Source organism: Anolis sagrei, chromosome 8 (assembly GCF_037176765.1).
Source record: "Anolis sagrei isolate rAnoSag1 chromosome 8, rAnoSag1.mat, whole genome shotgun sequence".
NCBI lineage: Eukaryota > Metazoa > Chordata > Lepidosauria > Squamata > Dactyloidae > Anolis > Anolis sagrei.
This window is the reverse complement of record NC_090028.1, coordinates 7,568,003-7,856,360: the sequence shown is the minus strand read 5'-3', so window position 1 is coordinate 7,856,360 and position 288,358 is coordinate 7,568,003. Positions and strand designations below refer to the sequence as shown.

At 42.1% G+C, this 288,358-nt stretch overlaps 6 protein-coding genes and 1 pseudogene across 7 annotated transcripts; 2 read left to right on the top strand and 5 right to left on the bottom strand.

Annotated features, from left to right (window-relative positions):
* Positions 1 to 10,295: 10,295 nt before the first annotated feature.
* HSF4 (heat shock transcription factor 4) lies at positions 10,296 to 59,563 on the bottom strand. Its single transcript, XM_067470882.1, has 12 exons — positions 59,441 to 59,563; positions 50,647 to 50,755; positions 44,665 to 44,792; positions 42,236 to 42,360; positions 36,786 to 36,861; positions 33,111 to 33,196; positions 27,279 to 27,378; positions 26,782 to 26,909; positions 23,602 to 23,707; positions 20,267 to 20,332; positions 17,243 to 17,352; positions 10,296 to 10,657 (listed from the first exon to the last, which is right to left on the bottom strand). Exons 1-11 carry the CDS (start codon positions 59,561 to 59,563, stop codon positions 17,293 to 17,295), a joined length of 1,107 nt encoding a protein of 368 aa, XP_067326983.1. The 3' UTR covers positions 10,296 to 10,657; positions 17,243 to 17,292.
* A 7,283-nt stretch (positions 59,564 to 66,846) lies between these two features.
* LOC137097580 (F-box/LRR-repeat protein 8-like) lies at positions 66,847 to 69,213 on the bottom strand. The gene is made up of 2 exons (XM_067471167.1): positions 69,146 to 69,213; positions 66,847 to 67,819 (listed from the first exon to the last, which is right to left on the bottom strand). The coding sequence occupies exons 1-2, from the start codon at positions 69,211 to 69,213 to the stop codon at positions 66,847 to 66,849; spliced, it is 1,041 nt and encodes a 346-aa protein (XP_067327268.1).
* A 631-nt stretch (positions 69,214 to 69,844) lies between these two features.
* On the bottom strand, positions 69,845 to 77,273 carry LOC132783139 (F-box/LRR-repeat protein 8-like; annotated as a pseudogene).
* A 10,118-nt stretch (positions 77,274 to 87,391) lies between these two features.
* LOC132783140 (F-box/LRR-repeat protein 8-like) lies at positions 87,392 to 101,310 on the bottom strand. 2 transcript variants are annotated; one of them, XM_067471014.1, is made up of 4 exons: positions 101,258 to 101,310; positions 93,657 to 93,800; positions 90,502 to 90,706; positions 87,392 to 88,416 (listed from the first exon to the last, which is right to left on the bottom strand). In XM_067471014.1, the coding sequence occupies exons 3-4, from the start codon at positions 90,657 to 90,659 to the stop codon at positions 87,438 to 87,440; spliced, it is 1,137 nt and encodes a 378-aa protein (XP_067327115.1). In that variant the 5' UTR covers positions 90,660 to 90,706; positions 93,657 to 93,800; positions 101,258 to 101,310; the 3' UTR covers positions 87,392 to 87,437. The 2 variants fall into 2 exon arrangements, with proteins under 2 accessions (XP_067327115.1, XP_067327114.1); XM_067471013.1 differs by lacking the exon at positions 101,258 to 101,310 and adding an exon at positions 99,050 to 99,158.
* TRADD (TNFRSF1A associated via death domain) lies at positions 99,261 to 129,296 on the top strand. Its single transcript, XM_067471015.1, has 5 exons — positions 99,261 to 99,325; positions 104,052 to 104,204; positions 106,677 to 106,957; positions 112,196 to 112,448; positions 122,324 to 129,296. The coding sequence occupies exons 2-5, from the start codon at positions 104,063 to 104,065 to the stop codon at positions 122,629 to 122,631; spliced, it is 984 nt and encodes a 327-aa protein (XP_067327116.1). The 5' UTR covers positions 99,261 to 99,325; positions 104,052 to 104,062; the 3' UTR covers positions 122,632 to 129,296.
* A 7,276-nt stretch (positions 129,297 to 136,572) lies between these two features.
* B3GNT9 (UDP-GlcNAc:betaGal beta-1,3-N-acetylglucosaminyltransferase 9) lies at positions 136,573 to 155,882 on the top strand. The gene is made up of 2 exons (XM_067471012.1): positions 136,573 to 136,953; positions 153,836 to 155,882. Exon 2 carries the CDS (start codon positions 153,903 to 153,905, stop codon positions 155,139 to 155,141), a length of 1,239 nt encoding a protein of 412 aa, XP_067327113.1. The 5' UTR covers positions 136,573 to 136,953; positions 153,836 to 153,902; the 3' UTR covers positions 155,142 to 155,882.
* Positions 155,883 to 173,821: 17,939 nt separating this feature from the next.
* Positions 173,822 to 284,779, bottom strand: PHAF1 (phagosome assembly factor 1). The gene is made up of 17 exons (XM_067471011.1): positions 284,571 to 284,779; positions 272,695 to 272,822; positions 249,620 to 249,702; positions 237,178 to 237,261; positions 226,670 to 226,713; positions 224,323 to 224,402; positions 217,563 to 217,657; positions 212,118 to 212,215; positions 209,401 to 209,513; positions 207,156 to 207,289; positions 199,678 to 199,761; positions 196,920 to 197,002; positions 193,167 to 193,210; positions 187,467 to 187,510; positions 185,028 to 185,086; positions 183,259 to 183,331; positions 173,822 to 178,837 (listed from the first exon to the last, which is right to left on the bottom strand). The coding sequence occupies exons 1-17, from the start codon at positions 284,609 to 284,611 to the stop codon at positions 178,748 to 178,750; spliced, it is 1,377 nt and encodes a 458-aa protein (XP_067327112.1). The 5' UTR covers positions 284,612 to 284,779; the 3' UTR covers positions 173,822 to 178,747.
* Positions 284,780 to 288,358: the final 3,579 nt, after the last annotated feature.

Genomic DNA, 288,358 nt, shown 5'->3' with positions numbered 1-288,358 from the left:
ACTGAAAATGTATTTTCTGATGCTCCTGATGCTAATGAAAATGTTGATTCTGAGGTCAGTGTAGAAGAAACTCCTGCAGGCTTGGAAGGCTTGGAAAGTGAAGCTACACATTCTCATGAGAATGTTTCAGAGCCAAGCAGTGATAGCTCCCAGAGCAGCTAACATCTGGGATCCTTAATGAGGATAGAAGAGGACAGATTTGGCAAAACAGGGGTGAATCGCAGAGTCTGCGAAGGTCAACCAGATTAAAAGAAAAAGAAACAAGGGCTTCAAAGCCTGGAGGCGTGTCACGTAACAGTTTCCTCGGCTTTAAGTGCCTCCCACCGGGTTGACTCTTTAGATCAGGCATCCTTTTAGATTGAGGCATTACCTTGGCAGATCTCCCATTTCCCGTGGCCTTCATCCCAAGAGGCTTCTAGTGCTCCAAGTACGGTTAGTGGCTTGCTAACAGGTTCCAGGATTTTACAGTGTTGCTTTTGGTTTTTGATCTAGTTCATGGATATTTGTGTGTTGGGGTTCAGCCTGATCCTGATCTGTGTGAACCGGATTCTCTGATAGTTTTTCCAACTGAGCAAGCTCTCCCTGACCCTGACAGTGTGGAATCTGTTGTTGATGCTGAGGTCAGCGGCGATTAAAATGAAACTCAACAGCTGGAGGAAAATGTTTTGGAAGTTAGCCGTGATATCACTAGCCGTGATATCTCTCCACCTGGAGTTTTTAATGAGGACCGAAGAGAGCAGATAGTTAGAGACAGAAATATTTCCCAGTTTCTACGAAGGTCACATCGTTTACAGGAGAGACAGGCCCAGGCTTCAAAGTCAAGGGGCGTTTCAAAGAATAGCTTCTTTGGTTTAAGAGGCCTCCTGCCGGGTGCCTCTTTAGATCAAGCAACGTTTGGGACTGTGGCTGTGCCTTGGCAGAATTGGCAGAATCCCAGAGGCTTAGTTATCAAGTTCATGGTTAGTAAAAGGCTAACAGATTCCTGGTTCTTGTTTTGTGGCTTTTGCAATTTTGCTCAAGTTCAGAGATTCTACTGACTGCTGTGTTTTTCTGTGGCTTTTTGACTTTGCATTTACCTTTCTTTTGTAACCAATTTTTCATCAATAAACAAGGATTGCTTTTCCTACAGTCCAGTGTGGTGGATTTAATCTTATGGTCTCGTTTCTTGAACTGGGATGCAACATTTTGTAACAATTTTTCATCAATAAAAAGGGATTGTTTTTCCCCACAGTCAAGTGTGGTGGATTGTTGTCTTAGGGTCTCGTTTCCTGCTCTGGGTTGCAACACTAGCCAGTTGCAGGTGCAAATTGACTCAGAGAAGAGGACAGTTCTCAGCCTGATAATGAGCAGGAAGGCAAACTGGAGAACACTAATGAACAGACTGACCTTGACGAAACGGGAACCCTAGATCGTGCTGACCGTTTGGAATTCAGAGTTCGAAGGAGTATGAGAATGGCTAACAAGAAGGAGGCCAGAGGCCAAAGAAATGCCTTCATGTTTTGCAAAGGGTATTAAGGAGTGTGTTTGGGACCAAACTTTGTCAAAGCAGCAAATCAAAGAAGGGAAAAAAAATCAGGATTTTCCAAGGAAGAACTGAGTGAGGACAAGGAGACCTCTTTAATCCGCATACCTTGTAAAATGTGACAAAATGTACAACAACATAGTGCAAAAAATGGCAGGCTCAGCACTTAAAACGTCAAGTATCAATGCCTAAAAACAGCCAGGATATACAATCATAAATGCTTTGAGGTAAGCTTCCTCTTGGATTTCCACCTTTCAAAGAAAAGCTACAGCAATAAGGATAAATCTGTTACTAAAAAAGCACAAAAATTTCGAAAGCTGGTAATTTCTATCATCAACATAAACTGCGTGCATCTGTGCACCGTATCCGACAGACCCTGAAAATGTGTAAAATACTAATTTCTCAAAAATTAAAAATTACAGACTGCGATTCAATCAGGAGTGAGAGTCGCAACAAAACATACATTCTTTTTTTTACTGCTTTCAGCCTTATCATGTTATCCCTTTCTATAATAATAATAATAATAATAATAATAATAATAATATTGGATGGATAGTGTCTCTATTCCAGGCATGGGCAAACTTTCAAACTTAGGGGCCGCATGCTTGCACTCCCTGCTAGGAGGACTGGCTGCCCGGGGATGGAAGGAAGGAAGGTAAGGAAGAAGGAAAGAGAAAAGGAAGGAAAAACAAAAGGGAAGGGAAGGGAGGGAGGAGGGAGGAAGGAAGGAAGGGGAAAGAGGGAGAGAGGGAAGGAGAGAGGGAAGGAAGGGATGAAAGGAAGGGAAGGAAAAAGAGAAGGGAGGAAGAGAAGGATGGAAGGAAGGGAAGGAGGAGGGAGGGAGGGAGGGAAGGAAGAATGAAAGGGTGGAAGGAATGGAGAGAGGGAAATGGAGGGAGAGAAGGGAGGGAAGAAAAAGATGGAAGGAAAGACAAAAGGGGAGGGAGGGAGGAAGGGGAAAGAGGGAGAGAGGGAAGGCGCGAGTGAAGGAAAGGATGGAAGGAAGGGAAGGAAAAAAGAGAAGGGAGGAAGAGAAGGATGGAAGGAAGGGAAGGAGGAGGTAGGGAGGGAAGGAAGAATGAAAGGGTGGAAGGAATGGGGGGAGGAAAAAGGAGGGAGAGAAGGGAGGGAGGAAAAAGAAGGAAGGAAAGACAAAAGGGTAGGGAGGGAGGGAGGAAGGAAGGAAGGGGAAAGAGGGAGAGAGGGAGAGAGGGAAGGAGCGAGTGAAGGAAAGGATGGAAGGAAGTGAAAGGATGGAAGGAAGAGAAGGGAGTAAGAAAGGAAGAGAAGGATGGATAGAAGGTAGGGAGGGAGGGAAGGAAGGGAAGGAAAAAGAGAAGGGAGGAAGAGAAGGATGGAAGGAAGAGAAGGAGGAGGGAGGGAGGGAAGAATGAAAGGGTGGAAGGAATGGAGGGAGGGAAAAAGAGGAAGAGAAGGGAGGGAGGAAAAAGAAGGAAGGAAAGACAAAAGGGGAGGGAGGAAGGAAGGGGAAAGAGGGAGAGAGGGAAGGCGCGAGTGAAGGAAAGGATGGAAGGAAGGGAAGGAAAAAGAGAAGGGAGGAAGCGAAGGATGGAAGGAAGGGAAGGAGGAGGGAGGGAGGGAAGGAAGAATGAAAGGGTGGAAGGAATGGGGGGAGGAAAAAGGAGGGAGAGAAGGGGAGGGAGGAAAAAGAAGGAAGGAAAGACAAAAGGGTAGGAAGGGAGGGAGGAAGGAAGGAAGGGGAAAGAGGGAGAGAGGGAGAGAGGGAAGGAGCGAGTGAAGGAAAGGATGGAAGGAAGTGAAAGGATGGAAGGAAGAGAAGGGAGTAAGAAAGGAAGAGAAGGATGGATAGAAGGTAGGGAGGGAGGGAAGTAAGGGAAGGAAAAAGAGAAGGGAGGAAGAGAAGGATGGAAGGAAGAGAAGGAGGAGGGAGGGAGGGAAGAATGAAAGGGTGGAAGGAATGGAGGGAGGGAAAATGAGGAAGAGAAGGGAGGGAGGAAAAAGAAGGAAGGAAAGACAAAAGGGGAGGGAGGAAGGAAGGGGAAAGAGGGAGAGAGGGAAGGCGCGAGTGAAGGAAAGGATGGAAGGAAGGGAAGGAAAAAGAGAAGGGAGGAAGAGAAGGATGGAAGGAAGGGAAGGAGGAGGTAGGGAGGGAAGGAAGAATGAAAGGGTGGAAGGAATGGGGGGAGGAAAAAGGAGGGAGAGAAGGGAGGGAGGAAAAAGAAGGAAGGAAAGACAAAAGGGTAGGAAGGGAGGGAGGAAGGAAGGAAGGGGAAAGAGGGAGAGAGGGAGAGAGGGAAGGAGCGAGTGAAGGAAAGGATGGAAGGAAGTGAAAGGATGGAAGGAAGAGAAGGGAGTAAGAAAGGAAGAGAAGGATGGATAGAAGGTAGGGAGGGAGGGAAGGAAGGGAAGGAAAAAGAGAAGGGAGGAAGAGAAGGATGGAAGGAAGAGAAGGAGGAGGGAGGGAGGGAAGAATGAAAGGGTGGAAGGAATGGAGGGAGGGAAAAAGAGGAAGAGAAGGGAGGGAGGAAAAAGAAGGAAGGAAAGACAAAAGGGAAGGGAGGGAGGAAGGGGAAAGAGGGAAGGAGCGAGTGAAGGAAAGGATGAAAGGAAGGGAAGGAAAAAGAGAAGGGAGGAAGAAAGGAAGAGAAGGATGGATGGAAGGGAGGGAGGGAAGGAAAAATGAAAGGGTGGAAGGAATGAAGGGAAGGAGAAAGAGGGAAGGGGGAGGGAAGGAAGGGAGGAAAAAGAAGGAAGGAAAGACAAAAGGGGGGTGAGGGAGGGAGGGAGGAAGGATAGGATGGTGAGAGAGGAGGGCCTGAGAAAAGAGCCCAAGGGGCTGCATTCGGCCCCCGCGCCTGGGTTTGCCCATCCCTGCTCTATACACAAAAAGGAAATACCTAACTATCTAAAGAACAATCCTCTACTTTCCTAAAGTATCCCTGATTATTAATACTGTGTCCAATAGAGCATACTCGGAAGTAAGCGGGTACAGGACCTCACGAATTATTGCACACCTCACTCTATTTTGCTAGATGAGAGATCTGTTCCGGAGAACGACTCAGAAGAAACACACAAGTCAATCAGAGAAGCGTTAAATTCTACCCATCCTCTTACACACATCTTCTCCCACTATGAGTTACGCTTAAAAGAAGTCCATGATTTCCTAAAGAGTGTGAGAGCTGGTGGTTGGGTCCTGACTTGGCCAGTTTAGCAAGGTCAACATTTTGCAAGGCAATCCCGCTGTCCTCTGCAATGTTTCCCAAATACTGAAGGGATCCCATAAAATTATTCTCACCCAGCTGTCTCTGAATTGCCTCTTCCCTTCTTTTTTCAAGCCACACACAATTTGAAATGCCTTGGAGTGGTACACACAAACCTCAAGAGCGCCTACCCCACATCCGTCTCGGTCGGAGCATGTCATGGAAAGGCGCATTCCCTGAGCTAACATAACCCCGCTTCTGGGACAGAGGATTTGCTTTCTAAAAGAATGTATAAATGTTCGTTCTTTTGCACTGACGGGTCTATGGACTGTAATAAATTGTTGTTGTTGTTGTTGCTGTTGTTAGTTTCCCTTTTAAAAGTATGTTCCCTGTGCCGATCCAATGAGGTGCATTCTTCCACTAAAACCTCAAACTGGGCATCTCCATCTCTGTCCCCTAAATTACTCCAAATGACATTCCAAGCAGAGGAGGAAGAAGAAGAAAAGAAAGAGGAGGAAGAGGAAAAAGAAGGGAAAAAGATGATGAAGAAGGGGGAGGAGGAAGTGAAGAAGCACAAGAGGAGGAGGAAGAAGAAGAAGAGAAAGGAGGAGGAGGAGGAAGACGAGAAAGAGGAAGACAAGGAAGAAGAGGAGGAGGAAGTAGTAGTAGTAGTAAAGAAGGAGGAGGAAGAGGAAAAAGAAGGGGAAACGATGATGAAGTAGGAGGAGGAGGAAGTGAAGAAGCACAAGAGGAGGAGGAGGAAGAAGAGAAAGGAGGAGGAGGAGGAAGAGAAAGAGTAAGACAAGGAAGAAGAAAAGGAGGAGGAGGAGGAGGAGGAAGTCATAAAGAAAGAGGGGGAGGAAGAGGAAAAAGAAGGGGAAAAGACAATGAAGAAGGGGAAGCGAAGAAGCACAAGAGAAGGAGAAAGAAGAAGAAGAGGAAGAAGAGAAAGGAGAAAGAGGAGGAAGAAGAGGATTATAAGGAAGAAGGAGAGGAGGAAGAGGAAGGACAATGAAGTGAAAAAGAGCAAGAGGAGGAGGAGGAGGAGGAAGAGGAAGAAGAGGAGTAAGAAGAAGAGAAATGAGAAGAGGAAGAAGAGGAGGAGGAAGAAAAGGAAGAGGAGGAGGAAGAAGAAGAGGAAGAAGAGGAGTGATAAAAAGAGGAAGGATAAGAGGAAGAAGAGAAGGAGGAAGAAAAGGAATAGGAGGAAGAGGAAAAAGGAGGAAATGGAGAAGAGGAAGAAGAGGATGAGAAAGAAGAGAAAGCGGAAGGAAAAGAGGAAGAATAAGAGGAAAAGACTTTAACTTTGAATATGTTTTAATGGTTTTCAACTGGGAATTTTTAACACTGTTTATATTTAATCCTGTGAAGAAGAGCAAGAGGAGGTGGAGGAAGAGGAAGAAGAGGAGTAAGAAGAAGAGGAAGGAGAAGAGGAAGAAGGGGAGGAAGAAAAGGAAGAGGAAGAAGAGGAAAAAGGAGGAAATGAAGACGAGGAGGAGGAGAAAGAAGAAGAGAAGGAAGGAGGGAAAGGAAGAAGAGGAGGTAGAGAAAGATGAAGAAGAGGAAGAAGAGGAAGAGAAAGAGGAAGGAAAAGAGTAAGTATAGGAGGAAAAGACTTTAACTTTGAATATGTTTTAATGGTAACACTGTTTATATTTAATCCTGTTTTAATGTTTGCATATCTCTATATTTTAAATTATATGCCGATTCTTTTATGTTAAGCTGTTTTGAGCCTCCTTTGGTTTACATAAAGCGGGGTATAAATAAATATAATAATAATAATAATAATAATAATAATAATAATGGGTTGTTGCAGGTTTTTTCGGGCAATATGGCCATGGTCTAGAGGCACCATGGCCATACAGCCCAAAAAAAAGTACAACAACCCAGTGATTCCGGCCATGAAAGCCTTCGACAATAATAATAATAATAATAATAATAATTATTATTATTATTATTATTATTATTATTAAAAAAGAAGGAAGAGGAAGATGAGAAAGAAGAAGAGGAGGAGAAAGAAGACAAAGAAGAGGAGAAGGAGGAGTTAAAGTTGACTTGCCAAGAATCCTTACTCAAACCACAAAGCCACCTTGACTTATTCTTTGTTATGTACCAATTCTTGTGCTTTCCGGTCTCCATACTAAACAAGGAACCTACTATTCGAAGGGAGAGAAGTATTTTGAGTAGTGGAGGGGAGAAGGAGAAGAGCATGGATCCCGGAATGGGATTTAGCCTCCTAACTGGTCTTCGTGGGGAAACTAACTGGCCAAATTGGACCACCAAGACTCTACGTAGTTGAACTACCTCCAGAATTAATCACAAATGTCTACAAAGCACTAAAGAAAATGAAGACTGTCATTGACCTCCTGCAAGAGTCATACAGCCCGCTTGCAGTCTATCCTAAGCACACTTATTTGGGAGTAAGCTCCACCGAACACGCACACGGAAGGCACTTCAACATACAAATTGTGCTTGTCGGACTCTTCCTATTTAAGGGTGTTTCGATGAGGATGGAAGGGAGGAGTGCTTCTCTCTCTCTCTCCAAGTGTGAGGGTTGAATGAAAAGTAATGCCTCCACCTTCATAACTCCTCAACAGATGGTATGCGGAAGGTACTGGCTTGTTCAGTAGACTATCCTCCACAGTTCCATTTTGACAGGAAGCCTTAGCATTGAATGGTTGTGCTGTTATGCACAGCAGTCACATCAACACAATTACTTCGCATTGAATGATTGTGCTGTTATGCACAGCAGTCACATCAACACAATTACTTAGCATTGAATGGTTGTGCTGTTTTGCACAGCAGTCACATCAACACAATTACTTAGCATTGAATGGTTGTGCTGTTATGCACAGCAGTCACATCAACACAATTACTTCGCATTGAATGGTTGTGCTGTTATGCACAGCAGTCACATCAACACAATTACTTCGCATTGAATGGTTGTGCTGTTATGCACAGCAGTCACATCAACACAATTACTTAGCATTGAATGGTTGTGCTGTTTTGCACAGCAGTCACATCAACACAATTACTTAGCATTGAATGGTTGTGCTGTTATGCACAGCAGTCACATCAACACAATTACTTCGCATTGAATGGTTGTGCTGTTATGCACAGCAGTCACATCAACACAATTACTTAGCATTGAATGGTTGTGCTGTTATGCACAGCAGTCACATCAACACAATTACTTCGCATTGAATGGTTGTGCTGTTATGCACAGCAGTCACATCAACACAATTACTTCGCATTGAATGGTTGTGCTGTTATGCACAGCAGTCACATCAACACAATTACTTAGCATTGAATGGTTGTGCTGTTTTGCACAGCAGTCACATCAACACAATTACTTAGCATTGAATGGTTGTGCTGTTATGCACAGCAGTCACATCAACACAATTACTTCGCATTGAATGGTTGTGCTGTTATGCACAGCAGTCACATCAACACAATTACTTCGCATTGAATGGTTGTGCTGTTATGCACAGCAGTCACATCAACACAATTACTTAGCATTGAATGGTTGTGCTGTTATGCACAGCAGTCACATCAACACAATTACTTAGCATTGAATGGTTGTGCTGTTATGCACAGCAGCCACATCAACACAATTACTTAGCATTGAATGGTTGTGCTGTTATGCACAGCAGTCACATCAACACAATTACTTAGCATTGAATGGTTGTGCTGTTATGCACAGCAGTCACATCAACACAATTACTTAGCATTGAATGGTTGTGCTGTTATGCACAGCAGCCACATCAACACAATTACTTAGCATTGAATGGTTATGCTGTTATGCACAGCAGTCACATCAACTTGTGCACCAGCTGCGCCCGTACCTTGGGAAGTCTGATCTGGCCACAGTGGTCCACGCTCTTGTTACATCCTGAATAGACTACTGCAATGCACTCTACGTGGGGTTGCCCTTGAAGACTGTTCGGAAACTTCAACTGGTCCAGCGAGCGGCACCCAGATTGCTCACTGGATTGCTCACCCCCCTGTTGTGTCAGCTCCACTGGCTGCCAGTTCAGTTCCGAGCACAATTCAAGGTGCTGGTCTTCGCTGAGCCTAGAACCCCAGGTTTCAGCGGTGGCCGGGAGAGCTTTTGCACAATTAAAACTTGTGCACCAACTGCGCCCGTACCTTGGGAAGTCTGATCTGGCCACAGTGGTCCACGCTCTTGTTACATCCCGAATAGACTACTGCAATGCACTCTACGTGGGGTTGCCCTTGAAGACGGTTCGGAAACTTCAACTGGTTCAGCGAGCGGCTGCCAGGCTGCTCACTGGAGCGACACCACCCCTCTGCTATGTCAGCTCCACTGGCTGCCAGTGCAGTTCCGGGCCCAATTCAAGGTGCTGGTTTTGACCTACAAAACCCTGTACGGTTCCGGTCCAGTGTATCTGTCCAAACGTATCTCCCTCTACGTCCCACCCCGGAATTTGAGATCATCTGAGGGGGCCCTGCTCTCGACTCCACCGCTATCACAAGTGAGGTTGGTGGGGACGAGGAGCAGGGCCTTCTCAGTGGTGGCCCCTCACCTGTGGAACTCATTCCCGGGGGAAATTAGGGCATCAACATCCCTCCTCTCCTTCAGGAGGAAGGTAAAGACGTGGCTTTGGGACCACACCTTTGGGCAATCTGACTCCTAGATAAGGGTAACCAGACGAATGGGACTAACAGGACTGACAACTGTGGAATTGGAAATTGAACTATGAGCTAGCGAACGTTGACCGTCAATGAGGAGAAACGGGTTTGTATTGATTTTATTGGTTTTATTGGTTTTATGGTAGTAATGTAAGAAATGTTGTTTAATTGTTAATTTATGTTATTTTGTTTTACTATTGTTTGTGATGCGGGCATCGAATTGTGCCTTGTTCTTGTAAGCCGCCCTGAGTCCCCTTCGGGGTGAGAAGGGCGGGGTAGAAGCAACCGAAATAAATAAATAAATAAATACTATGAACAACTTGCATTCTCTGATGAATCTCCTTTGGGGTGACACCTTCTGCTGTCAAGAATCCAATGACTGCACATTGCTTAAGTCGCATTGACCGACCGTCTGCGCAGGGTCCCATACTTCGCAGTTTAACAACACAACCGTTCAATGCTAAGGCTTCCCGCCAAAATGGAACTGTAGAGAAGAGTCTACTGAACAAGGCAGTACCTGCTACATACCAGTACTGCCATCTGTCGAGGAGTTATGAAGGTGGAGGCATTACTTCTCACTTTAACAACACAACTGTTCAATGCTAAGGCTTCCCACCAAAATGGAACTGTAGAGGAGAGTCTACTGAACAAGCCAGTACCTGCCACATACCAGTACTGTCATGTGTTGAGGAGTTACGAAGGTAGAGGCATTACTTCTCACTCTAACAACACAACTGTTCAATGCTAAGGCTTCCCGCCAAAATGGAACTGTAGAGGAGAGTCTACTGAACAAGCCAGTACCTGTTGCATACCAGTATTGCCATCTGTTGAGGAGTTACGAAGGTGGAGGCATTACTTTTCATTCAACCCTCGAATCTTCAAGGAGGCAACATTCACCACAAGCTGCCAGCTTATGAGGAGGAGCCCCCTCTCCACCTCCAAAACAGCCCTGTGTTTCGCATTATCCGCGTCCCAGGTCTGCAAGGAGAGGTGAGGGCAAAACAGTTGTGTAGCAACAACAACAATACATTCACAATCTGGAAAAGTTTCAAATGCAGCAACTGACTCCACTTCTTCATCTTTAGAGAGGTAAATGTACCCACAGGAGGAAAGGAAAGGCACACATAATCTCACCAAGCTAAGCCAAAGTTCAAATACTCTTCACAGGCAGAGAGGAATACGAGGGGATTTGGGGGTATTTTTCGTTCCCCAAAAGCGACAAGAAAGAATCGAAGTGAACCAGATACATTCATAGGGTTCCTCCACAAAGGGTTGGGTGGTTGACGCATGACGCTTCCTCCTAGGGAGACAAAGAAAGTGGGGAAAGTTTCTCTCAACACAACAACTAGGTAGAGATATCCCTGGGTGCTAGGCTTGGGCGATCAAGAAAAAAATTGGTTCTAAACTCGTTTCGTTTCTAGGGTGCGCTAGCGTTTCGAAATTCTGAGGACTTCCAAAATTTAAGATTTCAAAATTTCGAAATTTCCGAAATTTCCTAAATTTCGTAAATTACGAATCGATTCGTTGATGGCGGACGCGATTGCGCAATATGCTAAAAAAAACCTCCAAATGGGACAGGGGGAACTTCTGAAGCTTCCCTCTCCCTCTGTTGTTGACTGTTGGTGTGATAAAACAAACAACTATATTATATTATATTACATTATATTATATTATATTACATTACATTATATTATATTATATTATATTATTATATTGTTCTATATTATATTATAATATTATTATATTATATTATTGTATATTATATTATATTATATTATATTATATTATATTATATATTATTATAATATTATATATTATTATAATAATATAATATAATATATATAATATAATATAATAATTTATTATATTATATATATAATATAATATAATATAATAATTTATTATATTATATTATAATATATTATATTATTATATTATATTGTTCTATATTATATTATTTATTTATTTATTTGGTACACTTGTATACCGCTAATATCTCAGCCTATATGGCGACTCATTGCGGTTTACAATATATTTAAAACAACAGTATTCCGATTTTAAAATATAGAATAAAATATAAAATACATACATATACATACACAGTATTGGGCCACCAATACAGACCGGTACATCTCATAATTAAAATCATAATCCAATTCGTTGTCTGTGATTGCTAGTCCATGATCAAAACCTCATCACATCGGATTAGCCGAAAACTTGCTCAAACATCCAAGTTTTCAGTTTTTTCCGAAATACCATCAGCGAGGTGGCTGATCTTATTTCAATAGATAATTCAATATAATATAATATACCAGTAATATATATAATATAATATAAAAATTTATTATATTATATTATATTATATTATATTATATTATATTATATTATATATATTATATTATATTATTATATTATATATTATTATAATAGTATAATATAATATATATAATATAATATAATAATTTATTATATTATATTATATATATTATATTATTATAATATTATATATTATTATAATAATATAATATACCAGTAATATATATAATATAATATAATAATTTATTATATTATATTATATATATTATATTATTATAATAATATTATTATATTATATTATTGTATATTATATTATTATTATATATTATATTATATATTATATATTATTATATTATAATATATTATATATATTATATTATATTATAATATACAATTATAATATAATATAATAATAATATAGTAATATAATATATAATAATATAATATGATATAATATACAATACAATGCACCAGACATACGAAAATAATTACGAAATAATTACGAAAATTGGAAAAAATTGTTTCGATTCTTAATTACTCCTCACACTATTCCTGCATGGCTCGATATTGGATCGTAAGCTAATTTAAATACGAATCAATAACGAATAACGAAATTAACGAACTGGATCGCCCAAGCGTACTGGGTGCATCTACTCAATAGAATTAACACAGTTTGGTACCACTTCAACTGCCATGGCTCAATGCTATGGAATAATGGGAGTTGTAGTTGAATGAGGCTGTTGTAGTTCAGCCTGTGATTGCATCTGTTGTTCATGATGGGGGTGAGGATTTGCCTGGGCCTGAGTTATGCTCAGACAAGAGGCCCGAGGTGTCTCATGAAGATTCACAAGGTCACATTCCTGGGAGAGGCCCTCAACAGTCTTTCTCTGAGAAACTGTCTTCTGAAGATGAATTGTCAGGTGCGGAATTTAATGAGAGTGAAGATAGAAGGCAAGACTTTTGTAAACAAGAGACATTAGGCTTGGGCGGTTTCGTTCGTTAATTTCGTAATTCGTTATTAATTCGTATTTAAATTAGCTTACGATCCAATATTGAGCCATGCAGGAATTGTGTGAGGAGTAATAAAGATTCGAAACAATTTTTTCAATTTATTTCGTAATTATTTCATAATTATTTCGTAATTATTTTCGCATGTCTGGTGCAAGTTTTATAGTTGTTGTTTGTTTTATCACACCAACAGTCAACAACAGAGGGAGAGGGAAGCTTCGCAAGTTTCTCCTGTCCCATTTGGAGGTTTTTTTAGCATATTGCGCAATCGCGTCCGCCATTAACGAATCAATTCGTAATTTTACGAAATTTCGTAAATTTCGAAATTTTTTAAAGGAAAATTTCGGAATTATTAAAAAAAAAACGAAATGCAAGGGCCCCCTAAAAACAAAATGAGTTTAGAACCAAATTTTTCCGTGGTTACCCAAGCCTAAGAGACATAGTTTTCAGGCACATCGAAAGTTAATTTGTTTGCAAGGAAAGAGAGATAATAAACCCTTATCTGGTTGTAAAGGCGAGAGAAATGCTTTCCTTTCGGTTCCGGGGTCAGGAAAAGCTTTATTGTTTCAATTCAATGTTTGATGTTTGTCTTATGTCTGTTATAACAGGCTGTGTTTTTTATTTAATTTTAGGTTCTTGTGGGTTTTTTCGGGCTATAAAGCCATGTTCTAGAGGCATTTCTCCTGACGTTTCGCCTGCATCTATGGCAAGCTTCCTCAGAGGTTGTGAGGTCTGTTGGAAGTAGGAAAAATGGGTTTATATATCTGTGGAATGGCTGGGGTGGGGCAAGGAGCTCTTCCCTGCTGCAGTTAGGTGTGAATGTTTGGCTGATCACCTTCATTAGCATTTGAAGGCCTGCCTGAGCCTGGGAAAATCTGTTGGTGGGAGGTGTTAATCTGTGCCTGGTTTTTTCCTCTCTGTTGTTTAGCTGTTATAATTTTAGCAACTATAATTTAATTTTAGTTGTTAAGTCATATTTCATGTTTATATGTTGTGTTGTTTGAATTTTGTTAGTATGGATGTGTTGTTGTATTCGGGCATTGAATGTTTGCCTTTTATGTTTGGAATCTTCCCTGAGTCCCTTTGGGAAAATAGAGCAGAATATAAATAAAGGTGGTATTACTATTATTATTATTATTATTATTATTATTATTATAGAATTGCCTCAGTCTTGCCAATGTTGGAATTTCATGACGGTCTTGCTTTCAAGTGTTCTTAGTTTCATGTACCAAGTTTTGCCAGGCTCCTGATCTGTGTACAGTGCTCCCTTGATACTTCGCAGTTCACTTATTGTGGACTCTATGTTTCACGGATTTCAAAAAAATATTAATTTAAAATATACCGTATATACTCGAGTATAAGCCGACTCGAATATATGCCGAGGCACCTAATTTTACCACAAAAAACTGGGGAAATTGATTGACTCGAGTATAAGCCAAGGGTGGGAAATGCAGCAGCTATTGGTAAATTTCAAAATAAAAATAGATTTAAAATAAAATTACATTAATTGAGGCATCAAGAGGTTAAATGTTTTTGAATATTTAAGATAAGACTGCCCAACTCTGATTAAATCAATCCGAGCTTCTTCAATGTAAATGTGCTTGTGTATCCTTCCAATAAAAATGAATAGATTAAAATAATAAAGGTAATAATAATAATAAAGTAATATAATGCATATGTACTATTAACAATAATAATAAATAGAGTAAAATAATAAATGCAATAATAACAATAATAAAGTAAAATTATAAATTTAATAATAATAATGCATTTATTATGTATTTATAACAGAGTAAAATAATAAATATATTGTCGAAGGCTTTCATGGCTGGAATCACTAGGTTCTTGTGGGTTTTTTCAGGCTATAGGGCCATGTTCTAGAGGCATTTCTCCTGATGTTTCACCTGCATCTATGGCAAGCATCCTCAGAGGTGGTGAGGTCTGTTGGAATTAGGACAATGGCTTTATATATCTGTGGAATGGCTGGGGTAGGGCAAAGAGCTCTTCTCTGCTGGAGATAGGTGTGAATGTTTCAACTGACCACCTTCATTAGCATTTGAAGGCCTGGCTGAGCCTGGGAAAATCCCCTGTTGAGAGGTGTTAAGATGTGCCTGGTTGTTTCCTCTCTGCTGTTTTGCTGTTGTAATTTTAGAGTTTTTTTAATACTGGTAGCCAGATTTTGTTCATTTTCATGGTTTCCTCCTTTCTGTTGAAATTGTCCACATGCTTGTGGATTTCACTGGCTTCTCTGTGTAGTCTGACATGGTGGTTGTTGGTGTGGTCCAGCATTTTTGTGTTCTCCAATAATATGCTGTGTCCAGGCTGGTTCATCAGGTGCTCTGCTATGGCTGACTTCTCTGGCTGAAGGAGTCTGCAGTGCCTTTCATGTCCCTTGATTCGTGTTTGGGCAATGCCATGTTTGGTGCAGCTGTGGACAAGTCTACATAGGGACCACCAAACGCAGCGTTGCCCAAACACAAATCAAGGAACATGAAAGGCACTGCAGACTCCTTCAACCAGAGAAGTCAGCCATAGCAGAGCACCTGATAAACCAGCCTGGACACAGCATATTATTTGAGAACACAGAAATGCTGGACCACTCTCACAACCACCATGTCAGACTACACAGAGAAGGCAGTGAAATCCACAAGCATGTGGACAATTTCAACAGAAAGGAAGAAACCATGAAAATGAACAAAATCTGGCTACCAGTATTAAAAAAAACTCTAAAATTACAACAGCAAAACAGCAGAGAGGAAACAACCAGGCACATCTTAACACCTCTCAACAAAAGATTTTCCCAGGCTCAGCCAGGCCTTCAAATGCTAATGAAGGTGATCAGCTGAAACATTCACACCAAGCTCCAGCAAAGAAGAGCTCTTTGCCCCACCCTGGTCATTTCACAGATACATAAACCCATTGTCCTAATTCCAACAGACCTCACTACCTCTGAGGATGCTTGCCATAGATGCAGGCGAAACGTCAGGAGAAATGCCTCTAGAACATGGCCCTATAGCCCGAAAAAACCCACAAGAACCTAAAATAATAAATAACCTTGACTCAAGTATAAGCCGAGAGGGACTTATTCAGCCTTAAAAAAGGTCTGAAAAACTAGGCTTATACTCGAGTATATACAGTATATCATGGTATTTTCGCTGTTTTGTGGGGTTTTGCCACCGCCGCTCTCCAAGGCGCTTTCCTTCCTCAGTCCTCCCTCCCTTCCTCCAGCCTTGAAGGGCCTTTCCTTCCTTTCCTTCACTTTATTTTAAGTTTATAAAGACTTAAAACAGTGTATAACTACTAAAATAATGTATAAATATTAAAATAAATAGAGCATCCCTACATCGCGGTTTTTCACTTATTGGAACGGTAACCCCCGCAATAAGTGAGGGAACACGGTATTGGATTTTCATGTTGCCTTGCTCTATGGATTTTGTATCTTTGATTCTCACGTGTTACCTTGAAGTTTTTGGATTATTCTTTATCTTGGGGCTATACTGTTTTTAACATTTGTATTGCTTTGCCTATATCTATTCTTCAATAAACTGCTTGCTGATTTTACCAAGCTGGTGTGGTGTTTAAGGTGTTGTGGCTCAGTCTGAGTCGAAGACTGAACTGTCTGGGCCTTATGCTGGGCCTTCTGAGCCTGACTTTCTGCAGGATGACAAGGAGGCTGATGGGTTACAGATTTCTGTACATGTTCCAGACGGGGCTGATAGTGTGTCTTCTGAGGAAGAAACAGCAAGCCTGTTCCCCGGAGAAAGGAATGTGCCTTTAGATAAAGATAGTGAAACTCCACAACTGCAGATGGAGACTCCTTTTGGTTCCCAGGGTGATCAGGCCCAGCTGGGCCAAGATAATGAGTTGTCTAGCCTTGAAGATAATAGTGAATTAATGAGTAGACAGGATCGTTTCCAATTAAGAGTTCGCAGAAGCACACGCCTTGCTAGCAAGCGTGAAGCCAAAGGTCAACGCAATGTTTTCATGTCAGGGAAACTTCTTTAATGATGAAGCCAACAGGCATTTCCTGTCAGTCCAATGTTGCATTTTCCCTTTTAACTTCTGTGAAATTACCTTGGCTTTTGCGGAACGCTTCTGGCTTCTTTGAGACTTGGATTTTGACCCTGATTTTACCTGTCTATCATGGACTCTTGTTTGACCATTGCTAAGGGATTATGCTTCATGTTATTTGCCTTTGGATCTTGGGAACTTTGCCTTTGCATTAAAGAGTCTGTTTTGCCTATTGGACTTTTGCATCTTTATTTCTCTGTTTTGATTTTGCTTTTTCTCAATAAACTACAAAACCTTGGTGTGTGGTGGTGTCTTGAGCAAGGTGAAAACTACCCTGAGTTGTGACCTTGGAGGCGTCTATGGTCAGAGGTGTTCCTGCTCTGGAGTACAACAGAGGCTTTTGGCCTTCTCTATCAAAACACTTGAGTCCTCTGTTGACTTCCATTAGAGCTTCGCCCTTCCCAGTTGTCTCAGTCACAAGCAAACTGCTGTATCCTTTCCCAACTTGTCTGTTCTTACCCACCAATAAAAAGATAGTTATGGGCATTACCTGGGCCAAAAAAAGCATTCAACTGAGGATTCGACACTCCGAAGAACATCTCATTTGCACTCTTCTCCCGATCCGCAATGCGCTTCTGCGTCTTGATGCAAAAACACAAACTGCAACACACATAATGTAAAAGCATATTAATGGAGGGAGAAAGAGTCAGAAAATTGGTTGAGAAACAACATAATCTCTGTTGTCTTATCAACAGTCTTGCAAAAGTAGATCGGTTATGGTTCACATCAAATGCAGGCTGAAACAGCTCAAGGGTGCATCTGCATTGTAGAATTGCTTTCCCCTTGACATTAAGTCTAGTTGTGTTCGACTCTGGGGGTTGGAGTTCATCTCCATTTCTAAGCCGAAGAGCCAGCGTCGTCCATAGACACCTCCAAGGTCATGTGGCTGGCATGACTGCATGGAGCACCGTTACCTTCCCGCAGAAGCGGTACCTATCAATCTACTCACATTTGCATGTTTTTGAACTGCTGGGTTAGCAGAAGCTGGGGCTAACAGCAGGAGCTCACCCCCTCCTCTGATTCGAACTAAACGGTTCTGGCCCAACTTACCCGTCCAAACCCATCTCCTCCTATGAACCAGCTAGGGTGTTAAGATCGTCTGGGGAGGCCCTGCTCTTGGTCCCACCTGCGTCACTAGTATGTTTGGCGGGGACGAGAGACAGGGCCTTCTCAGTGGTGGCCCCTCGTCTGTGGAACGCTCTTCCTACAGATATTAGATCGGCCCCCTCCCTGTTGACATTTCGGAGGAAAGTGAAGACCTGGTTGTTCGAGCAGGCATTTGAATAGGCAGCGTAACGAACATAAGAATATGAAAAAATTAGATGATGAGACTGGATCTTGATTTTAACTATGAGATGCTAATGAGATGTTTTATTGACTTATATTGACTGTTTATTATGCTATTGTTTTAATTGTTTTTTAACTGTTTTATGATGTTTTTGAGCATTGAATTTTGCTATTGTTAATCACTTTGAGTCACCCCAGGGCTGAGAAGAGCGGTGTGCAAAAGTCATTGTTATTATGTTTGTGTTTAACTGTTAGAGTATGTATTTGTGTTTGTAACAGTAGCTAAAACTGGAGTCATCTGGTTTGAATCCACAGTGAGCGTTGCCAAGGAGACGAGGCTGGCTAGCTCATGAGAGGGAGAAGTGGGCGGAGCCAAGCAGGAAATTTTAGGTGCGTTTTTTAAAAAAGAGGAGAGGGAGGCTTGGAAAGGCCTGAGAGAGAGACTCGTGTGTGAGCGGCTGGTGTTTTTTCAGTCTAGGAGGGCTGAAGAAAGAAACCTGGCCAGATTCTTTAGTCAAAGAATCTTGATCATCAAGTTTGATCATCAAGTTTGATCATCAAGTTTGCAGATGACACCAAATTGGGAGGGATAGCCAATAGTCCAGAGGACAGGAGCAGAATTCAAAACGATCTTGACAGATTAGAGAGATGGGCCAAAACTAACAAAATGAAGTTCATCAGTGACAAATGCAAGATACTCCACTTTGGCAGAAAAAATGAAATGCAAAGATACAGAATGGGGGACAATGCCTGGCTCGAGAGCAGTACGTGTGAAAAAGATCTTGGAGTCCTCGTGGACAACAAGTTAAACATGAGCCAACAATGTGATGTGGCGGCAAAAAAAGCCAATGGGATTTTGGCCTGTATCAATAGGAGCATAGTGTCTAGATCTAAGGAAGTAATGCTACCCCTCTATTCTGCTTTGGTTAGACCACATCTGGAATATTGTGTCCAATTCTGGGCACCACAATTCAAGAGAGATATTGACAAGCTGGAATGTGTCCAGAGGAGGGCGACTAAAATGATCAAGGGTCTGGAGAACAAGCCCTATGAGGAGCGGCTTAGGGAACTGGGCATGTTTAGCCTGAAGAAGAGAAGGCTGAGAGGAGATATGATAGCCATGTATAAATATGTGAGAGGAAGCCACAGGGAGGAGGGAGCAAGCTTGTTTTCTGTTTCCTTGGAGACTAGGACGCGGAACAATGGCTTCAAACTACAAGAGAGGAGATTCCATCTGAACATGAGGAAGAACTTCCTGACTGTGAGAGCCGTTCAGCAGTGGAACTCTCTGCCCCGGAGTGTGGTGGAGGCTCCTTCTTTGGAAGCTTTTAAGCAGAGGCTGGATGGCCATCTGTCAGGGGTGATTTGAATGCAATATTCCTGCTTCTTGGCAGGGGGTTGGACTGGATGGCCCATGAGGTCTCTTCCAACTCTTTGATTCTATGATTCTATGATTCTAAAGGAAGCCTAGTTAAGATCCCTAGTTAAGGAAGGACTAGAGATCAGAGATTTGATCGGGGGAAGATCAAATTGAAAGGCTATTTATAGTAGTGAAACATTGTTCACTAGAGAGCTTCACCTCCGTGAAAGTTAGCCACAAGCTGTGTTATCTGGAAGAGTGGACTGTATTATAAACCATGTGATATTCAAAGTTCCATAAGTTGTTTAACAGCCTGCAGCCATAAGCTTTGTACACAATAAACTTGTTATCTTTTGTTGAAGACCGTCTCATCTCAACTAATCTGCGTCTGTAGAGTCAGATCTCATCGGTGGTACCTCAAATACCTCACGTTGGTGGCAGTTACCTTAATTTACTAATAATAATTGGCCTCCTCCATAATATACTCTTCTACACAATTGAGGCCTGAGGTAAATTCCCTCCATAACATCCACATCTGTACAATTGCGGGCAGCGGTGGGATTAAAAAGTGCTTGAGGTAAAATACCTCCATTATTAGGGGCAACCTCAGCAACACACAAGCACCTCCTCGCAATGGGTTATAGCGGTGGGGATCTTCAAAGATAAAATCCCTATACCCTGTCCATCGTTGTATTCACATCTTCCCAAGGGGTATACAAATATAGTAAATAAATAAATAAATAAACTGCCCACCTTTTGTTCAGCAAGTTCAGCAGCTCAGCGCTGCACCACCAGGGGCCCCAGAATTGCTAATAGCAGGATGAATAATAATAATAATAGTAATAATAAAATAATAATAAACATTACCGAGGATAAGTTAGCCTCCATGTCATTCATACTCCATTCACTTGCAGATATAGTAGGGCTGAAGACCTGGATGGAGAAATAAGGCACGCTTTCTTACAAAATGTATAGCAATTAAAGGTCAACACAGAGGGATTTGTCTCCTACTCCACAAAAGCGTAAATGTTGTGGCTGAGATGTTCTCTGATGATGAGGATGATGGGATTCAGATTCCTGACTCTTTTTCTGTGCCTCAGATCTCTGGGCCTGCTTCTAGGTCTTTTTCTGAGGCCACAGACAGTGCAGAGTCAGACAGTGCAGAGTCCACACAGCGGTTCTCAGGAGAAAAGAATTTTAATGAAGGAGATAGCGAACAGGTGGGGAGGCATTTGCCTCCTTCCCACTCTGATAAGTACAAAAAGCCTTGACAGTGACCTGACCCGGCAAGCTCGTCTTGATTTGCGGGTCAGGCGGAGTTCTCGCCTGGCCGGCAGACAAGAAGCCAGCTCGAGGAAAGGTCATCGCAATGCTTTCATGTTGGTGAGAGCATAATGTTTTCATGTTAGAAAGGTATTTAGGCTTCTTGCAAACTAGGAGAAAGAGTCAGTTCAACGTAGCTTATTAGCCTGAAAGCTTCATGGAATAACCTAGCTGGAAAGCAGTGCACTTGGGATTTCTTACCACGTGATTCTTGGGGCAATTGTTTCATTGCTTGTACCTTGGACTCTGGTTTGAACTTTGCCTATAGGATTGTGCTTCTTGTTTTTACCTGAAGATCTTTGGGACTATATTCTGCATTTAACCTAAATCTTTAGAACTTTGCAATGCTTATTCTTTATTTTAACTTGGATTTTTTTCCTCAATAAACTATAAAACTACAGCTCTTGTGTGGTGGTGTTTGAAAGCAAGGTGAAGCTTACTCTGAGTTGCAACAGTAAATACCGTATATACTCGAGTATAAGCCGACCCGAATATAAACCGAGGCACTTAATTTTACCGCAAAAACCGGGAAAACGTATTGACTCGAGTATAAGCCGAGGGTGGGAAATGCAGCAGCTAATGATAAATTTCAAAATAAAAATAGATAAAAAAATAAAATTACATTAATTGAGGCATCAGAAGGTTAAATGTTTTTGAATATTTACACTGCAATTTAAGATATGACTGTCCAACTCTGATTCTAAGCTTCTTCATGTGCTTATGTATCCTTCCAATAATAATAAAGAGAGTAATAATAATAATAATAATAATAATAATAGAGTAAAATAATGGAAAAGTAATAATAATAGTAATAATGGAATAAAATAATAGATGTAATAATAGCAATAATAATAAAGTAAATAACAATGTAATAATAATAGAGTAAAATGATAGATGTAATAATAATAATAGAGTAAAATAATAGATGTAATAATAACAATAATAAAGTCAATTAATAATATTGTAATAATAATAGAGTAAAATGATAGATGTAATAATAATAATAATAAATAGAGTAAAATAATAGATGTAATAGTAACAACAATAAAGTAAAATAACAATGTAATAATAATAGAGTAAAATGATAGATGTAATAATAATAATAAATAGAGTAAAATAATAATAACAACCATCTACGAACCCACGCGCTCGCTCCGGTCATCTGGGGAGGCCCTGCTCGTGATCCCACCCACATCGCAAGCGCGCTTGGTGGGGACACGGGACAGGGCCTTCTCTGTGGCGCCCCCCCGACTTTGGAACACCTTCCAAAAGATCTCCGACAGGCCCCCACTCTAGCCGTTTTCAGAAGGAATTTAAAAACTTGGCTGTTCCGTTGTGCCTTCTCAGACTAGGAATCCCCACCCCAAGTCCTAGTAGCACCTTAGCATAACTAATTGTCGCTGCACACCGCACTTTTAATCCTACGTGCCTCCTGCCATTTCAGCACTTTTAACCCTTGTACCCCAGTGCGCCGGCCGAACCAGTTTTTAATAATGTCTTGATGTACTGCCATTGTCGTTATTTTGCTTATTGTTTTGATTTGCTTTGCTATTGTTGTGTTATGTTTTCTATTGTATTGTGTTTTGAGGCTTCGGCCTGTGTAAACCGCATCGAGTCCTTCGGGAGATGCTAGCGGGGTACAAATAAAGTTAATAATAATAATAATAATAAAGTAAAATAACAATGTAATTATAGAGAAAAATGATAGATGTAATAGTAATAATAGCAATAATAAATAGAATAAAAGAATAGATGTAATAATAACAATAATAAAGTAAAATAACAATGTAATAATAATAGAGTAAAATGATAGAAGTAATAATAATAATAGAATAAAATAATAAATGTAATAATAACAACAATAATAAAGTAAAATAATAATGTAATAATAATAATAAATAGAGTAAATAATAGATGTAATAATAACAACAATAATAAAGTAAAATACCAATGTAATAATAGAGTAAAATGATAGATATAATGATAATAATAATAGAATAAATAATACATGTAGTAATAACAATAATAAAATAAAATACCAATATAATAATAATAGATTAAAATGATAGATGTAATAATAATAATAATACATAGAGTAAAATATTAGATGTAATAACAACAATAATAAAGTAAAATAAAAATGTAATAATAATAGAGTAAAATGATACATGTAATAATAATAATAATAATAATAAAAGAGTAAAATGCTAGATGTAATAATAACAACAATAATAAAGTAACATAATGTAATAATAATAGAGTAAAATGATACATGTAATAATAATAATAAATAGAGTAAAATAATAACAACAAAGTAAAATAACAATGTAATAAAAGAATAAAAAGATAGATGTAATAATAATAATAATAATAATAAATAGAGTAAAATAATAGATGTAATAGTAACAACAATAAGAAAGTAAAATAACAATGTAATAATAATAGAGTAAAATGATAGATGTAATAATAATAATAAATAGAGTAAAATAAAAGATGTAATAATAACAACAATAATAAAGTAAAATACCAATTTAATAAAAGAGTAAAATGATAGATGTAATAATAATAATAATTAGAGTAAAATAATACATGTAATAAAAATAATAATAACAGAGTGAAATAATAAATAACCCTGACTCGAGTATAAGCCGAGAGGAACATTTTCAGCCTATAAAAGGGCCTGAAAAACTAGGCTTATATAGTATATACAGCAGTTCTATAAACAGGATTCTGAACCAATATGGTTTTGCTTATCCATATGGAAAAAAAACCCATTTAAACTAATCATTTAAATACCTTCAATTGGTTTCAAAAGGCAATGGAAGCATTTACTGTCTATACACAAACCTGGGCCAACTTATCCCCCAAACCAGACTTACGTCCAAAGTGCTGGGATTGTCCAGGTTGTACGGCTGGTTCCTGAGCAGGATCTGGAGGCCTTCCAGGTTCAAATCGGCGCCGTCCAAAGAGTTAGACATGTCTGCTCTGTGAAGACATCACGGGATGGAGATCCCTCAATATACACCATCGCAGCAATTCTAGGGTTTGACACGGCATTTCATACATAGAGTTGGAAGAGACCTCGTGGGCCATCCAGTCCAACTTCCTGCCAAGAAGCAGGACAAGCACTCCCAACAGATAGTCATCCAGCCTCTGTTTCAAAGACTCCAAAGAAGGAGCCTCCACCACACTTCAGGGCAGAGAGTTCCACTGCTGAACAGCTCTCACAGTCAGGAAGTTCTTCCTCATGTTCAGAGGGAATCTCCTTTCTTGTAGTTTGAAGCCATTGCTCCCTTGCGCCCTAGTCTCCAGGGAAGCAGAAAACAAGCTTGCTCCCTCCTCCCTATGACTTCCTCTCACATACTTATACATGGCTATCATGTCTCCTCTCAAGTTTTCTCTTCTGCATTCTAAACATGCCCAGCTCTTTAAGCCGCTCCTCATAGGGCTTGTTCTCCAGACCCGTGATCATTTTAGTCACCCTCCTCTGGATACTTTCCAGCATGTCAATATCTCTCTTCAATTGTGGTGCCCAGAATCGGACACAGTATTCCAGATGTGGTCTGACCACGGCGAAATAGAAAGGCAGCATGACTTCCCTGGATCTAGACACTATTTAGCAAAGCCTAGAGAAGACAATGATGCTGGGGAAAGTGGAAGGCAGAAGGAAGAGGGGCCGACCAAGGGCAAGATGGATGGATGGCATCCTTGAAGTGACTGGACTGACCTTGAAGGAGCTGGGGGTGGTGACGGCCAACAGGGAGCTCTGGCATGGGCTGGTCCATGAGGTCACGAAGAGTCAGAGACGACTGAACGAATAAACAACAACAGACACTATTTATTTATTTACTTATTTATTTAGTAGCTGTACCCGCCACACGTTGCTGTGGCCAACCTTCCCTCTCTCTTTCTCTCCTCCTTTCTTTCTCTCCTTCCTTTCCTCCCTCTTTCCTTTCCTCCCTCTTTCCTTCCTTCCCCTTTTTCCTTTCATTTTCTCTTTCCTTCCTTCTGTTCCTCTTCCCTTCCTTCCCTTTTCTTCCCCTTCCTCTTTCTCCCCTTTCTTCCTTCTCTACTTATTCTTGGACTGCAACTCCCAGCAGTCCAATAATAATAATAATAATAATAATAATAATAATACTTTATTTGTACCCCGCTACCATCTCCTCGAGGGACTCGGTGCGGCTTACATGAGGCCGAGCACAAACACAACAATACATGCAATAAACAATAATACAAGCAATTAAAATAAAAAAAAATAAAAAAAAATGGTCCTCCTAATCAATCTATTTATATTCTGCCCTCCTCACCCCGCAGGGGACTCAGGGCAGATTACAATGTACATATACATGGCAAACATTCAATGCCATAGACACACAACATATATAGACAGAGACACAGAGGCTATTTAACATTCCAGCTTTTCATGAGGGTATTCTGGCCACTAGGGGAGCTGTCACTTCACCATCCATTTGTGACACTTCCTCATTCTTTGCAGGCTTGCTGCCAGACCCGTAACGAGGGGGGGGGGGGTTTACTCATGAATTTTAACTGGTTAACCCAATCCCTATGCTAAGTCTATGAGATGCAAAAAATCAAGAGTCCCTCCAGAACTGCAAGCACTATCTCAAGCAAATATTAGCAATTTATTCACACTGTCATTACTTGCAGCAATAGCCGATGTAGTTGTTCTGGTACAGCTGTACCAGGAGCTCCAACTGTATTTGCTTTGTATTAAATGTTTGCTTGCAGTCCTAGGTTTCAGGGACTCTGCAGATAGGTGGCTTCTTTGGTTGCAGTCATAGGGCAAGTCACCTGTCCATCATTGTTAAGTTTTGGTCCCGCCCCTTGCTCAGGGCAATTGGGAAGGGAAGGGAGCCATTTTTAGTTAGTCTCAGCAAGGTAAGCTTACGTATAGGATGTGTGCAAGCTTCCCCTGTACAAAAGCTTCAACCCTTAAGACCTTCTGGGGGAGAAAGGTCTTAAGAGTCTCCAAAGAATTTCCAGGAAAACAGCCCTAAAGACCAAAGAACTCCAGCTGGAGAACATCTACTGCCTTGCTGGGAGGTCCACTCGATGTTCGAGACGCAGTTCGACCCGGTAGCGGAGCCCACATCAGTAAGGGTTAGATTACAGTCAGCCTGGGAGAAGTTAAAACGGGGATTTTCCTTTAAAGAAGAAGTTATTGAAGACAGTTGCCTGTCCTTCGTGGGCAAGATTAGGAATTCACCAGTTGCCTAAAAGCTTGGAATCATTTGCTTAACTTTACTGAAAACAAGAGAAGTTTCTGTTTGATTGTTCTTTAATAAAAGACTTTGTTGTACTTCTCAAGCCATCTAAAGACTGTTTGTGGTGGAAACCTCTGAGAACTTCTCTTTGGGCCCCCTGGCTTCCCGCTGGGCAAAGGTTGCACATCCTGTTCTAAAGACAATTATTTACAGGCCCAGCGCGCGACAGAACAGTAGTGAAGCAACCAAGTTGGGGGGGGGGGGATGTTGAATGCTCTCATTAAGGAGGCCAGACTTGGTGGAGGTGGTTGACAAGGGCAGAGCTGCAGGCTATTGAAGGCTGCTCTGCCCCCTGTTGTGCTCTTGGCTTCAGCGTGAGCTAGGAGGCAGGTTTCAACCCCCCCTGCGAAATTTTCAACTCCCCCCCCCCCCCCCGAAAATTTCAACCCCTCCTGAAATTTTTTTCTGGCTATGGCCCTGCTTGCTGCAGATTTGTATGGCATCATTAATTAGTTAAATTAGCCTCTCTGCGTAGGCAGTACCTAAATTTCCTACTTGACAGATGCAACTGTCTTTCGGGCTGCAAAGGTCGACAGCAAGCTACACAAATTGGTCGGAAACTCACTCCGATCCGGGCTGGCTTCAAATTCATGACCTTTCAGTCAGTAGTGATCTTAATGCAGCTGACTCCAAGCCAGCTGTGCCACAGTCCCGGTGCTATACTTCTATTGATGCAGGCCAAAATCCCATTGGCTTTTTTTGCCGCCGAATCACATTCTTGACCAATGATTCTGGCCATGAAAGCCTTCGACAATGCATTGTTGGATTGCTCACCTTTCTTCATCCGAAGGAGGTTGCATTACTGCGGCATTCGCTTGCGATGCTTCCGTAACGTCTGAGATGATGGGTCCTCCAGCGACAGAAGGGCTGTTGTTCAAGCAGGAAGCGGGTTCTGCAGATGGCTGGAGGAAGGCATGGCAGGAAAGATGGATAGTATTAGATAGTATTATTATTACTATTATTGATTATTATTATTGATTATTACTATTGATTATTACTATTATTGATTATTATTATTATTGATGATTATTACTATTATTTATTATTTATTATTATTACTATTATTGATTATTGATTATTACTATTATTGATGATTGTTATTGGTTATTGCTATTATTGATTATTATATTAATGGACCTATTTTTAGGTTCTCAGGTGTCCTCTGCTGTTATTCTATGGGCATCTTCTGGTTGGAGTTGCCCAATTTTCTGCAAGCTTTCAGAGCGCACTAGAATAAATAAATAAGATAGTCGTCTCAAACTCAAACTTACGGATTGAATAAAATAGGAGTCATGGAGAGGATCCAGAGACAAGTGCTTCCTGAACTTAGTCATTGGTGGAGCGGAGTTCCCGTCATCCAGCATGAGAGGTCTGTGGAGAGGAGGAACATAGGACATTAACACCAGAATCTAGAGTTGGAGGAGACCCCAAAGGCTATCTGTGATGATGTGTATTTTTATTCCTATGGTTATGTGTTGTTTAAACAGTAGTTAATAAATGGTAAGTATGTAGAATTATATTTTGTTAGAGATGATGGCTGGCTTGGCCTGAGTTGCCACAGCAATGGGGGTGGAGCCAACTGTCACCTAGCTCCATGCCTGTTTGAAATAGGCAGTCTGTGACCATTAGAGCTGCAGGAAGGACTGATTTCTCTAATGGGAGAATCAGGGAAGAGTCTGTAAGCCGGTGAGCTACAGAGAACACTGAAATCTCTGGGTAGGAGATTCAGGGAACTAATTTGTGACCAAAAGGGTTACAGGAAAGGGGTCCGGGTCGGTAGTGATAAAGCTACAGGGGATTATTGATTCTGGGTTAAGAATCAAAGTTTGGCTGGGAGCCAATTCTGTTAAATAAGCCTTTTAGCTTATTTGTTTTATTAGGACAGTTGTCCAGGAAAGATACATCTGCTTACAGAAACCTCTTAAAGTCTGTACCTAAAGTTACTCATGAAACCTTACTAATGTAACCTATCAAGATTTGTGCCTCTAGAGAAGTAACAATTGAATCTGTTATACTCCTGTTAAATACATTTGTTACTGTTTTCCTCAAGCCTTGCCTGATACAGTTTCTTCTAAGACAAACAGCCTGCATAAGAAGTAAGACCAAACCAGGGACATTAAACGCTACGCTATCAAATAAATAAATCCTTCTGTAATTAATAGTCCCTTTATAAACCAACTCTTAAGCTGATATTGATCATTGCCCGGCTTTCCTCACAAATTTGGTGGCAGTAATTTTACGCTCCTTTACACCATCCAATCCATTCTACCATATAGGGAGACCCAGTCCAAGCCCTCCATTGGCTATAATTGGACATTTTGGGTTGAGAACCTTCTCCAGAACCTTGTCCATCCTTCTACAGCAGGGATGAGCCAACTGCATCCGTCCAGATGTTGCCAGATTACCAAAGTCCATCATTCTCCCATCATTGCCTTTGCTGGCTAGGACTGATGGGCATTATCATCCACCAAATTCTGGAAGGCCATATTCTTTTAACCCCCCCATTCTCAATACTTCTAGTAAGAAGCACTAATCCTTCCAGGGAGCGGGGTGAGCTCCTGTCTGTCAGCCCCAGCTCCCATTCGGGGACATGAGAGAAGCCTCCCACAGGATGGCAAAACACCCAGGTGTCTTGTATTGATCTATTGTTGTTGTATTCGGGCATTGAATGTTTGCCTTTTATGTTTGGAATCCACCCTGAGTCCCTTCAGGGAGATACAGCGGAATATAAATATTAAGGATGGATCCTTCCGCTAAGAAGCAATGATACTTCGAATATGGATTGATTCTTCCAATAAGAAGTATTGGTATTTCCAATAAGGATTGCTCCTTTCAATAAGAAGTGTTGATCCTTCCAAATAGAAGTAATGATCTTTCCAAAAAGAAATATTGATCCTTCCAATAAGAAGTACCAATATTTCCAATAAGAAATATTGTTATTTCCAATGAGGATTGATCCTTCCAATAAGTGTTTGCGAGGAGGTGATCAGAGTGGAGAGAAAGCACACGTGCTGTCGTGTGACAGGAGAGTAGAGGGAGATTTATTGTTTATTTCTCTGAATTCTGCCACCAACTGGTATAGTGGAGGCCAATTGTTATATGCAATCTATGGTAACTGCCACCAACGTGAGATATGAGGTATTACTGTGAGATATGGAAATACAGACGCAGAATGGATGGAGATGAGACTGTCTTCAACAAAAGATAACTGGTTTATTGAGTACAAAGTGTGTGGTTGCAAGATTGTAACTTATTTTATAGAACTTTGAATAATACTTGGTTAGTTAAACATTTCACTCTTCCAGGTTACACAGTATCTTACTGAGGTGAAGCTCTTATTACTAAACAATGTTTCAGTACAGGAATATCTTCCCTATTTGATCTTTCCTTGATCAAATAAATTACTAAGCTTATCCTTTAGCCTTTCCCTTGACTAAAGAAAACTGGTTATGTTTCTCCTTTCAGCCTCCTTAGACTGAGAAACCTCCAGTAGCTATTCAGGCTTCCCAAAAGCCACAGTTCTTTGCTTCACACTTCACTCTCCCACTCTACTCTTCACTTCCTCTCTTTTACTCCTCTCAGATACAAAATCAACTCCCAACTGACTCTCAAACTGTCTGTTTTCAAAACTCTCTCCACTTGGCTCCTCCCACTTCTCCTTCTGCCAGCTTGCCTTGGTCTCCATGGTAACGCTGACTGAGGATCTCTGAAATAGGCTGCTCCAGTGTTACTGTAGCTAACCCAAACACACACACATATACCGTATATATACAGTTTAAAACATGCAAAGTATTAATAACTTCTGCACAGTGTTGATCCTTCCAATAAGAAGCAATGATACTTCCAATGAGGATTGATCCTTCCAATAAGAAGTGTTGATCTTTCCAGTAAGAAGTATTGAAATTTCCAATAAGAATCGATCCTGCCAATAAGCAGTATCGATCCTTCCATTAGGAGGTATTGATATTTTCAATAAGATTTTTTCCGTCCAATAAGAAGTATTGATCCTTCCAATAAGATGTCCTAAGGATCCTTCCAATAAGAAGTATCAATCTTTTCAAAGAACTTCTAATAAAAAGTATTGATACTTCCAATAAGCACTGATACTTCCAATAAGTATTGGTACTTTCCAATAATAGGTATTGATACTTTCAACAAGAAGTATTGGTACCTCTAATAGAAGCACTGATCCTTCCAATGACAAGTATAGATTTTTCTAATAGAAAGTATTGATACTTCCAATAAGAAGCACTGATGCTTCCGATAAGGATTGATCCTGCCAATAAGAAGTATCGATCCTTCCATTAGGAGGTACTGATATTTTCAATAAGAATTGTTCCTTCCAATAAGAAGTATTGATCCTTCCAATAAGAAGTATCGATATTTCCAATAAAAAATATTGTTATTTCCAATGAGGATCGATCCTTCCAATAAGAAATGTTGATCTTTCCAATAAGAAGTATTGATATTTCCAATAAGGATTGATCCTTTCTATAAGAAGTATTGATTATTCTAACAAGAAACACTGAAAGTTCCAATAAGGACTGATCCTTTCAATAAGAAGTGTTGATCCTGCCAATAAGAAGTATCGATCCTTCCATTAGGAGGTATTGATATTTTCAATATGACTTTTTCCTTCCAATAAGAAGTATTGATCCTTCCAATAAGAAGTCCCGATACTTCCAATAAGAAATATTGTTATTTCCAATGAGGATCGTTCCTTCCAATAAGAAGCAATGATACTTCCAATGAGGATCAATCTTTCCAATAAGAAGTATTGATATTTCCAATAAGGATTGATCCTTCCAATAAGAAGTATTGATCCTTTCAATAAGATGTCCTAAGGATCCTTCCAATAAGAAGTATCAATCTTTTCAAAGAACTAATACTTATAATAAAAAGTATTGATCCTTCCAATAAGAAGTACCGATATTTCCAATAAGAAATATTGTTACTTCCAATGAGGATCGATCCTTCCAATAAGAAGTATTGATCTTTCCAATAAGGACTGATCCTTCCAATAAGAAGTGTTGTTCTTTCCAATAAGAAATATTGATACTTCCAATGAGGATCGATCCTTCCAATAAGAAGTGTTGATCTTTCCAATAAGAAGTATTGATGCTTCCAATATGGATTGATCCTTCCAATAAGAAGTATTGATCCTTCCAATAAGATGTCCTAAGGATCCTTCCAATAAGAAGTATCAATCTAATTAGAACAATCTTATTACAACTAATACTTCTAATAAAAAGTATTGATACTTCCAATAAGCACTGATACTTCCAGTAAGTATTGGTACTTTCAATAATAGGTATTGATACTTTTAACAAGAAGTATTGGTACCTCTAATAGAAACGCTGATGCTTCCAATAAGAAGCACTGATCCTTCCACTGAAAAGTATAGATAGTTCTAATAAAAAGTATTGATACTTCAAATAAGAAGGACTGATGCTTCCAATGAAAAGTATAAATAGTTCTAATAAAAAGTATTGATACTTCAAATAAGAAGCACTGTGCTGCCGATATTGATGCTTCCACTGAGGCGTATCTGCTTGGTGTGCTCCTTCCTGGCACAATATCCAGTTCTGTTGCCAGAAGGAATATTACTAGGCTTGGGTAACCACGGAAAAATATGTTTCTAAACTCGTTTTGTTTTTAGGGGGCCCTTGCGTTTCGTTTTTTTTTAAGAATTCCGAAATTTTCCTTTTAAAAATTTCAAAATATACGAAATTTCGTAAAATTACGAATCGATTCGTTAATGGCGGACGCGATTGCGCAATATGCTAAAAAAACCTTCAAACGGGACAGGGGGAACTTCTGAAGCTTCCCTCTCCCTCTGTTGTTGACTGTTGGTGTGATAAAACAAACAACAACTATATTATATTATATTATTATAATATTATAATATTATAATATTATAATATTATAATATAATATTGTTGTATATTATATTATATTATATTATTATAATATAATATATTACTTTATATTATAATATTATTATATTATATTATATATATAATATTATAATATAATATATTATATATATTATATTATAATATACAATTATAATATAATATAATAATATAGTAATATAACATATAATATAATAATATAATATAATATACAATACTATAATATAATAGTATTATAATAATATAATATAATATAATATAATATATATATTATATTATTATAATATTATTATATTATATATTATATTATAATTGTATTTTATATTATATTATATTATATTATATTATATTATACTATATTTTATACTAGCTGTACCTGGCAACGCATTCCTGTGGCATAGAGTGAGGGTATGAAAAATAAAGTAATGAGGAATTTTGGGCAAGAAGGATGCCAGGAGAAAGAGGAGGGAGGGGGGAATGTGGGATTTGCCAGCTGGAAGGAAAGAAGGAAGGAAGGAAGGAAGGAAGGAAGGAGAGAAGGAAGGAAGGAAGGTAGCCCAGTGCAGCCCAGAGTGAGGCAAGAAGAAGCATGAGGAAAGAGGAGGGAAGCAGCAGAGCAAAGGGACCGGAAGTGGGGTAAATGCGAGATTGTAAAACTTGCACCAGACATACGAAAATAATTACGAAATAATTACGAAATAATTACGAAATAATTACGAAATAATTACGAAAACTCGAAAAATTGTTTCAATTCTTAATTACTCCTCACACTATTCCTGCATGGCTCAATATTGGATCGTAAGCTAATTTAAATACGAATTAATAACGAATAACTAAATGAATGAACTGGATCGCCCAAGCCTAAATATTATCTGTGTATCCCCCCTCAATAACCATGATGCAGCGTGCCCCCCCATACCCCCTTTTCTCTCCCGACCTCCTTCTTTCGCCCCCTTTCATGCCACTGGAACAAAACGTGCAGCGAGCTGACAGGGTGCTTCTCCAAGGGAGCACCCAGAACGGCCGGAGTCAGCAGCTCTGACTCATCACTTCGTCCCCATTCATTTCCCGGTCTCCATGGAGCCCTCCGGGGTCCGGTGACCCACGCGCCACCCACCAGCGCTGAGCTCGGGCCTTTTCCCAAAGGGAGCTCCTCGCATGCGGCCCAATGGGGACGGGCATACTCACAGCTTTCTCTTTATCCCAGCAGTGGCAGTGGCAGCGGCGGCGTTGCTGGGGCCGGATTGGAGCTGGCCAAACAGAAACTGAATCAGCTGTCAGGGGAGATCAAGGTCAGGCGTTGGTCAGTTGGAAGCAGAGTGATTCAGCACCGGGCACTCAATAGGGGGGCAGGCTCACCCCAAATGCAAGCCCCTTGGGCACCATTTCGTGACATGCAAACAGGCACAAGCACGCCTGTTGTAGTATAGAATCATAGAATCATAGAATCAAAGAGTTGGAAGAGACCTCATGGGCCATCCAGTCCAACCCCATTCTGCCAAGAAGCAGGAATATTGCATTCAAATCACCCCTGACAGATGGCCATCCAGCCTCTGCTTAAAAGCTTCCAAAGAAGGAGCCTCCACCACACTCCGGGGCAGAGAGTTCCACTGCTGAACGGCTCTCACAGTCAGGAAGTTCTTCCTCATGTTCAGATGGAATCTCCTCTCTTGTAGTTTGAAGCCTTTGTTCCATTGCGTCCTAGTCTCCAAGGAAGCAGAAAACAAGCTTGCTCCCTCCTCCCTGTGGCTTCCTCTCACATATTTATACATGGCTATCATATCCCCTCTCAGCCTTCTCTTTTTCAGGCTAAACATGCCCAGCTCCTTAAGCCGCTCCTCATAGGGCTTGTTCTCCAGACCCTTGATCATTTTAGTCGCCCTCCTCTGGACACATTCCAGCTTGTCAATATCTCTCTTGAATTGTGGTGCCCAGAATTGGACACAATATTCCAGATGTGGTCTAACCAAAGTGGAATAGAGGGGTAGCATTACTTCCTTAGATCTAGACACTACCCTCCTATTGATGCAGGCCAAAATCCCATTGGCTTTTTTTGCCGCCACATCACAGTAGAGTTGACTTGTGCTAAATTGGTCATGAGAATATTACTGTATTCTACAATATAATAATATAATATAGCAGGATACTCTACTGCAGTGTTTCTCAACCTGGGGGTCGGGACCCCTGAGGGGGTCGCGAGGGGGTGTCAGAGGGGTCGCCAAAGACCATCAGAAAACACAATATTATCTATTGGGCATTGGGGTTCTGTGTGGGAAGTTTGACCCAATTCTTTCAGTTGTGAGGTCCAGAATGTTCTTTGATTGGAGGTGAACTATAAATCCCAGCAACTGCAACTCCTCAATGTCAAGGTCTATTTTCCCCAAACTACACCAGTGTTCACATTTGGGTATATTGAGTATTTGTGCCAAGTTTGGTTCAGATCCATCATTGTTTGAGTCCACAGTACTTTCTGGATGTGGGTGGACTACAATTCCAAAACCCAAGGTCCATGCTCATCAAATCCTTCCAGTATTTTTTTGTTGGTCATGGGAATTCTGAGTACCAAGTTTGGTTCAATTCCATCATTGGTGGAATTCAGAATGCTCTTTGATTGCAGGTGAACTATAAATCCCAGCAACTGCAACTCCCCAATGTCAAGGTCTATTTTCCCCAAACTACACCAGTGTTCACATTTGGGCATATTGAGTATTTGTGCCAAGTTTGGTTCAGATCCATCATTGTTTGAGTCCACAGTACTTTCTGGATGTGGGTGGACTACAATTCCAAAACCCAAGGTCCATGCTCATCAAACCCTTCCAGTATTTTCTGTTGGTCATGGGAATTCTGAGTACCAAGTTTGGTTCAATTCCACCGTTGGTGGGGTTCAGAATGTTCTTTGATTGTAGGTGAACTATAAATCCCAGCAACTACAACTCCCAAATGTTAAGATTCTATTTTCCCCCAAACTCCACCAGTGTTCACATTTGGGCATATTGAGTATTTGTGCCAAGTTTGATCCCGATCCATCATTGTTTGTTTCCACAATGATCTCTGAATGTAGGTGAACTACAACTCCAAAACCAAAGGACACTGCCCACCAAACCCTTCCACTATTTTCAGTTGGTCGTGGGAGAACTGTGTGCCAAGTTTGGTTCAATTCCATCGTTGGTGGGGTTCAGAATACTCTTTGATTGTACGTGAACTATAAATCCCAGCAACTACAACTCCCAAATGATAAAAATCAATCCAGCCCCCGACCCCACCAGTATTCAAATGTGGACGTATCAGGTATTTGTGCCAAATTTGGTCCGATGAATGAAAATACATTCTGAATATCAGATATTTACATTATATTTTAAACCGAGGCTGGATGGCCATCTGTCGGGGGTGCTTTGAATGCAATATTCCTGCTTCTTGGCAGGGGGTTGGACTGGATGGCCCATGAGGTCTCTTCCAACTCTATGATTCTATAATTCATAACAGTAGCCAAAATTACAGTTACGAACTAGCAACGAAAATAATTTTATGGTTGGGGGTCACCACAAAATGGGGGGCTGTATTAAGGGGTCACGGGATTAAGAAGGTTGAGAAACACTGCTCTACTGGAACCATCATTAAATTGGTCAGTATTATTATACGATGCAATCTACTGTATATAGATAAAAATGTAATGTTCGTTTGTGGGATTCACATAACTCAAAAACCACTGGACGAATTGACGCCAAATTCAGACACAAAACACCTAACAACCCAATGTATGTCCTTCACTCAAAAAAATTGATTTTGTCATTTGGGAGTTGTAGTTGCTGGGATTTATAGTTCACCTACAATCAAAGAATATTCTGAACTCCACCAACGATGGAATTGAACCAAACTTGGCACCAGGAACTCCCTTGACCAACATAAAATACTGGAAGGCTTTGGTGGGCATTGACCTTGCGTTTTGGAGTTGTAGTTCACCTACATCCAGAGAGCACTATTTTGTAGTTGCTGGGATTTATAGTTCACCTACAATCAAAGAGTATTCTGAACCCCACCAATGATAGAATTGAACCAAACTTGGCACACAGTTCTCCCATGACCAACAGAAAATACTGGAAGGGTTTGGTGGGCAGTGTCCTTTGGTTTTGGAGTTGTAGTTCACCTACATCCAGAGAGCACTGGGGACTCAAACAATGAAGGATCTGGACTAAACTCTACATGAATATTCAATATGCCCAAATGTGAACACTGGTGGAGTTTGGGGAAAATAGAATCTTGACATTTGGGAGTTGTAGCTCCTGGGATTTATAGTTCGCCTACAATCACAGAGCATTCTGAACCCCACCAACGATGGAATTGAAACAAACTTGGCACACAGTTCTCCCATGACCAACAGAAAATACTGGAAGGGTTTGGTGGGCAGTGTCCTTTGGTTTTGGAGTTGTAGTTCACCTACATCCAGAGAGTACTGGGGATTCAAACAATGAAGGATCTGGACCAAACTCTACATGAATATTCAATATGCCCAAATGTGAACACTGGTGGAGTTTGGGGAAAATAGAATCTTGACATTTGGGAGTTGTAGTTGCTGGGATTTATAGTTCACCTACAATCACAGAGCATTCTGAACCCCACCAACGATAGAATTGGGCCAAACCTCCCACACAGAACCCCCATATGGGCCACAGCAATGCGTGGCAAGGGACGGCTAGTACAATATAATACTCTATAATAGTATTCCTATGTGGAGGGCAAATCTATAGGGACATGCTGGAACCGAGTCAATAGGGATATACGGGAGCCGTCAGTAACAGAGTCATTCGCGGCAATTAAACCGCATTAAATCAAGAGTGCGGATGGGCATATCCATCCAGGCCTTACCTTATTGATCACTTTCTGGTGCTGCAAATGACTCTGCCGGAGACACACGACTTCTCTCCACAAAACTTCATTCTGCCTGAAACGAATGCAGAAATGCAAGCTGAGTCCCCAATTTCTGGGAGAAAAGCTGAAATTCACTGAGGATGGTGTCATAGAAATTAATTACATATTAATTGATTAACTAACTATTATTTAATTAACTATCAATTAAGTAATTAACTATTAACGAACGATTACTTCATTAACTATTAATTGACTCTTATTTAATTAACTATAAATTAACTAATTGATTAACTATTAATTAACTATTAAGTAATTTAATTATTAATTAACTGGGTTGTTGTAGGTTTTTTCGGGCTGTATGGCCATGTTCTAGGGGCATTGTCTCCTGATGTTTCGCCTGCATCTATGGCAAGCATCCTCAGAGGTAGTGAGGTCTGCTGGAACTAGGAAAATTATATATCTGTGGAATGACCAGGGTGGGACAAAGAACTCTTCTCTGCTGGAGCTAGGTGGGAATGTTTCAACTGACCACCTGGATTAGCATTTGATGGCCTGGCAGTGCCTGGGGCAATCTTTTGTTGAGAGGTGATTAGATGTTCTTGTTTGTTTCCTCTCTGTTGTTTCCTCTGAGGATGCTTGCCATAGATGGAGGCAAAACGTCAGGAGAGAATGCCTCTAGAACATGGCCATATAGCCCGAAAAAACCTACAACGACCCAGTGATTCCGGCCATGAAAGCCTTCAACAATCCACTAAAAGTTGGTAAGACAATATATTAATTAACTGATTATTAATTAATTAACTATTAGTTGGCTCTCAATTCATTATTAATTGATTAATGAATTAACAATTATTTTAATTAACTATTAATTGATTAACTATTAATTAACTATGAACTAACATATTTATTAACCAATTATTAATTATCAATTAATTAACTATCAGTTGACTCTTAATTCATTATCAATTGAGTAATGAATTAACACTTAATTCTGAATTAACTATTGATTTTAATTAATTAGCTATTGATTTTAATTGATTAAATATTTATTTTATTTAATTAATGATTATTTTAATTAACTATTAATTTTAATTAGCTATTAATTTTTATTTAACTATTAATTTTAATTAATTAATTGACTATTATTAATTAATATTAAAATTCAACATTTATTATTATTACTATTCTATCCTGCTTCATCTCTCTAAAAAGAGAACCAAAGCAACTAACACTAAAACCAACACACAACATAATTTAAAACCTAAAATAACCCATATATTTATATATTTATTTATTATTTATTTATTTAGAGCTTTTATAACCCGGTCTTCTCGACCTCCGAAGAGGGACTCAGGCCGGCTAACAGCAGAAAATTCATACACACATAGAATAAACATAATAGCATCATAATACATTAATACAAAAATACATTAAAATACAGATCATAGAATTACATAAGGCCAAGTCGTCAGAGTAAAATCACAAATTCATCACCATCCGCCAATGTGGTCAGCCGTTACTGACTCAATCATCATTCTGCAAATGCTATATTCCAAAGCCAAGATTTTACCAGCTTTCTGAAAGTCAGGAGGGAAGGGGCAGATCTAATCTCCAATGGGAGAGAGTTCCAGAGCCGAGGGGCCACCACCGAGAAGGCCCTGTCCCTCGTCCCCACCAGACGCGATTGTGAAGGAGGTGGGACCGAGAGCAGGGCCCCTCCAGAAGATTTTAACAACCTTGATGGTTCATAGGGGAGAATCCGTTCAAACATTAACATTAAAGTAGGATTAAACGTCAAAACTATTAAAAACCATTAAAAACTTAATTCACAACCTGTCAACTTTTGCAAGACCGAATTAATCCAGCAAAGTGTTGGGAAACCTTGTAGAATGACGCTAGGCAGGCAGACCTCACACTTGTGGGATCGACCTTGTTTTTTTAGTTGATCCCCAGGACTCACAAATCTAAGCTTGGCACAAAAGAAACATACAATAGTACTTAAAATGGCTCTGAACAGAGTGATTGGCAAAACAAAAGAGAGGTCCCAGCCATTATATACAAAGATATTCTTGCTTACATAGTTGTATTCAGTTCACTAGATTGAGGTGTGTGCAAATGTGGAAGGCTGATGGGTGAAGATGGTGCCATAGAAGAACCACAACTGCAACTACTTTGAGGTCATATGCCTTCTGGGGGCGTTGGGCAAGTCTGCAATGATTTTAGGCCAGGAAATGGTATCTATTGGGACTTGGGCATCCACAGATTTTGGTATCCACGGGGGTTCCAGAACCAAACCCTAGCGCAGTGGTTCTCAACCCTCCTAATGCGGTGACCCCTTAATACAGTCCCTCATGTTGTGGTGACCCCCAACCATAATATTGTTTTCATTGCTACTTCATAACAGTCATTTTACTACTGTTATAAATCATAATATAAATATCTGATATGCAGGATGCATTTTCATTCACTGGACCAAACTGGGCACAAATACCCAATACACCCACATGTGAATGCTAGTGGGGTTGGGGGAGAATTGGGAGTTGTAATTTGGGAGTTGTAGTTGCTGGGATTTATAGTTTCCTTATAATCAAAGAGCATTCTGAACTCTACCAGCAATTGATTTGAATCAAACTTGGCTCCCATGACCAATGGAAAATACTGGAAGGGTTTGATGGGCATTGACCTTGAGTTTGGGAGTTGTAGTTCACCTATATCCAGGGAGCACTGTGGACTCATGCAATGGTGGATCTGGACCAAACTTGGCATGAATACTCAATATGCCCAAATGTGGACACTGGTGGAGTCTGGGGAAAATAGATCTTGACATTTGGGAGTAGTAGTTGCTGGAATTTATAGTTCATTACAATCGAAGAACATTCTGAACTCCATCAACGATAGAATTGGCTCAAACTTCCCACATGGAATCCCCATCACCATCAGAAAATACTGTGTTTTCTTATGGTCTTTGGCGACCCCTCTGAAACCCCCTCGTGACCCCCTCAGGGGTCCCGACCCCCAGGTTGAGAAATACTGCTTAGCGGATACCGAGCGACCCTTGGACACATCATTCCAAGGAACAGGATCTTCTGGGCAAAGGGGAAAAGGAAACAAGAAGGAAATTAGCCTTGCGCATTAAGGGAATGGGACAGTCACAATGCTCCTGGCAAAGGAGTCCAGCACTATCTGGTTTCAAATGCCCCGAGACTTTGAATGCGATTTTTCTTCTTCTTGGCAGAATGGGGTTGGACTGGATGGCCCACAAGGTCTCTTCCAGACCCTATATTGGAAGAAACTTATTGGAACTCAATCACATCCTGCACAAGTGTGTATTCCTCATCAAGAACTTAAATAGGGTTAATTCTTCAGAAAACTCTTTCCTGCACTCGCCTCTTTATCACCCTGTCTTTCCTTGTCTCCTCCTATCCCGTTTCTAGTTAGACTGAAGCTGGCATTTTGTTCTTCTCCTGTGAGCATGGAGAGAGACAAGATGTCTGCTTCAGTGAGTGAGATAAGTAGATAGATAGGCCCTCTTTTAACTCAGTTAGATAGATGATTGATTGGCCCAGCTTTCATATCGAAACACATCTCCCTCTATGAACCATTTCAGAGATTGGGAAGGCCCTGCTCTCAGTCCCACTTCTTTCACAGGTGCAGTTGATAGATAGATAGATAAGATAAGGTAAGATAAGATAAGATAGATGGGTAGATAGATAGGCCCAGCTTTCATATCCAAACACATTGCCCTCTATGAATCATCTCAGAGATTAGGAGGCCCTGCTCTCAGTCCCACTTCCTTCACAGGTGCGGTTATCCATCTAGATAGATAGATAGATAGATAGATAGATAGATAGATAGGCCCAGCTTTTGTATCCAAACAGAAGTCCATTTATGAACCATCTCGGAGATTGGGAAGGCCCTGCTCTCAGTTCCACCTCCTTCACAGGTGCAGTTATCTAGATAGATAGATAGATAGATAGATAGATAGATAGGCCCAGCTTTCGTATCCAAACACACCTCCCTATATGAATCATCTCGGAGATTGGGATGACCCTGCTCTCAGTCCTACCTCTTTCTCAGGTGCGGTTATCTAGATAGATAGGCCCAGCTTTCGTATCCAAACACATTGCCCTCTATCAACCATTTCGGAGATTAGGAGGCCCTGCTCTCAGTCCCACCTCCTTCACAGGTGTGGTTATTTAGATAGATAGATAGATAGATAGATAGATAGATAGATAGGCCCAGCTTTCGTATCAAAACACATCTCTCTCTATTAACCATCTTGGAGATTGGGACGGCCCTGCTCTCAGTCCCACCTCTTTCACTGGTGCAGTTATCTAGATAGATAGATAGATAGATAGATAGGCCCAGCTTTCGTATCCAAACACATCTTCCTCTATGAACTATCTCAAAGATGGAGAAGGCCCTGCTCTCAGTTCCACCTCCTTCACAGGTTGGGACGAGACAGGGTCTTCTCAGTGGTGGCCCCTCAGTTGTGGAACTCCCTTCCTAGTGAGATCAGATTGCCCCCCTCACTCGAAAAAAACCTATAGGAAAAATGGAATACTTGAATGTGGGACCATGCGTTTGGATAGTTAATTAGAGCAATATGTGAACATGGAATGGTGCAGTGTTAACTGGAACGGCCTCGAGTACGATATTACGTGATTCTAATAATTTTAGTGTTGATATGTTTTTAGCGGGTGTTTTATTGTATGGATAGTTAGAAAAGGAAAAGTTTTTCCCCTAACATTAAGTCCAGTCGTGTCCAACTCTGGGGGTTGCTGCTCATCTCCATTTCTAAGCTGAAGAGCCGCCGTTGTCCGTAGACACCTCCAAGGTGATGTTGCCAGCATGACTTCATGGTGCGCTGTTACCTTCCCACCACAGCGGTACCTATTGATCTGGGGGGTTGCATGACTGCATGGAGCAGCGTTGCCTTCCCGCCGTTACATTCACATTCGCATGTTTTCGAACTGCTAGGTTGGCAGAAGCTGGGGCTGACAGCGGGAGCTCATGCCGCTCCCCGGATTCAAACCTGCAACCTTTCAGTTAACAAGTTTAGAAGCTCAGTGCACCACCAGGGGCTCCTAATTTGCTGGATATGCATTGCATTTAATGTATGGCATCAAATTGTGCCTTTACGTGCGCCGCTCTGAATTCCCTTTGGTGTTGAGAACGGCGGGATATAAATATGGCAAATAAATAAATAAACTTTCCTATCTAGTTATGTCATTCTTTGAATAATGTGCTTTATAACGTCTAACGTTTGGCTCTGCTCCTGTATTGCTTGGAGCTCAATGGCTCTACTGCTAGCACTAGAAGCTTCTGATCTGCTGAACTGCTGCTGGTGTTGTTGCTGCTTTACGTTTTCTGAAAATTACTCCCCAACAGAAAAGCAGCATAAAAATGAAGGAAATCAATAAAGTTAATGAAAAGTTTCACGTAACTGTTTCATGTCCTGCACTTGGCACTCGACCGTCTCTTGCTGACTCCGGAGCACCTGGATTTCGTACAGCAACCGACTCAGGTCTTCCTGGCGCATCTTGGTTTCTTCGCTTTTCACAACCGAAACCTAGAGAAACAGGAGGAGAAGAAAGGTAAACAGTGGTTTATAGCTCAGTATTCAGGTAAAGGTTAAGGTAAAGGTTTTCCCTTGACATTAAGTCTAGTCGTGTCCAACTCTGGTGGGTGATGCTCATCTCTATTTATAAGCCAAAGAGCTGACGTTGTCCATAGACACCTCCAAGGTTATGTGGCCAGCATGACTTCATGGAGCGCTGTTACCTTCCCACCGGAGCGGTACCTATTGATCTAGTCACATTTGCATGTTTTCGAACTGCTAGGTTGGCAAAAGCTGGAGCTGACAGTGGGAACTCACTCTGCTCCCTGGATTCGAACCTGGAACCTTTCGATCAACAAATTTAGCAGCTCAGTGGTTTAACCTGCTGTGCCACTGGGGGCAATTACTACAATGAAAAAGTAACTAAATTTTGTTACTCTTGTTGTAGTAACGAAATTTATTCACTAACTATACTTTAGAAACACTTTAGAAACAAAACATCAGCATCCCCTAATTTTGTAATGACTTTTGAAATTTTTTTTTAATCAATTGCTAAGTTGAAGAGCCGGCGTTGTCCGTAGATGCCTCCAAGGCCATGTGGCCAGCATGAGTGCAAGTTACTTTCCTACTGGAGTGGTGCCTATTGATCTACTTACATTTGCATGTTTTCAAACTGCTAGGTTGGCAGAAGCTGGGGCTGACAGTGGGAACTCACTCTGCTCCCTGGATTCGAACCCGCAACCTTTCAGTCAACAAATTTAGCACTGCGCCACTGAGGGCAATTATTATAATGAAAAGTAACTAAATTTTGTTACTCTTGTTGTAGTAATGGAATTGATTCACTAACTATACTTTAGAAACACTTTAGAAACAAAAGTCAACACCCTCTAATTTTGTAATGACTTTTGAAAAAAATTTAATCGATTTCTAAGCTGAAGAGCTGGTGTTGTCCATAGTTGCCTCCAAGACCTTGTTGTATTAATGAAAATTTTTCACTAACTATACTTTAGAAACACTTTAGAAACAAAATGTCAGCATCCCCTAATTTTGTAATGACTTTTGAAAAAAAATTTAATCAATTGCTAAGTTGAAGAGCCAGCGTTGTCCATAGATGCCTCCAAGGCCATGTGGCCAGCATGAGTGCATGTTACCTTCCCGCTGGAGTGGTACCTATTGATCTACTCACATTTGCATGTTTTTGAACTGCTAGGTTGGCAGAAGCTGGGGCTGACAGTGGGAGCTCACCCTGCTCCCTGGATTCGAACCTGGAACCTTTCGATCAACAAATTTTGCAGCTCAGTGGTTTAACCCGCTGTGCCACTGGAAGCAATTACTATAATGAAAAAGTAACTAAATTTTGTTACTCTTGTTGTAGTAACGAAATTTATTCACTAACTATACTTTAGAAACACTTTAGAAACAAAACGTCAGCTCCCCCTAATTTTGTAATGACTTTTGGGAAAAAAATTAATCGTTTTCTAAGCTGAAGAGCTGGCGTTGTCCCTAGACACCTTCAAGGCCGTGTGGCCAGCATGAGTGCATGGAGCACCGTTACCTTTTCGCAGAAGTGGTACTTATTGATCTACTCACATTTGCATGTTTTCGAACTGCCAGGTTGGCAGGAACTGGGCCGAACAACAGGAGCTCGCCCCGCTCCCCGGATTCGAACCACCAACCTTTTGGTCAGCAAGTTCAGCAGCTCAGCGGTTTAACCCGCTGCACCACTGGGGGCTCTGTGCACCTATTGATCTACTCACATTTGCATGTTTTCGAACTGCCAGTTTGGCAGAAACTGGGCCGAACAACAGGAACTCACCTCGCTCCCTGGATTTGAACCACCAACCTTTTTGTCAGCAAGTTCAGCAGCTCAGCGGTTTAACTCGCTGCACCACTAGGGGCTCTGTGCACCTATTGATCTACTCACATTTGCATGTTTTCGAACTGCCAGGTTGGCGGAAACTGGGCCGAACAACAGGAGCTCACCCCGCTCCCCGGATTCGAACCACCAACCTTTTGGTCAGCAAGTTCAGCAGCTCAGCGGTTCAACCCGCTGCACCACTGGGGGCTCCGTGCACCTATTGATCTACTCACATTTGCATGTTTTTGAACTGCCAGGTTGGCAGGAACTGGGCCGAACAGCAGGAGCTCACCCCGCTCCCTGGATTCGAACCTGCAACCTTTTGGTCAGCAAGTTTGCCAGCTCAGCGGTTTAACCCGCTGCACCACTGGGGGCTCCATGCACCTATTGATCATGCCTGGGTTTATCTAATCCGCCAACGCTGAAGGCCAATTCATTTCCATTCACCGCAATCCCACCTTCCTCTTGATGTGCTCCAAGAGGTGTTCGTGGCCCTGGAGGAAGTAGAGGTGCTGGAACTCGGTGTCATCCCGTTCCGGTTTGACGAGGCCTCCTTGCTCTATGTTCACCACTTTCCGGAAGCCGTCTAAACATAAGCGACAAAGATAAAACTGAGTATCGCAAGAACTACTGCACCAACTTCCACATTCATTCAGTCCAGTCCGACTCTGGGGGTTGGTGCTCATCTCCATTTCTAAGCCGAAGAGCTGGCGTTGTCCGTAGACACCTCTAAGGTCATGTGGCCGGCATGACCGCATGGAGCGCTGTTATTTTCCTGTCGGAGCGGTAATAATAATAATCTATATAAATAAAAATATAATGTTCGTTTGTGGGATTAACAGAACTCAAAAAGCAGTGGGCCAATTGACACCAAATTTGGACAGTGTACACCTAACAACCCAATATATGTCCTTCACTCAAAAAAAATTGATTTTGTCATTTGGGAGTTGTAGTTGCTGGGATTTATAGTTCAACTACAATCAAAGACCATTCGGAACTCCACCAATGATGGAATTGAACCAAATGTGGCACACAGGACTCCCATCATCAACAGAAAACACTAGAAGGGTTTGGTGGGCATTGACCTTGAGTTTGGGAGTTGTAGTTCACCTACACCCTGAGATCACTGTGGACTCAAACAATGATGGATCTGGACCAAACTCTACACAAATACTCAATATGTCCAAATGTGAACACTGGTGGAGTTTGGGGAAAATAGAATCTTGACATTCTGGAGTTGTGCTTGCTGGGATTTATAGTTCACCTACAATCACAGAGCATTCTGAATCCCACCAACGATGGAATTGAACCAAACTTGGCACACAGAACTCCCTTGACCAACAGAAAATACTGGAAGGCTTTGGTGGTCCTTTGGTTTTGGAGTTGTAGTTCACCTACATCCAGAGAGCACTGTGGACTCAAACAATGATGGATCTGCACCCAACTTGGCATAAATATTCCATATGCCCAAATATGAACACAGATGGAGTTTGAGGGAAATAGACCTTGACATTTGGGAGTTATAGTTACTGGGATTTATAGTTCACCTACAATCAAAGAGCATGCTGAACCCCACCAACGACAGAATTGGGGTGAACTTCCCATACAGAACCCCCAGTCCAACTTCACCAGGGCAAGAAAACGTAATTAAAGCCCTCCTGACAGAGTCATCCCAACATAGATATAGTTAGATATATATGATTCACACACACACACACACAGATAGTCTCATAGATTTGAAAGGGACCCCTAAAGAAGGCCAATTATAAGTTGCATGTTCCAGAGTAGGCAAGCCGGACACTCTCCACATCAACACTGACAAAGAAACAACAAGAAATACTTTTTACCCACAAGCAGAAAGAAATTACATACATTAGAAACCAACACTTTCTCATTACTTTATTTTCCAGATCACCAGACTGGGCCACAGCAACAAGTGGCAGGGGACAGCTAGTAATAATAATAATAATAATCTTTATTTGTTACCCCGCCACCATCTCCCCAATGGGGACTCGGAGCGGCTTACAAGAGGCCAAGCCCAAACGACAATTACAATAAAGAAAACCAAAAACATAAACCGAAAACGCGAACAATAAACAACAACATCATAGTTAAATAAAACACATGAATGCATAACAATATGAAAATAAAAAATATGCACAGGCACTATTGTTAGAGACCCTAAATTGGGTCTTCTTAGGTCCAGATCACGGGAACACGTAAGAAAGGAGACAGCCCCAAAAAAGGATAAAAAAACAAGGTTTATTTTAGTTTCTTCATGAAGAAGACAGACAGCCTGGCGGCATACGCAGATGCTACCCTTCAAGTAACTGCCGCGCCCCCCTGGCTTTTGTACACCGTTATATATTCTCAAGTAAACAAGAACTTTTTTTTGGTCATGGAAAGTATTCTCTTTCTAGCCCCTCTCCCTTGACCTTTTGATGGAAAGTACCTTCTTGTACCTGCAGACTCTGCGCTTAACCACAACCTTTGGCTTAACCACAACACTACTATGTGAGTTTGAACTTTGTATGGCCTCTACATGTCGCATCTTGTCTCTCAAAAACATTTTCTTCCGTGTTGCTCTTTTTCTACAGCGAAAGGGTATATTTCTCTTTTGCTGTTAATTTCATTCAAAGCCCCTTGCTTAGCATTTGCAAATTTCGCTCAAAGACCCTTTCACTATAATAATGGGCGGGCAACATATACTCAAGTAATAGGTCATGGAAAGTACTCTCTTTCCAGCCCCTCTCCCTTGACCTTTTGATGGAAAGTACCTTCCTGTACATGCAGACTCTGTACTTAACCACAACCTTTGAACTTAACCACAACAGAACTTCCGAAAAACCCCTTGCTTAGCATTTGCAAATTTCGCTCAAAGACCTTTTCACTATAATAATGGGCGGGCAACATGTAGTAATCAAGAGGACAAACTGATTAAAACTAATTAAAAAGTCAGGCGAGGTGAAAGAGGAAAGCAGGTAATTTACGGAGGAGGGCTCATTCCAGCGGGAGTTGTGGAAGCAAGCTTTCCCATGGGGGGGGGGGGGGTGTATACTCTAATGACAGAACTTTGAGGCAGAGCAATCATGACAGAACTTTGAGGCAGAGCAATCATTCGGCCTCCTCGGAACGCCAGGAAGACATTCCGGGCCGGCCTGCAGTCTCCCGCGGCCCAGAAAAGGTTAGTTTCATGCATTACGATAGCTTCAGCAAAGAAGCTGAATATACCTATTCATCAAAGGCGCAGCGGAACAGCCAGGTTTTAAGGTCCTTTTTGAAGATTTCTAGGGAAGTGGCTTTCCTAATTTCTCCAGGCAGTGAGTTCCAGAGTCGGGGAGCCACAGCCGAAAAGGCTCTCTCCCTTGTAATCACTAGCTTGAGAGACTGGCAGAGGCGAGAGAAGGACCTCCCCGGAGGATCGGAGGGTCCGAGATAGTTCATGATGGGAGATACTGTCATCGAGGGCATCCCATGCCCCTGCCTTCAAGCTGGTCTGACCAGCAGCAGGGAGTTCCACAGTTCCTGGATGCAAAAATTGGGCAAAAATGGATGAAATGTGCCCCAACAGCGAGCTCAACCAGGGACTCTGCACCGCCGTAGGCTCTCTCCTTTCACTTCCCTACCAAGCCCCAACTTTGTAACCAATCCCCAAATAAAGATGAATGAAATTGCAACTTTAAACTCTCTAGCTTGATACTTTGTGTCTCTTCTTGCCTGAAGCTATCCTAATGCATGAAACTAACCTTTTCCGGGCCGTGGGAGGCTGCAGGCCTGCCCGGAATGCCTTCCTGGCGTTCTGGGGAGGCCGAATCTGTGTTCCCCCAAACCGCGGATACTGAAACCCCCCTTTGGGGCCCCAGTATCCGCGAGATGGCGGATTGCCTCCATTTTGGTGGCATATTTTTCCTAGCTTAATTCTAACACTATCTGCTATCTCACTTTCTGCATTTCGGGCTTCTATGCCTGGGGAATAATCATTTAAGTTGTAAGAATATATTTAGGGGTTTGTAGGTAATAACCTGCACCTTGAATTGGAACCGGAATTGAGAGTTGTAGTTTCTGGGATTTATCGTTAATCTACAATCAAAGAGCATTCTGAATTCCACCAACAATGGAATTGAACCAAACTTGGCACATGGAACTCCCACAGAAGTCCAACAGAAAATACTGGAAGGGTCCAGTGGGCCTTGACCTTGAGTTTTGAAGTTCTAGTTCACCTACATCCAGAGAGCACTGTGGACTCCAACGATGATGGATCTGGACCAAACTTGACATGACTACTCAATATGCCCAAATGTGAACACTGGTGGAGTTTAGGGAAAATAGACCTCGACATTTGGAAGTTGTAGTTGCTGGGATTTATAGTTCATCTACAATCAAAGAACATTCTGAACACGACCAACGATAGAATTGGACCAAACTTTCCACACAGAACCTCCATGACCAACAGAAAATACTGGAAGGGTCCGGTGGGCCTTGACCTTGAGTTTTGAAGTTCTAGTTCACCTACATCCAGAGAGCACTGTGGACTCCAACAATGATGGATCTGGACCAAACTTGACATGACTACTCAATATGCCCAAATGTGAACACTGGTGGAGTTTGGGGAAAATAGACCTCGACATTTGGAAGTTGTAGTGGCTGGGATTTATAGTTCATCTACAATCAAAGAACATTCTGAACACGACCAATGATAGAATTGGACCAAACTTTCCACACAGAACCTCCATGACCAACAAAAAATACTGGAAGGGTCCGGTGGGCCTTGACCTTGAGTTTTGAAGTTCTAGTTCACCTACATCTAGAGAGCACTGTGGACTCCAACAATGATGGATCTGGACCAAACTTGGCACGAATACTCAATATGCCCAAATATGAACATTGGGGGAGTTTTGGGAAAATAAACTTGTAGTTGCTGGGATTTATAGTTCACCTACAATCAAAGAGCATTCTGAACCCCACCAACGATAGAATTGGACCAAACTTTCCACACAGAACCTCCATGACCAACGGAAAATACTATGTTTTCTGATGGTCTTTGGCGACCCCTCTGACACCCCCTTGTGACCCCCCCCCCAGGGGTCCCGACCCCCAGGTTGAGAAACACAGCTGTAAGGGATATACACACAAAATGCTTGCTGCATTTACATTGCATAATTTACTGAGACAGCATTGTCTGTTAACATCATGGCAGTAAAAACAAGTTGTATGCAAATGGTATGCAGATAAAGGGTATCCAAAATGTATACTCTTAATAGGATTAATAGCCTTTAAAGATGCACACACACTTAACAGAATTAAAGCTTCTAAGAATAGAGAATTACCACAAAATTACAAGTGAAGTTTGCAATTCTGTGCTTGGATAATTTGAACACATTACATGAAAATATAAATTAAGATATTTGTCAGACTGATGAAATCAATGTATTCTTCAATATAATTTTATTTGTTTCATTTTCAAATAATCGTAATAGTTACTATGAGTTAAATAGTGTGCACATTCTGGGGGAACACTATACGTGGTGTCATTCCCCTCCATGACAGTACAGAGCAGTGTTTCTCAACCTGGGGGTCGGGACCCCCGTGGGGGTTGCGAGGAGGGTGTCAGAAGGGTCACCAAAGACCATCAGAAAACATAGTATTTTCTGTTGGTCATGGGGATTCTGTGTGGAAAGTTTGGTCCAATTCTATCGGTGGGGTTCAGAATGCTATTTCATTGTGGGTGAACTATAAATCCCAACAATTACAACTCCCAAATGGCAAGGTCTATTTTCTCCAAATTCTACCAGTGTCCACATTTGGGCATATTGAGTATTTGTGACAAGTTTGATCCAGATCCATCGTTGCTTGAGTCCACAGTGTTCTCTGGAAGTATGTGAACTACAACTCCAAAAATCACAAGGTCAATGTCCACCACACCTTCCCAGTATTTTCTCTTGGTCATGGAAATTCTGTGTGCCAAGTTTGATTCAATTCCATCATTGGTGGAGTTCAGAAGGCTCTTTGATTTTAGGTGAACTATAAATCCCAGCAACTCCAGCATTACCAAATGACAAAATCAATCATCCCCAACCTCACCAATATTCAAATTTGGGCGTATTGGATATTTGTGCCAAATTTGTTCCAGTGACTGAAAATACATCCTGCATATAATATATTTAGATTACGAATCATAACAGTAGCAAAATTACAGTTGTGAAGTAGCAACAAAAATAACATTATGGTTGGGGGTCACCACAACATGAGGACCTGTACTAAGGAAGGTTGAGAACCACTGGTACAGAGGTTTTGCTTTCGACATTAAGGATTGTTATGACTCCATTATCCCAAACTAGGATGACTAGTCCTCAGGGATGATGGAAGCCATAGTCCAATAGCATCCAGGGGGAATACATGTTCTTTATCTGTACATATATCTCTCTCAAAGAGTCACTTACACATATTGAGCTGCCGGACAAAGCTGGCCATGTTGTTGTGCTTGAAATACTTGGGCAGGACTTCCTTTGCAAACCGACCTTGATCAAAAACATGGAAGCTGGTGCCGTTCTAGAAGGAAAAGGATTGAACAGGATTAAGTCTTTTTTAGCTATACAAAGTCTATCTGAAAAAATTACATTTTGTCCTGCATTTCTAAAGTTTGCACCAAACTATATACTTTAAATTAGTTGGTTGCATGACAGCAGTCACCGGCTAATCCCTCTCCAATGCCAGAAATACAGCCTAATGGTGTAACATTAGAAAATGTTGACTACTTGGTAGCCACTTCTCCACATTGACACTGAAATACAACACCACCTGAGCTCTGCGAGTACAGCATTTTTCCAAATGAAGCAGAGAGTGTTTGAGGACCAAGACATCCGTAGGGATACCAGGGTGCTTGTTTATAAAGCTATTGTCCTCCCAACCCTGCTATACACCTGCGAGATGTGGACTGTCTATAGACATCATACGCAACTCCTTGAACGATTCCATCAGCGTTGCCTCCAAAAAATCCTGCAAATCTCTTGGGAAGACAAGAGGACAAATGTCAGCATGCTGGAAGAAGCAAAGACCACCAGCATTGAAGCGATGGTCCTCCGTCATCAACTCTGAGGATTCTGATACACAGAATGAGATTTTCACTGAGTCTGTGTCTGTTCCTTGGGTTGAACCACAACAGGCCATAGATCACAGAGACAGGCCAGAGACAACTGGCCACATTGTTCGGATGCCTGACCACCGTCTCCCAAAGCAGTTGCTCTACTCCGAACTCAAGAACGGAAAGCAGAATGTTGGTGGGCAGGAAAAGAGATTTAAAGATGGGCTCAAAGCCAAACTTTAAAAACTCTGGCATAGACATTGAGAACTGGAAAGCCCTGGCCCTTGAGCGCTCCAGCTGGAGGTCAGCTGTGACCAGCAGTGCTGTAGAATTTGAAGAGGCACGAATGGAGGGCGAAAGAGAGAAACGTGCCAAGAGGAAGGGGTGTCAACCCAACCCCGACCGGGACCGCCTTCCACCTGGAAGCCAATGCCCTCACTGCGGGAGAAGATGCAGATCAAGAATAGGGCTCCACAGTCACCTACGGACCCACTACCAGGATACTACACTTGGAGGACCATCATCCTCGGATTACGAGGAATCGCCTAAGTAAGTAAGTAGCATGATAAAAAATACAGGTGTATAACTATTCTGAAGCTTCCACCTGTCGCACACTAGGTCAGGAATGCCTTTCCACCAGCATCAAACAGAGTCAAGTAGCTGCTATTGACAAAAGTTTATTTACAAAAGGTAAATACAAAAGCGGAAAAGGGTATTTCCCAAAAAACAGTAGAAAAGGTGCTATAAAATAGCAATAGTTCAGAATACAAAGATCAATAGTCCAAAATGATAATGTCCATGAAAATCCAAGAAATCAAAATACAGGAAATCCAAGAGCAAAGAACATGAAAACCAAAATAACAAGGTACATGAAAATCCAAAGAGTTGAAGCATAGTCAGTAATCCATTGCATAAAAACAAGAACTTAAGCAGGGCAAAAAAAACAAACAAACCCCAAACCCAATATAGAAACATGAACGTGAAGTTATGAACGTGAAGTTATAGCGAAGTTGTCTGCTCTAAAGATCCCACAGAACTGGCAGCTAATTTAAGCTCAAAATTTACCCAGCAAACATGAGATCATCTTTTTTTGCACCTGTATGTCAAGGACTGTTTCACAGATTGACCATGGTAGTCCACGCTCTGGTTACATCCCGTATAGACTACTGCAACGTGCTCTACGTGGGGTTGCCCTTGAAGACTGTCCAGAAGCTTCAAGTATGCCAACGAACAGCAGCCAGATTATTAATAGGAGCGGCGCTCAGGGAGCATACAACTCCTTTGTTGAGCCAGCTCCACTGGGTGCCAGTTTGCTATCGGGCACAATTCAAAGTGCTGGCTTTAGCCTATAAAGTCCTAAACGGTTCTGGCCCAACTTACCTGTTTTGTTGTTTTAAACTGCTTGTATTGTTTATTGTTATTGCTTGTATTGTTGTATTTTGGGCTCGGCCTCATGTAAGCCGCACCGAGTCCCTTGGGGAGATGGTAGCGGGGTATAAATAAAGTGTTATTATTATTATTATTTCCCCTTACGAACCAGCTAGGACTTTAAGATAACCTGGGATATCCCCAACGGAGGCAAAACATAAAAGGGAATTGGGAGAAGGCAATTGGCTAACTTATCACCAAATTTTAAACAAAAAAGAAGATGGAAAATTAGCAATAAAATAAATAGAAGAAATAAAACAATTAGCGGCCAAAACAACGTGGTTGCAATATTACCAAATTCTACAGGGATTCAAAGAGGACGAGAAAAACGGATTTAGCCAGAATAAATGTATTTGGGATTTAATATTAGGTAAAAACAAAAAGCTAATAAAAGTTCTATATCAGCAGCTGCTATGCTGGTATACAGAAGAAGACCAAGTAAAGGAATGTGAAATAAAATGGGCCAAAGACATAAAACATAGCATCTTGATTAAACAATGGGAAGAAATTTGGAATATCAAATTAAAATATACAATTGCGAATGATTTGCGTGAGAACTGGTATAAAATGTTTTACCGGTGGTATTATACACCAGACAAACTGGCAAAATTTAATAAAAATATTTCAAGCACTTGTTGGAAGTGTGGAAAGGAGAAGGGATCCTTCTTCCACACATGGTGGTCTTGCAAAAAAATTAAAAAATATTGGAATAAAATACACCAAGCAACCCAAAAAATATTAAAAATCAATTTTCACCAAACACCAGAAAGATACTTACTAGGCATATCCCCACAGAAATTAAATAAAATTTCTCTTCCTAATAAGTACCGCAGCAAGAATGGTAATGGCAAAGATATGGAAACAAAAAGAAACACCAAACATGGAAGACTGGATTCTGAAATTGTTCGACATCATTCAAATGGAGGGTTTATCCCAAAGACTAAAAGGAATAACCAAAAAGACTGATTGGTCAGGATTCAAAGACTATATATCAAAAAGGGAAGTTCCTTTATTTATAGACTTGTCCAACATCTAAAGAACATAAGCGACTAAAGCAAAGCCGGAAAAAGGACCCGAGAACAACAGCAACAAAAGAACAAAAGGAGAAGGCATTGGCCCTCTTCTATTTTTTTAGGACACTCTCAGAAGACTTTGGGAAGTCGGACCGTGGGGACGAAAGGACTTGGGGGGGGGGGTATGGGACAATCTGACCCCAAACACGGGTGAAGGGAAGGGTTGTTAAATTCTTCCTCTTCTTCTTCCTCTTCTTTTTCTTTCTTTCTTTCTTTCTTTCTTTCTTTATTTTTTTTATTTTTTCTCTCTCTCTGTCTCATCTCACTTCATTCTTCACCCTGTTTCATCTCACTTCATTTTTCTTTCAGTAATTCCACTTAACTCCTTTTTATTGGTGTAAAGTATAAAAATAATAAAAATTATTTAAAAAAAATCACCTGGGGAGGCCCTGCTCTTGATCCCACCAGCGTCACAAATACGTTTGGTGGGGACGAGAAACAGGGCCTTCTCAGTGGTGGCCCCTCAGCTACGGAACGCCCTTCCTAGGGACATTAGATCAGCCCACTCACTTTTAACATTCTGGAAAAAAAGTTAAGACTAAGGCAAGCGTTTGAAAATGCAGTGTAACAAACAGGAATATGGAACGACTGGATGATGAGTTTGGACAACGGTTTTAATGAAGAGAGGCAAATGATTTATGTTTTATTGATCATGTATGGTTTTCTATTATATGTCAATGTTTTAAAATGTTTTATGGCGTTGTTGGCCACTGAATTGTTGCCTCTGAGTCGCCTGCGGGCTGAGAAGGTCGGTATACAAATATAGTAAGTAAATAAATAAATTCTTTCTGACCTTCTCATTAACCTTTTCTTAGCTCTCTCCACCTGAAGATCTAAGCTCTTATCACGAAGTAACTCCCCACCTATTGAAGGCTGGGAATGCCCAAGAAACTGATTCTCAAGAGAAACATCATCTGTTTCTTATTCAGCTGTCGGTCCTGGCCTGTCTCTGTGATCTATGGCCTGTTGTGGTTCAACCCGAGGAACAGACATAGACTCAGTGAAAATCTCATTCTCTGAATCAGAGTTCCCAGAATCCCCAACAGTTCCAGCTTGCCATTGCTGAGCCCTAACACCATCAGATTCAAACATAGTGTTGTGACTCAGCTGGAACCACAGAGTGTCTCTGATGAGGATGATGGGACTCAGGTTCACAATGTCCCTGTTATAGACAGTGAGTTTCCCACAGCAAGGAATGAGATTGTTGATACTGAAAATAGCCAGGTATTTATTTGTCGTGTCAGGGCAACCAGTCAATTGTATTACATTTCTTTTTTTTAAATAAACTTTTTATTGATATTTCTTTTTAAAAAGACATTTACTAACATCTATAGATGGCACTTAACATTTTACAATATGTCCAAAAAGAGAAAGAAAGAGAAAGAAAAGAAAGGAGAAAAAAACCCAAAAAACAAAACAAAACAAAACCCACCCCAGACACCAGAAAGACAAAAACATAACAGCTTTAACAAATGTAGACTTCCAGATCTCCCCAAGCTGAAGAACTTCTCCTTTATTGTTGTTGGTTTTGACATTCTTTATATATATCTATATTTTTCTTTTCTTTAATTTAATTGTTTTCTTTTCTCTTCTCCTTCCTATCTTTTTTCTCCTTTCCTCCTTCTTATCCTCTCAAGTCTCCGTTTTCTTCTTGAATTTACCTCTGAGATTCTCTTAAAGTTCACTAATATAGATCTCCTCATTTTCTTTTTTGATGTAATCTATAAATTTTGTCCAGTCCGTTTTTTGATAATTCTTATCATTTTGTGCCATTCTTTCAGTGAGCCTGTCCATGTTCAAAATATCCATGACTTTCAGATTCCATTGTTCCTTTGTGGGTATCTCTTTCGTTTTCCATACTCTGGCAAGAATAATTCTTGCCGCTGTTGTCATGTAAAAAAGAAGCTTGCCTGTATTTTTCTCCATCTTACTGTCTGTTATTTCTAATAAGAAGGTCTCTGGTTTTAATTCAATTTTTGTCTGTAAAACGATCTCTATTTGTTTCCCTATTTGGCGCCAGTATTCTTTAACTTTTTTGCACTTCCACCACATGTGGATAAAGTTCCCAGTTTTTTCCTCACATTTCCAACATTTTCCTCCTGTTTTTCCTTTGCTGATTTTCGCTAATACTTCTGGTGTTAAGTGCCATCTATAAAATAACTTGTACCAGTTTTCCTTCATTTCTGCTGCGTACGAGTATTTCAGTTTTTTCCGCCATATTCCTTCCCACTCTGCCATGGATATTGATCTCTCTACATCTCTAGCCCACTGCACCATGTTTCTTTTTACCTGTTCTGTTTCCGTATTCCATATTAGTAGTTGTTTGTAAATTCTACTTATCATCTTTGTGTCTACCTTTATCATCTTATCCCAGAATCCATCCTTTGTTTCAAAACCTATTTTTTTGTCTATGTTAAAGTTCTCTCTGATTTGGAAGTAATGGAACCACGAAATCGTTGGATCCAATATCCTTAGTTCTTCCTGTGACTTGAGTGTCACTCCTTGTGTGTTTATTTTTATCCATTGTTTATATACTAACTGTTGGGGTTCAGCCTGATCCTGATCTGTGTGAACAGGATTCTCTGATAGTTTTTCAAACTGAGCAAGCTCTCCCTGACTCTGACAGTGTGGAATCTGTTGTTGATGCAGAGGTCAGTGGGAATGAAAACGAAACCCAACAGTTAGAAGAGAATGTTTTGGAAGTTAGCCATGATATCTCCCCACCTGGGCTTGATAATGAGGTCCGAAGAGAACAGATAGTCAGAGATAGATTTGTTTCCCAGTCTGTACGAAGGTCACAGCGCCTTCAGCAGAAAGAGGCCCAAACAGAAAAGTCAAGGGGCGTTTCTAAGAATAGCTTCTTTGGTTTAAGAGCATCCCTGCCGCGTGCTTCTTTAGGTCAAGCAACGTTTGGGACTGTGGCTGGTCTTGGCAGAATTCCTGTGTTCCATGGCCAGTAATCCCAGAGGCTTCTAGTTTCCAAGTTCATGGTTAGTAAAAGGCTAACAGACTCCTGGTTATTGTTTTGTGGCTTTTGAAGTTTTGCTCAAGTTCAGAGATCCTATTGACTACTGTGTTTTTCTGTGGCTTTTTTACTCTGCATTTACCTTTCTTTTGTAACCAATTTTTCATCAATAAACAAGGATTGCTTTTCCTACAGTCCAGAGTGGTGGATTTAATCTTATGGTCTTGTTTCTTGAACTGGGATGCAACACTAACCATTTATCTCGGGGTAGCTCTTTTAGGTGATTAGCCTCATTGGGTGAGAACCATAACGGTGTTCTTATATATAATCTTTCCTTGTAGCTGTTCCATACTTGGATTAGTCCAGATCTTATCACGTGGCTCTTGAAGTTTCTCTCCTTTTCTGCTCTACCCCTCCAAAGGTATCCATGCCAGACCTGGACTAAATCAAACCCTTCCAGGGTTAGTAATTTCTTCTTCTCCAACGTTGTCCACTCCTTTATCCAATCCAGGGCGGCCGCCTCATAGTAAAGTTGGAAGTTAGGCAAAGCAAGTCCCCCTCTATTTCTGTCGTCTGTTAGGTTTACAAAGCTTATCCTATGTTTTTTTTCCCTGCCATACGAACTTTCCTATCTCCTTATGCCATTTTTTTTATCATCGTTTTTGATTTCACTATTGGCAGGGTTTGGAATAAGAACAGAGCTTCTGGTAGTATACTCATCTTTACGACGGATATTCTCCCAAGCAAGGATAGGTTCAGATGTTCCCACTTCTTCATTTTTGTTTTGATTTCTGTTAGAAATGTAATCCAATGTAATTGTATTACATTTCTAACAGAACAAAACAAACAGACAAAATACAAAATTTGCGAGTTTGGTAGTTGATTAAATGTCCTTTGACCAGTAGCTGGCCACTTGGAGTGCTTCTGGTGTTGCTGCAAGAAGGTCCTCCATTGTGCATGTGGCAGGGCTCAGGGTGCATTGCAGCAGGTGGTCTGTAGTTTGCTCTTCTCCACACTCCCGGCAAAAGTGAACACTGGTGAAGTTTGGAGAAAATAGAATCTTCACATTTGGGAGTTGTAGTTGCTGGGATTTATAGTTCACCTACAATCACAGAGCATTCTGAACCTCACCCATGACAGATTTGGGCCAAATCTTCCACACAGAACCCCCATGTGGGCCACAGCAACGCAGGGCAGGGGACGGCTAGCAGAATAATAGAATCCTAGAGTTGAATGAGACCTCGTAGGCCATCCAATCCAAACCCCAGCCAAGATGCAAGAAAATCGCACTAACAGATGGTCATCCAGACTCTGTTTAAAAACCTCCAAAGAAGGAGCCTCCACCATATTCCGAGGCGGAGAGTTCCACTGCTGAACAGCTCTCAATTAGGAAGTTCTCCTTAATGTTCAGGTGGAATCTCCTTCCCACCTAGTCTCCAGGGTAGCAAATAATAATAATAATAATAATAATAATAATAATAATAATAATAATAATTTATATATATATAAATGCTCTGTGCGTAATGAGTACCTTAAAAACAAAAGAACCAATGAACGAAATCACACCAAATTTGGCAACAAAACGTCTCACAATACAAGGAGTGACCATCACTCAAAAAATTATAATTTTGTCCTTTGGGAGCTGTAGTTGCTGGGATTTATAGTTCACCTACAATCAAAGAGCATTCTGAACTCCATCGACGATGGAACTGAACTTGGCACACAGAACTCCCAAGACCAACAGTAAATAGTGGAAGGGTTTGGTGGGCATTGACCTTGAGCTTGGAAGTTGTAGTTCACCTACATCCAGAGAGCACTGTGGACTGAAACGATGATGGATCTGGACCAAACTTGGCACAAATACTCAATATACCCAAATGTGAACACTGGTGGAGTTTGGGGGAAATAGTCCTTGACATTTTGGGAGTTGTAGTTTTGTAGATTTGTAGTTCACCTACAATCAAAGAGCATCGGGGCAAACTTCCCACAGAACACCCATGACCAACGGAAAATACTTAAGGTCATCCAATCTAACTTCCTTCATCAGGGCATGAGAACGTAATAATAATAATAATAACAATAACAATAACAATAATCTTTATTTATACCCTGCCACCATCTCCCCAAAAGGGACTTGGAGTGGCTTACATGGGGCCAAGCCTGAACAAGAATTACAATATAACAATACAAATTGCAATAAAATAAACAACATAACATTAAGATATAAAACATCAAAGCATATAAAACAATATACACAGAACATAGGAACTAAACATAATGACAGACAAAACAAGCTTGCTCCCTTCTCCCTATGACTTCCTCTCACGTATTTATACATGGCTATCATGTCTCCTCTCAGCCTTCTCTTCTTCAGGGTAAACATGCCCAGCTCTTTAAGCCGCTCCTCATAGGGCTTGTTCTCCAGACTCTTGCTCATTTTAGTTGCCCTCCTCTGGAGACATTCCAGCTTGTCAACATCTCCCATAGACTTAAGTCTATGAAATCTTATGCTGCCAACTTCTTTCTCTCTGTGCGGTGCTACAGATCCCTTTGCTCACAAGGATATGGAACTGTGGTTTCAAGACCTTACAGCCAGCACTGATAGTAGACATATCAATATATACTACACTGAGAACGGTCCAGAGTTACTTTCAATAACTCTTCTGCACCGGTTTGGCTGTACTCACAATACTCCAGCATATGAGATGGTTGGTGTCGGGGTCTTCCACCAGCGTCCACAGTTTGGTGAGGAAAGCGGGGACGTTACTGGCATAGCCGTCCATGGCTAGCGAAGGGGGTGAATCCTGCATCGCGGTGGGATCTTCGGACTACACCAGTGCCATCTCTGTGCCCAGGCAACTCTCTCTCCTTCCCTCTCTCTTTCTGCATATGTCAGAGGGAGCAAGGGCCATTTGGGCTGAGAAAACACCCGCCCACGGGGGTCACATCAGCAGCGGCCGGAGCTGGCTCCCTTCCAAGCTCAGCACAATCGCATGGGCATGGCCAACCGCAGGGAACAATGCCCGCCGAATGAAAGCGCACCGTATTTGGCCGCACAAAAGCCGTGAATAAAGATGCAGCCTCATGCAAAGAGAATACCCTTGCTTGCACAAACACAGAAGGCCGGGAGGTCAGCACATCACGGGAGAGGGCCAAAGGAGCACGGGCAAACTCATCCGTTCTGAACACAGCCTGAAGGAGATGGCTGGCACAAACGATGGCCCTCCAGAAGTTTCGGACTTCAGCTCCCAGAATTCCTGACCAGTCAACAAGCTGGGGGTAAGGGCTTCTGGGAGTCCCAAACACCTGAAACACAAAGGTGCAAAATCCATAAAACAAAGCAACATTAAAATCTAATACACAGATCAGGAGCCTGGAAAAACTTGACACATGAAACTAGGAACACTTGGAAGCAAGACCGTCATGAAATTCCAACATTGACAAGACTGAGGCAAGTCTATCCTGTGTATCAATATAAAGCTTTTCCTGATCCCAGAATCGAAAGGAAAGCATTACTCTTGCCCTACAACCAGATACGGCCTGGGGGCTGGATACGGCCCTCCAAGGTCATTTATCCGTCCCTCACTTAGGGTCAACCAAAGTTAGAAATGATTTGAAAGCACACAACAACAACAACAACAACAACAACAATCCTATCTCATCCGCCCATTCTGAACACAGCCTGAAGGAGATGGCTGGCACAAACTATGACCCTCCAGAAGTTTCGGACTTCAGCTCCCAGAATTCCTGACCAGTCAACAAGCTGGGGGTAAGGGCTTCTGGGAGTCCCAAACACCTGGAACACAAGAGAATCAAAGGTGCAAAATCCATAAAACAAGGCAACATTAAAATCTAATACACAGATCAGGAGCCTGGAAAAACTTGGCACATGAAACTAGGAACACTTGGAAGCAAGACCGTCATGAAATTCCAACATTGACAAGACCGAGGCAAGTCTATCCTGTGTATCAATATAAAGCTTTTCCTGACCCCAGAATCGAAAGGAAAGCATTTCTCTTGCCCTTACAACCAGATAAGGCCCGGGGGCCGGATACGGCCCTCCAAGGACATTTATCCGTCCCTCACTTAGGGTCAACCAAAGTTAGAAATGATTTGAAAGCACACAACAACAACAACAACAACAACAACAACAACAACAACAATCCTATCTCATCCGCCCATTCTGAACACAGCCTAAAGGAGATGGCTGCCACAAACTATGGCCCTCCAGAAGTTTCGGACTTCGGCTCCCAGAATTCCTGACCAGTGGACAAGCTGGGAATAAGGGCTTCTGGGAGTCCCAAACACCTGGAACAGGGGTCCTCAAATTAAGACCCGGGGGCCAGATACGGCCCTCCAAGTTCATTTATCCATCCCTCACTTAGGGTCCACCGAAGTCTGAAACGACTTGAAAGCACACAACAACAACAACAACAATGCTATCTCATCCGCCCGTTCTGAACACAGCCTGAAGGAGATGGCTGGCACAAACTATGGCCCTCCAGAAGTTTCGGACTTCGGCTCCCAGAATTCCTGACCAGTGGACAAGCTGGGGGTAAGGGATTCTGGGAGTCCCAAACACCTGGAACAGGGGTCCTCAAACTAAGGCCCGGGGGCCGGACACGGCCCTCCAAGGTCATTTACCCGGCCCTCACTTAGGGTCAACTGAAGTCTGAAACGACTTGAAAGGACACAAGAACAACAATCCTATCTCATTTGCTCATTCTGAACACAGCCTGAAGGAGATGGCTGGCACAAACTATGGCCCTCCAGAAGTTTTGGACTTCAGCTCCCAGAATTCCTGACCAGTGGACAAGCTAGGAGTAAGGGCTTCTGGGAGTCCCAAACACCTGGAACAGGAGTCCTCAAACTAAGACCCGAGGGCCGGATACGGTCCCCCAAGGTCATTTACCCAGCCCTCATTTAGGGTAAAACCGAAGTCTGAAACAACTTGAAAGCATACAACAACAACAACAACAACAATCCTATCTCATCTGTCCGTTCTGAACACAGCCTGAAGGAGATGGCTGGCACAAACTATGTTGTCTCTCTCTCTCTCTCCCGGACTACTTCTTGCACAAAACTGGGAATGAAGGTGGTTTCCATTGCTCCAAGTCCTTGATGGAGTGCAGAAGTGTGCTTTGCAATTTGGTCGTGGGTCTATGACCCTGGAGAACAGGGTTCAAATCCCAGGATAGACACAGAAACTCACTGAGTGATTACGGCCTAGCTATACCCTCTCAACTTCACAGGGAGGCAGACAGGCCTCCTCAAAATAGATCTTCCTAAGGAAAATTCCATGATAGGTTTGTCTTGGGTTCACCCAAAAAGCTGAAAGCACCTTAAAGACAACACCAAACAACAGTATGGAATGAATGCCCTTGCATTCTCCTGGGAGTTACAGTTTCCCAAGGTCCCTTGCACCCCACTTTAAATGCCATGGCTCCATGCAATGGTGTCCTCCTGGGAGTTATAGTTTCCCAAGGTCCACACCCTTCTCTTGGTGCATTTGCAGTATGGAATGAACGTCCTTGCATTCCGCTTTAAATGCCATGGCTCCATGCAATTGAGTCCTCCTGGGAGTTATAGTTTTCCAAGGTCCACACCCTTCTCTTGGTGCATTTGCAGTATGGAATGAATGCCCTTGCACCCCGCTTTAAATGCCATGACACCATGTGATGGAATCCTCCTAGGAGTTGTAGTTTCCCAAGGTCCACACCCTTCTCTTGGTGCATTTATGGAATGAACGTCCTTGCATTCTGCTTTAAATGCCATGGCTTCATGTGATGGGAGTCCTCCTGGGAGTTATAGTTTCCCAAGGTCCACACCCTTCTCTTGGTGCATTTGCAGTATGGAATGAATGCCCTTGCACCCCACTTTAAATGCCATGGCTATATGTGATGGAGTCCTCCTGGGAGTTATAGTTTCCCAAGGTCCACACCCTTCTCTTGGTGCATTTATGGAACGAATGTCCTTGCATTCTGCTTTAAATGCCATGGCTCCATGTGATGGAGTCCTCCAGTGAGTTATAGTTTCCCAAGGTCCACACCCTTCTCTTGGTGCATTTGCAGTATGGAATGAATGCCCTTACACTCCGCTTTAAATGCCATGGCTCCATGCGATGGGGTCCTCCAGTGAGTTATAGTTTCCCAAGGTCCACACCCTTCTCTTGGTTCATTTGCAGTATGGAATGAATGCCCTTACACTCCGCTTTAAATGCCATGGCTCCATGCAATGGAGTCCTCCTGGGAGTTATAGTTTCCCAAGGTCCACACCCTTCTCTTGGCGCATTTGCAGTATGGAATGAATGCCCTTGCATCCCACTTTAAATGCCATGGCTCCATGCAATAGAGTCCTCCTGGGAGTTATAGTTTCCCAAGGTCCACACCCTTCTCTTGGTTCATTTGCAGTATGGAATGAATGCCCTTGCACCCCGCTTTAAATGCCATGGCTCCATGCAATGGAGTCCTCCTGGGAATTGTAGTTCCCCAAGGTCCACACCCTTTTCTGTGGGGCAGCCAAGAGAGAGAGCATCACTTCTTTTCCCTCCCTCCTGGTTTTCAACAATGAGCACGGAGAGGGATGGTGGGCAGAGCCAAATCTCTGCAGCGTGAAAGAATCGTGAAAGGGAACCGAGACACATTCATCAGTGTGATAGAAGGTAGGGGACACATCTGTTTCATTCAAAAACTGAGTAAGACTGAGCTCTCCTCTGCCACTCACTTCCCTGCCTAATGCGATGAAGTGACTGGTCATGAATGTGGAGTTATAGCGAAGTTGTCTGCTCTAAATATCCCATAGGACCAGCAGCTAATTTATGCTTACCCAACAAACATGAGATCATCCTTTTTGCACCTGTATTTCAAATACTGTTTCACAAATTGGCCATGGTAGTCCACACTCTGGTTACATCCCGTATAGACTACAGCAACACGCTCTACGTGGGGTTGCCCTTGAAGACTGTCCGGAAGCTTCAAGTGGTCCAACGAACAGCAGCCAGATTATTAATGGGAGCGGCGCTCAGAAAGCATGCAACTAGAATCATAGAATCAAAGAGTTGGAAGAGACCTCATGGGCCATCCAGTCCAACCCCCTGCCAAGAAGCAGGAATATTGCATTCAAATCACCCCTGACAGATGGCCATCCAGCCTGTTTAAAAGCTTCCAAAGAAGGAGCCTCCACCACACTCCAGGGCAGAGAGTTCCACTGCTGAACGGCTCTCACAGTCAGGAAGTTCTTCCTCATGTTCAGATGGAATCTCCTCTCTTGTAGTTTGAAGTCATTGTTCTGCGTCTTAGTCTCCAAGGAAGCAGAAAACAAGCTTGCTCCCTCCTCCCTGTGGCTTCCTCTCACATATTTATACATGGCTATCATATCTCCTCTCAGCCTTCTCTTCTTCAGGCTAAACATGCCCAGTTCCCTAAGCCGCTCCTCGTAGGGCTTGTTCTCCAGACCCTTGATCATTTTAGTCGCCCTCCTCTGGACACATTCCAGCTTGTCAATATCTCTCTTGAATTGTGGTGCCCAGAATTGGACACAATATTCCAGGTGTGGTCTAACCAAAGCAGAATAGAGGGGTAGCATTACTTCCTTAGATCTAGACACTATGCTCCTCTTGATGCAGGCCAAAATCCCATTGGCTTTTTTTGCTGCCACATCACATTGTTGGCTCATGTTTAACTTGTTGTCCACGAGGACTCCAAGATCTTTTTCACACGTACTGCTCTCGAGCCAGGCATTGTCCCCCATTCTGTATCTTTGCATTTCATTTTTTTCTGCCAAAGTGGAGTATCTTGCATTTGTCACTGTTGAACTTCATTTTGTTAGTTTTGGCCCATCTCTCTAATCTGTCAAGATCGTTTTGAATCCTGCTCCTGTCCTCCAGAGTCTTGGCTATCCCTCCCAATTTGGTGTCATCTGCAAACTTGATGATCCTGCCTTCTAGCCCTTCATCTAAGTCATTAATAAAGATGTTGAACAGGACCGGGCCCAGGACAGAACCCTGCGGCACTCCACTTGCCACTTCTTTCCAAGATGAAGAGGAAGCATTAGTGAGCACTCTCTGTGTTCGTCCACTTAACCAATTACAGATCCACCTCACCGTAGTTTTGCCTAGCCCACATTGGACTAGTTTCCTTGCCAGAAGGTCATGGGGAACCTTGTCGAAGGCCTTACTGAAATCCAGACACGCTCCATCCACGGCATTCCCCGCATCTACCCAGCTTGTAACTCTATCGAAAAAAGAGATCAGATTAGTCAACTCCTCTGTTGCGGCAGCTCCACTGGCTGCCAGTTTGCTACCGGGCACAATTCAAAGTGCTGGCTTTAGCCTATAAAGCCCTAAACTGTTCTGGCCCAAATTACCTGTCCGAACGCATCTCCCCCTATGAACCACCTAAGGTGTTAAGATAGTCTGGGGAGGCCCTGCTCTCGGTCCCGCCTGTGTCACAAGTACGTTTGGTTGGGACGAGAGACAGGGCCTTCTTGGTGGTGGCCCCTCGGCTGTGGAAGGCCTTTCCTACAGATATTAGATCAGTCCCCTTCCTGTTGAAATTTCAGAGGAAAGTGAAGACCTGGTTGTTCAAGCAAGTATTTGAATAGGCAGTGCAACAAACATAGGAATATGGAACAATTGGATGATAAAACTGGATCTTGATTTTAACTATGAGATGTTTTATTAATTTATATTGACTGTTTATTGTGCTACTGTTTTAATTGCTTTTAACTGTTTTATGATGTTTTTGAGCATTGAATTTTGCTATTGTTAATCACTCTGAGTTGCCCGAGGGCTGAAAAGAGCAGTATACAAATATAGTAAATAAACTGGATAGGAATGCAACTCCTATAAGTATACAAACAACAGATTGCATCTAGTCTGGACTCTCAGCGAAAACACCAGGCCAAGGTGTAAAATGATCCGCATTTATTAAAAGCGAGCCTTTATTGTGAATATTGCCAATAATGCTTGAACGGCTACAGCTATAAAAGGAGTTGGAAAACATTAAAATCTTCTCCGGTATATAAAAAAACCCATTTTAAAACAGAATCTGCATCATCATAGTAGTTACCTGTGCTCCCACCTCCATGTTGCACCAGTGGTTTCAAGCAAAGATTCAAATCAGGAAGCCCTCCGCATGACGGTGGACTACAAGTTCCAGCAGCCTCATCGTGAAGAATACTGGGAGTTGTAGTCCAACATAATCTGGAATGGCCTCCCCGTTTCCTCTCTTGTTTTAGTGATCCCAATGAACACAGTGCTATGCGGTTTTGGAGTTGTATGGCTGTGTTCTAGCAGCATTTCTCCCTGATGTTTTGCTTGCATCTGAGGCTGGCATTTGCAGAAGATCCTCTGAAGATGCCAGCCACAGATGCAGGTGAACTGTCAGGAGAAAAGGTTTCAAGCAAAGATGCAAATTGGGAAGCCCTCCACATAACGGTGGACTACAAGTTCCAGCAGTCCCATGGTGAAGAATGCTGGGAGTTGTAGTCCAACATCATTTGGAATGGCCTCCCCGTTACCTCTCTTGTTTTAGTGATCCCAATGAACACAGTGCTATGTGGTTTCCGAGTTGTATGGCTGTGTTCTAGTAGCATTTCTCCCTGACGTTTTGCTTGCATCTGTGGCTGGAACTTGCAGAAGATCCTCTGAAGATGCCAGCCACAGATGCAGGTGAAACATCAGGAGAAAATGCTGCTAGAACATAGTTGTACAGTCCAGAAACCACGCAGCAGTACAGTGATTCAAGCCTTCGATGATCCCAATGAACGTTGAAAGAAGTGTTGTCCCATTATTCCAAAGACACAATGTATTCTGGCAATTGTGGTACCAGTGGTTTAGAGTAAGGATAAGAATCATGACAGTGGATTGCAACTTCCAGCAGCATCACAGGGAATAACTGCTGGGAGTTGTAGTCCAATGTTGTCTAGATGGAGTTCCCATTCCCAGTCTTGTTTTAGTGATCCCAATGAATGTTTGAAGAAGTGTTTCAAAGATGCAGCTCATTCTAGCAGTCAGTTTTCCATATTTTTTTCTACTCCAAAAGTCATTTTGTTTTGCGTTGGAGGCACATGGCACATCCGCACATTGACCGAATTACAAGTATACTGTTGGAAAAGTGTTGAAGAAGGGTCCCGCGGTCAACAAGGTGTATTTTCTGAGTTTGGGGCAATGCGAGAGGAATGTTTTCTTCACCTCCAAGGAGACCGGGCAGTTACAGTGGACCTCCCTGAGATTGGCGCACCGCTTGGCCAGTTCGATGAGCACCGCGTCGAGATTGCTCGAGGCGGCTGTGGAGAGCTCCAACACCTCCAGCGTCTGACTGTAATGTTGCGCGGCCAGAGTCAAATGATCCACCAGGCAGGAGAAGCCGTTGAAGCGCAGAGCGGCCATGGGGATGAAGGGGTTGAGGATCAGAGCCAGCCTCGTGGGGTGAACCTCGGTCGCAAATTCCAGCCCCACGCGAAAACACGGGTTCCGCTGCAGCATTGCCGGCCACACCTCATTGGGGATGTGGGGTAATATGCTGCTGCAATAAATGTCCAAGTACTTGAAGGGAGGCCTTTTTGGGTCCAGCATAGCCTTAAAGACGGTCACGGATAGGCTCATGTAAGTGACCCCCAAAGTCGAGAGATTGGGGCAAATGCCCAGAATGTCCACAATAGTCTCCGGCCTCACCATGATGAACCCCATGGCATGGTTGTTGATCAGGAAGGTGCGCAAATCCGGGCTGCTGACAGCGATCAGCCCCACCATGACGTTGTCCAGGGCGAAAGGCATTTGCTTCAAGTCGATCACCTGAAGCGTGCCCATGGACATTTGCTGGCAGAACTTGCGGATGCTCTGCAAGATGTCCAATCCCGAGTAGAAGAAGGGGGTGATGCATACGACACGCAAAGCCTGCAACTGGCACTTCATCTGAGCCAACACAACGAAGAGGTCGCAGGTGCTCTTCCGGTTCACCTCCTGGGACTGATCGACCAGGATCTTCAATGACTTGATGTGCTTCATATATGGGAGAGACCTCACCACCATGTCGTGGATCATCTCCAGTGGGTCCTCCTCAAAACTGAAAGAAGATTGGATCGTATAAACATAGAATCACAGGTTTGGAAGAGACCCCCCTCTCCCAAGGGTCCCGAGAGGAAAAATTGAAGAAGCCTTGCTCTGAGGCCATGTTTTTCAACCTTCCTAATACCATGACTCCAGAGGCAGCCCCAGGTAATTTTCAACAGTAAGCAAATAGTATTTTGGCACCCGTCCCCCCCCCCCCCAACCAATCATTGATATATATTTTCTGTTTGTCATGGGAGTTCTGTGTGCCATATTTGGTTCAATTCCACCATTGGTGGAGTTCAGAATGCTCTTTGATTGTAGGTGAACTATACATCCCAGTAACTACACTTGCCGCACTTGCTCCCTTGCCTGGCCCGCTTTGGGTCCGGAGGCGTGCCTGAAGACCCCGGCGTGTGCACCAAAAGTCACCTCTTCTCCTGACTTTCTCCTCAGCCATTGGGGCCAAGAGAGAGAGAGACAGAGGTGGAGATGCCCACCTTTCCTGAAGGTAGGCAGAAAAACAAAGGAGGGAGCGGAGGTGGGAGATACCTCCAGCCGGAGGGGCTCTCTCTCTCTCTCTCTCTCGGTCCCAATGGCTGAAGAGAAAGTCAGGAGAAGAGGCAACTTTTGGTGCGCATGCTGGGGTCTTCAGACACGCCTCCGGACCCGAAGTGGGCCAGGTGCGGCGGCTCCGCCCCTTGGCCCACCCGCGGATTGGGGAGAGGAGAGGTGGCGGGTGGAGGAAATAAAGCCCGACTGCTCATTGGAGGGAAGGAGACTAGAGACAAAACTGAAGTTCTTTGGCCACATCATGAGGAGACAGCAAAGCCTAGAGAAGACAATGATGCTGGGGAAAGTGGAAGGCAAAAGGAAGAGGGGCCGACCAAGGGCAAGATGGGTGGATGGCATCCTTGAAGTGACTGGACTGACCTTGAAGGAGCTGGGGGTGGTGATGGCCGACAGGGAGCTCTGGCGTGGGCTGGTCCATGAGGTCACGAAGAGTCGGAGATGACTGAACGAATGAACAACAACAAACTCTGTTTTGTGATGTTACCTGGGAACTGCTCTGAGTCCCCCTCGGGGAGATGGAGCGGTATATAAATAAAGATTTATTATTATTATTATTATTATTATTATTATTATTATTATTATTCCCATAAAAAACCCCAGGCCAAGGTGTAAAATGATCCGCATTTATTAAAAGCGAGCCTTTATTGTGAATATTGCCAATAATGCTTGAATGGCTACAGCTATAAAAGGAGTTGGAAAACATTAAAATCTTCTCCGGTATATAAAAAAACCCATTTTAAAACAGAATCTGCATCATCATAGTAGTTACCTGTGATCCCACCTCCATGTTGCACCAGTGGTTTCAAGCAAAGATGCGAATTGGGAAGCCCTCCACATGACGGTGGACTACAAGTTCCAGCAGTCCCACAGTGAAGTATGCTGGGAGTTGTAGTCCAACATAATCTGGAAAAGCCTCCCCGTTTCCTCTCTTGTTTTAGTGATCCCAATGAACACAGTGCTATGCGGTTTCCGAGTTGTGTGGCTGTGTTCTAGTAGCATTTCTCCCTGGCGTTTTGCTTGCAGCTGTAGCTGGAACTTGCAGAAGATCCTCTGAAGATGCCAGCCACAGGTGCAGGTGAACTGTCAGGAGAAAATGCTGCTAGAACACAGCCGTACAGTTCAGAAACCACGCAGCACTACAGTGATTCAAGCCTTCGATGATCCCAATGAACGTTGAAAGAAGTGTTGTCCCATTATTCCAAAGACACAATGTATTCTGGCAATTGTGGTACCAGTGGTTTAGAGTAAGGATAAGAATCATGACAGTGGATTGCAACTTCCAGCAGCCTCACAGGGAATCATTGCTGGGAGTTGTAGTCCAATGTTGTCTAGATGGGAGTTCCCATTCCCAGTCTTGTTTTAGTGATCCCAATGAATGTTTGAAGAAGTGTTTCAAAGATGCAGCTCGTTCTCATTTTTCCATTTCCTACTCCAAAGGTCATTTTCTTTTGCGTTGGAGGCACGTGGCACATCCGCACATTGACCAAATCACAGGTATACTGTTGGAAAAGTGTTGAAGAAGGGTCCCGCGGTCAACAAGGTGTATTTTCTGAGTTTGGGGCAATGCGAGAGGAATGTTTTCTTCACCTCCAAGGAGACCGGGCAGTTACAGTGGACCTCCCTGAGATTGGCGCACCGCTTGGCCAGTTCGATGAGCACCGCGTCGAGGTTGCTCGAGGCGGCCGTGGAGAGCTCCAACACCTCCAGCGTCTGGCTGTAATGTTGCGCGGCCAGGGTCAAATGATCCACCAGGCAGGAGAAGCCGTTGAAGCGCAGAGCGGCCATGGGGATGAAGGGGTTGAGGATCAGAGCCAGCTTCGTGGGGTGAACCTCGGTCGTGAATTCCAGCCCCACACGGAAACACGGGTTCCGCTGCAGCATCGCCGGCCACACCTCGTCGAGGATGCGGGGTAACATGCCGTCACAATAAATGTCCAAGTACTTGAAGGGAGGCCTTTTCGGGTTCAGCATAGCCTTAAAGACAGTCATGGACAGGCTGACGTAAGTCACCCCCAAAGTCGAGAGATTGGGGCAAATGCCCAGAACTTCCACAATGGTCTCCGGCCTCACCATGATGAATCCCAGGGCACGGTTATTGATCAGGAAGGTGCGCAAATCCGGGCTGTTGACAGCGATCAGCCCCACCATGAGGCTGTCCAGGGCGAAAGGCATTTGCTTCAAGTCTATCACCTGAAGCTTGCACATGCACATTTGCTGGCAGAACTTGCGGATGCTCTGCAAGATGTCCAATCCTGAGTAGAAGAAGGGGCTGATGCCGGTGCAGACGACACGCAAAGCCTGCAACTGGCACTTCATCTGAGCCAACACATCAAAAAAGTCACAGGTGCTCTTCCGGTTTATCTCCTGGGACTGATCAACCAGGATCTTCAATGACTTGATGTGCTTCAAATATGGGAGAACCCTCACCACCATGTCGTGGATCATCTCCAGCGGGTCCTCCTCAAAACTGAAAGAAGATTGGATTGTATAAACATAGAATCACAAGTTTGGAAGAGACACCCCCCCTCTCCCAAGGGTCCTGAGAGGAAAAATTGAAGAAGCCTTGCTCTAAGGCAGTGTTTTTCAACCTTCCTAATACCGTGACTTAATATATTTATTTATTTGCTTTATTTCTATACCGCATTTTTCAGCCCAAACAGGCGACTCAATGCGGTTTACATGGTACAGGTTACCACAACAATGTCAGTGCAATTAAAAATGCAACAAATACAACAACAAAATCAACAACATCAATCAACAACAATTAACAATCAAAACATAGCGCCTCAGTGAAATCAGATCCGTTCTCATAATCCTTGTGCCATTCCTATGTTCCATTTACCGTCTTCCTATGTTCGGTTGCACTGTTTAACCAAACGCTTGTTCATAAAGCCAAGTCTTGACCTTTCTCTGAAACGTCAGCAACGAAGGTGCCTGTCTGATGTCTACCGGAAGGCATTCCATAGCCGAGGGGCCACCACTGAGAAGGCCCTGTCTCTCGTCCCCGCCAGACGCGTCTGTGACGCAGGCGGGACCGAGAGCAGGGCCTCCCCAGACGATCTTAATGTTCTAGTCAGTTCATAGGTGGAGATGCGTTCGGAGAGCTAAGCGGGGCCAGAACCGTTTAGGGCTTTATAGGCTAAAGCCAGCACCTTGAATTGTGCCCGGTAGCGGATTGGCAGCCAGTGGAGCTGGCTCAACAGAGCAGTAGTATGCTCCCTGAGTGCCGCTCCCGTTAGCAACCTGGCTGCCGAGCGCTGGACCATCTGAAGCTTCCGGGCAGTCTTCAAGGGCAACCCCACGTAGAGCGCGTTGCAGTAATCAATACGGGATGTAACCAAAGCGTGAATATAGTTCCTCAAGTTGTGGTGACCGTTGTTACAGTAAGTCATAGCAGGATAAAGTGCATGTTGTGACGATGTGTAACTTTTGTTCTTGTGGTTGTGTGTTGTTTAAACAGTGGTTGATAAATGGTAAGTATGTAGGATTATATTTTGTTAGAGATGGTGGCTGGTTTGGCTTGAGCTGAGTTGCCATAGCAATGGGAGTGAAGCCAACTGTCACTTCATGGGGCAGCTGTTTGAAATAGGCAGTCTGTAAGCTGGTGAGCTACAGGGAAGACTGATTTCTCTAGTGGGGGAATCAGGGAAGAGTCTGTGACCAAAGAGTTACAGGAGAGGTAGTTGATCCTGTGGTGTGTGGAAAACCAGCAGGAATCTATAGTTAGAGAACTATAGGAAAGACTGATTCTTTAATATTAAGAATCAGGGTTTGGCTGTGAGCCAATATAGTTAGATAAGTCAGGTGACTTATTTATGTTAAATGAACCATCATAAAGCAAGGGTAGCGTGTGCCTGTACTCATCTGTAAAAGAAAGAACCATCTTTTTAAAGAAACTGTTTGAAACCTGTTTAGTGGAAGGAAGAGCCCTTCCCAGAGTTACTCAAGAACCATTATAGATGTAACCTATCAAGATTTGTGCCTCTAGAGCAGTGGTTCTCAACATTCCTAATGCCGTGACCCCTTAATACAGTTCCTCATGTTGTAGTGATCCACAGCCATTAAATTATTTTCATTGCTATTTCATAATTGTAATTTTTCTACTGTTATGAATCGTTATGTAAATATCTGATATGCAAGATGTATTCTCATTCACTTGACCAAATTTGACACAGATACCCAATATGCCCAAATTTGAATACTGGTGGGGTTGGGATGAGAGGACTGATTTTGTCATTTGGGAGTTGTAGTTGCTGGGAGTTCACCTACATTCAAAGAGCATTCTGAACTACACCAACAATGGACTTGAACCAAACTTGGCACACAGAACTCCCATGACCAACAGAAAATACTGGAAGGGTTTGGTGGGCGTTGACCTTGGGTTTTAGAGTTGTAGTTCACCTACATCCAGAGAGCACCGTGGACTCAAACAATGATGGATCTGGATCAAACTTGGCACAAATATTCAATATGCCCAAATGTGAACACTGGTGAAGTTCAGGGAAAATAGACCTTGACATTTGTGAGTTGTAGTTGCTGGGATTTATAGTACACCTACTACCAAAGAACATTCTGAAGCCCACCAACGATGGAATTAGGCCAAACTTCCCACACAGAACTCCTATGACCAACATAAAATACTGTCTGTGATGGTCTTTGGTGACCTCTCTGACACCCCCTCACGACCCCTTCAGGGGTCCCGACCCCCAGGTTGAGAACCACTGCTCTAGAGAAGTAATATTGAATCTGTTATACTGTTAAATACATTTGTTACTGCTTTCCTCAAGCCTTGCCTGATACAGTTTCTCCTAAGTCAAACAGCCTACAAAAGAGGAAAGGTCAAATCAAGAAATAATTAGAGCTACGGTATCAAATAAATAAATCCTTCTATAATTAATAGTCCCTTTATAAACCAACTCTTAAGCTGATATTGATCATTGCCCGGCTTTCCTCACAAATTTGGTGGCAGTAGTTATACGCTCCTTTACACATGTGTTAAAGAAAAACCTTATGATGTTAATTATCTGCAGCTGGTAATGTAGGTCAGCCAGAATGTTTGGTAGGGTATAACTGTATGGATTTTAGAATACAGTTTAGACGAGAAGCAATATGCTGCTCTGAAGGAGATGCAATACATTATAATGCTCTAACCGCGATGCTCTTTGCTATGGTGGAGTAGCTATTTACTCAAGCTATTTACTCATTCAAAACTGAAAGAAGATTGGATCGTATAAACATAGAATCACAGGTTTGGAAGAGACCCCCCTCTACCAAGGATCCTGAGAGGAAAAATTGAAGAAGCCTTCCTCTAAGGCAGTGTTTCTCAACCTTCCTAATGCTGTGACTCCTTAATATAGTTCCTCAAGTTGTGGTGACCCTTGTTACAATAAGTCGTAGCAGGATAAAGTGCATGTGTTAAAGAAAAACCTTATGATGTTAATTATGTGCAGCTGGTAATGTAGGTCAGCCAGAATGTTTGGTAGGGTATAACTGTATGGATTTTAGAATACAGTTTAGAGGAGAAGCAATATGCTGCTCTGAAGGAGATGCAATATGCTATAATACCCTAACGGCGATGCTCTTTGCTATGGTGGAATAGCTATTTACTAAGCTATTTACTCAGCGGGTTCCCCTCAAAACTGAAAGAAGATTGGATCGTATAAACATAGAATCACAAGTTTGGAAGAGACCCCCCTCTCTCAGGGGTCCTGAGTGGAAAAACTGAAGAAGCCTTGCTCTAAGGCGGTGTTTCCCAACCTTCCTAATGCCACGACCCCTTAATACAGTTCCTCAAGTTATGGTGACACTTGTTACAGTAAGTTGTAGTAGGATCAAATGTATGTGTTAAAGAAAAATCTTATGATGTTACCAGTAATTATTATGTGCAGCTGGTAATGTAGGTCAGCAAGCATGTTTGGTGGGCTAGAACTGTATGGATTTTAGAATACAGTAAAAAATAGATATCAATACAATTACATTAATTGAGGCATCAGTAGGTTCAATGTTTTTGAATCTATATATATATAAATGCTCTGTGCATAATGAGTTCTTTAAAAACAAAAGAACCAATGAATGAAATCACACCAAATTTGGCAACAAAATGTCTCACAACACAAGGAGTGACCATCACTCAAAAAATTATGATTTTGTCATTTGGGAGTTGTAGTTCCTAAGATTTATAGTTCAACTACAATCAAATAGCATTCTGAACTCCATCAATGATGGAATTGAACCAAACGTGGCACACAGAACTCCCATGACCAACAGAAAATACTAGAAGGGTTTGGTGGGCATTGATCTTGAGTCTGGGAATTGTAGTTCACCTACATTTATTTATTTATTTATTTATTTACTGTACTTGTATACCGCTGTTTCTCAGCCTAGCTGGCGACTCAACGCGATTTACAACAAAATACCAAATACAATAGTCAACAGTATACAATTTAAAACCATAAAAACATAATGCACAATATTGGTACATCAATAACAATCCAATGCATCTCCTGACTAAAATCGTGATCCAGTTTCGTCGTCCATATTACCATCTAGAGAGCACTGTGGACTCAAACTTGGCACAAGCACTCAATACGCCCAAATATGAACACAGATGGAGTTTGGGGGAAATAGACCTTGACAATTGGGGGTTGTAGTCACTGGGATTCACAGTTCACCTAAAATCAAAGGGAATACTGAACCCCACGAACGACAGAATTGGGGGCAAACTTCCCACACAGAACCCCCACGACCAACAGGGCCTTCTAGCCCTTAGATGAAGGGCTAGAAGGCATGATCATCAAGTTTGCAGACGACACCAAATTGGGAGGGATAGCCAATAGTCCAGAGGACAGGAGCAGAATTCAAAACGATCTTGACAGATTAGAGAGATGAATGGCCAAAACTAACAAAATGAAGTTCAACAGTGACAAATGCAAGATACTCCACTTTGGCAGAAAAAATGAAATGCAAAGATACAGAATGGGGGACAATGCCTGACTCGAGAGCAGTACGTGTGAAAAAGATCTTGGAGTCCTCGTGGACAACAAGTTAAACATGAGCCAACAATGTGATGTGGCGGCAAAAAAAGCCAATGGGATTTTGGCCTGCATCAAGAGGAGCATAGTGTCTAGATCTAGGGAAGTCATGCTCCCCATGCTCTATTCTGCTTTGGTTAGACCACACCTGGAATATTGTGTCCAGTTCTGGGCACCACAATTCAAGAGAGTTATTGACAAGCTGGAATGTGTCCAGAGGAGGGCGACTCAAATGATCAAGGGTCTGGAGAACAAGCCCTATGAGGAGCGGCTTGGGGAACTGGGCATGTTTAGCCTGAAGAAGAGAAGGCTGAGAGGAGATATGATAGCCATGTATAAATATGTGAGAGGAAGCCACAGGGAGGAGGGAGCAAGCTTGTTTTCTGCTTCCTTGGAGACTAGGACGTGGAACAATGGCTTCAAACTACAAGAGAGGAGATTCCATCTGAACATGAGGAAGAACTTCCTGACTGTGAGAGCCGTTCAGCAGTGGAACTCTCTGCCCCGGAGTGTGGTGGAGGCTCCTTCTTTGGAAGCTTTTAAGCAGAGGCTGGATGGCCATTTGTCAGGGGTGATTTGAATGCAATATTCCTGCTTCTTGGCAGGGGGTTGGACTGGATGGCCCATGAGGTCTCTTCCAACTCTTTGATTCTATGATTCTATGAACAGAAAATATTTAAGGCCATCCAATCCAACTCCCTTCACCAGGGCAAGTCAACGTAATCAAAGTCCTCCTGACAAAGAGCCATCCAGCCATAGATATAAGGTTATGTTTTTCTGGGTAATTTCAGTACAGATAGGATCTTCTTACCTGATTTCGGTGAAACGCCAGACGGAAGAGTTGGAAACAGCGTTGGCCCAATCCTGGCATACATAGGAGCTGCAGAACCTCTCTCTCACAGGCAGGAAGGAGAAAATGTAGGAGACGATCTCTGTTGGGAGAAAACTCCAAGGGCTTTCCATGGCCATCTCCTGCTGCTACTGGTTGCCACCTGCAAGCTGTCAACAATCCTCCCTGGATGGAAAGAAAAGTTTTTTAGCCCAGTGTGGACAATACACAGCCATGCAAGAAGCATGAAGATCCCAAAAGTCAAATATCCTCCAAGATAGGCATGAGAAAACTTTGGCTGTCTGTGTTGGGGTTCAGCCTCCGTGCGAACCAGAACCTGAACCTGATTCTCTAATTCAGTGTTTCTCAACCTTCCTAATGCCGCGACCCCTTAATACAGTTCTTCATGTTGTGGTGACCCCCAACCATAGCATTATTTTTGTTGTCACTTCATAACTGTAAACTTGCTACTCTTATGAATCATAATGCAAGTAAATATCTGATACGCAGGAGGCATTTTCATTCACTGGACCAAATTTGGCACAAAAACCCGATATTTGAATACTGGTGGGGTTGGGGGTATGTGATTTTGTCATTTGAGAGTTGTTTTGAGGCATCCCAGGCCCCTGCCTTCAAGCTGGTCTAACCAGCAGCAGGGAGTTCCGCAGTTCCTGGATGCAAAGATTGGGAAAAAATGGATGAAATGTGCCCCAACAGCAAGCTCAACCGGGGACTCTGCACCGCCGTAGGCTCTCTCCTTTCACTTCCCTACCAAACCCCAACTTTGTAACCAATCCCCAAATAAAGATTAATGAAATTGCAACTTTAAACTCTCTAGCTTGATACTTTGTGTCTCTTCTTGCCTGAAGCTATCCTAATGGATGAAACTAACCTTTTCCGGTCCGCGGGAGACTGCAGGCCTGCCCGGAATGCCTACCTGGCATTCTGGGGAGGCCGAATCTGTGTTCCCCCAAACCGCGGATACTGAAACCCCCCTTTGGGGCCCCAGTATCCGCGAGATGGCGGATTGCCTCCATTTTGGTGGCATATTTTTCCTAGCTTAATTCTAACACTATCTGCTATCTCACTTTTTGCATTTCGGGCTTCTATGCCTGGGGAATAATCATTTAAGTTTTAAGAATATATTTAGGGCTTTGTAGGTGATAACCTGCACCTTGAATTGGAACCGGAATTGAGAGTTGTAGTTTCTGGGATTTATAGTTAATCTACAATCAAAGAACATTCTGAATTCCACCAACAATGGAATTGAACCAAACTTGGCACACAGACCTCCCACAGAAGTCCAACAGAAAATACTGGAAGGGTCCGGAGGGCCTTGACCTTGAGTTTTGAAGTTCTAGTTCACCTACATCCAGAGAGCACTGTGGACTCCAACAAAGATGGATCTGGACCAAACTTGGCATGAATATGCCCAAATATGAACATTTGGGGGCTTGGGGGGGGGGTTGGGAAAATAAACTTGTAGTTGCTGGGATTTATAGTTCACCAATGATGGAATTGACCCAAACTTGGCAGACAGTTCTCCCATGACAGATCTGGAGCAAACTTGGCACGAATACTCAACATGCTCAAGTGTGAACACTGGTGGAGTCTGAGGAAAATAGAGCTCGACCTTTCTGAGTTGTATTTGCTGGGATTTATAGTTCACCTACAATCAAAGAGCCTACTGAACCCCACCAACGATAGAATTGGACCAAACTTTCCACACAGAACCTCCATGACCAACAGAAAATACTATGTTTTCTGATGGTCTTTGGCAACCCCTCTGACATCCCCTTGCGATCCCCCCAGGGGTCCCGACCTCCAGGTTGAGAAACACTGCTCTAATTGTATTTCCTGATGCAACTGAACAGGCCTCTGAACATGTATCTATCCCTGATGGTTTTGAAACTGTTGATTATGAGGCCAGTGGCGGGGAAAGTGAAACTAAACTTCCTGATGAGAATGTTTTAGAATCAAGCAGTGGTAGCTCTCCAGAGAGACTCACACCTGGGTTTGTTAATGAGGACGGAAGAGAACAGATTTGGAAAAACAGGAGTGAATCGCAGTTTCTACGAAGGTCAAATAGATAACGGGAGAAGGGAGGCTCTGGCTTCAAAGTCTGGAGGCGTTTCAAGAAATGGTGGTCCACGCTCTGGTTACATCCCGTTTAGACTACTGCAACGCTCTCTACGTGGGGTTGCCCTTGAAGACTGCTCGGAAGCTCCAAATGGTCCAGCGCTTGGCAGCCAGGTTACTAACAGGAGCGGCACTCAGGGAGCACACCACTCCTCTGTTGCGCCAGCTCCACTGGCTGCCAGTTTGCTACCGGGCACAATTCAAAGTGCTGGCGTTAGCCTATAAAGCCCTAAGCGGTTCGGCCCTACTTACCTCTCCAAACGCATCTCCACCTATGAACCGACCAGGACATTAAGATCGTCCGGGGAGGCCATGCTCTCGGTCCCGCCTGCATCGCAGGTGCGCCTGGCGGGGATGAGAGACAGGGCCTTCTCGGTGGTGGCCCCTCGGCTGTGGAATGCCCTACCTGCAGACATCAGACAGGCCCCTTCGCTGTTGGCGTTCCGGAGGAAGGTGAAGACCTGGCTCTTTGAACAAGCGTTTGGCTAATCAGTGCAATGGAATATAGGAACACGGTGCAATCGAACATAGGAATATGGAACAAGGATTACGAGAAGGATTCTGATTTATTGTTGAGGCGCTATGATTACGATAATGATTGTTTTTTGATATGGATTGTTATGTAGAATGAATAATGTGTTTTAATTTGCTTTGATACTGTCTTGTAATAATCTGTATTATGTAAACCGCTTTGAGTTGCCTGAGGGCTGAGAAAAGCGGTATAGAAATAAAGTAAATAATAAATAAATAAATAAATAGCTTATTAAAAAAATCAATTAAAAATTCCTATGCCCATTGCACATAACTTATTTTGCTGAGTGGAAGGGCCCTTCGAGGGGGTTCTTTCTCGCCCTCTTGAGGCAGTAATTCCAGAGAATCGGAAATCTTCCTGTTTCTAGTCTGAACAAAATCTGGCTACCAGTATTTAAAAAACTCCAAAATTATAACTGTAAATAAAGAACAACACTCAAACACAGGGGAACTCCAGACAAGAAAAAATCAGGGCCAGCTAATCACCTCTCAACAAAGGATTCTCCCTAAAAACTGTCAGGCTATGAAATGGCAATCAAGGTGGCCAATTGAAACATTCATACCTACCTACCTCCAACAGACAAGAGTTCTTTCTCCCACCCAATTTTCCTAGTTAAAGGTTTTCCTCTGACAGGAAGTCCAGTCGTGTCTGACTCTGGGGTGTGGTGCTCATCTGCATTTCTATGGCGAAGAGCTGGCGTTGTCCGTAGACACCTTCAAGATCATGTGGCCGGCATGATTGCATGGAGCGCAGGGGCAGCCTCCCTTGGCTGGCTCCCACTGTCCATCGGGCCTGACGGATAGCGTTATCCTGCCAAGGGAGGAGCAGCCCCGTGCAGCTTACTTGCGAGTAAAGCCCCCAGAGTCAGACACGACTGGACTTAATGTCAGGAGAAAATCTTTACCTTACCTACTCATAGGGAGGAGGAGGGAGCAATCATGTTTTCTGCTTCCCTGGAGACTAGGACGCAATGGAACAATGGCTTCAAACTACAAGAGAGGAGATTCCATCTGAACATTAGGAAGAACTTCCTGACTGTGAGAGCCGTTCAGCAGTGGAACTCTCTGCCCCGGAGTGTGGTGGAGGCTCCTTCTTTGGAAGCTTTTAAACAGAGGCTGGATGGCCATCTGTCAGGGGTGCTTTGAATGCAATATTCCTGCTTCTTGGCAGAATGGGGTTGGACTGGATGGCCCATGAGGTCTCTTCCAACTCTTTGATGCTATGATTCTACTAGCAGTCCCCTGCCACATGTTGCAGTGGCCCAGTCTGGTGATCTGGAAAATAAAGTAATCAGGAAGTGTTGGTTTCTACTATATGTAATTCCTTTCTGCTTGTGAGTAAACAGTATTTCTTGTTGTTTTTTTGTCAGTGTTGATGTGGAGAGTGTCTGGTTTGCCTACTCTGGAACACGCAACATATCATTGTCCTTCTTTCAAATCTATGATACTATATCTGTGTGTGTGAGAGAGAATCATATCTATCTATCTATATCTATGGCTGGATGGCTCTCTGTCAGGAGGGCTCTGATTACATTTTCTTGCCCTGGTGAAGAGAGTTGGACTGGATGGCCTTAAGTATTTTCTGTTGGTCATGGGGGTTCTGTGTAGGAAATTTGCCCCAATTCTGTCGTTGGTGGGATTCAAAATGCTCATTGATTGTAGGTGAACTATAAATCCCAGCAACTACAACTCCCAAATGTCAAGGTCTACTTCCCCCAAACTCCATCTGTGTTCATATTTGGGCATATGGATAAATATGAATAAATCAATAGGTACCGCTCTGGTGGGAAGGTAATGGTGCTCCATGCAGTCATGCTGGCCACATGACCTTGGAGGTGTCTATGGACAACGCCGGCTCTTCGGCTTAGAAATGGAGATGAGCACCAACCCCAAGAGTAGGATACAACTGGATTTAATGTCAGGGGAAAACCTTTACCTATGCTTTATATTTTATTTTAATCGGGGGTTTTTTTAACAGATTGTTTTGGTTTGAAATTCTGAGGACATTTTGTCCCATGTATAAGTTATTATTTTATCTAAAAACTAAAACATATATTAACACATAGTTTACTCTATTTTATCTCAAAATTAAAATAATAATTTTATTCTATTTTATATGACCTCAAAACTAAGTATTTTATGATTATTACTCTATTTTATCTCAAACTTAACTATTGTATCATATTTATCTCAACATTAAAATAATAATTTTATTCTATCTTATTTGATCTCAAAACTAAAACTATTTTATGAAATATTTTACTCTATTTTATCTCAAGCTTAACTATTGTATCATATTTATCTCAACGTTGAAATAAGAATACTTTAACAACTGTTCTACCTCAAAATTAAAAAAATATTAATATTTTACCGTTTCATCTCAAAATAAAAATAATAATTCAATGAATTTTTGCTCTATTTTATCTCAAAAATAATATGTTTTGACAAATATTTTGTTAAAATTTGTTTCAACAAATACTTTATCTCAAAATTAAATAATTTTATTGTATTTTGTCTAAAAATTAATATTTTAACAATTATTTTACTTTATTTTATCTCAAAATTAAAATAATTATTCTATTTTATCTCAAAGCTTAAATAATTATAACAAATTTTGACTCTATCACAAAATTAAAGTACTTTCTTTCCGTTTAATCTAAAAACTAAAATAACATTTTAACGAATATTTTGCTCTATTTTATCCAAAAATTAAAATAAGAATATTTTAATGAATAGTTTTTTATTTCAAAATTAAAATCGTATTTTAACAAAAGTTTTACTCTGTTTTATCTCAAAATTAAAACAATAATGTTATTCTATTAGATCTCAAAACTAAAATAAGGTTTTACTATTTTATCCAAAAATTACATTTTATTTCAAAATTAAATATTTTAACAAATATTTTACTCTAATGTATTTTCTCAAAATAACTTACTCTATTTTATCCCAAAATTAAAGTAATATTTTATTGTATTTGATTTTATCTCCAAACCGAAACTATTTTAACAAATTTCTGACTCTATTTTATCTCAAAATTCAAATATTTTCATTTTATTTAATCTAAAAACTAAAATAATATTTATTTTAACCAAAAATTAAAATAAGAATATTTTAATGAATAGCTTAATCTATTTTATTTCCAAATTAAAATCATATTTTAACAAATATTTCAAAATTAAAATCATATTTCAATTAAAATACTTTCATTTTATTTAATCTAAAAACTAAAATAATATTTACTTTATTCAAAAATTAATACCAATGCAAAACTAATAAAAATTTATTATTAAAAAAACTGGAAAAAAACTGCAAAAATTAAAATGAGAATATTTTAATGAATAGCTTAATCTTTTAATATTATTTTAATATTTCAAAATTAAAATAATATTTTAATCAATATTTTACTCTATTTTATCCCAAAATTTTGCATAATATATAACAATTTTATTGCAATACTAAAAGAAAGAATATTTTAACAACTATTTCATTCTATTTTATTATTGCAACATTAACATAATATTTAACAACTGTTTTAATGCAAAAATAAAATAGTAATATTTTAACACAAAACCAACAAAACTGCAAAAAGAATACATTCTCAACCTTTATCATTCCCACCCATAAAAAATAGTCAAATTTTAAATTAATTTTCCAAATTAATTAATTTCCTGCAAAGGTCTTGCTTGAGCACAAACCAGCCTTTTTCTCACCTTTTGCTTTGCAAAGAGCTCCCAATGCGCATGCGCGCCGCCTCGAGGGCACGCGCTCTTTTAAAGCCCCTGGAAAGCAGCACGTGGCGCTCCAACTGCGCCTGCGCGCCGCCGCCGCCTCGCGCCTAAAAGAAGCCTCTCTCTGCAACTGAACTGCGCAGGCGCGGGACTGCACATTTAACCCTTTCCCTCCTGGAGAAAAAGAAAAATCCTTTTCAAATGGGAAAAAGCAATATCTGTTTTTTAGCAAGTGCAAAGAAAATTTGCCCTGACTTGGGGTTGCATCCACACTACCGATTTAAGCATCTTGGCCCCATTTCATCTTGCTATGGTGCAGTGCTATGGGAGTTGTAGTTTTCCAAGGTCTTTAGCTTTCTCTGCTTGACAGCTCCCAGGATCTCAGCTAAAGTGGTGCCAAACTGCATTAATTCTACATTAATGCTCTGCTAATAATATAATATATTGCATATACATATATTTATAATATTATAATGTAATGCAATATACAACCAATAATAATAATATTATAATTATATATTTTTATTTTTATATTACATGTAATATTACTAATAATATTACTAATATTACTAATAATTATTATTATTTATAAAAATCATATAATTATTATGCACAAGATAAGTTATTATAATTATTATGCACAAGATAAATTATTATTATAATTATTATTATTATTTTAATAATAATTAAATTTTAATTATTTTAATTATTTTAATAATAATTTAATTTTTATTAAGGTTTTTGAAATAATACAGCGAAAGAGGGTGAATATTTGTAAGAAGATAGAAGCAGATTGAAAATATAGGTAAAAATAAAAATAGATAGGTATGTGTAGATGTAAGACGGGAAAAGAAAAATTAAAAAAAATTATTATAATTATTATGCACAAAATTGGTACACAGCAAATAAGATCACTCGGCTGGCTTTTGTATTTAATCACACGTCAGACCCTTCCCAAGTGTCTAGGATTATGTGATATAACGGCGAATAATGTGTGTAGATCCAAGTAGGTAATTTTGTCAGCACCAATTGTTGTTAAGTGCATGCCATGGTCTTCAGGCACTGCACCCAGTGTGCCAATCACCACAGGGACCACCTTGACTGGCTTTGTAGTTCAATCTTTAAATCCTCATATTCATTATTATTAATAATAATATTAATAAATACACAACAAAATTTGCAAACAACATCACTCCGCTGGATTTTGTATCTGATCACACGTCAGCCATTTCTCAAGTCATGGAATCATAGAATCAAAGAGTTGGAAGAGACCTCATGGGCCATCCACTCCAACCCCATTTTGCCAAGAAGCAGGAATACTGCATTCAAATCAACCCTGACAGATGGCCATCCAGCCTCTGTTAAAAAGCTTCCAAAGGAGCCTCCACCACACTCCGGGGCAGAGAGTTCCACTGCTGAACGGCTCTCACAGTCAGGAAGTTCTTCCTCGTGTTCAGATTGAAGTGTCTAGGACTGTGTGATGTATCAGCAAATAATGCATGCAGATCCAAGTAGGGTGGCCTTTTGCAGCTGACAGATTATAATTTTGTCAGTGTTGATTGTTTTTAAGTGCAGGCCAAGGTTTTTAGGCACTGCACCCAGTGTGCCAATAATAATATAATTTTACATAGGCATTTTATCTCAATTTGCTTCTGACACAATAATAATAATAATAATTATTATTATTATTATTATTATTATTATTATTATTTATACCTCACTTTATCTCCCCAAGGGGGACTCATACCATTATTTTAGTAAATTTTCGATGCAAAACAATATACTTTTACATAGGCATTTTATCTCAATTCGCTTCTGACACAAGAAATACCCATTTTTTATTATTATTACTATTATTATTATTATTATTATTATTATATTTATACCCAGCTTTATCCTCCCAAAGGGGACTCATAACATTAATTTAGCAAACAATATAATTTTATATAGGCATTTTGTCTCATATTGGCTTCTGACACAATAAATAAATACCTATTATTATTATTATTATTATTATTACTATATTTATACCCAGCTTTATCTCCCCAAAGGGGACTCGTACCATTAATTTAGCAAACTTTCGATGCAAAATAATATAATTTAATATAGGCATTTTATCTCAATTTGCTTCTGATACAATGAATAAATAAACACCTATTATTATTATTATTATTATTATTATGTTTATTATGTTTATTATATTTATTTATACCCCACTTTAACTCCCCAAGGGGGACTCATACCATTAATTTAGCAAACTTTTGATTCAAAATAATATAATTTTACATAGGCATTTTATCTCAATTCCCTTCTGACACAATAAATTAATACCCATTATTATTATTATTTAGACCCCACTTTATCTCCCACAAAAGGGACTCAGACCATTAATTTTGCATACTTTCAATACAAAATAATATAATTTTACATAGGCATTTTATCTCAATTTGCTTCTGACACAATAAATAAATAAATACCCATTATTATTATTGTTATTATTATTATTATTATATTTATACCCAGCTTTATCTCCCCAAAGGGGACTCATACCATTAATTTAGCAAACAATATAAGTTTATATTGGTATTTTATCTCAATTTGCTTCTGACACAATAAATAAATACATATCTACTACTACTACTACTACTACTATTATTATTATTATTATTATTATATTTACACCCCACTTTATCTCCCCAAATGGGACTCATACAATTAATTTAGCAAACTTTCAATACAAAATAATATAATTTTACATAGGCATTTTATCTCAATTTGCTTCTGACACAATAAATAAATACAATACCCATTATTATTATTATTATTATTATTATTATTACTATTATTATATTTACACCCAGCTTTATCTCCCACAAAAGGGACTCATACCATTAATTTAGCAAACTTTCAATGCAAAATAATATAATTTTACATAGGCATTTTATCCCAATTCGCTTCTGACACAATAAATAAATACCCATTATTAATATTATTATTATTATATTTATACCCCACTTTATCTCCCCAAAGGAGACTCATACCATTAATTTAGCAAACAATATAATTTTATATTGGTATTTTATCTCAATTTGCTTCTGACACAATAAATAAATACATATCTATTATTATTATTATTATTATTATTATTATTATTATATTTACACCCCACTTTATCTTCCCAAAGTGGACTCGTACCATTAATTTAGCAAACTTTTGATGCAAAATAACATAATTTTATATAGGAATTTTATCTCAATTTGCTTCTGACACAATAAATAAATAAATATCTATTATTATTATTATTATTATTATTATTATTATTATTATTATTATATTTATACCCAGCTTTATCTCCCCAAAGGGGACTTATACCATTAATTTAGCAAACAATATAATTTTAGTTCTTGTGGGTTTTTTCGGGCTATATGGCCATGTTCTAGAGGCATTTCTCCTGACGTTTCGCCTGCATCTATGGCAAGCATCCTCAGAGGTTGTGAGGTCTGTTGGAAGTAGGAAAAATGGGTTTATATATCTGTGGAATGAGCAGGGCGAGACAAAGGGCTTTTGTAAGTTGGGCTATATGAATTCTAATATGAATTTATATGAATTCTAATCAGTTTCTAGGTGCCCTTACTGCCTATTACAGGGAAAACCAACTGATCCCTAATCCATCTAAAACACAGACATGTGCTTTTCACCTTAAGAGCAGACAAGCATCCCGAGCTCCGAGGATTATTACCTGGGAAGGAATCCCACTGGAGCATTGCAGCGCACCCAAATACCTGGGAGTCACTCTGGACCGTGCTCTTACCTACAAGAAGCACTGCCTGAACATCAAGCAAAAAGTGATGCTAGAAACAATATCATACGAAAGCTGACTGGCACAACCTGGGGATCACAACCAGACACAGTGAAGACATCTGCCCTTGCGCTGTGCTACTCTGCGCTGAGTATGCATGCCCAGTGTGGAACACATCTCACCACACTAAAACAGTGGATGTGGCTCTTAATGAGACATGCTGCATTATCACGGGGTGTCTGCGCCCTACACCACTGGAGAAATTACACTGCTACTTCCCTGACATCCACCGGGAAGTAGCAGCCAATAGTGAAAGGACCAAGGCAGAGACTTCTCCAGCTCATCCCCTGTTTGGGTATCAGCCAGCACGTCAACGACTTAAATCTAGAAATAGTTTTCTAAGATCTACAGAGACACTCGCTGGAACACCACAGCAAGCGAGAGTCCTAAAGTGGCAGGCTCAAACCCATCACCTCAACCAATGGCTGATACCAAATGAGAGCACACAGAGGACTGGGCGACTTGGAAGGTGCTGAACAGATTGCGCTCTGGCACCATTATTATTATTATTATTATTATTATTATTATTATGGTATATTTATTTATACCCCACTTTATCTCCCCAAAGGGGGGACTCATACCATTAATTTAGCAAACTTTCAATGCAAAATAATAGAACTTTACATAGGCATTTTACCTCCATAGGAATAACTTCAGACGAAAATTAGAAATGTGTTTATTCAGGGTTACAACTGATTAAAAGGAATTGTAATAAATTGTATTCAGTGCAAAAATAAAAGGAAGAAGTAACCTTGGGACATCCACTTGTGTTGGACTACAGGCATGGGCAAACTTGGGCCCTCCAGGTGTTTTGGACTCCAACTCCCACAATTCCTAACAGCTGGTAGGCTGTTAGGAATTGTGGGAGTTGGAGTCCAAAACACCTGGAGGGCCCAAGTTTGCCCATGCCTGGTTTAAGCCCAAGAAGCCCATGCGCATAGGCGTTATCGGACTGCCGTTGCTCTCCAAGGACCGCGTTCTTTGGTGATCTTCAGCGTGTAACTCTTCAGTTGAGCGCCGTGCGCAAGGAAGGCGTCCACCACGGCTTGGCCGACCACGCAGTAACAGTGGATCTCCTTCAAGCGAAGGCACTTTTTGGCCAAATCGATCAGCGCGGCGTCGAGATCCTCGGAAGGAGTGGTTCGGAGGACGAAGATCTCCAACGTCCGGTTGTAGTTGCCGGTGACGAAGCGGACCTGGTTCACCATGTAGTTGTAGGTGTTGAGTTGCAACGTGGTGACGGGGATGTTGGGTTTCAGTATCCGCGGGATCTTCCATGCAGGGACCGTGTGGTCGAACTCCAGTTCCACGCGGAGAGCCGGGTGCCGCTCGCTCACCGCCGCCCACAGCTCTTCCGGGATGACCGGGATGTATTTGTCCAGTCGTTCGCAGAAGACGTCCAAGCGCCGAAGGGGAGCTCGGTTTGGCGCGGCCAGTTCTTGGAAAACGTCCTCCGAGAGGCTGGCGTAATAGACGCCCAACGTGGAGAGCCGGGGGCAAAACCGCAAGACTTCGAGCATCGTCTCCGGCTTGACGTTGCACACCAAAGTCCGGTTGTTGAGGAACAAAGTGTGCAAATTGGGGCTACCCGAAGCCACGAGGCGTACCGTGGCGTCGTCCAAGGTGAAGGGCATTTTGCGGAAGTCGAGGCAACGGAGGTCGATCTTGGTGTCGCTCCGGCAGACGTTCCTGATGCTCTGCAATATGTCTTGGCCGGAATAGAAATATGGGTTCTCCCCGCGGCACTCGATGCACAACGCCCGTAGTTTGTGGTTCTGCTGGGCCAACAGGTCCAAAATGCGGGTGACGTTCTTCCGGACGCTCTCCTTGGACTGATTGAACACGATCTTTAAGTGCTTGATGTGGGGCAGGAACTGGTGCAGACTCTTCAAGGTGTCTTCCTCCTCCTCCTCTCCGTCGCAACTGGAAGGGGAATTTGGGAATTCAATTCATTTATTATTATTATTATTATTATTATTATTATCCCAATTTTTCTCTCCATTTGGAGACTCAAAGCATATTCCATTGATGCAAAAAATATAATTTTAATTCCCATTTATTATTACTATTATTAATTAATTAATATCCCACTTTTTCTCTCCATTCGGAGACTCAAAGCATATTCCATTGATGCAAAATAATATAATTTTAATTCCCATTTATTATTATTATTATTAATAATTAATATCCCACTTTTTCTCTCCATTCGGAGACTCAAAGCATATTCCATTGATGCAAAATAATATAATTTTAATTCCCATTTATTATTATTATTATTATTAATTAATATCCCACTTTTTCTCTCCATTCAGAGACTCAAAGCGTATTCCATTGATGCAAAATAATATAATTTTAATTCCCATTTATTATTATTATTATTAATTAATTAATTAATATCCCACTTTTTCTCTCCATTCGGAGACTCAAAGCGTATTCCATTGATGCAAAATAATATAATTTTAATTCCCATTATTATTATTATTATTGTTATTATTATTATTTATTTATACCCCACTTTATCTCCCCAAAGGGGACTAATACCATTAATTTAGCAAACAATATAATTTTATATTGGCATTTTATCTCAATTCGCTTCTGACACAATAAATAAATAAATATGCATTATTATTATTATTATTATTATTATATTTATACCCAGCTTTATCTCCCCAAAGGGGACTCATACCATTAATTTAGCAAACAATGTAATTTTACATGGACATTTTATCTCAATTCGCTTCTAACACAATAAATAAATAAATATCCACTATTATTAATAATAATAATTATTATTATATTTATTTATAACCTTCTTTATCTCCTCAAAGGGGACTCATACCATTAATCTAGCAAACAATATAATTTTATATTGGAATTTTATCTCAATTTGCTTCTGATACAATAAATAAATACCCATTATTACTATTAATAATAATAATAATAATTATTATTATTATTATTTATACCCCCCTTTATCTCCCCAAAGGGGATTCATACCATTAATTTAGCAAAATTTCAATACAAAATAATATAATTCTACATAAGCATGTTATCTCAATTTGCTTCTGACAATATTATTAAATAAAGTATTAAATATGTATTAAATAAATACCTTTTATTATTATTATTATTATATTTATTTATAATTTTACATAGGCATTTTATCTCAATTCGCTTCTGACACAATAAATAAATAAATACCTATTATTATTATTATTATTATTATTATATTTATACCCAGCTTTATCTCCCCAAAGGGGACTCATACCATTAATTTAGGCATTTTATCTCAATTTGCTGACACAATAAATAAATAAATACCCATTATTATTATTATTATTATTATTAATTAATATTAATAATAATAATAATAATAATTATTATATTTATTTACCTCCCCAAAAGGGGAACTTCATACCATTATTTTAGCAAAATTTCAATACAAAATAATATAATTTTACATGGACATTTTATCTCAATTCGCTTCTGACACAATAAATAAATAAATACCTATTATTATTATTATTATTATTATTATATTTATACCTCACTTTATCTCCCCAAAGGGGACTCATACCATTAATTTAGCAAACAATATAATTTTATATAGGCACTTTATCTCAATTCACTTCTGACACAATACATAAATAAATACCCATTATTATTATTATTATTATTATTATTATTATATTTATTTCTACTTTATCTCCCCAAAGGGAGGACTCATACCATTAATTTAGCAAACAAAAAAAAGTATTGGGTAAGTTTTGATTCTTAAGTTTTTGGCACGTGTCGGATGTCATGTCCTAAGTACGAATTTAACAAATCTGATACAACTTATGACAACTAACGGAAAAATTGCACACCCCTAATATTTATTTTTGTTCCTCTCTCATTTCTGTGATTGAGAAACAAAGCACATACCTCAATGTGAAGCATAGAGAAGGTTAGATGTTCCCATTCTAGAGAAGGGAATATTGGGGAGGAAATATGGAATTCTCTCCTTACCTGACTTCCGTAAATCCCCAAACGGAACTGGTGGAAACGGCTGCGGCCCAATGCCGGCACACCTGGAAGGCCGCGTGCCTGTCTTTGAGAGACAGGTAGTAAAATACGTGAGCCAGGATCTCTTCCGGGACGTAATTCCATAAGTCTGGGGCAGACATCCTTTTTTCAGGCACTTCGCTGCAAGCTTGCAGTGCGGTTTTTCTCACTGGAGGGAAGAGGGGAGGAAAAAAATTGGATAATCTGGATTATATGCTTTGAACTGGATTATATGAGTCCACGCTGCCATATAATCCAATTTATTTATTTATAAATCCACTCCAAGAGGTCTCCACTGAAGCTTTATCGTCAATCCCTATTATTATTATTATTATTATTATTATTATTATTGATAAAGTTCTGGAGAGACTTATTTTGCATAGAATTATGGAAAAAACTAGACCCATGTCTGATTCCACAGCGAGCTGGCTTCAGGAAAGGCAAAAGCTGCACATCACAAGTGCTGAACCTGACTCAGCACATAGAAGATGGCTTTGAAAGGCAGCAGATCATAGGAGATGTCTTCACAGACTTGTCAATGGCTTATGATACTGTGAACCACCGCCTCCTCCTGAGAAAAATGTATAATATCACAAAAGGACGACCACCTCACCCGCCTCATAGGAAACCTGCCACAAAACAGGAGCTTTTTGGTTGAGTTCCAGGGCCAGAGAAGAAGATGGCGGAAACAGAAGAACGGCCTGCCTCAGGGGAGCGTGCTTGCTCCATCCATGTTCAACATCTACACAAATGACCAGCCACTGCCAGAAGGGACAGAGAGTTTCATCTATGCTGATGATCGTGCCATCACAGCTCAATCAGGGAGCTTTGAGATGGTTGAACAGAACTCTCTGAAGCTCTAGGTGCTCTAACTGCCTACTACAGGGAAAACCAGCTGATCCCTAATCCGTCTAAACTACAGACATGTGCCTTTCATCTCAGGAACAGACAAGCATCCCAAGCTCTGAGGATCACCTGGGAAGGAATCCCACTGGAGCTTTGCAACACACCCAAATACCTGGGAGCCACTCTGGACCGTGCTCTGACCTACAAGAAGCACTGCCTGAACTTCAAGCAAAAAGTGGGTGCTAGAAACAATGATACGAAAACTGACTAGCACAACCTGGGGATCACAATCAGATACAGTGAAGACATCTGCCCTTGCATGCCCAGTGTGTAACACATCTCACCATGCTAAAACAGTAATGAGACATGCTGCATTATCATGGGGTATCTGCGCCCTACACCACTGGAGAAATTACACTGTTTAGCCGGTATTGCACCACCTGACATCCGCCGGAGAGTAGCAACCAATAGTGAAAGGACCAAGGCAGAGACATCTCCAGCTCATCCCCTGTTTGGGTATCAGCCCGCACATCAACGACTTAAATCCAGACATAGTTTTCTAAGATCTACAGAGACACTCACTGGAACATCTCAGCAAGCGAGAGTCCAAAAGTGGCAGGCTCAAACCCAGAACCTCAACCAATGGCTGATACCAAATGAGAGACTCCCCCCTAGACACAAAGAGGACTGGGCGACTTGGAAGGCGCTGAACAGACTGCGCTCGGGCACCACGAGATGCAGAGACAACCTTCAGAAATGGGGCTACAGGGTGGAATCCTCTGCATGCGAGTGTGGAGAAGAACAAACCACTGACCACCTGCTGCAATGCACCCTGAGCCCCGCCACATGTACAATGGAGGACCTTCTTGCGGCAACACCAGAGGCACTCCAAGTGGCCAGATACTGGTCAAAGGACATTTAATCAACTACCAAACTTACAAAATTTGTATTTTCTCTGTCTGTTTGCTTAGTTCTGTTAGAAATGTAATATAACTGACTGGCTGCCCTGACATGAGAAATAAATAAATTATTATTGATTTATAAATTCACTCCAAGGGGTCTCCACCAAAGCTTTATCGTCAATCCCTATTATTATTATTATTATTATTATTATTGATTTATAAATCCACTCCAAGGGGTCTCCACTGAATCTTTATTGCCAATCCCTAGACAGCCTGGAAAACTCACAGCGACATAATGCTACACTGTCGAAAAGTTGGCATCCCACTTTAAATCCTGTGACTGCCTCTTGCAGAAAGCTGGGATTTGCAGTTTAAGGAGGAGCCTTTCAAATGCTCAGCCAAAGAAGTCATGGGCCTCACTAAACTACAAACCCCAGAATCCTGGAGGAGGCTTTAAAGTGGGATGCCGACTTCGCAAAGTGTCGTATGTCGTTTGACTCCACTGCCTCGGCATTTTGGAATGCTAAGAGTTGCCATCATCTTGCAAGGTCTTCTTCATCCCTCTCTGCCCAAGAATCATAGAATCAAAGAGTTGGAAGAGACCTCCTGGGCCATCCAGTCCAACCCCATTCTGCCAAGAAGCAGGAATATTACATCCAAATCACCCCTGACAGATGGCCATCCAGCCTCTGTTTAAAAGCTTCCAAAGAAGGAGCCTCCACCACACTCCGGGGCAGAGAGTTCCACTGCTGAACGGCTCTCACAGTCAGGAAGTTCTTCCTCATGTTCAGATGGAATCTCCTCTCTTGTAGTTTGAAGCCATTGTTCCACGTCCTAGTCTCCAAGGAAGCAGAAAACAAGCTTGCTCCCTCCTCCTCCCTGTGGCTTCCTCTCACATATTTATACATGGCTGTCATATCCCCTCTCAGCCTTCTCTTCTTCAGGCTAAACATGCCCAGCTCCTTAAGCCGCTCCTCATAGGGCTTGTTCTCCAGACCCTTGATCATTTTAGTCACCCTCCTCTGGACACATTCCAGCTTGTCAATATATCTTTTGAATTGTGGTGCCCAGAATTGGACACAATATTCCAGGTGTGGTCTGACCAAAGCGGAATAGAGCATGGGGAGCATGACTTCCCTAGATCTAGACACTATGCTCCTATTGATGCAGGCCAAAATCCCATTGGCTTTTTTTGCCGCCACCAAATGCTGGTGCTTTGCCAAACTACAGCTCCCGGGATTGCCTAGCATTGAACCTACAAGTTTGGCAGAATGGAAAAACAATCCAAAGTGATGGAAAAGTCACGCCAAACTCATGATGCCAATGTTATTTTTAGCCTCCTCTGTCTGGACATTTCTTTTCCATGCTCACCAGTTGCAGATCCCTCCGGCTGTGGCCGATCTCTCCCAAATCTCTCTCTCTCTCCTCCGGGCTTTCAAACTGGAATGACCAGGAAGAAGGCGGCTTCTTAAACCACGGTTTGCTCTCCGGAAATGGTGAGATCATTTCCCTGCCCTGGAACATGAAAGGAGGGTTGCTTTTTTGAAAAGATGAACCTTAAGTGAAAGGGCAATGGGATAACTGTTCTGTTTGCCTTCTCCCTATTACTCTCGGCCACTCCTCCCATTGTCACCACACACGCACTCGTATAATCCCCAGGAGCCAGAGATACAACATTCTGCTCCAGAAGCAAGAAGGGGCATCTGCACCAGGACTGGGCACACTTTCTCACTTGCAGGGCACATGAGAGCACTCCCTGCTAGGAGGACTGGCTTCCCAATGATGGATGGAAGGAAGGAAGGAGGGGAAGGGGGAAGGAAAGAGAGAAGGATGGGTGTAAGGAAGGAAAGAAGGGAAGGGGGGAGAAAGAAGGAAAGAAAGGGGGAAAGAAAGAGAGAAGGAAGGAAGGAAGGAAAGAAGGAAAGAAGGAAGGGGAGGGGGAAGAAAAGAGAGAAGAGTGGATGGATGGATGGATGGATGGATGGATGGAAGGAAGGAAGGAAGGATGGGGGGAAGGAAAGAGAGAAGGAAGAAAGGATGGAAGGAAGCTAGGAAAGGAAGAGGGAAGGAAAGAGAGAAGGAAGGGAGGGAGGGAAGGGAAGGGAAGGGGGAAGGAAAGAGAGAAGGAAGGAAGGAAGGAAAGAAGGAAAGGAAGGGGAAAGGAAAGAGAGAAGGGTGGATGGATGGATGGAAGGAAGGAAGGAAGGAAGGAAGGAAGGAAGGAAGAAAAGAAGGAAGGACAGATGGATGGAAGGAAAGAATGAAGGAAAGGAAGGGGAAGGAAAGAGAGATGAAGAAAGGAAGGAAGGGGGAAGGAAAGAGAGAAGGAAGGATGGAAGGAAGGAAAGAAGGAAAGGAAGGAAAGAAGGAAAGGAAGGGGAAGGAAAGAGAAGGATGGATGGAAGAAAGGAAGGAAGGAAGGAAAGAAGGAAAGAAGTAAGGGAAGGGGAAGGAAAGAGAGAAGGAAGGAAGGAAGGATGAAAGGAAGAAAGGAAGGGAAGAGGTTAGGAAAAAGAGAAGGAAGGGAAGGGGGAAGGAAAGAGAGAAGAAAGGAAGGAAGGAAGGAAGGAAGGGTGGAAGGGCAGGGGGAAGGAAAGAGAGAAGGAAGGAAGGATGGAAGGGAAGGAAAGAATGAAGGAAAGGAAGGGGGAAGGAAAGAGAGATGAAGAAAGGAAGGAAGGGGGAAGGAAAGCGAGAAGGAAGGATGGAAGGAAGGAAAGAAGGAAAGGAAGGGGGAAGGAAAGAGAAGGATGGATGGAAGAAAGGAAGGAAAGAAGGAAAGAAGTAAGGGAAGGGGAAGGAAAGAGAGAAGGAAGGAAGGAAGGATGAAAGGAAGAAAGGAAGGGAAGAGGTTAGGAAAAAGAGAAGGAAGGGAAGGGGGAAGGAAAGAGAGAAGGAAGGAAGGATGGAAGGGAAGGAAAGAGAGAAGGAAGGAAGGATGGAAGGGAAGAGAGAAGGAAGGAAGGACGAAGGAAAGAGAGAAGGGAGGGAGGAAGGGAGGAAGGGAAGGATGGGAGGAAAGAGGGAAGGAATGATGAAAGGGAAGGAGAAAGGAAAAGAGAAGGAAGGAGGTAAGGAAGGAAGGAAGGAAGGAAGGAAGGAAGGGAAGGATGGAAAGCGGGAGAGAGGGAAGGAGGGAGGAAAGAGGGAAGGAAAGACAAAGGATGGAAGAGAAGAGGAAGGAAAAAGAGAAGGAAGGAAGTGAAGGATAAAGGAAAGAGAGATGGAAAGACAAAAGGGAGGGGAGGGAGAGAGGAAGGAAAGAGGGAAGGATGGAAGGAAAGAAGGGAAAGAGGAAGAAAAAGAGAAGGAAGGAAGAAAAGGAGGAAGAGAAGTATGGAGGGAAGGAAGGGAAGAGTAAAGTATTGTTGTTGTTACTATTGTATTTAATGCTGCTCTGCAACATGTCTTTAGCTGCAGGTGTCTGATGGGTTACGTATTCTTCCAGAAGTCTCACTAGATGCATTGTGTCAATAAGCAAAATTCAGGAAAGAAATCTCAAAAAAGATGCCAATGTGAGCTTTAGCTTTTCTGTTCCAAAGTTCAGCAGTTAAACGGATGTGGCTGCTTTAATTTGTTTGCTCTGAACAGGAGTATTTCCATAAAAGGAGGCAGGTGTCCCCTTGTTGGCATCCTGTCTATGGGAGTGTCACCAACTCAACCTATACCATTTCCCCGTGAATTTAAGGCCCTTTCTATACTGTCCTTATGCCCCAGGATCTGATCCCAGGTTATATGCTTTGAGTCCCCACTGTCATATAATCTGGGATAATCAAAGATACAGAATGGGGGGCGATGCCTGGCTCGAGAGCAGGACGTGTGAAAAAGATCTTGGAGTCCTCGTGGACAACAAGTTAAACATGAGCCAGGAATGTGATGTGGCGGCAAAAAAAGCCAATGGGATTTTGGCCTCCATCAATAGAAGCATAGTGTCTAGATCTAGGGAAGTCATGCTCCCCATGCTCTATTCTGCTTTGGTTAGACCACATCTGGAATATTGTGTCCAATTCTGGGCACCACAATTCAAGAGAGATATTGACAAGCTGGAATGTGTCCAGAGGAGGGCGACTAAAATGATCAAGGGTCTGGAGAACAAGCCCTATGAGGAGCGGCTTAGGGAACTGGGCATGTTTAACCTGAAGAAGAGAAGGCTGAGAGGGGATATGATAGCCATGTATAAATATGTGAGAGGAAGCCACAGAGAGGAGGGAGCAAGCTTGTTTTCTGCTTTCTTGGAGACTAGGATGCAATGGAACAATGGCTTCAAACTACAAGAGAGGAGATTCCATCTGAACACGAGGAAGAACTTCTTGACTGTGAGAGCCATTCAGCAGTGGAACTCTCTGCCCCGGAGTGTGGTGGAGGCTCCTTCTTTGGAAGCTTTTAAGCAGACGCTGGATGGCCATCTGTCAGGGGTGATTTGAGTGCAATGTTCCTGCTTCTTGGCAGAATGGGGTTGGACTGGATGGCCCATGAGGTCTCTTCCAACTCTTTGGTTCTATGATTCTATGTATTATTATTATTATTATTATTATTATATCACCAGAAGAACATGAATGCAATGGCCTTCAAGTTGACTCAATTATTGGCAAGATTCGTTTGGAAGAGGTTTTGCACTGCCTTTCTCTGAGGCTGAGAGAGTGTGACATTGCTAAAGCTCACACAGATAATTTCCATGCTTGAGCAAGGATTTGAACTCCAGTCTTTAGAGTCAAAAGACTGGAGTTCTACACTATAGAATTAAACTGGTTTGACCCCTCTTAAACTGCCATGGCTCCATGCTATGAAATCCTGGGAGTTGGCTGAGAAGGCCTGAGACCTTGCAAAACTACAATTTAAATAACTTCATAGCATTGAGCCATGGCAGTGCAAGTTCTATAATTAATAAAAATAATATTGATAATATTTACAATAATATTAGTAATAATATTAATATTATTAGTTTGATAATGAATATAATTATAACTATAATAATAATAGTTTGATAATGAAGATAATGCTACTACTACTAATAATAATTAATAATATTGATAATATTTACAATATTAGTAATATAAATATTATTAATTTAATAATGAATATAATTATAACTGTAATAATAGTTTGATAATGAAGATAATGCTACTACTACTAATAATAATTAATAATAATATTGATAATATCAACAATAATATTCGTAATAATATTAATATTAATCATAGTTTGATAATGAATATAATTATAACTATAATAATAGTTTGATAATGAAGATAATGCTACTACTACTGTACTACTAATAACAATATTGATAATATCAATATTAGTAATAATATTAATATTAATAATTATAGTTTGATAATGAATGTAATTATAACTATAAAATAATAATAATAGTTTGATAATGAAGATAATGCTGCTACTACTACTAATAAATAATAATGTTAATATTTACAATATTAATAATAATATTAATATTATTAATTTGATAATGAATATATTATAACTATAATAGTTTGATAATGAAGATAATGCTACTACTAATAATAATAATTAATAATAATATTGATAATAAACAATAATATTCATAATAATATTATAATATTAATAATATTATAATATTAATAATTATAGTTTTATAATGAACGTAATTATAACTACAATAATAATAATAGTTTGATAAGGAAGATCATGCTGCTACTACTACTACTAATTAATAATAATATTGTATTGTCGAAGGCTTTCATGGCCGGAATCACTGGGTTGTTGTAGGTTTTTTTTTAGCTATATGGCCAGGTCTAGAGGCATTTTCTCCTGACGTTTTGCCTGCATCTATGGCAAGCATCCTCAGAGGTAGTGAGGTATGTTGGAAGTAGGAAAAAGGGTTTATATATCTGTGGAATGACCAGGGTGAGACAAAGGACTCTTGTCTGCTGGAGCTAGGTGTGAATGTTTCAACTGACCACCTTGATTAGCATATAATCGCCTGACAGTGCCTCGAGCAAACTTTTGTTGAGAGGTGATGAGATGTCCTTGTTTGTTTCCTCTCTGTTGTTGTGCTGTTGTAATTTTTGAGTTGTTTAATACTGGTAGCCAGATTTTGTTCATTTTCATGGTTTCCTCCTTTCTGTTGAAATTGTCCACATGCTTGTGGATTTCAATGGCTTCTCTGTGTAGTCTAGTTTGCTCTAGTCTAGGCACTGTCAGCCCATTATATGCTAATCAAGGTGGTGAGCTGAAACATTCACACCTAGCTCCAGCAGACAAGAGTCCTTTGTCTCACCCTGGTCATTCCACAGATATATAAACCCAATTTTTCCTAGTTCCAACAGACCTCACTACCTCCGAGGATGCTTGCCACAGATGCAGGCGAAACGTCAGGAGAGAATGCCTCTAGACCATGGCCATATAGCCCGAAAAAACCTACAACAACCCAATAATAATATTGATAATATCAACAATAATATTCGTAACGATATTAATAATCATTATAGTTTGTAATTATAACTATACTAATAACTATAATAATTATTATAATAATAGTTTGATTATGATGTTACTACTACTACTATTACTACTACTACTACTACTACTACTAATAATAATAATAATAATAATAATAATTTATCTTTTAGTAGCATTATTTTCCTTATCAATCTGCATGATTTCTACAATGTGGATGTATCTAAAGAATGGGCATTCAATTCATGCTCAGGAATATTAGCTTTCTTCCTGTTTACCTGCCTTCTTTCCAAAAGTAAATGACTTCCAAGCCAATCCCCTCTTACCTGAATCAGCCAGAAACAAACCTAGAATTCTCTCTGTCCCTTTAAGGAAAAACTGTCTCCTGAGCGCCTCCTCTGATTGGCTGCCTAACTTCCATGCGAACTTTGTGCGCCCGCCTTCCCGAACACCCAATAGAAAGCATCCTAGCTGTGATTGACGTGTAATTCGACCATTCCTGAATGACCGGGGGAAAACATGAATGAACTTTCGCTTTCATTGAGAAGGAAGCAAAGGCGGAAGTGCTGGCCTTGGGAAGTCGCAGGAGAAGGCTGGGAAAGGTAAGCTAGGAGATTTCCACGCTTTGGAAAAGTTACTTTCTAAAAAAACAATCCAGAAGTGTCATAAGTTTAGGTTTGAGTCTATCCAATGGAAGTCAATGGGTATCTGGATGGGTCCCCCAAAGGCCATCTAGTCCAACCTTTAGGGGGCATCCAGACTGGGGAATTAACGCAGTTTGATCCCATTTGAACTGCCATGGCTCAGTGCTTTGGAATGATGGGAGTTGTAGTTTCCCAAGGCCTTTAGCTTTCAAACTGAGTTAATTCTCCAGTGTATATATATCTTTAAAAAATATCATATATTGCATATTACATCTATCTATGTCATCTATCTTTTGTGTGTGTGCAACATATAGCTATATATAATATCTATCTGTAATATTATCTATACTATATATATATATATATATATATATGCATGTATGCATGTATGTACAGGATAGATAGACTATATATGTGTGATAGATGCATATATGTAACATGAAATGCTTGTGGATTTCAAAGCCATTGAAATCCACAAGCATGTGGACAATTTCAACAGAAAGGAGGAGACCATGAAAATGAACAAAATCTGGCTACCAGTATTAAAAAACTTATAAAATTATAATAGCAAAACAACAGAGAGGAAACAACCAGGCACAGATTAACACCTCCCAGCAAGAGATTTTCCCAGGCTCAGGCAGGCCTTCAAATGCTAATGAAGGTGATCAGCTAAACATTCACACCTAACTGCAGCAGGGAAGAGCTCCTTGCCCCACCCCAGCCATTCCACAGATATATAAACCCACTGTCCTAGTTCCAACAGACCTCACTACCTCTGAGGATGCTTGTCATAGATGCAGGCGAAACGTCAGGAGAGAATGCCTCTAGAACATGGTCCTATAGCCTGAAAATACCTACAACCTCACTACCTCTGAGGATGCTTGCCATAGATGCAGGCGAAACGTCAGGAGAGAATGCCTCTAGAACATGGTCCTATAGCCTGAAAATACCTACAACCTCACTACCTCTGAGGATGCTTGCCATAGATGCAGGCGAAACGTCAGGAGAGAATGCCTCTAGAACATGGTCCTATAGCCTGAAAATACCTACAACCTCACTACCTCTGAGGATGCTTGCCATAGATGCAGGCGAAACGTCAGGAGAGAATGCCTCTAGAACATGGTCCTATAGCCTGAAAATACCTACAACCTCACTACCTCTGAGGATGCTTGCCATAGATGCAGGCGAAACGTCAGGAGAGAATGCCTCTAGAACATGGTCCTATAGCCCGAAAATACCTACAACCTCACTACCTCTGAGGATGCTTGCCATAGATGCAGGCGAAACGTCAGGAGAGAATGCCTCTAGAACATGGTCCTATAGCCCGAAAATACCTACAACCTCACTACCTCTGAGGATGCTTGCCATAGATGCAGGCAAAACGTCAGGAGAGAATGCCTCTAGAACATGGCCATATAGCCCGAAAAAACCCACAAGAACCTAGTGATTCCAGCCATGAAAGCCTTCGACAATATATAGATAGATAGATAGATAGATAGACAGATATAGATAGATAGACAGATATAGATAGATATAGATTGATAGCTATATATTACATATATATTATTTATCAGTGATATTATCTATATACTATAAAATATGTATAACTATATATTATCTATCTCTGTGATACTATCTGTACTATCTATCTCTCTATATAAGCTATTAATATATTATCTATCTACTATACACACATACACATAATTATATATGGATTTATTTTAATTTTTGCTATCTTTTCACTTTTCAGAATTATAAAATATTAAAGATCTACACCTTTTTGGGGGGAATGCAAAATATCAATTATTATTATTATTATTATTATTCAGCATTATAAACTGTTCAGGCATTAATTAAATAATTACAAGATATCTGGATGTGTATACATACACACTCTTTCAAGCCTTCTGTGGTTTCCCCTCTCCTGTGCACTTTGGCCTACGTTTCCCAGAATGCCTTTTCATTGGCCCGGGCGGCAAGGGCTGTCGGGAATTGTAGGCTAAAGGAGGGCTGTACATTCTTTCCTGCCGTCCGGGCAGAAAACGTTCCTCCTCCACACGTTCCGGGGGGATTTTTCTTCCTAGTCTTAACTCAGGAACTGCTGAGAGCCTTTTTCTTTCTTATCTCGCTTTCATCACGCTTTCCTGACACTTGGGGGTGTTGTTCAGGCTTTTGCAATAAGATACAGAGTTTTCACTGCAAAAATCCTATCTTTACATTGTGATTTATTGTTATTACTAAGTATATCAAGAGACCCAATAATGCAGCAAAAATTCAATATACAATTGGGACCCGAAACATTAAAATAGGATTATTTGAAAATGAAAACATTAAAATAGTATTAAAGCTAGGATTATTTGAAAATGACAAGCTGGAATGTGTCCAGAGAAGAGCGACTAAAATGATCAAGGGTCTGGAGAACAAGCCCTATGAGGAGCGGCTTAAGGAGCTGGGCATGTTTTGCCTGAAGAAGAGAAGGCTGAGAGGAGATATGATAGCCATGTATAAATATGTGAGAGGAAGCCACAGGGAGGAGGGAGCAAGCTTGTTTTCTGCTTCCTTGGAGACTAGGACGCAATGGAACAATGGCTTCAAACTACAAGAGAGGAGATTCCATTTGAACATGACTGTGAGAGGCGTTCAGCAGTGGAACTCTCTGCCCCGGAGTGTGGTTGAGGCTCCTTCTTTGGAAGCTTTGAAACAGAGGCTGGATGGCCATCTGTCAGGGGTGATTTGAATGCAATATTCCTGCTTCTTGGCAGAATCGGGTTGGACTGGATGGCCCATGAGGTCTCTTCCAACTCTTTGATTCTATGATTCTATGAAAACCATTTAAACCACTGTTAACCAGTAATAAATTGTTCACATTTTAATAAACCTCAAAATTTTAACTTTGGATATGTTTTAATGGCTTTTAACTGGGAATTTTTAAATACGGTTTATATTTAATCCTGTTTTAGTGTTTGCAAATTGGTATATTTTACATTGTATGGTGATGCTTTTATGTCAAGCTGCTTCGAGTCTCCTTCGGGAGAGATAAAGTGGGATATAAATACAAATACTACTACTACTACTACTACTACTACTAATAATAATAATAATAATAATAATACATCACACAGTCCGAGACGCTTGGGAAGTGTTCGACTTGTGATACGAAATCCAGCATATATATCTCATTTGCTGTAACATTTGTCATTTGGGAGTTACAGTCGCTGGGATTTATAGTTCACTTGCAATCAAAGAGTTTTTGTGTCAGAATAATAATAATAATAATAATAATAATAATAATAATGTTTTCTTCTCTAGGAATCTTTAGATCCTTCAGCACAATTGTGTGACCAGTGTCCAACTAGAATAGTAATATATATAGGTGTGTGTGTGTATACACACACACACACATACATACATGTGTGTGTGTGTGTGTATATATAGAGAGAGAGTGAGAGTGAGAGTAATATAGGATAGTAATATATCTGTATATCCAATATCCATATATTGTAATGCATGGTGATGTATATATTACTATATATGTATATATGTTTAATGTTTATGAATGTGTATAAGTTGTGGCATTGAATGTTTACTGTTTGTATGTTGTGCTCCACCCTGAGTCCCCTTTGGAATGAGAAGGGCAGAATTTAAATTATATATGTGTGTGTGTGTGTAAAATACACATACATATATATGTACCATATATATATAGTAATGGTACATATATGGTATGTACATATATGGTACATATATGGTATATAGTAATGGTACATATATGGTAAAAACTACCACATATATGGTAGTACATTACATACATAGCACTATAGTATAGTAATATACCTATATATTCACCCTCACACATATGATGTATATATATATGCATATATAGGTGTGTGTATATAGAGTAATATAGTATAGCAATATATACACACACATACATATAAATGTATATACATAGTAATATAGTATAGTAATATACATATATTGCAGTATACATAGTGATGTATATATTACTATATAGGTTTATATATAGGTATATACATATATACACACATACATATATATACACACACACACATATATATATATATATACACACAGTAATATAGTATAGTAATATGTATATGTTATCATAGAATCATAGAATCAAAGAGTTGGAAGAGACCTCATGGGCCATCCAGTCCAACCCCATTCTGCCAAGAAGCAGGAATATTGCATTCAAATCACCCCTGACAGATGGCCATCCAGCCTCTGTTTAAAAGCTTCCAAAGAAGGAGCCTCCACCACACTCCGGGGCAGAGAGTTCCACTGCTCAACGGCTCTCACAGTCAGGAAGTTCTTCCTAATGTTCAGATGGAATATGTTATGTATATATAGTTATGTGTGTATTACCATACATTTATATATATAGGTGTATACACATACATATACGCATGCACGCACACACACAAACATATATCTTCATGACATCCATTAATAATTAAATTTGCAAAACACCAATAGGGAAGGCCAACTATAACTTTCTAAACCATGCCTTTTCACCACTCTTATTTTAAAGTGAAAAGCAGCGTGGTGAAAATAGAGGTTTAGTAGCAGACTTGAATCCAGATTGTGGAAACTACATTTCCGGAAATCTAATTTCTATGCAGGTGGTTTGTTTTTACAATTTACTTTCGTCCTCTTCTTCTAGGAGACGGAACGATGGGGGAGAGCCATGCTACCTGGATGGGAAGCGCTTACCTCTTTGTCCAGTCGACATCGGAAAACATTCTTCTGTCCAAACTCTATGGAAACCCCCAGCGGAAGCCGAATGTGTTCAAGGCACTCAAATTGGCATTGGCAGGTAGGGAAGGTCATTAACATCCATCTGCGTGATCAGCAACGCTTTGGTAATGTTTGTTGTGTCTCAGCGTCTGGATGATTGGGCCGCCTAAGTGAAGTATCTTACATCTGTATTGTCGAAGGCTTTCATGGTTGGAATCACTAGATTCTTGTGGGTTTTTTCGGGCTATAGAGCCATGTTCTAGAGGCATTTCTCCTGACGTTTCGCCTGCATCTATGGCAAGCATCCTCAGAGGTAGTGAGGTCTGTTGGAATTAGGACAATGGGTTTATATATCTGTGGAATGGCTGGGGTGGGGCAAAGAACTCTTGTCTGCTGGAGCTAGGTGTGAATGTTTCAACTGACCACATTGATTAGCATTTAATGGCTTGGAAATGCCTGGGGGGAATCTTTTGTTGAGAGTAATGTGCCTGATTGTTTCCTCTCTGTTGTTTTGCTGTTGCAGTTTTAGAGTTTTTTAATACTGGTAGCCAGATTTTGTTAATTTTCATGGTTTCTTCCTTTCTGTTGAAATTGTCCACATGTTTGTGGATTTCAGTGGCTTCTCTGTGTAGTCTGGCATGGTGGTTGTGAGAGTGGTCCAGCATTTCTGTGTTCTCAAATAATATGCTGTGTCCAGGCTGGTTCATCAGGTGCTCTGCTATGGCTGACTTCTCTGGTTGACGTAGTCTGCAGTGCCTTTCATGTTCCTTGATTTGTGTCTGGGCAATGCTGCTGCGTTTGGTGGTCCCTCTGTAGACTTATCCACAGCTGCATGGTATCCGGTAGACTCCAGCAGAGGTGAGAGAACTGCCATTTATAATGAAATTTTGAGAGTTTTGTTAGAGTTCTGAAATTTTCACCACCAGAACTTTAGTTTTTTAAGTACTTTAGAACCATGGATTGCCCAGGCCTAATATATATATGCAAACACCCATATATACACGTAGGTAAAGGTAAAGGTTTTCCCCTGACATTAAGTCCAGTCATGTCCAACTCTGGGGGTTGGTGCTCATTTCCATATGTGTATATACACATAAACACAAATATATACACACACACACACACAATGCATATACACAGACTGGGCCACAGCTACGCGTGGCGGCGGATGACTAGTAATACTACTACTACTACTACTACCAATAATAATAATAATCAGAAACAACTATAATATAATAATAATATCTATATAAATAAAAATGTTACGTTCGTTTGTGGGATTAACATAACTCAAAAACCACTGGACGAATTGACACCAAATTTGGACAGAAGACACCTATCAGGCCAACGAGTGACAGTCACTCATAAAAACACTGAAAAACACGGTGGAAGAGACTTAAAAAGTCAAAAAATAAGGAATTACATTACAACGCATGTGCATAACCACATATATATATACACACACACACACACACAATGCATATACACAGACTGGGCCACAGCAATGCGTGGCAGGGGATGGCTAGTAATATAATAATAATAATAATAATAATAATAATGAGAAACAACTGGAGAAGCTGACACCGTATGAGGATTTAAAAATCGAACTGCAAAGACTCTGGCCAGTCAAGGTGGTCCCAGTAGTGATCGGCACACTGGGTGCAGTGCCTAAAGACCTTGGCCTGCACTTAAACACAATCGGCGTTGACAAAATTACCAACTGCAAAATTACCAACTCTTTTTGCTCAAAACAGCTAAGTATGGGTTTTATGTAGAAGTAGTCCTGAGCTGTACAACTGCTGAGAGGGTTTGTTTTTGCCTTCCTTTGAAGCTGATCTACACTGCTATGTAATGAGGTTTCATAATGCAGTTTTAACTGCACTGGACTGCATTGTATGAGTCTGTACTGCCATATAATCCAGTTCAATGCAGTTAAAGTATATTATAAAATGGCATAATATGGCGGTATCGATGGGGTTTGAGAGAATGTGCCATGATCAGTATCAGCCAGTGTATTTCATTATTATTATTATTATTATTATTATTATTATTATTACTAGCTTGGGGACCGGCACTGCCCGGGTTATTAGAGAAAGTGGGTAATGGTGGTTCTGTATGCCAAGTTTGGTCATTATTGGTCATTGGATGATGGTTGCATTGTTTTCAGGAAGTGAGTGAAGGTACTTGAAGTCCCATCATCCATGGTCCACCCTCCTCCAAACAGCAGCAGGATATAGAGTGGGTCATGGGGGCTCTGTGTGCCAAGTGCAAAAGGCCACCCTACTGCAAAAGGCCACCCTACTGGGATCGGCACGCATTATTCGCCGATACATCACACAGTCCTAGACACTTGGGAAGGGTCCAATGTGTGATCTAATACAACAGGCAGCAGAGTGATCTTGTAAGTAATAAATACAGTATTTGTCCAGAGGTTTTCAATGATCCCTGCCTTAGATCACATCACTATCTTTTGCTGTTCCATTAATGCGCTCTGCTAGATGCGCTGCTGTGATGCTTTTTCCTCCCAAACTCTTTCCGCTTCTCCCCCCAGATTCTACTGGGAGCTTCAATGGGGTGGACATGCTGAAAGTGTACTGCAGCGACCCCCAGCTGATCGTCCAGCTCAAGTTCTCCGTGAAAGAGAATTGCAGGAGGTTTCTGCAAAGCTACCGGGAAGGCGTCCTCCGGGATGCGCTTCAGAGGCACCTCCAGGTCTTCTTGGCCCTGAACAGCCTGGTCCCCCTCCAGACGGAGCTGAAAGCGGGAGTGGAGAAGCTGGACGCCATGATCCGAGAGGAGGAGCGGTGCCTGGAGTGCATCTTTGGTGAAAAGGTGAGGATGGCGGTGGGATGGGTGAGTCACTCTTGGGTCCATATTGCTGTCTTGTTACAGTAAGAATTACAATCTGATGCTCAGATGGTTCAGGTTCTGCAGCCAGAAGAGCAGAGAATGTATTTACTCTATTTCCTTTCTTTCATTAAGATAATATGTAAGTTTTAGCGTAGCAGTGGTGCCAGAAACAATATCATACGAAAGCTGACTGGCACAACCTGGGGATCACAACCAGATACAGTGAAGACATCTGCCCTTGCGCTGTGCTACTCCGCTGCTGAGTATGCATGCCCAGTGTGGAACACATCTCACCACACTAAAACAGTGGATGTGGCTCTTAATGAGACATGCCGCATTATCATGGGGTGTCTGCGCCCTACACCACTGGAGAAATTACACTGCTTAGCCAGTATTGCACCACCTGACATCCGCCGGGAAGTGGCAGCCAATAGTGAAAGGACCAAGGCAGAGACATCTCCAGCTCATCCCCTGTTTGGGTATCAGCCAGCACGTCAACGACTTAAATCTAGACATAGTTTTATAAGATCTACAGAGACACTTGCTGGAACACCTCAGCAAGCAAGAGTCCAAAAGAAGCAGGCTCAAACCCAGCACCTCAATCCGTGGGTGATACCAGATGAGAGACTCCCCCCTGGGCACAGAGAAGACTGGGCGACTTGGAAAGCGCTGAACAGACTGCGCTCTGGCACCACGAGATGCAGAGCCAATCTTAAGAAATGGGACCACAAAGTGGAATCCTCGACATGCGAGTGTGGAGAAGAGCAAACCACTGACCACCTGCTGCAATGCAACCTGAGCCCTGCCACATGCACAATGGAGGACCTTCTTGCAGCAACACCGGAAACACTCCACGGGGCCAGATACTGGTCAAAGGACATTTAACCAACTACCAAACTCACACGTTTTGTATTTTTCTGTTTGTTTGCTTTGTTCTGTTAGAAATGTAATATAATGGACTGGCTGCTCTGACACGACAAATAAATAAGCATAGCAGTTTTAATGCTGCCGTGTGTTATGTCCACACAATCAGTCTGGGGAAAAATCTGAGTCCAGCTGAATTACAAACAAAATGGCTATCCTTCCGGGAAGGACTCCTTTGGCATCCTACTAGTGACATACGTATTCATAAGTTAAACTACGAATGTGGGGCAATTACTGTATTTACTCAAATCTAACGCTCACCGTTTTTGGACTAAATTTGTCGGGATCCAGACGCCTTTAAAGAGCCCAGACACAGGGATAAACTATAAACAAAGTTTATAAAGGCAAGAAAAAAGGACTCAGGGACACTTGGGGAACGATGCCTGGCTCGAGAGCAGTACGTGTGAAAAAGATCTTGGAGTCCTCGTGGACAAACATGAGCCAACAATGTGATGTGGCGGCAAAAAAGCCAATGGGATTTTGGCCTGCATCAATAGGAGCATAGTGTCTAGATCTAGGGAAGTAATGCTACCCCTCTATTCTGCTGGGACCACACCTGGGATATTGTGTCCAATTCTGGGCACCACAATCCAAGAGAGATATTGACAAGCTGGAATGTGTCCAGAGGAGGGCGACTAAAATGATCAAGGGTATGGAGAACAAGCCCTATGAGGAGCGGCTTAAGGAGCTGGGCATGTTTAGCCTGAAGAAGAGAAGGCTGAGAGGAGATATGATAGCCATGTATAAATACGTGAGAGGAAGTCATAGAGAGGAGGAAGAAACTTGTTTTCTGCTTCCCTGGAGACCAGGACACAGAATAATGGCTTCAAACTACAAGAGAGGAGATTCCATCTGAACATGAGGAAGAACTTCCTGAGTGTGAGAGCTGTTCAGCAGTGGAACTCTATGCCCTGGAGTGTGGTGGAGGCTCCTTCTTTGGAAGCTTTTAAACAGAGGCTGGATGGCCATCTGTCAGGGGTGATTTGAATGCAATATTCCTGCTTCTTGGCAGAATGGGGTTGGACTGGATGGCCCATGAGGTCTCTTCCAACTCTTTGATTCTATGATTCTATGTCCCTGATCAAAACTGAAAGTCTCTAGCAGAGGCGGCCCTAGGTAATTTTCAACGGTAAGCAAACAGTATTTTGCCCCCCCCCCCCCCAACCAATCACAGATATATATTTTCTGTTCGTCGTGGGAGTTCTGTGTGCCATATTTGGTTCCATTCCATCATTGGTGTTCAGAATGCTCTTTGATTGTAGGTGAACTATATATCCCAGTAACTACAACTCGCATATGTCAAGGTCTATTTTCCCCCAAGAGTGCCTCAAGAGCGCCCCTGGGCGAAATCAACTGTACTGCAAAGGCTTACTTTGCGTAATGGTTGAGCCGCCCCTGGTTTCTAGCAAATTGCAAGGTAAAAACTCAATTTAGCAAATAATCCGGATTAAACCGGCATATAATCTGGGATAAACAAAAGTTTGAGCAAAACGCCTCAAAATCACAGAGTTCCAAGAATGCAAACAAACAAGGTGTAGAAAAGCAAAGCCGTCGTCCAAATGCAGTCCAAAGTCTAAATAAGTCCAGTAGAAGATGTTAAAGTCCAAAAAGCAGCGTCGTCATCCAAGCAATCCGAAGTCAAGAAGAGAGGAAGTCAGCACTTACGATATTCGAAGCCAGTCGATACACCGAGAATAAAGCAACCTGTAGTTCCAGGACCCAACAAGAGAAACGGCAGCGACAAACACCCAGGCATGAATCCAACACTTTGCCTACTGCAAAGTTCCAAACGTTCAGTGCCTTCATTTGTCCTACAACTCATCATCCGTTGATGAGCTGCCCTCCGCCGTTTCCTCATCGCTGTCAGCTGTCTCACCCATTACATCCGAGCACCAACACCCATTTCTCCGACTCTTCCACCTCTTGTCAAGACTTAGGTCTCCCCATGATTCCCTGGTATCACCAGACTGCCAATCCCCAGAGAACCCTTCAAAAGTATCACTGGATGTGGGTTTCATGCACACATTCCTGACTTCTTGCACTTGAGTCCAATCCAATGATTCCCCTTCGTCCTCACTACTCCCAGACCCATTACTTCCAGTAAAACCCATAAAATCCTCTTCAGTAGGAGCAATAAGTATGTCACGAATCCGTTTCCTCTGACACTTCTCGTCTGACTCTTGTTCGCGAGTAGTCCTTTTTACACCTCTACTCCCATCTCCCTCCTCCTCCATTTCACTTTCTGAAAAGCCTTTGAAAGAGTCTTCATCTGTAGGTGACATGAATATTTCCCTGATTCTCTTTCCGGTGCGGCTCAGGACTTCATGGCCGCCATGGCAACCATGGGCCTGTCCCAACTAATATCTGGTCCCACCCATAGTGCCGGGCACACATTGGATTTGGTATTTTCTCAAGGATGGGATGGGGGTGACGGGGTGGAGGAGCTGACCATCGCTCCATTGCCATGGACCGATCACCACTTGATCAGGTTTAGACTAACTGCGCCTCCCAACCTCTGCAGGGGTGGTGGACCCATTAGAATGGTCCGCCCCAGGAGACTAATGGAACTAAATGGTTTCCTGATGGCTCTTGGGGACTTTCCCAACTCCTTGGCTAGCGATCCTGTCGATGTCCTGGTCTCTCGCTGGAATAGTGAGTTGACCAGGGCCATTGATACAATCGCTCCGGAACGCCCCCTCTTGAATAGCCGAGCTAAACCAGCCTCTTGGTTTACTAAGGAGCTGGCAGCGATGAAGCGAGAAAAGAGGAGGCTAGAGTGCGTGTGGCGCCGGAACCCCACCAAACCAGCTCAAACACTTCTGAAGACCTTTTTAAGGTCCTACGAGGTGGCAACAGCGCAAAAAACATTTCTAGCAGCCAATATTGCATCTGCGAAAAATCGTCCAGCTGAGCTCTTCCGAGTTGTCAGGGGTCTGTTACACCCGCCAAAAAGCGAGGCCTCAGACAACTCGGTGGCTTGCTGTGAAGCATTTGCTCGATTCTTCGCAGATAAAATTGAGTGGATTCGGTCGGGTTTTGACGTCATGTTAACGGCAGTCTCTGGGGATGTAACGAGAGCATCTGCTTGTCCAGGTTTGTTGGATTCGTTTCAATTGGTTCAGCTTGAGGATGTGGACAGGATCCTTGGAGAGGTGCGATCCACCACATGCATCCTAGACCCCTGCCCATCCTGGCTGGTCAAGGAAGCCAGAGGGGGTTTGGCAGAGTGGGTGAAGGTGGTGGTTAATGCCTCCTTACAGGAAGGAAAATTTCCAGCGAGCTTAAAACAAGCTATTATAAAACCGCTGTTGAAGAAACCATCACTGGATCCCACTCAATTTGACAACTATCGGCCAGTTTCCAATCTCCCCTATTTGGGCAAAGTCATGGAACGTGTGGTGGCAACACAACTCCAGGGGTTTCTGGTAGACACTGATTATCTAGACCCGGCACAGTCTGGTTTTAGGCCGGGACATGGAACTGAGACAGCCTTGGTCGCCTTGGTAGATGATCTGCGCAGGGAGCTGGACAGGGGGACTGTGTCCCTGTTAGTTCTGCTGGACCTCTCAGCGGCCTTCGATACCGTCGATCACGGTATCCTTCTGGGCCGCCTCATGGATATGGGGCTCGGGGGCACTGCTTTGCAGTGGCTCCGATCCTTTCTTGAGGGACAGACCCAGAAGGTGTTATTGGGTGACACCTGTTCGGCCCCACAACTGTTGTTGTGTGGAGTCCCACAGGGTTCAATCTTGTCCCCTATGTTATTTAACATCTACATGAAGCCGCTGAGGGAGATCATTCGGAGTTTCGGAATGAGATGTTATCTCTATGCAGATGATGTCCAGATGTGTCACTCCTTCCCACCTGTCACCAAGCAGGCTGTCCAGACCTTGAACCGGTGCTTGGCCGCTGTGTCGGACTGGATGAGAGCTAACAAATTGAAACAAAATCGTTTTAATTACATTTTGTATATTGTTTTTATATTTTTGTATACTATGTATTATTATGTATAGGCATCGAATTCTGCCTTCTTTGTAAGCCGCCCTGAGTCCCCCTCCGGGGGTTGAGAAGGGCAGGGTAAAAGTACCAGTAATAAATAATAAATAAATAAATAAATAAAATTTGTTGCTCTTCATCCAACACCTGAGCACCTCTCTTCCCTCCTCTGCTACTCCTACTATCAGTTGTAACATTGCCAGTAGACTCAACTGCAACACTCATGCTTTTTTGACTTTTGTCTAAGCTGCTCAGTGCTTTAAAAAATCTCTCTCTCTTTTCCTCTCATTGCTATTTCAGCCGAATCGACTCAGGGATGAAGAAATCGCAGAGTTGGAGGAATCCCTCAAAAATCTGAATTTTTCCCGGGGCGAAAACAGTGAGAAGAGTTGTTCCTCTTTGGATTCTTCACCTCAGTCTCCGAGTTCCTCGCTTCCGTCTTTGAATTCTCTGCCTTCGTCTTTGAAGTCTCCACCTCCATCTTATCATTTTGTAGAGAACTCCAGGCCTCCGCCGCAGAGTGACACGTTTACATTTCAGGGCCAGCAATTTGGTAAGTCTTTCCAAGAAGGAATTGGAAGTTATTCATCTTCACATATCCGATGATCACATTAGAGGCGTGCAAATTTTTGTTTTTAAATCGTTTGTCGTATCTAATTCGTAATATTTGTATATACAAATATACAAACTCAAGAATTGAATCAACTCACCCAATTCTTTTTCGTTTGAATTCTGTAATGCTTGGAAGGCAGTTTCATTTTCAGCGCAAGCAAAGGAAAACAAAGCCAAAAAGGCTGCCGTTCCTCTTTAAATGAAGGGTTTAAAGGGTCTTTAATCCAACCAGTCCATACTTCAAGAAATAAAGCCCGACTGCTCATTCGAGGGAAGAAGAGTAGAGGCCAAGATGAAGTGCTTTGGCCACATCATGAGAAGACAGGAAAGCTTAGAGAAGACAATGAGGGTGGGGAAAAAGGAAGGAAAAAGGAAGAGGGGCCGACCAAGAGCAAGATGTATGGATGGTATCCTTGAAGTGACTGGGTTGACCTTGAAGGAGCTGGGGGTGGTGACGGCCAACAGGGAGCTCTGGCGTGGGATGGTCCAGGAGGTCACCTAGAGAAGACAATGATGCTGGGGAAAATGGAAGGAAAAAGGAAGAGGGGCTGACCAAGGGCAAGATGGGTGGATGGTATCCTTGAAATTGACTGAATTGACCTTGAAGGAGCTGGGGGTGGTGATGGCTGACAGGGAGCTCTGGCGTGGGATGGTCCAGGAGGTCACCTAGAGAAGACAATTATGCTGGAGAAAACAGAAGGAAAAAGGAAGAGGGGACGACCAAGGGCAAGATGGATGGATGGTATCCTTGAAGTGACCGGATTGACCTTCAAGGAGCTGGGGGTGGTGACGGCCGACAGGGAGTATGGCGTGGATTGGTCCATGAGGTCACAAAGAGTCGGAAACAACTGAACGAATGAACAACAAAAAGGCTGCCTCTCGCCACAAAGAGAGGAAAACAATAAGATGAGTGAGCTGGGAAAGATTCTGAGAGAGCACAGCATTCTGGGAAACGTAGTTTGGGAAGATGAGGAGCCCTATGGCAGAGAATCCAAAGGACCCTGCCCTAAACTACATTTCCCAGAATGCTGTGCTTTTTCAGTCTCTTTGTTGAATCTGCAAAGAGGAGGACTGACTGATACTTCAATACTAGTAAGTAAATCTGTGCTGGGCTGGAAAGAAATCCCTCAATTGAAGTTCTGTGGGTTATGTTGTGTTGTGTGTAGATATAGAGCAGTGTTTCTCAACCTTCCTAATGCCGTGACCTCTTAATACAGTTCTTCATATTGTGGTGACCCCCAACCATAAAATTATTTTCGTTGCTACTTCATAACTGTAACTCTGCTACTGTTATGAATCGTAATGTCAGTATCTGATATGCAGGGTGCATATTTGAATACTGGTGGGGTTGGGGTGGGGGAAGTATTTTGTCACCTACAACCAAAGAGCATTCTGAACCCCACCGACGATAGAATTGTGCCAAATTTTCCACATTGGTGGGCACTGACCTTGAGTTTTGGAGTTGTAGTTCACCTACATCCAGAGAGCACTGTGTACTCAAACAATGATATATCTGGACTAAATTTGGCATGCATACTCAATATGCTCAAATGTGAACACTGGTGGAGTTTGGGGAAAAATAGACCTTGAGATTTGGGAGTTGTAGTTGCTGGGATTTATAGTTCACCTACAATCAAAGAGCATTCTGAACTCCACCAACAATGGAATTGAACCAGACTTGGCGCACAGAACTCCCATGACCAACTGAAAATATTGGAAGGGTTTGGTGGACATTGACCTTGAGTTTTGGAGTTGTAGTTCACCTACATCCATAGAGTACTGTGGACTCAAACAATGATGGATCTGGACCAAACTTGGAACAAATACTCAATATGCCCAAATGTGAACACAGATGGAGTTTGGGGGGAAATAGACCTTGGCATTTGGGAGTTATAGTTGCTAGGATGTGTAGAGCCGTTCAGCAGTGGAACTCTCTGCCCCGGAGTGTGGTGGAGGCTCCTTCTTTGGAAGCTTTTAAGCAGAGGCTGGATGGCCATCTGTCAGGGGTGCTTTGAATGCAATATTCCTGCTTCTTGGTAGGGGTTTGGACTGGATGGTCCATGAGGTCTCTGCCAACTCTTTGATTCTATGATTCTATGATTCTAGTTCAGCGTTCTGAACTCCCTCCAATGATTGGGCCAAACTTCCCACACAGAACCCCCATGACCGACAGAAAATACTGTGTTTTCTGATGGTCTTTGGTGACCCCTCTGACACCCGCCTTGTGACACCCTCACAGGGGCCCCCAGGTTGAGAAACATTGTTCTATGAGTTATATTGTGTTGTGTGTTATATATTCTTGTCCCAAGAGCCCCCCCCAATGTAGGAAGGTTTGTTTATTTTCCTATCTCTGTATGAGATGGTGGAGGGGTAAAAAAAAAGATTATTATTATTATTATTATTATTATTATTATTATTATTATTATAGAGAGAGAGATTCAATGAGTTAGCTGTTGTGGCTTTAAAAATGTTTTTGTCAGAACTTTTTTTAAAATCTCAAAAATCATAGAATCAAAGAGTTGGAAGAGACCTCATGGGCCATCCAGTCCAACCCCATTCTGCCAAGAAGCAGGAATATTGCATTCAAATCACCCCTGACAGATGGCCAAACTAGTCTTCAGGGAAGCAGAAAACAAGCTTGCTCCCTCCTCTCTGTGGCTTCCTCTCACATATTTATACATGGCTATCATATCTCCTCTCATCCTTCTCTTCTTCAGGCTAAACATGCCCAGCTCCTTAAGCCGCTCCTCATAGGGCTTGTTCTCCAGGCCCTTGATCTGCTCCCTCCTCCCTGTGGCTTCCTCTCACATATTTATACATGGCTATCATATCTCCTCTCATCCTTCTCTTCTTCAGGCTAAACATGCCCAGCTCCTTAAGCCGCTCCTCATAGGGCTTGTTCTCCAGACCTTTTATCATTTTAGTCGCTCTCCTCTGGACACATTCCAGCTTGTCAATATCTCTCTTGAATTGTGGTGCCCAGAATTGGACACAATATTCCGGGTGTGGTCTAACCAAAGCGGAATAGACCAATAGTTATTATTATTATTATTTTATTTATATTAATAATAATAATAAAACTTTATTTATACCCCGCCACCATCTCCCCAAAGGGACTCAGGGTGGCTTACACAAGGCCAAACCCGTCAAATACAAATACAAAAGTACATCAACAAAGCAAACAAGGAAATAAAACAATGTATATAGCTCTATCTCCCCAAAGAGACTTAGAGCAGGACACAATAGATGTGTGAATCTTTCTGAAACTTGGGGGGAATGATCCCCTTTTATCTTGTATCATTGTATAGAAAATTCAAGATTTGCTCTTGTAGTTTTTTAGAAATATTGTTTGTAATATTTCGAAAATTTCCCAAAAATCCATGCTATGAGTGGAAACGTTCTGAAACTTGACGGACTAACAGTGTTCAATGTGTTCTAGTCATCGCAAGTTTCGTGCCAATAGCTTTAACAATGAGGAAAAGAGGAGCCCTTGGAGTTTCCACATTGACACATTTACTTAACGAAAAGTAACACAAAATTAGTTAACTTGTTATAGTTAGGATACAAACCCTGACCCATTTAGGAAATACTTGAGAAACTATTCCCCCCCCCCACCCCCTAATTTCGTAATGAGTACTGAAACATCTTTTTCATTGATCGCACAGGTCTAGTTCATACCCTTAACTCTGTACTTAAAGAAAATAGATTTGTTTAAGTCACCTCTGGGTGGCACTATATAGACATTTTTGAAACGGAGGACAGCCAGAAAGGCCGATTATTTACTAGCTTCCCGGCAACATAAAAACTCGTTTTAGATTGCCGTATATACTGGAGTATAAGCCAAGTTTTCAGCCCCCTTTTTAGGCTGAAAAAGCCCACCTCGGCTTATACTTGAGTCAAAGTTATTTATTATTTTACTGTGTTTATTATTATTATTATTATTATTACTAGCTGTCCCCTGCCAGGCGTTGCTGTGGCCCAGTCTGGTGATCTGGAAAATAAAGTAATGAGAAAGTGTTGGTTTCTAATATATGTAATTTCTTTATCCCAAACTCAAGGTCAATGCCCACCAAACCCTTCCAGTGTGTTCTGTTGGTCATGGAAGTCCTGCATGTCATGTTTGGTTGAATTCCATCATTGGTGGAGTTCAGAATGCTCTTTGATTGTAGGTGAACTATAAATCCCAGCAAATCCCTAATGTCAAGGTCTATTTCCCTTAAACTCCATTTGTGTTCATATTTGGGCATATGGAATATTTGTGCCAAGTTTGGTCCAGATTCATCATTGTTTGAGTCCACAGTGCTCTCTTAATGTGGGTGAACTATAATTCCCAAACTCAAGGTCAATGTCCACCAAACCTTTCCAGTTTTTTCTGTTGGTCATGGGAGCCCTGTGTGCTAAGTTTGGCCCAATTCCATCATTGGTGGAGTTCAGAATGCTCTTTGATTGTAGGTAAACTATAAATCCCAGCAACGACAATTCCCAAATGACAAAATCAATTTTTTTGAGTGGAGGACATAAATTGGACTGTTAGGTGTTTTGTGTCTAAATTTGGTGTCAATTCCCCCAGTGGTTTTTGAGTTCTGATGGTAGCACAAACTAGCATTGCAATTTTATTTATATAGATTATTATTATTATTATCACATTTCCATTATTTTACTCTATTACTATTACTATTATTATTATTATTATTATTATTACATTTGTTATTATTATTACATTTATTATTTTACTCTATCACTGTTATTATTGCATTTATTATTTTACTCTATTATTACTGTTATTACATTTTCATTATTTTACTCTATTATTACATTTATTATTTTATTTATTATTGCTATTACATCTATTATTTTTCTCTATTATTACTATTGTTCTGTCGCGCACTGGGTCTGAACAAATTGTCTTTATTCTATAGGACGTATACTTTAAACCCAGTGGGAAGCCGGGGTGCCTCAAAGAGAGATTCTTAGGGATTTCCTGAAGTGATGGTCTTTAGAGTCTTTAATGGCACAACAAAGTCTTTATTAAGGAACAAATAACAAATCTTCAAACAACACTTCAAAGCTTTCTTATTCTAGTCTTTAAGAGACTGACACTGACTTGGATTAACTACTTTCTCAGCATGAATCATAGAATCATAGAATCAAAGAGTTGGAAGAGCCCTCCTGGGCCATCGAGTCCAACCCCATTCTGCCAAGAAGCAGGAATATTGCATTCAAATCACCCCTGACAAATGGCCATCCAGCCTCTGTTTAAAACCTTCCAAAGAAGGAGCCTCCACCACACTCCGGGGCAGAGAGTTCCACTGCTGAACGGCTCTCACAGTCAGGAAGTTCTTCCTAATGTTCAGATGGAATCTCCTCTCTTGTAGTTTGAAGCCATTGTTCCCTTGCGTCCTAGTCTCCAGGGAAGCAGAAAACAAGCTTGCTCCCTCCTCCCTGTGGCTTCCTCTCACATATTTATACATGGCTATCATATCTCCTCTCAGCCTTCTCTTCTTCAGGCTAAACATGCCCAGTTCCCTAAGCCGCTCCTCATAGGGCTTGTTCTCCAGACCCTTGATCATTTGAGTCGCCCTCCTCTGGACACATTCCAGCTTGTCAATATCTCTCTTGAATTGTGGTGCCCAGAATTGGACACAATATTCCAGATGTGGTCTAACCAAAGCAGAATAGAGGGGTAGCATTACTTCCTTAGATCTAGACACTATGCTCCTATTGATGCAGGCCAAAATCCCATTGGCTTTTTTTGCCGCCACATCACATTGTTGGCTCATGTTTAACTTGTTGTCCACGAGGACTCCAAGATCTTTTTCACACGTACTGCTCTCAAGCCAGGCATCGTCCCCCATTCTGTATCTTTGCATTTCATTTTTTCTGCCAAAGTGGAGTATCTTGCATTTGTCACTGTTGAACTTCATTTTGTTAGTTTTGGCCATTCATCTCTCTAATATGTCAAGATCGTTTTGAATCCTGCTCCTGTCCTCTGGAGTATTGGCTCTCCCTCCCAATTTGGTGTCGTCTGCAAACTTGATGATCCTGCCTTCTAGCCCTTCATCTAAGTCGTTAATAACGATGTTGAACAGGACCGGGCCCAGGATGGAACCCTGCGGCACTCCACTTGTCACTTCTTTCCAAGATGAAGAGGAAGCATTAGTGAGCACTCTCTGTGTTCGTCCACTTAACCAATTACAGATCCACCTCACCGTAGTTTTGCCTAGCCCACATTGGACTAGTTTCCTTGCCAGAAGGTCATGGGGGACCTTGTCGAACCCTTTATAATCTCTCCCAGGCTGTCTATCATCTGGGCCTCACTGCTCTGAGTCTTACTACCGATCCCAAATGCGTCTGGACATTGAGTAAACCTACCAGCCAAGGCTTGATATTTCAGCTGGAATTCCGTGGTTCTGTAATGCTGTTCTGTGTGGACTTCAGGGCTGTTTTCCCCTCTGGTGCTGTGAGGCTGAGAGGCTGTGAGCTCTCAGCCAGAGCCTTTGGGATCTTTTCCTTCTGTTTCTATTTCCCCGGATGGTCCCCGGATGATCTTGAGGAATGAAGCTTTTCCTATGGGACGAGCTGTCTGTGTCCTATAGACTAGCTTCCTTGTGTGTGACTGACTGAAAATGGCTCCCTTCCCTTCTCAAAACCCAAAAGGGGGCGGAGCTAAGGAACCTAATGATGATGGACAGGTGGCCTGCCCTATAACTGCAAACTTTAACAGGAAGCCACCCTACTGCAAAATCCCGAGCCTTGGGCTGCAAGCAAACACTTAATACTGCCTCTGAAGACTGCCTGGAAGTTGCAGCAAGTACAACGTGTGGCAGCCAGATTAATAACGGGTGCTGGGTACAGGGAGCACACCACTCCGCTGTTACACCAGCTCCACTGGCTGCCAATTAGCTTCCGAGCACAATTCAAAGTGCTGGTGTTGACCTATAAAGCCCTAAACGACTCCGGCCCTGTTTACCTCTCCGAACGTATTCTCCCCTACAAACCATCAAGATTATTAAGATCGTCTGGAGAGGCCCTGCTCTCGGTCCCACCGGCCTCACAAGCGCGGCTGGTGGGGACGAGGAACAGGGCCTTCTCAGTAGTGGCCCCGCGACTCTGGAACTCTCTCCTGCCAGAGGTTAGAACCGCCCCAACAATCCTGACATTCAGGAAACAGGTGAAGTCGTGGTTATGGAGACAGGCTTTCGAAGAATGAGACAATGATCTGGATGGAAGACGGTGTATATTCGATTTTAGTATGACGACTGACCACTGTAGTTTTAAATATATGTGCTTTTCTAATGTTTTATTGTAATGTGTATTTTGATATTTTACCGATTGTATGTGTTTTTGTGGTTGGAAACCGGGCTGAGTCCCTCTTATGAGGTGAGAAGCTCGGTATATAAAGCTTTGAAATAAATAAATAAATAATACAAGGCAAATAAAGTGGGAGCTTCTGGTACGGTTGTACCAGCACAACTATTATTATTACATTTCCATTATTTTACTCTATTATTATTATTACATTTATGATTTTACTTTATTATTATTATTATTATTATTATTATTATTATTATTATTACATTTATCCTTTTACTTGGAATTCAGTAGAAGCTCCTTCCTTGGAAACGTTTTGTTGGTGGTTGTTGGGGTTCAGCCTGGGTGTGAACCTGAACCTGAACCTGCTTCTCTGATTGTATTTCCTGATGCTATTGAAAATGTATCTTCTGATGCTCCTGATGCTAATGAAAATGTTGATTCTGACGTCAGTGTAGAAGAAACTCCTGCAGGCTTGGAAGGCTTGGAAAGTGAAAGTACACAATCTCCTGAGAATGTTTCAGGGTCAAGCGGTGATAGCTCTCCAGAGAGGCTAACACCTGGGATCCTTAATGAGGATAGAAGAGGACAGATTTGGAGAAACAGGAGTGAATCGCAGAGTCGTCGAATGTTGGGGTTCAGCCTGATCCTGATCTGTGTGAACCGGATTCTCTGATAGTTTTTCCAACTGAGCAGGCTCTCCCTGACCCTGACAGTGTGGAATCTGTTGTTGATGCAGAAGTCAGCAGGGATGAAAATGAAACTCAACAGCTGGAAGAAAATGTTTTGGAAGTTAGCAGTGGTATCACTAGCCATGATATCTCTCCACCTGGGGTTTTTAATGAGGACCGAAGAGAACAGATAGTTAGAGACTGTTGGGGTTCAGCCTGAGTTTGAACTTGAACCTGATTCTCTGTTTGTTCCCCCTGATGCTAGTGGAAATGTACCTTTTGATGCCAATGCTCCTGAAATTAGTGAGAAAGAAACTGCTGTAGGTTTGGAAAATGCCAATGTTCCTGAAATTAGTGAGGAAGGAACTTCTGTAGATTTGGAAAATGAAAGTACCAGTGTTCCTTTCAGAGGGAGACCTTGAACTTTCCCTCCCTTCTGCACCTGTTAACTGTAATGACAACAGAAGGGGCCATATTTGGGAAGACAGAAGTAAATCACTCAGTTTGCGTCGATCCTCCCGAATTCAAGAATTAAAAACATTGGCTTCAGAACAGAAGGGCGGTTCACGGAACCAATTCTTGAGTTTTAATTGCAATACGCCGAGCTGATTGTCTCAGTTCAGGCATCGTTTCAGAATTGATGAAGAACCTTGGCAGTTCTCCCGGTTCCCTGGCCATAGTTTGGGAAGATTTCTAGGATATCAAGTACGGTTAGTGGATTGCTAACAGATTCCAGTATTTCCCAGTGAGACTTTTGGTTTTGCTTTGTCCATTTAAATTCATGTTTGCTGATTTTGCTGTGGCTTTTGACTTGCATTTTTCCTTTATTTTGTAACCATTTTTCTTCAATAAAAAAGGATTGTTTTTCACAGCCAAGTGTGGTGGATAGTTATCTTAGGGCCTCGTTCCCTGCTCTGGATTGCAACAGAGACCGAAATGTTTCCCAGTTTCTACGAAGGTCACATCGTTTACAGGAGAGACAGGCCCAGACGTCAAAGTCAAGGGGCGTTTCAAAGAATAGCTTCTTTGGTTTAAGAGGCCTCCTGCCGGGTCCCTCTTTAGATCAAGCAACGTTTGGGACTGTGGCTGTGCCTTGGCAGAATTCCTGTGTTTCATGGCCGGTAATCCCAGAGGCTTAGTTCTCAAATTCATGGTTAGTAAAAGGCTAACAGGTTCCTGGTTCTTGTATTGTGGCTTTTGAAATTTTGCTCAAGTTCAGAGATTCTACTGACTGCTGTGTTTTTCTGTGGCTTTTTGACTTTGCATTTACCTTTCTTTTGTAACCAATGTTTCATCAATAGACAAGGATTGCTTTTCCTACAGTCCAGTGTGGTGGATTTAATCTTATGGTCTCGTTTCTTGAACTGGGATGCAACATCGAAGGTCAAGCAGATTAAAAGAAACAAGAGCTTCAAAGCCTGGAGGCGTGTCACGAAACAGTTTCCTCGGCTTTAAGTGCCTCTCGCCGGGTTGACTCTTTAGATCAGGCATCGTTTTAGACTGAGGCATTACCTTGGCAGATCTCCCGTTTCCCGTGGCCTTCATCCCAAGAGGCTTCTAGTGCTCCAAGTACAGTTAGTGGATTGCTAACAGGTTCCAGGATTTTACAGTGTTGCTTTGGGGTTTTGATCTAGTTCATGGATATTTGTGATTGCTGATTTTTACTGTGGCTTTTTGACTTTGCATTTGCCTCTATTTTGTAACCATTTTTCATCAGTAAAAAGGGATTGTTTTTCCCACAGTCAAGTGTGGTGGATTCTTATCTTAGGGTCTCGTTTCCTGCTCTGGGTTGCAACAGTGGTATTATTCTATTATTCTCTTTCTTTTCCCTTAGTCAACAGAAGAATCACTTCTGGGGACCACCAGAAGTTTGCCAAGCTGGTGTCCAAGAAGTGGAAGCAAGTGGGCCGCTCCTTGCAGGTGGGCTGCCGCGCGCTCCAGGACCCCGCCATCGACAACCTGGCCCTGGAGTACGAGCGGGAGGGTCTCTACGAGCAAGCCTACCAGCTCTTGCGCAGGTTCATCGAGTCGGAGGGCAAACGGGCCACCATCCAGCGACTGGTTGCAGCCTTGGAGGAGAACGGCCTCATCAGCCTGGCGGAGGAGCTCCTGGGGATCCCGCAAGGAGACAACAACTCGTAAAAGTGGGACGGAACGAAGAGATCCCTTATGCGGGACTAGTAGTTGCGCAGCCACGCTGTTGAACTCTTCCGTGACTTTACAGAGAGTAGACCCTGCGATGGTTCCTCATTTGACCCCATGTCGCTACTTCACTGCCAAAATACTCTCAGGAATTGGCCTTCTTCTTCCAACGAGGTGGCTCAAATCACACTCAACAATCTCCTGTTGCAAATCAGATTGTTGTATTTGCTCAAATCTAACGCTCACTTTTTTTGGGACTAAATGGCCTTCCCAAAATTAGGGTGCGCATTAGATTCGTGTGATATAGTCATCTTAGTGCTGAGCCAAAGCAAAAGGGGAAGCTGGTTCAGGAGCTGTACCTGGAGCTCCTATTTTGAGGGATGCCATCTCTAATTTAATGGCCTTGGCTCAATGTTATGCAATACTGGGATTTGTAGAATGGCACCAGCATTCTTTGGCAGAGAGAGCTTGCATGACTCCATACAATTGAGCCAGGGCAGTTAGAATGGATTCATTCTACAGCAGTGTTTCTCAACCTGGGGGTTGGGGGTTTGTGAGGGGGTGTCAGAAGAACACCAAAGACCACCAGAAAACAGTATTTTCTGTTGGTCATGGAGGTTCTGTGTGGGAAGTTTGGCCCAATTCTATCATTCATGGAGTTCAGAATGCTCTTTGATTGTAGGTGAACTATAAATCCCAGCAACTACAGATCCCAAATGTCAAGGTCTATTTTCCCCAAACTCCACTGGTGCTCACATTTGGGCGTATTGAGTATTCGTGCCAAGTTTGGCCCAGATCCATCACTGTTTTGGTTCACAGTGACCTCTGGATGCAGGTGAACTACAACTCCCAAACTCAAGGTCAATGCACACCAAAACCTTCCAATATTTTCTGTTGGTCATGGGGGTTCTGTGTGGAAAATTTGGCCCAATTCTATCATTGGCGGAGTTCAGAATGCTTTTTGATTGTAGGTGAACTATAAATCCCAGCAACTACAACTCCCAAATGTCAAGCTGTATTTTCCCCAAACTCCACCATTGCTCACATTTGGGCATATTGAGTATTCGTGCCAAGTTTGGCCCAGATCCATCGTTGTTTTGGTTCACAGTGCTCTCTGGATGTAGGTGAACTACAACTCCCAAACTCAAGGTCAATTCTCATCAAACCCTTCCAGTATTTTCCATTAGTCATGGGAGTTCTGTGTGCCAAGTTTGGTTCAATCCCATTGTTGGTGGAGTTCAGAATGATCTTTGATTGTAGGTGAACTATAAATCCCAGCAACTACAACTGCCAAATGTCAAGGTCTATTTTCCCCAAACTCCACCAGTGTTCACATTTGGGCATATTGATTATTTGTGCAAAGTTTGGTCCAGATCCATCATTGTTTGGGTTCACAGTACTCTCTGGATGTAGGTGGATGTAGAGCCCCCATGACCCACTCTACATCCTGGTGCAGTTTGGAGGAGGATGGACCACAGATGATGGGACTTGAAGTACCTTCACTGACTTCCCGAGACTGCTGCAACCCTCATCAAATGACTGATCAAGACCGAACTTGACATACAGAGCCCCCATGACCCACTCTACATCTTGGTGCAGTTTGGAGGAGGATGGACCACAGATGATGGGACTTGAAGTACCTTCACTCACTTCCCAAGACCGCTGCGACCCTCATCCAATGACTGATCGAGACCAAACTTGACATACAGAGACCCCATGACCCACTCTACATCCTGGTGCAGTTTGGAGGAGGATGGACCACAGATGATAGGACTTGAACTACCTTCACTCACCCCGAGACTGCTGTGACCCTCATCCAATGACGGATCAAGACCAAACTTGGCATACAGAGACCCCATGACCCGCTCTACATCCTGGTGCAGTTTGGAGGAGGATGGACCACAGATGATGGGACTTTAAGTACCTCCACTCACTTCCTGAGACCGCTGCGACCCTCATCCAATGACTGATCAAGACCAAACTTGGCATACAGAGCCCCCATGACCCACTCTACATCTTGGTGCAGTTTGGAGGAGGATGGACCACCGATGATGTGGACTTGGAAGTACCTCCACTCACTTCCCGAGGCCGCTGCCACCCTCATCCAATGACCGATCAAGACCAAACTTGGCATACAGAGACCCCATGACCCGCTCTACATCCTGGTGCAGTTTGGAGGAGGATGGACCACAGATGATGGGACTTGAAGTACCTCCAGTCACTTCCCAAGACCGCTGCAACCTTCATCCAATGACTGATCAAGACCAAACTTGGCATACAGAGCCCCCATGACCCACTCTACATCTTGGTGCAGTTTGGAGGAGGATGGACCACCGATGATGTGGACTTGGAAGTACCTCCACTCACTTCCCGAGACCGCTGCGACCCTCATCCAATGACTGATCAAGACCAAACTTGGCACACAGAGAGACAGGTCATAGATGAGACTGTCACTGAGTGATCACAATGAAAATGATATAAGTAGATTTAGTCTATGAAAGCTCATGCTGTCAACTTCCTCTCCGTCTCTTAAGGTGCTATAAGGATCTCTTTGTTATGCCAGTGTGTGCTTTCATTGCTGGAAACTCTAGAATTTTTCCAAAACAGAATATAGAATGAAAGCTTAAATGTGTAAAATAAGGAAAACGAAGCCTTAAATCCATGCCAAATGGAGACTTCATTACCCAAAGCACACAGTGATTACCTTTGCATTTGCAGCTGCTTTTCAATTAACCTGCTTTTTTTTTTCAGAACCAGCATTGCTAGGTGATTACTTGCACTTTCCTCCTTGTTGATGCCTTCTTGTGTTAATTGCAATATCAATGAATGTATTTCCATACTTTTGGGAGCCCTACTGAATGTATTTAGTGTAGAAATATGAGATTTTAAAGTAATTATTGGTGCTGGTCTTATCTTTCGAATGCTATGGCCACTTGGTGGGGTTCAGAACGCTCTTTCATTGTAGGTGAACTATAAATCCCAGCAACTACAACTCCCAAAAGTCAAGGTCTATTTTCCCCCAAAATCCACCAGTGTTCACATTTGGGCATATTGAGTATATGTGCCAAGTTTCGTCCAGATCTATCATTGTTTGAGTCCACAGTGCTCAATGGATGTAGGTGAACTACAACTCCAAAACTCAAGGTCATTGCCCACCAAACCCTTCTAATATTTTCTGTAAGTCATGAGGGTTCTGTGTGGAAAATTTGGCCCAATTCTATCGTTGGTGGGATTCAGAAAGATATTTAATAATAGGTGAACTATAAATCCCCGCAACTACAACTCCCAAATGTCAAGGTCTATTTTCCCCCAAACGCCACCAGTGTTCACATTTGGGCATATTGAGTATGCATGCTAAGTTTAGTCCAGATCTATCATTGTTTGAGTCCACAGTACTCTCTGGATGTAGGTGAACTACAACTCCAAAACTCAAGGTCAATGCCCACCAAACCCTTCCAGTATTTTCTGTTGTTCATGGGAGTTCTGTGGGACAAGTCTGGTTCAGTTCCATTGTTCCTGGAGTTCAGAATGCTCTTTGATTGTAGGTGAACTATAACTCCCAGCAACTACAACTCCCAAATGACAAACTCATCCCCTCCCAACCCCACCAGTATTCATTGTTGGTGGCGTTCAGAATTCTCTTTGATTGTAGGTGAACTATACATCCCAGCAATTACAACTCCCAAATGTCAAGTTCTATTTTTCCCCGAACTTCACCAGTGTTCACATTTGGGCATATTGAGTATGCGTGCCAAATTTAGTCCAGATCTATTGTTGTTTGAGTCCACAGTGCTCTATGGATGCAGGTGAACTACAACTCCCAAACTCAAGGTCAATGCCCACCAAACCCTTCCAATATTTTCTGTTGGTCATGAGGGTTCTGTGTGGAAAATTTGACCCAATTTTATCTTTGGTCGGGTTCAGAATGCTCCTTGATTGTAGGTGAACTATAAATCCCAGCAACTACAACTCCCAAATATCAAGGTTTATTTTTTCCCCAACTCCACCAGTGTTCACATTTGGGCATATTGAGTATGCATGCTAAGTTTAGTCCAGATCTATCATTGTTTGAGTCCACAGTACTCTCTGGATATAAGTGAACTACAACTCCAAAACTCAAGGTCAATGCCCACCAAACCCTTCCAGTATTTTCTGTTGTTCATGGGAGTTCTGTGGGACAAGTCTGGTTCAGTTCCATTGTTCCTGGAGTTCAGAATGCTCTTTGATTGTAGGTGAACTATAACTCCCAGCAACTACAACTCCCAAATGACAAACTCATCCCCTCCCAACCCCACCAGTATTCATTGTTGGTGGCGTTCAGAATTCTCTTTGATTGTAGGTGAACTATACATCCCAGCAATTACAACTCCCAAATGTCAAGTTCTATTTTTCCCCGAACTTCACCAGTGTTCACATTTGGGCATATTGAGTATGCGTGCCAAATTTAGTCCAGATCTATTGTTGTTTGAGTCCACAGTGCTCTATGGATGCAGGTGAACTACAACTCCCAAACTCAAGGTCAATGCCCACCAAACCCTTCCAATATTTTCTGTTGGTCATGAGGGTTCTGTGTGGAAAATTTGACCCAATTTTATCTTTGGTCGGGTTCAGAATGCTCCTTGATTGTAGGTGAACTATAAATCCCAGCAACTACAACTCCCAAATATCAAGGTTTATTTTTTCCCCAACTCCACCAGTGTTCACATTTGGGTATATTGAGTATGCGTGCCAAGTTTGGTCCAGATCTATCGTTGTTTGAGTCCACAGTACTCTCTGGATGTAGGTGAACTACAACTCCAAAACTTTGGCCACTTGTGATTACGTCTCTGTTTGCAACTCTTCCTTCTGGATTGGCCTTTCTGGAAAGTCTGATGTTTTCAGCCAAATTTGAGTCCCTTTTGAGGAGATAAAGCAATGTATAAAGGGAAAGCTTTTCCCTGACTAGTCATGTCCGACTGTGAATAGTGGTGTCATCTCCATTTCTAAGCCAAAGAGCCGGTGTTGTCTGTAGACACCTCCAAGGTCATGTGGCCAGCATGGCTGCATGGAGTGCCGTTATCTTTCCGCAGAAGCGGTACCTATTGATCTACTCACATTTGCATGTTTTCAAACTGTTAGGTTGGCAGAAGCTGGGCCTAACAGCAGGAGCTCACCCCACTCCCCAGATTAGAACCACCAACCTTTCGGTCAGCAAGTTCAGCAGCTCAGCACTACCGGGTGCAGTTGTGTCATGGGAAAAATATTGTTTGGTGAACATGTGGGTAGTTACTGTGAATGTCATGATACAAAACCTAAGGCAGTGTTTCTCAACCTGGGGGTCGGGACCCCTGAGGGGGTCGTGAGGAGATGTCAGAGAGGTCACCAAAGACCATCAGACAACACAGTATTTTCTGTTGGTCGTGAGGGTTCTGTATGGGAAGTTTGGCCCAAATCTATTGTTGATGGGGTTCAGAATTTCCTTTGATTGTAGATGAACTATAAATCCCAGCAACTACAACTGCCAAATGTCAAGGTCTATTTCCCCCAAACTCCATCTGTGTTTATATTTAGGCATATGGAATTTTTGTGTCAAGTTTGGTCCAGATCCATCATTGTTTGAGTCCACAGTGCTCTCTGGGTGTAGATGAACTATAGCTCCAAAACTCAAGGTCGATGCCCACCAAACCCTTCCAGTATTTTCTGTTGGTCGTGGGAGTTCTGTGTGCTAAGTCTGATTCAATTCCATTGTTGGTGGAGTTCAGAATACTCTTTGATTGTAGGTGAACTATAAATCCCAGCAACTACAACTCCCAAATGTCATAGTCTATTTTCCCCAAACTCCACCAGTGTTTGCATTTGGGCATATTGGGTATTCATGCCAAGTTTGGTCCAGATCCATCATTGTTTGAAGACACAGTGCTCTCTGGATGTAGGTGAACTACAACTCCAAAACTCAAGGTCAAGTGCCCACCAAGGCCTTCCAGTATTATCTGTTGGTCATGGGAGTTCTTTGTTCCAAGTTTGGTTCCATTCCATTGTTGGTGGAGTTAAGAATGCTCTTTGATTGTAGGTGAACTATAAATCCCAGAAACTACAACTCCCAAATGACAAAATCTATTCCTCCAACCGCCAAGTCTCTCTCTCACGTCCATCTGATAGAAAGTTTGATGGTGGAATGGAAAAGGAAACACTGTCCTGCTCTCTAGGAAAAGGTGGGGTCAAACAATTGAGCAGGAGGAGCAATTCAACTGGTGCAAACAACATTGATTGACAGCTATAAATAACCAATCAATCCAACTATACATTTACAGGGTAAAAAGGCAAAATCAGGCATGATAGAACAGTTCAAATCCTGCAACTTACAGTTCTACATATAGGTGGCGCCACTTGCGCCGTCACACGTCCCCTGGGCAACGTCCTTGCAGACGGCCAATTCTCTCACACCAGAAGTGACTTGCAGTTCCTCAAGTTGCTCCTATATTACTAACTACATTTCTTGTAATGGGCACTAATGTGTACTACCGTAATTTGCATCCTTTTGTACATTGTAACTTTAATCATTAAGACCTAGTGTCTGTACTACTGCAATGATTTCTGGTTTCAACCCTTTGAAAGCTGTTGTTTTTAAACATAGACGAAAATATGGCAAAAATCAAATAAACATGCGCTCCAATGTTGCAAAGGAACACGTTGTTTACTTGCAAGATCTCTCAGGAATGTTCTCAAAGGCCCAAAGGGAAGATTGTGTAGTGAGACGGTTAACATTTAGAACTATCTCAACTAGCAAAAGGAGAAGAGGAAATGCCGTGACTGGACTCATAGGACTTGTTGTTCATTCGTTCAGTCGTCTCCAACTCTTCGTGACCTCATGGACCAGCCCACGCCAGAGCTCCCTGTCGGCCGTCACCACCCCCAGCTCCTTCAAGGTCAGTCCAGTCACTTCAAGGATGCCGTCCATCCATCTTGCCCTTGGTCGGCCCCTCTTCCTTTTACCTTCCACTTTCCCCAGCATAATTGTCTTCTCTAGGCTTTCCTGTCTCCTCATGATGTGGCCAAAGGACTTCAACTTTGTCTCTAGTCCCTCCAGTGAGCAGCCGGGCGGGGCTTTCTTTCCTGGAGGATGGACTGGTTGGATCTTCTCGCATTCCAAGGCACTCTCAGAACTTTCCTCCAACACCACAGCTCAAAAGCATCTCTCTTCCTTCGCTCAGCCTTCCCTAAGGTCCAGCTCTCACATCCGTAGGTGACTACAGGGAATACCATGGCTTTGACTAGGCAATGGATCTTTGTTGCCAGTCTGATGTCTCTACTCTTCACTATTTTATCGAGACTGGACATTGCTCTCCTCCCAAGAAGGAAGCGTCTCCTGATTTCCTGGCCACAGTCTGCGTCTGCAGTCATCTTTGCACCTAGAAATACAAACCCTGTCACGGCCTCCACATTTTCTCCCTCTATTTTCCAGTTGTCAATCATTCTTGTTGCCATAATCTTGGTTTTTTTGACGTTTAGCTGCAACCCGGCTTTTGCGCTTTCTTCTTTCACCTTGATTAGAAGGCTCCTCAGCTCCTCGCTTTCGGCCATCAGGGTGGTGTCATCTGCATATCTGAGGTTGTTAATGTTTCTTCCAGCAATTTTCACCCCAGCCTTGCATTCGTCAAGCCCCGCACATCCTCGCATGATGTGTTCTGTATACAAGTTAAAAAGATTGGGTGAGAGGATGCAGCCTTGCCGTACGCCTTTCCCAATCTGGAACCCGTCTCCTGTTCCGTGGTGAGTTCTGACTGTTGCTCCTTGGTCCTTGTACAGATTCCTCAGGAGAGAGGGAAGGGGGCTTGGGATGCCCATCCCACCAAGAACTTGCCACCATTTATTATGATCCACACAGTCAAAGGCTTTGGAATAGTCAATGAAGCAGAAATAGATGTCTTTCTGAAACTCCCTGCCTTTCTACATTCTCCAGCATCCGGATATTGGCAATCTGGTCTCTCGTTCTTCTGCCTTTTCTAAACCCAGCTTGAACATCTGGCAACTCTCGCTCCATGTCTTGCTGGAGTCTTCCTTGCAGGATCTCGAGCATTCCCTTCCTGGCATGATGAGACATAATGGCCACTGGACGGAAGTTTGAGCAGTCTTTCGCATTTCCCTTTTTTGGTATGGGGACATAAGTTGATTTTTTCCAGTCTGATGGCCATTCTTGTGTTTTCCATATTTGCTGGCATATGGCATACATCACCTTGACAGCATCATCTTTTAAGATTTTAAACAGTTCAGCTGGGATCCCTTCATCTCCTTCACAGGACTAACAATCATTAAAACAACAGTGAGTAAATATATAACGTATGTGTATGTGTATGCATACATATACACACAAACATACACACACAACTATGGTATAGTGGACTGCTGTGAGCTTTTTGGGCTCCTATGGAGATGTTCCAGCAGCATTCCCTCCTGCTGTTTCGCCTGCATCTGTGGCTAATGGCATCTTCAGAGATCCGTTGGAGGCGAGGCAAGTGGAATAATGTCTAGAGTGGGAGGAAGAACCCTTGTCTGTTTAAAGCAAGTGTAAAATGATCAAGGGTCTGGAGAACAAGCCCTATGAGGAGCGGCTTAAGGAGCTGGGCATGTTTAGCCTGAAGAAGAGAAGGCTGAGAGGAGATATGATAGCCATGTATAAATATGTGAGAGGAAGCCACAGGGAGGAGGGAGCAAGCTTGTTTTCTGCTTCCTTGGAGACTAGGATGCGGAACAATAGCTTCAAACTACAAGAGAGGAGATTCCATTTGAACACGAGGAAGAACTTCCTGACTGTGAGAGCCGTTCAGCAGTGGAACTCTCTGTTCCAGAGTGTGGTGGAGGCTCCTTCTTTGGAAGCTTTTAAACAGGGGCTGGATGGCCATCTGTCAGGGGTGATTTGAATGCTTCTTGGCAGGGGTTTGGACTGGATGGCCCATGAGTTCTCTTCCAACTCTTTGATTCTATGATTCTATGAATGTTGCAATTAGAAAGCTTGATTAACATTGAGTAGCCATGAAACTGCAAAGTCAATCAGTGAAGGTATGTGCATAGAGGTGGCCTATGGGCCTGCACTTAAAAACAATCAGCGCTGACAAAAAGACCATCTGTCAGCTGCAAAAAGCCACCCTACTCGGATCTGTACGCATTATTCACCAACACAACATACAGTCCTAGACACTTGGGAATCGTCCAATGTGTGATCAAACAGAAGCCAGCATAGTGATCTCATTTACTGTGTACTAATCTTGTTATGTATCTAATAATAATAATAATAATAATAATAATAATAATAATAATAATAAAAACATGGATGTGGCTCACAAGTGGAACTCTGAAAAAGGAGACGGAGAGCCTGATTCTGGCAGCCCAAGAACAAGCCATTAGAGCAAATGCCATCAAAGCCAGAATGTAAAAGTCAACAAAAGATCCCAAATATAGACTCTGCAAGGAAGCAGATGAAACAATAGATCACATCCTTGTTGCGGGAAATTGCCAATATTCCCTAATCTTACCAACCGGGTCCTTGGCTGAACTGCTTTGGATGAAGCAACGTCCAAATGAGTTAGGGCAAAACGTGGTTTATTCATATTGCGCAATAGGAAGACGGACAAACAGCATAACACACAGTATGCCAGTACAAAATTGTCCGCCCCGACCTGGGACGAACGTCCGACATATATACCCTACTTGTTGACAACTTTCAAAGTTCTCCCTTTCCTTTATTTGGCATAGCATTAAGCAAGCATTTCCTTTAGCATAAACAACCCCCAGAATATCCCACCACAAGATATCCGTTGTAGTAAACAACTCCGAGGTTGTGTCCCATATATGGCGATATTGCATACATCTCCCAGTTACTGGCCGACTACTGGCCGACCACAGCCATTTCCTATGTAAGCTATGTGACACTTGCTTCCCTTGTGAAGGAGGCAGGCTGCATCTTTGAATAGAATATATGTTCTCTGATACCCTGTAATGATAGACCAGTGTTTCTCAACCTGAGGGTCGGGACCCCTGAAGGGGTCGTGAAGGGGTGTCAGAGGGTCGCCAAGGACCATCAGAAAACACAGTATTTTCTGTTGGTCATGGGGATTCCATGTGGGAAGTTTGAGCTAATTCTATCATTGGTGGAGTTCAGAATGTTCTTTGATTGTAATGAACCATAAATCCCAGCAACTACAACTCCCAAATGTCAAGGTCTATTTTCCCCAGTCTCTACCAGTGTTCACATTTGGGCATTTGAAGTATTTGTGCCAAGTTAGGTCCAGATCCATCATTGCATGAGTCCACAGTGCTCTCTGGATATAGGTGAACTACAACTCCCAAACTCAAGGTAAATGCCCGCCAAACCCTTCCAGTGTTTTCCATTTTTTGTGTGTCAAGTTTGGTTCAAATCCATTGTTGGTGGAGTTCGGAATGCTCTTTGATTGTAGATGAACTGTAATTTCCAGCAACTACAACTCCTAAATTACAAAATCAATCCTCCCCCAACCCCAGTAGCATTCACATTTGTGCCCATTTTGGACCAGTGAATGAAAATACATCTGCATATTGGATATTTACATTATGATTGATAACAGTAGTGAAATGACTGCTATGAAGTAGCAATAAAAACAACGTTATGGTTGGGGGTCACCACAATATGAAGGACTGTATGAAATGGTCACGGCATTAGGAAGGTTGAGAACCACTGTGATAGACCAACAAGATGGAGTCGCTTTGGTTCACCATTCCTCTCATCCTCAGCTGCTGCAAGAAGATCGTGCAGACAGACTACAAGCAGAGGCATAACACCGTTGCTCAGACAATTCATTGGAACTTGTGCCTAGACACTTGGGAATCATCCGTCGTGTGATCAAACAAAAGCCAGCATAGTGATCTTGTTTGCTGTGTACTAACCTTGTTATGTATCTAACAACAAACAACAACAACATTGAGGGAAGCCAATAGTAGTAAACTGCTTCAAGTGCAAAAAAGAGTGAATACTGTAAAAACACAATCCAGAGCAGAAGAGAAAACTGGCCAAAGAAGGCTCTCCATGGACAGTTCTTGGCAAAAATTGAGAGCCAAATTGACAAAGAAAAAACATGGCTGTGGCTCACAAACGGAACTCTGAAAAAGGAGACAATGGAGAGTCTGATTCTAGCAGTCCAAGAACAAGCCATTCAAACCAATGCCATCAAAGCCAGAATTGAAAAGTTGACAACAGTTCCCAAGTGTTGACTCTGCAAGGAAGCAGATGAAACAATAGATCCCATCCTCAGCTGCTGCAAGAAGATCGCGTGGATGGACTAAAAGCAGAGGCACGACACCATTGTTCAGATGATCCATTGGAACTTGTGCCACAAACACCATCTGTCTGCGACAAAGAACTGGTGGGATCACAAGCAAGCAAAGTTTATTGATTAGTCCATTGACCGTATCAACATTAAAAACAAAAACTGGTGGGATCACAAGCTGGAAAAAGTTACAGAGAATGAACATGTCAAGCTACTCTGGGACTTCTGAATTCAGACAGACAGAGTTTTGGAGCACAACACTCCTGACCTCACGAACATTGGGGGGGGGGGGGGACAAGTATGGATCATCAATGTTGCAATCCCAGGCGACAGCAGGATTGATTAGAAGCAACTGGAAAAACTTACACAATATGAGGATTTAAAGATCGAACTGCAAAGACTCTGGCACAAGCCAGTCAAGGTGGTCCCAGTGGTGATCGGCACACTGAGTGCAGTGCCTAAAGACCTTGGCCTGCACTTAAACACAATCGGCGCTGACAAAATTACCATCTGCCAGCTGCAGAAGGCCACCTTACTGGGACCTGCACACATTATTCGCCAATACATCAAAGAGTCCTAGACACTTGGGAAGTATTCAATGTGTAACTGAATACAAAATCCAGCAGAGTGATCTTGTTTCCTGTATACTAATCTTGCTGTGTATCAAATAATAATAATAATAATAATAATAATAATAGTGTCAGATGTGGACTCATCTTGTTGTGTTTCAAATAATAATAATAATAATAATAATAATAATAATAATAATGATCGAACTGCAAAGACTCTGGCACAAGCCAGTCAAGGTGGTCCCAGTGGTGATCGGCACACTGGGTGCAGTGCCTAAAGACCTTGGCCTGCACTTAAAAACAATCAGTGTTGACAAAATTACCACCTGTCAGCTGCAAAAGGCCACCCTACTGGGATCTGCCTGCATTGTTTGCCGATACATCACATAGTCCTAGACACTTGGGAAGTGTCCAACTTGTGATCCAATACAACAGCCAACAGAATGATCTTGTCTGCTGTGGACTCATCTTGTTGTGTTTATAATAATAATAATAATAATAATAATAATAATAATATGTCGAAGGGGTGATTTGAATGCAATATTCCTGCTTCTTGGCAGGGGGTTGGACTGGATGGCCCATGAGGTCTCTTCCAACTCTTTGATTCTATGAAGGCTTTCATGGCTGGAATCACTGGGTTGTTGTAGTTTTTTGGGGGCTATATGGCCATATTCTAGAGGCATTCTCTCCTGACGTTTCGCATGCATCTATGGCAAGCATCCTCAGAGGTAGTGAGATCTGTTGGAACTAGGAAAATTGGGTTTACATATCTGTGGAATGACCAGGCTGGGACAAAGAACTCTTGTCTGCTGGAGCTAGGTGTGAATGTTCCAACTGACCACCTTGATTAGCATTTGATGGCCTGGCAGTTGTTTGGTGTGGCTTGTTAGTGCCTGGGGCAATCTTTGGTTGAGAGGTGATCGGATGTCCCAGATTGTTTCCTCTCTATTGTTTTGCTGTTGTAATTTTAGAGTTTTTTAATACTGGTAGCTAGATTTTTTCCCCCCATTTTCATGGTTTCCTCCTTTCTGTTGAAATTGTCCACATGCTTCTGGATTTCAATGGCTTCTCTGTGTAGTGGTTGTTGGAGTGGTCCAGCATTTCTGTGTTCTCAAATAATATGCTGTGTCCAGGCTGGTTCCTCAGGTGCTCTGCTATGGCTGACTTCTCTGGTTGAAGTAGTCTGCAGTGCCTTTCATCAGTTGAAACATCCAGCAGTCAAGAGTTCTTTGTCCCACCCTGGTCATTCCATAGATACATAAACCCAATTTTCCTAGTTCCAATAGACCTCACAACCTCTGAGGATGCTTGCCATAGATGCAGGCGAAATGTCAGGAGAGAATGCCTCCAGAACATAGCCATATAGCCTGAAGAAATCAGCAACAACCTAGTGATTCCGGCCATGAAAGCCTTCGACAATAATAATAATAATAATAATAATAATAATAATAATAATAATGTATTGTCGCAGGCTTTCATGGCTGGAATCACTAGGTTCTTGTGGGTTTTTTCGGGCTATATGGCCATGTTCTAGAGGCATTTTTCCTGACGTTTCGCCTGCATCTATGGCAAGCATCCTCAGAGGATGCTTGCCATAGATGCAGGCGAAACGTCAGGAAAAATGCCTCTAGAACATGGCCATATAGCCCGAAAAAACCCACAAGAACCTAATAATAATAATAATAATAATAATAATAATTATTATTATTATTATTATTTAAAGAAATAGCATGTGTATTCTAGCTCACTTCAAAAGGTATGTTGCAGACACCATATGTGTGTGCGAGAGAGCAGTCATGCCTACGCATGCGTGTGTGTGGCCAATAGGACCCATCATCACCCTGAATAGATTGATGGACTTGCTAATCTATTCTAAGGCGATGATCTTATATTGGTGCTCCTCTTCCAAGGGTTAGAGGCGACTCATTTCCTCTTTTACAAGGAGATAACTTTACAGCTTGCTTTTCATTTCCCCCCAAAGGACGGTGTGGGGCCCTTTCTGGATTGCGCTCAGTGGGCCATTGTGTGCAGGCAACCGCAGCCGCTCTCATGTGCAGCCAAGCCCATTCCTTGTCTTCCCTATTGTGTTTTTTTTCCTGGAGGGCAGCTGGCCAACATCTGTATCAGGAGGGCTCCACAACTCCCCCTCCTCCTTTGGACTGAAACATCTGCTTGGATCATGTGACAGGCACTTGGAGGCAGTCTGTTGCAAGGTCCTTCTTCCAACACACACGAAAAAGAGAGCAAAACTTTGGAGAGATGACACTGGAAAAGGGGAGGGATGTGCCATGTTTGCATGCAACCCTATGACGGCGAAGGGAAGAGAGCCGGCGTGGCTTTGCTGAGCTAGGATTTCCTGGGCTATACGTTGAGAGGCCGAGGCCTGCCAGAACTAACGCGGGCCAGATGTGCCGACTTGGCAGCCTTGCGCCCAAACTTGATTGGAGGGATGCACCGCTGACGTGATTGCATTGGATGTAAGTATATGGAGACTTTATTTCAGGGTTGGGAGGAGAGTGTGCTCTTCAGGTCCCTTTTTGCAAGGAGGTCATCTTCATTCCAGCATTCCTCTTCTAATAGATCAGTGGTTCTCAACCTGGGGGTCGGGACCCCTGTGGGGGTCGCAAGGGGGTGTCAGAGGGGTCGCCAAAGACCCATCAGTGTTGGTCATGGGGGTTCTGTGGGAAGTTTGATCCAATTCTATCGTTGGTGGGGTTCAGAATGCTATTTCATTGTGGGTGAACTATAAATCCCAACAACTACAACTCCCAAATGTCAAGGTCTATTTTCCCCAAACTCCACCAGTGTTCACATTTGGGCATATTGAGTTTTTGTGCCAAGTTTGGTCCAGATCCACCATTGTTTGAGTCCACAGTATTCTCTGGGTGTAGGTGACCTACAACTCCAAAAGCTCAAGGTCAATGTCCACCAGACCCTCCCAGTATTTTCTCTTGGTCATGGTAATTCTGTGTGCCAAGTTTGATTCAATTCAATTGAACTATAAATCCCAGCAACTCCAACATTCCCAAATGACAAAATCAATCATCCCCAACCCCACCAGTATTCAAATTCGGGCATATCGGGTATTTGGGATTTGAAAATACATCCTGCATATCAGATATTTACATGACGATTCATAACAGTAGCAAAATGACAGTTATGAAGTAGCAACAAAAATAATGTTATGGTTGGGGGTCACCACAATATGAGGAACTCTATTAAGGGGTCACAGCATTAGGAAGGTTGAGAAACACTGTAATAGATCTTCTCTTCTTTCATCTTGCCCACTTCTCAATGGACTCACTCTTCCTACTCTCCACCTTTCTTCTAAAATTCTGTATTTATTTATTTGTCGTGTCAGGGCAACCAGTCAATTGTATTACCTTTCTAACAGAACAAAGCAAACAGACAGACAAAATACAAAACTTGCAAGTTTGGTAGTTGATTAAATGTCCTTTGACCGGTATCTGGCCACTTGCAGTGCCTCTGGTGTTGCTTCAAGAAGGTCCTCCCTTGTGCATGTGGCAGGGCTCAGGTTGCATTGCAGCAGGTGGTCTCTGGTTTGCTCTTGTCCACACTCGCATGTCGTGGATTCCACTTTGTGGCCCCATTTCTGAAGGTTGGCTCTGCATCTCGTGGTGCCAGAGCCCAGTCTGTTCAGCGCCTTCCAAGTCACCCAATTTTCTGTGTGCCCAGTGGAGAGTCTCTCATTTGGTATCAGCCATTGATTGAGCCTGCCACTTTTGGACTCTCGCTTGCTGAGATGTTCCAGCGAGTGTCTCTGTAGATCTTAGAAAACTATTTCTAGATTTAAGTCGTTGACGTACCGGCTGATACCCAAACAGGGGATGAGCTGGAGATGTCTCTGCCTTGGTCCTTTCACTATTGGCTGCTACTTCCCGGCGGATGTCAGGTGGTGCGATACAGTGTAATTTCTCCAGTGGTGTAGGGCTCAGACACCCCGTGATAATGCAGCAAGAGTAGCATAGCGCAAAGGCAGATGTCTTCACTGTGTCTGGTTGTGATCCCCAGGTTGTGCCAGTCAGCTTTCGTATGATATTGTTTCCAGTGGGATTCCTTCCCAAGTGCCAGCTAATACCTCTCAACAAAGGATTCCCCTGGAAAGTAATTCTATCTTGGCTTGACAAAACATAGGAATAATGATCTCCGTCTTGGAATAATTCTGAAACTGGTTGAGATTACCATAAATAGGAAAGGGATCTTGAAGCACTTTGTAGGGCTCAGACACCCCGTGATAATGCGGCATGTCTCATTAAGAGCCACATCCACTGTTTTAGTGTGGTGAGATGTGATCCACACTGGGCATGTATACTCAGCAGCAGAGTAGCATAGTGCAAGGGCAGATGTCTTCACTGTGTCTAGTTGTGATCCCCAGGTTGTGCCAGCCTTTTAAGTGCTTGACCATTCGAATCATAAATTCACAGAATTGTATGCTATGCGACCAGAAGCGACTTGCAGCATACAATTCTGTGAATTTATGATTCGAATGGTCAAACACTTAAAAGACATTATCTATGCCCCATCTTCAGGGCAAACAAAGGGAAATTTGGGGTGTTACTAAACTATGTGACAGTCAGCACATGTATGGATTGTCGAAGGCTTTCATGGCCGGAATCACTGGGTTGTTGTGAGTTTTTCGGGCTGTAGAAGCATTCTCTCCTGACGTTTTGCCTGCATCTGTGGCAAGCATCCTCTGAGGAAGCCTGCCATAGATGCAGGCGAAACGTCAAGAGAGAATGCTTCTACAACATTCTTAAGATCTTCTGGTGGGGCCCTGCTCTCAGTCCCGCCACTTTCGCAATCGCGTCTGCCGGGAACGAGAGACAGGGTCTTTTCTGTGGTGGCCCCTCGGCTATGGAACTCTCTCCCAATTGAGATCAGATCTCCTGACATTTCGCCTGCACCTGTGGCAAGCATTCTCTGAGGAAGCCTGCCATAGATGCAGGCGAAACGTCAGGAGAGAATGCTTCTACAACATTCTTAAGATCTTCTGGTGGGGCCCTGCTCTCGGTCCTGCCACTTTTGCAATCGCGTCTGGTGGGAACGAGAGACAGGGCCTTTTCTGTGGTGGCCCCTCAGCTATGGAACTCTCTACCGATTGAGATCAGATCTCCTGACGTTTCGCCTGCATCTGTGGCAAGCATCCTCTAAAGAAGCCTGCCATAGATGCAGGCGAAATGTCAGGAGAGAATGCTTCTACAACATTCTTAAGATCTTCTGGTGGGGCCCTGCTCTCGGTCCCGCCACTTTCGCAATCGCGTCTGGTGGGAACGAGAGACAGGGCCTTTTCTGTGGTGGCCCCTCGGCTATGGAACTCTCTCCCGATTGAGATCAGATCTCCTGATGTTTCGCCTGCATCTGTGGCAAGCATCCTCTAAAGAAGCCTGCCATAGATGCAGGCGAAATGTCAGGAGAGAATGCTTCTACAACATTCTTAAGATCTGGTGGGGCCCTGCTCTCGGTCCCGCCACTTTCGCAATCGCGTCTGGTGGGAACGAGAGACAGGGCCTTTTCTGTGGTGGCCCCTCGGCTATGGAACTCTCTCCCGATTGAGATCAGATCTCCTGATGTTTTGCCTGCATCTGTGGCAAGCATCCTCTAAAGAAGCCTGCCATAGATGCAGGCGAAATGTCAGGAGAGAATGCTTCTACAACATTCTTAAGATCTTCTGGTGGGGCCCTGCTCTCGGTCCAGCCACTTTTGCAATCGCGTCTGGTGGGAACGAGGGCCTTTTCTGTGGTGGCCCCTCGGCTATGGAACTCGCTCCCGATTGAGATCAGATCTGCCCCCTCGCGCCTGTCCTTCAGGAGGCTGGTGAAATCCTAGCTATGGAAGGAAGCATTCCCAGAGTAATGGCTGAACAAAGTTATTGACCACACATACGGACTGAGTTGGACCTGATAATGCGATTTGGCTTATTTGTAATTTGCCCAAATATGAACACAGCTGGAGTTTAAGGGAAATAGACCTTGACATTTGGGATTTGTAGTTGCTGGGATTTATAGTTCACCTACAATCAAAGAGCATTCTGAACTCCACCAATGATGGTATTGAACCAAACACGGCATACAGGACTTCCATGACCAACAGAACACACTGGAAGGGTTTGATGGGCATTGACCTTGAGTTTGGGAGTTGCAGTTCACCTACATCCAGAGAGCACTGTGGACTCAAACAATGATGGATCTGGACCAAACTTGACACAAAAATTCCATATGCCTAAATATGGAGTTTAAGGGAAATAGACCTTGACATTTGGGATTTGTAGTTACTGGGATTTATAGTTCACTACAATTAAAGAGCATTCTGAAACCCACAAATGACAGAAATTGGGCAAACTTCCCACAAAGAACCCCCAAGACCAACAGAAAATACTTAAGGCCATCCAGTCCAACTCCCTTCTCCATGGCAAGAAAACGTAATCAGAGCCCTCCTGACAAAGAGCCATCCAGCCATAAATATAGATAGATAGATATGATTCCCACGCACACACACAGATATAGTATCACAGATTTGAAAGAGACCCTTAAAGAAGGACTATGATATGTTGCATATTCCAGAGAAGGCAAACCAGACAATCTCGACATCAACACGGACAAAGAAACAACAAGAAATGCTGTTTACTCACAAGCAGAAAGGAATTACATAGATTAGAAACCAACACTTTCTCATTACTTTATTTTCCAGATCACCAGACTGGGCTATAGCAACACATGGCAGGGGACAGCTAGTAAACAATAAATAAATAATACAGCCCAAAATACAGCCAGCCCAAAAGACTCACAGAAAACCTATTAATTCTGGCCATGAAAGCCTTCGACAATAGTTACGGCAGGGCCAGCACTGCATACTGAGTAGGTTTGTAGAGGACTATTGGTTATTGCATGCTCAGAAGAGAAGTCCATCCTGCGCAACAACTCAAAGTGCATAAATATGGTGTGAATCAGACTTGCGCCATTATAGTTAACGAAGAGGGTGCCAAGTTTATCGCAGTCCAGCTGGAGTCCAAAAGGAATCGGAGCAATCCCAGCCAAAAGCTGTGCAAGGTCCAAAATATTGCAGCCAACATTTATCTCACTGCAAGGGAGGGAAACCATCACTACAGCTGGGATCCAACGTCAGGATCCATATGGTCGGTCAGGATCTACGTAGCATAAGTCACTGCTTGAATTCTTGTTTCACTTTTGCACAATCATAGAATCATAGAATCATAGAATCAAAGAGTTGGAAGAGACCTCATGGGCCATCCAGTCCAACCCCATTCTGCCAAGAAGCAGGAATATTGCATTCAAATCACCCCTGACAGATGGCCATCCAGCCTCTGCTTAAAAGCTTCCAAAGAAGGAGCCTCCACCACACTCCAGGGCAGAGAGTTCCACTGCTGAACGGCTCTCACAGTCAGGAAGTTCTTCCTCATGTTCAGATGGAATCTCCTCTCTTGTAGTTTGAAGCCATTGTTCTGCATCCTAGTCTCCAAGGAAGCAGAAAACAAGCTTGCTCCCTCCTCCCTGTGGCTTCCTCTCACATATTTATACATGGCTATCATATCTCCTCTCAGCCTTCTCTTCTTCAGGCTAAACATGCCCAGTTCCCTAAGCCGCTCCTCATAGGGCTTGTTCTCTAGACCCTTGATCATTTTAGTCGCCCTCCTCTGGACACATTCCAGCTTGTCAATATCTCTCTTGAATTGTGGTGCCCAGAATTGGACACAATATTCCAGATGTGGTCTAACCAAAGCAGAATAGAGGGGTAGCATTACTTCCTTAGATCTAGACACTAGGCTCCTATTGATGCAGGCCAAAATCCCATTGGCTTTTTTTGCCGCCACATCACATTGTTGGCTCATGTTTAACTTGTTGTCCACGAGGACTCCAAGATCTTTTTCACACGTACTGCTCTCGAGCCAGGCATCGTCCCCCATTCTGTATCTTTGCATTTCATTTTTTTCTGCCAAAGTGGAGTATCTTGCATTTGTCCCCTTTGAACTTCATTTTGTTAGTTTTGGCCCATCTCTCTAATCTGTCAAGATCGTTTTGAATTCTGCTCCTGTCCTCTGGAGTATTGGCTATCCCTCCCACTTCATACAAGTGGGTATGAATGTTGCAGTTGCATGGAAGAGGGATCTTAAACAGAACTTTGTATGGAAAGCTGCACCTAATTAAATCCTCTCTTTTCCACAACTATTAAAGAGGTGGGTTCTTGTAGGTTTTTCGGGCTATACGGCCATGTTCTAGAAGCATTCTCTCCCGACGTTTCACCTGCATCTGTGGCAAGCATCCTCAGAGGTTGTGAGGTCTATAATAATAAATCAGCTTGGCTACTGTAATGTCATGGCCTATTAGTAAGTGATACAGTTGTTCAGAAATTATAAGCTTCCCGTTACTACTTTCTAGGGACAATAAGGGACAAGAGGTTTTTTTTCTCCCACTCTGGACATTCTACACACACACAAACACATATATACATTCCATTTGCTTTACTGCCAACAGAAGCTCTGAAGATGCCATTAGCCACAGATAAAGGCGAAACGTCAGGAGAGAATGCTGCTGGAACATGGCCATACAGGCCGAAAAACTCACAGCAACCCCGGACGTTATTGATTGGTTGTTTCAGGCATATTGATGGCTTTTGTGCCCTGGTGCTTGAATATTTCATGCATGAGGTCAGTCCCCTGCCAGCCTACTCTTGGGAGAACGGAGCCCCCTCGGTCCCCCGTTCTGGCCATGGGAAAAGTGGAAAAAGAAACAGGCTATTCATGCTCCAGCACAAGCCAGGTGTCGGTCCAAAATGGCTTATTTTTACTCCTGGCCCAGCTTTCGGGGAAAGGCAGAGCTTGAAGTTTCCCACTGCCTTCCTTCCTCCCTTCCTTCTCTCTGCATCACCAAGAAGGGTTTTCCTGTGAGAACCCTGCCACGGAGACAGATCTTGCGATGGCACAGCCCTGGCTGGAGGATTTTACAGAGTCTGGCATCTGCCCAAGCTGGACATCGGAAGAGGTTTGCTCGTTTGGCTAAAGGAGGAGGAGGAGGACACCCGGACTTGAGACCGCAAGTGAATCCAGGTCTGTACAGAAGGTTGCAGGGAATCAACTGTGCAAATAACTCCAGACCCTTTCTTCTTCTTCTTCTTCTTCTTCTTCTTCTTCTTCTTCTTCTTCTTCTTCTTCCTCCTCCTCCTTCTCCTCCTCCTCCTCCACCACTTCCTCCACCACCTCCACCACCTCCTCCACCTCCACCTCCTCCGCCACCTCCTCCACCTCCTCCACCACCCCCACTTCCTCCACCACCTCCTCCACCTCCACCTCCTCCACCACCCCCACTTCCTCCACCACCTCCACCTCCTCCACCACCCCCACTTCCTCCACCACCTCCTCCACCTCCACCTCCTCCGCCACCTCCTCCACCTCCTCCACCACCCCCACTTCCTCCACCACCTCCACCTCCTCCTCCACCTCCACCTCCTCCACCACCTCCACCACCTCCTCCACCTCCACCTCCTCCACCACCTCCTCCACCTCCTCCACCACCTCTTCCATCTCCACCTCCTCCACCACCTCCTCCACCTCCTCCTCCACCTCCACCTCTTCCACCACCTCCACCTCCTCCACCTCCCCCACCACCCCCACCTCCTCCACCACCTCCTCCACCTCTTCCATCTCCACCTCCTCCGCCACCTCCTCCTCCACCACCTCCTCCACCTCCAACTCCTCCACCTCCTACACCACCTCCACATCCTCCTCCACCTCCTCCTCCACCTCCACCTCCTCCTCCTCCACCACCTCCACCTCCTCCACCTCCCCCACCACCCCCACCTCCTCCACCTCCCCCACCACCCCCACCTCCTCCACCACCTCCACCACCTCCTCCACCTCTTCCACCTCCACCACCACCTCCTCCTCCTCCTCCTCCTCCTCCTCCTCTTCTTCTTCTTCTTCTTCTTCTTCTTCTTCTTCACTGTAGCTCAGTGGTTCTCAACCTGGGGGTCGCGACCTCTGAAGGGGTCATGAGGGAGTGTCAGAGGGGTCACCCTTCCTCCTGCTCTTCCTCCTCCTCCTCCTCCTCCTCCTCTTCCTCTTCCTCTTCTTCTTCATGTTCACTTTAGCTCAGTGGTTCTCAACCTGGGGGTCAGGACCTCTGGAGGGGTCACGAGGGAGTGTCAGAGGGTGCACTCCTCCTCCTGCTCTTCCTCCTCCTCCTCCTCCTCCTCTTCTTCTTCTTCACTGTAGCTCATAGTAGTTTCTCCTGCATCTGTGGCTGACACCTTCAGAGGTTCTGTTGGCAGAGAGGCAAATGGAGTGTATGGCTATCATTTCCCCTCTCCCACTTTTCTTCTCCAAGCTAAATGTACCCAGTGCTTTAAGCTGCTCTATACTATAGAACCTTTAGGTCTCCCAACCTTTTTTTGACCAGGGACCACTTTGACCAGGGACCTCTTTAACCAGGGACCCCTTTGACCAGGGTCCTCTTTGACCAGGGACCACTTCAACCAGGGACCACTTTGACCAGGGACCACTTGACCAGGGACCACTTTGACCAGGGTGGGAGAAAGAACCCTTGTTTGTTTAAAGTAAGTGTGACTCTTGCAGGTAGCAAGCTTGAATAGCATTGAGTAGCCGTGAAGCTGTGAAGTCAATCAGTGAGGGTATCTGTGTAGAGGAAGTCTGGCCTCTGTTGCCTGGAGACACCCTCTGTTTGGGAGGTGTTAAGGGGCACTTGTTTGCTGTCTGGACATTCCAGAGACAGAATTACACACACACACACACACACACACACAACACTTCTGTGGAAAGCTAATGGCACTCCATACAGTCATGCTGGCCACATGGCCTTGGAGGAGTCTACGGACAATGCCGGCTCTTTGGGCTTAGAAATGGAGATGACCACCAACTCCCAGAGTCGGACATGACTAGACTTAATGTCACACATACATACACACACAGTCCACTTGCTTCACTGCCAAAAGAACCTCTGAAGATGCCAGCCACAGATGCTGGCAAAAAGGTCAGGAGAGAATGCTACTGGAACATGGCCATACAGCCTGAAAAACTCACAGTAACTCATTCAAACTCTTCTTTTGGGTGCTAAGGAGCCACATCCATAACTCTATGTTTATTCTTGTCATGTACCTTCAAGTTGTGCCTGATTTATGGCAAGCCTATTTTCTAGTCAGGAGTCCTACTTCTGAGAACGTGTGCCATTGATTTCCTCAGAGGATGAGAAACTAGCCTTGTCCAAGGTCACCCAATGCATTTCCATGGCCGAGCAGTGCCCTAACTGAACGTTCAAACTATTACATTTCATTGGCTCTACGCCTATATACAGGGTGATAACTTTCTAATGAGTGACGAACATGGCATAGTGGTTTGAGGGTTGGATTATGACTCTGGAGACCAGGTTCAGTTCCCCACTCAGCCATCCACAGAGTGGCCCCGGGCAAGTCACACCCTCTCAGCCATATAAAAATCCATGAGATTCTGTACATTTTGGAATGGGATGAGGTCCAAGGGGTCCAAGGGGTTTCCACAACCCCAACGCTGGTGGGATCTGGTCTAGTGTAGGTCCTCAGGTGGACCTACTGTATGATTTTGAGCCATACAGAATCGTTATGCAAGATTTGGGAGATTTTTCTGTGAACTCACAGATGCTACAGTACTAACAGAGCTGGCAAGTCGTTTTACAAGCGTTGGAGAAAGCAGTGAGAATAAGGAAATGTTGCTGTGTTGTAAGAGCAAAAGGGCAACGGAGTGTGAGCCAAGCTCCACCAAAGAGTCCAAGTTCACTCTTAGCACAGAATAGCCATAAAACTTGCTCTTTCCTTGGATTTGCTGTCCGGCCAAGAGGTAGCATTTCATAGTGACATGTCCAGATTTCATCCTCTCTGAATGAGATAAATAGATTGTCCAGTTGCCTGTAAGCAAACACTGAGCGGGGAACTGTCCTTGCAAGTTGCACAGCCGGACGAGATCCCTTCCAGTTCAGCTTCCGTGCAGGGCAGGGGACAGAGACTGTGCTGGTCTCCATCACGGATCACCTTCGATGCCAGCTTGACCAGGGCGGGTCGGTGCTGCTTGTGTTATTGGATCTCACAGCAGCATTTGACAGAGTTGACCACAATCTTTTGACCCACCGCCTTGCTGCTGTTGGAGTCAGGGGGACAGCTTTAAACTGGCGGTCCTCCTTTCTTCACAACTGTGGACAGCGAATGGAGAGGGGAGGCCTGGTCTCTGAGAGGTCCCCTCTCTCTTGTGGGGTTCCTCAGGGGGCCATTTTCTCCCCTCCGTTGTTCAACATTTATATGCGACCACTTGCTCAGCTGGTTTGAGGTTTTGGGCTTGAGTGTTACCAGTACGCTAATGACACTCAACTTGTGCTGAAGATGGAAGGCCGACCGGACTCTGTCCCCGACTATTTCCATCAGTGCCTCAAGGCCATTACTGGATGGCTGCGCGCCAGCAGGTTGAGGGATCCTATGGCTGGGTCAATCAGACCATGGGGATATCCAGCTGCCTGCCCTGGATGGCAAGGCGCTATGCCCGTCATCATTGGTAAAGAGTCTGGGAGTCCTTTTGGACCCTCTGCTGACAATGGAGGCCCAGGTCTCCGCCGTGAGTAGAACCGCCTTCTTTCACCTGCGGCAGGCTAGACGGCTGGCCCCCTCCCTGTCCAGGGACGACCTAGCTACAGTGATCCAGGCCACGGTCATCTCAAGACTGGACTACTGTAACGCCCTCTACATTGGCCTTCCTCTGTCAGGGATCCGGAAGCTCACGTTGGTGCAAAATGCAGCTGCTCGGCTTCTTGTGGGAATTCTGATGAGAATAACACTAATCTGACTGCAGCTGCATTGGTTACCAATTGAGCACCGGATCACTTTCAAAGTGATGGTACTCACCTTTAAGGCCTTGCATGGTCTGTTTGAGGACCGGGACATCCGTAGGGAGACCACGGTGCTTGTCTATAAAGCTATTGTCCTCCCAACACTGCTATACGCCTGCGAGACGTGGACTGTCTACAGACGTCACATGCAACTCCTGGAACGATTCCATCAGCGCTGCCTCCGGAAAATCCTGCAAATCGTTTGGGAAGACAAGCGGACAAACGTCAGCATGCTGGAAGAAGCAAAGACCACCAGCATTGAAGCGATGGTCCTCCGCCATCAACTCTGCTGGACTGGCCACGTTGTCTGGATGCCTGACCACTGTCTCCCAAAGCAGTTGCTCTACTCCGAACTCAAAAATGGAAAACAGAATATTGGTGGGAAGGAAAAGAGATTTAAAGATGGGCTCAAAGCCAACCTTAAAAACTTTGGCATAGACACTGAGAACTGGGAAGCCCTGGCCTGTGAATGCTGCAGTTGGAGGTCAGCTGTGACCAGCAGTGCTGCAGAATTTGAAAAGGAATGAATGGAGGGCGAAAGAGAGAAACGTGCCAAGAGGAAGGCATGTCAAGCCAACCCCGACCGGGACCGCCTTCCACCTGGAAACCAATGCCTTCACTGCGGGAGACGGTTTTATTTCTCGTGTCAGGGCAGCCAGTCAATTATATTACATTTCTAACAGAACAAAGCAAACAAACAGAGAAAATACAAAATGTGTGAGTTTGGTAGTTGATTAAATGTCCTTTGACCAGTATCTGGCCACTTGGAGTGCCTCTGGTGTTGCTGCAAGAAGCTTCCTCCATTGTGCATGTGGCAGGGCTCAGGTTGCATTGCAGTAGGTGGTCAGTGGTTTGCTCCTCTCCACACTCGCATGTCGAGGATTCCACTTTGTAGCCCCATTTCTTGAGGTTGGCTCTGCATTTCGTGGTGTCAGCACAGTCTGTTCAGAGCCTTCCAAGTTGCCCAGTCTTCTGTGTGCCCAGGGGGGAGTCTCTCATTTGGTATCAGCCATTGGTTGAGGTTCTGGGTTTGAGCCTGCCATTTTTGGACTCTCGCTTGCTGAGGCGTTCCAGCGAGTGTCTCTGTAGATCTTAGAAAACTATGTCTGGATTTAAGTCGTTGACGTGCTGGCTGACGTGCGGGAGACGATGCAGATCAAGAATAGGGCTTCATAGTCACCTACGGATCCACCTTGGAGTATTATCCTACTCGGACAACGAGGGATTGCCTAAGTAAGTAAGCAGTAAGTAAGTAAGTAAGTAATCTTTATTTATAAACCGTCTCCATCCCCCCCAAAGGGGACTCGGGGCGGTTAACATGAGGCGAAGCCCCAAATAATACAACATAATTAGACACAAAATAACAGGAAAATAACATCATAACAAAATATATAAAACAATATAAAACGACATAATAAAATCAAAATGTGATTTCTTTTCCAGTTAGAATATTTCTGAACTTTTAAAAAATCTCTTGCACAATATTCAAGGGCCTTCCCTCCCACAGAGAGGGATTCTGGGCTCTGGCCCAAACATTGGAGGCTCCAGGATTTCGCTGGCTTTTGCGGAGCGGTTGGCAGGCGAAATCTCTCAATCATGGAAAATGTGGGTTCCCATCTCGACGCAGAGTTGAGCCAAGGCCCAAGCCTACGAAGCGAAACTGGGCCAGAATTTGCTGCCAAGGTTGTCATTACCGTATTCTTACCCTCTCGTGTCAGAAAGAAAACCAAATCCGCCCAGAACAAAAGCAGCGCTTCATCGGAGACTCTCCGTCATCTTCAGAGTTCAAGATATAAGGGTTATGTGGAGCTCACTAAGATCTGGGAAGGCAAAAATGGCTCCGGGTCTTCAAAATTTGCTCTTATTTATTTATCACTAACTTGGGGACCCGGCGCTGCCCGGGTTATTTGAGAAAGGAATTGTGAATCAAGGTTGGTCTTTATCAGTTATTTATATGGCTCGCAGTGGTCTCAGGAAGTTAGTGAAGGTACTGCGAATCCCATCATCTGTGGTCCATCCTCCTCCAAATTGCACAAGAATGGAGAGTAGGTCGTGGGGGCTCTGTGTGCCAAGTTTTATTCTTGCTCAATCATTGGATGAGGGTCAAAGGTCTCAGAAAGTGAGTTTAGGTACTGCAAGTCCCATCATCCATAGGCTGTTCTCCCCCAAACCTCACTAGAATGTTGAGTTGGTCAAGGGGGCTCTCTGTGCCAAGTTTGGTCTTTCTTGGTATTTGGATAAGTGTCGCTGTGGTTTCAGGAAGTGAGTGAAGGTACTGGAAGTCCCATCATCCATCATCTGTCCTCCTCCAAACAGCATCGGGATGTAGAGTGGGTCATGGGGGCTCTGTGTGTCAAGTTTGGTCTTGATCGGACATTAGATGAGGGTTGCAGCAGTCCTGGGAAGGGAGTGGAGGTACTTGAAGTCTCATAATCCATGGTCTGTCCTCCTCGAAAGTGCACCAGGATGTAGAGTGGGTCATGGGGACTCTGTGTGCCAAGTTTGGTCTTGATCAGTCATTGGCGAGGGTCGCAGTGGTCTCAGGAAGTGAGTGAAGTGACTGCAAGTTCCATCATCCATTGCCAAATTCTTCCAAACCGCACCAGGATGTAGAGTGGATCATGCGGGCTCTCAGTGTGAATTGTGGTCTTGATCCATCATTGTTGGCAGTTGTAATGGCCTTAGGAAGGGAGTGCAGGTATTGCAAGTCCCATCGTCCATGGTGCATCCTCCTCCAAACTGCACCGGGATGTAGAGTGTGTCATGGTGACTCAGTGTGCCAAGTTTGGTCGTTATTGGTATTTGGATGGGGGTTGCAGTGGTCTCAGTAATTGAACAAAAGTACTGCAAGTCCCATAATCCATGGTCCATCCCTGGCCAAAACACACCAGGGCGTAAAGTGGGTCATGAAAGGTCTATGTGCAAAGTTTGGTCCTGATCAGTCATTGGATGAGGCCAATAGCGGTCTCAGAAAGTGAGTGATGGTACTGCAAGTCCCATCATCCATGGTTCATCCTCCTCCAAACTGCAGTAGGATGTCGAGTGGGTCATGGGGGCTTTGTGTGCCAAGTTTGGTCTGTATTGGTAATTTTCTGACCCTCTGGCCTTTTCCTTTCCTCTCTTTGTCATCTCGGAATTGAGGCTGGCCAATCAGAGACCATATGCAAATTTCCTTCTCATGTCCCCGTTTCTGTCATGAACTCTTTTCTCCACTAGGGGCTCCTATTGAAGCTGGCCAATCAGAGACCATATGCAAATAGCACCACAACGGCAGCCAATCAGAAAGCTGGCACACTTTTGTCCTCCGCATACAAACTTTGACTTTTATTATATGTATAGATAGATAAAAATCAGAAGCAAACTGAGGGTACAGTTGCAAAGTATTTTAAAAATACACAAAGTTTAAGAACTTGGCATTATACTAAATGTCATTTGACCAGAAGGTCACCACTTGGGGTGCCTCTGGTGTTGCTGTAAGGAGGTCCGTTGTGCATGTGGCAGGGCTCAGACTGCATTGTGGTCAGTCGTATTATATTTTTAAGAAAACAAACAAACAAACAAACAGACAGACAGACAGACAAACACACAGTTTGCAAGTTTGGTAGTTGATTAAATGTCCTTTGACCAGTAGCTGGATCCCCTTATCTTTTTCTATCGGAGCCTGGCAGATCACCGAAGGCACTGTTCGGCCTGTCTGTTTTGACTAATGTCCTCTCGCCTATCGATTTGCTCATTAAGTCTCGCAGCTGGGCCAGGCGCCCAGTTGTTTTCAAGCCCCAAATCCTGGGAACTCTCTGGTAGCAATTCAGGGAGTATACTATCATCCCCATACCCTTCAGGGACTTACTTACTTACTTACTTTACTTAGGCGATCCCTCGTTTTCCGAGGATGATTGTCTTCCAGTGTTCTTGTGGATCCGTATGTGGCTGTGGAGCCCTATTCTTGCTCTGCATCTTCTTCCACAGTGAGGGCATTGGTTTCCAAGTGGAAGGCGGTCTCGGTCGGAGTTGGCTTGACGCGCCTTCCTCTTGGTACGCTTCTCCCTTTCACCCTCCATTCGTGCCTCTTCAAATTCTGCAGCACTGCTGGTCACAGCTGACCTCCAGCTGGAGCGCTCAAGGGACAGGGCTTCCCAGTTCTCAGTGTCGATGCCAGAGTTTTTAAGGTTGGCTTTGAGCCCCGTCTTTCAATCTCTTTTCCTGCCCACCAACATTCTGTTTTCCGTTCTTAAGTTCGGAGTAGAGCAACTGCTTTGGGAGACGGTGGTCGGGCATCCGGACAACGTGGCTGGTCCAGCGGAGTTGATGGCGGAGGACCATCGCTTCAATGCTGGTGCTCTTTGCTTCTTCCAGCACGCTGACGTTTGTCCGCCTGTCTTCCCAAGAGATTTGCAGGATTTTCCGGAGGCAGCGCTGATGGAATCGTTCCAGGAGTTGCATGTGACGTCTGTAGACAGTCCACGTCTCACAGGAAGACCTTCGGGGACATTCTCATGGGAAACTACACTTTGCATAGGGGTCTCCTGGTCCTTCTCTGCATCAGTATCATTGATCAAACCATTGCCATCTTGAAATTCATTGGCATCACTTCCCACATCCAAAGAACCCTGATCCTGAAACACAATCACAGGCTGAACTCCAACAAGCTCCTTCTTTTATAGCAGATTTCCTGTGAAGTGGGTGAGGTGGTAGTCCTATGTGATACTATAAAAAAATTTCTCAGGAGAAGGCAATGATTTACAGTGTCATAAGCTACTGACAAGTCTAAGAAAAGTTGCTCTGATTTACTACAGGTGAAATCCTGCTTGGAGGGATTACGCGACCCTCTGTTGAAGATCGTAAACAGCTCCCTTGAGCAAGGAGTTTTTCCAGAGGGTTTAAAAGAGGCGGTGGTCTCTCCCCTGCTCAAGAAACCAGACTTAGATCCTTCGGTTCCCTCCAGTTACCGCCCAGTTTCGAACCTCTCGTTCCTGGGCAAGGTGATTGAGAGGGCAGCAGCAGAGCAGTTGCAGCAATTCCTAGACGACACAGCCGGACTAGATCCCTTCCAGTCCGTCTTCCGTGCGGGGCACGGGACAGAGGCTGTGCTGGTCTCCATCACGGATCACCTTCGATGCCAGCTTGACCAGGGCGGGTCAGCGCTGCTTGTGTTATTGGATCTCACAGCAGCATTTGACACAGTCGACCACAATCTCTTGACCCACAGTCGACCACAATCTCTTGACCCACCGTCTTGCTGTTGCTGGAGTAAATTGGCTGTCCTTCTTTCTTCACAACCGTGGACAGCGAGTGGAGAGGGAGGCCTGGTCTTTGAGAGGTCCCCTCTCTCTCTCTTGTGGGGTTCCTCAGGGGGCCATTCTCTCCCCTCTGTTCTTTAACATCTATATGCGACCACTTGCTCAGCTGGTTCGAGGTTTTGGGCTGGAGTGTTACCAGTACGCTGATGACACTCAGCTGGTGCTGAAGATGGAAGGCCGACCAGACTCTGTACCCGATTGTTTCCATCAGTGCCTCGAGGCCGTGACTGGATGGTTGCGTACCAGCAGGTTGAGGGTGAATCCAGCAAAGATGGAGATCCTATGGCTGGGTCGACCGGGCAGTAGGGACATCCAGCTGCCTACCCTGGATGGCGAGGCACTACGCCCGTCATCTTTGGTCAAGAGTCTGGGAGTCCTTTTGGACCCTCTGCTGACGATGGAAGCCCAGGTCTCCGCCGTGAGCAGAACCGCCTTCTTTCCCCTGCGGCAGGCTAGACAGCTGGCCCCCTCCCTGTCCAGGGACGACCTAGCTATGGTGATCCAGGCCATGGTCATCTCAAGACTGGACTACTGTAACGCCCTCTACATTGGCCTTCCTCTGTCGGTGATCCGAAAGCTCAAGTTGGTACAAAACGCAGCTGCTCAGCTTCTTGCGGGAATTCCGATGAGATGCCACATAACCCCAATCTTACTACAGCTGCATTGGTTACCAATTGAGCACTGGATCACTTTCAAAGTGATGGTACTCACCTTTAAGGCCTTGCATGGTCTGGGGCCAATGTATCTGAGGGACCGCCTCACTCCCTACCAACCCCAGAGATTCCTCCGTTCCGAGGACCAAGATCTATTGGAAGTCCCCAGTGTCAAGACCTTGCGTCTAACAGCAACCAGACGCAGAGCCTTCACAGCAGTGGCACCCTCACTCTGGGATACTCTGCCACCTGAAGTCTGTGCCTTGCGGGACTTACCAGCTTTCCGCAGGGCACGTAAGACATACCTGTTTCGACAGGCTTTTAATGTTTGATAGTGTTGTTTTAAATTGCTTAAATTTTTTTGTTAGATTTTAGCCATTCTTGTAAGCCGCTCCGAGCCCCAGGGGAGTGGTGGCATATAAGTTTAAATAATAAATAAATAAATAAATAAATAAATAAATAAATACAAGTGGTGCCATAAACCGTTCTGACCTCTCTCTTCTTTATTTGCAGATGGAAAGGGCCAGCAGACCATTCTCCTAATACAACATCGAACGTCCCTTGGAAATTTGTGAAAACAATGAGAGTTCAACTGAAGGGTGATGCCATCTGTACACTCTTCCTGGTGGTAGCGCTCTTCACCATCCTCTATTCCCAGCTGGGACACACTTCCCTTCGAGAAGAACAAGTGAAGGTCCCAAAGAGGCCTTCACCATCAACACGTAGGGCCTTCCATGCCCTCCAAAGGAAGCTGGATGCCAGGCCGACAGCATCCGGGCCCAGAATGATTTCGGCCATGAAGCATCTCAAGGTGGCAAGTCAAAACCATGTGGGCACCAGCCCTCCACCTTCAACACCTTCCGCCTTTGATTTCAGGCAATACCTTCGGGACAAAGACAACAGGAAGTTTGATATTCTCATTAACCAACCCAAGAAGTGCAAAAGGAGCCCAGGTGGTCCTTTCTTGCTCATTGCTGTCAAATCCCTGGTGGAGGACTTTGATCGCCGGGAGATTGTCCGGAAAACCTGGGGAAGGGAAGGGTTGGTGAACGGAGCTCAGGTTCAAAGGGTTTTCCTCCTGGCTGTCCCGAGGAATAAGACGACTTTGCCGACTTGGGAGACTCTCGTCCAACAGGAGAGCCAGATGTATCGGGACATCCTCTTGTGGGACTTCCTTGACACCTTCTTCAACTTGACTCTGAAAGAGATCCATTTCCTCAACTGGGCGGACGAGTTCTGTTCCAACACCAAGTTCATCTTCAAGGGTGACGCCGACGTCTTTGTCAACGTAGAGAACATTGTGAACTTCCTCGAGAGCCGCGATCCCGCCGAGGACCTCTTCGTGGGGGACATCATCTACAACGCACAACCGATCCGGACGCACAAAAGCAAATACTTCATCCCAGAGACAATGTACGGGTTGGGCATGTATCCGGTCTACGCTGGAGGTGGAGGGTTCTTGCTCTCCAGCAGTACCATGAGGAAGCTCTCCCAGGCCTGCAGCCAGGTGGAACTCTTCCCCATTGACGACGTCTTCTTGGGCATGTGCCTGCAAAGAATCAACCTGAAGCCTGTCATGCATGAAGGGTTCAAGACCTTTGGGATTACCAAGCCCTCCGCTGCGCCTAACCTGCAGACTTTTGATCCTTGCTTTTACAAAGACCTCATGGTGGTCCATAGCCTGAAGGTGGCAGAAATCTGGCTGATGTGGAATCTACTCCACAATTCGCGGCTCTCTTGCACACAAAGGAAGCAAGTCAAGAAGGCTTTCCGATGGAAAATGAAAACTAAAGAGACTACCCTTGGTTATCCTGCATGAGATTGACATACAAACAGTTACGTTCCACACACAACACAACAGACACCGAATCCTTGCCTTAGGCTCATTGTCCGAGTAGGATAGTCTTCCAAGATCAGTGTTCTGGTGGGTCTGTAGGTAATTGTGGAGCCCTATTCTTAATATGCATCTTCTCCCGCAGTCAGGGGCGGCTCGTCCATTATGCAAAGTAAGCGGTCGCGGTACACTTTTTTTTTTGCCAGGGGCGCAGAGGTGCCTCTGCAAATGCCCCTCGACTGCCACTTGAGGAATCATAGAATCATAGAATCATAGAATCAAAGAGTTGGAAGAGACCTCATGGGCCATCCAGTCCAACCCCCTGCCAAGAAGCAGGAATATTGCATTCAAATCACCCCTGACAGATGGCCATCCAGCCTCTGCTTAAAAGCTTCCAAAGAAGGAGCCTCCACCACACTCCGGGGCAGAGAGTTCCACTGCTGAACGGCTCTCACAGTCAGGAAGTTCTTCCTAATGTTCAGATGGAATCTCCTCTCTTGTAGTTTGAAGCCATTGTTCCATTGCATCCTAGTCTCCAAGGAAGCAGAAAACAAGCTTGCTCCCTCCTCCCTATGGCTTCCTCGGCTCAGAACAGCCCTAGCAGTCCAGTGGGAGCCTCAACTTCCTTGCCTCACTGCTGGGCGATCCTCTTCCCGAAGGGGCCGGGCCCTTGAGCCTCGCCTAGCCCCTCTCATTCTTGCTCCATATCAATGATTGGTTGGGGGGGGGGGGGTGGCACGAAAATACTGTTTGCTTACCATTGAAAATTACCTAGGGCCGCCTCTGCCCACAGTGAGGGCATTGGTTTCCAGACGGAAGGCGGTCTCGGTTGCCTTCCTCTTGGCACGTTTTTCTCTTTCGGCCTCCATTCGTGCCTCTTCAAATAATAATAATATAATAAACTGTATTTATACCTGTTGCATCCCAGTTCAAGAAATGAGACCATGAGATTAAATCCACCACACTGGACTGTAGGAAAAGCAATCCTTGTTTATTGATGAAAAATTGGTTACAAAAGAAAGGTAAATGCAAAGTCAAAAAGCCACAGAAAAACACAGCAGTCAGTAGAATCTCTAAACTTGAGCAAAATTTCAAAAGCCACAATACAAGAACCAGGAACCTGTTAGCCTTTTACTAACCATGACCTTGATAACTAAGCCTCTGGGATTACCGGCCATGGAACACAGGAATTCTGCCAAGGCACAGCCACAGTCCCAAACGTTGCTTGATCTAAAGAGGCACCCGGCAGGAGGCCTCTTAAACCAAAGAAGCTATTCTTTGAAACGCCCCTTGACTTTGACGTCTGGGCCTGTCTCTCCTGTAAACGATGTGACCTTCGTAGAAACTGGGAAACATTTCTGTCTCTAACTATCTGTTCTCTTCGGTCCTCATTAAAAACCCCAGGTGGAGAGATATCACGGCTAACTTCTAAAACATTTTCCTCCAGCTGTTGCGTTTCGTTTTCATCCCCGCTGACCTCAGCATCAACAACAGATTCCACACTGTCAGGGTCAGGGAAAGCTTGCTCAGTTGGAAAAACTATCAGAGAATCCGGTTCACACAGATCAGGATCAGGCTGAACCCCAACAATACCCCGCCACCATCTCCCCGATGGGTACTTGGAGCAGCTTACATGAGGCCAAGCCCAAATAACAATTTGTTATGTGTTCAAATTCTACAGCACTGCTTGTCACAGCTGACCTCCAGCTGGAGCACTCAAGGGCCAGGGCTTCCCAATTCTCAGTGTTTATGCCAAAGTTTTTCAGGTTGGCTTTGAGCCCATCTTTTTCATTTTCCGTTCTTGAGTTCGGAGTAGAGCAACTGCTTTGGGAGACGGTCGCCGGGCATCCAGACAACGTGGCCGGTCCAGCGGAGTTGATGGCGGAGGACTATCGCTTCAATGCTGGTGGTCTTTGCTTCTTCTTCCAGCACGCTGACATTTGTCTGCTTCTCTTCCCAAGAGATTAGTAGGGTTTTCCGGAGGCAACACTGATGGAATCGTTCCAGGAGTTGCATGTGACATCTGTAGACAGTCTATGTTTCGCAGGCGTATAGCAAGGTTGGGAGGACAATAGCTTTGTAAACAAGCACCTTGGTCTCCCTACGGATGTCCCGGTCCTCAAACACTCTCTGCTTCATTCGGAAAAAATCTGCACTATTCCTAGAGCTAGAAGAGGCCACAAGAGCCACCTACTCCAACCTCATCATACAGGCATACATTGCTTACACACTAGCCGACATTGCATTAAAACTTTTTAGTTTTCACGAACCAGTGTCAAGTGATGAATGTAGTTATTGAGTCAGCTCTGAACACTGTGATTAAGTGGATGAGAAATAGGAATGGGCTGAGAACCAGCAATGTTGCCCTATTCAAACAAGAGATGGAGGCATCTCGTAAGGCAGCTCTCCTTCCATGAATGGTTCATAGAATTGGAAGAGACAAGTAACATCTAAGGCTGATTCTACACTGCCGTATAATCCAGATTATCAAAGCAGATGATCCACATTTTCTGCTTTGAACTATATAATCCAGTACAAAGCAGATAATCTGCATGTGGATAATTTCAACAGAAAGGAGGAAACCATGAAAACGAACAAAATCTGGCTACCAGTATTAAAAAACTCTAAAATTACAACAGCAAAACAACAGAGAGGAAGCAGGCAGGGACATCTCTCAACAAAAGATTGCCCCAGGCACTGCCAGGCCATCAAATGCTAATCAAGGTGGTCAGTTGAAACATTCACACTTAGCTCCAACAGACAAGAGTTCTTTGCCCCACTCAGGTCATTCCACAGATATATAAACCCAGTTTCCTAGTTCCAATAGACCTCACTACCTCTGAGGATGCTTGCCATAGATTCAGGTGAAACATCAGGAGAAAATGCCTCTAGAACATGGCCCTATAGGCCGAAAAACCTACAACAACCCAGTGATTACGGCCATGAAAGCCTTCAACAATACAATCTGGATTGTATAGCAGTGCAGATTCAGCCCTAGGCCTCTTCTATACTACCACATAACATCCAGACCATCTGCTTTGTACTGGACTTTATGGCAATGTAGACTCATATAATCCAGTTCAAAGCAGAAAATGTGGATTATCGGCTTTGATAATCTGGATTATATGAATCTACACCACCATATAATCCAGTTCAAATAAAATAATCTGGATTTTATATAGCAGTACAGAATGGGTTGATGGTTAGATCTACACTGACATATAATCCAGATTATCAAAGCAGATGATCCACATTTTCCGCTTTGAACTGGATTATATGAGTCCATACTGCCATGTAAATTAGTACAGATCAGATAATCTGGATTTTATATGGCAGTGCAGAAGGGGCTTATGGCTGGATCTACACTGCCATATAATTCAGATTATGAAAAGCGGATGATCCTCATTTTCTGCTTGGAACTGGATTATAAGTGTCCACACTGCCATATAATCCAGTTCAAAGTAGATAATCCGGATTTTATATGGCAGTGACGAAGAGACCTATGGCTAGATCCACGCTGCCATATAATCCAGATTAACAAAGCAGATGTTCCACATTTTCCATTTTGAACTGGATTATATGTCAGTTTAGACTCATATAATCTAGTTCAAAGCAAAAAATGTGGATTATCTGCTTTGATAATCTGGTTTATATGTCAGATAATATGGATTATATGAATCTACACTGCCATATAATCCAGTTCAAATAAAATAATCTGGATTTTATATGACAGTGCAGAAGGATCCTATGGCTGGATCTACACTGCCATATAATCCAGATTATCAAAACAAATGGTCCACGCTGCTATATAATCCAGTTAAAAGCAGATAATCTGGATTTTATATGGCAGTGCAGAAGGGGTTTACGGCTGGATCTACACTGCCATATAATCCAGATTATGAAAAGCGGATGATCCTCATTTTCTGCTTTGAACTGGATTATATGAGTCCACACTGCCATATAATCCAGTTCAAAGCAGATATGTATTTTATATAGAGGTGTAGAAGGGACCTATTGCTAGTTCTACACTGCCATATAATCCAGATTATCAAAACAGATGGTCCTCATTTTCTGCTTGGAACTGGATTATATGTGTCCACGCTGCCATATAATCCAGTTCAAAGTAGATAATCCGGATTTTATATGGCAGTGACGAAGAGGCCTATGGCTAGATCCACGCTGCCATATAATCCAGATTATCAAAGCAGAGAATCCACTATTTTCTGCTTTGAACTGGTTTATATGAGTCCACACTGCCATATAATCCAGTTCAAAGCAGATAATATGGATTATATAGCAGTGCAGAACCAGCCATAGGCTCCTTCTACATTGCCACATAAAAGCCAGATTGTCTGCTTTGAACTGGATTATATGGCAGTGTAGATTCATATAATCCAGTTCAAAGCAGAAAATGTGGATCACCTGCTTCGATAATCTGGATTACATGGCAGTGTAGATCTAGCCATATAAATTCCAGATTATTTGCTTTGAACTGGATTATATGGCAGTGTGGGCTCATATAATCCATTTCAAAGCAGAAAATATGGATCATCTGCTTGGATAATTCTGGATTATATGGTAGTGTAGATCTAGCCATATAAATTCCAGATTATTTGCTTTGAGCTGGATTATGTGGCAGTGTGGACTCATATAATCCACTTCAAAGCAGAAAATGTGGATCATCTGCTTGGATAATTCTGGATTATATGGTAGTGTAGATACAGTCTTACATACATGTTGCTTATTGTCTCTTCCAATTTCATGAACCATACATGGAAGGAGTGTTGTCCTCCTGAGATGTCTCCAACCAATGTCCTACCAACATCAAAGAGACAGCAAAGGGTGGATTTCAGAGAAAGACAGAAAAAGAAGCAGAGACCAGCAATTGCAATTCCGATCACATAACTTGATTTCTTCCCGACAAGAGAAAAATATGTTTCCAATTAAGAGAGGAATCAGTTCCCAGCAAAATAATGCTGCGCAGGCTGATGGTAAGAGCAAGGGAAAAGGGGTGGAGAATATATAAATACAGAGAGCAGAAAAGGCCTTAGAATCATAGAATCAAAGAGTTGGAAGAGACCTCATGGGCCATCCAATCCAACCCCATTCTGCCAAGAAGCAGGAATATTGCATTCAAATCACCCCTGACAGATGGCCATCCAGCCTCTGCTTAAAAGCTTCCAAAGAAGGAGCCTCCACCACACTCCGGGGCAGAGAGTTCCACTGCTGAATGGCTCTCATAGTCAGGAAGTTCTTCCTCGTGTTCAGATGGAATCTCCTCTCTTGTAGTTTGAAGCCATTGTTCCACTGCGTCCTAGTCTCCAAGGAAGCAGAAAACAAGCTTGCTCCCTCCTCCTCCCTGTGGCTTCCTCTCACATATTTATAAAAGGCTATCATATCCCCTCTCAGCCTTCTCTTCTTCAGGCTAAACATGCCCAGCTCCTTAAGCCGCTCCTCATAGGGCTTGTTCTCCAGACCCTTGATCATTTTAGTCGCCCTCCTCTGGACACATTCCAGCATATCTCTCTTGAATTGTGGTGCTCAGAATTGGACACAATATTCCAGATGTGGTCTAACCTAAGCAGAATAGAGGGGTAGCATTACTTCCTTAGATCTAGACACTATGCTCCTATTGATGCAGGCCAAAATCCCATTGGCTTTTTTTGCCGCCACATCACATTGTTGGCTCATGTTTAACTTGTTGTCCACGAGGACTCCCAGATCTTTTTCACACGTACTGCTCTCGAGCCAGGCATTGTCCCCCATTCTGTATCTTTGCATTTCGTTTTTTCTGCCTAAGTGGAGTGTCTTGCATTTGTCACTGTTGAACTTCATTTTGTTAGTTTTGGCCAATCATCTCTCTAATCTGTCAAGATCGTTTTGAATTCTGCTCCTGTTCTCTGGAGTATTGGCTATCCCTCCCAATTTGGCGTCGTCTGCAAACTTGATGATCCTGCCTTCTAGCCCTTCATCTAAGTCATTAATAAAGATCCTGAACAGGACCGGGCCCAGGACGGAACCCTGCGGCACTCCACTTGTCACTTCTTTCCAAGATGAAGAGGAAGCATTAGTGAGCACTCTCTGTGTTCGTCCACTTAACCAATTACAGATCCACCTCACCGTAGTTTTGCCTAGCCCACATTGGACTAGTTTCCTTGCCAGAAGGTCATGGGGGACCTTGTCGAAGGCCTTCCTGAAATCCAGGTATGCTACATCCACGGCATTCCCCGCATCTACCCAGCTTGTAGCTCTATCGAAGAAAGAGATCAGATGAGTCTGGCATGACTTGTTTTTGATAAAGCCATGTTGACTATTAGCGATGACCGCATTTGTTTCTAAGTGTTTGCAGACCTTCTTAACCTTGCTTTCTACCAACTTAATGGTACAATCTGCTCCCTGTTCCCATTTGGAAAGGGAAAGCAATAGGACACAACACAGTGCTCTGGAGTATTTGTGAAGATGCTTCCATCTTATTGTCGAAGGCTTTCATGGCTGGAATCACTGGGTTGCTGTGTGTTTTCCGGACTGTATGGCCATGTTCCAGAAGCATTCTCTCCTGACATTTCGTTCTTTCTCCCACCCTGGACATTCCACAGAAATATAAGCTCTTCACTCGATTCCTTATCTGCTGTTGCTGCTTCTGACTCCCCTGAATGCCCTTGAGGCCCTGCCCTTTCCGAGCCCTTGCTTCAAACAGACAAGGGTTGGGCTGTTGTAGGTTTTTTCAGGCTATATGGCCATGTTCTAGAGGCATTCTCTCCTGACGTTTCGCCTGCATCTATGGCAAGCATCCTCAGAGGTTGTGAGGTCTGTTGGAACAAGGAAAAAGGGTTTATATATCTGTGGAAAGACCAGGGTGGGACAAAGGACTCTTGTTTGCTGGAGCTAGGTGTGAATGTTTCAACTGACAAGGGTTCTTTCTCCCACCCTGGACATTATTCCAGAGATTTATACACGCTCCACTTGCCTTACCTCCAACAGAGTGTCTCTGTAGATCTTAGAAAACTATTTCTAGATTTAAATCGTTGACGTGCTGGCTCTTAATGTGGCTCTTAATGAGACATGCCGCATTATCACGGGGTGTCATTGGTTGAGGTTCTGGATTTGAGCCTGCCACTTTTGGACTCTCACTTGCTGAGATGTTCCAGTGAGTGTCTCTGTAGATCTTAGAAAACTATTTCTTGATTTAAGTTGTTGACATGCTGGCTGATACCCAAACAGGGGATGAGCTGGAGATGTCTCTGCCTTGGTCCTTTCACTATTGGCTGCTACTTCCCGGCGGATGTCAGGTGGTGCAATACCAGCTAGACAGTGTAATTTCTCCAGTGGTGTAGGGCGCAGACACCCCGTGATAATGCGGCATGTCTCATGAAGAGCCACATCCACTGTTTTAGTGTGGTGAGATGTGTGCCACACTGGGCATGCATACTCAGCAGCAGAGTAGCACAGCGCAAGGGCAGATGTCTTCACTGTATCTCGTTGTGATCCCCAGGTTGTGCCAGTCAGCTTTCGTATGATATTGTTTCTAGCACCCACTTTTTGCTTGATGTTCAGGCAGTGCTTCTTGTAGGTCAGAGCACGGTCCAGAGTGACTCCCAGGTATTTGGGTGCACTGCAATGCTCCAGTGGGATTCCTTCCCAGGTGATCTTCAGAGCTCGGGATGCTTCTCTGTTTTTGAGATGAAAGGCACTTGTCTGTGTTTTAGATGGGTTGGGGATCAGCTGGTTTTCCCTGTAATAGGCAGTAAGAGCACCTAGAGCTTCGGAGAGCTTCTGTTCAACCATCTCAAAGCTCCCTGCTTGAGCAGTAATGGCACGATCATCAGCATAGATGAAGCTCTCTGTCCCTTCGGGCAGTGGCTGGTCATTTGTGTAGATGCTGAACATGGATGAAGCAAGCACGCTCCCCTGAGGCAGGCCGTTCTTCTGTTTCCGCCATCTGCTTCTCTGGCCCTGGAACTCAACAAAAAAGCTCCTGTTTTGTAGCAGGAGGTGGTAGTCCTTTGTGATATTATACATTTTTCTCAAATCTAGACATAGTTTTCTAAGATCTACAGAGACACTTGGTGGAACACCTCAGCAAGCGAGAGTCCAAAAGTGGCAGGCTCAAACCCAGAACCTCAACCAATGGCTGATACCAAATGAGAGACTCCTTCCTGGGCACACAGAAAACTGGGAGACTTGGAAGGCGCTGAACAGACTGCGCTCTGGCACCACGAGATGCAGAGCCAACCTTAAGAAATGGGGCTACAAAGTGGAATCCTTGACATGCGAGTGTGGAGAGGAGCAAACCACAAGCCACCTACTGCAATGCAACCTGAGCCCTGCCATACGATGGAATTGAACCAAACTTGGCACATAGTTCTCCCATGACCAACAGAAATACTGGAAAGGTTTGGTGAGCAGTGTCCTTTGGTTTTGGAGTTGTAGTTCACCTACATCCAGAGATAACCTTCTTGCGGCAACCCCAGAGGCACTCCAAGTGGCCAGATACTGGTCAAAGGACATTTAACCAACTACCAAACTCACAAATTTCGTATTATGTCTGTTTGTTTGCTGTGTTCTGTTAGAAATGTAATATAATTGACTGGCTGCCCTGACACGAAATAAATAAATAAATAAACCTCCAACAGAACCTCTGAAGATGCCATTACCCACAGATGCAGGCAAAACGTCAGGAGGGAATGCTACCGGAACATGGCCAAAGAGCCCGACGAAATTCACAGCAACCCAGCAACAGTCAGTTTACGCATATATGGATTATTTATGAATCAAAGCATTGCTTTCGGATGTAGTGGACAGAAGTTACTTTGAGAACACAGGAGGAGTAATGAGATCTGGAATCATGCCTTTAGGTTACGAATTTAGGGCAAGAAGTCATAACTACGGGTTATATAAGCATCTAAGCCTTCAGGCCTTCCTTATGAGTTAAACTGCACCACTGAACATGCATTCCTCTTGACTAGGCTGTTATTAATATTCACGGAGCACAGAGTAAACATTCAAAACATGCAGGACTCTCTTAGCATAAAAATATCTAAAGAGACCCAGATCTAGCTAACTAAATCTAGCATCGCAATGCAATTAAATCTAGCATCGCAATGCAAAATTTAACACAGGGAAAATAGCAAATGCAAGGGAGGAAATTGAAGCAGGGCTCTGAAGAGGGAAGGGAGACGTGGTTATTTCATTTCAGGTTGAGTTGTAGTAAGGTATGTATGATCCGTGCCGATTGTTGGATGCAGATCCTCAGTACGTCCTGCACTCTGTTGTAACCAAACAGGAAATGCGATGGAACAGACCGACAAAGTCAACATCTATATACATAAACATGTAATGTTCGTTTGTGGGATTAACGTAACTCAAAAACCACTGGACGAACTGACATGAAATTTGGACACTATATCCCAACAGACCAACGAGTGACCATAACTTTTTCCTGTTTTTTTTTGGGGGGGGGGGGGGGTTCCGCTGTCAGCCCTAGCTTCTGCCAACCTAGCAGTTTGAAAACATGCAAATGTGAGTAGATCAATAGATACCGCTCCGGCGGGAAGGTAACGGCGCTCCATGCAGTCATGCCGGCCACATGACCTTGGAGGTGTCTACGGACAACGCTGGCTCTTCGGCTTAGAAATGGAGATGAGCAGCACACCCCAGAGTCAGACATGACTGGACCTTTACCTTTACCTTTATATAACTTATAACCCCCCCAAAAACAGGAAAAAGGAATTTAAAAACCCCCAAAGGTAAATGACAAAAAGCTAAATGATGATACAGAAAAAAGGGAAGGAAGAGGGAGGGAAAGAAAGGGAGAAAGAAAGAAAGAGAGAGGGAGAGAAAGAGGGAGGGAAATAAAGAAGGAAAGAGAGAAGGAAGGAAAGAGGTAGAGAAGGATAAAAGGAGAAAAAGGGGGAAGGAAAGAGGTAGAGAAGGAAGGAAGGAGGAAAGGAAAGAAAAAAGGGAAGGAAAGAGGGGGCGAAGGAAGGAGGGAAAGAAGGAGAGAAAGAGGGAGGGAAGGAAAGAGAGAAGGAAGGATGGAAGCAAAAAAGGAAGGAAGGAAGGAAAGATATAGGGAAGGAAGAAATGAGAGAAAGAAGAAGATGAAAAGGGGGAAGGAAAGAAAGACAGAGAAAGAAAGAGAGAGAGAGAGAGAGAAAGAGGGAGGGAAATAAAGAAGGAAAGAGAGAAGGAAGGAAAGAGGTGGAGAAGGATAAAAGGAGAAACAGGGGAAGGAAAAGAAAAAGGGGGAAGGAAGGAAAGAGGTAGAGAAGGAAGGAAGGAGAGAAGGAAAGAAAAAAGGGAAGGAAGGAAAGAGGGAGCGAAGGAAGGAGGGAAAGAAGGAGAGAAAGCGGGAGGGAAGGAAAGAGAGAAGGAAGGATGGAAGCAAAAAGCAAAGGAAGGAAGGAAAGAGGTAGAGAAAGAAGGAAGGAGAGAAGGGAAGAAGAAAAGGGAAGGAAGAAAAGAAGGAGCGAAGGAAGGAGAGAAAGAGGGAGAGAAGGAAATAAGGAAAGAGAGAAAGAAGGATGGAAGCAGAAAGCAAAGGAAGGAAGGAAAGAGGTAGAGAAGGAGGGAAGGAGAGAAGGAAAGAAAAAAGGGAAGGAAGAATTGGGCCAAACCTCCCACACAGAACCCCCATGTGGGCCACAGCAATGCGTGGCAGGGGACAGCTAGTCTATACAAATAAAATGTAATGCTCATTTGTGGGATTAACAGAACTCAAAAACCACTGGACGAACTGACACGAAATTTGGACACTATACCCCTAACAGACCAACGAGTGACCATAACTTATATAAAAAGAAACCCAAAACAGTGAAAAGGACTTAAAAAACCCCAAAAGCTAAATGACAAAAAGCTAAATGATGATACAGAAAAAAGGGAAGGAAGAGGGAGGGAAAGAAAGGGAGAAAGAAAGAAACAAAGAGAGAGAGAGAAAGGGAGGGAAATAAAGAAGGAAAGAGAGAATGAAGGAAAGAGGTAGAGAAGGATAAAAGGAGAAAAAGGGGAAGGAAAAGAAAAAGGGGGAAGGAAGGAAAGAGGTAGAGAAGGAAGGAAGGAGAAAAGGAAAGAAAAAAGGGAAGGAAGGAAAGAGGGAGCGAGGAAAAGAGAGAAGGAAGGATGGAAGGAAAAAACGGAAGGAAAGAAGGGAAGAGATGGGGAAGGAAGAAATGAGAGAAAGAAGAAGATAAAGAAAAGAGGGAAGGAAGGAAAGGTAGAGAAGGAAGGAAGGCGAGAAAGAAAGAAAAAAGGGAAGGAAAGAGGGAGTGAAGGAAGGAGGGAAAGGAGAGAAAAAGAGAGGGGAGGAAAGAGAGAAGGATGGAAGCAAAAAATGAATGAAGGAAATAGGGAAGGAAGAAATGAGAGGAAAAAAGAGATAAAGAAAAAGGGGGGAAGGAAGGAAAGGTAGAGAAGGAAGGAAGGAGAGAAGGAAAGAAAAAAGGGAAGGAAGGAAAGAGGGAGCAAAGGAAGGAAGCAAAAAACGAAGGAAGGAAGGAAAGAGGCAGGGAAGGAAGAAATGAGAGAAAGAAGAAGATAAAGAAAAGGGGGAAGGAAGGAAAGGTAGAGAAGGAAGGAAGGAGAGGAAGGAAAGAAAAAAGGAAAGGAAGGAAAGAGAGAGTGAAGGAAGGAGGGAAAGAAGGAGAGAAAGAGGGAGGGAAGGAAAGAGAGAAGGATGGAAGCAAAAAATGAAGGAAGGAAGGAAAGAAGGAAAGAGGTAGGGAAAGAAGAAATGAGAGAAAGAAGAAGATAAAGAAAAGGGGGATGGAAAGAAAGGTAGAGAAGGAAGGAAGGAGAGAAAGAAAGAAAAAAGGGAAGGAAGGAAGGAAAGAGGGAGTGAAGGAAGGAGGGAAAGGAGAGAAAAAGGGAGGGAAGCAAAGAGAGAAGGAAGGATGAAAGCAAAAAATGAAAGAAGGAAGTAGAGAAGAAATGAGAGAAAAAAGAGATAAAGAAAAAGGGGGAAGGAAGGAAAGGTAGAGAAGGAAGGAAGGAGAGAAGGAAAGAAAAAAGGGAAGGAAGGAAAGAGGAAGCAAAGGAAGGAGGGAAAGAAGGAAAGAAAGAGGACAGTTGGTCGCAGCAACGCTTGGCGGGTACAGCTAGTATATATACATAAAAATGTAATGTTCATTTGTGGAATATAACTCAAAAACCACTGGACGAATTGACACGAAATTTGGATACATGACACCCAACAACCCAATGTATGTCCTCCACTCAAAAAAATTGATTTTGTTATTTGGGAGTTGAAGTTGCTGGGATTTATAGTTCACCTACAATCAAAGAGCATTCTGGACCCCACCAATGATGGAATTGAACCAAACTTGTCACACAGTTCTCCCACGACCGACAGAAAATACTGGAAGGTTTTGGTGGGCAGTGTCCTTTGGTTTTGGAGTTGTAGTTCACCTACATCCAGAGATCACTGTGGACTCAAACAATGATGGATCTGGACCAAACACTACACGAATACTCAATATGCCCAAATGCGAACACTGGTGGAGTTTGAGGAAAATAGAATCTTGACATTTGAGAGTTGAAGTTGCTGGGATTTATAGTTCACCTACATTCACAGAGCTTCTGAACCCCACCAACGATAGAATTGGGCCAAACGGAACACAGAACCCCCATGACCACCAGAGTGGGCCACAGCAACATGTGGCAGGGGACGGCTAGTAAATAAATAAAGGTTTAAGGCAAGGCAATGCCTCAGGGCTAGAGCAGCTCAGCAGGAAGTGCCCGGATGAACATTACATTTTTATTTATATAGATTTACTTACTTACAGCATTTATATTCCACCCTTCTCAGGGGACTCAGGGCGGATCACAATGCACATATACATGGCAAAACATTCAACGCCATAGACACACAACATATATAGACAGAGACACAGAGACTATTTAACTTTCCAGCTTCATGAGTATATGCTTTTTGAATTCCGTCCACCAGGGGAGCTGTCGCTTCACCATTCACTTGTGACGCCGATGGAGTACTTCCTCATTCTTTTGCATGCTGCTGGAGTTTTTTATGGCATCGTAAATTAGTTAAATTAGCCTTCCCACATAGGCGGTATCTAAATTTCCTACTTAACAGATGCAACTGTCTTTTGGGCTGCAAAGAATGACGGCAAGCTAGACAAATGGCCGGAAGCTCACTCTGACTCGGGCTGGCTTCGAACTCATGACCTCTTGGTCAGTTGTGATTTTAATGCAGCTGAGTCCCAACCAACTGTACCCCAATCTGACCATAACCTTTGAGTCTATGTTGTTAGTATTCTTGGTGTCCAGCTCCGTGTTGGACAGCTAACAGTAGGAGACTGGGCACCACAATTCAAGAGAGATATTGACAAGCTGGAATGTGTCCAGAGGAGGGCGACTAAAATGATCAAGGGTCTGGAGAACAAGCCCTATGAGGAGTGGCTTAAGGAGCTGGGCATGTTTAGCCTGAAGAAGAGAAGGCTGAGAGGAGATATGATAGCCATGTATAAATATGTGAGAGGAAGCCACAGGGAGGAGGGAGCAAGCTTGTTTTCTGCTTCCTTGGAGACTAGGACGCAATGGAACAATGGCTTCAAACTACAAGAGAGGAGATTCCATCTGAACATTAGGAAGAACTTCCTGACTGTGAGAGCCGTTCAGCAGTGGAACTCTCTAACCCGGAGTGTGGTGGAGACTCCTTCTTTGGAAGCTTTGGATGGCCATCTGTCAGGGGTGATTTGAATGCAATATTCCTGCTTCTTGGCAGGGGGTTGGACTGGATGGCCCATGAGGTCTCTTCCAACTCTTTGATTCTATGATTCTGAACTCCACCAGCGATTGATTTGAACCTAATTTGCCACACAGAACTCCCATGACTAACAACAGAAAACACTAGACGGGTTGGTGGGCATTGAACTTGAGTTTGGGAGTTGTAGTTGCTGGGATTTATAGTTCACCTACAATCAAAGAGTATTCTGAACTCCACTAACTATGGAATCGAACCAAACTTGGCACACAGAACTCCCATGACCAACAGAAAACACTGGAAGGGTTTGGTGGGCATTGACCTTGAGTTTGGGAGTTGTAGTTCACCTATATCCAGAGAACACTGTGGACTCACGCAATGGTGGATCTCAACCAAACTTGGCACAAATACTCAATATGCACAAATGTGAACACTGGTGGAGTCTGGGGAAAATAGACCTTGACTTTTGGGAGTTGTAGTTGCTGGGATTTATAGTTCATTACAATTAAAGAACATTCTGAACTCCACCAATGATAGAATTGGCTCAAACTTCCCACATTGAATCCCCATGACCATCAGAAAATACTGTGTTTTCTGATGGTCTTTGGTGACCCCTCTGACACCCCCTCGCGACCCCCCCCCCCCCCAGCGGTCCCGACCCCCAGGTTGAGAAACACTGCTGTACATCATTTTGCGACACAGTCATTCCGTTTCACTAGCAAACTGCAAGTAAAACCAATCCCTGGTATGAGATATGGGCACATACATACCTTTTAATAATGCTATGTATGGAGACGCAACATCTCTCATGAAGATCTTCCATAAGTATTTTTCAAAATACACCACGTGTAAGATAGCATACGTTTCTAAGATTTGTGTCAGTTATAATTTGCGTGACACACTGATTTGTCACGACACACAATTTGGAAAGCTCTGCTCTAAAGTAAAATAAATCAACTTACTTTACTTACTTACTTAGGCGATCCCTCATTGTCCGAGTAGGATTGTCTTCCAAGATCATGGTGAGTACATAGGTGACTGTGGAGCCCTATTCTTGATCCGCATGTTCTCCCGCAGTGAGGGCATTGGTTTCCAGGTGGAAGGCAGTCTCGGTCGGGGTTGGCTTGATGTGCCTTCCTCTTGGTACGTTTCTCTTTTTGCCCTCCATTTGTGCCTCTTCAAATTCTACAGCACTGCTGGTCACAGCTGACTTCCAGCTGGAGCGCTCAAGGGCAGGGCTTCCCAGTTCTCAGTGTTTATGCCAGAGTTATTAAGGTTGGCTTTGGGCTTATATTTAAATCTCTTCTCCTGCCAACCAACATTCTGTTTTCCGTTCTTGAGCAACTGCTTTGGGAGATGGTGGTCGGGCATTCGAACAACATGGCTGGTCCAGCGGAGCTGATGGCAGAGGACTATTGCTTCAGTGCTGGTGGTCTTTGCTTCTTCCAGCACACTGACATTTATCTGCCTGTCTTCCCAAGAGATTGGAAGGATTTTTCAGAGACAACGCTGACGGAATTGTTCTAGGACAGCGGTGCTCGACCTGGGGTTCGCGACCCCCAGGAGGGTCGCTGGGCCATTTTCTGGGGGTGGTGAAGGCGCCTCGGTTGGCCCCGCCACCTCCGCCTCTTCAAAATGGCTGCAGGCCCCGAGCGGCAGGGGCGCGGGGGTGGCGAGGGCCCTTTGCGCATGGCTTTGCCTTGCACGAAGCCTCTCTCGCCACCCTCGCGCTCCCGCTGAGCGGCAGGAGCGCGGGGGAAGGCGAGGACCCCTTCGTGCCATCCGGCAGGGATGTGTACCAGGCAAGAGGCTCCACGTAAGGCCAGGCCGCGTGGGGGATCCTCCCGTGCCAGCTTTCACTGCCTGCCGGGCTTGCCGGAGGCACGAGCTTCCCTGCCGGATCTGGGCCCAGACTCCAGAATGCAATGTCAAGGTATGTATATTTTCCCGAAACTTCTCCAGTATTTTATGTTGGTAATGGGAGTTCTGTATGCCAGGTTTGGATCAATTCCATGATTGTCAGAGTTCAGAATGCTTTTTGATGGCAGGTGAACTATACATCCAAGCAACTGCAACGCCCAAATGTCAGGGTCTATTTTCCCCAAACTCCATCAGTGTTCAAATTTGGGCATATTGAGTATTTGTGCCACGTTTGGTCCAGATCCATAGTTGTTTGGGTTCACAATGCTCTCCAGATGTAGGTGAACTACATCTCCGCTAAATCACTGTCAATTCCTCCCAAACTCCTCCAGTATTTTTTGTTTGACATAGGAGTTCTGTGTGGAGGTATCAGTGGTCTGTGGAAGTCAGAGTTGAATCGGTTGAAGGTACTGCAAATCCCATCATCTGTTTTCCATACTCCCCCAATCATATTTTTCTGATTAATTACAATGGTTTAATTATGCTGAATTTGTAACAATGAAAGCACATCCTGCCTATCAGATATTTACATTACAATTCGTAACAGTAGCAAAATTACAGTTATAAAGGAGCAACAAAAATAATTTTATGGTTGGGGGTCACCACCACATGAGGAAGCATATTTAGGGGTTCCGGTGTTAGAAAGGTTGAGAACCACTGTTCTAGGAGTTGCATGGGACGTCTGTAATAGTTCACGTCTCATAGGTGTATAGCAGGGTTGGGAGGACAATGGCTTTATAAACAAGCCCCTTTGGTCTCCCTATGGATGTCCCGGTCCTCAAACACTCTGTGCTTCATTCGGAAAAATGCTGCACTTGCAGAGCTCAGGCGGTGTTGTATTTCAGTGTCAATGTTGACTTTTGTGGAGAGGTGGCTGCCAAGGGAGCGGAAATAGTCAACATTTTCTAATGTTACACCAAAAGAGATTGAATCCAGGAGGACCCGCAGTTTGGGGGTCCTCCTGGATTCGTCACTTACATTTGAGGCTCAGGCGTCGGTGGTGGCCGGGAGGGACTTTGCACAATTGAGACTCGTGCGCCAATTGCGACCATACCTTGGGAAGGCGGATCTGGCCAGGGTGATCCACGCCTTAGTCACCTCTAGACTGGACTACTGCAATGCACTTTACATGGGGCTGCCCTTGAAAACGGCCCGGAAATTTCAGATGATCCAACGGGTGGCAGCCAGGTTGTTAACTGGAGCTCCTTACAGAGAGCAGTCCCTCCTGTTCAAGGAGCTCCACTGGCTGCCATTCATCTACCGGACCCAATTCAAGGTGCAGGTTCTTACCTACAAAGCCCTGAACGGTTTGGGACCCGCCTACCTGCATGACCGCATCTCTGTTTACGAACCCACATGATCTCTTCGTTCATTTGGAGAGGCCCTGCTCACGATCCCACCTCCATCACAAGCGCAATTGGTGGGGACAAGGGAGAGGGCCTTCTCGGTGGTGGCCCCTCGACTCTGGAACACGCTCCCCAAGGACATTAGGCATGCCCCAACTTTGGCAGTCTTTAAGAGGAGCTTGAAAACGTGGTTGTTCCAGTGTGCCTTCCCAGAATAAGGAAACCCTAAGCAACATGTCCCCAATCACACTTTACTAATGATCTCTCTCCAAATACCCATCCTAGTTATATGTCACCTTGTCATGCCCAGCACTTTTTAAAATTTTAATTATTACAATTGGCCTGCCATAGGTTTTTAATGCGCCGTGGTGTTATTGTTACTGTTTATTGCTTTGTTTATGAGTTTATTTATTGTATTGTCGAAGGCTTTCATGGCTGGAATCACTAGGTTCTTGTGGGTTTTTTCGAGCTATAGAGCCATGTTCTAGAGGCATTTCTCCTGACGTTTCGCCTGCATCCATGGCAAGCATCCTCAGAGGTTGAGAAGGTCTGTTGGAAGTAGGAAAAATGGGTTTATATATCTGTGGAATGGCTGGGGTGGGGCAAGGAGCTCTCCCCTGCTGCAGTTAGGTGTGAATGTTTAGCTGATCACCTTCATTAGCATTTGAAGGCCTGCCTGAGTCTGGGAAAATCTGTTGCTGGGAGACTCAGGCAGGCCTTCAAATGCTAATGAAGGTGATCAGCTAAACATTCACACCTAACTGCAGCAGGGGAGAGCTCCTTGCCCCACCCCAGCCATTCCACAGATATATAAACCCATTTTTCCTACTTCCAACAGACCTTCTCAACCTCTGAGGATGCTTGCCATGGATGCAGGCGAAACGTCAGGAGAAATGCCTCTAGAACATGGCTCTATAGCCCGAAAAAACCCACAAGAACCTAGTTTATTTATTGTCTGTATTGTTGTTGTTGCTTTTTTACTGATGTGTTTGGACTCGGCCTCTTGTAAGCCGCACCGAGACCTTTGGGAGATGGTAGCGGGGTATAAATAAAGAATTATTATTATTATTATTATTATTATTGGCTGGTGACTGCTGGAAGAGCAATTCCAGAAAATCAAATATGAGATTAACTCAATGAAGGGAATCAAAGGACCAGGCCTGTAGCGAGGGGGTGGTTTTAGGGGTTCAACCCCCCCCCCCGAAATGTTTCAGATTTTTTTTAAAAACCTGGTTTACTCATGAATTTTAACTGGTTAACCCAATCCCCATGCTGCTAAGTCTATGAGACACAAAAAATTAAGAGTCCCTCCAGAACTATAAGCACTATCTCAAGCAAATATTGACAATTTATTCACACTGTCATTACTTGCAGCAATAGCCGATGTAGCGAAGCAACCAAGTTGGGGGTGTGTGTGTTGAATGCTCTCATTAAGGAGGCCAGACTTGGTGGAGGTGGTTGACAGGGGTGGAGATGCAGGCTATTGAAGGCTGTTCTGCCCCCTGCTGTGCTCTTTGCTTCAGCGTGAGCTAAGAGGCAGGTTTCAACCCCCCCCCCCGAAATTTTCAACCCTCCCCAAAATTTTCAACCCCCCCCCCAAATTGTCACACCCCCCCCTCAAAATTGTCAACCCTCCCCGAAATTTTTTTCTGGCTACGGCCCTGCAAAGGACTCACCACAAATTGCAAAATACACACACCCAGCCACTGTATTATAACAACACAGCAACCGAGCTTTGTTTTATTTGTCCTTTCAATGTACATGCTACTGAGGCATTTCATACAATTTACAGGAAAGTTATGAAAAACAGGATTTGTATCGGAAAGAGAAGAAACAAAGAGTCTCGGGGGGAAATTTCTCAGCAAGCAATGATCACTGGAAAAACAACACATCATGAAGAAGAAGAGGGGGAACATCCAGGAAGAAAGGAAAACCATACAGTTCCCCCACCCCAATATCCATAACGTTTTCCATGGGACGTTCCTTTATTTTGACTCTTAAGTGAAAGAATGTCACAGTAGACAGGAAGACGAAATGGCCAAAAGGAGGTCTCGCACACTCGCCAATGCACACAACAACGCACCCAATTCCCACGCGCCACATTTATCCCTGCTACTGGTCCAGGATTCAAAACTTTGTACTCGGCACTCGAGAAATCGCCCATCCCTCATTTCGTGATAAACTATACAAGATTACACTGTACACGGAGTTAAAATTACCAAAAAAGTTTCGTTTTCCGTATTTACAAAAATCTGTACACACATTTTGTTTGTTTGCAAAACCCACAAAAAAGTCATCTATAATATATATATATGTATGTATATCACAAGTCGCTACACCAAAATATTAAAAAATGGGGGAAAATTATACATTTCTCTTTTCTCTCTCTATTTCTTCCATTATTTTCAAAAAGGGGTTTTATTTCAAAGGGGACCGAGGCAGACAAACAGACAGAGACATTATTTATCCCGACAATAAGACTGGTTAAGAAAGCTGCGCGTTGCTCACTTTACCTGGGAGAACGAAGCGCGGAGCAGCGACATCTTTTACTCGAAGCGGCTGAAATCCTGTCAGCCAGGAGGGGAGATTGTGTGCGGTAGGTATATCAGGACGTTATGTACAGAAATGTTGAAACTAGATTAAGGACCTCTTTGGCTAACATTTTGGCATGGATGTATTTTAAAAAAGAGCAATAAAAGAGGCTGTTTTTCTCTCCATCACTCTCCTCGAAATGTGCTACATGTATAACAGCCATGGGCAAACTTCGGCCTTCCTTCCAAGTGTTTTGGATTTCAACTCCTGTGACTGGCCTCAAAGCCAGTCACAGGAGCCAGAAGTAGCAACAGCAGATAAGGAATTGAGTGAAGAGCTGAGTAATAAGAAAGGTTCCCAGGAAAAACCACCTGTGGGAGTTGAAATCCAAAACACTTGGAAGGAGTATTGTCGAAGGCTTTCATGGCCGGAATCACTGGGTTGTTGTAGGTTTTTTCGGGCTATATGGCCATGGTCTAGAGCAGTGTTTCTCAACCTGGGGGTCGGGACCCCTGTGGGGGTTGCGAGGGGGTGTCAGAGGGGTCGCCAAAGACCATCAGAAAATATAGTATTTTCTGTTGGTCATGGGGGTTCTGTGTGGAAAGTTTGGTCCAATTCTATCATTGGTGGGATTCAGAATGCTTTCTCATTGTGGGTGAACAATAAATCCCAACAACTACAACTCCCAAATGGCAAGGTCTATTTTCTCCAAACTCTACCGGTGTTCACATTTCATAGAATCATAGAATCAAAGAGTTGGAAGAGACCTCATGGGCCATCCAGTCCAACCCCCTGCCAAGAAGCAGGAATATTGCATTCAAATCACCCCTGACAAATGGCCATCCAGCCATTTGGGCATATTGAGTATTTGTGCCAAGTTTGATCCAGATCCATCATTACTTGAGTCCACAGTCTGGATATAGGTGAACTACAACTCCAAAAACTCAAGGTCAATGTCCACCAGACCTTCCCAATATTTTCTCTTGGTCATGGGAATTCTGTGTGCCATGTTTGATTCAATTCCATCATTGATGGAGTTCAGAAGGCTCTTTGATTTAAGGTGAACTATAAATCCCAGCAACTCCAGCATTACCAAATGACAAAATCAATCACCCCCAACCCCACCAGTATTCAAATTTTGGGCGTATCAGGTATTTGTGCCAAATTTGGTCCTGCATATCAGATATTTACATTACAATTCATAACAGTATCAAAATTACAGTTATGAAGTAGCAACAAAAATAACGTTATGGTTGGGGGTCACCACAACATGAGGACCTCTACTAAGGGGGTCACGGTATTAGGAAGGTTGAGAACCACTGGTCTAGAGGCATTCTCTCCTGACGTTTCGCCTGCATCTATGGCAAGCATCCTCAGAGGTAGTGAGGTGACTACTTCTGAGGACGCTTGCCATAGATGCAGGCGAAACATCAGGAGAGAATGCCTCTAGACCATGGCCATATAGCCCGAAAAAACCTACAACCCACTTGGAAGGAGGGCTGAAGTTTGCCCGTGCCTGATGTATAACAACCCAGGGCACACCCCATCAACTCCGTGGGTATCTCCCCGAAAAACATCCCTTACATCAGGCCTGCACAACATGCGGCTCGCGGGACGGATATGGCCTTCACTAGAATTTGGTGTGGTTTGCAGAGGCTCCGAACCTAAGCCGTAGTTAGAGGGAAGTCATACGCAATGCATACCCACCATCCTCCCTTTCAAATTTTTTGCCTCTTTACGTTTCTTTTTGCAATGCACCAAAGATACTAAACTAACTTGGCTCCGTTGCTCTTTTGTTTTGTTTGCATCTGGGTCACCTATGTCGTCTCCTCGGGGAAAACTGTTGTAGATCAGCCAGAGGCTGATGGTTTGATTAGTGATTTAGTAAGGATTTTGGGCTTTCCTGAGGCACAAAGTGATGGGCCATCAAGTCTGGGAAATTATGGTTCTCTCTGTGAGAAAACTGGCTCGAAAAGTGCAGAGACTCAAGTCCAGTCAGAGGAGTCAGAAGTAGCAACAGCAGATAAGGAATTGAGTGAAGAGCTGAGTTATAAGAAGGGTTCCCAGGAGAAACCACCTGTAGCTACGGAGATCAACAAAAGTCTTTGTTTACAATTTGGAGCCAAAAATAGATTGCATCGGTCAGAAAAATTACGTGGGAAAGTTGTGGAGAAAAGTCACAGGAGAGACGTAATGCTTTCATGGGTGTCTAATAAACAAGTTGTTTACCTTAAGGGTAACACAATGCTGCGTTAAGAGCGAAAAGCTAAGCCTGAGTTCTCTTGTTCTTGGTTCAAGCCTTGGTTTTGGATTTAATATATCATGGAAGATTTCTATGTTCCTGTTCATGTACTCAATGTTCAAGTTTTTACTAGTTATGTCTTCTTGCTTGTGGACTTTTGCTCTACCTAGGATTTCTGGCTGTTCCTGGACTTTGTCACCTCTGGAACTTTATGAGACATTTGGATTATGATCCCCAACGCTTTACTTATCGCATGTGATGAAGTCCTAAGTTTCTCCCTCACAAATGAGGTAAATTGGCGATTATCCCTTCCACAGGAGGAGGAGACGAAGGAGGCAACCCAGAGGCAAAGAAAAAGAAAGAGCAGCGGAGGCAAGAGCTGAGGCACTTCTTTCCCGCAGAAAAGAACTACAACTCACCACGACATTGAGGGACAGCTGGGAAGTTCAGGCTAATCCGCTTTGTGGCTCGATTTGAAGGAAAGGTGCCCTCTTGAAAACCTGAAGCGAGGTGCTAAAGAGGTTGAGGCCATTTTAATTTAGGCCCCTCATTCCTGCCAAGACATTCAGGCCTGCCTTACGACAAGGCCGTTTCCTTCAACGTCATCTTGGTGTTGAATCGATGCTATGAAAACTGTACTCCAAGTGTCCCAACACCAAAGACTCCTTTATAAGAAAGGAACATGGGAAGTACTCATCTGATATACGTCAAACCATTGCAAAAGTGAGGCAAAAGTACAAAAAGTGTGTGTTTGTGTGTGTGTAGAGGGGGAATGGCATCAAAACCGTAATTTATAGGAATTCAATTGACTTCCATTTTTCCTTTTGGAAAATTACATCTCTCTGTGTATGTATAAAACCACAAGTATGTTAACCAGGCATGGCAGAAAATGAGTCGCTTCAGCATGTCAAGTAAATATTAGTGCAGAAAAGGTGGGTTTTCCTTCCCCACGGTATAAATAAGCTTTGCGCATGGCGAACAATTAAATAAACCAGCACACCCAGTACACCGATGCTCTTCAGTGAAGGATTAAAATGCCTTATATCAAGTAATTAAAGTGTATGTAGTGCAAAACAAATGTTACAACCGAGCCTGACGCACATGCTGCTTTGCGCTAGTTTCCACGTCAGGCAAACATGTGGTGCCTGAAATCACGGACATGTTATATGTACATACGTGTCACATTTGGTACAATGTCCTTAAGCCACAGAAATACCCAAGTACTTAATTTCTTTATATATATATATATACATCAATGTATAAATTCTGCACGTGCATAGGCGCACCCAATTTTACCTTTAAAAAAATCGACCACCATTATCATTGCAGTTAACACAAGCACAGACTGGGGGAAAAAATAATATATATATACATAAACATGTATAATTAGATCCAAGACCTGCTCCCAGACGCCCCAAGGCTCAGAGAGTTTGTGCTTCTAAGTCGTGCAGTCATTTGTGTGCCCTCTTCTTTTAAGCTCGGCCTTCTTCCGGCTCAGGGAAATAAACCAGACCAGTCCTAAATCTCCCATGTTGGAATAGAGGACATGTGCAGCTAAGGAGAGAAACGCCGGTCGTGTGGCAGGCACTCGTATCCGCTCACAGCCGCCACTCGTCCCATGCAACGGACCGTCAAGAGGAATCCCCTGTTCTCCTCCATGCCCGGGAGGGGACAGACAGGGTTTTTGTATTGAAGACACACATATATAGACACATACACACACACACACATATATATCCAACCATACCGTGCTTCTTTTCCCATACTCTAAGTGGTAGCAAATCAAGGCACGCTGTACTACTAAATTGGTAGCATTTCGGTTAGCCCATATTGCTCACTGGGGGAGATCCACCGTTTTCAACTGGCCGCTGGGCCTCGCGGGGCCGTACAGAGTTACGGACGCAATGTGATTGTTCTGCATCACCTGGACAGGAAAACCAAAGGAACACAGGGGTAAAAACTTCTCCAAAATGGCTGCAATTTCCTATAGCTCATTTTAAAAAAAATCATAACATTATTGGGTTGTGTAAGCAGAAAATGTTAGGTAGATAATACACTGTTAGATAGGATTGCATTGTCTGTAACCCCATTGTGTAAAAACTGGTTGAAAGTACAGTTCTATGTTATTTAATAAAGTTTCTATTGCCATTATGAATAAAAGGGGTGAAAGAGGGCATCCCTGTCTTGTTCCCTTGCTTATTTTTATACTTTTTGACTCTTGTGAATTTATTAACATTTTAGCCTCTTGGGTGTCATATATTGCGTCTATAGCATTGATGAATTGAAATCCAAAATCCATTTCTTTCATTAGCAATTTTAAATAATCCCAATTCAAATTGTCAAATGCTTTTTCAGCATCTAAACTGAGTAGAGCTAATTCTTCCTGATTGTGTTTTTCAAAGTATTCAATTGTATTTAATATAATTCTCACATTATCGTTGATCTGCCTATTTGGGAGGAAGCCTGATTGTTCTTCTTTCACCCATTCGCTTAAAAAAGTCTTTAATCTTTCCGCAAGAATACTCGTAAAAATTTCATAATCGGTGTTTAAAAGTGAGATAGGCCTGTAATTTTTAACATCTTGTGGGTCTTGATTTTCCTTGTGTATCATTGTAATATGGGCTACTTTCCATGATTCTGGTATTTTATTTTGCTCGTTTAAAATCCCATTCATTAGTTTTCGTAGGTGCGGGGTCAGTTCATCTTTCATAACTTTGTAGTAAGAGGCTGTAAAGCCATCTGGGCCCGGCGCTTTATTTCCATCCATTCTCATAATTGCATTTTTAATTTCTTCCTCAGTTATTTCTTTGTTCAGATTTTGTCTTTGTTGGTCTGTTATTTTTGATAGATTTTGTTTGTTCAAAAAAGACATGACCTCTTCTTTTTTTATTTGGTCTTTGGTGTAAAGTTTTTGGTAATATTTATGAAATTGCTTCATGATATCTTGATTATTTGTATATTATTTGCCCTCTGTTTCTATTTCTGTTATTATTTGCCTCTGTTTTTTCTGCTGAATCTTCCTGGAGAGCCAGCGTCCCGGCTTATTTGCATGTTGAAAATCTTTTTGTTTAATAAATTTCAATTGTTTAGCCAATTGTTCTGTTTCTAGCTTTTCTCTTTGGGTGTGCCAGAATTTTAAGTCCTGTTCTTTCTTTTTGTCAGTAGGGTTCTGTTTTAAATTTCCCTCCAGCATAGTTATCTGTTGGGTTACCTTTTCCATTTTTTGCCTCTCTAATCTCTGTTTGAACGTGTTTTGTTGGATAAGGTGCCCTCTCATTACAGCCTTACTGGCATCCCAGACTATTTGTAATGGTACTTCTTTAGATAAGTTAATTTGAAAGTACTCCTTTAATATTTCTTTATTTTTATGTATATCTTCTTCAGATTTTATGAGGCTGTCATTTGGTCTCCATCTATAGGTTCTCTTTGATTTGTTAAGTGTAAGTTCTATGGGGCAGTGGTCTGATAATATTCTCGGTTGAATTTTAATTTTTGCCGTTTTTATAAGTATTGTATTTGAGGCCCAGATCATGTCAATTCTAGACCACGATTGGTGACGATCTGAGAAGAAAGTATAATCTATTTCTTTTGGGTGCATTTTTCTCCAAAGGTCAATCAGGTCAAATTCTTGTTTCAGAAACGATCCGGAATTAAAAGGTATGAGTCAACAAAGAAAATTATAAAATAAGAGCATACGCAGATGATATAATCTGCATTGTCAACAAGTAGGTTAAGTAGGTGGCGATGTGGAACTGAAACGACAGGCAAAAGAAACTGAGTCATGACCATGTGACTGTTGTAGTCCACCTTTTGATTGTTCCTGCACCTGATCTCACTAGGTAACCTGGGCCTGCTAGTCAGCCTGGTGACATTGGGGATTCTGGGCCTGGAAGCCAGCAGGAGAGCCAAGATATTTTAAGCCCTAAAAATGAACAGTCTGTGTCTGAAGGCCACATTCCAGAAAGGAGGTTTGCTATGGAAGCAAGGTCAGAAACTGAACTGAGCTCAGAGGATGAAAATGAAAGTCTAGGTCAGTGGTTCTCAACCTGGGGTCCCCAGATGTTTTTGGCCTACAACTCCCAGAAATCCTAACAGCTGGTAAACTGGCTGGGATTTCTGGGAGTTGTAGGCCAAAAACATCTGGGGACCCCAGGTTGAGAACCACTGGTCTAGGTGGACAGACTAATGAGCAGTTAGATAGGAGATTTACATTCTGTCAACATAGAGCTTCTCTGGAGAGTTTACAAAGGTCAAGACATCTATTAGCCAAGAAGTCCTTATCAGTTTTCCAGGGAGAAGCATGATTTTCTGTCTATATTAGCAAGACCAGCAGATTTTTTCATCAGTCTAGACAATGTTGGTGTTTTGAGTATAGAACTTCTGTCAAGTCAAGGGATTTCTAGTTCCGTGTTTCCTTTTGTTCATGTTTCGTGCTTCCAAGATTTTGAAGACCCTTCCTGAATCTCATGTTTTGGATTTGTTTGGCTCTTATGTTCCTGGTTTTTGATGCTACTCATGTAGTTTGAATTTTGATATTTGGACTTTGGTTTTTTATACTATTTTGCTGAATTGCTTTTCATATACAAGGGGTATTTTTTAAGTAAGGTCCGTTTTTGTTGTAGACACTAGTAGTTCGCGCGCATACCGCAACGAGCGCGTGCGTCGTGGACCGGCATGCCTCGGGAACAACTGTGTTCAGTTTCCTCTCTGTAGCTAACCTGTACATTTCTGTTCTGTGCTTTAAAAATGTTTAAGACTATCAACTCACCCTCCGCATGTGAGGTTCACTCAGTGATACGTTTTTTGTCAGCAAGGAACCTGCCTGCAGCAGAAATTCATTGACAGATTTGTGAAGTGTATGGTGATACTGTTATGAGTGAAAGCAAAGTGCGTAAGTGGGTACGACAATTCAAAGATGGCCGTGACAACCTTCATGATGAGGACCACTCCAGCCACCCTTCTTTGATTACAGACGATTTGGTGGCTTTTGGTGGCGGCAAGTTTTTATGAAGAGGGTATTTTAAAATTGGTTCAGAGGTATGATAAGTGTTTTAACAAACTTGGCAACTATGTCGAAAAATAGAGTGAAGTATGTACTTTCAGAAAATAAATGTACTTTTTTGAAATAAACTTTCGTATCGTACTTATGTTCCAACGGACCTTACTTAAAAAATACCCCTCGTATATATGCTTGTGCCATTCCTATCATATATTTTATAATATTTGGCCAATTTTTATTACAAAACTTCCTTCTATTTCCTTCTATTTTGGGTGGGAAACAGAAGGGGAAAACACTGAAGATACCCAGATGCTATGCTATGCTATGGGGATGTAAAATTGAAGCCTGAATACTGTGTGCCTTGAAGTCATTTCCAACTTACAATCACCTTAACATAAAAGAATTCCAGCACAGGAACATGGAGGAATGTCTAATGCAAATCATGGGTTTTATCTCCTAGCATGTCCTGTTTCCAAAGGAGCTCAGAAACACAGCCAATATTTCAGGTGATGTATTGTCGAAGGCTTTCATTGCCGGAATCAATGGGTTGTTGTAGGTTTTTTCGGGCTATGTGGCTATGGTCTAGAGGCGAAACGTCAGGAGAGAATGCCTCTAGACCAGTGTTTCTCAACCTGGGGGTCGGGACCCCTGGAGGGGTCACCAGGGGGTGCCAGAGGGGTCACCAAAGACCATCAGAAAACACAATATTTTCTGTTGGTCATGGGGGTTCTGTGTAGGAAGTTTGACCCAATTCTATCATTGGTGGGGTTCAGAATGCTTTTTGATTGTAGGTAAACTATAAATCCCAGCAACTACAACTCCCAAATGTCAAGGCCTATTTTCCCCAAACTCCACCAGTGTTCACATTTAGCATACTGAGTATTCATGCCATATTTGGTCCAGATCATTGTTTGAGTCCATAGTGCTCTTTGTAGGTGAACTACAACTCCCAAACTCAAGGTCAATGCCCACCAAACCCTTCCGATGTTTTCTGTTGGTCATGGGCATTCTGTGTGCCAAGTTTGGTTCAATTCCATCCTTGGTGGAGTTCAGAATACTCTTTGATTGTAGGTGAATCATACATCCCATCAACTACAAATTCCAAATTATGTTTCATAACAGGAGAAAAAGTAATTTAAAAGTAAGTTATGAATTAGCAAAAGAATGTTATGGTTGGAGGTCACCACGACATGAGGAAATGTATTGAGGGGTCGTGGCATTAGGAAGGTTGAGAAACACTGCTCTAGACTATGGCCATATAGGCCGAAAAAACCTACAACAACCCATTTCAGGTGATCACAAACAAAACTGCAATGTGACTTCCCTTCTTCATTTGCTTCCCATACCTCAAAGATCATCCGCTGCAGTCCAAAACAAAACGTCGATCCAAATGGGTTTGTGTTGTTTGGAGAGGACGACCTGGGAAAAAACAAAACAAAACATAAGCCAGACATAAGAGATTCCAAAGAAAACAAGTGAGAAAGTGAGCAGACATTTCTGGAACACATTTTAACAACCTGAGCCTAATACATGCTTTTAATGGATTCCAATTGCATCTGTAAAGCTTTCAAGAGGTCTCGGAAAGATTTGAAAAGGTTTTGTTTCTTTAAGTCAGGCCTATCTGACCTCCTTGCTCCACGTTACAGGTGCAAACTGTTGGTTTGGAAATTGGTTTCCTGAAACTTCCTGTGTAGGAGCCTATCCTTTCCACAGCAAATTTTCTGTTTACAACCCTTAAAACCTTTCTATTTTGTTAGCTAAGGTACTGTTGGGGTTCAGCAGCAAGGTTCCCTGCAGGAAGAAGGGGATGATGGGCTTCCCATTGACGAGTCTGTGTGTGATCAGAGTGATTTGCAGGCCTCAGAGAGAAGTACCGGAAGTTGCAGAGGAAACAGGGGATGTTTATGTCATTTTTATCCCGCCCATTTCAGCCCGAAGGCGACCACCCTGAGTTGGGAACGGGTTGGAAACCACATTTTACATCATTAGGACTCTCTTTCTGGTAGCAACTTGAAATCCAATTAGACTTCAATCCAAGTGACAGAGAAGATGTTTAGCTGCTGTATCGGACTGGATGAGAGCTAACAAATTGAAATTGAATCCAGACAAGACAGAGGTCCTACTGGTCAGTCGGAAGGCCGAACAGGGTATAGGGTTACAGCCTGTGTTAGACGGGGTTACACTCCCCCTGAAGACGCAGGTTCGCAGCTTGGGAGTGATCCTGGACTCATCGCTGAGCCTGGAACCCCAGGTCTCAGCAGTGGCCGGGAGAGCTTTCGCACAATTAAAACTTGTGCGCCAGCTGCGCCCGTACCTTGGGAAGTCGGATCTGGCCACGGTGGTCCACGCTCTTGTCACATCCCGGCTGGATTACTGCAACGCACTCTACGTGGGGTTGCCTTTAAAGACTGCTCGGAAACTTCAACTAGTCCAGCGAGAAGCAGCCAGATTGCTCACCGGAGCGGCGTACAGGGAGCACACCACCCCCCTGTTGCGTCAGCTCCACTGGCTGCCGATCCAATTCCGAGCACAATTTAAAGTGCTGGTTTTGACCTATAAAACCCTATACGGTTCCGGCCCAGTGTACTTGTCCGAACGGATCTCCCTCTACATCCCACCTCGAAGTTTAAGATCTTCTGGGGAGGCCCTGCTCTCGACCCCGCCAGTGTCACAAGTGAGGCTGGCGGGGACGAGGAGCAGGGCCTTCTCAGTGGCGGCCCCCCGCCTGTGGAACTCACTCCCCGGGGAGATCAGATCGGCGACTTCCCTTCTAGCATTTAGGAAAAAACTAAAGACCTGGATGTGGGACCAAGCTTTTGGTCGCTCTGACAACTAACTCAAGGACCTGGCGATAGACAAGGACAAACGGAATAGAACGGATGTATGGACTCTGATATATGGACTCTGACATGAGATTGTTTTAGGATTTATGATTTTATTATGTATTGATGTTTTAATTTAACTGCTGAATTGTTATATTTTTTGGATTACTTGTTGTGTGATTTGGGCATCTAATTGTGTCCTCCCTGTAAGCCGCCCTGAGTCCCCCTCGGGGTGAGAAGGGCGGGGTATAAGTGAATGAAATAAATAAATAATAAATAAATAAGATCTTTACCTGTGAAGTACTACCGGTTTCTCTACTGGATGTCCAAGAAGGTCCTGAATACTGTCCCACTGTAAGAAAATGAAAATGTCTTAGAGAATGGAATGCTTTAAGAAAAGCCAGGGGAAAATTAGTGCATTTTGAGACTTCAGAATTTGGGCTTCTTAGCAATGATCCTCATTGGTGGAATACTCTCCCAGGCGAATAGGTTTTTCAGCTGAATATGGAGCCATTCCAGAGCTGTCACTCTAGGCTATGAATTTGTTAACAGCAGCACAGCACGCCACCCAACATTTGAAAGAAAGGTGCTACAGTATCTGTAGAAAATGGGGTTCTTTTCTCCAGGTAAAATGTTTATGACCCAACAGATATTATTACTTTTTTTTCCCAATCAATCAATGATTTATTACGGTCTGTGACCAGCACAACATAGAATGGGGCACAGGTGCCCAAGTAAAGGGAATCGCAGTTCCCAAGTAGATCAGATACAGTTATAAAAAGATATTATTACATAATAATAATAATAATAATAATAATAATATAATATATAATAATATTATATATTATATAATAATAATATAATAAATATAATAATATATTAATAATATAATAATAATATAATATATTAATAATATAATATAATAATAATATAAAAATAATATATAATAATATTATAATAATAATTATAATAACAAGCCACGAGAGTAAAGATGAAGATCCACCCAGAGGAAAAGTGTTCCTGCCATACATCAAGGGAACCACTGACCACATAGGGAAGCTGATGAGGAAACACAACATACAAACAATCTACAAACCCACCAAGAAAATCCAACAAATGCTACGTTCAGCAAAGGACAAGAGGGATCCTCTCACCTCTGCAGGAGTCTACCGTGTACCATGCATCTGTGGACAAGTCTACATAGGGACCACCAAACGCAGCATTGCCCAGACACGCATCAAGGAACATGAAAGGCACTGCAGACTCCTTCAACCAGAGAAGTCAGCCATAGCAGAGCACCTGATGAACCAGCCTGGACACAGCATATTATTTGAGAACACAGAAATGCTGGACCACACCAACAACCACCATGTCACACTACACAGAGAAGCCATTGAAATCCACAAGCATGTGGACAATTTCAACAGAAAGGAAGAGACCATGAAAATGAACAAAATCTGGCTACCAGTATTAAAAAAAACTCTAAAATTATAACAGCTAAACAACAGAGAGGAAAAAACCAGGCACAGATTAACACCTCCCAGCAACAGATTTTCCCAGGCTCAGGCAGGCCTTCAAATGCTAATGAAGGTGATCAGCTAAACATTCACACCTAACTGCAGCAGGGAAGAGCTCCTTGCCCCACCCCAGCCATTCCACAGATATATAAACCCATTTTTCCTACTTCCAACAGACCTCACAACCTCTGAGGAAGCTTGCCATAGATGCAGGCGAAACGTCAGGAGAAATGCCTCTAGAACATGGCTCTATAGCCCGAAAAAACCCACAAGAACCTATTATTACATTATTATTATTTTAAAATAAAGGTAAATGTTTCCCTTTGACATTGAGGCTAGTTGCGTCTGACTCTGGAGAGTGGTGCTCATTTCCATTTCAAACCATTCCAAAAGCCCCTAGAAAGGGATCATGAAACATAATGTTCAAACTTTATGATTTACTAGCTGTACCTGCTACGCGTTGCTGTGGCCAACCTTCCCTCTTTCTCTCCTTCTTTCCTTCTCTCCCTCTTTCCTTCCTTCCTTCCCGTCTTTCCTTCTCTTCTTCCTTCCTTCTCTATCTCTTTCCTTCTTCCCCCCCCCCCTTTCCTTTCTCTTCTGCTCTTTTCTTCCTTCTCTCTTTCCTTCTTTCCCTCCCTCTTTCTCTACATCTTCCCTCTTCCTTCGCTCCCTCTTTCCTTCCTTCTTTCCCTTTTTTCTTTCCTTCTCTCCTTCCTTCTCTAACTTTCCTTCCTTCCCCCTTTTTCTTTCCCTTCCTCTTTCTCTCCTTTATTCCTTCTCTACCTCTTTCCTTCCTTCTCTCTTTGCTTCCATGCTTCCTTCTCTCTTTCTTTCTTTCTTTCTTTCTTTCTTTCTTTCTTTCTTTCTTTCCCTCCCTCTTCCCTCCTTCCTTCCTTCCTTCCTTCCTTCCCTCCTTCCTTCCTTTCTTCTCTCCTTCCCTCCCCCTTTCTTCCGTATAGTCACTTAGCTTTTCGCCATTTAGCTTTTTGGAGCTTTTATGTCCCTTCTGCTGTGTTTTTCAGTGTTTTTTTGAGTGAAGGACATACATTGCGTTGTTAGGTGTCTTGTGTCCAAATTTGGGGTCAATTCCCCCAGTGGTTTTTGAGTTCTGTTAATCCCACAAACGAACATTACATTTTTATTTATATAGATTGATTTGGTGAAAATAAGATCTGTCAAGGTTTCAGAGCTGCATTATCTTGGGTTGTGCCTTACCTTGCTGTACGTTGTGCAGGTTTCCATCTGTGAATCAGTACTTTCTGTGAGAAAAGGACAAAACATTTTTCAGGAAAGGTAATATTTCAACTCTATGTTCTTTAGTACTCAATAATAATAACAGAGTAAAATAATAAATAACCTTGACTCGAATATAAGCCAAGTGGGGCTTTCTAAGCCTAAAAAGGGGCTGAAAATCTCGGCTTATACACTAGAATTCGAGGAGACCAGGGATTTCCATTTGGCCATGGAAATCCCTGTATGACTGCACAAATCACACAAACTCAATCTCAAAGAAAGCTACAGTGGTGCCCTCGCTATCCACTGGGACTCCTCTGTGGATACCAAAATCTGTGGAGGCGCAAGTCCCTTTATGTGCAGTAAATGGAGACCCTTGTTGTACAGGAGTTGATTATAAATTGTATGATTTTAGCTGTATTTGTGTTTAGATTGGCTGCAGTAATGCTGGAGCGGCCTAAGTCAGAGGAGTCCTCCATGTGCGTTGCCATGGAGACCGATGCAGGAGAGAGGGAAGTGGGAGGAGCTTAGAGGGGAGAGTTTGAAAAAACGATAGTTAAAAATCAGTTAGGGTTTAGGTTTAGAGCAGTGAGCAGTCAGGAGTTAGGTTCAGAGGAGTGAGGAGTTAGGAGTTGGGAGAGAAGGAAAGGAAAGGTGACGGAGTGACTTGTGAAGTAAAGCTTTGAGGCTTTGAAAAGCTGGGTTTGGCTATTGGAAGTTTCTCAGGCTAGTACAGCTGAATGGTGAAACATAGCTGGTATTATTTTAGTCTAAGGAGAGGCTAAAGAATAGTTTACTTAGTATTTGATCTAGGGAGGATCAACTAAGGGAAACATCACTGTATGGAAACTTTGTCTGAAACAAGTGCTCTACGTCAGAAAGATACTGTGTTACTTGAAAGAATGAACTGTTAAAGTTACAAGTATTATTCCAAGTGCAACAAGGAAAAGTTACATCTTGCAACCACACGCTATGTACTTAATAAAATTGTTAACTTTTATTTGAAGATTGCCTCAGCTCCGTCTATTCTGTGTACAAAGTGCCATTTCTCACAATATTACAACTTACCTCACGTGGTGGCAGAAACGTAGGGAAAAGTAACCAAATAAATCTACATTCTTCTCTCCAGTCACGCTACAGTATATACAGTATCATTACTACTGAGTTATTACTTTCTTAATAAAGGAGGAGGTGCAATTGAACAGCCTCCCTTCTAACTTGATGGTAAATTTGGTTCCTAATCGGCAACCTCCATTGCAAATTGGCTAAGTCTTTTTAAAATTGGGAACTGGGGTAAAATCTCCTGAATACTGGTTCCTTTCAAATTGGTGGCAACAATAAATCATCCCTCCGCTCCCCTGCTTCTTTTCACTTGTACGTATAACATGGGGGGGAAAAAAAATCAAAGTTTGCTTTAAAATATATATATTTTCAAGCCGTGAATGGTTGAATCTGTGGGTGCAGAATCCATGGATATGGAGATCCAACTGCAGTGGCAAACTCAATCTGAACAAATCTTACAACAACAGAAAAACCATTATAAGCTCCCCTTAGAGTTGCTGCAAGTCAAAAGTGACCTGAAGACACATAAACAACAAGCAAGTATAGGACAATGAATTGGGATCGGCTTTCCTGGAAAGTAAGGACAATGCTTATTTGTGGCTCTTTAAAGAGAACACTTTGTTACGATGATGAGAAATGTATGACCTTCCAGATGTTGGTTGTCAGCCGCTCCCATGATCCTTTGAACTGGACACGTCTGAGCAAAGCTCTAGGATAAAAACACCCGGAAGGCAACTGCATTTACATAATTCCTGGTCTGAATTATAGCCATTCTGGCTCCAGACTCATTGAAAAATTAGTAACTTGAATTTTGCTTTGAAAGTGGAAACAACTGCCCAGCAATGATATCCAGAGATATGAGAGAGATGCAACCGGAGAGGTTGAGAAACACTTTCTCAGCACATACAGACAAGATTGTTAAGGAAGCGGTCTGCAAACACTTAGAAACAAATGCAGTCATCGCTAATAGTCAACATGGATTTATCAAAAACAAGTCATGCCAGACTAATCTGATCTCTTTCTTCGATAGAGCTACAAGCTGGGTAGATGCGGGGAATGCCGTGGATGTGGCGTACCTGGATTTCAGTAAGGCCTTTGACAAGGTCCCCCATGACCTTCTGGCAAGGAAACTAGTCCAATGTGGGCTAGGCAAAACTACGGTGAGGTGGATCTGTAATTGGTTAAGTGGACGAACACAGAGAGTGCTCACTAATGCTTCCTCTTCATCTTGGAAAGAAGTGACGAGCGGAGTGCCATCAGGAGGGTTCCGTCCTGGGCCCGGTCCTGTTCAACATCTTTATTAATGACTAAGATGAAGGGCTCGAAGGCAGGATCATCAAGTTTGCAGACGACACCAAATTGGGAGGGATAGCCAATAGTCCAGAGGACAGGAGCAGAATTCAAAACGATCTTGACAGATTAGAGAGATGGGCCAAAACTAACAAAATGAAGTTCAACAGTGACAAATGCAAGATACTACACTTTGGCAGAAAAAATGAAATGCAAAGATACAGAATGGGGGACAATGCCTGGCTCGAGAGCAGGACGTGTGAAAAAGATCTTGGAGTCCTCGTGGACAACAAGTTAACATGAGCCAACAATGTGATGTGGCGGCAAAAAAAGCCAATGGGATTTTGGCCTGCATCAATAGGAGCATAGTGTCTAGATCTAAGGAAGTAATGCTACCCCTCTATTCTGCTTTGGTTAGACCACATCTGGAATATTGTGTCCAATTCTGGGCACCACAATTCAAGAGAGAGATTGACAAGCTGGAATGTGTCCAGAGGAGGGCGACTAAAATGATCAAGGGTCTGGAGAACAAGCCCTATGAGGAGCGGCTTAAGGAGCTGGGCATGTTTAGCCTGAAGAAGAGAAGGCTGAGAGGAGATATGATAGCCATGTATAAATATGTGAGAGGAAGCCACAGGGAGGAGGGAGCAAGCTTGTTTTCTGCTTCCTTGGAGACTAGGACGCAGAACAGTGGCTTCAAACTACAAGAGAGGAGATTCCATCTGAACATTAGGAAGAACTTCCTGACTGTGAGAGCCGTTCAGCAGTGGAACTCTCTGCCCCGGAGTGTGGTGGAGGCTCCTTCTTTGGAAGCTTTTAAGCAGAGGCTGGATGGCCATCTGTCAGGGGTGATTTGAATGCAATATTCCTGCTTCTTGGCAGGGGGTTGGACTGGATGGCCCATGAGGTCTCTTCCAACTCTTTGATTCTTTGATTCTATGATTCTAACCGAAGCCTGTTTCCTCATGCTAAATACCACTGGAGCATTGAAGCGCACCCAAATACCTGGGAGTCACCCTGGACCATGCTCTGACCTACTAGAAGCACTGCCTGAATATCAAGCAAAAGTGGGCGCTAGAAATAATATCATACGAAAACTGACTGGCACAACCTGGGGATCACAACCAGACACAGTGAAGACATCTGCCCTTGCGGTATGCTACTCTGCTGCTGAGTATGCATGCCCAGTCTGGAACACATCTCACCATGCTAAAACACTAGATGTGACGATAATAATAATAATAATAATAATAATAATAATAATGTGAGAAGGTTCTCCACTGTGCATGTGGCAGGGCACTGACTGCATTGTAGGAAATGGTCTGTGGTTTGCTCTGCTCCACACTCGCATGTTGTGGACTCTCCTTTGTGGGCCCATTTTTTAAGGTTGGCTCTGCATCTCGTGGTGCCAGAGCGCAGTCTGTTCAGCGCCTTCCAAGTCGCCCAGTCTTCTGAGTGCCCAGGAGGGAGTTTATCATCCAGTCTCAGCCACTGATTGAGGTTTTGGGTTTTAGCCTGCCACTTTTGGACTCTCAACTGCTGAGGTGTTCCTGCAAGTATTTCTATACATCTTAGAAAGCTATTTCTTGATTTAAGGCATTGGCTTGCTGGCTGATATCTGAACAGAGGATGGGCCGGAGATGTCACTGCCTTGCTCCTTTCATTATTGGCTGCTACTTCCTGACAGATGTCAGGTGGTACAATACCGGCTAAACAGTGTAATTTTTCCAGAGGTGTAGGGCACAGACACCCTGTGATAATGAGGTACGTCTCATTAAGAGCCACATCTACTGTTTTAACGTGGTGAGATGCGTCCCATACTGGGCATGCATACTCAGCAGCAGAGTAGCAAAGTGCAAGGGCAGATGTCTTCACTGTGTCTGGTTGTGATCCCCAGGTTGTGCCAGTCAGCTTTCTAGTACCCACTTTTTGCGGGACAGTCAAGCAGTGCTTCTTGTAGGTCAGAAAACGGTTCAGGTTAACTTGCAGCATGTTTTTTTTATGATAGAACCAATTAGGAAATGACATTGATAACCCAGGAGCCAAAATCGTATTACATATTGTTTGAAACACAACAAGAGTGCCTTCTATACTGCCATATAATCCAGATTATCAAAGCAGATAAGTCACATTACATTTCTGTTATTTTACTCTATTATTATTATTATTATTATTATTATTATTATTATTATTTGAAACACAACAAGATGAGTCCACAGCAGACACTCTGCTGGCTGTTGTATTGGATCCCACATCTGACACTTCCCAAGTGTCTAAGACTGTGTGATGTATCGGCGAATAATCCGTGCAGATCCCAGTAAGGTGGCCTTTTGCAGCTGGCAGACGGCAATCTCGTCAGCACCGATTGTGTTTAAGTGCAGGCCAAGGTCTTTAAGCACTGCACCCAGTGTGCCAATCACCACTGGGACCACCTTGACTGGTTTGTGCCAGAGTCTTTGCAGTTCGATCTTTAAATCCTCATATGTCATCTTTTCCAGTTGTTTCTCTGCAATCCTGCTGCCACCTGGGATTGCGACATCAACAATCCATACTTTGTTTTTTAACACGATTGTGAGGTCAGGAGTATTATGCTCCAAAACTCTGTCAGTCTGAATCTGGAAGTCCAGGGGAGTTTGGCGTGTTCATTCTCTGTAACTTTTTCAGGCTTGTGATCCCACCAGTTAGTTGTCGCAGGCAGATGGTATTTGTGGAACAAGTTCTAATGAATCATCTGAGCAACAGTGTTGTGCCTCTGCTTGTAGTCTGTCTGCGCTATCTTCTTGCAGCAGCTCATTATTGTCGAAGGCTTTCATGGCCGGAATCACTGGGTTGTTGTAGGTTTTTTTGGGCTATATGGCCATGTTCTAGAGGCATTTCTCTTAGGAGAAATGCCTCTAGAACATGGCCATATAGCCCAAAAAAACCTACAACAACCCAGCTTATTATTATTATTATTATTATTATTATTATTATTGTTATTGACACAAAAGCACAGTATGTCACAGCAAACGAGATCTATATGATGGATTTTGTATCACAAAATCACAAGTCAAACACTTCCCAAGGGTCTAGGACTGTGTATTATTATTATTATTATTATTATTATTATTATTATTATTCCCTCCCTCTCAAAGGGTTGGTGGTTCTTCCCCACTTTCTCCACATTGCTAACTGATAAATCCACGGAAGGATCAAGTTGAACCCGAAGATGTCAATCCACTTATCTGTTACTGCACAACTCTGGACTTCGTCTCACTACTAAGCATGCCTGCAAAGTCATCACACATTCCTATCAGCATGCAAGCTTTTCCAGGCTGTATTACTTCTTACCTCGTTTAATTGCTAGCGGGATCTTGAATTCACAGCGGTGATAACTATGAAAAATGAAAAGGCAGACTGTTATTTTGGAAAAGCATGACATTTTGGAGGTTATAACCTTTTGGAAAGCCAGGACTCTCCATAGCCTTTTGGAAGCATGACCCATTTGGAGATTAACTGGCATTCATAGCATTGGGAATATCCACAACCTTTTTGTACAGTATGATCTTCCTAAGAAGAGTTAAATACTCGCTTGAGTGAATCTTCTCCTTAGCGGTAAGTATCCACTAGTATTCATGCAAGGCAAATTGGGATTCTCAGTTGTTAGACTGATATACCTGGTTATCTCTCTGAACTGCTAGGAACTGCCAATGCACAAAATCTTCAGAAGTGTTATTTCAGTAGCCCAAAATACATCCACTCTCCCATAAATATATTACATTTGCTCTGAATTCACTAGGAACACTACCTAAAAGAAGTAGGCAGCCTGTCTTGGCTACTGACATATTCTATATCTGTCTGTGTATTGTCTATACAAAGCGGCATTGACTATTTGCCGTGTATGTGTATTGTGATTCGCCCTGAGTCCCCTTCGGGGTGAGAAGGGCGGAATATAAACAATGTATTATTATTATTATTATTATTATTATTATTATTATTATTAGAAACATCACAAGATGAATCCACAACAGACACTCTGCTGGCTGTTGTATTGTTGCATTACATCTATTATTTTTCTCTATTATTACTGTTATTATTACATTTCCATTATTTTACTCTATTATTATTATTAATAATAATAATAATAATAATAATAATAATACATTTATTATTTTACTCTATTATTATTTGATACACAACAAGATGAGTCCACAGCAGACACTTTGGTCGCTGTTGTATTGGATCACACGTCGGACACTTCCCAAGTGTCTAGGACTGTATGATGTATCGGCAAATAATGCGTGCATAAGGTGGCCTTCTGCAGCTGGCAGATAGTAATCTTGTCAGCACCAATTGTGTTTAAGTGCAGGCCAAGGTCTTGAGGCACTGCACCCAGTGTGCCGATCACCACTGGGACCACCTTGACTGGCTTGTGCCAGAGTCTTTGCAGTTCAATCTTTAAATCCTCATATTGTGTCAGCTTTTCCAGTTGTTTCTCTTCAATCCTGCTGTCACCCAGGATTGCAACATCGATATTATTATTATTATTATTATTATTATTATTATTATTATTTGCCCCTCATCGACATTATTATTATTATTATTATTATTATTATTATTATTATTATTACTATTATTATTACTTGCCCCTCACCTAGCCTTATAAATAGGGCAAGCATACCTAACTTTCCGTACATTGGGTTGCTGTGAGTTTTCCAGGCTGTCTGGCCATGTTCCAGAAGCATTCCCTCCTGACGTTTTGCACACATGTACGAATAAAGGAACATGAAAGGCAACGCAAAATAATTCAACCAGAGAAATGAGCCATAGCAGAGCACTCAATGAACCAACCTGGACACAGCATATTATTTGAGAACACAGAAATGCTGGACCACTTGGACAACCACCATGTCAGGATACACAGAGAAGCAATCCACAAGCATGTGGACAATTTTAACAGAAAGGAGGAAATCATGAAAATGAATACAATCTGGCTACCAGTATTAAAAAACTCTAAAATCAAGAAGTAAAGAAAGAGGAACACTGTTAGGAATCAGCCTGTGTTTGTGTTTCATGATGCTCAGGATCATGATGCTCTTGATGTGGGACATGATGAGGGAAATGATGGTGCTGAGGCTGAGGTGCAATATGGAGATGGTTTGGTCAATGATTTCCATGCAGACAATGATAGAGAGGCCCCAGGTGCAAAGGGCAGTTTCTCATGAGGATATTCCTGCTGGGCTTAAGGATGATGGTTTACTCCCTCTCTCTGTGAGCTCTCAAGATTTGAGTTTGGAAAACAATCCGACACCAGGAAATTTTAATGAGCAGCCAGAAAGGAAGTTGAAAAATAGGCGGCTAGAGTTCAGCCAGGATTGACAACAAACGCAATGTTTACGTCGCTCCGAAAGGCTTAGTCAAATAAGAGGCAAGAGTGGGGGAAAACGAAACAATTTTTTGGGCTTTGGGATATAAGATTTGCTTCAAGGGAAAGCCTGTTAGATCAGGCATCATTTGGAAATCATGTTCATGTGCCTTGGAAATCCTGTTCAAGGGGTCTTGTTCTTATAGAGATTTTTTTAGCATTTTGCTGTGGTCTAGAACCTTTGGGTTTATCTTTGATTGATTGACTTCTGTTGATTCCTGTCTGGATGAATACTTGGATTGTTTTTATATCTTTTGTGGACATTGCTTTGAAATACTGCATTTTACTGATCTTTTACATTTTGAAATTTTCCTATTTTTACAAGAATTTCTTTCTACTGGCTATTTTACTCAGCTTCAATAAAAAGGATTGGTTTTTCACTCAACTTATGGTGTGTTTTAAAATCAGAGGGTATCCTTTCTGTTCTGGAGTGCAACAAACACTCAAAAACAGGGGAATTCCAGACAAGAAACAATTGGGGCCAGCTAATCACCTCCCAACAAAGGATGCCCCCAGGCAGGAAGCAGCCAAGCCTGCAAGGCTATTTAATGCTAATCAAGCTGACTAACTGCAACATTCACACTTGCCTCAAAGAGACAAGATGTTGTGGCTCAGTTTGACTCTGAGTCTGAAGCCGACCCTTGTGGGCTTTGTGAGCCAGAGTTCCTACAAGATGATGATGAGGGTGATGGGTTACAGATTTCTGTACATGCTTCAGGCAGGGTTGACAGTGAGGCTGCTGAAGGGGAAACAGCAAGTCAGTGCTCAGGGGAAAAGAATGTCAGTGAGAATGATAACAAGAGTGAATTCCCACATGGACAGGTGGAGATGTCTTTGCCTCTTTTGCCTTCCCACGGTGATACGGTCCAGCTGCAGGACCAAGATAAGGGGTTAGAGAGCCTTGAAGGTAATGAATCCATGAGCAGGCAAGATCGTCTGCAATTAAGGGTCCGGAGAAGCCCTTGCGTGGCTAGTAAGCGAGAAGCCAAGTCTGCCAAAGGTCATCGCAATGCGTTCATGTCTGCAAAGGGTATTTAGCCTTCTTGTTGACACACAGGGGTTGTCAGTTCAACGTAGCTCTTTCCATGCAAACTTCTATGGATTAACCTTGGCTTTAAGCAGCACACTTCTGGCTTCCTGAGTCTAGGATTTTGGGTCTTGTGTTCATCTGTTTTTCCATGGACTATTGTTTGACCATTGCTTAAAGGATTATGCTTCATGTTTTTGCCTTGGGAACAGTGTCTTTGCATTTAAGCCTTATGGAACTTTTGTATTCTTCATGCCATGTTTTGATTTTGCCTTTTTCTCAATAAACTACAAAGTCTACAGCTTTGGTGTGGTGGTATTTGGGAGCAAGGTGAAAACTACCCTGAGTTGCAACACAAAAATCCTTTCTCCTACCCTGGGCATTCCACAGATATATAAACATCACTTGCCTAGTTTCCAACACACCTCACAACCTCTGAAGATGCCTGCCATAGATGTGGACGAAACGTCAGGAGAGAATGCTTCTGGAATATGGCCAGACAGCCTGGAAAACTCACAGCAACCCAGTGATTCCAGCCATGAAAGCCTTCAACACCACATTGGCTATCTCATCTGATGGAAACTCAACATCCCAGACATATTCTTAGAGCTCATAATCAATGCGTGCTTTCGCAAACCGAGGCCATACTCACATGTTGAAGTTATAATGACCCGGGTAATTCGTATGCAGAACAAATTTCTTCACTTTGTGGGTATTTGCATCAAAAAGGATATCCTGTGAAGGGTGAAAATGGGGAAAGAGATGGAAGTTGAGTTGAGGACGATTAATTCAAAACAATGAAACAACATCACGCCCCAAAGAAAATGGGACCATTTTCCCCAGAGCAGTGGTTCTCTACCTTCCTAATGCCGTGACCCCTTAATACAGTTCCTCATGTTGTGGTGACCCCCAACCATAACATTATTTTTGTTGCTACTTCATAACTGTAACTTTGCTACTGTTTGAACTGTAATATAAATATCTAATATGCAGGATGTATTTTCATTCACTGGACCAGATTTAGCACAAATATCCCATACGCCCAAATTGGAATACTGATGGGGTTCATGGGGGGATTGATTTTGTCAATTGGGAGTTGTAGTTGCTGGGATTTATAGTTCACCTACAATCAAAGAGCATTCTGAACCCCACCAAAGATGGAATTGAACCAAACTTGGCACACAGAACTCCAATGACCAACACAAAATACTGGAAGGGTCTGGTGGACATTGACCTTGAGATTTGGAGTTGTAGTTCACCCACATCCAGAAAGCATTGTGGACCCACACAATGATGGATCTGGACCAAACTTGGCACAAATATTCAGTATGTCCAAATGTGAACATTGGTGGAGTTTGGAAAAAATAGACCTTGATATTTGGGAGTAGTAGTTGCTGTGATTTATAGTTCACCTACAATCAAAGAGCATTCTGAACTCCACCAATGATGGAATTGAACCTATCTTGGAACACAGAACTCCCATGATCAACAGAAAATACTGGAAGAATCTCATGGGCATTGACCTTGAGTTTTGGAGTTGTAGTTCACCTACATCCAGAGAGCACTGTGGACTCAAACAATGATGGATTTGGATCAAACTTGGCACAACTTGTGCTCAAATGTGAACACTGGTTGAGTTTGGGGAAAATAGTAGGCATGGGCAATCCATGGTTCTAAATGGTTCTAAAGTACTTACAAAACTAGGGGGTGATGGTGCTTTGCTTCCAAAGGGTTTCTAAAGTTCTGGTGGTAAAAATTTCAGAACTCTAACATAACTTTCAAAATTTTGTTATAAATGGCAGTTTATAACAATAGCCAATAACAAAATAATAATGAAAATTTTGAAAGTTTTGTTGGAGTTCTGAAATTTTCACCACCACAACTTTCGAAACATTTTAGAAGCAAAGCACCAGCTTTAGCAACACTTTAGAAGAAAAGCACCAGCAGCCCCTAGTTTTGTAAGTTCTTTAGAACCATTTAGAACCATGGATTGCCCATGCCTAGAAAATAGACCTTGACATTTGGGAGTTGTAGTTGCTGGGATTTATAGTTTGCCGACAATCAAAAAGTATTCTGAACTCCACCAATTGAGAATTGCGCCAAACTTCCCACCCAGAACTCCCATGACCAACAGAAAATTACTGTGATGGTCTGATGGTCTTTGGCGACCCCTCTGACACCCCCTCGCGACCCCTCCAGGGTCCCAACCCCCAGATTGAGAAACACTGCCTTAGAGCAATGATTCAAAGGACATATTTATTTTAATTTGGGAGAAAACATTATGCCAAAACCATTGTGAAAGGTTGTGAATTTACATGCAACTTAAGTCCTAGCTACACTGCTATTATAATTTATTTATTTATTTATTTACAATATTTATATTCCGCCCTTCTCACCCCGCAGGGGACTCAGGACGGATTACAATGTACACATATATGGCAAACATTCAATGCCAAAGACACACAACAGATATAGACAGACAGTCAGAGGCTATTTAACTTTTTCTGGCCGCCAGAGGAGCTGTTGCTTTAATCGTCCATCTGCGACACTGATGAAGTACTTCCTCATTCCCCGCATGCTTTGCTGGAGTCTTTTTTATGGCCTCGTAAATTAGTTAAATTAGCCTCCCCACGCATAGGTGGTACCTGATTTTCCTACTTGACAGATGCAACTGTCTTTCGGGTTGCAAAGGTCGACAACAAGCTACACAATTGGTTGGAAGCTCACTCCACAACACCTTACGAACTCATGACCTTTTGGTCAGAAGTGATCTTAATGCAGTTGACACACAGCCAGCTATGGCACAGTCCCGGTGCCAATTGAACTAAATTAGATGGTCATATAATCCAGTTCAAAGCAGTTAAACTGCATTATATGGTCAGTGTAGACCAGGCATGGGCCAACTTGGGCCCTCCAGGTGTTGTGGACTTCAACTCCCACAATTCCTAACAGCCTACTGGCTGTTAGGAATTGTGGGAGTTGAAGTCCACAACACCTGGAGGGCCTAAGTTGGCCCATGCCTGGTCTACACTAACCATATAATGCAGTTCAATCTTCACTCTTTATTGCATAGGGGTCTCATTGTTTCTGCTTTAGTCCATTTGACTGTTGAACAAGCCAGGCAAAGTCTTATCCTCTCTCCAGAGCATTTCTGAATCCGGTTTGCAAATTACATTCTGCAAACGTTTAATATCAAATACGTGAAAATGAGCTCCCTGAGACCCCGGGAGCAGAAATGCGCCACTAACTAAACACGCAAATGTGGAAAAGGAGAAGGTTCAGCGATCTCGGCAATGGAGCTCTGGAGGATTTGAACAATATTCACTCCGACGCTCAGAGATTATGAGTATTATCAAAACGGAAGATAAAATGGAAGGAAAGGAGGAAGGGTGTCAAAGCCGTCGACTCACCACTCCAAGCGTGAAGTAGTTGAAAAAGTAGTCATTGCACTTTGAAGGTACTTGCTTATGAGGAGAAGGCGAATGGATTTTCATCTATAAATAAAGAACGGAAAAATGCCAGAGACACTTCAGTTTTTTGAAGAAGGAGACAAAGAGATTTTAAATACACAACCATTGCTATCCAACTTCATTTATTTATTTATCGTGTCAGGAGCAACCAGACAGTTGTATTACATTTTTAACAAAACAAACAAACAGACAGACAGACAAAACACGAAGTTTGCAAGCTTGGTAGTTGATTAAATGTCATTTGACCAGTATCTGGCCACTTGGAGTGCCTCTGCTGTTGCCGCAAGGAGGTCCTCCATTGTGCATGTACCAGGGCCCAGCTTGCATTGCAGCAGGTGGTCAGTGGTTTGCTCTTCTCCACACTCGCATGTCGAGGATTCCACTTTGTAGCCCCATTTCTTAAGGTTGGCTCTGCATCCCGTGGTGCCAGAGCGCAGTCTGTTCCGTGCCTTCCAAGTGTGCCCAGGGGGAGTCTCTCATTTGGTATCAGCCATTGATTGAGGTTCTGGGTTTGAGCCTGCCACTTTTGGACTCTCGCTTGCTGAGGTGTTCCAGCGAGTGTCTCTGTAGATCTTAGAAAACTATTTCTTGATTTAAGTCGTTGACGTGCAGGCTGATACCCAAACGGAGGATGAGCTGGAGATGTCACTGCCTTGGTCCTTTCACTATTGGCTGCTACTTCCCGGCGGATGTCAGGTGGTGCAATACCGGCTAAGCAGTGTAATTTCTCCAGTGGTGTAGGGCGCAGACACCCCGTGATAATGCGGCATGTCTCATTAAGAGCCACATCCACTGTTTTAGCGTGGTGAGATGTGTTCCACACTGGGCATGCGTTCTCAGCAGCAGAGTAGCAAAGCGCAAGGGCAGATGTCTTCACTGTGTCTGGTTGTGATCCCCAGGTTGTGCCAGTCAGCTTTTGTATGATATTGTTTCTAGTGCCCACTTTTTGCTTGATATTCAGGCAGTGCTTCTTGTAGGTCAGAGCATGGTCCAGAGTGACTCCCAGGTATTTGGGTGTGCTGCAATGCTGCAATCGAACTTCATAAAGGCACTGCTCTGATTTGAATGGACTGAGGACACTAAGGCAGACATGAGAAATGTCTCCAGCCCCATTACAGATAATGGACTGAATCCAGATTTAACCTTGCTTAATGTTGGAACTCAACCACATTCTGCACAAGGTTATAGTCCTCATCAAGGACTTAGATAGGCAGATGAGTTAGGTGGAAGGGAAAGGCCTTCCTCCATTGGCTTCTCGGTCTCCCTCCTGTGAGCATGGAGAGACAAGATGTCTGCTGTGACTTACTGTATATACTCGAGTATAATAAGCCTAGTTTTTCAGTCATTTTTTTAAGGCAGAAAAAGTCTCCCTCGGCTTATACTTGAGTCAAGGTTTTTATTATTTTACTCTATTATTATTATTACTATTACTATTATTATTATTAATCATTTTACTCTATTATTATTACATTTATTATTTTATTCTTTAGTATTGTTATTATTACATTTATTATTTTACTCTATTATTATTGGAAGGATTTTTATTATTTTATTCTATTATTATTATTACATTTATTATTTTATTCTTTATTATTGTTATTACTACATTTATTATTTTACTCTATTATCATTGGAAGGATATGTAAACACATTTACACTGAAGAAGGTTAGAATAATGCTTTAATCAGAGGACAGTCTTATCTTAACTTACAGTTTTATTCAAAAACATTTAACCTATCGATGCCTCAATTAATGCAATTTTATTGGTATCTATTTTTATTTTGGAATTTACCAGTAACTGCTGCATTTCCCACCCTCGGCTTATACTTGAGTCAATCTGTTTTCCCAGTTTTTTTGTGGTAAAATTAGGTGCCTTGGCTTATATTCGGGTCGGCTTATACTCAAGTAAATAAAGTATTTGGATAGCCAGGTCCTGTTAACTTTCCTATCTAGTAAGCATGGGCAATCCATGGTTCTAAATGGTTCTAAAGTACTTACAAAACTAGGGGGCGCTGGTGCTTTGCTTCTAAAATGTTTCTAAAGTTCTGGTGGTGAAAATTTCAGAACTCTAACAAAATTTTCAAATTTCATTATAAATGGCAGTTCCTAATTGGTTCTGTTATAAAAATCTCCAGTAATGAAATAATAATGAAATTTTGAAAGTTTTGTAAGAGTTTTGAAATTTTTTGTTTTGTTTTGTTTTGTTTTGTTTTTTTTTTGCTAGCCTTTATTGGCATAACATGGCAGAGAGTATAAAAAATAGTACACATAATAAAAAAGGGCTTCTCGTTTGCTACACATTCAGTTTGCAGACTTCATTCAGGAATCTTGCCACTGAAAGGCAGCAGCTAAAGTCCTGGCAATTTAAAAGCAAAATCACTTTGTCAGAATCGCTGCGGTTCTTCAGTGAGTCTAAAACTTGTGTTAGCAGGCTGGATCTTAGCTCCTGGTAGAGTGGACAGTGCAGGAGAATATGCGGTATGGAGTCTAGCTGTCCTGTGCTGCAGAGGCAGACCCTCTTGTCGCTCGGGAGGCCATTGAGTCTTCCTCTATGGAGCGGCGATGGCATGATGTTAAATCTAGCCAGCATGTAGGCTCTTCTGTAAGAGGGGTTGGTGAGCTCTGTGATGTAAAAGGCTGGATTTCCCTGTGTGTATGGAATTGCCAAGTTAATAGGTGAGCAGGATTTGTTTGCCAAGCTCAACAATTGGTTGTGGTCCCTATCTAGCAGCCTCCTTTTGATGAGGGTAAAAATCTCGGGAAAAGATAGTAGGGTCAGGAAATCGCTGTCGTAGCCCAATTCCCCGATCTTTGCTAGGACAGTTGAGCACCATTTGGAGTGGTGGAGTTCGCTCAAGGTGAGTTGAGTCAGAGAGTCTCTGGGACTTTGATAGTGTATAGATAGCCAAAATTTAATGACGATTAGCCAGATAGTAGCCTCAATAGAATATTGCCCAGATTCAAGACAAAGAACTGCATACGGGACACAGTTGGGGGCACCATATAGTTTGTGGAGGAATTTCGAATGAAAAGATCTGATGGCGCTGTTATTGGGGGTTAACCAGATGGGTGTGAGGGCGATCTGGCTGCGACATCTGTCACCCCATTGATCGCCAGGGTTGATTCGGCTGATCTGGCTGGCTAGGCGGGTGTCCCCTTCCTCCCTCACCGCTCCATGTGCGTCCCTCCCGAAGCTGCGCGCTCGGTGGAAGAGGACGACGTCCCAGGTATAGAAGGAGTGTACCGAGGTCTCCAGTCTTCGGTCCCGGGTTTACGATAGCTGCGCTCCCCTGCTAGAACCTCCAAACAAGCTCGAGTTTTGAAATTTATACCACCAGAACTTTAGACACACTTTAGAAGCAAAGCACCAGCTTTAGAAACAAGTTAGAATCAAAGCACTAGCTTTAGCAACGCTTTAGAAGTAAAGCACCAGCTTTAGAAAATTTTTAGAAGCAAAGCACCAGCTTTAGAAACACTTTAGAAGCAAAGCACCAGCTATAGAAACATGTTAGAAGCAAAGCACCAGCTTTAGAAACACTTTAGAAGCAAAGCACCAGCTTTAGAAAATTTTTAGAAGCAAAGCACCAGCTTTAGAAACACTTGAGAAGCAAGCACCAGCTTTAGAAACACTTTAGAAGCAAAGCACCAGCTATAGAAACATGTTAGAAGCAAAGCACCAGCTTTAGAAACACTTTAGAAGCAAAGCACCAGCTTTAGAAACATTTTGGAAGCAAAGGACAAGCTTTAGAAACATGTTAGAAGCAAAGCACCAGCTTTAGCAACACTTTAGAAGCAAAGCACTAGCACCCCCTAGTTTTGTAAGTACATTAGAACCATTTAGACCCATCTAGTTATGTTATGGGCTGAAAATAAATTGGAGAAAATCAAAAATGATTTTATTTAACTATACAAAAGAAGAAGAGGAAGATTTCAAAAGTCAGAGGGAGATAAAAATAACTCTAAAAGAAGATATAAAATACATAGGAGTAGTAGTAACTAAGAATCTAAGTGAGATGGAAAGGAAAAATTTAGCGGTATTAAGGAAAGAAACAGAGAAAAGATTACTTGAATATAACAATGCACACCTATCTTGGTTTGGCAGAATAGCCTTATTTAAAATGAAAATCCTGCCCAAAGTAAACTTCATATTTAGAATGATACCCCTCAAAATTTCGGAAATTGAATTGAATAAATGGCAGCAATTAACAGATACATTTTGTAACAACAGGAAAAAGAATAGAATAAATAAATGCTACTGGTACAAACTACAGAAAGAAGGAGGACTAGGACTACCCGAAATCAAAAGTTATTATGAAGCGAACCAATTGAGACATGTGGTGGAAGGGATGCTAAACAAAGCTGACATAGACTGGATGGAAATAAATAATAAAGATATAGAAATGAGATTAGAAAATATATTTTTTAAGGAATACTCAAAAAAGGAAATTAATCAAATGGGAAATGTACCATTGGGAAATATACTATCAATATGGAACAAATATAAGAAAAACCTAATCAAAGGGAATTCTAAAATAATGCCAGTTATAATGGAGGGGAAATTTCCTAAAAATCTGAAAAACGTGATGGATAAAGAGTTGAAAAACAAGAAACTAGATAAAATTGGAAGTTGGATGGAACAAATAAAGGAGAAGAGCACTATTAAGGAAATCCTAGGTAAATTAAATATATCATAGCTCCATTGGGTCCAACTAGACCAATGGTTCAAAAAGTGGAAAGGAAAGAGCCTAGGGGAAAGAGAATCAACGAAATTTGAAAATATAATATTAAAAGAACTGGCTAAAGAAGGAAATCAGCATCAAAAAGGGATAACAAGTATTATATACAAAATATTAATAGAGATTAAAGGGGAGAGAAAAGGGATACAAACAAGGGAACTATGGGAAGAAGAACTGGGAATAAAAATAGGAGAAAGGAATTGGGAAAAATTATGGAGAGCAAGACACCTCAAGAATTTATCAATTAGGATAAAAGAAAACTACTATAAGATGGTATGGAAATGGTACCTGACCCCAATAAAGATCCATAATATGGATAAGAGTTGTTCAGAAAAATGTTGGAGGGGTTGCCAAGAAAGGGGCACGTATATCCACATGTGGTGGCAATGCAAATATGTACAGAGTTTCTGGGGAAAAGTTATAGTAGAAATAGAAAGTATTATGAAGAAAAAAATTAATAGAAATCCAGCAACTATATTATTATCTATTTACAATACAGATGAATGGAAGGAAAATGAAAAGAATCTGATAACAATGTTGTTAACGGCTGCAAGGCTACTAATAGTAAAATATTGGAAAGGAGAGGTGGAAATTAAGATAGAAGAATGGTATAAGGAAATTTGGAAATTAGCAATAAATGACAAATTAACATGCAATTTAAAAGTTAAAAAAGGCCTAAGGAAGGATAATGATTTTGAAAATATATGGAAAATATTTATTGAGGAAACATTAAGGAAAGAAGATGGGAGCCAACCCTCACCAGAAGAAATGAGGTTCTGGTGGGAGTATAAAGAAAAGAAGAACTCCGGAGATGGGGAGCACAAGGGGGAGCACAACTGGGGAAAGGGAAAAAAGTAATTATATGAATTATAGAGATTGTTTTTGTAATGAAAGGAATATAAATGCAATAAAAAATTATTAGTTCTTTGAACACCATATTTTATCACTATTATTTAATATATAAATGTAATTGTTATAACAGTAGAGTCTCGCTTATCCAACATAAACGGGCCGGGAGAACGTTGGGTAACCGAAGGTTGGATAAGCGAGGCTCTACTATATTACATTTATTCTTCTACTCTATTTATTTTTTATTATTACATATATGATTTCACTCTATTTATTATTGTTATTATTTCATTTATTAGGTTGTTATGAGTTTTCGGGGCTGTTCCAGAAGCATTCTCTTCTGATGTTTCACCCACATCTATGGCAAGCATCCTCAGAGGTTGTGAGATCTGTTGGAAACTAGTCAAGTGGTGTATGGGTATGTCTATCTGTCTATCTATCTATCTATCTATCTATCTATCTATCTATCTATCTATCTGTGGAATGGTGTCCAGGGTGGGAGAAAGAACTCTTGTCTATTTGAGGCAAGTGTGAATGTTCCAATTGGCCACCTTAATTTACATTAAATAGCCTTGCAGCTTTAAAGCCTGCCTGCTTCCTGCCTGGGGGAATCCTTTGTTGGGAGGTGTTAGCTGGCCCTGATGGTTTCCTGTCTGGAATTCCCCTGTTTACTGAGTGTTGCTCTTTATTTACTGTCCTGTAAACAGAGAATTCCAGACAGGAAACCATCAGACCCAGCTAACACCTCTCAAAAAAGGATCTCCCAGTCAGGAAGCCACTAGGCTTCGAAGCTGCAAGGCTATTCAATGCTAAGCTATTCAATGCTGTGGGCACAAGGGAGAGAGCCTTCTCCTCTGTGGCTCCCTGACTTTGGAACTCATTACCTGGAGAGATCAGTAAAAGCCCCTTCTCTAGAAACATTAAAAAAGAACCTTAAAACCTGGCTCTTCTGCTGCACCTTAGGCGAGTAGGTGCACAATATGACACCATTGCACCCCTCAACTCTCTTCCCGCTGGAACACACGCCCACCAAATGGGAAGTTTAGCTTCACAACTATGTATGTTTTTAGCAGATAACTTGCTCCTATTTTTATCTCATTAGAGTTTTAGAATTGTTTTCATCCTGTACATGTGGCCCGCCCATTGTTATTGTGATTGTGCTTATTGGAATGTTATTTTATGACTGTGTTTATAATTTTTTTTAATGTTATTTGATGATGTTGTTTATTGTTTATGCTCTGGTTTTATTTTGTTGTAATATGTTGTCTGGGCTTGGCCCCATGTAAGCTGCTCCGAGTCCCCATTGGGGAGATGGTGGCAGGGTATAATAATAATAATAATAATAATAATAATAATAATAATTAGTCAAAGGTGTCCAATTGCAACGTTCACACTTGCCTCCAACAGACAAGAGTTCGTTCTCCCACCCTGGACATTCCACAGATATATAACCCCCGTTTTCCTAGTTTCTAACAGACCCCTCAATCTCTGAGGATGCCTGCCATAGATGTAGGCGAAACGTCAAGAGAGAATGCTTCTGGAACATGGCCAGACAGGCTGGAAAACTCACAGCAACCCTGCGATTCTATGAAAGCCTTCGACAACACTCTAGATATTTAATGAAAAATTATAGCAAAATTTGCTAAAGGATGTCCCTTCTGCAAAGGCCAAGTTTTTGCAGTTTAATAAACTTTTTTTCATGTTGTTACGATAGAACCAATTAGGAAATGGCATTTATAACTCATGAACAAAATTTGTGTTACATAGTGCTATTAGATGCTTTAGTAATCTAATAAGAACAATAATCTGTACTGATGTATGATTTCCTCTGACCTTATCTTCTGACTTGTAGAAAACTTTGTGAGGAGATCCCAAGGTGCTCAGCACATCTTGGCACGAATCACCGAAATACACGCAGCGCTCAAATACCCGCATCTTGGCATCCGCTAATACGCCAGGGCCGCATCCTAAAGGAAACAGGCGAAACAGAACCAGGTTATTTCCAGTTTACACACACACACACACACACACAAGCCGTCCCCTGCCACCCGTTGCTGTGGCCCAGTCTGGTGATCTGGAAAATAAAGTAATGAGAAAGTGTTGGTTTCTAATATATCTAATATCTTTATGTTTGTGGGTAAACAGTATTTCTTGTTGTTTCTTTGTCAGTGTTGATGTGGAGATTGTCTGGTATGCCTACAACATATAGTTGTTGTTCTTTAGGGGTCCCTTTCAAATCTATGCTACTAGATCTGTGTGTGTATGGGAATCATATCTATCTATCTACCTATCTATACCTATGGCTGGATGGCTCTTTGTCAGGAAGGCTTTGATTACGTTTTCTTGCCCTGGTGAAGAGAGTTGGACTGGATGGCCTTAAGTATTTTCTGGTGGTCATGGGGGTTCTGTGTGGGAAGTTTGCCCCAATTCTGTTGTTTGTGGGATTCAGAATACTCATTGATTGTAGGTGAACTATAAATCCAGGTAACTACAAATTCCAAATATCAAAGTCTATTTTCCCCAAACTCCATCTGTGTTCATCTTTGGGCATATGGAATATTTGTGCCAAGTTTGGTCCAGATCCATCATTGCTTGAGTCCACAGTGCTCTCTAGATGTAGGTGAACTACAACTCCCAAACTCAAGGTCAATGTCCACCAAACCTTCTAGTGTTTTCTGTTGGTCATGGGAGTTCTGTGTCCAAAGGTTGGTTCAATTCCATCATTGGTGGATTTCAGAATGCTCTTTGATTGTAGGTGAACTATAAATTCCAGCAACTACAACTCTCAAATGACAAAATCAATTTTTATGAGTGAAGGACATACATTGGGTTGTTAAGTGTATGCTGTTCAAATTTGGTGTCAATTCATCCAGTGGTTTTTGAGTTATGTTAATCCCACAAATGAACATTACATTTTTATTTATATAGATAAATGAGTGAAGGATGATGGACGCTTTGGAACTGTGGCGTTGGAGAAAAATCCTGAGAGTAGCTTGGACCCCAACTGCTCACTGGATGGGAGGATATTAGAGGCAAAGACGAAGTACTTTGGCCACATAATGAGAAGACAGAAAAGCTTGGAGAACAGAATAATGCTGGGAAAATGGAAGGAAAAAGGAAGAGGGGCCGACCAAGGGCAAGGTGGCTATATGGTATCCTTGAAGTGACTTTGAAGGAGCTGGGGGTGGCCACGGCTGACAGGGAGCTCTGATGTGGGCTGGTCCATGAGGTCACCAAGAGTCGGAAGTGACTGAACAAATAAACAACAATGTAACATACATGAATTTCGTGTTTAGACACAGGTCTCATCGCCAAGATATCTCCTTACATACATATACCGTATCCAAATACAAGTAATCAAAAAATCTGAAATCCAAAACACTTCTGGTCCCAAGCATTTTCAATTGCTGATAGGAGCACAAGCCCTATGAGGAGTGGCTTAAAGAGCTGGGCATGTTTAGCCTGAAGAAGAGAAGGTTGAGAGAAGACATGATAGCCATGTGAGAGGAAGTCATAGGGAGGAAGGAGCAAGCTTGTTTTCTGCTTCTCTGGAGACTAGGACGCAACGGAACAATGGCTTTAAACTACAAGAAAGGAGATTCTACCTGAACATTAGGAAGAACTTCCTGACTGTGAGAGCTGTTCAGCAGTGGAACTCTCTGCCCTGGAGTGTGGTGGAGGCTCCTTCTTTGGAGGCTTTTAAAAAGAGGCTGGATGGCCATCTGTCGGGGGTGATTTGAATGCAATATTCCTGCTTCTTGGCAGAATGGGGTTGGACTGGATGGCCCAGGAGGTCTCTTCCAACTCTATGATTCTATGATGGAGTTCCACAAAAAAATTCTACTTTGACCAGAGTCTGAAAGGCTGCTCTTCTCCTTACACAGCAAACCTGATTTCATTATGCGTCTGGAACCAAATAAAGCAGACCAGAGACCTTTCCAATACACATGTAGTCAGGGAAAAGTCAAAGGAAAGTATTGAAGATAGCTTGTTGTTCTGCATCTGCATTATACCCAGATGGCCACACATATGTTTATGCCTTAATAAGGGAATAAAAACTTCTGCCCAGATATTCTACCTGCAGTGAGTAAGCGGAGCCGTAAACCTGAGGGCCCAGCTCCATCTCTCAGAACGTCAACGCTCTCTGCATACACATTTCCAAGGAAACAGCTGAGGGGCATCGGAGGAGCCCTGAAAAGTAAAGGAAAATCATAAACAACAATAAGGCCACACAGAAGGGAGAGCAAGGAAATTGAGTTCTTCAGTGTTATCGAGCTTTGTTCACTCCAGTCTCTGGATTAATAAACTTTAATGGGAATGATTGTTGCAACCCAGATCAGGAAACAAGACCATAAGATATTAATCCACCACACTTGACTGTGGGGAAAAACAATCCTTTTTTATTGATGAAAAATGGTTACAAAATAGAGGAAAAGACAAAGTCAAAAAGCCACAGTAAAATTCAGCAGTCAGGAATATCTCTGAACTAGATCAAAATTCCAAAAGTAACACTATAAAAACCTGGAACCTGTTAGCATTTCACTAACCGTACTTGGAAACTAGAAGCCTCTGGGAATGCAGGCCATGGGAAACGGGAAATCTGCCAAGGTATTGCCTCAGTCTAAACGATGCTTGATCTAACGAGACAGCCCGGGGAGAGACACTTTAAACTAAAGAAACTGTTTCGGGACACGCCTCCAGGCTTTGAAGCCTGTGCCTCCCTTTCCTTTAATCTGCTTGACCTTTGCAGACTCTGCGATTCACTCCAGCTTTTCCAAATCTGTCCTTTTCTATCCTCATTAAAAAAGGCAGGTGCTAGCTCCTCTGGAGAGCTATCACCGCTTGATTCTGAAACATTCCCATCAGGAAATGTAGTTTCACTTTCCAAGCCACTGACCTCAGAATCAACAGTTTCCAAACCATCAGGGGGAAAAACATGTTCAGTAGCCTGTTCAGTTGCATCAGGAAATACAATCAGAGAATCAGGTTCAGGTTCACACGCAGGCTGAACCCCAACAATGATTGTGAGTTCATTCTGTTTTCTCAGCAACATCAGGGGCACTCCAAGTGGCCAACGAATGGTGAAAGGACATTTAATATAATGGCAAGTCTTTAAAACTCTGTGTTTTTTAAAAACATGCATTGCAACTCTACCCTTGGTTTGTTCTTGATACGATAAATAAATGTGAAATTAATTGCACAAAGAGGTCTTTCCATTCAAAGGACTGACATAAAATGTTAGTGCTAACATGGGGATTAAATAAATAATGGAGAAAAACCAAATCTGAACATGATCACCAAGAATGAATAATGACAACTCTCCGTTTCTTCATCTTCTATCCTTGAATTTGTTCTGTTTTGTTTTCACATCCGTTTTGAAGCACATTTAAATATTATACACCTTTTTATATTTATCTCTCAAAAATGTACATTTTAATGGTAAATACGCCCCATCTAAAAATTATTCAACTTTTAGATTTGCCATATGTCTAATATGGCATCTGGTTTTTAAAATTATTTTTACTGTTTAAATCCATTGTAATGTAAGCCACCCAGAAATTAAGTCCCGTTTTCAAAATTATGTATATGGAAATATTCCAAAACCTACCTACCTACCTACCTACCTACCTATCTATCTATCTATCTATCTATCTATCTATCTGTTTACACCCATTGTAATGTAAGCTACCCAGAAATTAAGTCCCATTTTCAAGATTATGTATATGAAAATATTCCAAAACATATCTATCTATCTATCTATCTATCTATCTATCTATCTATCTATCTGTTTACACCCATTGTAATGTAAGCTACCCAGAAATTAAGTCCCATTTTCAAGATTATGTATATGAAAATATTCCAAAACATATCTATCTATCTATCTATCTATCTATCTATGCACATAATAAAAGTGAAAATATGTATGTATGTGTGTAGCTGGGGTGTCTACTTCCACAGACAGGCTCCTACTTCCACAAATACCTGTAACTCCCATACTCAGGGGACACCAATGGCCCTCCCTCCAATGACATAAAAAAAGAGCAACACTAAGAAAAACAGGGGAATTCCAGACAGGAAATTATCAGGGCCAGCTAACACCTCCCAACAAAGGATTCACCCAGGCAGTAACCAGTCAGGATTTAAAACTGCAAGGCTATTCAATGCTAACCTAGATGACCAATTGCAGCATTCACACTTGCCTCAAACTGACAAGGGCTCGTTCTCCTACCCTGGACATCATTCCACACACACACACACACACACACCAGAGTGTACTTGCCTAATTTCCAACAGACCTCACAACCTCTGAGGATGCTTGCCATAGATGTGGGTGAAGCATCAGGAGAGAGTGCTTCTGTAACCTGGATTCCCCCAGGCAGCAACCAGCTAGGATTTAAAACTGCAAGGCTATTCAATGCTACTCAAGGTGACCAATTACAACATTCACACTTGCGTCAAACAGACAAGGGTTCTTTCTCCCACCCTGGACATTATTTCACAGTTATATAAACCCAATTTTCCTAGTTTCCAATAGACCTCACAACCTCTGAGGATGTCTGCTATAGATGTGGGTGAAACGTCAGGAGAGGATGCTTCTGGAACATAGGCATACAGCCCAGAAAACTCACAGCAACCCAAGGAGACAATCAATTGATATTTAATAATAATAATAATAATCTTTATTTATATCCCACCACCATCTCCTCAAAGGGGACTCGGGGTGGCTTACATGAGGCCATAATGAATATTTACTATTTATTTGGAGGCATTTGTTTCAAGGCAAGAGTTACGTACTTGGTATCCTGTAGGCTGTTTCCACTGTAGATGTACATGCGTTTCACAGTTGCCCCATGGGGGATTTGCAGAGAAGCGAGGCCATGGGCAAAGTTTGGCTGCGGAGATAAGAATAGAGTCATTCTAATTGCAAAATGTGCAAATGCAAAAATATACAGTGTAGATTGATTTGTCTAGTTTTTATTATATGTTATGTTTTTAATTGTATTTATGACGTTGTAAGCATTGAATTTTGCCCTGTTAACCGCCTTGAGTCGCCCACAGGCTGAGAAAGGCAGTATACAAATACAGTAAATAAAGCATTACACATCATGGCAATTCCCGGCCTTAGTTTCCTTTCCTCGGTTCTTTTTATGCAAATCGAAAGGCTTGTGTTTGCCGGGCACTCCTGAGAACTTGATGAGACAAGGCCAAAAGCAAAACAGGGCTTTCATGCTACAGACACTTGCAGTTCCTTTTGCAACAAAATTACAAAACCAACATCCTATTTGTAGTTCTTTTCTGGATATATTATGCTAAATGTAGTCCTGAACACGATACTTACTTCAATCATGGTAACTTTAGGCCAAACTAAGTTATAAATTATACAGTTTATATCCTGAAAGTAACGAAGCCTGGTTTCAGAGATGGGATCATAGGGTTTTCTGGAAGGTTGCTAGGATTTCCATGTTCAATGCCAGGTCGGTAAATGGAAAATCTTCTATCATTCAAGATCTAATCCAAGAAGAACGAGCCGACCTGGCTTGTATAACGGAGACCTGGTTGGACGAGGGGGGAGGGGTCAATCTCTCCCAACTCTGTCCACCAGGTTATTCCGTTCAGCACCAACCAAGGCTTGGAGGGCGGGGAGGCGGAGTCGCAGTGGTCTATAAGGACTTTATTCCACTGATCAGGTGTCCCATCCCACAATCATCTTCCTTTGAATGTGCCGGCTTTAGGATAGGTGACCGGGACAGGATAGGGATTCTGTTAGTGTACCGACCACCCCGCTGCACTAGTCTCCCTACCTGAGCTAGCGGGAGTGGTCTCGGACATGGCGTTGAGCTTCCAACGGCTCTTGGTCTTGGGAGATTTCAACGTCCATGCCGAGGCCCCTCTTTCTGGTGCGGCTCAGGACTTCATGGCCGCCATGGCAACCATGGGCCTGTCCCAATTAATATCTGGTCCCACCCATAGTGCTGGGCACACTTTAGATTTGGTTTTTGCCCAGGGATGGGATGAAGGTGACGGGACGGAGGAGCCGACCATCACCCCATTGCCATGGACCGATCACCACCTGATCAGTTTTAGACTAACTGGGCCTCCTAACCTCCGCAGGGGTGGTGGGCCCATTAGAATGGTCCGCCCCAGGAGACTTATGGATCCAAATGGACTCCTGACGGCTCTTGGGGATCTTTCCACCTCCTTGGCTAGTGATACTGTCGATGCTCTGGTCTCTCGTTGGAATAATGAGTTGACCAGGGCAATTGACACTATCGCTCCGGAACGCCCCCTCTCGAGTAACCGAGCTAAACCAGCCTCTTGGTTTACCGAGGAGCTGGCAGCGATGAAGCGAAAGAAGAGGAGGTTAGAGTGCGTGTGGCGCCAGAATCCCACCAATCCAGCCCAAACACACCTGAATGCCTTTTTAAGGTCCTACGGTGTGGCAATAGCGGCAGCTCAGAAAACATTCATCACAGCCAATATTGCATCAGCGAAGAATCGTCCAGCGGAGCTTTTCCGAGTTGTCAGGGGCCTGTTAAATCCGCCAAAAAGCGAGGCCTCGGACAACTCGGTGGCTCGCTGTGAAGCATTTGCTCGATCCTTTGCGGATAAAATTGAGCGGATCCGGTCGGGTTTTGGCGTCATGTTAACGGCAGTCTCTGGGGATGTAACGAGAGCATCTGCTTGTCCAGTTTTGTTGGATTCGTTTCAATTGGTTCGGCTTGAGGATGTGGACAGGATCCTTGGAGAGGTGCGACCCACCACATGCATCCTAGACCCCTGCCCTTCCTGGCTGATAAAAGAAGCCAGAGGGGGTTTGGCAGAGTGGATGAAGGTGATGGTTAATGCCTCCTTACAGGAAGGAAAATTTCCAGCGAGCTTAAAACAAGCTATTATAAAACCGCTGTTGAAGAAACCATCACTGGATCCCACTCAATTTGACAACTATCGGCCTGTTTCCAATCTCCCCTATTTGGGCAAGGTCATGGAACGTGTGGTGGCAACACAACTCCAGGGGTTTCTGGTAGACACTGATTATCTAGACCCGGCACAGTCTGGCTTTAGGCCGGGACATGGAACTGAGACAGCCTTGGTCGCCTTGGTAGATGATCTACGCAGGGAGCTAGACAGGGGGAGTGTGTCCCTGTTAGTTCTGCTGGACCTCTCAGCTGCTTTCGATACCGTCGATCACGGTATCCTTCTGGGCCGCCTCATGGATATGGGGCTCGGAGGCACTGCTTTGCGGTGGCTTCGATCCTTCCTTGAGGGACGGACCCAGAAGGTGTTACTGGGTGACACCTGTTCGGCCCCACAACCGTTGTTGTGTGGAGTCCCACAGGGTTCTATCTTGTCCCCGATGTTATTTAACATCTACATGAAGCCGCTGGGAGAGATCATTCGGAGTTTCGGACTAAGATGCTATCTCTATGCAGATGACGTCCAAATCTGTCATTCCTTCTCACCTGTCACCAAGGAGGCTGTCCAGACCTTGAACCGGTGTTTAGCCGCTGTATCGGACTGGATGAGAGCTAACAAATTGAAATTGAATCCAGAGCAGACAGAGGTCCTACTGGTCAGTCGGAAGGCCGAACAGGGTATAGGGTTACAGCCTGTGTTAGACGGGGTTACACTCCCCCTGAAGACGCAGGTTCGCAGCTTGGGAGTGATCCTGGACTCATCGCTGAGCCTGGAACCCCAGGTCTCAGCGGTGGCCGGGAGAGCTTTCGCACAATTAAAACTTGTGCGCCAGCTGCGCCCGTACCTTGGGAAGTCGGATCTGGCCACGGTGGTCCACGCTCTTGTCACATCCCGGTTGGATTACTGCAACGCACTCTACGTGGGGTTGCCTTTGAAGACTGCTCGGAAACTTCAACTAGTCCAGCGAGAAGCAGCCAGATTGCTCACCGGAGCGGCGTACAGGGAGCACACCACCCCCCTGTTGCGTCAGCTCCACTGGCTGCCGATCCAATTCCGAGCACAATTCAAAGTGCTGGTTTTGACCTACAAAACCCTATACGGTTCCGGCCCAGTGTATCTGTCCGAACGGATCTCCCTCTACATCCCACCTCGAAGTTTAAGATCTTCTGGGGAGGCCCTGCTCTCGACCCCGCCAGTGGCACAAGTGAGACTGGCGGGGACGAGGAGCAGGGCCTTCTCAGTGGTGGCCCCCCACCTGTGGAACTCACTCCCCGTGGAGATCAGATCGACGACTTCCCTTCTAGCGTTTAGGAAAAAACTAAAGACCTGGATGTGGGACCAAGCTTTTGGCCATGCTGACAACTGATTAAAGGACCTATCGATAGACAAGGACAATGGAATGGAATGGATATATGGACTCTGATATATGGACTCTGACATGAGATAGTTTTTATGATTTTAATTGGTATTGATGTTTCATTTTAATTGTTGAACTGTTATATTTTGTATTGTTTCTTGTGTGATTTGGGCATCTAATTGTGCCTCCTTTGTAAGCCGCCCTGAGTCCCCCCCGGGGTGAGAAGGGCGGGGTATAAGTAGATGAAATAAATAAATAAATAAATGAGAAATTATGATTTTTTTTAAAAAAACCTATTTTTGGGGTTGGGGGGGATCTATTTATCTATCTATCTATCTATCTATCTATCTATCTATCTATCATCTATATATTTATCTGTCTGTCTATCATCAATCCATCTGTCTGTCTATTATCTATCTGCCTGTCTGTCTGATTAACTATCTAGCTGTCTGTCTAGCGATCTATCTGGCTATCATCTATCTATCTATATCTGTCAATCTATCAATCTATCTATCTATCATCTATCTGTCTTTCTGTCTATTATCTATCTATCTGTGTGCATCTATCTGTCTGTCTGTCTGTCTATCATCTATTTATCTGTGTCTGTCTGTATAATTATCTGTCTATTATCTATCTGTCTATTATCTATCTGCATGTCTGTCTATATCTATTTGTCATCTATCTATCTGTTTGTCTATCATCTATCTGTATGTCTGTCTATATCTATCTATTTGTCATCTGTCTATCTTTCTGTCTGTCTGTCTATCTATCTATCTATCTATCTATCTATCTATCTGTTTGTCTGTCTATATCTATCTATTTGTCATCTATCTGTTTGTCTATCATCTATCTGTATATCTAACTGTCATTTATCTATCGTCTATCATCTATCTGTCTGTGTGGATCATCTATCTGTCTGTCTGTCTTATCATCTGTCTATCACCTATCTGTATCATCTATCTGTCTGTCTATCATCTATTTTTCTATCTGTCTGTCTATCCTCTATCTTTCTGTCTGTCTGTATCATCTATCTGTCTTCTATCTATCTGTATGTCTATCTATCAACTATCTATCTGTTATCTATCTGTCTATCATCTATCTGTCTACCTGTCTGTATTATCATCTATCTGTCTGCTTATCATCTATCTATCTCTATAATCTATCTATCTGTCTGTCTGTATCATCTATCTGTCTGTTATCTATCTCATCTATCTATCTATCTATCTATCTGTCTGTCTGTCTGTCTGTCTGTCTATCATCTATCTGTCTCTCTGTCAATCATCTATCTATCTGTCTGTCTGTCTATCTGTCTATCACCTATCTATCTGTCTGTCTATCATTTATCTGTCTGTCAATCATCTATCTGTCATCGATCTGCTTGTCTATCATCTATCTATCTGTCATCTATCCGTCTGTCTATCGTCTGTCTGTCTGTCAATCAATCAATGTTTTTCCTGACACTTGATCTTTATTTCAAGGATTTCTTCAGGGCAAAAAGTTTGGAGCACAGCCATTTTAAATGGTGCTAATATCACATTTTGCCCATTTCTCTGAAAATTGCTGTTCCCCATTTGTTTATATTTCCCCATGTGCACAATTTCAGATTTATTTTTGCTCTGAAGATTTGTGCGTTCTTTCCCGTTTCATACCCATCCTGCGTCTGCTTCCCAGTTTTGTGCAACATCTGTATATGAACCAGTATAATCAAAACTACTGATCTAATTCATGGTTTGAAACTATCCTGTTTTCAAATGCAGTACAGCTCCCATATCCACAGGGGACCCCCATATCCACAGGTCCTGGATGGTTTGGCTACTAGACCCCATGTTAAGTGAAATACCCTCCTCCTAAAAGGCAACATACACAACAAAAAGCAATGTATTAAGTCAAAAGAAGTTCATTCCTAAGCTTTCCAAAACATAGCAACTACCCTGCTTAGCAATTATATATTAACCATGATGTCTGACCTCATACTTTGGAGTTTCAGTCCAGGAGTCCAACTGAAAGGAAAAAGACAGTCCTCTAAAGTTGAGGTGGAAAAGTTGCTCCGCAGAGTTGTACACTGGAGAAGGAGACACACAAGAGAGAAATGAACACACTCATTCTTCACTTTCTAGTCTTTTTAGTCTGGCGACAACAACAAGTAGTTCAGTTCTTAATCAGAACAACTATGAGAGCATCTCTGAAGCTTCGACTTGTCTTTTGGACAACTACAAATACATATTTTTAAAAATCTAGTATGGGACCCCATTAGACATTTCCAAGGTGGGCAAGTGGGAGGGACATGAGTCAGTCCTTGGTTTCAATGAGAAAAATGAGGGGCTGTCAGAGGAGTCGCCAAAGACCATCTGAAAACATGATATTTTCTGTTGGTCATGGGTGTTCTGTGTGGGAAATTTGGCTCAATTCTATCATTTGTGGGGTTCAGAATGCTCTTTGATTGTAGGTGAACTATAAATCCCAATAACAACAACTCCTAAATGTCAAGGTCTATTTTCCCTAAACTCCTCCAGTATTTACATTTGGGCACATTGAGTACCCATGCCAAGTTTGGTCAAGTTACATCACTGTTTGAGTCCACAGTGCTCTCTGAATGTAGGAGAACTACAACTCCCAAACTCAAGGTCAATGCCCACCAGATCCTTCCAGTATTTTCTGTTGGTCATGGGAGTTCTGTGTGCCAAGTTTGGCTCAATTCCATTGTTTGTGGAGTTCAGAATGCTCTTTGATTGTAGGTGAACTATAAATCCCAGTAACTACAACTCCTAAATGTCAAGGTCTATTTTCCCTAAACTCCACCATTGTTTACATTTGGGCATATTAAGTACCCATGCCAAAATTGGTCCAGTTCCATCACTGTTTGAGTCCACAGTGCTCTCTGGATGTAGGAGAACCACAACTCCCAAACTCAAGGTCAATGCCCATCAAACCCTTCCAGTATTTTCTGTTCATCAGGAGAGTTCTGTGTGCCAAGTTTGATTCAATTCCATCATTGGTGGAGTTCAGGGTGCTCTTTGATGATAGGTAAATTATAACACTTAGTAACTACAACTCCCAAATGACAAAATCACCCCACCCCCCAACCCCACCAGTATTCAAACTTGGGCGTATTGGGTGTTTGTGTCAAATTTAGTCCAGTGAATGAAAATACTTCCTGCATATCAGATATTTACATTACAATCCACAACAGTTGCAAAATTACAGTTGTGAAGAAGCAACGAAAATAATGTTGTGGTTGGGGGTCACCACAACATGAGGAACTGTATTAAAGGGGTTGTGGCATTAGGAAGGTTGAGATGCACTGTGCTCTCCCCCCCCCCCCCCATATATATACCATACATAGGTTAAAGGTAAGGTAAAGGTTTTCCCCTGGCATTAAGTCCAGTCGTGTCCAACTCTGGGGGTTGGTGCTCATCTCCATTTCCAAGCCGAAGAACCAGCATTGTCCACAGACACCTCCAAGGTCATGTGGCCAGCATGACTGCATGGAGTGCTGTTACTTTCCCGCTGGAGTGGTACCTAGTGATCTACTTACATTTGCATGTTTTGGAGGGAAGGATAGTAGAGGCCAAGATGAAGTACTTTGGCCACATCATGAGAAGAAAGGAAAGCTTAGAGAAGACAATGATGCTGGGGGAAATGGAAGGAAAAAGGAAGAGGAGCCGACCAAGGGCAAGATGGATGGATGGCATCCTTGAAGTGACTGGATTGACCTTGAAGGAGCTGGGGGTGGTGAAGGCCGACAGGGAGCTCTGGCGTGGGCTGGTCCATGAGGTCACGAAGAGTTGGAAACGACTGAACGAATGAACAAAAACAACATTCAGAGAGATTATGTGGTACAGTTGTGAAAGAAATTCACGAGAAACGGAATGATTTCGTGGGTATCTATTAGACAACAAGTCGTTTACCTTAAGATCAGTTCAGGCAACACTGCATTAGAGTGAGAAGCTAAGCCTGAGTTCTCTTGTTCATGGTTGAAGACAAGCTCTGATTTTGGATTTAATATATCCTGGCATGGGCTGGTCCATGAGGTCACCATGAGTCAGAAATGACTGAATGAATGAACAACAACAAGGTTGGCAGAAGCTGGGGCTAAAAGCAGGCGCTTACCCTGCTCCCCGGATTCAAACCTGCAACCTTTCAATCAGAAAGTTTAGCAGGTCAGAGGTTTAACTAACAATGCCACTGGGGGCTCCAATACATACATGTTGTTGTTCATTCTTTCAGTCGTCTCCGACTCTTCGTGACCTCATGGACCAGTCCACGCCAGAGCTCCCTGTCGGCCGTCACCACCCCCAGCTCCTTCAAGGTCAGTCCAGTCACTTCAAGGATGCCATCCATCCATCTTGTCCTTGGTCGGCCCCTCTTCCTTTTACATACATACATACATACATACATACATACATACATACACACTTATTCATTCATTCTCTAGGGATATCTAGGTTTCCCAATGCAATTCTATGGCCAACCTCCAATTTCTCCAACAGATGAATGCCTTACAAGTATACAGAACTAATATATTTCAGCTCTTGGGGAAAGGGTGATGCAGACAAAAAATACTGAATATTAGACAAGTATCAGCACAAGATCTTGTTCACTGAGTATAGGAAAGCTGGAACACATCTCTCCTGAAAAGTGCATCTCTGGGGAAAGTTTTGAACCATTTACATTTGCCCTCCAGCCTTTCATAAGCCTTTTGTTCAGTCTTACGGTAAGAACCTATCTGAACCTTGATTTCTGATAAATGAAGGCTAGGGAGCAAAATGCATCTGAGAAATGCATTTATGGGAAATTCCAAAATGTATTCAGCTTTTGATTATGTGGCATCCTTTCACGGGAATAATTGCCACGGTGTTAAAGGCCAATGTTGGATTTTTGTGCCAAAAGGTGTGCTTTTGTATCCCAGAGAAACATAGCCTGAGCCGACACATAAATTATGGGGAAGGTCCTTACAGTCATCTTTAAGAAATATATTCTACAGTCAAGGCATTTTGTTGGATTGAATTGGGATTGGGATTGAGGGAAACACATTCGGGGCTCTGTAATCTGAATAAATTTGGGGAAGCAAGGCAGCCCACACTCAAACGAAATCTCCCAGTGCGAACCAGTGAACTGATATATGGTTTTAGCCCAGGATCAGAAAGAAGGTAATGATTGAGGACATTTCAAAAGAGACATTGCATCCTGTGGGGTACACCCGTTTCTGGTCTAACAGGATCCTGGAGAGCACTCTAGTAACTTGCAAAACCTGCTGGAGCAAAGACTATGACGGGACAACATGACGAAAACAAGACCAATGAGGAAACAAAGCTTGCCTCAGGACAGACATTAGTGCATCTATCCAAGGTTTATCATCTTGAAGCTGTGAACTGCCTCGACCAAGGGAAGAGGCAGGTAAGAAATAATAATAATAATAATAATAATAATAATAATAATACTTCCCACATGTCCAGCATTTGTCATTAAGATTTTTACTGAATTTTGCTATTTTGAATTTCGTGTGGGAAGTGCAAAGGGACTTTCATCCACATATGGTGGAACTGCGAAATAGCTAAGGCTTATTGGAAAGAAATCCATGACATCTGTCAGAGAGTAATGAAGAAGATCCCTTTCAAACCAGACTATTTTCTACTAAGTTTTACAGACACTCAATGGAATACAAATGAGGACAAACTATTTGTCTACATGACCACGGCGGCAAGACTGAATTATGCAAAATTATGGAAACTGAAAAAATAAGACCGCAAAAAGAGGACTGGGTAAAGAAAATCCTCGACACTATGAATATGGACAAACTAACATTTCTACTATCAAAAATCTATATATATATATAAATACTCATGTCATAATGAGTGGCTTAAAAACAAAAGAACCAATGAACGAAATCACACCGAATTTGGCAACAAAACATCTCACTACACAAGGAGTAACCATCACTCAAAAAAATATGATTTTGTCATTTGGGAGTTGTAGTTGCTGGGATTTATAGTTCACCTATAATCAAAGAGCATTCTGAACTCCACCAACGATGGAATTAAACCGAACTTGGCACACAGGACTCCCATGACCAACAGAAAATACTGGCAGTGTTTGGTGGACATTGACCTTGACTTTGAGAGTTGTAGTTCACCTACATCCAGAAAGCACTGTGGACTCAAACAATGATGGATCTGGACCAAACTTGGCATGAATATTCCATATGACCATATATGAACTCAGATGGAATTTGGAGAAAATAGACCTTGGCATTTGGGAGTTATAGTTACTGGGATTTATAGTTCACCTACAATCAAAGACTATTCTGAATGAACCCCACAAATGAGAGAATTGGGGCAAACTTCCCACACAGAACCCCCATGACCAACAGAAAATACTTAAGGCCATCCAGTCCAACTCCCTTCTCCTGACAGAGAGCCATCCAGCCATAGATATAGATAGATATATATGATTCACACACACACAGATAAAGTATTATAGATTTGAAAGGGACTCCTAAAGATGGACAATTATATGTTGCATGTTCCAGAGTAGGCAAGCCAGACAATCTCTACATCAACAATGTCAAAGAAACATCAAGAAATACTGTTTACCCACAAGTATAAAGACATTACAGCACTTTTTAATTACTTTATTTTCCATATCACCAGACTGGGCCACAGCAATGCGTGGCAGGGGACCGCTAGTACAAAATAAGCCAATGAAGATGACAGATTGGACTTCAGTGAAGACATGGCTAAAAGAAAACAAAGTGAAACTACTAATTTAAGAAATGGAATTAGGTGACTGTATATATATATATATACATACCTATATACAAATGTGTGGTTGTGCAGGGGCATATATATGTACATGCACACAAAGGATATACATAAAATAAGGACTGATCCACCACCGGGGGAAATCCGAAGAAATGTTCCAACTCAAGAAGGAAGAAATACAAGCAGAAAACCCCACTTTGAAGAGAAATGGAAGAAGATAACCCCCCTCCCACCCATGTGTATGTGTATGTGTGTGTGTGCGTGCGCGCGTGCGTGTGTGTGTGTGTGTGTGTATATTGTGTGTAAAAGTTGACAAGGAGAAGGCCTGGTGATGGCTCATGAATGGAACCCCGAAGAAGGAGACAGAAGAAGGCCTGATTCTTGCAGCCCAGGAGCAAGCCATCAGAACCAATGTCATTAAGGCCAGGATCGAAGAATCAGTGGATGACCCAAAATGCAGACTGTGCAAGGAAGCTGATGAAACCATGGATCCGTCTGTTGCAAGAAAATCGCACAGACGGACTACAAACAAAGACACAATTCTGTGGCCCAGATGATTCACTGGAACTTATGTCACAAGTACCACCTGCCAGCAGCAAAGAACTGGTGGGATCATAAACCCGCAAAGGTCGTGGAAAATGAACATGCAAAAATACTGTGGGACTTTCGAATCCAGACTGACAAAGTTTTGGAACACAACACGCCAGACATCACCAGACATCACGATTGTGGAAAAGAAAAAAGTCTAGATTATTGATGTCGCAATTCCAGGTGACAGTCACATTGAGGAAAAACAACAGGAAAAACTCAGCCACTATCAAGACCTCAAAATCGAGCTGCAAACGCTCTGATTACATAAACCAGCACAGGTGGTCCCAGTGATCATTGGCACACTGGGTGCTGTGCCAAAAGATCTCAGCTGGCATTTGGAAACAATGAACATCGACAAAATCACAATCTGTCAACTGCAAAAGGCCACCTGACTTGGATTTGCGCGCATCATTCGAAAATACATCACACAGTCCTAGACGCTTGGGAAGTGTTTGACTTGTGATTTTGTGATACGAAATCCAGCATATAGATCTTGTTTACCGTGACATACTGTGCTTTTGTGTCAATAATAATAATAATAATAATAATGCCGATACATCACACAGTCCTAGACACTTGGGAAGTGTCCGAGGTGTGATCCAATACAACAGCCAAGCAGAGTGATCTTGTATGCTGTGTACTCATTTTGTTGACTACATCAGTTAAGATAAAAACAACACATTACAAAAAGTCCAATTTAATATCAATGAAACACAGTACAAATTGCCTTAAAAACTAATAGGACAGCAGCCCAATTCTACCATTAAAGTGCTTTTCCTCACATAATTGTCGCAGGTGCTTATAAAACTGAGAAACTTCCTCAAAGACCGTTTAAACAAACACTGAATCCTCCTTCCGTCCTCTTTGTCTCGGAATCCAACAAACAAAAGGCACCAGTTGTATTTCATCACATAATAGTCGCATCCTGATTTAAAAAGTGCAACTATTATGCAATGAAACATGATATATGTCATATTTCTGAGGGATAGTTCAACCAAATCGAGACCTTTCTTATGAACAGGTCAGGGACTTATGGAAATGTAAGAGGAAAGCAAGCAAGGTAAGTCTCCACATAAATATAAGGTGGAGGCTGCTTCTTTGGAGGTTTTTAAGCAGACAGCCATCTGTTGGGAGTGCTTTGACCGTATTTTTCCTGTCTGGCAGAAGGGAGCCACACTGGATAGCCTGCTTGATCAACTCTATGAGTTTATAACAGGCATGGGCAAACTTTGGCCCTCCAGGTGTTTTGGACTTCAACTCCCACAATTCCTAACACTCTATCGGCTGTCAGGAATTGTGGGAGTTTCAGCCCAAAACACCTGGAAGGCTGAAGTTGGCCCATGCCTGGTCTATAATAATGTCAAGTGTAACTTACCTCCGGGATGAGTGGCTCCAAAAGACTGATCAATTTGTTCTATAGTCGGAGCAATTGCCTGAGAGTTAAAATGAACACCACTGCGAAGAAACAAAATGGGAGAAAAGAAACATTTCTTAATTAAGATTGCATTAAAGTTTTCTACATCAGTTCAAAGCCTCTCTCAAGCAAGCAAAGTGCTTCAAGAGCCCTTCCCGATTTATGCTGATTTCAACCAGCTTCAGAATTATTTGGAGTCGGAGACCATCATTCCTATGTTTTTTTCAAGCCAAAATAAAATGCCTTTCTGGGGTTCTGAATCAAGTACTCAGCTTTTAGCTCATAAGCAAATGCACTCAAATCTAACAATGAAGCTTCCTGTAAAATTCTGAATGGAGGTCTTTTGGAAAGCTCCCAGCAAAACCACTTGATGCATTTTAACCACAGGTAAGGGAAGCTTTTTTTGTTCAATTACATGCTTCATTTGGTGGTGTAAGATATTCGACAGAACAATAATGAAACCATGGTAAGCCAAGTTCGGCTGTTTTTCATTTTCAGTTGCTCTTTGGCACCTTCACGCAGATCCAACTCAGGAGTTTTTGGACTTCAGTTCCTAGCAATCCTCACCACTGACTATCATTGAGAACCACCTAGAATTTTGGAGCCTCCGATGGTGCAGTGGGTTAAACCCTTGTGCTGGCAGGATTGAAGACTGACAGCTCACAGGTTCAAATCTGGGGAGAGCACGGGTGAGCTCCCTCTGTCAGCTCCAGCTCCCCACACGGGGACATGAGAGAAGCCTCCCACAAGAATGGTAAAAACATCAAAACATCCAGGCGTCCCCTGGGCAACATCCTTGCAGATGGCCAATTCTCTCACACCAGAAACGACTTGCGGTTTCTCAAGTCGCTTCTGACATAGAATCATAGAATCAAAGAGTTGGAAGAGACCTCATGGGCCATCCAGTCCAACCCCCTGCCAAGAAGCAGGAATATTGCATTCAAATCACCCCTGACAAATGGCCATCCAGCCTCTGCTTAAAAGCTTCCAAAGAAGGAGCCTCCACCACACTCCGGGGCAGAGAGTTCCACTGCTGAACGGCTCTCACAGTCAGTAAGTTCTTCCTCATGTTCAGATGGAATCTCCTTTCTTGTAGTTTGAAGCCATTGTTCCGCGTCCTAGTCTCCAAGGAAGCAGAAAACAAGCTTGCTCCCTCCTCCCTGTGGCTTCCTCTCACATATTTATACATGGCTATCATATCTCCTCTCAGCCTTCTCTTCTTCAGGCTAAACATGCCCAGTTCCCTAAGCCGCTCCTCATAGGGCTTGTTCTCCAGACCCTTGATCATTTTAGTCGCCCTCCTCTGGACACATTCCAGCTTGTCAATATCTCTCTTGAATTGTGGTGCCCAGAATTGGACACAATATTCCAGGTGTGGTCTAACCAAAGCGGAATAGAGGGGTAGCATGACTTCCCTAGATCTAGACACTATGCTCCTCTTGATGCAGGCCAAAATCCCATTGGCTTTTTTTGCCGCCACATCACATTGTTGGCTCATGTTTAACTTGTTGTCCACGAGGACTCCAAGATCTTTTTCACACGTACTGCTCTCGAGCCAGGCATCGTCCCCCATTCTGTATCTTTGCATTTCATTTTTTCTGCCAAAGTGGAGTATCTTGCATTTGTCACTGTTGAACTTCATTTTGTTAGTTTTGGCCCATCTCTCTAATCTGTCAAGATCGTTTTGAATTCTGCTCCTGTCCTCTGGACTATTGAAAAAAAACCCTAGAATTTTAAACTAATTTCACACTGTTATGTGATATCCTATACTGTTTGAGATAAATAATCAATAATCCTGTTCAAAAGAAATATAAAACCATAGTCAGGGATTGTTTTTCTGATTTGACTGTTGACCTGTGAAGATGCGAGTAAAGGAACTACAGTAGAGTCTCGCTTATCCAACATAAATAGGCCAGCAGAACACTGGATAAGTGAAAACGTTGGATAATAAGGAGGGATTACAGAAAAGCCTATTAAACGTCAAGTTACGTTATGATTTTACCAATTAAACACCAAAACATCATGTTTTACAACAAATTGGCAGAAAAAGCAGTTCAATACATGGTGACGTTACGTAGTAATTACTGTATTTATGAATTTAGCACCAAAACATCGCAACGTATTGAAACAACTGTGGATCTGGGTGGGAGGCAGACTGCGTTGGATAATACAGAAAGTTGGATGAGCAAAGTTTGGATAAGCGAAACTCTACTGTATATGGGAAGGCAAAATCATAGCCAAATTATATATCCATCTAGAAGAAGGAAAAAGGACTAGAAACCTATTGTTTCAAAGATCAGCCACTTACCAATATTTTAACTTCACTTTAGTCAAGTCATAAACTTCAATCACCTAAAAAGCAAGAATAATTATTACATATGAAAGACCAATAATGAGCTGTGGATAGATGAAAATATAAACAAGGAAGAACACAATTAATATTTCTGAATAGTTCCTTGTGAGCTTAAGGGGATGAGAGGAGTCCATGGTAGTCTCTGGATGTAGCGGAACTACAACTCCCAAACTCAAGGTCAATGCTCACCAAACCCTTCTAGTGTTTTCTGTTGGTCGTGGGAGTCCTGTATGCCCTGGTTGGTTCAATTCTATAATGCTATGTGATTGTAGGTGAACTATAAACCCCAGCAACTACAACTCCTTATCTATCTATCTATCTATCTATCTATCTATCTATCTATCTATCTATATCGAAGGCTGGATGGCTCTTTGTCAGGAGGACTTTGATTACGTTTTCTTGCCCTAATGAGGGGAGTTGGATTGGATGGCCTTAAGTAATTTCTGTTGGTCATGGGGGTTCTGTGTGGGAAATTTGCCCCGATTCTGTCGTTCGTGGGGTTCAGAATGCTCTTTGGTTGTATGTGAACTGTGAATCCCAGTGACTACAACTCCCAAATGTCAAGGTCTATTTCCCCAAACTCCATCTCTGTTCATATTTGGGCATATTGAGTGCTTGGGCCAAGTTTGGTCCAGATCCATCATTGTTTGAGTCCACAGTGCTCTCTGGATGTAGGTGAAGTACAACTCCCAAACTCAAGGTCAATGCCCACCAAATCCTTCCAGTATTTTCTGTTGCTCGTGGGAGTTCTGTGTGCCAAGTTTGGTTCAATTCCATCGTTGGTGGAGTTCAGAATGCTCTTTGATTGTAGGTGAACTATAATTCCCCGCAACTACAACTCCCAAATGAAAAAAATCATAATTTTTTGAATGATGGTCACTCCTTGTGTCGTGAGACTTTTGTTGCCAAATTTGGTGTGATTTCGTTCATTGGTTCTTTTGTTTTTAAGCTACTCATTACGCATTGATAGATAGATAGATAGATAGATAGATAGATAGATAGATAGATAGATAGATGAAGGAACCTGTGATCAGAGGGAAAGAGTGATATCTCTTCCTATGCAGAAAAACGTCAGCCCTTCTTTTTAGTTTCTGCAGAAGAATGTTCTTTATATGCTATTCCTTCACCTGGCTGTCTGTTGTTGTTGTTGTGTGCCGTCAAGTCATTTCCAAAGTGAGGCAAATTGTCCTGAAGAGGCTTGCTATTGCCTTTGAATCTTTGTTCTGTGTGTTGAAATATGCCTATTTTATAGAAATGGGTTTAATATACGCCTTTTACTGAATTTTATTTATTTCGTATCAAAAGCATTGCATAAATTAGTATAAAACTGATAAAAATAGAAGGAGCGCAGGAGGCTAAATATCTTTTGACCAAAAACGGGCAACAGTAATGCCATTGTCTGTAGCCTCCAACAATTTATTTATTTATTTGTTTACAGTATTTATATTCCACCCTTCTCACCCCGCATGGATCTCCTTCTACGTCCCACCTCGGAGCTTAAGATCCTCTGGGGAGGCCCTGCTCTCGGCCCCACCGTTGTCTCAAACACTTTTGGCGGGGACGAAGGACGGGGCCTTCTTGGTGGTAGCCCCCCACCTGTGGAATACGCTTCCCAGGGAAATTAGATTATCGTCATCCCTCCTCACCTTCAGAAAGAAGGTAAAATCGTGGTTGTGGGACCAGGCCTTCGGGCAGTCAGATTAAAGGACAATGGATAATATTTGACTATGGCTTGGAAGTGGATTTGGATAAGTGAAGCCGAGTAATCATTAGTATATGGCTAGATAAATAGCCACCAGACTGGCAATAGCCAAATGGATCGTAAGTATACTGTTTAATTTTTATTATAATGTTCATGGTTTGAATTGTTATTTTTGCTATTTGTATTTTATGAAGCGACATTGAATTGTTGCCAATTGTAAGCCCCCTTGAGTCCGCCTAGGGATTGAGAAGGGCGGGGTAAAAATGTTTGAAATTAAATAATAATAATAATAATAATAATAATAATAAATTATTATTATTATAATCTATACACATAATAAAAGTGAAAATATGTATGTATGCGTGTGGCTGGGGTGTTCACATACACCAGGGGTCCCCAAACTTTTTAAACAGAGGGCCAGGTTACAGTCCCTCAAACTGTTAGAGGGCCGGATTATAATTTGAAAAAACATGAATGAATTCCTATTCTCACCACATATCTTATTTGTAGTGCAAAAAAACCCAGTTAAAAACAATACAATAATGAAAATGAAGAACAATCTTAACAAATATAAACTTATTAGTATTTCAATGGGAAGTGTGGGCCTGCTTTGGCTGATGAGATAGGATTGTTGTTGTTGTTGTGTGCTTTCAAGTCGTTTCAGACTTAGATTGGCCCTGAGCGAGGGCCGGGTAAATGACCCTGGAGGGCCGCATCCAGCCCCTGGGCCTTAGTTTGAGGACCCCTGACTTACACAGACAAGCTCCTGCTGCCACAAAAAGCTATAGCTCCCATTGCTCAGGAGACACCAGTGGCCCTCCTCCTTCCAATGACATTGCAGGTTATAATGAGCTCCATGAACATGTCCAAGAGTCCTGCCAATGTCCTCCACAAACATAATACTGCCCACCACCCAAGGAAAGGTTTCATACGGGGACCATTTCATCCTAGATTTTATGTGTTTCCTCCACCACAGACATCCCAGTGTCCCTTTCTCTCTGCATTAGTGTGGAATTTGCATAATCCCACCCACTGCCTCTTCCTTAACCCTTTCCTATTATTTTCTATGGCACACAGCCATAGAAAAAAAGAGGAAAGGGTTAAGGAAGGTTTGGGGGGAATTCACCATGTTTTATAGTAGTTGTAGGTACCACTGAACACAGACCACTTACTATAATGCATTCTGAGACCTGCCACGTGCACAATGGAGGACCTTCTTCCAGTAACACCAAAGGCACTCCAAGTGGCCAGCTTCTGGTTAAAGGAAATCTAGCATAATGCCAAGTTTTTAACTTCGTGTGTGGTTTCTTATGCATTATAACTGTATTCTCAATCTGCTTCTGATAAATCAATAAATAGCTTGGATTCAGCAGCATAGCCTTGATCCTGGACGAAATGGGAAAGAAAATGAGTTTGTATATCCACAAACACTGCAATGGAGCCGAATGTGGCAGAACAAACGGAAAGAGGGTGCACAAATCTGATGAAAGCAACCACAACCAAACCAAAACAAGGGCAGAAATATGGGGCAGAAGCAAACCATGTCAACTATCTTCCGAGAGAGGCCATCCATTTATTAAGCAGATTAATTTTCAGTCCATCAATGCATTTAATTGACCAATTAAAGGGAACACTACAGCATCTTAGGAAAGGCAACAGTCCAAATGAGTTTAATGAAGGCAACAGATTTCCTTGGGCAACGAATGCAGAAAAATCATCACTGATTGTGAAGGAGAAACTCTTAAATACATTGAATCGGGATGAATTGACAGATTGGCTCATATAGCAGTGCCTCTGCACACATGTCCACTTTGAAGGAGGAAGCTCTGGGAAGCATTGTATAATCTCTGTTTATGCTTAATCTGTAAAGAGATGTAAATACAGCCCCACAACTAATCAAGAGTACAGTATCTACTAAGTAGATACATCACCTCTTGTTGTTCCATAGTAGGCATGGAAAACGTTCTAATTTGGGGGGACTACATGGTAGCACTCCCTGCTAGAAGGACAGGCTGCCCGGAGATGGAAGGGAGGAAGAGAAGGAGGAAGGAGGGATGAAAGGAAGGAAGGGAAGGATGGAAGGAGAAAGAGTGAGAGAGAGAACAAGGGAGGAAAGAGAGAAGGAAGGATGGAAGGAAGGAAGGAATGAAAAAGAGAAGGGAGGGAGGGAAGGAAGGAAGGGAAGGAGAAAGAGTGAGAGAGAGAAGGAGGGAGGAAAGAGGGAAGGAAGGAGGAAGGAATAAAAAAGAGAAGGAAGGGAGGGAAGGAAGAAAGGAAAGGAAAGGAGGGAGGGAAGGAGAAAGAGTGTGAGAGGGAAGGAGGAATGAAAAAGAGAAAGAAGGGTGGAAGGAAGGAAGGAAGGAAGGAGAGGAGGGAGGGAAGGAAGGGAAGGCGAAAGAGTGAGAGAGGGAAGGAAGGAGGAAAGAGGGAAGGAAGGATGGAAGGAAGGGAAGGAGGAAGGAATGAGAAAGAGAAGGAAGGGAGGGAGGGAGGGAGGGAAGGAAGGAAGGGAAGGAGAAAGAGTGAGAGAGGGAAGGAGGGAGGAAAGAGGGAAGGAAGGATGGAAGGAAGGAAGGAAGGGCGGGAGGGAGGGAGGGAGGAAGGAAGGAAGGAAGGAAGGAAGGAAGGGAAGGGAAGGATAAAGGAAAGAGAAGGCAGGAAAGACAAAAGGGAAGGAAGGAAGGAAGGAGGGAGGAAAGAGGGAAGGAAGAGAAAGAGGGGGGAATGAAAATGAGAAGGAAAAAGAGAAGGAAGGAAGGAAGGAAGGAAGGAAGGAAGGAAGGGAAGGAAAGGAGGGAGGGAAGGCGGAAGGAAAAAGAGAAGGAAGGATAGAAGGAAGGAAGGAGAGGAGGGAGGGAAAGAAGGGAAGACAGGATGGAAGGAGGAAGGAATGAAAAAGAGAAGGAAGGGAGGGAGGGAGGGAAGGAAAGGATAAAGGAAAGAAAGAAGGCAGGAAAGACAAAAGGGAAGGAAGGAAGGACGGAAAGAGATACAGGGAGAGAGGGAAGGAAGGCTGAAAGGGTGGGAGGGAAGAAAGGAAGGAGGGGGAAAGAAATAGGTAAGGAAGGAAGGGAAGGATGGAAGGAACGAAGGGAAGGATAAAGGAAAGAGAGAAGGAAGGAAAGACAAAAGGGAAGGAAAGATGAAAGGGTGGAAGGGAAGGAAGGAGGGAGGGAGAAAGAGGGAGGTAAGGAAGGAAGGGAAAGATGGAAAGAAAGAGAGGAAGGATGAAAGTGGAAAAGAAGGAGAAGGAGTGAGGGAAGGAGGAAGGAAAGAGAAAAGGAAGGATAGGATGGTGAGAGAGAGGAGGGCCTGAGAAAAGAGCCTAAGGGGCCGCATCCAGCTCCTGAGCCTGGGTTTGCCCATATCTCTTCTATAGCATTGAATCATTGCAGTTAATGTGGTGTTAATCAACATCCATTCTACAGATGGAAGGATTTCAGAGTTGGTGATGTGTTTAGATTAGTGACGACAACCAGATCTGCAAATAACCAGTTTGCATTGGTCTTTATTACGTGTCCAGTAGCCATTTCTTCAAACTTTTACTCCATTCATGATTAACAGAAAGTTGTATTTTAAAGTAATGCTTTGCCATGTGGTCAGCATTCATCTGATGCTCAGAAGCAGTCTTTAGTCAGCACCAGAAACCAAGGAAAAAGTTTTGCTCCTCTGGATTTAGTACAAGGTGCATTTACCAAGTACCCATGATAGATCTGCTTAAAAACCAGTTGTGAATGTTTAATAGCATCCTATTGATTTGTACACAACTGACCATTTACCAAAGCACTTTAGAGGCTACTAAAAAAAAGCAGAGTTATGAGTACTGTGTCAGAAGGAAATGCATCTCACAAAAAGAGAAGAGGGCTAAGAGAAGAGGGTTTCGGTGTTTCAGTCAGTTCAAGACTCTATGGTTTTTAAGCAATCAAAACGATATGGTGACAAGAATTTGGTTTAAACTTTGGGGTAAAGAAGAAGAATGATAGTAATCCAGTGAATACTTCTGATGCAAGAAGATTGTTAGGGATTCCTCATCTTTGGAGGAGGAAGGGGAGCAGGGAAGTGCTCAGGAATTGGAGGGAGAAGAAGAATCAGACGATGAGGGTTTGAATGTGCCCACATTTTTAGAGAGACTAAAAGAGACAGAGCACAGACGGCGTTCTGCTAGGATAGCTGCTAAAAACGCTGAGCTAATTGGGAGACTCCCTAGCACCTCCTGTGTGGGGAATTCAGCGCTATGAATCAGTAGCAGGAGCAGTCAGCTTTCGCTGGTAACAACGACCCTGACACCAATGTTTTCACTCTATGGAATCTGCTTTGGACTTAGTTCATTGTCCGTTGTCTGATGGAGGACTGGTGTTTCTTTTGGGACTTTGTAAGAGACTTTAATTTGTGTCTGGATTAACACTTCCTTGTTTTCTCTTGCATTTTTCAATTGCATTTGCTTATCCTTTGTGTTTGCTGAAGTAAAGCATCTTTCTTTTACTTTCAACATCGTCTAAAGGCTGTTTTTGAAGAGCAATTCAGGACAAAGATAACAGGGAGGCACTGCTAAAAGGAGAGTGGGTGGGGTCATGCAAATTCTACACCAGTGGGGCGAGTCAGAAACACTGGGATGTCTGTGGTTGAGGAAACACATAAAATCTAGGATGAAATGTTCCCGAATTAAAGCCTTCACTTGGGTGGTGGGCAGTGTGGTGTTTGTAGAGGACACTGGCTCTTCGACATGTTCATAGTGCTCACTAAAACCTGCAATGTCATTAGAGGGAGGGTCATTGGTGTCTCCCTGAATAGTGGGAGCTATAGCTGTTTATGGAGAAAGGAGCTTGTCTGCGGAAGTGGACACTCCAGACACACACACACAGACATATTTTCACTTTTATTATATGTTTAGATTTTAATGACTTATTTCGCACTGTATTTAATAATCTGGTTGCGATGTTGTGACAATGTGTAATTTTTATTCTTATGGTTATGTGTTGTTTAAACAGTAGTTAATAAACGGTAAGTATGTAGGATTATACTTTGTTAGAGATAGTGGCAGGTTTGGCTTGGGTAGAGTTGCCATAGCAACAAGGGCGGAGCCAACTGCCAACTGCCTCTTCACGGGGCAGCTGTTTGAAAGTGGGAGTCTGTAAGCCGGTGAGCTACAGGGAAGGACTGATTTCTCTAGTGGGAGAAACAGGGAGTTAGTCTGTGACCAAAGAGTTACAGGAGAGGTAGTTGATCCTGTGTGTGTGGAAAACCATCAGGAATACTATAGTTAGAGAACTATAGGGAAGACTGGTTCTTTAATATTAAGAATCAGGGTTTGGCTGTGAGCCAATAGAGTTAGATAAGTCAGGTGGCTTATTTGTAGTAAAAGAACGCTTGTTGAAGAAAAATATATCTACTCAAAGAAATCTCTTAAAGTCTGTACCTAAAGTTACTCATGAAACTTTACTAATGTAACCAATCAAGATTTGTGCCTCTAGAGAAGAAACATCGATTCTGTTATACCTTGCTTGTTCCAATAAAATTGTTACTGTTCTCCTCAAGCCTTGCCTGATACAGTTTCTCCTAAGTCAAACAGCCTGCATAAGAAGTAAAGTCAAACCAGGGACATTAAACGCTACGCTATCAAATAAGTAAATCCTTCTTTGTAAAACAGCTCCTAAGTTGATGCTGAGAATTACTGGGCTTCCTCACAGATTAGGTGGCAGTAATTTTACCCTCCTTCACAGATGTATTTATTTGTTTGTCCTGTATGTGAAAGACCTATGGTCTAAGCGTTAAATAAACTACTACACAAGGAGTAGTGACGGAAGTCTATGTGGTGGGTTCACGGGTCTGGGGTTGGAGGGAATGGGTGTAGCTGAATGCTGCAATTTTTTAAAATGGTGTATTTTGCATTGTATTTAATAATCTGGTTGTGATGTATTTATTAGTTTGTTCTGTATGTGAAAGTCTAAGCATTAAATAAACTACACAAGGAGTAGTAACGGAAGTCTACGTGGTGGGTTCACACGTGTGGGGTTGGAGGGAATGGGTGTAGCAGGATGTTGCAATTGTATAGCTTTTGTAGTTATTGTTTATTTGTTCTGCTTATTTGTTTGTTTACTCATATACAATAAAAAGTGTAACAAAACAAAAATAATACCTAAAAACAATGAACTTATTAAGACAAAACAATGTAATTATTGACACTGGTTTCATCACAACACAAAAAAATTAACCCATTTTACACAAGCAGTCACTGTTGTTATGACAGCCTGTTCAGCCTGTGATTGTGTCTGATGTTCATGTTGATGTTCATGATGGGAATGCAGAAGGTGTTCTTGATCAGGGGTCCTCAAACTAAAGCCTGGTGGGCGGATACGGCCCTCCAAGGTTATTTACCCAGCCCTCGCTCAGGGTCAACCTAAGTCTGAAATGACTTGAAGGCACACAACAACAACAACAATCCTATCGCATCAGCCAAACGTAGGCCCACACTTCTCACTGAAATACGAATAAGTTTATATTTGTTAAAATTGTTCTTCATTTTAATTATTGTATTGTTTTTAAGTGTTTTTTGCACTACAAATAAGATATGCGCAGTGTGCATAGGAATTCATTCAAGTTTTTTTCAAATTATAATCTAGCCCTCCAACAGTTTGAGGGACTGTGACCTGGCCCTTTGTTTAAAAAGTTTGAGGATCCCTGTTCTTGATGGTGGGCCTGGGTCTGTTGACATTGGGGATGAGGGTTTGCTTGGGCATGAGATAAACTCAGACGAGAGGCCTGAGCTGTTTCAAGAAGATTCACAAGGCCACATTCCTGGGAGAGGCCCTTCACAGCTTTTCTCAGAACAACTGTCGGAAAATGATTTGTCAGGTGCAGAAATTAATGAAAAGGTAATGAAAGCTTGGACAGAAAACAAAGTTTTAGTAAACAGAGTCAAAGTCTTCAAAGACTGGGATAATCAGTTCATCTACAGCAGGGGTCCTCAAACTTTTTTAAATAGAGGGCCAGGTCACATTCCCTCAAACTGTTGGAGGGCCAGATTACAATTTGAAAAAAACATGAATGAATTCCTATGAACACTGCACATATAGTGGAAAAGACACTTAAAAACAATACAATAATTAAAATGAAGAACATTTTTAACAAATATAAACTTATTAGTATTTCAATGGGAAGTGTGGGCCTGGTTTTGGCTAATGAGATAGGGCTGTTGTTGTTGTTGTGTGCTTTCAAGGCGTTTCAGACTTAGGTTGACCCTGAGTGAGGGCCGGATAAATGACCTTGGAGGACTGTATCTGGCCCTTGGGCCTTAGTTTGAGGACCCCTGATCTACAACAAAAGAGGGATAACAAACCTTTATCTGGTGGGAAGTTCAAGAGAAATGCTTTCCTTTCAGTTTTGGGATCTGAACCAAGCTTCATAATGATTCATGGGAGAGAGTTGCCTCAGTCGGATCAACACTGTTATTTTATCATGGTCTTGTTTTCAAGCGCTCTGAGTTTCAAGTACCAAGTTTCTGCCAAGCTTAAGATTTGCCTATGAGATTTTCCTGCTGTCTTGTTTTGTGGATTCTTATGTACTCATTGATCTTGTTTTCCTTTGAAGCTTATGGACTATTTCATATATCAAACCTTTACTGGTTTTGTTTTTTTCCTATTGCTTTGCCTACATATATTCTTCAATAAACTGCTTGCTGATTTTACCAAGCCGGTGTGGTGTTTAAGGTCAGAAGTCTTCCTGCTCTGGTGTATGACAGTCACACACACAAGCTGTAAATAATTGAAGACCTAAACAATTACAACATTGTTCCCCAGACCAGTGTTCATCTATCTATCTATCTATCTATCTATCTATCTATCTATCTATCTATCTATCTATCTATCATATATTAGACCTTTACTATTTTTGCTATATTTATTGCTTTGCTTTCAAATATTCTTCAATAAACTGCTTGCTGATTTTACCAAGCTCGTGTCACACACACAAGCCGTAAATAACTGAAGACCTAAACAATTACAACATTGTTCCTCAGACCAGTGTTCCTATATATATATTTCATATATTAGACCTTTACTGTTTTTGCTATATTTATTGCTTTGCTTTCAAATATTCTTCAATAAACTGCTTGCTAATTTTACCAAGCTGGTGTGGTGTTTAAGGTCAGAAGTGTTCCTGCTGTGGTATACGACAGTCACACACACAAGCTGTAAATAACAGAAGACCTAAACAATTACAACATTGTTCTCCAGACCAGTGTTTCTATATTTATATATTTCTTATATTAGACCTTTACTGTTTTTGCTATATTTATTGCTTTGCTTTCAAATATTCTTCAATAAACTGCTTGCTGATTTTACCAAGCTGGTGTGGTGTTTAAGGTCAGAAGTGTTCCTGCTGTGGTATACGACAGTCACACACACAAGCTGTAAATAACAGAAGACCTAAACAATTACAACATTGTTCTCCAGACCAGTGTTTCTATATTTATATATTTCATATATTAGACCTTTACTGTTTTTGCTATATTTATTGCTTTGCTTTCAAATATTCTTCAATAAACTGCTTGCTAATTTTACCAAGCTGGTGTGGTGTTTAAGGTCAGAGGTGTTCCTGCTCTGGTGTACGACAGTCACACACAAGCTGTAAATAACTGAAGACATAAGCAATTACAACATTGTTCCCCAGACTAGTGTTCCTATCCTTGTCGCAGTAAAAATGTGCACACTTAAGCCTTATACAAGGGAAGGGAAATTGTGTTTTTCCAAGTTTAATCATTTACCTTAAGTCTTTGATTGAAAGCATCAAACAGCAGTTTGATTCCGTCCTGAGTCAGGTTAAGGATGAGGTCATGGCTAAGAGGAGACTGGAAAACAAAAGGAGACGTTACTTTCCAAATGGAAGAGGGAACGTTTTGCAAAGCCATCTTTCCTACGTGACCGAAAGCCAAGCAAGAGAGCCCTGAGATTGGTTTCTCCTAACTGGCACGAAGAATGGTCACTCGTTCCATGAATAATAATACTCCCTGCCAGAATAAAGGCTGTCATTGCCAAGTCCTTTCTATTTACCCATTTAAAATAGAATTTCAAGGGCTTTGGGTAAGATTTACATGGCTGTTGAATCGCATATGGCTCACTGCTTTCACAAAATGAAAAAAAAATCAAATCTGGCCTTTCTCTCTCAGGTCGAACTTCTCAAACACAACGCAGAGGAGAGGCTTTTCTCACATTATCAGCAGAAATGGGAAAATGGCTTGAATGGGGAAAAGGAGGCCTGATAGCTACTCCTCTTGGGCCACAATTTCATGATATCAGATAAGTCAGTGTTTCTCAACTTGGAGGTCGGGACCCATAGGGGGTATCAGAGGGGTCACCAAAGACCATCAGAAAACACAGTATTTATTGTTGGTCATGGGGGTTCTGTGTTGAAAGTTTGGTTCAATTCTATCGTTGGTGGGGTTCAGAATATTCTCTGATTGTAGGTGAACTATAAATCCCAGCAACTGCAACTCCCAAATGTCAAGGTCTATTTCCCCCAAACTCCATCTGTGTTTATATTTGGGCATATTGAGTATTTCTGCCAAGTTTGGAGAGACTTATTTTGCATAGAATTATGGAAAAAATAGACCCCTGTCTGATTCCACAGCAAGCTGGCTTCAGAAAAGGCAAAAGCTGCACATCGCAACTGCTGAACCTGACTCAGCACATAGAAGATGGCTTTGAAAGGCAGCAGATCACAGGAGCTGTCTTCATAGACCTGTCAGCAGCCTATGATACTGTGAACCACCGCCTCCTCCTGAGAAAAATGTATAATATCACAAAGGACTACCACCTCACCCGCCTCATAGGAAACCTGCTACAAAACAGGAGCTTTTTTGTTGAGTTTCAGGGCCAGAGAAGCAGATGGCGGAAACAGAAGAATGGCCTACCTCAGGGGAGCGTGCTTGCTCCATCCATGTTCAACATCTACACCAATGACCAGCCACTGCCAGAAGGGACAGAGAGCTTCATCTATGCTGATGATCGTGCCATTACTGCGCAAGCAGGGAGCTTTGAGACTGTAGAACAGAAGCTCTCCAAAGCTCTAGGTGCTCTTACTGCCTATTACAGGGAAAACCAGCTGATCCCTAACCCATCTAAAACACAGACATGTGCCTTTCATCTCAAGAACAGAGAAGCATCCCGAGCTCTGAAGATCACCTGGGAAGGAATCCCACTGGAGCATTGCAGCGCACCCAAATACCTGGGAGTCACTCTGGACCGTGCTCTTACCTACAAGAAGCAATGCCTGAACATCAAGCAAAAAGTGGGTGCTAGAAACAATATCATACGAAAGCTGACTGGCACAACCTGGGGATCACAACCAGACACAGTGAAGACATCTGCCCTTGCGCTGTGCTACTCTGCTGCTGAGTATGCATGCCCAGTGTGGAACACATCTCACCACGCTAAAACAGTAGATGTGGCTCCTAATGAGACATGCCGCATTATCACAGGGTGTCTGCGCCCTATACCACTGGAGAAACTACACTGTTTCGCCGGTATTGCACCACCTGACATCCACTGGGAAGTAGCAACCAATAGTGAAAGGACCAAGCCAGTGACATCTCCAGCTCATCCCCTGTTTGGGTATCAGCCAGCACGTCAACGACTTAAATCAAGAAATAGTTTTTTAAGATCTACAGAGACACTTGTTGGAACACCTCAGCAAGCAAGAGTCCAAAAGTGGCAGGCTCAAACCCAGAACCTCAACCAATGGCTGATACCAAATGAGAGACTCCCCCCTGGGCATGCAGAGGACTGGGCGACTTGGAAGGCGCTGAACAGACTGTGCTTTGGCACCACGAGATGCAGAGCCAAGCTTCAGATATGGGGCTACAAAGTGAAATCCACGACATGCGAGTGTGGAGAAGAGCAAACCACCTACCGCAATGCAACCCGAGTCCTGCCACATGCACAATGGAGGACCTTCTTGCGGCAACACCAGAGGCACTCCAAGTGGCCAGATACTGGTCAAAGGACATTTGATCAGCTACCAAGTTTGCAAAATTTGTGGGGTTTTTTATCTGTTTGTTTGTTTTGTTCTGTTAGAAATGTAATACAATGTTCTGGTTGCAGATGACACGATAAATAAATATTGAATTCTTGCCATTAATATGTTGTAAACCGTCCTGAGTCCCCCCAGGGGTGAGAACAATGTAATGTGGCGCCAAAAAAACCAATGGGATTTTGGCCTGCATTAATAGGAGCATAGTGTCTAGATCTAGGGAAGCAATGCTACCCCTCTATTCTGCTTTGGTTAGACCACACCTGGAATATTATGTCCAATTCTGGGAACCACAATTCAAGAGAGATATTGACAAGCTGGAATGTGTCCAGAGGAGGGCGACTAAAATGATCAAGGGTCTGGAGAACAAGCCCTATGAGGAGCGGCTTAAGGAGTTGGGCATGTTTAGCCTGAAGAAGAGAAGGCTGAGAGGAGATATGATGGTGGCCATGTATAAATATGTGAAAGGAAGCCACAGGGAGGAGGGAGCAAGCTTGTTTTCTGCTTCCCTGGAGACTAGGACGCAATGGAACAATAGCTTCAAACTACAAGAGAGAAGATTCCATCTGAACACGAGGAAGAACTTCCTGACTGTGAGAGCCGTTCAGCAGTGGAACTCTCTGCCCCGGAGTGTGGTGGAGGCTCCTTCTTTGGAAGCTTTTAAACAGAGGCTGGATGGCCATCTGTCAGGGGTGATTTGAATGCAATATTCCTGCTTCTTGGCAGAATGGGGTTGGACTGGGTGGCCCATGAGGTCTCTTCCAACTCTTTAATTCTATGATTCTATATAAATATACTAAATAAATAAATAGGGAAATATATATGATTTTCACCTTTCTGAATCCTATTACATTATATCCCACCCACACAAAATGTTTAAATATGCTTTATACCCGAGGTCTTAATACCAAGGAGTACACAGAAATGGGTTTATATCTGTGTGAAAATTTAAAAATCCAGTCCTAAGAGTTGCCACGTTTCTCCCCTCCCCCCCCCCCCCCCCCAATTCTCCTGCCTTCCACATATTTATGCTGCAAGATACTAAGCACAGCTATTATTTCTAATTCAAAAATATGTTCTCCTCAAGCAGCAAAAGCTGTCAACAAGAATCTTGACAACACTGGCCAGGATGTCAGAAAAATATTAGCAGGCAGCAGGCTTTGGTAGCATATCATTAACCCAATGACGCAAGCCTTGTTCGAAGGGTTTCTGCACAAAACGCTTATGAACGGATGCCAGAGCCGAAAGGAGCGCAGAAGAGCTTTGAAGTAAGGCTCGATTATGACTGCTGCCTGCAGCTTGCTTTCCTCCTCAGCAAATCTTATAATCAGGCAAGAACGGCTTCCAAAGGGCATATATATATATATATATATATCTCTCTCTCTCGCAGCAACCAAAACAGAGTTTCAGATCCATCCCAATCCAAAAATAATTGGAAAATGTCTCCCCAAACAAAAATAATTGGAAATGTCTCCCCAAACGTATTCTGTATTTCGATAAAGGAGAAAGAAGAAAGGCTCAACAGGGTGGCAATACACAGATGTTTTAAGGCTAAGCTCCAGCAAGGCAGCCTCAGTTGGAGGCATGGTTATCATTCCTGATTAGCATGCAGAAGAAATAGATGTGAATTATGCAGAAGATTTTTACACTTGCACCATTTGTAATGTGATACCGTATATACTCGAATATAAGCTGAGTTTTCAGCCCTTTTTTAGGCTAAAAAAGCCTCCCTTAGCTTACACTCGAGTCAAGGTTATTTATTATTTTACTCTGTTATCATTATCATTATATTTACATTATTTTTCTCTATTATTTTTATTACATTTATATTTTTCTCTTTTTTACTGTTATTATTACATGTATTATTTTACTCTATTTCTTCTTCTTACATTTACATTATTTTTTTCTATTATTTTTATTACATTTATTATTTTTCTCTTTGTTATTGTTATTATTGCATGTATTATTTTACTCTATTTCTTCTTCTTACATTTACATTATTTTTCTCTATTATTTTTATTACATTTATTATTTTTCTCTTTATTATTGTTATTATTACATGTATTATTTTACTCTATTTCTTCTTAAAATTTACATTATTTTTCTCTATTATTTTTATTACATTTATTATTTTTCTCTTTTTTACTGTTATTATTGCATGTATTATTTTACTCTATTTCTTCTTCTTACATTTACATTATTTTTCTCTATTATTTTTATTACATTTATTATTTTTCTCTTTGTTATTGTTATTATTGTTGTTGTTGTTCATTCGTTCAGTCGTCTCCGACTCTTCGTGACCTCATGGACCAGCCCACGCCAGAGCTCCCTGTCGGCCGTCACCACCCCCAGCTCCCTCAAGGTCAGTCCAGTCACTTCAAGGATGCCATCCATCCATCTTGCCCTTGGTCGGCCCCTCTTCCTTTTCCCTTCCACTTTCCCCAGCATAATTGTCTTCTCTAGGCTTTCCTGTCTCCTCATGATGTGACCAAAGTACTTCAACTTTGTCTCTAGTATCTTTCCCTCCAGTGAGCAGTCGGGCTTTATTTCCTGGAGGATGGACTGGTTGGATCTTCTCGCAGTCCAAGGCACTCTCAGAACTTTCCTCCAACACCACAGTTCAAAAGCATCTATCTTCCTTCGCTCAGCCTTCCCTAAGGTCCAGCTCTCACATCCGTAGGTGACTACAGGGAATACCATGGCTTTGACTAGGCGGATCTTTGTTTCCAGTCTGATGTCTCTACTCTTTACTATTTTATCGAGATTGGACATTGCTCTCCTCCCAAGAAGGAAGCGTCTTCTGATTTCCTGGCCACAGTCTGCATCTGCAGTAATCTTTGCACCTAGAAATACAAAGTCTGTCACGGCATCCACGGTTTCTCCCTCTATTTTCCAGTTGTCAATCATTCTTGTTGCCATAATCTTGGTTTTTTTGACGTTTAGCTGCAACCCGGCTTTTGCGCTTTCTTCTTTCACCTTGATTAGAAGGCTCCTCAGCTCCTCCTCGCTTTCGGCCATCAGAGTGGTGTCATCTGCATATCTGAGGTTGTTAATGTTTCTTCCAGCAATTTTCACCCCAGCTTTGCATTCATCCAGCCCCGCACATCCTCGCATGATGTGTTCTGCATACAAGTTAAAAAGGTTGGGTGAGAGGATGCAGCCTTGCCGTACGCCTTTCCCAATCTTGAACCAGTCTGTTGTTCCGAGGTCAGTTCTGACTGTTGCTACTTGGTCCTTGTACAGATTCCTCAGGAGAGAGGGAAGGGGGCTTGGGATGCCCATCCCACTAAGAACTTGCCACAATTTATTATGATCCACACAGTCAAAGGCTTTAGAAGAGTCAATGAAGCAGAAGTAGATGTTTTTCTGAAACTCCCTGCCTTTCTCCATTCTCCAGCGGATATTGGCAATTTGGTCTCTCGTTCCTCTGCCTTTTCTAAACCCAGCTTGAACGTCTGGCAACTCTCGCTCCATGTCTTGCTGGAGTCTTCCTTGCAGGATCTTGAGCATTACCTTGCTGGCATGAGAAATAAGGGCCACTGTATGGAAGTTTGAGCAGTCTTTCGCATTTCCCTTTTTTGGTATGGGGATATAAGTTGATTTTTTCCAGTCTGATGGCCATTCTTGTGTTTTCCATATTTGCTGGCAAATGGCATGCATCACCTTGACAGCATCATCTTTTAAGATTTTAAACAGTTCAGCTGGGATCCCGTCGTCTCCTGCTGCCTTGTTGTTAGCAATGCTTCTTAAGGCCCATTCAACCTCACTCCTCAGGATGTCTGGTTCCAATTCATTCACCACACCGTCAAAACTATCCTCAATATTATTATCCTTCCTATACAGATCTTCCGTATAGTCTCGCCACCTTCTCTTGATCTCTTCAGCTTCTGTTAGGTCCCTGCCATCTTTGTTTCTTATCATACCAATTTTTGCCTGAAATTTACCTCCAATGTTTCTAATTTTCTGGAAGAGGTTATAATTGTTATTATTACATGTATTATTTTAATTATTGTTATTATTACATGTATTATTTTACTCTATTTCTTCTTCTTACATTTACATTATTTTTCTCTATTATTTTTATTACATTTATTATTTTTCTCTTTATTACTGTTATTATTGCATGTAATATTTTACTCTATTTCTTCTTACATTTACATTATTTCTCTCTATTATTTTTATTACATTTATTATTTTTCTCTTTATTATTGTTATTATTATTACATGTATTATTTTACTCTATTTCTTCTTCTTCTTACATTTACATTTCTCTCTCTATTATTTTATGACATTGAATATTACTCTATTTTTATTATTACATTTATTCTTACTCCATTATTATTGTGATTATAACATTTGCATTAGTTTACACTATTATTTTTCTCTATTATTTTTATTACATGTATTATTTTTCTCTTTAATATTGTTATTATTACATGTATTATTTTACTCTATTTCTTCTTACATTTACAATATTTTTCTCTATTATTTTATTACATTGATTATTACTCTATTTTTATTATTATATTTATTCTTACTCTATTATTATTTTATTATTACATTTACATTATTTTACACTATTATTTTACTGAGGCCTTGTAGTATGTCACAGCAAATGAGATATATATGCTGGATTTGGGCTGAAAAAGCCCCCCTCGGCTTATAGTCAAGTCAAGGTTATTTATTATTTTACTCTGTTGTCATCATCATCATCATCATCATCATCATCATCATTACATTTATTATTTAATTCTATTTATTATTACTATTATTACATGTACATTATTTTCTCTATTATTTTTATTACATGTATTATTTTTCTTTTTATTATTGTTATTATTACATGTATTATTTTACTCTATTTCTTCTTCTTCTTACATTTACATTATTTTTCTCTATTATATTATTACATTGATTATTACTCTATTTTTATTATTACATTTATTTTTACTCCATTATTATTGCTATTATTACATTTACATTATTTTACACTATTATTTTACTGACACAAAAACATAGTATGTCACAGCAAACGAGATATATATGCTGGATTTCGTATCACAAAATCTATTTATTATTATTATTATTATTATTATTACATTTATTATTTTACTCTATTATTATTAATATTATTATTACATTTTATTATTTTCCTCTCTTTATTATTAATGGGATGATACGTAAGCACATTTACATTGAAGAAGGTTAGAATAATGTTTTAATCAGAGTTGGACAGTCTTAAGTGACATTAAGTCTAGTTGAGTCCGACTTGGGAGAGTAGCAATCATCTCTGTAGACACCTCCAAGGTCATGTGGCCGGCATGACTACATGGAGTGCCGTTATCTTCCTGCCAAAGCAGTACCTATTGATCTACTATTGATCCACTCATATTTGCATGTTTTTGAATTACTAGGGTGGCAGAAGCTGGGGCTAACAACGGGAGCTCACCCCGTCCCACAGATTCAAACCTCTGACCTTCTGGTCAGCAAGTTCTGCAGCTTAGCAGTTTAACTTGCTGTGCCACTACGGCCCTTTTTCCTGCTTCATACTCCCCTATCTATCTCAGCATCTCAGAAGCATTCTCTCTTGATGTTTCGCCTGCATCTATGGCAAGCATCCTCAGAGGTTGTGAGGTCAAGAGAGAAGGCTTCTGGAACATGGCCATACAGCCCGGAAAACTCACAGCAACCTAGTCATTCGGGCCATGAAAGCCTTCGACAGATAATATAGTGGTCCCTCGCTACTTTGCGGTTCGCTTTTTGCGGACTCGATGTTTCACGGGTTTTCAGTATGGGCTTAAGATTGTTTGTCTGTATGGAGAGGATTACGTGAAAAAATGTAATTATTATTATTATTACATTTATTATTTTATTAATAATATTATTATTACATTTTATTATTTTCCTCTTTGTTATTAATGGGAGGATACGTAACCACATTTACATTGAAGAAGGCTAGAATAATGTTAGAATAATAATAACACATTCAAGGAGGGTTATGTAGTGTGTAATTATTATTATTATTATTATTATTACATTTTATTATTTTCCTCTCTTTGTTATTAATGGGAGGATACGTAAGCTCATTTACATTGAAGAAGGTTAGAATAATGTTAGAATAATAATAACACGTTCACGGAGGGTTATGTAGTGTGTTATTATTATTATTATTATTACATTTTATTATTTTCCTCTCTTTGTTATTAATGGGAGGATACGTAACCACATTTACATTGAAGAAGGCTAGAATAATGTTAGAATAATAATAACACATTCAAGGAGGGTTATATAGTTGTAATTATTATTATTATTATTATTATTACATTTTATTATTTTCCTCTCTTTGTTATTAATGGGAGGATACGTAAGCACATTTACATTGAAGAAGGTTAGAATAATGTTAGAATAATAATAACACATTCAAGGAGGGTTATATAGTGTGTAATTATTATTATTATTATTATTATTATTACATTTTATTATTTTCCTCTCTTTGTTATTAATGGGAGGATACGTAAGCACATTTACATTGAAGAAGGTTAGAATAATGTTAGAATAATAATAACACATTCAAGGAGGGTTATATAGTGTGTAATTATTATTATTATTATTATTATTATTACATTTTATTATTTTCCTCTCTTTGTTATTAATGGGAGGATACGTAAGCACATTTACATTGAAGAAGGTTAGAATAATGTTAGAATAATAATAACACATTCGAGGGTTATATAGTGTGTAATTATTATTATTATTATTATTATTATTACATTTTATTATTTTCCTCTCTTTGTTATTAATGGGAGGATACGTAAGCACATTTACATTGAAGAAGGTTAGAATAATGTTAGAATAATAATAACACATTCAAGGAGGGTTATATAGTGTGTAATTATTATTATTATTATTATTATTATTATTACATTTTATTATTTTCCTCTCTTTGTTATTAATGGGAGGATACGTAAGCACATTTACATTGAAGAAGGTTAGAATAATGTTAGAATAATAATAACACATTCAAGGAGGGTTATATAGTGTGTAATTATTATTATTATTATTATTATTATTATTACATTTTATTATTTTCCTCTCTTTGTTATTAATGGGAGGATACGTAAGCACATTTACATTGAAGAAGGTTAGAATAATGTTAGAATAATAATAACACATTCAAGGAGGGTTATATAGTGTGTAATTATTATTATTATTATTATTATTATTACATTTTATTATTTTCCTCTCTTTGTTATTAATGGGAGGATACGTAAGCCCATTTACATTGAAGAAGGTTAGAATAATGTTAGAATAATAATAACACATTCAAGGAGGGTTATATAGTGTGTAATTATTATTATTATTATTATTATTATTATTATTACATTTTATTATTTTCCTCTCTTTGATATTAATGGGAGGATACGTAACCACATTTACATTGAAGAAGGTTGGAATAATGTTAGAATAATAATAACACGTTCAAGGAGGGTTATGTAGTGTGTAATTGTTATTATTATTATTACATTTTTTTATTTTCCTCTCTGTTACACTGTTCAACGGAGAAAAAGTTTCGGGCCTGAAAATAGTTGTTCTTTTATGATTTTGGGGTGCTGAAAACGAAAATGACATTTAAAAATGTATAATGGCTCTAGTTTTTATGATATAAGCAATCACGTGATCACATATGGTTGAAAAAATGCATGTTGCGACTTACACTATGGAAGATTCTAGAATACTCTAGAAAGTTTGATGACGTAGTATTAGTGCCGTGTGCAAAAGCCAGAAAGCCCTATATAAGGCCAGACTTTTGAGCGGTGAGGGTCAGTCAGTTGAAGACTGAGACAGTATCGTTAAACATCGTTTTACATTGTTCTTTTTACTGTAGTTATGCCTCCTTGCACGTGTGTCAATAAAGCACTATGGAAAAAAGAGATCAAGGACAATGGACTCCGTCAATGCTGTCAGACTCTTGCTGGAGCATTGGAAGAGGGAATTCTTTCCTCTTGAAAAGTCAAGAGAAGCAAACAGGATAGAAACTAAAGTCACAATTAAAGCAACATTTAAACTTTCAGACTTTTCAACTGCATTATTTATTTATTTGCTTTGCTTCTATACCGCTTTTCTCAGCTGAAATGGCGACTCAAAGCGGTTTACATAATACAAGTTATCACAACAATATCAAAAGGCAATTAAAACACATTATATTAGGCCTACTAATATAGTTTCTTGCTGCACAAACATAAACAATAGACTAATTAAATATATATTTCTCATGTATAAACTATTGGCAATATAATTTGACTAAAATTTAGTAAATATTCACCGTTTATATACATGCAGTAAGGTTAGGCGCATTATCATAATATTAACGAATTACCTATTGTGGAGAAAATTGAAATAGCTGTTGCATAAAAACCAGAGCCAATTAACACATTAAATTATTATATTTGAATTCAGCATGTTAAATTTATTAAGAAACTGCACATTTCGTTTCCGTAACTGAGAAAAACTGAAAATTTGTAGAACAGTAAATGGGAGGATATGTAAGAACATTTACATTGAAGGGGGTTAGAATAATGTTAGAATAATGATAACACGTTCAAGGAGGATTATGTAGTGTGTAATTGTTTGTGGAGGGTTTATGAAGACTTAAAATAGTGTACAACTACTAAAATAATGTAGAAATATTAAAATAAATATAAGATTCCTACTTTGCGGATTTTCACTTTTCGTGGGTGGTCCTAGAACGTAACACCCGCAATAAGTGAGTGAAGACTGTATATCATAGAATCAAAGAGTTGGAAGAGACCTCATGGGCCATCCAGTCCAACCCCGTTCTGCCAAGAAGCAGGAATATTGCATTCAAATCACCCGACAGATGGCCATCCAGCCTCTGTTTAAAAGCTTCCAAAGATGGAGCCTCCACCACACTCTGGGGCAGAGAGTTCCACTGCTGAACAGTTCTCACAGTCAGGAAGTTCTTCCTCATGTTCAGATGGAATCTCCTCTCTTGTAGTTTGAAGCCATTGTTCTGCGTCCTAGTCTCCAGGGAAGCAGAAAACAAGCTTGCTCCCTCCTCCCTGTGGATTCCTCTCACATATTTATACATGGCTATCATATCCCCTCTCAGCCTTCTCATATTCAGGCTAAACATGCCCAGCTCCTTAAGCCGCTCCTCATAGGGCTTGTTCTCCAGACCTTTTATCATTTTAGTCGCTCTCCTCTGGACACATTCCAGCTTGTCAATATCTCTCTTGAATTGTGGTGCCCAGAATTGGACACAATATTCCAGGTGTGGTCTTACCAAAACAGAATAGAGGGGTAGCATTACTTCCCTAGATCTAGACACTATGCTCCTATTGATGCAGGCCAAAATCCCATTGGCTTTTTTTGCCGCCACATCACATTGTTGGCTCATGTTTAACTTGTTGTCCACGAGGACTCCAAGATCTTTTTCACACGTACTGCTCTCGAGCCAGGCACCACCCCCATTCTGTTTCTTTGCATTTCGTTTTTCCTGCCAAAGTGGAGTATCTTGCATTTGTCACTGTTGAACTTCATTTTGTTAATTTTGGCCAATCATCTCTCTAATCTGTCAAGATCGTTTTGAATCCTGCTCCTGTCCTCTGGAGTATTGGCTCTCCCTCCCAATTTGGTGTCGTCTGCAAACTTGATGATCATGCCTTCTAACCCTTCGTCTAAGTCATTAATAAAGATCCTGAGCAGGACCGGGCCCAGGATGGAACCCTGGAGCACTCCACTTGTCACTTCTTTCCAGGATGAAGAGGAAGCATTAGTGAGCACCCTCTGGGTTGGTCCATTTAACCAATTACAGATCCACCTCACCGTAGTTTTGCCTACAGTGAGGTGGATCTGTAATTGGTTAAATCCATTTTCAAAAAGCTTAACACTCTCAAAACTGCAAACAATGACAACCTCAAGTCACAGAGTAAACCTCAGATTGAAAACAAATATTGAGAATGACTATATACTGTATACACAGAAGTAGTATGTCATTTTGTAGAAAGCCGCATAGTCCAGGATGTGGGAGCTACGAAGCAGGGCCGGGTTTCTTGGGAGCAGAGAACACAACTAATGGCGTTGCACAATATTGACCAATCCTCCCACCTTTCGCAGGTCATTTATCATGCGCAACAAACCGAGGCAGACAGACATACCTGCTCACTGTAGAGAACCTGCACATTTTTGATGATACGACAGTGTTTCTGAAGAATTGCTACAGCCTGAGCCAATGGCATTCCTGGAAGAGGAAGAAGAAAATGTCAAGAGTTACAGATGGTGTCCCAATTTAGCCATGCTGGCAGGAAGCTGTTTGCGCTGCAGGGTCAACATGTGGCAATCCTGGATGACTGGCCAAGATGAACAACAAGTTCCATCCAGGGAGTACATTTCTCATCAATTATTGGAACATAAGGTTGTTGTTTTTTTAAGAAATGATGAGCCACTAAATCAGACAATGTTCTGGAGATGAGACACATGATCCCAAAGACTGATCACCAGCAAATGAGCCATTTTTGAAATATGAAACCGTAAAACTCACACCCTTCCATCTATCCATTTACTGAGAGTAGAGTCAGCCCTACACATTCACTGGGTTTAGGGGTGTAGGGTCCCCTGAAAGTGGAAATCCATAATTTAATTTATTTCTCTAGGAATTTCTAAGTTCATCATTGTTTGAGTCCACAGGGTTCTCTGGATGTTGGTGAACTACAACTCAAAAACTCAAGGTCAATGCTCAGTATTTTCTATTGGTCATGGGAGTTCTATGTGCCAAATTTGGTTCAATTCCATAATTAGTGGAGTTCAGAACGCTCTTTGATTGTAGGTGAACTTTAAATCCCAGCAACTACAACTCCCAAATGTCAAGATCTATTTCTCCAAACTCCACCAGTGTTCACATTTGGGTGTATTGAGTATTCATGCCAAGTTTGGTTCAATTCCATTGTTGGTGGTGTTCAGAATGCTCTTTGATTGTAGGTGAACTATAAATCCCAATAACTACAACTCCCAAATGTCAAGATCTATTTTCCCCAAACTCCGCCAGTGTTCACATTTGGGCTTACTGAGTATTCATGCCAAGTTTGGTCCAGATCCATCATTGTTTGAGTCCACAGGGTTCTCTGGATGTTGGTGAACTGCAACTCCAAAACTCAAGGTCAATGCTCACCAAACCCTTCCAGTATTTTCTGTTGGTCATGGGAGTTCTGTGTGCCAAGTTTGGTTCAATTCCATAATTGGTGGAGTTCAGGATGCTCTTTGATTGTAGGTGAACTATAAATCCCAGCAACTACAACTCCCAAATGTCAAGATCTATTCCCCCAAACTCCACCAGTGTTTACATTTGGGCACATTGAGTATTCATGGCAAGTTTGCTCCAGATCCATTACTGTTTGAGTCCGCAGTACTCTCTGGAGGTAGGTGAACTACAACTCCAAAACTCAAGGTCAATGCTTGGTATTTTCTGTTGGTCATGGGTGTTCTGTGTGCCAAGCAGCTCAATTCCATCATTGGTGAAGTTCAGAATGCTCTTTGATTATAGGTGAACTATACATCCCAGCAACTACAACTCCCAAATATCAAGGTCTATCTTCCCCAAACCCCACCAGTATCCACATTTGGGCATATTGAGTACTCGTGCCAAGTTTGATCCTGATCCATCATTGTCTGAGTCCACAGTGCTCTCTGGATGTAGTTGAACTACAACTCCAAAACCCAAGGTCAATGCCCACCAAACCCTTCTAGTATTTTCTGTTGGTCATGAGAGCTTTGTGTCCCAAATTTGGTTGAATTCCATCATTGGCAGAGTTCGGAAAGCTCTTTGATATTGTAGGTGAACTATAAATACCAGCAACTACAACTCCCAAATGGCAAAATCAATCCTCCCCTCAACCCCACCAGTATTCAAATTTGGGCGTATCGAGTATTTGTGCCGAATGAATGAAAATACATCCTGCATATCAGATATTTACAAGACGATTCATAACAAGAGCAAAATTACAGTTGTGAAGTAACAATGAAAATATTGTTAAGGTTGGGGGCCACCACAGCATGAGGAACTGTATTAAGGGGTCACGACATTAGGAAGGTTGAGAACCGCTGCTCTAGGAATCTGGGTTGTTGTAGTTTTTTTTCGGGCTATATGGCCATGTTCTAGAGGCATTCTCTCCTGACGTTTCGCCTGCATCTATGGCAAGCATCCAGCATCCAATCTAAGCATTGGTCCAGTGAATGAAAATACACCCTGCATATCAGATATTTACATTACGATGCATAACAGTAGCAAAATGATAGTTATGATGTAGCAACGAAAATAATTTTATGGTTGGGGGTCACCACCACATGAGGAACTGTATTAAGGGGTCGTGGCATTAGGAAGGTTGAGAAACACTGACATAAGAGGTAAGGGTATTTCATATATCTATAGGTTGTATAGGGCCCCCGGTGGCGCAGTGGGTTAAAGCACTGAGCTGCTGAGCTTGTTGATCAAAAGGTCGCAGGTTCGAATCCGGGGAGCGGCGTGAGCTTCCGCTGTCAGCCCTAGCTTCTGCCAACCTAGCAGTTCGAAAACATGCAAATGTGAGTAGATCAATAGGTACCGCTCCATCTAAAACACAGACATGCGCCTTTCACCTTAAGAACAGACAAGCATCCCGAGCTCTGAGGATTACCTGGGAAGGAATCCCACTGGAGCATTGCAGCGCACCCAAATACCTGGGAGTCACTCTGGACCGTGCTCTGACCTACAAGAAGCACTGCCTGAACATCAAACAAAAAGTGGGCGCTAGAAACAACATCATACGAAAGCTGACTGGCACAACCTGGGGATCACAACCAGACACAGTGAAGACATCTGCCCTTGCGCTATGCTACTCTGCTGCTGAGTATGCATGCCCAGTGTGGAACACATCTCATCACACTAAAACAGTGGATGTGGCTCTTAATGAGACATGCCGCATTATCACGGGGTGTCTGTGCCCTACACCACTGGAGAAATTACACTGCTTAGCCGGTATTGCACCACCTGACATCCGCCGGGAAGTAGCAGCCAATAGTGAAAGGACCAAGGCAGAGACATCTCCAGCTCATCCCCTGTTTGGGTATCAGCCAGCACGTCAACGACTTAAATCAAGACATAGCTTTCTTAGAACTACAGAGACACTCGCTGGAACACCCCAGCAAGCGAGAGTCCAAAAGTGGCAGGCCCAAACCCAGCACCTCAATTCATGGGTGATACCAGATGAGAGACTCCCCCCTGGGCACTCAGAAGACTGGGCGACTTGGAAGGCGCTGAACAGATTGCGCTCTGGCACCACGAGATGCAGAGCCAATCTTAAGAAATGGGGCTACAGGGTGGAATCCTCGGCATGCGAGTGCGGAGAAGAACAAACCACTGACCACCTGCTGCAATGCACCCTGAGCCCTGCCACATGCACGATGGAGGACCTTCTTGCGGCAACCCCAGAGGCACTCCAAGTGGCCAGATACTGGTCAAAGGACATTTAACCAAATACCAAATTTACAAAATCTGTGTGGTTTTTTTTTTCTTTTTTTTTCTTTTTCATTTTAATCTCTGTGTTTGTTTTGCTCTGTTAGAATTGTAAAACAATGGTTGCTGATGACACGATAAATAAATACCGCTCCGGCGGGAAGGTAACGGCGCTCCATGCAGTCATGCCGGCCACATGACCTTGGAGGTGTCTACGGACAACGCTGGTTCTTCGGCTTAGAAATGGAGATGAGCACCACACCCCAGAGTCAGACATGACTGGACTTAATGTCAGGGGACAACCTTTACTATAGGTTGTATAGCTTCTGCAGAAAGCCAATAGCTTTCACCAAGTCTGCCCTACATTGCAGCAGCCAGGAAAAACATCACAAACCAAAAATAAGACATTCACTGTCAGTTTAGCAGTGTAACTGATCTAATACAAATGGGAAAGAAAATATATTTTTGCCTCCATTACTTCTCATCTGTCTTTGTAAATGCAAGACACGCAGAATTGTTATTGCGTTGTATTTTTGGAAGGGCTGGGAGAAGGGAGGTAAATTATTACCTGTGGCTTTGATCCCGAAAGGGCTGCAATGCTGGCTAACCTATCAGTATTCACCTCCCAGTCTCCTGTTTCTCACGCATCAGGTCTGCTCAAGTAACTGTGTAATCATCGCAGGAAGAGAACAAGCTTTTCTAAGCTGAACTGTTCAAATCATTTAGCAGCCAGAAAGCAATGGAGAGATGGGCTTGGCCTGAAAGCAAGCAGGAGGGAACCCATTGGTGAAGAAAAGGAGCTGCTTGAGGAAGACAGTAGTCTATCCACATTTGCAGATTTGATTACACTAAGGGCCCTTCCAGACAGGCCCTATATCCCAGGATCCGATCCCAGATTTTCTGTTTATCCCAGATTATCTAGCAGTGCGGACTCATTAAATCTAGATTAGTCCAGAGGACAGGAGCAGAATTCAAAACGATCTTGACAGATTAGAGAGATGGGCCAAAACTAACAAAATGAAGTTCAACAGTGACAAATGCAAGATACTCCACTTTGGCAGAAAAAATGAAATGCAAAGATACAGAATGGGGGACGCCTGGCTCGAGAGCAGTACGTGTGAAAAAGATCTTGGAGTCCTCGTGGACAACAAGTTAAACATGAGCCAATAATGTGATGTGGCGGCAAAAAAAGCCAATGGGATTTTGGCCTGCATCAATAGGAGCCTAGTGTCTAGATCTAAGGAAGTAATGCTACCCCTCTATTCTGCCTTGGTTAGACCACATCTGGAATATTGTGTCCAATTCTGGGCACCACAATTCAAGAGAAATATTGACAAGCTGGAATGTGTCCAGAGGAGGGCGACTAAAATGATCAAGGGTCTGGAGAACAAGCCCTATGAGGAGCGGCTTAGGGAACTGGACATGTTTAGCCTGAAGAAGAGAAGGCTGAGAGGAGATATGATAGCCATGTATAAATATGTGAGAGGAAGCCACAGGGAGGAGGGAGCAAGCTTGTTTTCTGCTTCCTTGGAGACTAGGACGCAATGGAACAATGGCTTCAAACTACAAGAGAGGAGATTCCATCTGAACATTAGGAAGAACTTCCTGACTGTGAGAGCCGTTCAGCAGTGGAACTCTCTGCTCCAGAGTGTGGTGGAGGCTCCTTCTTTGGAAGCTTTTAAACAGAGGTTGGATGGCCATTTGTCAGGGGTGATTTGAATGCAATATTCCTGCTTCTTGGCAGGGGGTTGGACTGGATGGCCCATGAGGTCTCTTCCAACTCTTTGATTCTATGATTCTATGAAAGCAGAAAATCTGGGATCAGATCATGGAATATAAGGCCTGTCTATTTCTGTTTTATTGACTACTAGCTGTACCCGCCACGCGTTGCTGTGGCCAACCCCTCTTTCTTTCTTTTCCTCCTTCCTTCACTCCCTCTTTCCTTCCTGTTTTTCCTTCTCTTCTTTCTTCCTTCTCTATCTCTTTTCTTCCTTCCCCCCTTTTTTCTTTCCCTCCCTCTTTCTCTCCTTTCTTCCTTCTCTACCACTTTCCTTCCTTCCTTCTCTCTTTGCTTCCAGGCTTCCTTCTCCCTTTCCTTCTTTCTTTCTTTCCCTCCCTCTTTCTTTTCTTTTCTTTCTTTTTTTCCTCCCCTTCCCTCCCTCTTTCTTCCCTTTTTTCTGTATTGTCATTTAGCTTTTGGGGGATTTTTAAGTCCCTTCTGCTGTGATTTTCAGTGTTTTTGTGAGTGAAGGACATACATTGGGTTGTTAGGTGTATTGTGTCCAAATTTGGTGCCAATTCATCCAGTGGTTTTTGAATTCTGTTAATCCCACAAACAAACATTACGTTGCTGTGGCCCACATTGGGGTTCTGTGTGGGAGGTTTGGCCCAATTCTATCATTGGTGGGGTTCAGAATGCTCTGTAATTGTAGGTGAACTATAAATCCCAGCAACTACAACTCCCAAATGTCAAGATTCTATTTTCCCCTAACTCCATCAGTGTTCACATTTGGGCATATTGAGCATTCTTGTAGAGTTTGGTCCAGATCATCGTTTGAGTCCACAGTGATCTTTGGATGTAGGTGAACTACAACTCCAAAACCAAAGGACACTGCCCACCAAACCCTTCCAGTATTTTCTGTTGGTCATGGGAGAACTGTGTGCCAGGTTTGGTTCAATTCCCTCGTTGGTGGGGTTCAGAATGCTCTTTGATTGTAGGTGAACTCTTTGATTGTAGGTGAACTTTTGCTTTGATCGGGATATAAAGATCGGGATATAAAGGCAACTGCAGTTCCCAAATGTCAAGGTCTATTGCCCCCAAACCCCCCCCCCCCCTGTGTTCATAGTTGGGCATATGGAATATTCATGCCAGGTTTGGTCCAGATCCATCACTGAGTGCACCGTGCTCTCTGGATGTAGATGAACTACAACTCCAAAACTCAAGGCCAATGCCCACCAAATCCTTCCAGTATTTTCTGTTGGCCATGGGAGAACTGTGTACCACGTTTGGTTCAATTCCATCGTTGATGGGGTTCAGAATGCTCTTTGATTGTAGGTGAACTATAAATCCCAGCAACTACAACTCCCAAATGACAAAATGAATTTTTTTGAGTGAAGGACATACATTGGGTTGTTAGGTGCCTCGAGTCCAAATTTGGTGTCAATTCGTCCAGTAGTTTTTGAGTTCTGTTAATCCCACAAACGAACATTACATTTTTATTTATATAGATTCTAAAACCTTTGACTGTGTGGATCATAATACAGGGAGCGTACAACTCCCCTGTTGCGCCATCTCCATTGGCTGCCAATTAGCTTCCGAGCACAATTCAAAGTGCTGGTTTTAACCGACAAAACCCTATACGGTTCCGGCCCAGTTTACCTGTCCGAACGTATCTCCCCTATGAACCATCAAGAGTGTTAAGATCGTCTGGAGAGGCCCTGCTCTCGGTCCCACCATCTTCGCAGGCGCGTCTGGTGGGAACGAGAGACAGGGTCTTTTCTGTGGTGGCCCCTCGGCTATGGAATTCCCTCCCAAATGAAATTAGATCTGCTCTTTCCCTCCAGACCTTTAGGAAGTTAGTGAAAACCTGGCTGTAGAACAAAGCTTTTGCAGAATAATGTCTGAGACTGGCAATCGAACAAAGTAACTGACCACAATATATGGACTAAATATATGGACTGAGCTGGACATGATTTTATCTTGGCAAACGGCTTTTATGTAATTTATCCTATATGTATTTTGTAATTTAATATTGCTGTATTATGTTTTAGATTTTTATGTTAGCATTGAATCTTTGCTGTCAGCCGGTCTGAGTCCCTCTATGGAGGTAGAGAAGATCAGGATATAAAAGTTTTAGATAAAATAAATCTATCTATATAAAAATGCTCTGTGCATAATGAGTACCTTACAAACAAAAGAAACAATGAATGAAAGCACACCAAATTTGGCAACAAAACGTCTCACAACACAAGGAGTGAGAGCCGTTCAGCAGTGGAACTCTCTGCCCCGGAGTGTGGTGGAGGCTCCTTCTTTGGAAGCTTTTAAGCAGAGGCTGGATGGCCATCTGTCAGGGGTGATTTGAATGCAATATTCCTGCTTCTTGGCAGGGGGTTGGACTGGATGGCCCATGAGGTCTCTTCCAACTCTTTGATTCTATGATTCTATGATTCTATGACCATCACTCAAAAAATTGTGATTTTGTCATTTGGGAGTTGTAGTTGCTATGATTTATAGTTCACCTACAATCAAAGAGCATTCTGAACCCCACCAACTTTGGAATTGAACCAAACTTGGCACACAGGAATCCCATGACCAACAGAAAATACTGGAAGGGGAGGCTAATTTGCAACTCCATAAAAATCTCCAGCAAGCATGCAAAGAATGAGGAAGTAGTTCATCACTGTAACAAATGGACGGTGAAGTGACAGCTCCCCTGGTGGCCAGAATGCCCTCATGAAAAAGCTGGAATGTTAAATAGCCTCTCTGTGTCTGTCTATATATGTTGTGTGTCTATGGCATTAAATGTTTGCCCTGTATATGTATATTGTAATCCACCCTGAGTCCCCTGCGGGGTGAGAAGGGCGGAATATAAATACTGTAAATAAATAATCTATATATATAAATCTGTTAGGTTGGTTCAACCGGACAGCAAAACTCCACAACCCCCCAACGAAACTTAACCAAAATTCCCATGCCCATAACACAACCCACAAGGTACAAACATATCTACTCAAAATGAAAAACAACACAACAACACACTCACAAAACGGCAAAACAACAAAACTCAAAAACTCCCCAACGAAACTTAACCAAAATTCCCATGCCCATAACACAACCCACAAGGTACAAACATATCTACTCAAAATGAAAAACAACACAACAACACACTCACAAAACAGCAAAACAACAAAACTAAAAAAAAACCCCAACGAAACTTAACCAAAATTCCCATGCCCATAACACAACCAACAAGGTACAAACATATCTACTCAAAATGAAAAACAACACAACAACACACTCACAATACGTCAAAACAACTGAGCATGCGCATTGGCGCCCAGCCGCAAGTTCCCTGGGTGCGCACACAGCCTTCCGGCCAACGTTCCCTCTGCGGAAGCCATGCCCACTCCAAGCCCCGCCGCGCCGTTTCCCGCACACACACACACCCTGCCGCACGCACACACACAACCCCACGCTCCATCACTCCCCCACCGCCACACACACGCAACCCCACGCTCCATCACTCCCCCCGCTGCCGCACACACACACGCAACCCCACGCTCCATCACTCCCCCCGCTGCTGCTCACACACACAAAACCCCACACTCCATCACTCCCCCCGCTGCCGAACACACACACGCAACCCCATGCTCCCTCACTCCCCCGCCGCTGCACACACACACGCAACCCCATGCTCCATCACTGCCCCCGCCGCCGCACACACACACGCAACCCCATGCTCCATCACTCCCCCCGCCGTTGCACACACACACGCAACCCCACGCTCCATCATTCCCCCCCGCCGTTGCACACACACACGCAACCCCACACTCCATCACTCCCCTCGCCACCGCACACACACACACAACCCCACTCCCCCCACCGCCGCACACACACACACAACCCCACGCTCCATCACTCCCACCGCCGCCGCACACACATACACAACCCCACGCTACATCACTCCCCCCACTGTCGCACACACACGCTATTATTCCTATTAGACCCTGGGGGAATGGGAGTGGTGTCAGGTCCCAGAGGCAATGCATTGCATTATTGTTATTGTTATGATGGTGGTGAAATAAAAGGAAATAAAAAGTGAAAGAAGGAAGCAAGCAGGGAGGGAAGAAAGGCAAAGGAAGAAAGGGGAGGGAATGAAGGAAAGAGAGAAGGATGAAACCAAGTAGTGAAAGAAGGAAAGAAAGAAAGAGGTAGAGAAGGAAGAAAGGAGAGAAAGGGGGAGGAAAAGAGGGAAGGAATAGGTAGGGACCTCTCTTTCATAATAGTCCAGATATCTACCTCAACTTTGATAAGTTTTACTATAGGCCACAGCAACGCGTGGCAGGGCACAGCTAGTAAATAAATAAAATACTTGGGATATCAAGTTAAACCTCATACTACCATTGAACTCTACAGGATACATGAGACTGTAGATTGCTTTACGAAACATTATTCTGTGTCTTTAAAAGCATTTCAGTTATTCCAAGAAAACATATTTATCTAATTTTCTGTCCTTTTGCTTTCCAAATTTCATTTTTCCCTGTTAGAGAACGTGTGGAAAAAAAGTCCTCAGGGACTCTCTTATTCATGCTTTCCTTCAGATTTGGCGATTTTTCGATTCTCCGCACTCCCTTTGCTCTTACGCCTCAAATTTAGATGCCGTTCTAGTTACGATTTAGTTGCACAACTTAGCACCGTAGGGGTGAGAGCTAGTGATGGGAGCAGCGATTTCAGGGAAATTCAGGAAGCATTACTAATGGATCCGTTCCAGTGGTGCTTGCTGCTCGGGGATTCCCAAGAGGGACTCCTTGCCAGCAATCAGAACATGTTCTTTGCAGAGTAATTTATCATTGCCACTGTGCTACTGAGGTAGACAGCCACGTTCCTGCTTTTCTGATCTGTGGTGCAGAGTAAAATAGAAACAACATTCCGTCCAACAGAAAGACTTCACACATTGCGATATCTAGTTTATGAAAAAACTGAAAGGACGTGTCAACATTGGTACTAATGGCACAAAATCCCCAACAAACATGGTAATGACGAACACAAAAGATGACACCTCAGCTTCTTCTAATGTGGCACCATCTAAATGTGTTGGAATCCAACTCTCAAAGGTCTCAGGTAGCGCCAGAGGCGGCCCTAGGTAATTTTCAATGGTAAGCAAACAGTATTTTGGTGCACCCCCCCCCCCCCCACCAATCATTGATATATATTTTCTGTTCGTCGTGGGAGTTCTGTATGCCATATTTAGTTCAATTCCATCATTGGTGGAGTTCAGAATGCTCTTTGATTGTAGGTGAACTATACATCCCAGTAACTACACTTGCCGCACTTGCTCCCTTGCCTGGCCCGTTTTGGGTCCGGAGGTGTGCCTGAAGACCCCGGCGTGTGCACCAAAAGTCACCTCTTCTCCTGACTTTCTCCTCATTGGGACCGAGAGAGAGAGAGAGAGAGAGAGAGAGAGAGGTGGAGATGGTCACCTTTCCTGAAGGTAGGCGCAAAAACAAAGGAGGGAGCGGAGGTGGGAGATACCTCCAGCCGGAGAGGCTCTCTCTCTCTCTCTCTAGAGAAGGAAGGAAACAGAGAAGAAAATAAAAAAGTGAAAGAGGAAGGAAGGAGAGAAGGAACGAAAGAGGGAAGGAAGGAAAGAAGGAAGGAAGGAAGGAAGGAGACAAGGAAGGATGAAACCAAACAGCAAAGGAAGCGAGAAAAGAAACAGGTAGAGAAGGAAGAAAGAAGAGAAAGAAAAAGAGGGAAAGAAGGAAAGAGGGAGGGAAGGAAGGAGAGAGAAAAAGAAGGAGGTGAAAGACGGAGGGAAGGTTTGCCACAGCAATGCGTGGCAGGTACAGCTAGTATATATATATATACCTCTTTTTCTTGCGGCTAGCATATATATAGATATAGATATAGTTATAGATATAGATACAGATATCAGGCCTTTTCTTCTTGCCAGGATATCTACTAATATCTCCATCCCACTGCTACTAGTTAGCGCAACCAGCGCCCTGTCTTGTAAACACATGCAGGCCTTTTGTTTTCAAGTAAACCATGGGATGAAACCTTGTGTACATGAGCTCCCTCCTGTCGTACGATGTAATGAAAAGCTTCCTGGCCAGGTTAAACCACAGTTTCCCATTATATCCAAAGAAAGAAACTGTGGTCAATCGCCAACAGGAAACTGTGGTATAACAAAACCCAGACAGACCTCTTTTCTGATGTAGAAGAAAAAGCAGGAATAAGAGAACACTGTTACAGCATGTAGGCTAGATGTGTACCGTGTCTTCTGTGCAGTCTGTCCTCATCTGAACTGGGAATCAACCATAATTAAATATTCCCTGGTCCAGAAATAGTATCTCATACAATGATAGGTTTCTGCATTTGTAACAACGAAGGTTCCCAGGGAAGAACAAACATTATATTGTAAAATATGTACCATTACTTGTGTGTCAACATGTGTGTGTATGTATTAAAAATACATACAGACACACACACAATGTACCTATGATCACAGCAGCATGGAGCCATCCTTAGGCCTAAATACCATATATACTTGAGTATAAGCCGGGTTTTTCAGCCCCCTTTTTAGGCTGAAGAAGTCCTCCTCAGGTTATACTAGAGTCAAAGTCATTTATTATTTTACTTTGTTGTTGTTCATTTATTTACGGCATTTATATACCACCCTTCTCACCCCAAAGGGGACTCAGAGCAGCTTACAAGATATATTTTCATACAATATATTATATTATTAGCATAGTACAATATCAGTATTATATATTAATATATTGCACTATACCATTATATTGTAATATTATTAGTAATATTACATGTAATGTAAATATATCATTATAATTATAATATTGTATTATTATTACTAGTATAATAGGGAGCTTTGAGATGGTTGAACAGAAGCTCTCCGAAGCTCTAGGTGCTCTTACTGTCTATTACAGGGAAAACCAACTGATCCCTAATCCATCTAAAACACAGACATGTGCCTTTCACCTTAAAAACAGACAAGCATCCTGAGCTCTGAGGATAACCTGGGAAGGAATCCCACTGGAGCATTGCAACAAACCCAAATACCTGGGAATCACTCTGGACCGTGCTCTGACCTACAAAAAGCACTGCCTGAACATCAAACAAAAAGTGGGTGCTAGAAACAATATCATACGAAAGCTGACTGGCACAACCTGGGGCTCACAACCAGATACAGTGAAGACATCTGCCCTTACGCTATGCTACTCTGCTGCTGAGTACGCATGCCCAGTGTGGAACACATCTCACCACACTAAAACAGTGGATGTGGCTCTTAATGAGACATGCCGCATTATCACAGGGTGTCTGCGCCCTACACCACTGGAGAAATTACACTGCTTAGCCGGTATTGAACCACCTGACATCCGCCGGGAAGTTGCAGCCAATAGTGAAAGGACCAAGGCAGAGACATCTCCAGCTCATCCCTTGTTTGGGTATCAGCCAGCACGTCAACAACTTAAATCAAGAAATAGTTTTCCTAGATCTACAGAAACACTCACTGGAACACCTCAGCAAGCGAGAGTTCAAAAGTGGCAGGCTCAAACCCAGCACCTCAATCCGTGGGTGATACCAAATGAGAGACTCCCCCCTGGGCACACAGAAAACTGGGCAAATTGGAAGGCGCTGAACAGACTGCGCTCTGGCACCACGAGATGCAGAGCCAATCTTAAGAAACGGGGCTACAAAGTGGAATCCACGACATGCGAGTGTGGAGAAGAGCAAACCACTGACCACCTGCTGCAATGCACCCTGAGCTCTGCCACATGCACAATGGAGGACTTTCTTGCGGCAACACCAGAGGCACTCCAAGTGGTCAGATACTGGTCAAAGGACATTTAATCAGCTACCAAGTTTGCAAAATTTGTGTTTTTTTTATCTGTTTGTTTGTTTTGTTCTGTTAGAAATGTAATACAATGTTCTGGTTGCGGATGACACGATAAATAAAATTACTAGTATTATATTGTATTACATTATAATATTCTAAATATTATATGTATATTATTGTTGTTATTATTATTACATTTATTGTTTTACTCTATTTATTATTATTACATTTATTGTTTTACTCTATTATTATTACATTTATTTTTTACTCTATTATTATTACATTTACAATATTTTACTCTATTATTTTTATTACATTTATTATTTTACTCATTATTATTATTATTATTATTATTACATGTATTACTTTATTATTATTACATTGATTATTTTACTCTGTTATTATTCTTACATTTAGTCTTTTGCTCTAGCTAATAATATTAATAATTGGCTAATAATATTAGCCAATTCTATTATGCAACACCATAATAAAAAAACAACTATGTAGTGTTGTTGATGCTACCACAAGGTAAAGCAAGCACAAACCATTGGCAGTGATCCAGTACAATTAAGTATGACAATATATTAAGGCAGATTTGCTGCATAAACAAGACAAGACTATCCTATAGAACAGTGTTTCTCAACCTTCCTCATGCCGTGACCCCTTAATACAGTTCCTCATGTGGTGGTGACCCCCAACCATAACATTATTTTCATTGCTACTTCATAACTATAATTTTGCTACTGTTATGAATTGTAATGTAAATACCTGATATGCAGGATGTATTTTCATTCACTGGACCAAATTTGGCACAGATACTCGATATGCCCAAATTTCAATACTGATGGCGTTGGGGGATTGATATTGTCATTTGGGAGTTGTAGTTGCTGGGATTTATAGTTTGCCTACATTCAAAGAGCATTCTGAAGCCCACCAACAATGGACTTGAACCAAATTTAGCACACAGAACTCCCATGACCAACAGAAAATACTGGAAGGGTTTGGTGGGCATTGACCTTGGGTTTCAAAGTCGTAGTTCGCCTACATCCAGAGAGCACTGTAGACTCAAACAACGATGGATCTGGATCAAACTTGGCATGAATATTGGGAGTTGTAGTTGCTGGGATTTATAGTTCACCTTCAATCAAAGAGCATTCTGAACTCCACCAATTATGGAATTGAACCACACTTGGCACACAGAACTCCCATGACGAACAGAAAATACTGGAAGGGTTTGGTGGATCTAACACAGTGGATCTAAACAATGATAGATCTGAACCAAACTTGGCACGAATACTCAGAAGGCCCAAATGTGAACACTGGTGGAGTTTGGGGAAAATAGACCTTGACATTTGGGGGTTGTAGTTGCTGGGATTTATAGTTCACCTACAATCAAAGAGCATTCTGAATTCCACCAATGAACCAATCTTGGTACACAGAACTCCTGTGACCAACAGAAAATACTGGAAGGGTTTGGTGGGCATTGGCCTTGAGTTTGGGAGTTGTAGTTCACCTACATCCAGAGAGCACGGAGGACACAAACAATGATGGATCTGGACCAAACTTGGCACGAATACTCAATATGCCCAAATGTGAACACTGGTGGAGTTTGGAGAAAATAGAATGGTGACAGCCGACAGGGAGCTCTGGCGTGGGCTGGTCCATGAGGTCACGAAGAGTTGGAGACGACTGAACGAATGAACAACAACAACAACAACAACAACAACAAGAATCTTGACATTTGGGAGTTGTAGTTGCTGGGATTTATAGTTCACCTACAATCAAAGAGCATTCTGAACCCCACCAATGACATAATTGGGGCAAACTTCCCACACAGAACTGTCACGACCACCAAAGTGGGTCACAGCAACGCGTGGCAGGGGACGGTTAGTCTGTAAAAATATCCAAAGCAGCTCAAAGAGCAGTAAAGAATCAGCTTCTTTCTCACCGAGGTCTCCTCCAGACACACCTGACACCTCTCAAAACATCTCTAACACTGGGTTGTTGTAGGTTTTTCAGGCTATATTGCCATGTTCTAGAAGCATTCTCTTCTGATGTTTCACCTCACAACCTCTGAGGATGCTTGCCATAGATGTAGGCGAAATGTCAGGCGAGAATGCTTCTAGAACATAGCCATATAGCCCAAAAAACCTACAACAACTCAGTGATTCCAGCCATGAAAGCCTCCGACAATACATCAAACACCTTTCCTGTTTATTCCTCTAAGACAGTGTTTCTCAACCTGGGGGTCGGGACCCCTGAGGGGGTCGCGAAGGGGTGTCAGAGGGGTCGCCAAAGACCATCAGAAAACACAGTATTTTCTGATGGTCATGGGGATTCCATGTGGGAAGTTTGAGCCAATTCTATCGTTGGTGGAGTTCAGAACGTTCTTTGATTGTAATGAACTAAAAATCCTAGCAACTACAACTCCCAAAAGTCAAGGTCTATTTTCCCCAGGCTCCACCAGTGTTCACATTTGCACACATTGAATATTTGTGCCAAGTTTGGTCCAGATTCACCATTGCATGAATCCACAGTGCTCTCTGGATATAGGTGAACTACAACTCCTAAACTCAAGGTCAATACCCACCAAACCTTTCCAGTGTTTTCCGTTGGCCATGGGAGTTCTGTGTTGCAAATTAGGTTCAAATCCATTACTGGTGGAGTTCAGAATGCTCTTTGATTATAGGTGAACTATAAATCCCAGCAACTACAACTCCCAAATTACAAAATCAATCCTCCCCAAACCCCACTAGCATTTACATGTAGGTGCATTGGGTATTTGTGCCCAGTTTAGTCCAGTGAATGAAAATACATCTTGCATATCTGATATTTACATTATGATTTATAACAGTAGTAAAATAACTGTTATGAAGTAGCAACAAAAACAATGTTATGGTTGGGGGTCACCACAACATGAGGGTCTGTATTCAGGGGTCACGGCATTAGGAAGGTTGAGAACCACTGCTCTAAGAAAAAGAATAGCTTCAGGAATAACCCAAGCTCCCCTCTAGTATATGATAAGGTGGTCTAAGAAGTCCAAGTCTGGAAAATTACTCCAAAGCCTCCAGGAGCCCGGCTTCCAACAGGGCAAATGCCAGTTGCGGTGAGCAATAGCCATGTGATTCCGGAGGGGTGTTGCTAAACATGCTAGAATTACACGAGGAGGAAGTGCCAAAGCAAAGCATAAACAAAACACGATCCTGCTTCAGGGCACTTGAGGAAGCACCTATGGGTGGATCAGGAGCCATTCCACAAGTATTGCACCGTGAAAATTATGTAATTCTGGGTGGTACCACTTTGAAAAGCCTATAGGTATGAAGACTGTTTTTTTTAATACTCCCAACCACATTTTTAAACAACGTGCATGTATTGTCGAAGGCTTTTATGGCCAGGATCACTGGGTTGTTGTAGTTTTTTCCGGGCTATATGGCCATGTTCTGGAGGCAATTTTTCTCCTGACGTTTCGCCTGCATCTATGGCAAGCATCCTCAGAGGTAGTGAGGTCTGTTGGAAGTAGGAAAAATTGGTTTATATATCTGTGGAATGACCAGGATAATGTTTCAGCTGATCACCTTGATTTGCATTCAATGGCCTGGAAGCGCCTGGGGGGAATCTCTTGTTGAGAGTGAATTGATGTGCCTGATTGTTTACTCTCTGTTGTTTTGCTGTTGTAATTTTTGAGTTTTTTAATACTGGTAGCCAGATTTTGTTCATCTTCATGGTTTCCTCCTTTCTGTTGAAATTGTCCACATGCTTGTGGATTTCAGTGGCTTCTCTGTGTAGTCTGACATGGTGGTTGTGAGAGTGGTCCAGCACTTCTGTGTTCTCAAATAATATGCTGTGTCAAACCACTTACAGACCCACCAAGAAAATCCAACAAATGCTACGTTCAGCAAAGGACAAGAGGGATCCTCCCACCTCTGCAGGAGTCTACCGTGTACCATGCAGCTGTGGACAAGTCTACAGAGGGACCACCAAACGCAGCATTGACCAGACACGCATCAAGGAACATGAAAGGCACTGCAGACTACTTCAACCAGAGAAGTCAGCCATAGCAGAGCACCTGATGAACCAACCTGGACACAACATATTATTTGAAAACACAGAAGTGCTGGACCACTCTCACAACCACCATGTCAAACTACACAGAGAAGCCACTGAAATCCACAAGCATGTGGACAATTTCAACAGAAAGGAGGAAACCATGAAGATGAACAAAATCTGGCTACCAGTATTAAAAAACTCAAAAATCACAACAGCAAAACAACAGAGAGTAAACAATCAGGCACATCAATTCACTCTCAACAAGAGATTCCCCTCAGGCGCTTCCAGGCCATTGAATGCAAATCAAGGTGATCAGCTGAAACATTACCCTGGTCATTCCACAGATATATAAACCCATTTTTCCTACTTCCAACAGACCTCACTACCTCTGAGGATGCTTGCCATAGATGCAGGCGAAACGTCAGGAGAAAAATTGCCTCCAGAACATGGCCATATAGCCCGGAAAAACCTACAACAACCCAACGTGCATGTAGTTAAGTCAGTCTATCAAAGGGACAGCTATGCTAAAACTCTTCCCGAGGTGCTAAAGTGTTAGCATGCAGATGGTCTTTTCAACAGGGAAGGACAAAAGTGGTTCCCCTTCTGAAGTAGTACATTTCCTGTGTGCTACTTTCTCAACCTGCCACTTCATTCCGTGCAGTCTGTAAAGTGGTTTGTCATGTTGCCCTTTCCATGATGGTTCAGGTTGAGCCATGGAATCCCAAAATCCAATATACTCCAAAGTTTAAAAAATGTCCTCATGGATGGCTACGATTGTAACATCTTTGCTTTCTGATAGTTTAAGATACGCAAACTTTGTTTCAAGTGCAAAATCATATATTTTTAAAATTCTATATATAATACTACCTTCAGCCTATGTTTATAACAAGAACGAATTTCGTGTTGAGATATGGGTCCTACTCATATACAAACTACTCTGAAGATCAATCCCGACAAGACAGAGGTCCTCCAGGTCAATCGTAAACCTGACCGGGGTATAGGGTGGTAACCTGTGTTGGACGGGGTTACACTCCCACTGAAGCCACAGGTCCACAGTTTGGGAGTCCTCTTGGATTCATCACTTACGCTTGAGGCTCAGGCGTCGGCGGTGTCCGGGAGGGCTTTTGCACAATTGAGACTCGTGCGCCAACTGCAACCATACCTCGCAAAGGCTGATCTGGCCAGGGTGGTCCATGCCTTGGTCACCTCTAGATTGGACTACTGTAATGCGCTCTATGTGGGGCTGCCCTTGAAAACGGCTCGGAAATTCCAACTGGTCCAACAGGCAGCGGCCAGGATGTTAACTGGGGCTCCCTACAGAGAGAGGTCAACCCTCCTGTTCAAGGAGCTCCACTGGCTGCCGTTTATTTTCCGAACCCAATTTAAGGTACAGGTGCTTACCTACAAAGCCCTAAACGGTTTGGGACCATCCTACCTGCGTGACCGCATCTCCGTTTATGAACCCACGCGCTCACTTCGTTCATCCGGAGAGGCCCTGCCCGTGATTCCACCTCTGTCGCAGGCGCGTTTGGTGGGGACGCGAGACAGGGCCTTTTCTGTGGTGGCCCCTCGACTCTGGAACACCCTCCCCAAAGATCTTAAACAGGCCCCTACACTGGCAGTCTTTAGAAAGAACTTGAAGACTTGGCTGTTCCGGTGTGCCTTTCCAGAATAGGGAAACTCCAACAACAAGTCCCAGAAGCACTTTATTAGAAATTAAGATTGCTGCACACCGCACACTGCACTTACCCTATAATCCTTACATATCACCTGTCACATCAGCACTTTTAATCTGTACCCATTACTCTGGCCCGGCCCAGTTTTATTGTGTCCTGGTGTATTGTTTATTGCTTGTTGTTTAATATTACTTTAACTATTTTTAATTTGCTTTAGGTTGTGTATTGTTATGTTGTGTTTTGAGGCCTTGGCCTTTGTAAGCCGCATCGAGTCCTTCGGGAGATGCTAGCGGGGTACAAATAAAGAAAATAATAATAATAATAATAATAATACTCTGGCATCCGCTAAAATGGATTACAAAAAGTTTGCAGGCAAAAAGAGGGCCGTGCAACCTGAGTACAGGGTGGGAGACTTGGTATATCTGTCAACAAAATATTTGAAATCCACACAGTCCACCTGAAAGTTAGCCCCTCGTTTTGTTGGTCCGGTTCCTATCACTGGAATTATAACCCTGGTGGCCATTTGCTTGGATTTACCACATACTTCTACAGAGACACTCGCTGGAACACCCCAGCAAGCGAGAGTCCAAAAGTGGCAGGCTCAAACCCAGAACCTCAATCAATGGCTGATACCAAATGAGACTCCCCCCTGGGCACACAGAAGACTGGGCGACTTGGAAGGCGCTGAACAGACTGCGCTCTGGCACCACAAGATGCAGAGCCAACCTCAAGAAATGGGGCCACAAAGTGGAATCCACAACATGAGAGTGCAGAGAAGAGCAAACCACTGACCACCTGCTGCAATGCACCCTGAGCCCTGCCACATGCACAATGGAGGACCTTCTTGTGGCAACACCAGAGGCACTCCATGTGGCCAGAGACTGGTCAAAGGACATTTAATCAACTACCAAGCTTGCAAACTTTGTGTTTTGCCTGTTTGTTTGCTTTGTTAAAAATGTAATACAAATGTCTGGTTGCTCCTGACACGATAAATAAATAAATAAATAAATAAATAAATAAACCACATACTTGGTGAAATGTCCATCCAGTGTTTCATGTTAGTCTGATCAAATGGGCTTGCATGAATTCCCGCTGGAGTAAAGCTGACTCCAAATCTATCCTCATCATGGTAGGAGCTCATAACCATTTTGAAATTAAGACTATTTTAGACTCTAGACCAGGTATGGACAAACCCAGGCCCGGGATGTGGCTCTTAATGAGACATGCTGTATTATCACGGGGTGTCTGCGCCCTACACCACTGGAGAAATTACACTGTTTATCCGGTATTGCACCACCTGACATCCGCCGGGAAGTAGCAGCCAATAGTGAAAAGACCAAAACAGTGCCATCTCCAGCCCATCCTCTGTTCGGATATCAGCCAGCATGCCAACAACTTAAATCAATTAATAGTTTTCTAAGATCTACAGAGACACTCACTGGAACACCTCAGCATGCAAGAGTCCAAAAGTGGCAGGCTCAAACCCAGAACCTCAATCAATGGCTGATACCAAATGACAGATTCCTTCCTGGGCTTACAGAAAAATGGGTGACTTGGAAGGCGCTGAACAGACTGCGCTCTGGCACCACGAGACTCAGAACCAACCTTAAGAAATGGGGCCACAAAGTGGAGTCCATGACATGCGAGTGTGGAGAAGAACATACCACAGATCACCTATTACAATGCAGTGTGAGTCCTGCCACATGCACAATGGAGGACCTTCTTACAGCAACACCAGAGGCACTCCAAGTGGTCAGCTACTGTTCAAAGGACATTTCATAAAAACTTTGTGTTTTTTTCTTTTTTCTTTTTAATACAATGCAACTGTTTGGTTCACTCCTGATACGATAAATAAATAAGCTGGGAGCAGAGAAGGTAGAGAGGGAACATGAGAACCATGTTTCAAGATTTCAAAGGGTGTCCCACTGAGGAGAAGGGGGCGGCTGACTTTCTGCTGCTCTAGAGACCAGGGCACAAGGGAGCAATGGTTTCAAATGACAGGGAAAGATATTTGACTGAAAAGATTAGGAAGAAATTCCTGAGAGTAAGAACTGTCGGAGAGTGAGAGATAGGCTGCCTGGGAGTGTGGTGGAGTCTTCTTCTCTGGAGGCTTTTCCACAGAGGCTGTCTATTGGGAGTGCTCCGATTTTGCCTTCTTGCATGGCAGGGGGTTGGACTGGATGGCCCCTTGGGGGTCTCTTCCAGCTCTAGGCTTTGAGGAATCTATATCAGGAGTACGCAGCACAGGACTCGTGGATACACTTTTTCTCTCCCGTCCATCATCTCATCCTGACCAAGGCTAACCATTTTGGGATCCAAACATTCCCTGTCTTTACTTCACTTTCAACCTCCAAAAGAGAAGAGGAAGAGGAGGAAAGGGCAGGGAGGGGGCTTGGGGAGAATCCCCTCCCTCCTGACACACCTACCCCGCTCCAGCCCACCATGCGGCCCTCGAGTTAGAAAGTTTGCCCATGCCTGCTCTAGATCAACTTTTTAAACAGAGGGCCAGGTCACAGTCCCTCAAACTGTTGGAGGGCCAGATTATAATTTGAAAAAAAATGAATGAATTCCTATGCACACCACACATATCTCATTTGTAATGCAAAAAACACTTGAAACAATCCTGCTGCAGTTTTGGAGGAGGGTTGACCATGGATGATGGGACTTGCAGTACCTTTACTCACTTACTGAAACCACTGCGACCCTGAACCAATGACTGATTAAGATCAAACTTAGCACACAGAGCCCCCATGATCCACTCTACATCCTGCTGCAGTTTGAAGGAGGATGGATTTTGGATGATGGGACTTGCAGTATTATCAATCACTTACTGAATCCACTGCCACCCTCATCCAATGACTGATAAAAACCAAACTTGGCACATAGAGCCCCCATGACCCACTCTATATCCTGCTGCTTTTTGGAGGAGGGTGGACCATGGATGATGGGACTTCAAGTACCTTCATTCACTTCCTGAAAACAATGCAACCATCATCCAATGACCAATCAAGACCAAACTTGGCATACAGAACCGCCATTACCCACTTTCTCTAATAACCCGGGCAGTGTCGGGTCCCCAAGCTAATACAATAATAAAAATGAAGAACAATTTTAACAAATATAAACTTATTTGTATTTCAGTGGGAAGTGTGGGCCTACTTTTGGCTGATGAAATAATAATGTTGTTGTTGTGTGTTTTCAAGTCGTTTCAGACTTAGGTTGACCCTGAGCAAGGGCCGGGTAAATGACCTTGGAGGGCCGTATTCGTTCCGGCTGTGAGGAATTGTGGGAGTTGAAGTCCAAAGCGCCTGGAGGGCCCAAGTAGGCCCAGGCCAGCACACATATACAAACACACACAGATATATACATATACACACATACAAACATACACATGCGCACACACATATATACATATACACATGCACACACAAACATACATATATGCACACATATACACACATACAAACATACACATGCACACACACATATACACACATATATACATATACACATGCACACACAAACATACATATACATATGCATGCATATACACACATACAAACATACACATGCACATACAAACATACATATACATATGCACACATATACACACATACAAACATACACATGCACACACACATATACACATACACACAAACATACATATACATATGCACACACAAACATACACATGCACACACACATATACACACATATATACATATACACATGCACACACAAACATACATATACATATGCATGCATATACACACATACAAACATACACATGCACACACAAACACATATACATATGCACACATATACACATACAAACATACACATGCACACACATATACAAATACACACAAACATACATATTCATATGCACACACATACATACACATATACACATGCACACACAAACATACATATACATATACACACATACAAACATACACATGCACACACACATATACATATACATATACACATGCACACACAAACATACATATACATATGCACACATACAAACATGCACACACATATACACACATATATACATATACACATACACACATATATGCACACACAAACATACACATACATGCACACACATATATACACACAAACATATATACACACATATATACAAATATATACACACATATAAATGACCTTGGAGGGCCGTATTCGGCCCTCGGGACATAGTTTGAGGACCCCTGCTCTAGATGTTCTAGGGGACATGCACTCTATCTAGTACAATGGAAGTCACAGACTTTACATTCCGAATTCTGAAACACTTCTTGTCCAAATCATGTTTCTAACACTTTACAATGCCAGTATTCCAACTTGAATTCAATTCTGAGAAAAACATCTGCACAACCTAGCATCTCTGTCCTCACCATGATAAAGAAGGTGCCGACACAAGATGAGAGATCACTTACCCAAGGTGAATTCCCATTGTTCATTCCCAAGAGACCGCTCGGGAACCACTTCCAGATCTAGCATTGGCCCAGGCAGAAGAACAGCCCAGTTATCGCACGGCAGGTTCACAATGTCACTGTCGTTTGACCTGGAGAGAAAGAAGACACACCCAAGATTAGGTGTCAGCCTTCTAGCCCAAAGCAGCATGTAAACAAGTCCCTCTGCTCAAACCCTGAGGAGGAAACCAGTTGGCCCTCCACAACCGCAAGTTTAACCCATGAGGAGTCAATCACTTGCAAATCACTGGCATTTCCTGCCATCTCCGCTGATGCCCTCCGCCATTTTTAATAGGGGTTTATATGCCTTGCTTCCCAGCCTCTCTGCAAGGTTCAAGAGATGGTGAATGAATGAATGAACAAAACTTTTATTTATAGCTCGCCCTATCTCGCCGAAGGGACTCGGGGCGGCTCACAACAAAATACACAGTTGCAAACATATACAATGTCAACAGTAATATATAAACAAATTAAAACAACTCAATCTTTACAAATAAAAATGTAATGTTCGTTTGTGGGATTAACATAACTCAAAAATCTCTGGACGAATTGACAAGAAATTTGGACACAATACACCTAACAGTCCAACGAGTGTCCATCACCCATAAACACGCGCACACACACACAAAACCCCAGCAGAACAGACTTAAAAACCCAAAAATGTAACATATATACATATACACTTATATACATATACCCATGCACACATTCATACACACGTGTATATATATGCACAAACACAAATATACACATACACAAAAACATACATATACATACACACAGATATACATATACACATGCACATATACATATCCACATACATATCTATATACACACAAATACTGTTTTTATACTGTGTTTTGAATTGTGTGTTTTCTATGTTGTACACCGCTGTGAGTCGCCCCCGGGCTGAGAACAGCGGTATAGAAGCAAAGTAAATAAATAAAATAAAATAAATAAATATGCATATAGATAAGCACAAACATATACACAATATGCATGTACACATATAAACATACAAATACACACATATATACACACACTTATATACATCCATATATCTATATCTATATATATAAAAATGCTCTGTGCATAATGAGTGCCCTAAAAACAAAAGAACCAATGAACGAAATCCCACCAAATTTGGCAACAAAACATCTCACCACACAAGGAGTGACCATCACTCAAAAAACTTATGATTTTGTCATTTGGGAGTTGTAGTTGCTGGGATTTATAGTTCACCTACGATCAAACAGCATTCTGAACTCCATCAACGATGGAATTGAACCAAACTTGGCACACAGAACTCCCATGACCAACAGACAACACTAGAAGGGTTTGGTGGGCATTGACCTTGAGTTTGGGAGTTGTAGTTCACCCACATCCAGAGAGCACTGTGTGATGGATCTGCACCAAACTTGGCACAAGCACTCAATACACCCAAATATGAACACAGATGGAGTTTGGGGGAAATAGACCTTGACAATTGGGAGTTGTAGTCACTGGGATTCACAGTTCACCTACAATCAAAGAACATTCGGAACCCCACGAACAACAGAATTGGGGCAAACTTCCCACACACAACCCCCATGACCAACAGAAAATACTCAAGGCCATCCAGTCCAACTCCCTTCACCAGGGCAAGAAAAAGTAATCAAAGTCCTCCTGACAAAGAGCCATCCAGCCATGGATATAGATAGATAGATATGATTCACACACACATAGATATAGTATCATAGATTTGAAAGGGACCCCTAAAGAAGCACAATTATATGTCACATGTTCCAGAGTAGGCAAACCAGACAATCTCCACATCAACACTGACATAGAAACAACAAGGAATATTCTTTACCCAAAAGCAGAAAGGAATTACATATACTAGAAACCATTACTTTACTTTCCAGATCACCAGACTGGGCCACAGCAACACGTGGCAGGGGACAGCTAGTCTATCTATATCTATATCTACATTTATATCTATATCTATCTATCTATGCAAACACGCATATATACACAAATATATACACATACATAAACACATATATAGACACACAAAATGCATATACACAAACTGGGCCACCGCAATGCGTGGCTGGGGACAGCTAGTCTATATAAATAAAAATGTAATGTTTGTTTGTGGGATTAGCATAACTCAAAAACCACTGGACGACCTGACACCAAATTTGGACACAATACACTGATCAGTCCAACGAGTGACCATCACTCATAAAAATATTGAAAAACGCAGCGAAAGAGACTTAAAAAGCCAAAAAATAAAAATACATTACAATGCATTCACAAAACCACACACACATACACACCTATATATGCAAACACACAAAAATATACACACACATATATACACACAAAACACATATACACAGACTGGGCCACAGCAACACGTGGCATGGAACAGCTAGTCTAAATAAAAATGTAATGTTTGTTTGTGGGATTAACATAACCCAAAAACCACTGGACGACCTGACACCAAATTTGGACACAATACACCGATCAGGCCAACAATTGACCATCAGTCATAAAATATTGAAAAACACAGCAGAAGATACTTAAAAAGCAAAAAAAAAAATCCATTACAACACATGCGCAAAACCACATATATACACATATACACAAATATATACACACAAACATATATACACACACAATACACATATACACAGACTAGACCACAGCAACGCATGGCAAGGGACAGCTAGTGAAATTATAAAATAACTTAAGTAATCAAGTGTAACACAATACACATAATTACAAACATATTAAATCCTTAAAACTCATAAAAGTAATTAAAATTCATCCAAAATTATTGGCAGGGAGATGGTGAATTGTAGGGGAATAGGGTGGATATTAGCAGCTAGGTGAGAGTGGATATAGATGTACTTAATCCTACTCCTTAAAGACAAGGTGAAGCTTATGAGGCTCTATTAAAAATGGCCGGGAGCAGCACTGAAGGAAAGCCCCACCATCCAGCCACTTCTGGGTTGAAAGCACAGATTGCGCTATACATTTTGGGTGTTAAATATGGAATGAGCGCCGTTATTTGTAGTTTTTTCACTTTCATGGGGGTCCAGCGTCCCAAGCACCCGCATATCTGGAGGGCTGACTATATAGCTCCACAGGGTTCATGATTAATACTAATTCTACTTCAGTTATCCTCTCCTGCTGGAGTTCATGAAGAACTTGAAGAGGATGGCCCCAAACTTGTAAACATCCAAAGCCTCAAGCGTACGCACCCATTATATTATGCATGTCCCTGCAAGATCAGGCTACTTTGGGCTTGTATCTTGCTTTTCAATCAGGCTACTTTGAGGTTACATCCATATTCAACAACAGTCATCCAGGAGAAAGGCTTTGTATGTAAGATGGCCTGTTTCGACCTCCGCCTTGTCCCTCTGCCAGGGACAAGAGTGAGTTCTATTGATTATCTCCCTGTCAAAGCTGGGGATAACCCTTCTGCTTCTCTCCAGGCCTGCATAACAAATGGATTTGGGGGGGGGGGGGAGATGGAGGAAGGCTTATGTTGTTTGAAATCTTAGAAATTTTCCATTCCATTGAACAGATCCAAAGGGCAAAAAGACAACTCATCTTCAAACAATTGAGATTGGCCACTTAGAAACTCTACTCCACCGTGGAAATCTGTCCAGACAAGAAGAACCATGTCTTAGCAGGGTCCACAGAACAGGAGAAGTCAACAATGGAGACCAATGTCCCATTCTCGCACATTATTTATTTATTTACAACATTTATATGCCACCCTGCTCAGCACAAAGGAGACTCAGAGTGGCTTACAAGATATATATATATATTAGGCTTGGGCGGTTTCGTTCGTTAATTTCGTAATTCGTTATTAATTCGTATTTAAATTAGCTTACGATCCGATATTGAGCCATGTAGGAATAGTTTGAGGAGTAATTAAGAATCGAAACAATTTTTCCAATTTTTGTAATTATTTCGTAATTATTTTCGTAATATAATATAATATAATATATAATATATAATACAATATATTATAATAATATAATATACAATAATATACTATAATAATATTATAATAATATAATATAATAATATATATTATAATATATATAATATAATATAATAATATATAATATAATAATAATATTATAATAATATATAATATATAATACAATATATAATATAATAATATTATAATAATATAATATATAATAATATAATATAATATAATATAATATAATATAATATAATATAATATAATATAGTTGTTGTTTGTTTTATCACACCAACAGTCAACAACAGAGGGAGAGGGAAGCTTCAGAAGTCCCCCCTGTCCCATTTGGAGGTTTTTTTAGCATATTGCGCAATCGCGTCCGCCATTAACGAATCGATTCGTAATTTACGAAATTTCGTAAATTTCGAGATTTTTAAAAGGAAAATTTCGGAATTCTTTAAAAAAAGAAACGCAATGGACCCCCTAAAAACGAAACGAGTTTAGAAACAATTTTTTCCGTTGTTACCCAAGCCTAATATATATATATATATACACACACACACACACACACAATCTACATATATAAAAATGCTCTGTGCATAATGAGTACCTTAAAAACAAAAGAACCAATGAACGAAATCACACCAAATTTGGCAACAAAATGTCTCACAACACAAGGAGTGACCATCACTCAAAAAATTATGATTTTGTAATTTGGGAGTTGTAGTTGCTGGGATTTATAGTTCACCTACAATCAAAGAGCATTCTGAACTCCATCAACGATGGAATTGAACCAAACTTGACACACAGAACTCCCATGACCAACAGAAAATAGTGGAAGGGTTTGGTGGGCATTGACGTTGAGTTTGGGAGTTGTAGTTCACCTACATCCAGAGAGCACTGTGGACTCAAACAATGATGGATCTGGACCAAACTTGGCACAAGCACTCAATACGCCCAAATATGAACACAGATAGAGTTTGGGGGAAATAGACCTTGACATTTGGGAGTTGTAGTCACTGGGATTCACAGTTCATCTACAATCAAAGAGCGTTCTGAACCCACGGACAGAATCGGGGCAAACTTCCCACACTGAACCCCCATGACCAACAGAAAATACTTAAGGCCACGCAATCTAACTCCCTCCATCAGGGCAAGAAAACGTAATCAAAGCCCTCCCGACAAAGAGCCATCCAGCCATAGATATAGATACATGGATATGATTCATACACACACAGATATAGTATCCTAGATTTGAAAGGGACCCCTAAAGAAGGACAATGATATGTTCCAGAGTAGGCAAACCAGACAATCTCCACATCAACACTGATAAAGAAACAGCAAGCAATACTGTTTACCCACAAACATAAATAAATTACATATATTAGAAGCCAACACTTTCTCATTATTTTATTTTCCAGATCAACAGACTGAGCCACAGCAACGTGTGGCAGGGGACAGCTAGTATATTATATTATTAGCACAGTACAATATCAGTATTATATATTACTATATTGTACTACACCATTATATTGCAATACTAGCTGCCCCCGCCACGTGTTGCTATAGCCCAGTCTGTCTATATGTGTTTTTCTGTGTGCATAGGTTATTAGTAATATCACATGTAATATAAAATATATAATTATAATATCATTAGTAGTATTATATTGTATTACATTATCAATACATTAGTAGTATTATATTGTATTACATTATCTATATAAATAAACATGTAATGTTCGTCTGTGGGATTAGCATAATTCAAAAACCACTGGATGAATTGACACCAAATTTGGACACAATACACATATCAAGCCAACAAGTGATCATCACTCATAAAAACACTGGAAAACACAGCAGAAGAGATATAAAAGCAAAAAAACCCAAAAATTACATTACAATGCACGCACGCATGCACACACACACACACACACATATATACCATCCCCTGCCACACGTTGCTGCGGCCCAGTCTGTATATGTGTGTGTATGTGTATATATATGTGTGTGTGTGGTTTTGGGCATGTGTTGTACATTTTTTTGGCTTTTTAAGTCTCTTCCACTGTGTTTTCCAGTGTTTTTATGAGTGATGGTCACCCGTTGGCCTGATAGGTGTATTGTGTCCAAATTTAGTGTCAATTCACCCAGTGGTTTTTAAGTTATGTTAATCCCACAAACCACCATTACATTTATATATATATATACACACACGCACACACGCACACTCATGTATACACATACACAAATATTTATTTATTTATTCACATTATTTCTATCCCGCCCATTTCAGCCCGAAGGCGACTCAGGGCGGTATACACATTCAGCACAATTTGATGCCGAAACAAAATACATACATTGATAAAGCAAAAACATTCAGTGCAATTAAACGTAAACGACAGTGCATAATAACAATTTAAAAAGAAACTATGTCCTCTGTTCAAATCTTGATATACACACAGAAAACACATATACACAGACTGGGCCACAGCAACGCGTGGCAGGGGATGGCTAGTAATGTTATAAATATTATATGTATATACAATATATTATATATTACATTATATTATTAGCATAGCACAGGAAACAATGTGGAACTTTGTATATAGTGCTTTCCACTTTTCTAGAGGGTTAGGGGCACAGGAAAACTAAAGTGGGGAAACTGGGAATTAAAAAGAAAACCTATTTGTTTTATCTGAGATAATACCTCTCTAATAATCTCGAGGTCCTCTAGGATGGTTCTACGGCAACCTGTGGTCCGTGGACCACCAGTGCTCCACAAGAACGAAAATAAGGTCCGTGGCCTCACCATTACTACACTGCTGCCTCAAGACCACACGGCAACGAAAGCGACTGGTCTCGCGAAACCCTCTTATAGTCCTTGTATTTTACTACTGCACTATTCAAGCTATAATGACCCTGTTGTAACTGCACATACTGGTATGTGGCAGGTACTGGCTTGTTCAGTAGACTCTCATCTACAGTTCCATTTTGGCAGGAAGCCTTAGCATTGAAAGGTTGTGTTGTTAAAGTGTGAAATATGGAACCCTGCACAGATGGTCAGTCAATGCGACTTAAGCAATGTCCAGTCCACGAATTCTTGACAGCAGAAGGTGTCACCTCAACATCTTTAAACTTACTCGCCCAATGACGCATAGTACGCACATCCACACAATCACCAAAAACAGCTTGCATTCTCTGATGAATCTCCTTTGGGGTGATAATAGTAATAATATAGTATAGTATTATCCTTATATTATTATATAATAATAGTGTTTTACAATACAACACTACTACAGTCATATAATAATAATAACGCCATAATAATCATACAAGGCAGAGACATCTCCAGCTCATCCCCTGTGTGGGTATCAGCCAGCACGTCAACGACTTAAATCAAGAAATAGTTTTCTAAGATCTACAGAGACACTCGCCGGAACACCTCAGCAAGCGAGAGTCCAAAAGTGGCAGGCTCAAACCCAGAACCTCAACCAATGGCTGATACCAAATGAGAGACTCCCCCCTGGGCACACAGAAGACTGGGCGACTTGGAAGGCGCTGAACAGACTGCGCTCTGGCACCACAAGATGCAGAGCCAACCTTAAGATATGGGGCTACAAAGTGGAATCCTCGACATGCGAGTGTGGAGAAGAGCAAACCACTGACCACCTGCTGCAATGCAACCTGAGCCCTGCGACATGCACAATGGAGGACCTTCTTGCAGCAACACCAGAACCACTCCAAGTGGCCAGATACTGGTCAAAGGACATTTAATCAATTACCAAACTCACAATTTTCGTATTTTGCCTGTTTTTTTTTTTTTTTTTGCTTTGTTCTGTTAGAAATGTAATATAATCGACTGGTTGCACTGACACGATAAATAAAAAAATCATACAATATCTTTCTATTTCCTTAGATATATACAATTATATGATTAGCAGTGTTGTATTATTACGGTATTATTACTCTGGCAGGTTTGCTTAGTCCATTTAGTGTGAATCGTTTTAAAGTGTTTTAATCTTTGGTAAATGCCTAATAATAATCATGCTGTCGTATTATTATTAATAATAAAATAATAGAATATTATTCTTATCGTATTATATAAGAATAGTGTTTTATAATACAACACCACCAGTACTACTACTGTCGTATAACAATAACACTGCCATAATCACATAACAAGAATAATACTGCCATAATAATCATACAATATATTCTTATTCCCTTAGAGATCTACAATTATTTCGTTAGTCATATTGCACAATTACAGGATTAGTATTATTTTGTCTGCTCTGCCCAGTCTATGTGACACTATGCATTTTACCATTTTGACTGATTTTAAGGTGCTTTCATCTTAAATCTATTCCTAAGGGGTAAAACCATATTATTAATAATAGCAAGACGATATTACTACTACTACTATTATTATTATTAATAATAATAATAATATAACATTAACAATGCACTTCTTAGATCTATGAATAGGGGGTAAAACATATTATTAATAATAGTAATGCTATATTATTACTATTAATAATAAAACAATAGCATAGCATTATATAATCATAGTGTTGTATAAAACAATATACCCCACATAATAATAGTTCCATAATAATACAATACTCTTGTAATACAATACCTCCATATCCTTCAGAAAAATACAATAATTATAGTTATTATTTTAATATTTACCATAAAATATCATCACATTCCTCAGAGAAATACAATATGTTATTGTTATCATTATTACTATTGTTGTTATCATCATCATCATCATCATAGTATGATTATTTTGGCAGGCCTGCCCGGTATATTTTACTAATGTGAATGATTATTACATTATCATCTCTATTATCATAATACATTATAGTGTAATTATTATATTATATTATCACTATTGTCAAATTATATCATAGTATTATTATTACATTATCATAATGATTGTCATAACATATTATAGTATTATTATTACATTATCATTATTGTCACAATATATTATAGTATTATTATTACATTATCATTATGGCCATATTAATTATTGTCACAATATATTATAGTATTATTATTACATTATCATAATATATTATAGTATTATGACATTATCATCATTATTATCATAATAAATTATAGTATTATTATGACATTTTCATGATTGTCATAACATATTATAGTATAATTCCATTATCATAATTATCATATTATAGTATTATTACATTATCATTATTGTCATAATAAATAATAGTATTATTACTACATTATCATCCTTATTGTCATATTATAGTATTATTATTACAATATCATCTTTATTGTGATATTATTGTATTATTATTACATTATCATCCTTATTGTCATATTATAGTATTATTATTACATTACCATCATTATTGTCATAATATATTATAATATTATAATTACATTATCATCGCTATTGTTATAATATATTATAGTATTATTATTACATTATCATCATTATTGTCATAATATATTATAGCATTATTATTACATTATCAACATTCTCATAACATATAGTATTATTATTACATTATCATTATTGCCATATTATATTATAGTATTATTACATTATCATTATTATTGTCATATTATATTACGGTATTATTATTACATTATCATCATTATTGTCACAATATATTAAAAGTATTATTATTACATTATCATCATTATTGTCATAATATATTATAATATTATAATTACATTATCAACATTCTCATAACATATTATAGTATGTATTATTATTACATTATCATTATTGCCATATTATATTATAGTATTATTATTATCATAATATATTATAGTATTATTATTTCATTATTATCTCTATTGTCATAATATATAATAGTATTATTATCACATTATCGTTATTGCCATATTAAATTATACCATTATTATTACATTATCGTCATTATTGTCACATTACATTATTATTATTATCGTTATTGTCATGTTACCTTATAGCATAATTATTACATTATCATCATTATTGTCATATAGTATGATTATTACATTATTATTATTGCCATATTATATTACAGTATTATTATTACATTATTCTCTCTATTGACATAATATGTTATAGTATTATTAGGACATTATCATCTCTATTGTCATATTATAGTATTATTATATTATCATACATTATCTTCATTATTGCCATATTATATAATATTCTATTACAGTATTATTATTACATTATTATCTCTTTTGTCATAATATATTATAGTATTATTATTATTATATTACCATCATTATTGTCATAATATATTACAGTATTATTACATTATCATCCTTATTGTCATATTACACTACAGTATTATTATTACATTATTGCCATATTATATAATATTCTATTACAGTATTATTATTACATTATTCTCTCTATTGTCATAACATGTGATAGTATTATTAATATTATCATTATCATCTCTATTGTCATATTATAGTATTATTATATTATTATCATTATTATTATATTATATTAGACATCTCTTCATATTGAATTATAGTACTGTTATTACATTATTCTCTGTATTGACATAATATGTGATAGTATTATTAGGACATTATCATCTCTATTGTCATATTATAGTATTATTAGTATTATTGTCTCTATTGTCATATTATAGTATTATTAGTATTATTATCAGTATTATTATTATATTATATTAGACATCTCTTCATATTGAATTATAATACTGTTATTACATTATTCTCTCTATTGACATAATATGTGATAGCATTATTAGGACATTATCATCTCTATTGTCATATTATAGTATTATTAGTATTATCATTATCATCTCTATTGTCATATTATAGTATTATTATATTATCATCATTATTATATTATATTAGACATCTCTTCATATTGAATTATAATACTGTTATTACATTATTCTCTCTATTGACATAATATGTGATAGCATTATTAGGACATTATCATCTCTATTGTCATATTATAGTATTATTAGTATTATCATTATCATCTCTATTGTCATATTATAGTATTATTATATTATCATCATTATTATATTATATTAGACATCTCTTCATATTGAATTATAATACTGTTATTACATTATTCTCTCTATTGACATAATATGTGATAGCATTATTAGGACATTATCATCTCTATTGTCACATTATAGTATTATTAGTATTATCATTATCATCTCTATTGTCATATTATAGTATTATTATATTATCATTATTATTATATTATATTAGACACCTCTTCATATTGAATTATAGTACTGTTATTACATTATTCTCTCTATTGACATAACATGTTATAGTATTATTAGGACATTATCATCTCTATTGTCATATTATAGTATTATTATATTATCATTATTATTATTATATTATATTAGACATCTCTTCATATTGAATTATAATACTGTTATTACATTATTCTCTCTATTGACATAATATGTTATAGTATTATTAGGACATTATCATCTCTATTGTCACATTATAGTATTATTATATTATCATTATCATCCTTATTGTCATATTATAGTATTATTATATTATCATTATTATTGTATTAGATTAGACTATCATTATCTTGTTATTGTCAGGATTCCAGTGAGAAGGAGAACCCAAATGCCCCCTTTTTGGAGGGAAAACACCCCCCAAAAATGAAGATAAACAGAAGGAGGGGATGCTAGGAAAGAGGGGAGCCCCCTCCCCTTGACCCCCCATGAGCCCCCTCCTTCATGAGAGCCCTCCTGGCTAATGGGAGCCCCCCCCCCCCCCCAAACCACCACCCCAAACCAGAGAGAGAAGGAGGTTTTGTTTTGGATCCTTGGCTGCTGCTGCCTCCTCCGCCACTCACCTCACTTGCGGCTGCTGCAAAGAAAGGAAATAAATAAACATTGAGGGAGAAGAGAGAGAGAGAGAGAGAGGGAAGGAAGGAAGGAAGGAGGGAGGGAGGAAGGGAGGAAGGGGAGGCCTTTGGCTGCCGTCAAGCGAGGACGGAGACGGGGAGGGAAGGGAGGAGGAGCCACGCCGGGAGGAGGCCGCAAGAGAGGAGAGCCGCACGCTTCCATCACAGAGCTCAGGCTGAAGGACTGGGCCTACTTGGGCCCTCCAGGCGCTTTGGACTTCAACTCCCACAATTCCTCACAGCCGTTCCGGCTGTGAGGAATTGTGGGAGTTGAAGTCCAAAGCGCCTGGAGGGCCCAAGTAGGCCCAGGCCAGCACACATATACAAGCACACAGAAACAGACACACACGCATATACATATACACATACACACAAACATATACACACATATATACAAATATATACACATATATAAATGCACATATATACACACAATACATATGTACATTTACACATATCGAGACATATATACACACATATTCACACACAAACATATGCACACATTTATACACACATATATACAAATATATACACATACTTAAATGCACACATATACAAAAATGCACTTATATACACACATACAATACACCTGCACACATATATGCATATACACACATATATACACATATACGCACACATACATTTATATATACACATATACACATATCGACACATATACACACATATTCACACACAAACATATACATATACACACATACAATACACATGCACACACATGTACATATACACATATTGACACATACACACATATTCACACACAAACATATACACATGCACACATATATACACACATACAATACACATGCACACACATATGCGTATGCACACATATACACACATATTCACACACAAACATATACATATGCACATATATACACACACATTTATACACACATATATACACACAATACATATGCACACACATGTACATATACACATATTGACACATATACACATATATTCACACACTTATACACATGCACACATATATACACACACATATATACACACATACAATACACATGCACACACATATGCATATACACATATATACACATGTACACACATACACACATGTACATATACACACATATTCACACACAAACATATACATATGCACACATATATACACACATTTATACACACATATACACACATGCAATACACATGCACACACATGCATATACACACATGTACATATATACACACATGTACATATATACACACATGTACATATATACACACATGTACATATACACATATTGACACATATTCACACACAAACATATGTATACATATGCACACACATATGTATATACACACACCTTTATACACGCAAACATACACATATATATGCAAATATACACACACATATATACACATAATACACATACACATATACACACACACATACATATACACACATAAAACCACCCATATATACACACATGCACACATATATGTATGGACACATATACATACATATATACAAATATATACACATATATAAATGCACATGTATACACACATACAATACACATGCACACATATGCATATACACACATATGTACACATATATGCACACATATATATATAACATGTACATATACACATATACACACATATTTGCACACAAACGTATACATATGCACACACACATTTATACACAAAAACATACATATACACATATATATGCAAATATATACACACATATATACACATAATACACATGCACACACACATATATACACACATACAAATATATATACACACATAAAAGCACACATATATGCACACATGCACTCATATACGTATGGACACACATATACACAAATATGCATACATATACACATATATATATGCACACACATATACACAAATATATACACATATACACTCATATATAAACACATACACAGGCATATACATATGCACACATGCATATATACACATACACACATATATGCACACATATATTTGAGCACACATATACATATATGCACTTATACACATATATACACATGTATGCATACACATATATACGCACATACTCATAAACACTACTATATATACACACACATATACACAGGCAAACACATACACATTACTTACTTAGGCGATCCCTCGTTGTCCGAGTATGATGGCCTTCCAAGTGTGGAGGTCAGTGCACAGTTTTCGCAGAGTGAGGGTCCCATCCAGTACTGTGGTTAACAGGACAACAATGGCTTTTCAATCTGTTGCAACCTTTGTCTGCCTTTACAACTGTTGTAACATGTACCACGTTACCTTCTTCCTGCTCTGCCGTTGAGGTCTTTGGGTCTTTGGATTGTACTTTTAGTCTTTTGAGCACTTTTTATATTCATGTGAATATTCCTATTGATTATATGCATCCTATACCTGCCTAAGGCATTGCTATTGGCAAGCCATTCTCCAACAATGTTATTTTGACTACTATACAAATACGATTAAACTTACTTACCTAGGTGATCCCTCGTTGTCCGAGTAGGATATTCCTCCAGGGTGGGTCCGGAGGTGACTGTGGAGCCCTACTCTTGATTTGCATCTTCTCCCGCAGCGAGGGCATTGGTTTCCAGGTGGAAGGCGGTCCCGGTCGGAGTTGGCTTGACACACCTTCCTCTTGGCACGTTTCTCTCTTTCACCCTCCATTCGTGCCTCTTCAAATTCTGCAGCACTGCTAGTCACAGTTGACCTCCAGCTAGAACACTCAAGGACCGGGGCTTCCCAGTTCTCGGTGGAAAAGAGAATTAAAGATGGCCTCAAAGCCAACCTTAAAAACTCTGGTATAGACTCTGAGAACTGGGAAGCCCTGACCCTTGACCGCTCCAGCTGGCGGTCAGCTGTGACCAGCAGTGCTGCAGAATTTGAAGAGGCACGAGTGGAGGGTGAAAGAGAGAAACGTGCCAGGAGGAAGGCGCGTCAAGCCAACCCCGACCGGGTTCGCCTTCCACCTGGAAACCAATGCCTTCACTGTGAGAGAAGATGCAGGTCAAGAATAGGGCTCCACAGCCACCTACAAACCCACAAAAATAGTAATCAAGGAAGACCATCTTACTCATCCAACGAGGGATCGCCTAAGTAAGTAAGTAAGTCTATATCAGTTTGTAAGCTTGGCTTTGAGCCCATCTTTCAATCTCTTTTCCGTTTTCCGTTCTTTAGTTCGGAGTAGAGCAACTGCTTTGGGACACGGTGGTCGGGCATCCGGAAAACGTAGGCGGTTCAGCAGAGTTGATGGCGGAGGAGCATTGCTTCAATGCTGGTGGTCTTTGCTTCTTCCAGCACACTGACGTTTGTCCGCTTGTCTTCCCAAGAAATTTGCAAGATTTTCCAGAGGCAGTGCTGATGGAATCATTCCAGGAGTTGCGTGTGGACTGTAGACAGTCCACGTCTCGCAGGCCTATAGCAGTGTTGGGAGGACAATGGGTGTATAATCAAGCACCTTGGTATCCCTACGGATGTCCCGGTCCTCAAACACTCTCTGCTTCATTGGGAAAATGCTGCACTTGCAGAGCTCATGCGGTGTTGCATTTCGGTGTCAATGTTGACTTTTGTGGAGAGGTGGCTGACAAACAGAGGCGGCCCTCGGTAATTTTCAACGGTAAGCAAACAGTATTTTGGCGCCCCCCCCCCCCCAACCAATCATTGATATATATTTTCTGTTTGTCATGGGAGTTCTGTGTGCCATATTTGGTTCAATT

Excerpts from the sequence above, each read along its gene's own strand:
- LOC132783140 (XM_067471014.1), bottom strand. The coding sequence starts at position 90,659 with ATGTCTGCCCCAGACTTATGGAATTACGTCCCGGAAGAGATCCTGGCT. Across the intron at positions 88,417-90,501 it reads TGGGGATTTACGGAAGTCAG|TTGCGACGGAGAGGAGGAGG; the intron begins GTAAGGAGAGAA and ends TTCCCCTTCCAG.
- B3GNT9 (XM_067471012.1), top strand. The coding sequence starts at position 153,903 with ATGAGAGTTCAACTGAAGGGTGATGCCATCTGTACACTCTTCCTGGTG.
- TRADD (XM_067471015.1), top strand. The coding sequence starts at position 104,063 with ATGGGGGAGAGCCATGCTACCTGGATGGGAAGCGCTTACCTCTTTGTC. Across the intron at positions 106,958-112,195 it reads AGTGCATCTTTGGTGAAAAG|CCGAATCGACTCAGGGATGA; the intron begins GTGAGGATGGCG and ends TTGCTATTTCAG. Across the intron at positions 112,449-122,323 it reads ATTTCAGGGCCAGCAATTTG|TCAACAGAAGAATCACTTCT; the intron begins GTAAGTCTTTCC and ends CTTTTCCCTTAG.
- PHAF1 (XM_067471011.1), bottom strand. The coding sequence starts at position 284,611 with ATGTTTATTTATTTCCTTTCTTTGCAGCAGCCGCAAGTGAG. Across the intron at positions 237,262-249,619 it reads AGGTTCTCTACAGTGAGCAG|TCTCCTCTTAGCCATGACCT; the intron begins GTATGTCTGTCT and ends TTTGTTTTCCAG. Across the intron at positions 224,403-226,669 it reads AAAGTGAAGTTAAAATATTG|TGGTGTTCATTTTAACTCTC; the intron begins GTAAGTGGCTGA and ends GTTTCTTCGCAG.
- LOC137097580 (XM_067471167.1), bottom strand. The coding sequence starts at position 69,213 with ATGTGGAGGGCTTCCCAATTCGCATCTTTGCTTGAAACCACTGGTGCA. Across the intron at positions 67,820-69,145 it reads ACATGGAGGTGGGATCACAG|TTTTGAGGAGGACCCACTGG; the intron begins GTAACTACTATG and ends ATCTTCTTTCAG.
- HSF4 (XM_067470882.1), bottom strand. The coding sequence starts at position 59,563 with ATGCAGGATTCACCCCCTTCGCTAGCCATGGACGGCTATGCCAGTAAC. Across the intron at positions 44,793-50,646 it reads TGTCCGGCAGCTCAATATGT|ACGGCTTCCGGAAAGTGGTG; the intron begins GTAAGTGACTCT and ends GCTTATGTTTAG. Across the intron at positions 33,197-36,785 it reads ACCAGAAAGTGATCAATAAG|CTGATTCAGTTTCTGTTTGG; the intron begins GTAAGGCCTGGA and ends CTCCCCTGACAG.